Below are 288,358 nucleotides of genomic sequence, written 5' to 3' on the forward strand. Positions count from 1 at the left end.
CGACTGCAGTGAGTTGTGCCACGCCCTACCACTTCGCCGTATCCTCACTCTTTTAGCTCCGCGTTTTATGGGGGCGGTCCAGAAAGTTAAATGGCATTTTCCTCTTTTTTTTGCAATGTTTTCTCAGGTGTTTTAAGGGAAAGCTTTGAAAAGTCTAACCCATTTACGGTTGGCCACTTTAGCCTTCTCGGCCAACTGTTAAAACTTATTTATTGACAAGCCATACTAATGATAATAAAGTTAACAAAATCTTTTAAAAGGATGAAAATCTTTGAATTAACAAAAGAACTTTCGGAACTATTAGCGTTTGTAGTATAAGTAGATGGAAAAGTTGTTTTCCAATTCTCCTTTCTCTAAACTGCTTGGAGGTAGTCGCTCGATTTCCTAAGATGGGACAAGTGCGGATACTAATGCTTAATGTTGACCCTTTCAACATGTCGTTCGTAAAGTAGTCTTTACTGTGGCTTTGACAATCAAAAGTCTGATCAGGACAGTTGCCGCGGCCTTTTGAAGCAGTAATTTGTTGCAGTTGCTGAGTTCAGATCTCCAGTCAAGTAGCCACTGCATCTTGGAGATTTTCAAGTTTAAGTGAGTTCTTACAATTAGTTGTTAGAGTGTATATGTATGTGTGTACATAGTTGATTCCGCAAACGAATTGTTTGCAGAAATATGTCAATTTTTGCCCCCATAATTTTACAGTCCCTTGCCATATTATTAGACTCATGCTAAAAAATTAAGTTTTTCTGTCAGTAGACAATAATTTATTATAAATAATGAAATCTATAAAATCGCTATTAAAACACATTAAATTGTTGAATTGCACTGTGAAACTGAAACTCTCTTTTTTTAGGTTATGTCGACTACCAACATAATCAGAGTTGCCAAAACGATTAAAGTGCCCGCGATATTCAAAAAGTCAAAGTTATTTTTGAGATTTATTTTAAAATTGAAGACACACTGACGCACTAAAGTATCCTGAACAAATTTACGAAACTTATCGGATTTGTTTCAAATTTTCAGGAAATATTCTCAACTATATACACAATTCAAAAAAGTTTTCAGGTGTAAATATCTCTTCAAGTAATTTTGAAGATATTAAAATAGTAAATATTTACTTAAAAACGAGCTTAAACTACATAAATTTGGTATCAAACGAAAGAACAAAATTTCATCAGCACATCCTCAGGTTCGCCTTGGGGATTTATTGCGTGATGTTTTTAGCGGGACTAAGGCTAAAAGTAGCTGTCTTCGGCTTAAAAAAACTGTCAAATTTTGAGATAGTGTTGCCAGATGCCAAATTTGGGATACTCGGATTGGTGGACTTATGAATCTTTTGTTCGAACTATTTTCAACAGATGAAAATATTGTTGAGTTTACAATGTTTCATGATTTTATAGAACAAATATAGTTCAGAATACATATTCCTAGGTTTTTTAATTCAGAGTAAAATATTTGGCTGCCAGAGCGGTCAAACAACGCGCTAAACAAATGAACAGACTGGCAACATCATAATTCAGAAAAATAGCGTTTGCTAACACTGAAATCTAGCTTCAGCGCATGTTCCGCTTTTCAACACTGTTAAGTAAATATTTACTTCAAAATCAATTCTTTAAGAGGTCGGCTTTTAATATTTCCTGAAAAGTTACTCGTATTATCTTGGCTATAGAAGTAATAGATTTGATGTCTGGATGTTCAGTGTTTCACTTCCAACATTCAAATCGTTTCCCGTTGATTTCTATGTACTAGTTATCGATAGAAATGTCAGTGTTGCACAGTACTGAGTAGTCCTATTACACAGCACTGGTTTCATTTTCATCAAGTAGGCGTCGAGAAATTTCTATCGAAAATGTTATAAATACGGGGACGACTCACAGGTTTTCTCATTCAGTTAGTTCCTTCAGCTTGGACAACAACTGAATCAATGCTCCAAGTTACATTGGAAATTTTATTTTATAAAAATAATGTTTTACGAGAAGAAGGGAAAATTAATTTTTAAAGTTGATTGGAAATTTTATAGGAATATTTTCCGGCTGTCGGAAAAGTAATGTGCAATTTCAGTTTTGCATTTCATAATATTGATTTATTTATTAAAGAAATTATATAAAATTAAAATTGAAAATTTTATAGAAATATTTTCCGGCTGTCGGAAAAGTGATGTGCAATTTCAGTTTTGCATTTCATAATGGTAACTTTTTTATTTATTTAAGAAGTTAAATATAATTGAAATTAAGTCTAACTTAAGATTAACTTACCATCATAAAAATATTTATAAGATATATAAATATTTAGGCTTATCAACTTAATTGGGAAAATTGACAGAATATTAACATTTTGGAATGCCATTTTTTTTAAATATTATGAAAACTAATTATTAAATATTATGAAAAAATTGCACACCTAAAGAGTAAAAAACTTTGGGTTGATCCGAAAAAAAGCATACAGTAGCTTTTGTTAAAAGCCAAGTACTTTTTAAATGAATTATGAATTGAATTAATTGAATTTTTTCCCAATTTGTTGAAAATTCAGTTTAATAGACGTTTTAAAAAGCCTTGGTGCGCCATATATTCCGATTTCATCATGAACCGTCGCACGAAGAACGGGACAGGAGACATAGTCCATTTGACACTTTTGGCCAATGATTTGGCCGTCAAACACCTCCAGGCGTAGTCTAAAACGTTTCAATTGAAGGACAGTTAATAGCTCTCATTATATTAATTTCAGTCGGGGAAAATGTGTTGTAGAATTTGAAAATTAGCATTGTTCAAAACATGAGTCAACCTGAATTGCACCAACACAACTCCGTTTGAAACGTACACATAAAAAGGAAGAACAAAAACGCGTTGCAGAATTTGGCAAAGCTTTTCCTTGGAATGACTGATACAGCCCAAGCCAAAAGCACCTTCTCCCACATCAGAATTGAAATTGGAGGTCTGAAAACCACACAAAAAACAATAAAAATGGAAATACTATCTGGGTATTATAGAAAGAAAGTTATAAATAGGGTAGAGCGTTATGAAATCGGGTAGACTGCTGGGGTGCATTGGCAGGAGAAATGCTGCTTTTAAATAGGAAGAAAAGTTTTAATTACAACTCAATTGAGAAGACATAGGAACAGAAAGAGCAGCCCTAACGACAATCCTGAAGAAAGCGAGGAATTCTGATTCTCTCTAAATTAGTTAGTGAAGTATTTAGTTGTCAAGTGACCATTGTAATGATGACTCACAATCTTGGAAGGGATAAGATACACCCCAACAAAAGACCGGAAAACAGGCCATATGTCATTGTAGTAACAGCCTCCTGTGACGACCGAAATTATTGCCGTTTGACTTTTTTCCGCACTTTGCAGACTATAGAAAGGTGCGCTGTCTTATGTGCAATAATGAAGCTCTAGTCCTGGAATTTGCTGGTAAGATCTACATATATTGCAGCTGCTGATGATGACACAATGGATTGTGTACCGCAAACTCTTTGCTCTCTTAAGGGCAGTTGGTCTTGCAGATTTTTTGCGCTTATCACAGGCTAGAGTTGTGATTCCACAAGTCCAGTCTGGTTTCACTGAAATCTTCAACCTACTTGAAAAACAGAATATTGGTCTCGAAACCGACAAGTGGGCTGTGTTGAAGATAGTGTACAGACTGCAATCTGACGTTCAATGCAGAATGTAAGTAGATATAGTAATATTTACACGAACTTGGATTCACGATTAGTTCTACAAAATGTAATGCTACCAAATACAGAGGATGAAATGTCATTAGTTTGGTTTTTCCAGCAAGACAATGACCCCAAGCACACGACCAAAAAAGCTAAAAAGTCTTCGCAAAAGGCAGTTCACACCTGCAACCCAACATCCAACAAAGCGCTTTGGATGTGAAAGAAAGTTGGGAGAGGATTCCTTTTTCTAGATGCCAGGATGTCATGCCATTCCGTAATAGCCAATAAAGGATACTTAAGAAAATATATACACTAGTTAAATACCATATTTATACCCTTGCATTGGTCAGATGTTTGTAACGCACAGAAGGAGATGCTTCAGACCCCATAAGGTATATATTAGACATCTGCATGAATGCATCCAAAAGGGCAAATTAATCATTCATTCTAAAAACGTGTACACCTTTTTTTCTGTACAATTTTAAATGGGTGCAAGTGTATACTGACAGCTAGACTTCTCACTCACTTTCATGTTGTACAGCAGTTAATGAGTACACTAAAATTGCTGTACAGCACATTTAATTACTTACTGTACAGTCAGTTAATATTATTTGCAAATATATATATAAAAATAAAGAAAATAAATAAAAAAACAGAATGTAATATGCAAGAAAAGTTAGCCAATATAACTTTTAATATTACATATTTATTTCAGAAAATAACTCATTATATGAAACTTCAACAATTGAGTGCAAGAACATAATCTTATTCACCTTATCATCTGTGGTTGCGATTTTATATTTATAATGAATAAGGTTTTTGGCAACAGAGAAAGCTCTTTCTGATGCTGCACTGCTCGCAGGAACGGCTAATAACTTGCAAGCAACCTTGAAAAGTAAGGGAAATCGCTGATTGTTGTTTTTCCACCAACTCAACACATGAAAGTCTGCGTTATATGGAATATTTACATATTCATATGTTCGAATTTCATTACTTATAATAGATTGAATATTATTATTATGGATGGGTTGTACATAATCCATTTCCACAAAGTTGGATAGTTGCTCCCCTCAAGCTTCTTTGAACACGCATCGAAAGGAGCCAGAATTTTTGCCAATGCGCTCATGTTTTGAATCCTGCTTATTTCATTCTTCTCAAATAATATGTTGTATATTTCCATCCAGTTCAACTCAATTGATTTGAATAGGTGGAATATTGTATTCCAACGTGTTGGACAGTAGCTCCTTAAGGTGCTTTTTAAAAAGAAATTTGACCTGACTTTTTAAAATACTTCACAAGTTTGCTGCAGCGATCCACAGTCTTCTCCAATTCTGGCACCTCATCCACAGCTTCACCAATAACAGGGTTCTTTCTGCGACATAATGAATCGTCAACGATATATGTATATGATACTTTGAAGAAGTCGTCTGTCCATATATCCGACGTTATGCTATATCCAAGTTTCGTATCACCAACTACTCCTTTTTTTTATTTTATTAAAATGATATTCGTATAGAGCTTCGATGTTTCGTGAGATGGTAGTGGCATGCGGCAATAATGATTCAACATTAACACTTTTCCCGAAGTTCGCACCAACAGATATTAAAAACTGGGCTATGTTTTTTAGTCCTGGATCCGCAATAATATTAAAGGATCGCCCATTCTTTATTGTCCATTCAGTTGCTAGCTAAGTGCACAACTTCACAATGGTTGCGTTTACGACTATTTGCCATTATGAAGCATTTGTTCTGTACTAGATTCGATGTGCTTTTTTCGAACTTATACACATTTTTGCATGTATTACACACCACTACCTCGGGGTTTTTTAAGCCGTTTTCGTCCACTATTCGAGAAAAGGTGTCCCAAACTTTGCTTCGACCTCTTTTAAGCGATGGCTTAAGTTCGTTCGCCAATAATTTTAATTTAATATTGGCGGCGTACTGTTTAAAATGAGTTCCTGCATTTGAACTTTCCAACGATGAGTACTGGTTGAATATTTACATTTATGATAAAACACTTGAAGCGAAATAATGGCGATATATACATAAATACATACATACAGATAAACACAGTTATACGTGAGACTTTACGACTTCACACATATATAACCTTGCAAAAGACAATTACAAAGACGAGACGAACACAATTATTTATTGATTTAACAAATTTCTTTGTAATTTAACATTAATAAATTATATATAATTTTATTTTAGCATAAACTTACGCTTACGTTCGCATTTCGTTGTTCAAAATATTATACTCACCTCTACAGATGAATGACAAAACATATTAACTGTTCCAGTGGTGTACAACATGAAAAAAGTGACATATACTGTATTCACTTACAAAGAGTGCATTTATTACTGTCACTCACTCTAAGTGAGAACAGTATTTTTACTGTACTCGGTTCTTATAGCTACTCGAATATACTGTACAGCAGATAATGAGTACAGTATTTTTAAGAACACTTAACTACTGTACAGTACTATAATGTTGGAAATGAATACATTCATGCAGACCTCTAGTATATACATTTTTGGTCAGCATGATATAGCCAGCTAAGTCGATATAGCCATGTCCGTCTCTCCGTCCGACACCATAAATTTGCTTTTGCGTTGGTTTCAGGTTCTTATCGACTTCTGTGACACCCCTGACTATTATTGTTTCGCTTGTATAGTTTGGTTTTTATGGATGACCAAAGTAAGTTTTATAATCCTATACTCACTTTTGCTCATCACTGTCGTTTAAGTTTTTAGAATCTAGACTTTTCGTAAGTAGCTCAAATAGGAACAATCATTGGTAATCAGTGACTTTGATTCGCGAACATTAGACTTTGTAGTTAAAATGTTTTCCCACTTTTACAACTAAAGGAAAGAGTAGCAAAAACTTTGACGCGGTGGAAGTTAGCCACGGCTCTCTAGTTTTCATATACATTACTAGAAAACCCGGCAAACGTTGTTTTGCCTTATAAGTAATTCCCTAGTAATTTCTAGTATCATTAATTAAACATCAATCTCTTTATGCTATAGCGTGAACAATATTTTTTGTTAGTCCATCTTTAGCTAACACAAACAAACTGGATGGCTTACCCACTCGAGAGCATGCCACGTATAATGTGTTCTCAAATCTAATCCACAAACAGACATCGTTTGACCTTGGGATTTGTTGATAGTCATTGCAAATGCAAATGTTCGGGAAATATTTGTTCAATGAGAGTATCTTGCGAATCAGCGATTGTGCAGAAATCGGTCGGTAATTTTACGTATCCAGTTTCTCCTATAGCAACATTTCCATCACCGATATCTAAGAGTTGTTTTGAAAGTGTTTCAGCGGATTGATCTTGAAGCATTTGAACGCGCATATGTATTTTTAAATGTAATTTTTCAACATTACACACGTTGCTCTCATCAGTGTATGTTGAACGTGGAATGACTGGAATGACTGTTTGTCTGAAATCACCTGAAAGGACCAACAGAGTTCCGCCAATGTTCCACCCTGTGCATCCAAAAAGAAGAACCCACCTTGTCCAGCTGAAATTGCGAGCATGATGCGATCATAAATGGTTCTTTCTACAGTACTGTACTGCAGTTCACGATTCATTTCGGGGCATCCATGTTTTTGTTTGAGTCTATGTGAAATAGCGTGATACTTGTGAATAGAGTAATGTTCGTGCAAAGGCACCAAAATCATCCGCACGATTACACAATTAAAAATATCAAAGAAGTTAAATTCGGCTATGCCGAAGTTTATATACCCTTGCAGTCCTTGACAATAATAATTTCACATGTTCAAAATTTGTTTTCTGCAACTCAATTCATTAATATACAAACAAAACAATTTTACTCTTCATACTATGTACAATTTGTTCTTCTTCTTCCCTCATTCCCTAAGCAAAGCAACGCACGCATACACATACAGTTTATGTAGCGTTGCGTCTGTGTGTGTATGCATGTGCTCTGTTGATTTGATGATGACGTAGTAGGCAGCAAGCAGAGCTGCCGGCAGCGATTGAACCGATTTATATAGACTGTAACTTGTGTTCTATTTATCCGATCAGGGTCAAATTTTGGGATCTGAGATTTTATATCAAATTCTATTATATTGGTAAATTTCATGGGGATACTCCAATTTTTGCAAAAATTTTTGTTCCAGAGTTATATGATATAGTAGTCCGATCCCAAAGATTTTCATACTTTATCTCACCCGGGTAAAAAAAGCTCCCAAAAAAATTTCATCCCGATAGCTCTTTTTTTTTTTTTTTTTTTTTTTTTTTTTTTTTTTTATTTGCACAAGTTGCCAGCTATGCCCCGATTCACAGCCAATGTGGCCAGGGATGAGTTGCAGCCAATCCAAGTCCAGAATATTTTCATTGGTTTCGCTGTAGATGATTAAAAAGTATAGCGCGAAGAGAAGTGACAGAAAGATGAGGAGAGATAAGGTGAGAAAGGTTGTTAAAAGATTGGCAAAGAACACGAAGAGGTTCGTGAAGAGAGTAGTTAGTCAGACATCTACTAAGGTGAATAGGAAAAAAGTTTCTGGTCCGACGTGAGGGAACACAAAAATACAGCGTATCTAGTAAATTCGTAGAAATGACTTCGCCGTTGACTAGTTTATGGAGAAAGAGAATGCCAAAAACAAGCCTACGGTTATAAAGTGAAGGAAGATTAATAAGAAGAAGTCTGTCAGAATAAGAAGGTAGGCGAAGACCCGGGTCCCAATTTAGACCGCGTAGCGCAAACTTAAGGAATTGCTTCTGTACCGATTCAATACTACGCTGGTGAACATCATATTGCGGGTTCCACACTGGCGAGCAATATTCTAGAGTAGGGCGAACTAACGAAGTGTATAAAACCTTTGTTACATAGGGATCATCAAATTCTTTGGCCCAACGTTTAATGAAGCCGAGAAGGCTGCTAGCTCTGTTGACAATTGAAGAAATATGAACATTAAATGAAAGTTTAGGGTCAAACATAACGCCTAAGTCTTTGAATGATGGAACACAATCTAACAGAACAGACTTAATAGAGTAATGAGCTAGGAGCGGAGACAAACGACTGAAAGTCATAAAAAGAACATTTAGAGGCATTAAGGTGTAATTTATTAACGTGGCACCAATCACAGAACGCATCGAGATCTGATTGCAAGTACTGTTGGAAAGAAGGATCATTATAGGAATAACAAATCTTGACGTCATCCGCAAACATGAGCACGCGTGAATGAGCCAAGGCCAAAGGCAAATCATTTATAAACAATGTAAATAATAGTGGGCCCAGATGACTGCCTTGGGGTACACCTGACGTAACTCGAACAGTTTTAGATATCGAGGAACGAAAAGACACCTTTGTGTTCTGCCAATAAGATACGACTTTAACCAACCCAATAATTTTGGTGAAAAACCCATGATGTTAAGTTTCGCGAGAAGCAAAGAATGATCAACCGTATCAAAAGCCTTACTGAAGTCAGTATAAATAACATCAGTTTGACACTTTTTACGGAAGCCATGGTGTACTAGGGTAGTCAATTCTAAAAGGTTGGTAAGCGACGAACGACCTTTCATGAAACCATGCTGGCAAGGAGAAATAGTGGATCTGGATAGATGTTGAAGGGAAGACGTAATAATTTTCTCAAACAGTATAGGTATTGCCGAAAGTTTGGCAATGCCACGGTAGTTGGAAACATCCGATTTGCAACCCTTTTTAAAAAAGCGGAATAATAAATGACTCCTTCCAAATATCAGGAAATCTACAAGTCTCACTCGATATAAAGAATAACCGAGCTAAAGGCTTAGATAGGGAAATCGAACACATTTTAAGGATGCAACTAGGTATATCATCAGGCCCGGGAACGAAGGAAGACTTCATAGATGACAAGCTAGAGAGAATACAGTCTTCAGTAATACTGGGAAAAAACATACAATTTAAATGTGGGATTGAAAAGGGATAGGGTGTGGGATCCGAAGCAGTAGTAGAATATGTCGACTGAAAAAATTTAGCAAACAGATCTGCAATATCTAAATCATTATTAGCAGACTGATCGTTAAGTCTGAAGGTGGAAGGTAGGACATTAGAGCGTCTTTTGGAATTGACAAAGTTGTAAAATCTTTTGGGGTTATTATAAAATTCTTAAGATGGCTGAGTAAAACGCGTACGCACCGACGGACAGACGGACAGACGGACATGGCTATATCGACTTAGCTTCTCATGCTGATCAAGAATATATATACTTTATGGGGTCGGAAACGTCTCCTTCTGTGCGTTACAAACATCTGACCAATTTTATAATACCCTCTGCAAGGGTATAAAAATGTAGTGAGTGTAGTTTTAGGTGAAAAATACACGCTGACCGTTTTCAAGATGGATGGCTAACTGAACAACTGCTGGATCCCGTTCATGAATCGGAAAACCAAAGATACGCCAAGCAGGTTCATTGGAGCTGATGTACCGACCAATTTGGTAGAGCGTAATTTCATCGTTTTTATTCACTGGAGGAGCATTCACATTAGTATTTTCCACTCTAAATACAGCCATATCACTGCCTTTATGGACATACTTGCAAATGTATTTGATGCTCTTCACAGAACTGCACAACTTAACATTAATATGAGCATTATATGTCTTGCTCAGCAGAGGCGGGAACAACTAATTAAATGACGATTGATCAGTTATCGACCGGATAGGAAAATTGTTAAATTACTAAAATGGCTATTAAAAAATAAGGGTTGATCGTAGAAGAGTGAAAATTGAGGATTGTACGTATTTTTGTATGTCGTGGCACGAGAATTTTATATATTAAAATACAGAATACATATACCTCGATTTGATAATTCAGAGAAAAATATTCGGCTGCCAGAGCAGACTGTTGCCAGACTGGCAACACCATAATTTATGAATAATAGCGTTCGCTAACACTGAAATCTAGCTTCAGCCCATTTTCCGCTTTTCAACACTGTTAAGTAAATATTCGGTAAATGTTTACTATTACTACTCGAGATTTCAGTGTTGAAAAGTGGAAAAATCGGGTAAAGCTAGATTTCAGTGTTGTCAAACGCTATTTTTTATTTGGCGCGCTGTTTGACTGACCTGGTAGCCAAATATTTTAATCTAAACTCAAAAGTCGAGGAATATTCGGCTGCTCTGGCAGCCGAATATTGTATTCTAAACTATATTTGTTCTATAAAATCAAGAAATATTGTAAACTCAACAATATTTTCGTTTGTTGAGAATAGTGCGAACAAAAGATTCAAAAAGCCCGCGTATTCGAGTATCCAAAATTCGGCATTTGGCAATACCATCTCAAAATTGAACAGCTTTTTTTAGCCGGAAAAAGCTACTTTTAGCTATAGTCCCGCTAAAAATATTAATTTTCTTTTGTTAATTACTCAAAAACTACGAAATAAATCGCCAAGGCGCACCTGAGGTCGTGCTCGTGGAATTTTTCTCTTTCGTTTGATACCAAAATTATGTAGTTTAAGGGCGTTTTGGGCCCGAGTAGTAATAGTAAACATTTACCAAATATTCACTTCAAAATCAATTCTTTAAGAGGTCGGCTTTTAATATTTCCTGAAAAGTTACTCGTATTATCTTGGCTATAGAAGTAATAAATTTGATGTCTGGATGTTCAGTGTTTCACTTCCAACATTCAAATCGTTTCCCGTTGATTTCTATGTACTAGTTATCGATAGAAATGTCAGTGTTGCACAGTACTGAGTAGTCCTATTACACAGCACTGTTTTCATTTTCATCAAGTAGGCGTCGAGAAATTTCTATCGAAAATGTTATAAATACGGGGACGACTCATAGGTTTTCTCATTCAGTTAGTTCCTTCTGCTCGGGCAACAACTGAATCAGTTTTTCCTCATTCTTAAAAAGTTTAAAATAAGCTTTTTAAAATTAACTTTTACTTATTTAAAAACTTCTCGTATAACATATTTTTTTTTTATTTTAAACTTAATTTCCTAAAAGGGAAGTTCCAACAGGTACTACCTTTGAATAGAATCATTTTCCTTATTCGAAAATTATGATTACAATGTCGCCTTTTTTAAAGCGACTGTGTTTCATTTTCCTTAATCTGAAATATCTAACCCACCTGCAACTGCAATAGTAACTAACTCGCCATAATGGAAGTGTCTTCTATGTAGGACAACTTCGCAGCCTTCCACCATATTAACCTGTAATGTGAATATTTCCAGACTCTTATCACCTGGCATTACAGTCGACTACGTGACATTACGTGCACATTACTTTTCCGACAGCCGGAATATGATACCATCTTCAAATTACATACTCAACTTTGTCTTTTTGGCTAATTGAGTTTTTTTAGTCACTGTCCATATGTGGTGGACATTTTGAAAAATCCGACTGCAGTGAGTTGTGCCACGCCCTACCACTTCGCCGTATCCTCACTCTTTTAGCTCCGCGTTTTATGGGGGCGGTCCAGAAAGTTAAATGGCATTTTCCTCTTTTTTTTGCAATGTTTTCTCAGGTGTTTTAAGGGAAAGCTTTGAAAAGTCTAACCCATTTACGGTTGGCCACTTTAGCCTTCTCGGCCAACTGTTAAAACTTATTTATTGACAAGCCATACTAATGATAATAAAGTTAACAAAATCTTTTAAAAGGATGAAAATCTTTGAATTAACAAAAGAACTTTCGGAACTATTAGCGTTTGTAGTATAAGTAGATGGAAAAGTTGTTTTTCCAATTCTCCTTTTCTCTAAACTGCTTGGAGGTAGTCGCTCGATTTCCTAAGATGGGACAAGTGCGGATACTAATGCTTAATGTTGACCCTTTCAACATGTCGTTCGTAAAGTAGTCTTTACTGTGGCTTTGACAATCAAAAGTCTGATCAGGACAGTTGCCGCGGCCTTTTGAAGCAGTAATTTGTTGCAGTTGCTGAGTTCAGATCTCCAGTCAAGTAGCCACTGCATCTTGGAGATTTTCAAGTTTAAGTGAGTTCTTACAATTAGTTGTTAGAGTGTATATGTATGTGTGTACATAGTTGATTCCGCAAACGAATTGTTTGCAGAAATATGTCAATTTTTGCCCCCATAATTTTACAGTCCCTTGCCATATTATTAGACTCATGCTAAAAAATTAAGTTTTTCTGTCAGTAGACAATAATTTATTATAAATAATGAAATCTATAAAATCGCTATTAAAACACATTAAATTGTTGAATTGCACTGTGAAACTGAAACTCTCTTTTTTTAGGTTATGTCGACTACCAACATAATCAGAGTTGCCAAAACGATTAAAGTGCCCGCGATATTCAAAAAGTCAAAGTTATTTTTGAGATTTATTTTAAAATTGAAGACACACTGACGCACTAAAGTATCCTGAACAAATTTACGAAACTTATCGGATTTGTTTCAAATTTTCAGGAAATATTCTCAACTATATACACAATTCAAAAAAGTTTTCAGGTGTAAATATCTCTTCAAGTAATTTTGAAGATATTAAAATAGTAAATATTTACTTAAAAACGAGCTTAAACTACATAAATTTGGTATCAAACGAAAGAACAAAATTTCATCAGCACATCCTCAGGTTCGCCTTGGGGATTTATTGCGTGATGTTTTTAGCGGGACTAAGGCTAAAAGTAGCTGTCTTCGGCTTAAAAAAACTGTCAAATTTTGAGATAGTGTTGCCAGATGCCAAATTTGGGATACTCGGATTGGTGGACTTATGAATCTTTTGTTCGAACTATTTTCAACAGATGAAAATATTGTTGAGTTTACAATGTTTCATGATTTTATAGAACAAATATAGTTCAGAATACATATTCCTAGGTTTTTTAATTCAGAGTAAAATATTTGGCTGCCAGAGCGGTCAAACAACGCGCTAAACAAATGAACAGACTGGCAACATCATAATTCAGAAAAATAGCGTTTGCTAACACTGAAATCTAGCTTCAGCGCATGTTCCGCTTTTCAACACTGTTAAGTAAATATTTACTTCAAAATCAATTCTTTAAGAGGTCGGCTTTTAATATTTCCTGAAAAGTTACTCGTATTATCTTGGCTATAGAAGTAATAGATTTGATGTCTGGATGTTCAGTGTTTCACTTCCAACATTCAAATCGTTTCCCGTTGATTTCTATGTACTAGTTATCGATAGAAATGTCAGTGTTGCACAGTACTGAGTAGTCCTATTACACAGCACTGGTTTCATTTTCATCAAGTAGGCGTCGAGAAATTTCTATCGAAAATGTTATAAATACGGGGACGACTCACAGGTTTTCTCATTCAGTTAGTTCCTTCAGCTTGGACAACAACTGAATCAATGCTCCAAGTTACATTGGAAATTTTATTTTATAAAAATAATGTTTTACGAGAAGAAGGGAAAATTAATTTTTAAAGTTGATTGGAAATTTTATAGGAATATTTTCCGGCTGTCGGAAAAGTAATGTGCAATTTCAGTTTTGCATTTCATAATATTGATTTATTTATTAAAGAAATTATATAAAATTAAAATTGAAAATTTTATAGAAATATTTTCCGGCTGTCGGAAAAGTGATGTGCAATTTCAGTTTTGCATTTCATAATGGTAACTTATTTATTTATTTAAGAAGTTAAATATAATTGAAATTAAGTCTAACTTAAGATTAACTTACCATCATAAAAATATTTATAAGATATATAAATATTTAGGCTTATCAACTTAATTGGGAAAATTGACAGAATATTAACATTTTGGAATGCCATTTTTTTTAAATATTATGAAAACTAATTATTAAATATTATGAAAAAATTGCACACCTAAAGAGTAAAAAACTTTGGGTTGATCCGAAAAAAAGCATACAGTAGCTTTTGTTAAAAGCCAAGTACTTTTTAAATGAATTATGAATTGAATTAATTGAATTTTTTCCCAATTTGTTGAAAATTCAGTTTAATAGACGTTTTAAAAAGCCTTGGTGCGCCATATATTCCGATTTCATCATGAACCGTCGCACGAAGAACGGGACAGGAGACATAGTCCATTTGACACTTTTGGCCAATGATTTGGCCGTCAAACACCTCCAGGCGTAGTCTAAAACGTTTCAATTGAAGGACAGTTAATAGCTCTCATTATATTAATTTCAGTCGGGGAAAATGTGTTGTAGAATTTGAAAATTAGCTTTGTTCAAAACATGAGTCAACCTGAATTGCACCAACACAACTCCGTTTGAAACGTACACATAAAAAGGAAGAACAAAAACGCGTTGCAGAATTTGGCAAAGCTTTTCCTTGGAATGACTGATACAGCCCAAGCCAAAAGCACCTTCTCCCACATCAGAATTGAAATTGGAGGTCTGAAAACCACACAATAAACAATAAAAATGGAAATACTATCTGGGTATTATAGAAAGAAAGTTATAAATAGGGTAGAGCGTTATGAAATCGGGTAGACTGCTGGGGTGCATTGGCAGGAGAAATGCTGCTTTTAAATAGGAAGAAAAGTTTTAATTACAACTCAATTGAGAAGACATAGGAACAGAAAGAGCAGCCCTAACGACAATCCTGAAGAAAGCGAGGAATTCTGATTCTCTCTAAATTAGTTAGTGAAGTATTTAGTTGTCAAGTGACCATTGTAATGATGACTCACAATCTTACACGGGATAAGATACACCCCACCAAAGGATACATATGTTCATATTGAAGACCTTCAAAAGCCCAATTCCCACTGAGAACCATCCACTCTCTCTTTGAGGGATAGTGCATAAGGTGCCGTGCCGTACCTGAACGGAAGATCGATGCTTGAAGCTCGACCCAGATAAGTAGGCTACATTTTACGTCTACTGCTACTTCCCAAAGGTGAAACTTCAAAAGGAACTTAATGTGATACGTAACGTTAATACGTTAATGATGTGAAATTAGATCTATTAATCTAATGATTCTTAATTTAAAAGCGTTCATGTGTTTTTCAAATCTGGCCTTGCAAACAAAATATTAGTCAGGACAAGCACCATGCACCAACTAAGAATTGTATGAAATTTGGCCAACTTTCTGCAATAAGCAACCCTTAAATAAATGCTTACAATGATAACAGCAAATGTGTGGACCATGAATTTCTTTCATTATCTTCACCAAAAGTTCTCATTTAGTCGAGACACAGTTTTCTCAAACATTTAGGGTTAAAAATATAGACGAGGAGGTGCGTGGGGGTGCATTTCGAGCAACATAAATTTTTTCTAAGCAGCTGACACGAAAATTGTCAAGTTTTTGAGAAAATTTTGTCAATTATTAATACTACGTAGAAGAATATCCTGTGGGCCGTTATGAAGTTGAGCGTGTTGCACTCTTTTAGCCGATACAAAAACCCTAAAAGCTCTGCCAGCTGCAGAGTCACACAGGGTGTATTTATATGATATGGCGGCTATTCGACACCCTGTCCTGAGCAACCCCCAAAAAGAATGTCTTCTAATGATAACACCACCTTAAGAGTAACAAAAACAACATCCACTTGCACGCCTGACGCAAAACACTCTGCACGCACACACACACGAAAAAAATACACACATACACACACACATGCTTACACGCACCCACCCACATACATATGCAAACGCACAGGCTGGCCAGAAATTAAATGTCAATGCGAAGAGCTTTTTGAAAGCGGCTGACTCTTTCTCTCGCTCGCTATCTTTCTCTGCAACGCGCTCTGCTCGCTCCCACACAATTTCTGTTGCTCGCTCTCTGTCGCTCATTGTGTTGGCAAGTGCTTCCGCTTGCTCTCTGCAAATTTTTACAGTTATACAGAGCGCGGCTTACGGTTTGCCTCAGTTTGTAGACAACATTTGCCGTGGCCAAATAAAAACGGACAAAACAGAGAAACAAAAAAAAAATAGAAACGGAAAAACTACAAGAAAAAAACAAGAAAAGAAAATTATTAACTATCGTACAAAAACTAAAAACCAGAAAAAAAAATAGTAGTAATAACGGAATCATAATTAGGCAAAAAAAACCAAAAAAAAAACTCACTCTATCCTCTCTGTTTAACAATCACTTACTGTCTCTCTCACTTTTCTTCGCTCGCTCGCCCGCTCGTCTTTGTGTGTGTACGCGTGTGTGTGTTGGGTATTTTTTTTTTTTTTTTCGAATGTTTGAATTGTAAAAATCCGTCAAAATGTTTATGCAAATCAGGCAAGTGAATTTCTTAAGAGAAAATGCTGAATAAAATGCATATTATATAATTATTAAGGAGAAAGGCAAAAGAATCAAAAAGAAAGCTAAGAAAGCCAAACGGAAAAGCAAGATAGCAAACAGTTACAAACTAGCTGTAACTTACAGTGTGTGTGTGTGTGTGTAAGTGTGCGTGCGTGTTTGTGTGTGTGTGTGTGTGTCGGCATACGTATGAGCTGTTTGTGTGCCTTTGTATTGGTGTCTCGTGGCCAGCTGCATGCGTATGAGTGCAACACAGCAACGTGAATCGTTCAACAACACAACAAAGCAGCAGCAACAGCAACAACAACAACAACAACAGCAACACACAACACACAGCACACGAAAAATAATAAAAGAGGCAAGACGAAAAAGCTACAAACCAAAACCCGGAAGTGATTTTTTTTTTTTTTTTTTTAGTATATTGCTACAAATTTTTAACACTTTATTTGACGATTTGAACATTGCAGAACTGGAGGTAAGCACAACACAAAAGGAAGAGAAACGGTTAGGGGGAATTCCATTAATATTATCGAATTTTTATTTATTGATTTTCAAAAAAACAAAAACCAAACACAAAAACATAATGGTGGTAAAAGTGAAGAAGACCTCGAGTTAACCAAGAGACCACCCACAAAAATAATTTCAATTCAAGCCACAGAAATTCACAGTCAGGTACACACAACCCACACACACACACACACACACATACACCGACAGACACATTAACACACTCGCACATTAATACATACAAACATATATAAGGACAAGGTGCTCGCTGCTTCTATACACAATTTAATCGTATTTATAGACTGAATTCGATATATAGATGAAGTCCATATATTGGCCAAAAGACAATTGATTGATTATGGAAATTAGGCAAAAAGTAAAAGTGTTTTTGCCATTAAATTGTGCAAGCAAATAAACATTATAATTATACATACTTATATACAGAAGCATATAAGAAATATATATATATATATATACAGCGAATATGACGTCATCGCTTCTGTTATTAGTATTATTAGCCACAAGTAGAAGAATGTTCTCCCAAAAGCCCAAAAAAAAAAAAAAACAGAAACCAAAACCCACCACCCAAAACGAGATCCCGACTGGTAGGTTGGTCGGTCAGTGGATGATTTTATAGTTAGCATTTCCTATAGCATAGTTCTTTTTACGCTTAACGTATAAATAAGCAAATTTTCAACCCTCTCAACCGCCATACATTGGCCTAATGTAAACTAATATTTGGTCAAAGAATCATTTGGCTCAAAAAATTATACAAATCACAAAATAATCAAGCTGAAAGACTGAAATCTTGACAACTGTTATCAATTATTGTAACCATTACTTCTGTTAACGAAAAAAATTTTTGATAAAATTATTGCCTTTCGATTACTTAAAGATGTTTTTACAGGATTTTAACCAAGGAAAATTATTCAGATTTAAAAATAAATTATAGACAACAAATTCGTATACAGCAACTGAAGCTTTTACAATAGTTGCATTACTTCAAAAAAATATAGAATACTTTTTTATAGTAAGTCAATTACTTAAAGTCAACAAAGTTAAGAAAAATTGATGATTGGTGTTTTAAACCTCATAAAAAATGCATTAAGAATTGAGATTGCTTGCCTGGTGCAATTGCAAATAGTCTTTATAATATAAACAAGAAAATTAATACCATTTATTGATCGCAATTTTGGTTAATTTAGATTGCCCTTTTCTAGTAGATCATGGTACTTCACAAGGCTAATCTTACTCACTTTAAATCTTACGTCTTCCTATGCAAATGCAAAGCATGTTCAGTGTCAAATTAAAACGCTGAAACAAAGTTATTTCCGACATAATATTAAGCAAATGTGAAACTGCTCTTAAACGTGATTAGATAAAAGTTTGTCTTTTGAGTATTGTATACTTAATTATAGTAGTAACTTCTTTTAGCATATTCTTTGTATGCATAAAAGTTTTGCCTTGGCTTAGGTAGTTTTGGGTAATTTTATTAATATAATTTGCTTCTTTCTTCGCCAACTTCTATTTGTACTTTAGATGAAATTCGCTATACTCATATGACAGAATCAAGTTTACTTTGTTTGACTTTAATGAGAATGGAAAAGGTTTCCTTGTAGTTTACAATCAACGAAAACTTGAATAATACTTGAATAACTTTTCTTATCAATAGTTTATCATTTTAAAGACTTTGGCCTTTGTTTTGACGTTTGAATTTATCTTTTAGTTCAACTTTTTGGTGTACAATTAGAAATCCTATTTTCTGCCATCACACGTTTTGCACTTGTCTGGCGCAATAAAATACGAAAAAGAAAAATAAAAGAATAATAAAAATAAAGAGAAAGAAAGAGCAAAACGGAAAGAAGAAACTGTCGCGTCAGATCAAAAATGCAACTTGCCATTCCAGGACAAAATATGAGAGCTGAGCTACTCTTGGCTTACGTTTCGTGTTGCTGCTGTTGTTGTTCAATATTTACAACCTGGTGGGTGGCTAAAGTGCAAGGACGAGCATGAGGAGCGGTGTGTAACGTCAGCAAACTGAATAAAACATGCGACAATCAGAAGGCGACAATGTCCTAGCATCCTGTGGCTGCTACTTGCTGCTCTTAACGTTGATGTTGCCGCTGCCGCTGTCGCTGCCGTTGCTGGTGTTAGTGCTAGTGCTAGTGTTGGTGCTGCTGCAGACACGTAGACGCCTTAATGACCCAAGGGATTACCGTTGTAGACAATGCGATATTCTCTGGAAGGCGTTGATAACGCTTCTTTAGATGGATAAGGTGAGATAGGGCTGAGGGAGGAACCAAATAGTGACCACCATCTGATGATACTCTGACAGTCCGCAATTAGTTGAAAGCAACAACAAAATTGTTTAACAATTATAAAGCAATAAGCGGCAAGAAATAATATGAACAACATTCTTAAATCCACCTTGGATAAGGCGGGGCGGTGGGGGAGCCACAGTGGGACCAAACTAAAACCAACCCTGCAACTGAACTGAACTGAACAACAACCACCCAGTGGGGCGTGTGACGTGATAGAGAGACAAAAAGAAAGAGAGAAAGTGGAGAGAATGGGAGAGAGAGAGAGTGAGTTGTGGCAAAGCTGCCGCTCTGTTAACCCTTGCGCCTGCGCTTTCTCAACAATATGGACACCCGCATGGCTTTTGTCAACAGTTCCGTTTCGTTTTGCTACCCTTCTCACTTCTTAAATCCACTCCCAAGTCCCTCTCCCTTGGCCTAACTCTCTGTCTTTCTGTTTCTCATTATCCCTGTCTCTCTCTCTCAGTGTGTTGGCAACATTTTTAAAAATGAACCACATTCCCGTACGTCATTGCCTTTGATTAAAGCATATGCAAACATAACATTTTTTTTTTTAGTCTGTGCCACATGTTTCTTAACTCTCGCCTTGCCAACCCCTCCAAGCACACACATATTCAAAGAGATGTGGGTATGGTGAACGTTTGTCCTGATCCTGGTCTCTAGTTGCCTAGTCCCTCAATCCCATTCCGGTGCGATTTACATGAGGTCGAAGAGAAATCGAATTGCTCTGCCAGCTTGCAGTTTTTGCCTTCCTATTTTCCATTCGTTTCCTTTTCGTTTTGCCTTTTTAAGTCACAAAATTTTCGTTTTTGCCGCATAAATTTTAGCATATGGAATTTTTTGGCTATTTTCTATTGTTGTTGTCGTTGTTTTAACTGCTGCTGCCGTAGCCTCTTTGCTATGTTGGCTTGTTTGTCCTTGGCATGTTTACTCTAAAAGGGAATTTTTCGGCTTTTGCATGGGGAATCAAAATTTGTTTAGCAAAATATTGTGGCTTGGGGAATTGTTGCTGAAGGGTCGACCTAAAGTGCAAGAGTGATAGAAAGAGAAAAAGAGAAAAGGAGGGACAGGGCCACATAGAGCTAGAACGAGATAGGGTAAGATAGGGAAATGTGTAAATACTTACTACATACATTTGCAAGGACTCGACCAATTTTGTTAGCTTCTCTAAATACAATTTTAAGCCCAGATGCAAATCTCCATAAGCATCATCAAGCATCAATTGACTAGAAAAGTGGTAATAAAACGTTCTTCCTGCTCTTAAATTGCATTAGATTCGAATGAAGAAAATTTAGTTTACCATTTGTCGGTAAGAATTTAAATTCAACTAGACTACCTCACAAGAATTTTATATCTCTTATTGATCATATTTTAAGTCTGATGTCGTGATTATATTCAGACATCCTTTAGAAAATGCATAAGATTTATTTTTTATCAAAAGCCACTTAAAATATGTAATTAATATCGTATAGTGAGTAGAGTGTGACAAAAAGTCATACAGTCTATCAAACTTTTTTTGTTTCTTAAATGCTAAATTGATGTTTATACTAGAAAAATGTCAGATTAATTGCCATGCACTTCATTAGACAAATGACTTTAATACACTTTTATTTTATTATTAACATTTGTCACGAAATCAAAATGTAAATGTTATGCTCTTACTTGCTGATTGCCCACCATTCTAGCTGGATACGTCAAAAGTTAATAAATCATAATATATGTTTACAACTTTATACAGAGAAACAAATACAAAGTTATATTACAAAATGTAGTCGACATTTTAATCGGTACGGACCAATAACCAAGTTTTCGTTGTGTAAAGATAAACTTGTTTTTTAATTCTATTTACTGACTTTGTTTAATGAATGCTGGTACTAACACTACCAAATGCAACAAAGACATATTTAAGCACAATTCCAGGTAAATTGATCCATTTAAATTGGGACGTGCTGTTGATTAATTCTTAGACATTAAAAGATGTGTCTGATATTCCCATCCTTTTAATTAAGATGGCTAGCCATGAAAGTCAATGTTTGTTGTCTTCAATTTCACTTTCTCTCCTGGCTTCTTCTCGACCACAGTTTAGAAAGTTTAAGACACTTTAAGTCAATAGTCTAATTTGGTCTACTTGTGCACACATACAATAGGCTTTTGGGTGTGTGTGTGTGTGTTTTTTTTTTAGCTCATAATATTTGCCCATGACCTAGCCCCAATCTTTCTCTCTCTATTTTTCCCAGGTTGTAGAAAGTAGTTCTACTTTTTGCAATCAATTATTTACAGAGGCTCACCTTACGTCAGACTTAAATCGCATCAGCTGATGCTTCTGTAAAGCTTAGTCATGGCAGAAAACACCTTTCCTCCGTTGGCCAAAACAGAAAATAAGAAAAACTTAAAATAAAAAAAGGTGACATAAACCTAAACAAAAATCCAACATCAAATGCAAATCCTTGACAGGAAACAGGAGAAACAAAATCCATTTACCAGTAACAGGGTGTTTGAGGTTTCCTTTACTTGTTGTTGATGTTGTTGTTCCTGTTTTGCCTTTTTGTGGTGACAGCCAGTGAAAAATTTTTATTTCAACGCCTTCAGGAATTTCGCAGTCATAAATTAAATTTGCTGCCTTTTTTTCTTGATGCTGATGTTGTCGGTTTGCATATTTCAGTTGATGTTCTCTGTCTGCGCTCTATCTGTCTCTCTCGGCAATATGCGAGAAAAATTGCAGTTATAATTGGCATAATAATTTGCCTCCCCCTGCATCATACTCCCCATCCAGGGACCGCCACAATTTCACTCACCACAAAAAAGTGCTAGGCAACTATACAAGTTTTAATAAATTTTATTTACACCGAGAGAAATAATGAATGAACAAAACAAACATAAGAATGGGAAAGAAACCCAAAAGGAAGGAACAGCCATCTGATTGGCCTTTATGAGGTCTACAATTCTTTTTAAGTCCTTGCCGAATTAGTCAATCAGCCTTGTTCAATGAGACAAATAAAACTTACTAAATTTAGGATCGGCTAAAATTTGTTCTGTTATTTTTTTATTTAATTCAACTTTAATTTGACAAAGGCTCAATGCTCATTTTGAGGAACTAAACCTAAATAAGCAAAATTTTTGAAACTATTACATCCCAGAATTAATAGTTTGTTGGACTATTAAGGAGCCAAATGCGAGCTCATGGGATTATTGTCCTTTAAACTAGGCTAACAAAACGCAAAGAATTGTTTCACTGATAGTCTTTACCCTATTATTTTGTATTAGATTATAACAACTTAACTATAACAATACCTCATATTCATATTCATAGTAAATCTGTAATAACTAATTTGCTTTTATCATTCATTGCTGCTAATATGTATTAAAGGCTTAACTTTGGGTCAATCCAAGATTTATTTCACTGGCTTTCAAATAGCAATAGTCAACAGGATATATTCGAAAATGTATATGTAAAGAAAAAAAAGGAAAGTACTCTCAGTATATTTTCCATTTGCAGGGCTCTTTGAAGCTGGCAAACCACAGGCAACCGAGCTTCTCGTCAGCAGCAGAGTGCATTTTGTTGCACTTGCTCTGTTTGTCCATAACATCATTAGTTTCTCTAATTGAAAAGTTTTGTCCACTGACGGTTGGCCAATTAAAACAAATTTAAAGTGCCAAAGGAGCAAAAAGAACAGACAGGAATAGGGATAGTAGTGAGCGGCAGTAGCAAAGAAATTGCATTAAAATTGTGCAAAAATAAATTACTTTTATAAAAGCCTTGAAAATACAATATTACAAAAACAGCAAAGCCTACACACACACACACACACACACATACAATAAACATGAACAGTGTGTCAAGGTGATAAAAAATTGGCTAGCCCAAGTTTTCGATATGACAGGGTAGAGTAGAATGGGATGTTAGGTGGATAAAGTGGATGCTTGGCAGCATCTATCAAAGGATATATATGAATTGTGGGGAATGTGGAATGTTGCATGCATAGTAAAAGCTGAAATTGAATTAAGTTCGGAGCTAAAACCGCAAAATGTACGCGATGCGGCCACATGTTCTCGCCTCTCATCATCCCTCTACCATCCATCAGCAGTTTTCAGCTGCCCCTCCCCCTTTGGCTTTGTTGCCTTTTACCTGCTGCCGTTGGTTGTCTCATCATCCTCAGCCTTAATTGAATTCACTGGAAGGGAAGACTGCTGCCAACTGCGGCGACCCCTCTGGGACTTTGGGCAAACAAATGCGGGAGACTTTGGCCATTTTCAGAATTTTTTTTACCTACAGGGAAGGGTGTATGTATGTGTGTATGTATAAAGGAACGGAAGGAGGAAATGGTAGAAAGCGAACAGCGGAATAACACACCTACGCATGAAATTGAGGATAAAAAAATATACACTACCCTCTGTTTGTAGTTTGTTCTGGCGTTGTCGCTGTTGTTGTTATTGTGCTTCTTTTTCAAACACTTTTTGCCACTGCTTTTGTTTATATTTTCATTTATGAAATGAATTTGAATTCTCTCAACCAGATAGAAGTTTGCATGGGATTGGCCAGGCTATTGTACTTTATCAAAAAGTCTTTTTTCCCCCAATTTGCGGAACATCAATTTGATATGCCGCTTCTTTTTCTCTGATGATGGTCTTTGCCGGATGGCCAAAATCAAAATCAATTTATTGATTTGCTTTATAGATTTAATTGAACAATCAGAGCCGGACATTGAATCCTTTGGTCACCTTTCTGTATGCTTCTTCGCTCCGCTTTAATTAAGCTTCACCACTGTCTGTTCTACTGTACGTTTTGTGCTAACTCGGCCAACTTGGATTGGATTGCGTTTCAATTGGCAATAAGAGGAAAATAATTGAATTTTATATTCGTGTAGACAACGAGTCTGCCAACCAGCCAGCCTCTAGGGCATGCCACGCCCGTTTATGTTTTCTATTTATCGCTTGCTCTTTCTATCCAATCTAATTGGCCATTTTAATCATTTCATCTGTATATATGTATATATATGTATATATTTTTTTTTTGGTTTTATTGCTATGGGCCTCGCCAAGTTGACTAAACAAACAACAACAAAAAGAGGGAAAACGAAAAAATAGTGTTTAGAGTGGATATAGTTGTTGTTGCATCAACATGTTGCCTGTGAAACGGAGCAGCTGCTGCAAGAATTTTGGCCATATCGAATCAAGTTAATTCTGTGCGGGTCTGCTCCTGCTGCTGTTGCTCGCTTGTTCGTTCACTCTGGCTTTTGCCTTGTTAGTTTTTGGTTGGCTTTAATCGAATTTTCTTTTTTCCCCACCAGCTGCGGGCTCCAAACAGGACTGGGCAGCCGTTGCCTTTGCTATGGCTCTGAGTGTATTTTTTTTTTTTTTTTTTTGCCATTTTCTGGTGTTTGGTTTAAGCGGTTTATTAGGCCCTTAGATTGTGAAATCAAAGCGTGCCCTCTTTTAACTTTGCTTGCATAATAAGTAAGGGCGAGAATTAGTTGGCCTGGGATTTGGTCTGGGTCTGGTTTCCTGTTTTTTTGTTTTTGTTTTTTTTTTTCTTTTTGAGTTTGTTAAGTTGAAATTTTGTTGGCTTACACTCTTCTAACTAGCATCTGCAAATTAATCAAAAGGAAAACATCCCCTAATAACTAATTAAAAATCATCCAGAAAGTTTGGTTTTGCGCCTCATTTACATATTTTACATATACATAATGTGGTGCACTTCAAAAAAAAAAAAAAAAAATGAAAAACAATTAACAAGACTCAAGCTTGGTGGGAAATTTCATGAAAAAACACTTGAAGGCATTCACAAGTCCTCATTAGCCATCGTTCGCACAATTAGGCTTGAGGGTGGGACAAAATCATTTTCCAAGACCGAAACCGAAGTGTGTTATCTAACCGAAAGAAGAAGGCGCATCAAAATGAGCAACAGTGACTTTGATTTTTCCTTCTCCGCACATGGAGTGTCACACACACACACAAAACGCAAAAATGTATGCTACACATATTTTATATACGAAAAAAAAGAGATGAACAAAAATTTACTGAACGAAGAATAAAAAACCAGAGAGAACGCCTAAGGACCTAAATTGGCTTGGGAAAAAAGTGAAGCAAAGTTTAACCAAGTGAGTTGAAGATAGAGAGAACGAGAAAGGCATAGAAAAGTGCGAGGGCAAGGACAAAAGGGGGAGGGCAGCAAAACTCAATTTCAAAAACGGGCAAGTCAATAAACGTTGGCAAGAAATGGGGGAATAAAAGGTTTTTGCTCTCACTCTCCCCTTGTTAGGTATGTCTCTGTTTCTCACACTCTGTGCGACCAACGTGGCGTATGAGTGTTTTCTTGTTGCTCTGCTTGTGGGTTGTATGTATGTTGTTGTTCTTATTCTTGTTGTTGCTGTTGTTGCCCCTGGTAGCCGGCTTTTTGCCAAGTGCAATCAATAAAATGCTTTTGAGTTGTGAAAATTGTGCGTAAGTGGCTTTTCATCAGAGCCTGGCAATAACCAGAAGAGATTGACAGTCACTAAGAGAGGGAGAGAAGGATATATCGTGTGTGTGCCAGAGAAAGAAAGCGAGAGAGGGAAACAGGGAGGAGAGAGATATGGGGCAGAAGGGAGAGGACAACAGCAAAAGGGCGGTTACTCAAAAAGCAGTTGAACACCAAGAGCAGCAAAAAACCAAAGCACAGTGGTACAAATTGCGAACTAAAAACGATTGGCATATGGGCAAATGAATGAACTAGTTTTTTAATTAACTGCTAACTACTGTGCAACTCAACTGAACTCTCCTTGTTGACTCTTGTTTAATCAGAATCAGACATTGTACCAACCAGACACCATCAGGCAAAACAGGAAAACATAACTGCAACAAGCAGCAGCACCACCACCACTATCGTCAGGATGAATGAGAGACAGCAAGGAAATAACGGTGAAGGAGTTGAAACTCAGCATTCCATCAGCAACAACTAATTGCAATTACCAAGGTGGAAAATGAAAATCAATATTTAACAAAACATTTTGTCATCTTGTCAACTTTGAGTAATATGTCAGTCGCTATTGACTTCCGCTTCAATTTCGAGTTCGTTGTTAAATATTTATAGCATACTTTTTGGAGACACTTTTGTGGGACGGACAATAAAGGGAATTATTAATAATGTCATAAGGGTAAAAGATAAAGAATTTCACCTACAAATTGCTAGAAATTCTCTTTTCAAAATGTTTTACTTACAGTAATCTAGTTATAATAATGATATACGATTCTTTAAGCTTAAATTTGAGATGAAAGCTCTTAAAAAAATTTTATTAGCATTTTTCGAATTCAATTTTGTATTTGTTAAAGCAAATAGTAACTCTTGACAATTGCTTATTAAGACAGTGTTTTGCATTTACGTATGTATGTAATATAAATGACATGGAATAAAGGTTTAGATCTTCAATTAAAGTGTAGCTTCTAGTTAGTGTTTAGCAAAAATCTTAGAAATGTAATCCTCATAATCTTACGAACACTAAAGAAAATGTGAAACTTTCATATTCCATATATAGCACATTTTGGATTAAAAAGAAAGAGGACACTTGCAATAAAAGTTCTTATAGCATTAAATCGATCCATCTTTTGTTTTCCACTATAATTTCCGATTGTTTTTATATGGCCCAAAGGCATTGTTTACAAATCGCTTAATTATTGTCGCTGGCCTTTTATAGGGAATGAATGGAGCATAAAAGCCAAGCTCATTCAAGGCCTACATCAACGAATTTCCTGCCATGCTTCATGCTGCCATTGCTCCTCCCAAACCCAAGACTCTTTCTTCTGCCCTTACCACAACTTGGCGACATATTTCTTTGCCTTTTTTTTTTGCTTGGAATTTTTTTTTTGTGCGTCGCTGCTTCACGACCCAAAAACATAAATTTCCATGGATGAAAATCAACGCCAAACTGCTCATGATTTTTATTGCACGCACACACATACACATATAGAGAAAGAGAGAGAGAGAGAGAGAGAGAGAGAGAGAGAGAGAGAAAGTGAGAGAGGGACATTCACATATACACATGTAGGGGCACCCTATGCTGAGGCACTTTTCTTACTTATTTTGTTGGCATATTTTTAGACATTTTTGCCGCAGCGTTAAGTGCAAGTAAAACGCCTTCTTTTTATTTTTTGGCATATGGAAGTGTGTATGTTGAGCACTTATGTAGTTTATTTCGCCCTTATTCTGTTGCAATGATTTTGAATAAGACACAGAAAAAAAAAAAAAAAAAATAGTCTTACACATTTCCAAAAACGCAAATTGTATAAATTTTTGACCCAAAATTATGGCAATTTCCTTCCATCATATCCATATCCCCATTGCCAACCCCCACCCTTCTCACCCTCCCTTATTTTAAACACTAAAAAATTCTTTCTTATTCTTGTCAGTTTTCAACTTTGAGAACATTTTTCAAATTAGGTTAACAGAGTAGAGCACAGACACACAGAAAGCGGGAGAGAGATAGAGAGAGTGAGGTAGGTGATATGGATGTAAAGCGGAAAGTTTTTCTTATTGTTTGACGCGGGGGATACTTGTTAGCATCCTTCCTTCCTTTTGAGCTTCCGCTCTGGCAGGCTTTCCTCATTCAGCTGCTGCTGCTGCTGCTGCTACTACTATGGCAGATGATGATGCTCTCTGGCCCTGGCCGTTTAATGTCGACGAGCAGCATTTATTTTTCAATTTGTGTGCGTGAGAGCCCCCTAACAACACCACACAACAACCCGCACCTACTTAAGCCCTCAGTCCTGGCATCGAGCCGTCCTTGGTACACCTGCGCAACCCCATCAAATTGTTTGGCATTTCAACGTCATCTCTCAGCCTCATCATCAGCGACAGAAGCGGCGCCTTTCTTGACTGCTTTCAATTACATTTACCCGGTCCATCGTACCAACCATCTTTGACCCCTCGCTCATCAGTGTGAAATGCCTTGGCTTTGTTCTTCAACATAGTTGGCCAAGTTTTTATGTTAGGTTTTTATGCCGCCACGCATCGTTGAGTTTTTAGAGCTCTCCTAATGAAATTTTAAATTGTCCTGCAAATCATCATTGCCTTATGAAAAGATTATATTTCAAGAAAACTCATATTTTATCATACTATGTATCTATATAAACTAAAAATTCCTCTAAATTCTGTTGTAAGTCAATTAAATCTTAGCCGATTTTATTCCTTCTGATTTTAAAGATGAAGCTAAATTCTTGTTTAGATGGACTTAACTTATTTTAATGAACCTCGGAGATGCAGATATACTACAAAAACTTACTAACGTTTTTCACCTTAAGGTCTCGAATGCCCAATAGAGATCCCTTTATAAAATTCAACATTTCGTAAGCGTTATACAAAGTTGCATCAACAAATGTCGTGTAATCAATAAGCGACTTGCTATTTATTGTGTTACATGTATTTTGTTTGTCTAATTTGTGGATAGTTGTGAAAAAACATAGTTTCGTTCACTTTATGGTAGGATGGAATACAAAAAGAAATCTTTTATGATACATTCGGTTGACTCTCATGCCAAAGATAATAATAAAATGAAGCAAGTAAGTCGACTCGTCGACTCGGGTATACCATACACCAGGTGAAACAAATTTTTTTAAATTTCGAAAACCAAATGTATGTCTATTAAATTGTTTTTACATGCTTCATACTATGTGCTATCTCGCTGACTCTACAAACACACGAGCACTCTAGCGCCGCCACTAGCCAACGGCCAATTCTGGCCTTGTGGACCGCTTAGTAAAATACGTTCATACTCATATTTTGCATGTTTCTAGTCCGATTTCAATAAAATTTGGTAGTTTTGTGGAAATAGATAAGATTAATTAGTCTGCCGAATTTGAATGCGATGGTCAAAAAACTACAGGAGGAAATCGGTTTTTTCTTAATTATGGAGGCGGAAGTGGGCGTGGCAAAATATGAAAATATATATACTCTGCGCGCATACCAAGCCAGTATACATACTAAATTTGGTGACTTTAGCTTTGTTTGTTTTTAATAAAATCAGTTTTGTTTGATTTGCGGGGGCGGAAGTGGGCGTGGCAAAATTTTTAAATAGCCAGTTTCTGCGCATCTATTAAACTAGTCTGCATACCAAATTTGATGTCGGTAGCTGTCATAGTTTTTAAGAAAATCAGTTTTATGTAAATTCCGGGGGCGGAAGGGGGCGTGGAAAAAAGTTTAAACAATTAGTTTCTGCGCGCCAACTAAACGAGTATATAAACCAAATTTGATGTCTCTAGCTGTTATACTTTTTAAGAAAAACAGTTTTATGTGATTCCCGGGGGCGTAAGGGGGCGTGGCCGAAATTCCAATTAACTCTGAACATGTGCATACTACACGAGTATACATACCAAATTTGGTGGCCCTAGCTCTTATAGTCTCCGAGATCTGCGTGTTCATACGGACGGACGGATGGACAGACGGACATGGCTAGATCGACTCGGCTATTCATCCTGATCAAGAATATATATACTTTATAGGGTCGGAGAAGCTTCCTTCTGCCTGTTACATACATTTTGGCGACTTTAATATACCATTTCACCCTATGGGTGTATGGTATAATTAGTCGGACTTAAATGTGAAAAATCAATTCGAAATCGATGTTGAATGACCGATGTTTAAATAATTGAAAAGCAATTACATTTAATATTGATTGGTTTTACACTTTAAATGCGAGTCGCATAAATAAAGTAAATTTTAGTTTGCTTTAGGCATTTTACGAACTATATAGACTAAGAACAACTACCAACTACCTTTTGCTATTAAGATACTTTGTCTGGGGGCTATAAATTTATTTTTCAATTGACCAAGAGTTCGTTTGTTCGTTAGTTAGTTGGTAAGGTGAAAGCCCCACAGCTGGAGGCGTTTCTAATTAGGACACCTGACTAACTAACAAGCATGTTGAAATACTAACACGCACATATACAAATACAGCTACACACACACACACATACATACAGCTGTGTAATATGGTTAGTTTCCATTTATTTCAATTAAAAATTCAGTTTCAGTTTGGTGGCAAATAAATATTCATGGCTAATTTTTCGCTCTCTCTTTCTCTCTCTCTCTCTCTCTCTCTCTCTCTTTGGCTGTTTGTCTCTTTTATACAATTTCCTATTTTGCAGTTTATAGAATATTCCAATGAAGTCATGTGAAAATCAGCTAACCAATACATTTATGGACAACAACTTAATTAAATGCTGCATCAGGTCGACGAATAAAATTCGTAGCAATTGCAATAAAACTTTCTTGTTTTGGGCTAAAACAAAAGTAATTAAACACATTCAGGCATCGCCAACAAAAGAACACGAAGAGAGGAAAAGTTTTATTTAACGCTATGCGACAGCAAGGAAGTTGCTAAGGAGTCCTGGAGTGGTGCGGAGACCTGGTGTGGAGGTGAGGAGACGAATCCTGTGCATGGCCAAAAGCCAGCTGACGCTGCCAGCCACAAACAGCTAACCAAGACCTAAGACGTGGAAGGAAGAAACAAGCATAAGGCAGGCCACAAAATGCAGAAGGAGAACAATGTTACGGCTGAGAATTGCCAATTTGTTGGTCCCTATCGCCTGGAAAAGACCCTGGGCAAGGGACAAACGGGTAAGATCACATAGGATATAATATGAAACTATTAAAACTCACTGACTGACTGACTGATTTGAACTCTTTGAAACTTTCGTTTCCAACAATTTCGTCTAATCATTTTCTGGTGTTGCGGTTTTGTTTTTGCTTTTAATTTCCAGGTCTCGTCAAATTGGGCGTACATTGTGTGATTGGCAAAAAGGTGGCCATTAAAATAATCAATCGCGAGAAACTCAGCGAATCGGTGCTAATGAAGGTAAGTTGACTTCACTATCAGCTCAATTCAGAACTCAAAACAAAGTACAAAAGAATCAAAGGTTATATATACTAAGTATATAATGTGGTCTAGAGTAGATATCTCTATCCTTTCTTACTGCGCGAAAGTTTAGCAGTTCTTCTTTTGCTTTTGTTTTGTTTTTGCCCCAATTTTATTGTTTTGTTTTGCTCTTGTTTGCCTTTTGTGGCGTACGAGTCATAAAAATTTGCGACAATAAAATTTCTTGTCTTGTTTTATTTCGCCTTGAAATTGTCCAATTGGTGCAGGATAGCGAGAAGGAGGTTAAAGACGTGGAAAATCGTCGGAGAAAAGTGTCAGTGCCGTTCGCTGGCATTCAAAGTTAAAGCTCTATGGATTTTCCATGGGGATTTTCTGTTGCTGGGTCAATTTTGGCATGTCTCTCATCTTTTTTTTCTTTCGTTTTTGTTGTCGTTAGGGCGAAAGGAAAATACGAGTGAATTATGTTTTTTTTTTTCTATTTTGCCCATTGGTTTATGTCTTTAGTGTGTCAAAGTCAAGAAAGATGATTAGTATTGAGACATGTCTGTTGTAAATTATAATACAAACACTGGGATGTTGTGTATATATTTGCATATATTATTTGCATTTAACTTGCTTGAACTTAACTTGACAAAGGTTCTCTAAAGAACATTCAATTTTTATCAACAAATTTCTTGAGATTTAAAAACAAGGCGAGAATATATAATTGTATCCATAATTATGTTTACATATATAAATTTCATGTCAAGGTCTTTAAAAACTTTAAATAATTCAATTTTCTTAAGATTTCACTGAAATACAATTTTCCTTTGATGAAAAAGTAAAGCGGTAAATAAACTTTTACAGAAATACAATAAAATTCGTTTGTTAGATAATTAAACTCGTTGTATTATACTTAAAAAATTGTGCTAAATCAACAAATAGGCCACTTTTTGTTCCGTACAATAAAAGATTTTCAAGTTATGATAACTACTCACATAAATCAATCATCACATCATAAATAATGTCGACTCTATAGGTCTAAAAATATTCTATAGGTATCTTGATAAATGCTCAAATATAGTTTGATTATTTGTGATGGCTTGTATAATTTGTCCAGACTCGATCTATTTGATTATGTAATACGCTCAAGGAATTCGAAATGAGATTCATGCCATTCATTTAATAAAACTTGAATTATATCCTAAACTATTTATCAGTTTGCTGTCATAATAGAGACCCCGAGCCACCTCTTCCTTTCCATTCAGCATTTATAGAAAATATCCCTCAACCCTGGGACAAAAAGAAAATTTGTGCATTTTTGTAGGGCATTGAAAGGACATGCGACAAATTAGTGCGTGCGACAACAAAGTAAATAAAAGGCAAACAACAAAAAGAATACTGGAGAGAAACAGAAAGAAACAGACAATAATCGGTGGTATGTGTGGGAGGCGTTTACACACACAAATGTACATATATTGTATAAACATGTATATGTATGTATCCTGCACACATCTATACTATATGGGACACAACACAGTAAATGCAAGGTGAATTCTTGTACAAAAATAGCTAATGCTAACGGCGATTGCGTGTCCAGCTGGTCTCGACACGCACAAGAAAGTGGACGCCAGTGGAAGGACAATGGCAGGACCCATTTACATTCAACGCAAGCATAATGACTTTGTATTGTTGTGCAGTTGTAAAAGTGGGCAAAAGATTATTATCATCTCTTGCCAGCCCCGCTCTACCCCTCTCCATTTCTTTCTCGCTCTCTGTTTCTGTCTCTGTGAACTTTGCATTTACATTGTCAATAAGCACAATAATTGTTATCCTTGTTCACGTAGATACGTGTATCCGGTTGCGCTTGGCTCTCATCTCCTTCAATATTCTTGTTACATTTCAAGGTTGAACGTGAAATTGCCATAATGAAACTAATCGATCATCCGCATGTCCTTGGCCTAAGTGATGTGTATGAGAATAAGAAATATTTATATTTAATATTGGAACATGTATCCGGCGGTGAGCTTTTTGATTATTTGGTGAAAAAGGACGCCTAACGCCAAAAGAGGCACGCAAATTCTTCAGACAAATCATATCGGCCCTCGATTTTTGCCACTCACATTCGATTTGGTAAGTGAGCAACAACAATAACAATAGTAACAACAGCAAGCTAAATATATATAAACGCTCTTAAAATGCAATCAATCTTTCTTTTCTTCAATTTTATGCTCTTTGGATATTCAGTCATCGGGACTTGAAGCCTGAAAATCTGCTGCTGGATGAAAAGAATAATATTAAGATAGCGGACTTTGGTATGGCCTCACTTCAGCCAGCTGGCAGCATGCTGGAAACCTCTTGCGGCTCACCACACTATGCGTGTCCCGAGGTTATAAGGGTAAGTCAGAAGAAGGACACAAATGGGCGAACGACCCCGAATGAGTTGGAAGATATAAGGAAATCTCAGTTGAAGAATGCTTATAGAATTGGTTGGAGTCATCCGTATCTGTGTATGCTTGCCTTGCTTTGCTTCAGCTTGGTTTGAGCAACGCATAAACGTCTATCAAAACGAACTTTTTAGCACATAGTCATACACTGAGAGAAATTCAACCATGAAAATAGAAAATAAGAAGTTGCATTTTAAGTAACTGACAACTATATATAGAATAATTCTAAACAGTATGACAAATAGTATTCTAAAAAAGTTGTTTTTCTTTTTTTGCATTTCTCTAAATGTATTCGTCTACGAGTTTGTCTCTCTGCAGTTTGGCTCTTGCAAATCGTTTCCCTTCTATGCAAATGCAAAATTCCTAGCAGTCATCTTTTCCAACTCCATACCCATTCCTATCTTTCACCATCTTCATCTTTGTCGCCATGTGCGCCATGTGCGCATCTGATTTTCTCCCCAAAAAAAAAGGATAAAAGTCTTTCAACCCAAAAGCCTGCAAGCTTCACTTCACTCACGCAAGAGCTGCTGCTCCTGATACTTGCTACTTTTTCCCTGCTCTGCGTGTAATAAATTCATAAGCGGAATTTAAACAAAAAACATAGAAAGAGGAAGATAGATAGATAGATATACATATATATTCATTCTAGTGCAGTTTTTTATCTTCCCTTACCAGTTTTGGCTATAAGTCTCTTGCTACGTGATATTTTCCCCCATTTGAAATTTTATAAATATTCAACAGTCAAAGCTCTGTCAGGGATTTCCGTCTGGTTATAATTGATGTCTAGCGAATCATTTTTCTTACCGCATTTGTACATATATCCAGTGTATATGCATTAACTATGCTTTCCATACTAGAGGGGTGCCAAACTCTTTGAAGAAGCCTAACAAAATACTCAATCACTTAAGTGGTCATTTATCAAATTGAAAGCAAGCACCAAGCACTAAAGTGTGGGGTGCAGCTTGGTTTAGGATTACTCAAAGGTAACCAAAATTCCTGTGGTCTGGACAAGTAATCGACTGTGAATTTAAACGCATACACCTATTAACGTTAAAGGTCAACCGAAACTTCGACATAAATATGATTGACGTGGATAAGTGTTGATTTATTTATTCCTAAAGTGTATCAACAAAAATATCCTAATAAATATTAAATGTGGCCATAAATTAAAGTGGAATTTCGCATTAATGTAGCTCTGAACTTTAACCCTTTGCAAAAATTCACTTGAATTTCAACTACAAACACAAATTGCATTCCATATTCCATGTTTGTGTATGTGTGTTAGCCACAATAATAATTATTGTACCTGCCATCTGAGTGGGCAACACAAACTGCAACCTGAAAGTCATTGTGCCATTTACCTGCCAAGTCAATAACCGTCCACTCCAGAGCTCTTGGCATTTGATGGACAACAAAACAATGGACAACTACGACGACGACGACGACAACGACGACAGCGACGACGATGGTTACTACGACCACGACGGTGATGTCAATAATCAACGAGTTGAATGGACTAACTGACAAGAAATGTTTTTTCAATAAATTACAAAACATTTGCTTTAAGGTTGCCCAATTAAAGTTAAAATTGTATGATTCTTCCAACCGAATATCCCTATAAACACACAAACAGATACATACAGACATACTTGCTCGATTTATTTCTATTTATAAATAAAATCTCAAAGATAACTTTATTCTTTGATTTGCCTTCCATTTTGTTTTTGTGTGGTTTTGATTTTCCTTTTCATTTTCATTGTAGGGTGAGAAGTACGATGGCCGCAAGGCGGATGTCTGGTCATGTGGTGTCATTTTGTATGCCCTGCTGGTTGGAGCATTGCCCTTCGATGATGATAACTTGCGACAATTGTTGGAGAAAGTCAAACGGGGCGTCTTTCACATACCGCATTTTGTGCCGCCCGATTGCCAGAGTTTATTACGTGGCATGATTGAAGTGAATCCGGATAGGCGTCTAACGGTGAGTCATCCCCAAAGGGCAAAGGGAATGAGCTTGAAAATGCAACCCCCTTTTTTGGAAAACGAGAGGAAAAACCATTTGTTGGTTTTTATTTATTTTCTTTTTGGGTCAGAGTCGTTGGGTCTACGTTTTTTTCTTGATAGCTTTACGTTTTCCTTTTATTTATACTTACACATGTGTTTGTGTGTGTCTTTGGTCTCTGGCCTTTAATTTTTCCGGCTTAGCTTGCTGAAATAAATCGTCATCCCTGGGTCACAGCTGGTGGCAAAGGTGAACTGGAACTGGAGTTACCAATGATGGAGGTGGTCCAAACACATGTTATACCTACATCAACAGCTGTTGATCCAGATGTATTGAATGCCATTTGCTCGCTTGGTTGTTTCAAAGAGAAGGACAAACTCATCCAGGAGTTATTGAGTGCCAGGTAAGAGATGTCAATCTCAATGGATTCAACTGAACTAAACGGGATTGAGTTAAGGCAACCTCAGCAATTAATCTAAATCGTTTCATTATTTATATCTAACAGCCATAATACAGAAAAGGTAATATATTTCCTTTTGCTGGAGCGGAAACGTCGACGTCCTGCCCTTGAAGACGATGATGAAATTGCCCAAAAGTCGCGCAGTGAATTGGACGCTGTAGATCCACCGCGTAAACGTTTGGACACTTGTCGTATAAATGGTACCAATGCTCCTAGCTATGGACAGATCTCCGAGGGTTCACCCTTAACACCGCGTAGACAGGCCTTCAAGTGAGTAGTTATAATACGAAGCTTTACCAGTTTGAAAATCGTTAATTCTTCCTTTTTATCTTGCAGTTTCCGGTCGTATAGCAGCACACGAAACCATCAGCGAAGGTCACCAACGACAGTATCCTCATCAGTGCGAAGTTCTTCATATCACAGTCCGACACGTTGCAATTCCCCTATGAGCTCGGCTCAACAGCAGGCCAATGCCATATCGCGTCCATCATCGCCAGCGGCGGGCACTCGACACTCTCAGTATGGGGACCGTGAACGCTCCAGTTCGGTTGTGCATCACTCATCAGTTAGCCGCACGCCATCCCATAGTTCCCAAAAGAGCATCGAAGGTGATGTGGTTGTGGTGCGAGAGGGTTCTCGCCTCGAACGCCGTGATTCGGCCCGACAAGAGCGAACTGGAGGAACCGGTGGTGGTAGCTCGCGTGGCGATAATGTCGGGGTCCCACCTGGCAGTCCTGGCGGTAATTCTGGCGGCAGTGGTTCACAGCAAGCAACCTCATCACCATCATCTGTGGTGCATCATCGTGCCAATTCAGGTCCGACAATTGCCATTAGCATGTTCCACGATCCAGAGTCGAATAGTGGTGTGTGCATGCAACGTAGACCCATTGTGGTAGCCCACTCCTTTCGCAATGCAAACCAATTCTAATTCATTGTTTCTTTTTCTTCTTTCATTTACTTTGTACAAACAGTTGTGAATCCCAATGGCTCGCCACTGATGAATAACAGCAGTCCCGGCATACCGGGCTCACCGTGCAATAATCCCGGTGGACAACTCTGGAAAACGCGACTGACAAATATTAAAAATAGTTTCCTGGGCAGTCCGCGTTTCCATCGGAGAAAAAATGCAGGGTACAGATAGATTTGTTTTATAGATTTTCCATCTATACATATTAATATTTTGATATTTTATATCATCATTAGTATCTGCCGATGAAGTTCATTTGACTCCCGAATCGTCACCGGAACTAACAAAACGCTCCTGGTTTGGTAATCTAATTACCACAGAGAAGGATGAAACTTTTACCATTTTGGTTAAGGGTAAACCCATAGCCACAGTTAAGGCGCATTTGATTCATGCATTTCTATCGGTAAGTTATTCTGTTTGGGTTAATTTTTCAAGAGATAATTCTGGGACATTTTGAAATATAATATCTTAAGTTAAAGCTTAGACCAAATACAATTCGGATTTTATCTATCTGTAGAATTTCCTACACAACAAACAAAAGAAACAGTTAAAAAAAACATCGGACTAAACTATTTAAGCTAATTAACATCGTTATATATCTTCTTTGGTCTTTTTTAAGATGGCTGAACTATCGCATAGCGTTGTCTCACCCACCTCATTTCGGGTGGAATACAAACGAAATGGCAATGGACCTGTTATGTTTCAACGTCATGTTAAATTTCAGGTAAGTACTTTACTCGCTTGTATACGAAATATATCACAAATCAAACTCATTTTCATTTTGTTTAGGTGGATATCAGTGCCATTTGTAAACAAGGTGATATAGCCGATATGTTGTTTGCTTTAACATTTACACTACTATCTGGTAAGAAAAAAATATGACAAAAAAAAAACCTAGTTTTCCTTAAAGTGTCATTTTCTTTGTAACTTACATGACTTCCCTTGTTTTACAGGAAATATTCGTCGTTTTCGTCGCATTTGTGAGCACATACAATCGCAAGTTTGTTCAAAGCGTTTTCCTGGTCCCAGTAGTCCGCCAACTGTGACCAGTGTCACTCAGGCTGTATCAGAGAGTTCGTCATGCGGTTCAGTGTCCAGCGAACGTTTGTCCTATAAAAGACAAGTGGTATGTGTATTATTGAAATATTTTCACAGCTTGAATTGTATTTGACACACTTTTGTCATTTAGATTGAAAATGATATAGAGAATGATTCAATATTCTCATACAAATCGGGTAATGGTCGCCGTGCCTCTACTACAAATAATAATAATGCCAATCCGGTGGATATACCAGGCAGTCCTATAGCTGTGCGATCAAAGTAAGTCGTGTTAATTAAACCATTAACATTCAAACATTGTTTTATTTCGTTCTCTCTCTCTCTCTGTCTATCTCTTTTACTTAGCTCCGAAACAGCTGAACATGAACGTAACCGTGAACTGCAGAGTGAGCGACAGGCGACAACGATGTCCGGTAGTGCAATCGCATGAGAATTATTTCTCTGATTTAGTTACATTTTTCTAATACAAATTTCTTTTGATACACAAATAACAAAAACAAGAACAACCAAATATTTGAACTAAGCAAAAACCGAATAACTAATGGAAAAACACAAAAACCAAAAAACCAAAAAAAAAAAAAGCAAAAACAACAAAAACCAACTCAAACAGTATTTTTTCTAAATACCAAAAAACTTCCCCCAAAAAAAGTGAAATACGAAAAACAAAGAAACAACCAAACCAAAAAAAAAAAAAAACCCCTAAAGCAATAATAGTGGAATTTACCTATATATCAAAAACCAAAAAGTATATACATACATACTTAAAGACAACTTCGGCATGCCGAAAATCAAATACCCTTGCAGTATGAAATCAAAAGGAGCGTTTCTAAATAGACTTTAAGCAATCGTTTATACAAATAATTCAACTAATCGGTAGCATTTATGACGATACTTGGGAACAGATAGATGAGTAGTCATTTCCCGACTTCCATTTGCTTGGATAACCTACCAGTTTTTTGAACAACTTTTTCTCCTGTACATTTTAAAAATTAGATAGATTCATTAGCTAACCACAGAGACTTAGGAACACGGAATTGATTACAGATAATAAACAAGGACAATGTCGGCAAAATGTGAGTCCTTTGCGTTTGAGTTAGTGTTTTCTAATGTACAGAAGGTCCACCGAAACAATGATTTTTTTAAGTGCTTTATAATGAGAAAACTGTTTCTTAATTTAAATTCACAAGAAATCGTATCGCACTTTAAAAACTTGTATGTTGTTTGGCTTAAACAAAATGAACTTCTAAAGCATTTTAAGGCACAACAATTTTGAATATCAATCTGTAAGGGTATGTGAAAAAAGAATAACTAAACTGCTGACATAATTGAATTTAACTTTTTGCCAGCTTAGCTCTAGCTTTACTTACACTTTATTTCTAAATTGTGTTATATTCTTCTGTTTGTTTTTTTTTTTACCTATTTACAATACTTATATGGACATTGTTGCCGCCGCGCCTAAAGAGAAAACCCAAAACGAATGCTTGTAAAAAAAAAAAAAAAAACAACAACCAATAAGAAAGAAAAGAGAAAATGCTAGAAAACGATATCGATATGAATTGTTACCAACTAGAGGTTTTTTCCTTTAACCTTAGATTAGGCTTTGCAAGAACAAAAACAACAACATTTCAAATGCTATCTGTATAGCAAGTGTATAAAGATGATGAACTTTGCACTGAACTTTGACTACTATAAATAACTAATAATAATAATAATAATAAAGAGAACAAAGCAAATTGAACAATACCAAATGATGAACTCAGTCGATGGAGTGATGTATGTGCGTTTTTTTTTTTTTTTGTCATAAATTTAGCGTTGCTGTTTTTCTATAAAACTAACAAAAAACAAAACTATTTTGCTAACCACTAAACAAAAAAAGAATGGAATACAAAAATTTAATTAAAATGCAAACTATTTTTCCTAAACAAAACAAAATCCGAAAACAAAAAACAAACGAAAGTGCTTTATAGCACACAAAACATGCTTGCATGACGATCAACCGAAAAAAAAACATTAAGAATAATGCAAATAACAAAGGAAAACGTGTTGTGTGGTAGATGGAGAAATAATGTATGAAAGGAAACTAACAAATCGATAAAGATAATGATAATGATTAACTGTATAATTCAATCGATCGTTACACACAAAATTGTCTAAATTGCTGAGTTAAGAGAGATAAAAGGAGCAAAAGGAAATACAAGAAAAACAAAAAATTCAAAACTATATGAGAATTTGCAAAATTTATATATTTTTTTACCCTTCTGTCCAAAGAAAACCAAAAATGAACAACAAAAGAACAACAAGAGCACAAAATGCACAAAAAAACGAATTTTCATATTTTGTAATCTCTCACATAGAGCTATGCGAAAAAATAACATCAAAATGTAGGCTGAAATAAGAGATTAGTCCATTTAAATCTATGTACGAGTATATATACATAGTTCTGAATATATATCGTTCTCCCCCTGATCACTATATTTAGCTTTCAGTCTTCTATAGTTCACCTTGCAAAAAACTGGTTAAAGATATATGTACTTCTATCTGCTGGGATGTTAATATGGTAATTAGATTTATTAAAAGTGAATTTAAATTATATCCCCATTAGCTGCAGGATAGGACATCTTCAAGTCGGCAAGTCGACTTAATGTGCAGATATTTTACTTAGTATTTTCTTTACTAAAATCTTTTTTTTTTTTTTTTTACTGAAATCAAATTCCGATTTATACGATAATTTGTAACCAAAAGACTTTGACATAAAGCAAGTAAAAAGAAATCCAATGACATACACACACACACACACAGGCATACACACATATACGCACACATACACGAAGAGAAAATACCGTCCATTTTTCCACTAATTGAATAGAATAGAATCCAATGGCAAACTCAGCAATTTAGACAATCAATTTATTGTTGTGTAAGAAAAAAGGACATTGTATAAAATCAATGTAAAGACAAAAAAGAAAAAACTCAAAATATTATAAAACAAATAAAAAGCGTGAAGAATCTCGTCAGCAATATCAAAATAAGTATAAAAGAAATATTTAAAAAATGATATATATATATATATATATGTAGGAACCGGTGATCAGGCACCGATAGACAATAAAAGAACCAGAAGCGGTCATCGTTTCTAAAGCCAGTTCGTAGTGCTAAGCCAGCATATAATAATAAAAGACGGTCACACTGACTTCTAAGTTTGCAACGATAGCGAGCACACGTTTCGGGACAGACCTACAGTCCGTTTATTTTCTCAAAGCCATAATCTTTAATTGTAACACTAACATCAATGCCAATAACGAAACCGGAATATAAATAAATACCACAAATTGGGGGCTCAACCGGGATGGCAGCTTAAAAGTGAAACAATTAATATTGGCTATTGAATTTTACAAATTCGTTAAAACTTGTAAAATTCTAAGAAAGAGGGAGACAGCAAGTGACGCTGCCTCGAAGAAACGTTCACGTGAGAGGAAGAGAGATAGCTGCAGTAAAAGCGCGGTATCGGCGAGCAACAAGAACTAGAAAACTTGGCCGACGAGGGAGACAGCAAGTGACGCTGACATAAGGAAACTGCAGAAGGAGTGAGAAAGCTGATCAGAAAGGTGGTTCTGGAATTTTCGCGGCACGTGACGAAATATTCGTGAGGTTTGGCCGAAGAAGGTACCATTGGGATATACCAACAATCAAAAGGCAAGGCAGGAACGGATCGAAGGGCACAATAGAGAGCGTTGGAGAAGTGTACGGCGCTAGAGAGGATTGTGGCTACAACGATTCCGGTTGCAAGATTGATTAAAGGTTGCAAAATCGATACAAGGCTGCCACAACGGAGGCTGTGTAAATTGCTGGAGAAGTGTACAGTAGTTTACCAGTGTTGGTGGTAATAACGTTTCGAGGCTTTGTTAACTGTTGCAGAAGTGTACAGCGGTTAGCCAAGGCTGGACGCAACGAAACTTGAAGTCTACAGAAACTAGCGTTGAGTTCTAGGAGTGAACTGCGTTAGTGGTGGCGGTGGACAAAATCTGGTGACGGCGGCGTGAGAAAGTTTTGGCAGTGGCAACAACTCGAAGGTTGGCGAGAAACTGCAGTATTGTTGCTAAGAGGGGATTTCGGATGGAATTTGGCGATAAGACGAATAACATCGATCAATAGAAGACGACGACAAAGCAGAGCGACGTGGGACCAACGAAAGACGGGAAAAGCGTATGTTATTCAGAACTAGCGAAAACTGATAACAATTTTCAAAGCTAGAAAATAATACTCACATAGTATAAGAAGAATTGTACGTAATTTTAAGTTTGAGATGGAGCTTGCAGAGATTCTGGCTCTAAGCGTGGTGGCTTTGCGATCGAAATTATCCGAACTAGGGCTCCCTACGACTGGCAGGAAACGGGATTTGCAGAATAGGTTACTCACCTATTATGGTTTGCAGGAGGAAGATGAGGAATCAGACGATCAGTCAGTTATAACAGCGAATGGGGAACTAGAGATTGCAGCGGGAAACGTAGTTAGACCCGAGAGATCATGGTTTACTTTGAAAGATGTTGAGGACAGCGTGTCACAGTATTCTGGTTCAGATATTCCTAACATTGCTCAATGGATTGAAGAACTAGAAGAATGTGCAGCCACGGTACAGTGGAATGAATTACAGTTATTTGTGTATGGAAAACAGTTATTGTGTGGGGCGGCAAAATCTTTCATAAGAAGTCAGAGAAATATTAAAAACTGGAGATCCTTGAAAACAGCTCTTCGTGCTGAGTTTAGTGTAAGAATATCTTCAGCTGCAGTCCATAAGAAGTTGAATCAGCGCCAACAGAAGAAAGGCGAAACTCTAAATGAATATTTATATGCATTGATGGAAATTGCGAAGCCGGTAGACGTAGATGAGGAGAGTCTGATAGAGTACTTCGTTAAAGGTATTCCGGATACAAAAACTAACAAAATGATGTTATTCCAAGCTCGTAATATTTCAGAGTTAAAGTTTCAAATCGAAGTTTATAAGAAGGGACGTGATTCATACAAGGCAGCAAACAGATTTGAAAGTAAGGCATATGGTTCAAGCGAAGCACAGGCAGTACAGGCTCGAGAGAGAAAATGTTTTGGTTGCGGAGAGGCGACTCACTTAAGAAAAGATTGTCCTAGGTACGATCGAAAGTGTTTCAAATGCGGTCAGCCAGGTCATCGTGCAGCTCAGTGTAGCATCGAAACACAGATTAAACGAGAGAAGCAAGCAAATGTTATTCAACATGACAAAGTTAAAGTTAGCTCGAGTACGTTCACCCCGTCTGGGTTAGAACTAAAGAATGTTAGCTATGAGAATATCGAATTTAAAGGGCTCATAGATACAGGAGCAGATATGTGCTTGATTCGTCGAAGTGTTTTTTGGAAGCTAGGAGTTAAACAACTAACAGGTTCTGGAAAGTGTTTGGTAGGAATAGGAGATGCGAAAATTTTAACGTTTGGTAGTTTCTCTTTAATGGTGATCATCGACAAAATTAAAATAGTAGTTGAGTTTCATGTAGTTCCCGATGAGGACATGGGGTTTGACGCTATTTTGGGAAGAACGATTCTTGATAGTGTTGACATGAAGGTAACAAAAAATGGCACTCAGTTTTTAATTAGCAATGAGAAAAAGGTAGTAGAAGAAAAGACTGAATCTGTTGAGGATTGGATGAAGCAATTTGAAGATGTCTGCACAGTTTTTGAAGGGAAGGACGAAATCGGTTTAGAGTTGTCTCATTTAAATCAAGAACAGGCTAAAGAGGTCGAAATGATAGTTGAGCGATACAAGCCAAAACGCAATCCTGATGCGAAGACCGAAATGAGAATTATTTTGAAAGATGATATTCCCGTATACCAACACCCAAGACGGTTGGCCTACTGCGATCAGCAGATTGTAGACAATCAGATACAAGAATGGCTTGAGGAAGGAATTATTCGAGATAGTACATCGATGTATGCATCCCCTATAGTATTGGTAGCAAAGTCAAACGGAGCTAAAAGGTTGTGCTGCGATTATAGAAAATTGAATGAAAAGATAATTCGCGATAATTTTCCGATAGTTTTGATGGACAGTGTAATTGATCAATTGCAAGGAGGAAAAGTTTTTACTACACTGGACTTGAAAAATGGATATTTTCATGTACCAGTAGAAGCAAGTTCGCAAAAGTTCACTGCATTTGTTACTCAGAAAGGACAGTACGAATTCTTATATGTACCGTTTGGTATCTCAAACTCTCCAGCGGTCTTTACGAGATTCATGATGGCAGCAATGCAGGAGTTGATTCAGAAAGGTATAGCGATCGTATATATGGATGACATAATCATTCCAAGCAAAGACATTGAAGAGGGAATGTCAAGAATTAAATTAGTTTTGGGGGTAGCCGAGAAGAATGGATTACAGCTAAACTGGAAAAAATGTCAGATTCTTCAAAATCAAGTCAATTTTCTAGGATACGTGATTAGTGAAGGGATAATAAAACCGAGTGAAGAGAAAATTTCGTCGGTACACAATTTCCCAAGACCGCAGGATAAGAAAGCAGTGCAAAGGTTTCTCGGTTTAACATCGTATTTCCGAAAATTCATTGAGGGATATGCTTTAATGGCGAAGCCACTTTCCGATTTGCTAAGGAAGGATAGTAAATTTGTGTTCAGCGAGATCGAGGAGATATCATTTGAACGATTGAAGGCAGCATTAACGAGTGAGTCGGTATTGAAGTTATATAATCCGAAAGCGCAAACAGAGGTCCATGCTGACGCGTCAAAATATGGTTATGGGGCAATTCTAATGCAGAAAGATACTGAGGATAATTTGTTCCATCCAATTCAGTACATGAGTCGAAAAACGAAAGCATGTGAGCAGAACTATCATTCATACGAGCTAGAAGTTCTAGCCATAATTGAGGCTCTAAAGAAGTGGCGAGTTTACATTCTTGGCTTGCAGTTCACTATAGTTACAGACTGTAATGCATTTACTATGACCATGAAAAAACAGGAAGTTCCCTTGAGAGTAGCCCGGTGGGCCATGTTCTTGCAGGATTTTAGTTACAGTCTAGAGCATCGGTCAGGATCAAGGATGAGGCATGTAGATGCTTTGAGTCGAGTCGCCTGTTATTCAATATCGGATAGTATTATTCATCGTCTGAAAGAAGCTCAATTGGTTGATGATTGGACAAATGCTGTAAGAAGTCTAGTTGAAAAGGGCGTGTATGAGGATTTCTATATTTTGAATGAGGTCTTGTTCAAAGATGCCAATAAGCAGTTGATCGTAGTACCCGAGCAGATGGAGAATGAAATTATCTTACTTGCCCATAAACAAGGACATTTCTCAGCAAAGAAAACACAGTTATTGGTCGAAAAATCATACTTCATTCGAAAATTGAAAGGAAAAGTTACACGAATAGTTGAGAGTTGCGTACAGTGTATAATAACAAATGCGAAAATGGGTAGAAAAGAAGGGTATCTGACAGCGATTGATAAGGGAGATCAGCCGCTAGTTACGTTTCATATTGACCATGTGGGGCCGATGGACCTCACTAAGAAGAGGTACAATCATTTGTTAGTAGTTGTTGATGGTTTCAGTAAGTTCGTATGGTTATATCCTACCCGAAGTACCGGGGCAGACGAAGTCGTAAATCATTTGGAAAAACAAGCAAATATATTCGGTAACCCAGTGAGAGTAGTGACCGATAGGGGAACGGCGTTTACGTCACATTTGTTTGAACAGTATTGTAAGGACAATAACATACAACATTTATTAATTACAACTGGTGTTCCGCGGGGAAACGGGCAGGTCGAAAGAATGCACAAGATCATTGTACCCATGTTAACGAAATTGAGTTTGGAAAGCCCAGCAACCTGGTATAAGCATGTAGGCAAGGTACAACAACTGATAAACAACACTGAGCCAAGAAGCACCAAAGTGAGTTCGTTTAAGATACTAACAGGTTTAGATATGAGAGTTCCTGAAGATGCAGAGCTAAGAGAGCGTATTTTAGGATGCATAGTGAACGAGTTGGATGAGGAACGAAAAGAGATCCGAGATAGGGCGATTGAAAATATTAAAGTCCTACAGGACGAAAATCGAAAGTCCTTTGATGCAAAACGGAAGATCGAAAGGATATATAGGCCTAACGATTTAGTAGCGATAAAGCGGACACAGTACGGGGTAGGTCTTAAGCTTAAAGGAAAATACTTCGGTCCGTACAAGGTCGTATCAGTCCAGAAACATGGAAGATATGAGGTTGAAAAAATAGGAGATACGGAAGGACCAACTAAAACATCCACTGTGGCCGAGTTCATGAAACCTTGGGAAACTTCATTCGAGTCGAATGAAACGTCAGGAAGGCCGAATGTAGGAACCGGTGATCAGGCACCGATAGACAATAAAAGAACCAGAAGCGGTCATCGTTTCTAAAGCCAGTTCGTAGTGCTAAGCCAGCATATAATAATAAAAGACGGTCACACTGACTTCTAAGTTTGCAACGATAGCGAGCACACGTTTCGGGACAGACCTACAGTCCGTTTATTTTCTCAAAGCCATAATCTTTAATTGTAACACTAACATCAATGCCAATAACGAAACCGGAATATAAATAAATACCACATATATATATATATATAGTGATGAAACCAAGAAACAGAAACAAAAAATAACATAAAAAGGCATTAAACAAGTTAAAGCTTATAACAAAATCATATGAAAAATAACAACATAAATTATATAATTTAAATATATATATATATATATATATCTTATACAAAGAATGAGGAAAAACTACTGTAAAAATACATCAAATGCAATAATATTGAAATTGAATTACTTTTTAGCATTAACATAATTTATCAGTCATTCCAACACAACAAAAATATATTCAAATATTGAAAATCATTCAAAATTAAGCTCACCGAAATCGACATGGCATCTACATCCAAATATATATATATATTTATTTATTATATCATATACACATACAAGCATGCAAGACATACACATCTACATATATATATATTGTATCTTTACTTGATCAAGTCAACATATTCTATATGCATTTACTTTCATATACAAGTCGAGAAAAGACATACATACATACCCATCAAAGATTTACACATATATCTATCTATCTATATCTATATATACAAACATAAAGATCGGCATACACAAAAATTACACATTCAGAGATACATACATAACATGAAATTACCTTCGGTGAACCGATGTATTTATATACCTTTGCAGATATTCGATTCAAAATCTGAGTCATAGTGGAAAACTCATTTGAGTTTAATTGAATTTTGTTTGATTACTGAAACTATCACCGAAACTTTGCTTTTGCTTCCCGTGAATTATGGTTCCGTTTTTGTCACTTTGACCAATAACTATCGTGTCTTAGTTGCGTAACACATTTCTTTGGTCTAACTGACGACTGTCTAAAAATAGTTACTTAGACATATAAATGGGCAGTTCCTGGACTGACTGACTTCATGATGGATTGCATATTTATAGCCATTAATATTTCTCTGCAAAGGTATACAAATGAGTACCCAACTTTATACATACAACTGATCAATGACTCACTTAAACATTTTCATTACAAATTGTTAATTTTTGTATTATATGGAAGAAAAAAACTAACAACCAACGGAAAACAAAAAACTAAATCAAATATGTAAAAATACAAATATAAAATCATATTTTTTTGAAAAGGACATAAACTTAAATACTAAAATAAATAAAACAAAGCAAAGAACAAACAAAGAATGAAAAGAAAGCATTATAAATGAAACAAGCTCTGCAATTGCTTTATTATATAAGATAACAAACAAACAAAAAAAACATACAACTAATTAATACTCTAAATGCTGCATTATGCCACGCCTACCTAACTTTTTACCTTCAACTGAAAGCCTAAACAACTAAAACTATACTAGATTGAGCAATATGATTGAGAGCATTTTTTGTCGTCGCAACATAATCAACCACCTACCTACCTAAACTGCTTCACCAAAACAAAAAAAAAACTAACTAAAAAATATAAATGGATTGGAAATTGAAAAATCAGAAGGAAATTCGACAAAGAATGAACCCCAAATGGAAATTGAGAGATGTGAAAAGAAAGAAATTCAAACACTTTGAGAGCAAAAAAAAACGATAATTTGATATGCAACTTATACATATTTCTATATAGTACTATATATACACCCAAAAACAACAAAAAAAAACACGAAAATAAAAAAAAATGAAGCAAACGCTTGACTTAAAACCCAAAAAGGAAAACCAAAGTTTACATTTATGATTAATGCATATTTAAATAACAATATATATATATATATATATAAATAATAAAAATTTAGCATATAATGTTGTGTATTGTATTCGATGCTTCTTCATCTGTTTAAGTTGGGCTTTTTCTTTTTTTTTTTTTTTTGACTTGCCTTTAAGTATAAGTTAGATGAACAAAATGTAACGATGAGGAAAATGAAATGTATGTGTGTGCGTGTGCATTGTGCGCTTTGTTTTTGTATTTTATATCTAAGTTAATTAATTGTAATTCGTAATTTATTTTTAAGCTTTGAGAATGTGTAGATGGATGGATCTGTGAGCACGTTACGGGGGGTGAGACATGAGGGAAGGCTTACCAAAAATAAGTATAAAATAAATAATAATTAAAACAAAAAACCAACAAACATAAGAAAATGAAACCAAAACAAAATGCATCTGTTATTAGGTTAAAGGAATTATTGATATTGTTTGCGAAAAGAAACCAAAAATGTGTGAAATATATATACAACTATATATATATACATAATTATATATAAATATGTATATATATATGTACTATATATATACATATAAAAAGTAAAAACTAAAACTACAATTTAGCATAAAAGAAAAATCCGAAAAAAGAGTAAAAACATAAAAAGAATAAAAACATAAAACAGCAACATTCAAACAACAAAACGTGAACAGCAACAAAAATTGTAACTGCAATTTAAAATAAAATAAATATTTCAAATAATTAAAAAAATATGACTTTTGACGCTACTCACTACTTGATTATAAAGTGCTGGCAGAAAACTTCTGTAATTAAAGACTAAAGTAGTTGCAGTCCTGCGGCCTATATACAACTTTACATTTTGGTAGATTTCGATCTAGGGATTGTTGAAGTTTAGGGTATCCAAATATTTAAAGTCCATTATAAAAATATATAGAGGGAATTCGCGTTATTAAGAACCAATTTATTTTTTCAAGGGACATTCTAACGTACTTATTTCTAACGTCCTGTAGCTCTTTTGAAAGCATCCTTAATAAAAAGGTAGGGATAGATAGTTAACTTTTAGAAGAGGAAAGAGCATTGATCAAGTTTTAATTTAGTCCACTGATTCCACTGATTTGCAGCTTATAATTATTATTCGCTGTTGGCACCTTAGGTTAAGTTCACAAGCTGTATTTTAGTGATTTCTGAGCATCCTGGTTTTTTCCCCATTTACAGCTGATCCTTTTTCAACGAATTCAAAGTGGTCACTATGCAACCGAAATGCCGTTGCGTTTTAAAGGAATGAAAGCTCGCTTTGGGATCTGCGTTTACATTCATGTCCTAGATGGTGCTTTTTGTTTGGCCGTAATCCAGATGGCGCCAAAATTTTTTCCTTTTACAGCTTTTTGAAAGGCTCGTTCATTCAAATTTTGATGGTGCTTGAAATTTGAGTTTTTCTGGAGAACATTTTGATTTTTCAATTTGATATTGATAGACAGTTCTTCAATTGGATGATTAGGATTTAAAAAGGCATTTTTTAAATGTATAAAAATTAAACATGACAAAGATTCACTTTGTGTTTAATTGAATTAAAGATTTTAGATGAGAGCCGCAACTAAAAACTTTTTTTGGGATATTTTGTTATTTACTTTTCCAATTGGATCGACCCGGAATTCAGGGTTCTAGTGTTTTGGTTTATCAACAAAAACAGCTGATACCCACATAAACATATAGCGAAAGAACGTGAGAAACTGAGGGGTAATTCACTCAGCTGTTCTCAGCTTTTTTTGGGGGTAAAAGTTGTTACACTCTTCATGTGAAAGCTTTTGTGGCTTTCGCCGAATGATTTGGAGGACCTCGCATCCATTCGCAGCACTAGCTTTTTTGGTCTTCGGGTGCTTCCGACAAAAGCTCTCTACGGTTTAATATGCAGGCAGAATGTCGGTGAGGAAAAGCAATCGGCGCACCAGAGTTCTTTTTGTCGTAGTATTTTGTTGAATGTTGTTGTTTTTTTTTTTTTTGTCTCCGTCTCCGAAAAACAACTGCATGAAAAGCGGAAAAACTTGGTCATTTCAGTTTGTTCAGTTCAGTTCGGGTCGGGCTTGCAATTCAACAACACATAGCGCAAAAAGCGGAGCGAAATATTATATTCATTCTAACTAAATATATATAGAAGAAGAAGCTGAAGGGACACACGGAGACAAAGAGACAGAACGATAGCGAGAGCGAGCGAAGCGTAGAGTAGTAGTAACTTCCAACTACTTACTCACTATATAGAATAAGAAGAGAGTAAGAAAGCCAACAAACAAAACTAATAATATCGTAATCAAGTCGAATCGAATTTAAACGAATCAAATACAAAATGACACCTCAAAACCAAAAAAAGGAAATCCACAAGCAAACAAACAAAAAAAAAAAAAACCGAATCTCGGACAAACAAATAATATGCACAAAATAATTGGAATTCGAATACATGAGAAATGCAAAAATGCAACAATGTGCACAAAATTTCAATGGGGCAACGAATTGTGAATTTGAATTTTTAACGTGCAACTTTACATTCGTCGCTGTTACTCTATATATATATATATATATATATATTTACATATTCAAATATATAGACATATATATATCATATCTAACATATATTTATATATAATATATATATAATATAATATTATATATATAAATATTTTTTTACATTTTTTTTTGCTGTTTAGTTCGAAGAACTTCATGCAGTTGCAGACTGCAGTGAGTGAGTTATGTAAAAGCTATGGATACGACTTAGTACAGAGCGAAAGAGAAGGAGAAAGAGTCAGAGAGAGGGAGAGAAAGAGAGAGAGAAAGTGTCGGTGTGTGACTCTGTGTATGACTCTCAGTGTGTGTGTCTTTATTTGAGTGTGTGTTTGTGTGTGCGAGAAAAAGAACAATACAAAAAAAAAGAAGAAACAAATATTATCAAAATTAAGTGACTTCAAAAATAATATTGGTAAAACATCAAAAATTAACAATCTGATATATAGATTCAATTATAAAAGGCAAAGCCTTTGTCAATTAAATGGCATCAATTAATACTATATAAATTAAACGATTTCAAATTGCGACAAATATTTGAGCATTTCGAAATCATAAAATATCCAAGAGTTCAATATTGGCCAATTATCCCATATTTCTCTTTTGGCTTCCAATTGAATTTAGATTGGAAAGTATGTTAAAAACTCGTAGGGTCTAGTTTTCCAGTGATCCAGTCTGAATTTTTGATATAGTGTTGGATTCACCAAAGCAAATAAAGCTAGAGAAGTATTAGGCATTGAAAATCCAACAGTTAACTAGGCAATCATATCAAGTCTTTGGCTTTCTAGAAGTCATCAAACAATTTCAATCATTACCCAGAATTGTTAAAGTGAATCAGATATCGATAAGATACGAAAACTAAAATAGAGAATCGGAAAAACAGCCGAGCAGCCAAGTAGCCAATCTCTTTAGACAAGTGTCTGTTGGGTTAAGTGAGGGAGAACACCCTCTGAATCCGCATCCCCATTCCCATCCTCATCGCCGTTCCCTCTGCTATGCGGGTACATGCTCTGAGCAATTTACCATTTGCTTTTAGCGGTCTCCGTCGGACTATTTTTAGTTGCACATTTTCTTGTTTGTTGCTGTTGTTTTTGGTTTTCTTGTTGTTGTATTTTTTTGCTTAATATTAGTGTCAAGGTGCAGGCAAAATGCAAGCCAAGAACTAGGCAGAGGTAGACGTATGTAGATACTTGTCACATCGAAAAGAAAAAAACCAAGAAACAAGAAAAAATAAAAATGAAATTGAATTTATATCTTAAGGTTGTTTAGTTTGGTCTAGGCCTGGCCAATGACAATTAGCCAAAGGTTGGTTTTTTTTTTTTTTTTTTTGGAGTAGATTTGGGTGTGGGAGTGAGCCTAAGAGCCAAGGGTAGGTAGGGCCGTGGTCGTCAGCCAGTCAGTCAGTCAAAAGTAAATCGCGTTACCGCACACATGGCAAGGATACGCAGGCTCAACTTACAAGTTAGCGACCCACATTTACTTAAATTACAAACTACACGCAAAGTCAGAGAAAAACTAGAAACTAGGCGGCGGGAGCACCACCACCACCACCACCACCAACAACAACAACAACAAAAGGAAAAGCTTTTTAGGCGCCCCAGTCAATCATTAGAGAATTATGAGTCACCCTGTGTGACCTATTGCGTGCGGCCCTACTGGGAGTGGAGTTGGCTCAACCCACTCACAGTTCTTCCCATTCTCAAGAAGGGAGATATCAAGCCGTCGCCGCTGACGCTGCCGACGCAGTTTCAAGTTGACGACATGTTGCATAGAGAACCATTTGTATAACTATATAGAAAAGAGTGAATATTTGAAATTCTTACAAATAAATTCCTATCTGTTTGGCCAAGTAATAAAAGTTGTTAAATGGCCATAAGAAATACTGCTACATAACGCTCCCTACATTCATTTATAGTTACGTTTACATTTACAAGAAATTAAATTAAATTTAGTGTTAGTTTTGGGTTTCTTTTTTCTTTTGTTTGCGTCTCTTCCTTAATTCGACAACGAGACCATTTGCTGCCTTTTCTTCCTCTCTCCTTTCTATTGGACTCATCCTTCGTTCGGCTTTGCTCTATTCAATTTTTGACCACACACAAAATTAGTGTATATTTGTTGTCTTTTTTTTCGGTTTCGGCTTTTCCCCGTGTTTTTGCTTTGCTCTGCTATTTCGCATTTTTTGCAGTTCTTCTTCTATGGCTACATTCCATCTTCTTGTTCTTTGCATTTCAAGAGCGTGAGAAAATGTTTTCAGTGTGCGAGCATTTACATTGTTTGCCTGCATTTTGTTGCCAGGGCAAATTTCGTTGAATTTTTAATATTTCATCGTACATACATATGTATCTACCGAGTATCATTAGAATTTCTGAATGGGTATACTAGTATTTTATTAGCTACCTTCTTTTGTAAGATTGATCTTGAACCAGGTAATATGCAAAATTGAAATCTAGACAGATTTATCTTAAAACTTTATGAGCTGTCCGTGTGAACTCAAGGACTTTAATAGTTAATTTCTTAGTCAACCCTTTGGAAAGTAAAATTTACACTGCATTTCATTATTTAAATTTTATCTCTACGGTATTTCCATGTCTACGCTTCATTTGAAATTAATGAACTGCAAATGTATCACATAAATTTGTCCAAAATAGCTGTTTTCTCATCTTGTTTTTGTTTTATTTATTTACTTTTCCTGTGCTAGCTCGTTTTGTTTCTCTTATGCATCTTGTTAATTGATTTTAATTTTGATTTTAGTTTTGGTTTCCTGTGGCAAAGGCAGTAATCTAATATATAAATAAATAGATACGTAGGTACATATACATATATGCACATATGTACATATGTATGTATGTAGTATCTATGTAGAACTATAATGTATAAAAACAAAAATAGTTCATTGAGGCAGCTTTTTGAGTTTTTGCCTTTCTCTACGTTTCTGTAAATATGTACGAAATTAAATAAGCCAAAAGCAAATGATTTATTAATGAAATAGAGGCAAAGCTTATTAGCTGCAAAAAAAAGTAACATGCGAATAATTATTTTCATAAATTGTTGAAAAACATCTTTGAGTTAAATGAAAATAAGCATTTCGATTCAAAAGACTAGAGTAGTAATAAAATTTGTGATTTAACCGTCCCCTATTGGAATACCATTTAAATTTGAGGCACATCAAAATAGAATGAGTTCAGTTTCTGCTCTCCGCAATGTTAACTTTTCCTCATGCTGTAGTAGTTTTCTGATAAACAGTGGGATAATGCTGTATCCTACATACTTAAACGCACAAACTTTTGGCTTGTTAAACAGACTCTTCCGTACCGAATAAACCCCATCCTTTAAAGTACTCTACTGCTTACTATGCCCTGCATGGACCTTTTCATGTCCCTTGCCTACCTATCTATCTAAACTGATTCAAAGTGCTTCCATTATTCTAGATGACAAAGATCCATATTTGTCAAATTCAAGTTAACTGAAAATTTCAGTGCCTGAAGTTAAACGTACTGATCTAATAAAATCAGTCGTGTTAAAGTTTTAATTTTTAGGAGTTAGCTGTAGATTTGCTATGCAATATTGCAATGGTTTTCACTTAAGTTTAGGACTTTGCGTATAAAAGATTTCAAAATCAGCAGTTATAAACATTGAAAGACATGTCAAGCCATCTTAACCAGGCTAACTGATTTTTTACATTTCCATAATAGGTCAATGTCATAAATAGTTAGGCCATGAAATTTATTGTAATGAAAATAACCGTACTTAAATTAAGGAAAGCTTGAATCATATATTCGCCTTTTAGGACTGAACAAGGACACTTTGCTATTGGTTTATTTAACATTCTTTTTTTTAGCATTTCGACAACTTTCATACAAGTTACTTTAAAGTTTAAACTATATTTTAAGTTGAAGTAATTTTTGGTGAAATATTTTGCACGTTATCATCGCAGTTGCCTCTTCCCCACTTTTATAAGTTTTACTACCGTTCCGTTTTTATAAGTAAACATATTTTCTCCTCTCTCGCACATATTTCTTGGCCAAATTGCTTGCCACTTACATAAGCTGGCAGCCATTATTTAGAAAGAAACTTTAGTCCAAAAAGTGGCGCCAAATGATCATCAAACTGCCAGCAACCTCTGTTTTCCCTTTTGTCCCCCTTCCGTCATTTACCATCGCACCTACTTAGAGGGGAAATTCAAAAGAAGAAATACAGACAGAAGAACAACAAATGAAAAAGAAAGAAAACCCATAAAAATAAAAAGACAAAAACAAAATGAAAAAAAAAAGAAAACAAACAAACAAACAAAGAACAACAAAAAAGAAAACACACACACACACAACTAAAAGGCAGAAGGCATGAAAGAAGAAACGAACGAAACATAAAATAAAAACAAATCACATGACGAAACATAAAACGTCAAAAGTTGGTCGAATGAAATAAAAAATGAAAAGCGAAACAAAAAACAAAAAAAACACAACAGAAGCAACAACAAGCAAATATAACAAAAAAGCGTGCCCCGTGTCGCGCCTCAAGCGGCAGGGGTTCAGCCATGCCCCAACGCCCCAGTTAGTGGTGTTTTTGTTGTTGGCCACAACAACAAAAACAACAATAATAAAAAGTAAAAATGAAAGAAAAAAACCGACAAAAAAAAAAGAACGTGTGCGACACGTCTCGCGTTTCGTCCTGCTGTGCGTGTCCTTGCTACTTTTGGTTGAAACCAACTCTCTACCTCTCACTCCCTCATTCGCTTTCTCTCTTTCTCTCTCCCTCGTGCATTCTCTGTATATGAACCTTCCTCTTTAAGCTAGCGGCAATTGCACACATAAGTTGCAACAAGCTGAAGTAACATAAAACAAAGTAAAAACATTCTTAGGCGTTGCCAGATTGTCAACAATAGCCCAAAGGGCCTCCCGAAATATTCAGATCTACGGTTCGTTTTGTGCCGCCAGGTGGCGCCAGGTCATGCAACCAGGGCCAATCCAGTGAAAAAGTGAGAAATAAAACACAGACACTCATACACACACACACACACACACTCCTAAACACACAATACAAGCCAACAAGTTCGTGCCACAAACTACTGGAAATCCTGTCACTAATTAGGTAAGTCATAAGCCTAAGGTCCTCGTATGTGCCACGTATACAGAACTAAATACACATACATACATATACACGTACATATACATACATGTACAGTCAGTCCATGTGTGTATTGTACTTGAAACATATTTATTTCATTTGTGGGGCTGTTGTATAATTGTGGCAATTTAGCGAAAGTGAAAAAATGAAATAAAACTATAATTACACAGAACACAGAAGAATTGCAAAGATATGTACTTGTTTTTCATGGCAAATTGGTAACACTTACATAGGGCTTATGGCCAAATATATAGTTATTTTAATGTATTCTCTGGATTCGTTTATATGCAAAATATCTACACATACATATCATACCCATTTCAATTAGTTCATTTATCAATTACTGTCTTACAACTTCAAATATGTATAGTCTACTTTTTGGGGCCACATTAAAACCAAACATTCCCATACCCTGTTTAAGCTTGTTTCGGTCGTACGTCCTGGACGTGAAGTACAGTTTGTTACATTGACCTTTACTTTTCTTAGTAAATAAATTTATCTTTCAATACCTTTTAACGATATTAAACATTTGGAAATTCACATAAGTAGAGCATTTTCTTCACATTTTCGATCAATTTGGTAAAGAAATTTAGGTTAAAATCAATCGAAATCAATTTCGAATTTGACACCAACTTGCAAGGAAAATTGGTATTTCAGGAACTTATACTTCCTATAACTCAAGCAACGAATGGCCATGTGTCATTTTAAAGATCGGCCATCAAAAATTAAGCTTTAATCTCTTTTAAGCTAATTAGGGCATGGTATTTCCATTTTTGTATTTTTCATTGTTTCATGGTTTGACTTTAGCATCTTGAGATAACTTCCTTTTAGTCTAGTACGACTTGTACACATTCTTCATGAATGCATTCACAGAAAAGATTTCTTTGGAGATTTATCGTATTTGATAGAGGGTATTTTTCAAATTGGATACTCAAAGCAGAAAATATTCTCTACAATTTCCCACCATAACATTTGCAATGGCAATCGTTCGTTTTTTATATTTTATTTTGGAAAAGTTGTCAGCAGCTAATCAATGATGCATTTGCCATACTCAATTCAATTCGATTTCTCTTCATTTTGTAAACCGCGCGTTGCGCTAAATTGAATTTCCCAGGTAAATTGCGGATAGCAGCAAAAGATAGACGGTCGATTTGTGTGGGCTGGCATATTGTATAGGGTTATGGCTATGAGAAATAGATTGAAGTAAAGGGGCAAACATCCCTACACACACACACACACATTTATAGGTAAAATGACGTTGCCAATGTTTGGCTTTCATTTTAACTCTTTGCATTATGAAGCCATGATAAATTGTGTTCAATTATGGGCGGATGGGCTGCCATAGATTTGTTCTTTCGTCCTTTTTTTTGCCCCTGCCATAAAGGGTATATTAATTTTGGTCAGAAATGTGCAACGCATTAAAGTGGGATGCTTCTGTTACCGTTCATCCGTTTATTGGATCAACTTCTCCTAATCCTGGACCTACCTACCTTGGATTCAGACGTATAGGCAATCGGCTGAATATGGTGACTTCTATCAATAACATTGGTTTTTTCCAATCGAATTATTATTATCAGTATAGGAAAAAGTTGTAAACTATCACTGTAAACTATATTTTAGAAGTACTTGCAACTATGGCCCTCGGCTTAAACGACATCCATACACTAGCCTGGGATTCGAACCTGGATCCTCGTTGTTCAGTTTCTGAAATGACTGGGCGACATAGAGAAGTCATCTAACGAGGACTGCTCTTCAATCGAATATTAAAAGAAAATAGAAAAATTATATTTTTCAATTTTATTTTCTTCTGCAAAATTTCATCAAGATTAGTTGACTATAAGTATATAAGATCATGCTATATATGCTTGAGTTTGTTGGCCATTCTTTGAAGAGAGATTGACTTTAAGGATAAAATGTTATTCTGTTTTGACGCCTTTCGGTAAGGAGAGTGTACAAACTTCGGAACGACTTAAGTTTGCCTCGGCTCTCTGTTTTTTTTTTTATTCTCTCATCGTTTAGTTTGTTTTTTGATTGATTGATTGAACCAGCAGATACATAGATATATTACAATAAAGGATTAAAAGAAAATAGAACATTCGTGCATATGGGAAGAGAAGAAAATCTCTATATACATATGTATATATAATTTGAGTAAAATTTGGCATTCGCTTTTAAAATATTTGCATAGAAAAAACAGGAATATTTTATTGTTACAAATATCTGACCCATAACTAGAGGCGTCTAGAAACAGATACCTACCTGAATGTAAAATATGATATATTTAACACAATACAAAACATTATAAAAAAAATAAACCGAAAAACAGAACAACAACAACCTACAGCAAAAATAACCGAAACATCAACAGTAACTACACAAAACGAAAATGACCAATGGATGTACAAAATGTACTACATATAAAACGTATCTATAGATAGAGCGAGACAAAGGAAGAGAGAGAGAGAAAGAAAGATCGAGCTGTGGGTTAACAAAACAGATGCTCTGGGATTAAGCGCACAAACTGGAATGACCTCAGGGCAAAAGGCAACAAAATAGACCAGAAAGAAAAGTGAACGAAAAACTGCAGCTAACTTGGACTCAAATGTATCCCAGCCAGAGGCTAGCTCAATTTTTGGCCGATTTTTCCTCCTTTTTTCCATTTTTCTCTTGCTTTAGCTTTGTTGTCATAAGTAAAGCGAAATAAAAGGAAAGCAGGAAAAGTGCACTTGTGGTCTTCCCCCTAAGATATACATATGTATGGGTATGGGTGTGAGTTAGTGGTGTTGTGGTCTCTATGTGTGTGTGTGTGCACTCAATTTAGCCATTTCTTGCCATTTCGGCGCTTTTTCTCTTTGCTTGCTACTGCTCTTGCTTCTGCCTCTAAGAAATTTAATCTATTTTGAAAAGTTTTCTATTGGCGCTAAGGGAAATGTGGTTGAGTTTTGTTGCCTTACCTGTCTCTGCTTGAATATATATAAATGTGTGTGTGTGTATATGTACAGGTTGGTTTTTCGTCCGGCGACACTAACTAATTAAGTCATAAGATAAAATATCTACCAAAGTTCGCTGCGAATTGAAAGTGACGGCAGGTAATGTTGTTTTACAAAACATTTCCAAGAAGATGCAACGATATAAAAAGGGACACATTTCTCTTGCCTTGAAAACATTACGTATACGCAATGTAAACTTGTATCTATTTACTAGAATGATAATGATCTGGCCTATGTATATGGCCAATAGCTTTAAATTATGTAAACTTTCATCTGTAGCTATAACAATCATTCCTTCATGTAAAAATCATAATTTTAGTCATTTTTCCAGTATGGATTGACTTCATCCAAATAATATGCATTTTCACCGAATATAAATATGGGATTATTAGGTTATTCCTACAGTAGAAAACGGTTAAAAGTTTTGGCTTATATGATTGCAACTTAGACGGACAAAAATTCACAGAAGTCAAAAAAAGTCCATAATTATTTCTAATGAAACTACCAACTGAGAATCTTTATTAGTGTTACCCTGTGTCAACAGGGAAGTTATCAAATTTCATCATGGAGCCATTTGTTTCAGCATTGTGTATACGCACAATGTACATAGTTATCACAAACAAATTGCCACTTTGTTTACCACTCAGTGTAATGATTATTATTTGATTTTTTCAGATTTAGGTCAATTATTAAACTTCAAAGGAAACATTACGTATACGCACTTTGGACTTATAAGAATGAGCTTAGTGTCCATATCGTTAGCCACTTATTATAATGATCATTATTAGATTACTGTTATATATACCTTAACGTATATACATATGTATCTGTTTATATATATCCCCAATCAATGTCAGCTGTTGTCATTGTTAGCACTTCTTCTCTAGGTTTTGGTTTTTTCTTGCTGGCTTATATAAACCTCTCAAGCGCAGACAAAAGCCTGCCAAATAGCACAAAAAATGTGCGCCAATTTAGTTGTCGTTTAATTTGATGGCACAGACAATTTGGCAGGCAAAAGACAGGCGCGGATTAGAGAAACAAAGAGGGAAAATTGAAGAGCAAAAGAGTCAGCAGTATGATGTGGAATCGGGTGGTGGTGGCGGTGGCGGTGACTGTGACGGTAACGGTAGAGGGCACGAGCTTCATGAATGAATGCGCAGCAAAAGGCGCTGAGCCAAGCGGCTAAACAGCAAATACTTACTATACCGAACCATGAAGGAAAAATAAAAGTGACCAACAAAAATAAAAATGCAAAATGTAAGAAACACAAAGGTCAAGTCCGGGATAGAAAACCAAGAAAAGCAACGATGAAAAATCTACGAGTAAATGTACAAAATAGAGCCTGAAATGCCAATTCGGCATACCCTTAAGAATGTCTTCATTACAAATAGTTAGATAAATTGGCTAAGTGAGTAAGTGGGAAACAATATTTGAGGAATTTGCATGTCGAACACAAACGAGAAATCAAATCAGTTTACTCACGCAGATTTAAATTCTCACTTGAAAGTGTTTGACTACTAGAATGAATATTAATTAATTAAAGTCCATGTAAGAACATCTTGAGACATTTCTGGGCAAATTTTCCTTGTCAATTTCAAAATTGATTAAATCAAATTCGCTGCTGAATCCTAAACGTAAGAAGTAATTTGATCAGTTCAGACTTGGTCAAATCTCTGACAAAGTTAATATATTCCCTTCTTTTTAAAGAGTATGCCGAAAAGCCATGCGTGTCATTCGCATATATACATATATAGAAAAAGAGAGAAACGGAATAGGCGAGCGAGATGGCAAGTGTTAGAGAATGGGATAGATAGATATAGATAGACGGTCACTCACATGCTGAAATGTTCACAAATAATGCAGACCATTACATTAATGACTGCGGCAAAAAGTCTACAAAAAGCACCAAAAAAAAAAAAAACACCACACCATGTCCAAAGAAGGAACGAAAAAAAAAATCGAAACATTATGAGGTCATTTTAATTATTTACGTCTATGTGTATTTGGGTGTGTATGAATGTGTGTGTGTGTGGCTAGCCTAGAAGCAGGCTCTACATTTGTATCCCAAACTTTATTATTTCTTATTTTTTCATTTCGGCTGCAAGTCAAGGTTAACATGGCTATATGATAACAAGAGAAGGACAAGACAGGAGCACATACAAACAAAAAAAAAGCAGAAAAGGAAATATGATAGAAGGAAAAGGCCGGACAGGATAAAGAGAACTGAAGGATTCTGTGTGCTGAAAAGCTTTAAGACTGACCCAGTTCTCTTCTATGTATATGAAAACTTATTGAAATGTGGCTTTGGCTTCCTTCAATTGTGCGTGCTTGGAAATTTTGATTTACAGTGAAATGAAAATTTATCTACCAACCAACCACCAGCCAACTCACCAGCCAACTTAGTAGCCAGCCCGCCTGTCAGACAGTCAGCATCACTACATCATATTGAGCGCCCACTTAAATGCACTCATTGTCTTATCTTTTGAGAAAATAAAAGAAGAGAATAAGAGAATATTATATATATTTCTTAGCCGATTGCCATAAGATTCTAAAACAGCAAAACCCACATTGATGAAAATTTATGACTTTCATGTGGGTGAATATTATGTGGTGGTTTTTCTTTTCTCTCTTTGGTTTTTTTGTTGGCACGAATTCTATAATCAAACAATTTGTATCCCTTACATCCAATACATACAACAAAGACAGGCGACATAAAGAAAAAACAAAATACAAGAAATAAATAAAATGTAATAAAAAATAGAATATAATTTACATCTTCCAACTAAGGGCCGACTATGAAATATCCTTTTGCTTGCAGAATGCTCGTTCTATTTTACTTATGTATGAAGGACTCGATTTATAATTCGGCAATTGGCAAGACTAATGTCAATATATGAAATGAAACATGGATATATGTAGGCGTATTAGCCAAGTTTAACAAAAGTTGTTCGAGCATGAGCGAATTGATTGCCTGTTTCTTCGGGATAACACATCCGCCCTACAGTTTTGACTTGTTATTCGATGACTCTTTTTCTTGAACGATCGATAAGCGCCAAAGATGTAGTTAAAGTGTTCAAAGCTATGTTTTGGAGATGACTTAAGAAAGAACTGTTGGTTTGATAGAATACAAAAGTAAATTGATTATGAAAGGGAATATTTTGGAATACAATAAAGCCAGTTTATTTTCCCATAATATAAACAGCAGCCCTCTTACCTATTCCAAAGAAATTTGTTGTTGTTTATTGTTGCGTTTAAGTATATCTAGACTATGAGTTAATTAGTGCTGTTTAAGAAGACATCTTCTAACTTAATTATTCTTGAGAAAAACCAGGGAAACGAAATTTGCGTTCTGTCGTTTGCTTTTGAACAAGCTGTACATTGATCAGCCGAATATGCCCTTTTACTCTTTAAGATAATAGGGTATGACAATTCCTGGCCCAGGCATTTAACATTTCTTTTGTGTGTCTCAACTTGAATTGACTGTGACATTGGCCAATTTGTTGACAAAACTGAACAGAACACAACACAACACAAACAAAACATACATTTTTGTGCAAATTTTTGCTGCGTGCAAAACAAACAAATAAAATGAACAAGAAAAAAGCAAAAAGCAAAACCTCCGAACAAGAACATGCTCAAGGCTAAATGCCGAATCATTTTATTGTCTAGTGTCTACTTCTCTGATGATTGCCAAAACGTAACGGGAAAAATAAAGAAAGAGCACTTGCCATAAAAAATACCAAGTTTCTGATTGAACCTCAGATTTCACAAGTAAATAGCTAGTACGAAATTTGGTTTAGTAACCGCATGTCAGAAAAGTTTTTAATATGACAGAGAAATGACTTTCAGTAAAAGCATTGCCAAATGAATCACTTTAACTAAAATGTTGTCTTAATTTTAAGAATACCCACAAGTAGATAATGGTGATGGTGATGGTGATGATGATGATGATGCTTGACAAGCTGCAAAGTCTAATTTCTTATCATTTAAGACCGTAAAGACGTAGAGCACATTTCAAATAAAATTTTCGGCTCAAAAACGAAAAAAACCCTCAAAGCAGAGAAAGAGAGAGAGAGAAAAACAGAAAACAGAAAAACGAAGACACATTTTTTTATGCCATGCGGCTAATGAAGCTGAATTTATGGCCAAAAACATTATGAGAACATATAAACCCAGTTTGCACACACATACTCATATTCCTGCGCATTTTATGGAGGACAACGCAAGAAGGAGCCAAAAAAAATAAATGAAACAACAAAAAAACAACATTCACACCGTCTAATGTATGCAGGAAGATAGGCAGAACAGAAGACAGAACAGAGACAGAGAGGGATAGAACATTTTTGTACACATTGTAGAAAGGATTTGCCGCACACTTTAAAGGATGAGAGACAGTCTTTGAGTGAGAGATAAAGTGTGAAAATTACTTTTGAATATATTTTTAATGGATTTTTGTTTGGCCTATTTGTTACTTGGTTTTGGTTAGGTTTTTCCCTTAGTTTTTTTTCTTTCTCGTTTTGGTAGGGGCTTTAAGTATTAAATTTAGCACTCAGCTCACGCTGATCCGTTACTAAACTTCATCAATTAACTTTTACCATAAATTTCATACACAATTAACCCGAATATTAAGTTAACCTACATTTGTTATTATTTTTTTTCTTTCATTTCTCTGGATTCCTTTGGGCTTTTCGTGCAAAGTTGACATCATTAGGAGCGAAAATCTTTGTGCAAAAGGACCCAAAAAAAAATATATAATAACCTTCTGGGGGGACGGTAGAGAAAAATTTGACTTTTGGGCAAGTTAGTTCGTTTGTTTTCCTTATGTAACATAATCGACGACATTATTTCCCTAAAGAGAAATGCTAATGAAAAAGAAAAGCGAATGCGAGACCACAAAACAAGACGAAAATGACCTAAGTCATGACGATTTCGTATTAGTAAGTATTAAAGCGAGGAACGGAAATGCCAGAACATCCGGCCAAGCCTACGACCAAAATCCGTTGAGCCTGACACAACAAACAACAACAACTACAAATGTTGCTAACAACAAAGGACAAAAAAAAAAAAAAAAAAAAATGAAACAGAACACAACAAAAAATAAAAAAAAAAAGAAACACTGAACTCGTTACTTCCCATACGAGATGAGAGCGTGAGTCACGCCAGACGGCATTTCATTGCCTTGAAACAGAAACCTTACCATTCGACGAAACGACCATTACTTCTTCCGTCCGAACTTGTCCGACTTGTCTGACTTGTCTTGGGTGAAGTGAAGTGGCGAGTGCAAGTGAATAATGACCATCTTGACTGCAGTCAAGCCGAGGCTACCTCCTCTCCCGCACTCTCCATCACTCGTTCTAGGACTCACAAGCAATCAGTGTCAGTGCCAGGGGCAAGAAATATAAAAAAAAAAAAAAAAAAAAAAAACGAAACCAAAAACGAAAACTCGAAATATCACAAGCCAAGTTTATTTGCAGGTATTTTCAAGTTGAGGAAGGAACAAGATATAGAGGGGACACAAAGGTGGTGGGCTGGCAGATACATAGGTAGGCAGGCAGGCAGCAAGGTAGGTTGGTAGGTACGTTAGCTTCTATATAGCCTGCCTGTTTCAGTTAGTTTACGGTGCGGCTCAGTGAAGCGTTAGGTCAAACAGAAATTGATTTGTTGTATTTGCACGAATGCCAATTTTTGTGATTTTTATTATTATTTTCTTTCTTTTTTTGTGTTCACCAATCCATTGGCATTTCCATCCAGTTCTTTGCTTCTCATATCCACAAAATCCAGAGAATATTGAAATTCTGTTTCATATGCTGTCAAATCACGGAGCATCGAGCAGTGAATGGGAAACCAACCAAAAGGAAACCAGTCCGTGCATTAACTTGGTGAAACGATTTCACAAATACCCTCTAACAATTAGAATTAAACTCAAAACCCATAAACAAAAAAAAAAATTGAAATATGTGCACAAATGTTAATCTATTTATAATTAAAATCTCTTGGTTCTCATTATTGTCGTCCTTGTCACCCTTTCTTTCCATTCAACAAGGATATTTAGTAGAAAGGCTAAACAAGTTGGAGCATTACTGAGGCAATCTCTTCCGTTTGATTGATTGAGAAGAATTAAATACAGATTAGCTAAATTTGCTGTAAGATTAATTTGGTTACCTCTTGGCAATCGATCCTTATTAGCATCCCAGCCCGACTGATAGGTGCAACAGTGAAAATCCTTCATATACCCTATTGATTGTTTAAATGTGAACAGGGTATTGAAATCTCTCTAGTAAATAACTTGAATATCAAAGTCTTACGCCCAAAACACATGACTCGGCGTCAAAAAAAAAAAAAAAAAAACATAGAGAGAGGTAAAAAGGAAGAGGAGAAAAACGAACTGTGAAAAACTTTCGCATTTCGCGCTCACATTATAAATTATGCAAAACTTTCATATAACAGAGTCAGGCATCACATGTCGCAAGTTAAATGAGCTACCAGGAGGGCCCTACACTCATCACACTACTGCAAACTACTTTACCCCCTATTTTCCTTGCTTTTTTTTTTTTGTTTTTAGTTCATCATGAGGAAAATAAAAGAAAGTTTCGAGTGCATAAAAAATATATGATGAAAAGTAGCAGAGGGTGGGAGCTGCATTTTACAGCCACTTTGGCAGGCGACACGTTGACGAAAGTTGAATGACAACGATTTATTGAAACACTCATACTTAAAGAAACAGTAGCGGGGCTGGGCGGGGATACAAAAAGCGAAACAGGGAGAACAACTCATTGAGCATGGTCATATGTCAAGATAGAAGCAGGAGGCGTGCCAGATACAGGTGTATATGTATACATTTTCAAGCTTACCACGTGGTAAATCCATGCCTTGCTTCTCAATACAAACAAATTTTTTGTGCACACATTTACATAGATTATTATGCAGAGCCTTCAACATCTTGCCCCGCCTACTGGGCACCCTCAGACCCTTAGTCATGGCCGCAATCACTCCAGCCGCCTCACCATTTCTCATGCTGTGCATACGAAAAATTTATATACAGACATATATGGTAATAACATAGTGCATACATATGTACATACATAAATACATACATACATACATACATAAATACATACATACAAATACACATATATGTATGTATGTGTAAGGGATTTCAAACATTTCCTTGGCACACACTTTGATGTCACACGTGCTGAGCTAAGACCAATTTCACAAGAACGCTTGGATTCATTTTTTTCTCTCTTTCTCTCCACCCGCTCTATTAAGTTTCCAACTCCAACGAATGTTGTGAATTTAAAGCTTTGCCAACGTAAATATTCTATTATATTACACATCATAATATTATATTAAGTAACTTTAAACTTGCATTAATCAATCTCCACCTCAATCGGTCAACTTCTTGGTCAACTAAAGCTTGTCAACACTGCTTTTAATACCATTTAACCCCTCTTCCGCGATGTCTTTTATTTCTTTGAAAGAGTAATGGTCTAAGAAAAGAGACACATCATTTTAAACTAAAATCAAATCTTATAAGATGCGATACTGATTAGTTTGGCTTTAATGTTTTGAAATAGGCCAAGTTTCGTAAAAATATAGACAAATATCTTTAGACCACTTAACTGATATTAAACGAAAGAGATCGCTGGATTTAATAGAGTAAAGATATTGAACATAATTAACCAATTCACTGCAATTGAAACTAATGGAAATTGTATACATTTTATGTTCACTTGTTTATTTTATCCCCTTAGCTGGCAAACATGCCCACATGTCGTGTACGTAATATTTGAAATAGAAGCATTTTTACCGCATATATGTACATAGATTGGCCACTTTAATATTCGTTTTGATTATGAACAGAATACACATATTACCTGGTGGCCCTGTGCACACAAATTTCCACCTCAGCCCTGCCGTGCGTTATGGCATGTCCTGCAATGTCAAAATATCCCTAAAACCCTCAACGCTCAACCGAAAGTTCAATCAAACAACTTATTAACTTCCGCCTTAACCCACAAAATTAACCATAATTTTCTACCCAAAAGACCCAACTAAACTGACCTATTAGCCTCCTCCACTGGATTAGAAGACCGAACACAGAACGAAACATAGATAAAGGAGAGATTTTTGCAGGGTGAGGTGATATGGTAATTTTAGCGTTTGTCTCGCAAAAAAAAAAAAAAAAATAGAGAGCAAAACTGGAGTAAAAGTGACTTAAGAGGTGGGAAATCGAGGGAGACAGGTGGTGTGGCATAGAATGAGAAATAAAATAAGCCAGAGCACATGTCACATTTGCCACATGAGTTGGCGTTGCTCATTTATCATGCAGCCTGTCCAGCAGGTTCAAGGCATTGCTACAACAATATGAGCTTCTTTTTGCACCCAAAAAAATAAAAAAAATATAAAAAAAAAAAAAAAAAAAAAGCTAATTGTAGCCCAAAGGCAAACTTTAATTATAAGGCCAAGTAGTGTCTGAGGGGGTGAATGGTTAGGCTGGTTGGGTTGAAGGAGAAGGAACTTGAATTCGAGGGCCATTTTCTGTGTATCACAATGCAATATTTATTAAGGCGCGTGTGTATGGTGACCATGTGGTGACCTCTATATATGTATGTGTGTGCATGTGTGTATTTTTATTGGTATATGTACAAATATATATGTATATGAACCTATGTATACCTAGTTGGGTATTATATGTCGCCTGACTAAATTTAGATATGCAAATCGATAAAAAGAGAGAAAACCCTGTATGGCACGCACGCATTTTTAGTGCCCAAGTCAAAGTCGGAGTCGGGAGCTGAAAGTGAAGTTGGAGTTGGAGTTGGCTCTGACTATGTCGACGGCATTTGTGTCTAAAGGTCGCGCTTTTGTTATAATTGAGTAAAAGGATAGATAGAACACAAAAGCGATTTGTTTCTGGCTGGCATGAGAAATAGATGGAAACTAATGCTTTTGATTTTAGATATGCGTTCTTAGTCAAAGGAGGAAATGCCAAGTCATTTGTTTGAACAAATCTAAATATAAAAATATATATAGAATGAACTCAATGAATTGCTTAAACTAAACTGAAAAAGGAATTGGTTTAATGTTTACGCAGTTTTGAAACTAGCAGTGCGTTTTTATAGACCAATAATGGACTTTAAACATTTCATTGCTTAATGACGGAGTTGAAGCACTTCATCAAGAAGGGATAATGCGTTTGGCTAATAGAAGAGCTCTTCTCGATAACATAATTTAATTAAAAATTCATTTAAAGTTCATTTTCCATTTAACTAGGCTTTAAAATCTGTGTTACGCTCAAGTGGCTGGCATTTGCCATTAAAGCCTAACAGCTGTTGGCCATACTAGTGTTTACCTTTAATTATAATGCGTGAGACTCTGGCAGCGTTGCCATCTTAATTATAATTATAGACCTGTTTCAATATTAAACGTTTCATGCATATGAAGAAGATGGTCCGATAGGATCGTATAGACCGCCGATGGCTGACACTATAGAGGCATTGTGGGAACTTAAACTTTTGTTTGCCAAGTCTGACTAATTGAGCCATGCATACGAATACATACATTTGTATGTGCATGGCCTATGAGGGTCACTATATCCATATCGTCCTCATCCACTGGCTCTGTCTGTGGAATATTTATGAGCCTATATTGATTAAATAATTAGTTAGTATATGACAGTTATATAAGGCAAAACGAAAATTTATGCCAAAGCAGATATAAATTTGCTTTCTTCTTTCCCCCTTCTGTTTATGAGTTTGCAATATATATAAGACACTAGAATTTTTAGCCGGGGCCAAATTCTATTGCGCCGAAGCTTGTATACTCTTGTAAGTTTTTATATGAAATGGTATATTAATGTCGCCAAAATGTCGAGTCGATTAACCCTTGCCCGTGCATCCGTCCTTCCGCCCGTCCGTATGAACACCTAGATCTCAGAGACTATAAAAGATAGAGCCACCAAATTTGGTAATTAGACTAATGTAGAGTGTACAGAGATCAGAGATCATTTAAACAAAACAGATTTCCTTGAAAACCAACAAAGTGTTAATTACCAAATTTGGTGGGTAGACTTTTTTAGCAAACTATTTAATTCTTTACTTTTACCAACCTAGAAAATTTATTAAAATCGAACTAGAAATATGCAAAATATACAAACAAACGTGTTTTACTATGCGGTTCTTAGAAGAGTGAGCAAGACTAAGCATATACTAAGACTTCCCTACCTATCGTCTATGACAATGTGAAAAAGGGTTTTATATAAAAAAAACTTATGTTCGCGAAAAAACAGTCCACAATCTTAGTTTTGAGCAATGCAGACAATAGCTTAGAAAATAACGAAGGTTTTTATAAAAGTCACTGTTTTCCACTGTTCCCATGGGAAGAACATATGTGATAAAGTCATCCGATCTTAATCGAATTCGATACAGTTATTAATATGTACACAAAAGTAACCACGAAGTTATTCATGGCTGAATCTGAAATATACATATATGATTTATATGGTCAGAGATTCTTCTTTCTATGTATGCGTTGCACACTTCGGACCAAAATTTATATACCCAATGGAAAGCGAACAAAAATTAAAGCATAGAGTTGTCTAGAAGAGCTTAATTAATTATTTAAATGTAGCTTGTTAACACTAACAACAAACTGAAAGAAAATAGAAGCTACAGACTAGTGGAAACCTCCTGAAGGGGCATTTCATAGAAAATAGGGTTAAGTTGTGATGAAGGGAGAGATATGTAAGTCATAGAAAAAATCTCAAACTACGACGAAAAAAAGGAGAAACCAAAGAAAAAAGAATAGAGGATGAAAAAACGAAATTGGAGTCATACAAACATACAAAGTAGAGCAGACAAAGTAAATGAAAAGGGGTGCAAAATGAGAGCAAAATAAAAGAGCAGAGTAAAGAAAACACGACTTCATTTTTTCCCCCATTTGATGTATCAGAGTTTTGCACATTTCTTAATTAGTTAGTTAGTTTTAGCATTCCATTTGCACTTAGTTGACCCGTCATGCAAATCTATGAGTTTAACTGTCGAAAACACATTGACAATATTTACTAATTAGTTGCTTTATTTATTTTGTTTTTGTCATTGGCTAAAAAATTTGTTGAGCCAATAAATTAAAAAGTACGATAAAACTTTGTCAGTTAAATGACAATTTATCATTTCATCTCAATTGCAAGGGAAATTGCAAAAAAGTTTTGTGTGTTCATTTAGAAAATTTACATAAGTTTTAAAGTCTACTTCTACATATTAGCTAATGTAACTGAGGGCGCGTTATCGCTCACTTAGTATAAACCACAATGGTTGGCTGCAAAATCAACCATCTATGGTGAATATTGGATACCAATTTAGTGGACCGCTTCCCAGAATCCAAAATTTGCAAAACTAAGTCTTTCAATTAGCCTTTTAATCATTTAAAGCACTACTAATGTAAATAATCGTACTATTTCAACTAAAGGCTTTTGATTTCTACATATTTAAATCTATAAATGCATTTGTGAAATTTAATTTATTTATTATTAAATTTGAATATATGCATCTAGCAAAAATAATATAATTAAATATGTTTACAATTTGGATTTCAGCTCAAAAATTGCACATCTCCTTGAGGATAATCACAATAAATAGAAGAACTTTGTGGTGGCAAAATAAAAAGAAAAATCACAAAAAATTTCTACTTATTCGAAGTTTTCGTTTTGCTTCTTTTTTTTGTTGTTTTTCCCCATACTTTTTTCGACACGTAGAGCGTGCAAATAGCAAAGTTAATTAGTTTTATGCACAACCTTTGTTTGCACACAAAAAATGAAAAAAAAGCAAAGAAAAATGTGCCACAAACACACAGAAACTTTCGACATTTCCGTGCAAGGACATGCGTGACGTCGCGCGTTTTTTCTCTCAATTTTTTTGGTGTATGTGTGTGTTTTTTTTTTTATACCCTTGCAAAAAGGGTATATTAATTTTGGTCAGAAGTGTGCAACGCATAGAACGAAGCATCTCCGACCATACAAAGTATATATATTCTTGATCAGCACGACGAGACGAGTTCAACTAGCCATGTCCGTCCGTCCGTCCGTCCGTCCGTCCGTCCGTCCGTCCGTCCGTCCGTCTGGATCAACGCAAACTCCTCCTAGACCGTAAGAGCTACAGAGCTGAAATTTTGCACGTAGGCTTGTATATACTGCAGGCGTTGTATATCTCGGATTCAGCAGGATCGGACCACTATATCATATAGCTCCCATACAAACCCCAAAGTCACGAACAGTGACTTTTCTCAATAACTTCGTTATTTTCTATGCTATTATCGTGAAACTTAATATTAGAGAGTTTACTACGCCTATAAGCGACTATGCCAAATTTGATCAAGATCAGGTGACTATATCATATAGCTCCCATAGTAACGATTGGTCGAAAACAGTGACTTTTGTAAATAACTTCGTTACTTTTAACGCGATTGCTTTTAAATTAAACATTTCTTAATTTAATATATATGTTAATGACTGTGCCGAATTTGATAAAGATCGGGTGACTATATCATATAGCTCCCATAGGAACGATCGGTGGAAAACAGTGACTTTGATCAATATCTTCGTTATTTCCTATGATTGTAGGCCATTCTTTCGCAAACATAAGCCTTTTTAGATAAAACGTTCTTCCACATTGATGGCTAATAGGTAAGGATAGAGTTACCAAAAAAGTTGCAAGGGTATACAAACTTTGGCGCGGTCGAAGTTAGCCCCGGCCCTCTGGTTTTTTGTTATTGTTGCTTCGTTACTGGTGACTCGTCTGCAGTTTAGCAAGAAAATAGAAAAAGGTATTAAGTGAAAAAAACACAAAAATTCATACATAGAAAGTAAAAGCCAGTTGAATTAGCATTTTAATGCCTTCGAGATTGTAAGCAATTTAAATCATAAAAAAAAAATGGCTAATAATTTTTAATGCCCTCCTGGTGTTTGAAATACTATAATTAGATGACCAATTATGGCATTGAAAGTGCCCCAAAAAGAGAATCATAACGTGAAGAAATGCCCCATACACACATACACGGCGTATACGTAATAGAGGCCATAGGCCTCTTAGTCACGCGTCTGCATCTCAGACACGGGTGGGACGGGGGGGCTGAAAAAATAAACCGATACAGGACACAAGTGTGAGAGGAACAGAGATAGTGACGGGGAGAAATAGAGTGCAAAAAAAAAGTAAAATAATAACATGTAGAAAAAACGTGTCATCCGAGCGATTATCCTTGCGTGTTCTAGGATTAATTTTAATAGTTGAAATGACGCACGATTTCATCTAATACATGAGAAAAGTTTTTGTTTTTTACCTTTTGGGTTTTGTTTGCTTATTCGAAACATGAAGAAAGTAGGTCAACCAAAGCATCTAGTCAGATATGACATGGAAATCGGACTGAAGACGTGAATCAGCTCAAAAGTATGCTATAAAAATGCACGTGGAAACTCTGGTGGTATACACTTCTTCCTGTCTGTAAAATTCATGGTATACTCTATAAACTTTTCATTTCATGGCATAAGCGATTCATTTACTCACACATGGGAATCAAAGTTATTTATCTTTTGCCCTACTGTAGAGTCCAAAATGAATTTTTTTTATTGTTACTTATTAAGTCTGAGAAGAGCTATACCATGCAGCTACAACAACTTGGACTTGTTTAAAATACAAATGAAAAAGAAAGCATCTTTGTTGTTTAAGCATTAAAAAGGCCAGAGAAATTTGACTAGGATTTACATATGTTTATGCAATTGGTTGATCGCCTGGCACTCTTAAGGATTTCATGTCAAATATGTAGTGGTATTTCCATAAAGTCAGGAGAATTACTGGTTTTTATCAGTATTTCCTGAAATAACATTCTCGATAATCAACCAAAATTTTGTTGTTTTCTCTGGCGACCACAGGCAATCATCATTATCATCATCATCATCATCAACAACATGATTGAACTGGACAGTTCTTTATACCATTTCATTACAATAAATGATTTTTGCTTCCTCACACTCTTTGCACGTTTACAATCTGATTGAATTTTAATTAAAATTCACATTTAAAAAAAAAAAAAAAAAACAAATAATAAAGAAGGAGAAAAGACCCAACCCAAATTGACCAGAAGGCCGTCAAACCGTTTTTCGTAATAAAGTCAACTTGGTTCATTACCATGTATGGTAATGTAATGTATAATACGAATCGTACGAATTGAATGCTTCTACTGCATACCTACATATACACATATACTGATACATCTGTATGTATGTATGTATTTCCGCATAGTAGAGCAATTAATACACAATGTGTATATCAATTAAAGACCTCTCGTTGTCTCTCACTGTATGTCTGTGTGTCAAAATGTTTTACATAATAATAATAATAATAATTAAAAATAATTATATTTAATTTCTGTATGAAATGAATTTAAATTAAACATCAATACAATAAGCTCTTTAGGCAAAGTGATGAAAGGAGGAAACAAGCGAATCAATGAATCAATCAATCAATCGAAAATTGCTTGCCAATTACCCACATACATATGTGTATGTTCAATAGCTTTTAACTTGTTCACTTCTTTCATTAGTTTCATTAGTTCTAAGCCAAGCAATAATTGTCTAGAGACTCTCACCAAGTTTTTCCCTCTTTCAATCTCCCTGTCTTTCTTTGTCTCTGTCTCTTTCTCTTTCTATCATTCCTTTGTGAAAATATTTGTCCCAAGACGCAAAGTGTCTCAGTGCTGAAAAGTATGCAACAGACAAAAGCTCATTAAGAACTCAGACGCACGCACACATGGAAAGAGACTAGCTCAAACTCCTGCCGCCCTATAAGCCGCATCATAGTCATTGTCGTTGTCATCGTTGTCATCGTCCTTTGTTAAGTGATTTCCATCATTTGCGCCTTTCATTTTTGCGCTTTGGGCGTAGCACACACACATGCTCTGAGCACACCCCTTCCCAGAGGGAACAAACAAGATAGAGAACGAAAAGAGGAAAAGTGGGTGCAGATGGAGGTTTAGGTAGAGGATAGGCGGCTACATCATCTGTTCAATTTGGCCTAAAAGCCCCATCCTTCTGTTGTTCTGTTGTGTTGTGTCTGTGGCTTTGTTTTTGTTGTGTGCACATGTATGTACGAACATACATGCATATGTGTGTTTGCGTATGAGTTTAGGAGGTTAGAGGTTCGGTGGGTGAAATGCCACTCTAGAGACTGACAAGTGCAAAAATATGCGGGCTGGCTTGGATAATAATTGGTTTTTCCTTTAATTGTCTTTTATCTTTTCTTCTTAATTTACCACTAGTTTTAGAGACGTTTCAGAAGGAGGAACATATTTCATTGAACTGGCCAGTAGTATACAATTTGCCAAGCAGACAAAGTATAAAATGAAAAAATGTGAAAAAATCTATTTTTTGTAGAGGGCCTGCACTCGAAATGCATAGAAAAACTAAACGAGAGTTTTGATAAAGTTGAGGTAACCACAAAAAACGCTCACACATACAGACAGACAGAGACTGGGTCAGTGAAATGTAAAGCACTAACAAGCACATGCACACCCACTTATTCTATATGTGTGTGAGTCAGTGTATTTCTATGGCCAGAGTCTTAGAAAAGTTTTGTGTGTTTAATTTCCGGATGCTTTAATACAAGCTCACTCAGGCATGCACCCCATTCTCCTACTTACCCTCTCTGCCTTTCTCTCTGCGGTCTTAGAGACAAGAAGGAAAAGGAACTGCGTATTGTATCGCTAGCCAAGCCAAGGCAAAGCAAACTCTCGACTCATGACCCGCAGATTTGTGGTTTGCATAGGCAAAATATTTATATTGCAATTAAATTTCCTCACAATAGTATATTCACTTACACACATAGATAACATAGATAAATATATAATGTACAATCGTACTTACTTATGTACATATATTTGTTGGATTTGAGGTACATTTGATTAGTCAAGCGAAACCAAACTTCAGTTGCTTAAATAGAATTAAATAAAAAAAGAATGAACAAATGCTGAATTATCAATCTCTAAATGTGCGTGTGTAATTATGTTTGCGTTTGTGCAATCAAGTAGATACATATTTAATCGAACAATAGAATTGAGACATTTATAGACTAACTATGTTGATTGAATTTTTTATCTTTTTGTTTCAGATTCCGAGTATTTTTATACCCTTGCAAAAAGGGTATATTAATTTTGGTCAGAAGTGTGCAACGCATAGAACGAAGCATCTCCGACCATACAAAGTATATATATTGTTGATCAGCACGACGAGACGAGTTCAACTAGCCATGTCCGTCCGTCCGTCCGTCCGTCCGTCCGTCCGTCCGTCCGTCTGGATCAACGCAAACTCCTCCTAGACCGTAAGAGCTACAGAGCTGAAATTTTGCACGTAGTCTTGTATATACTGCAGGCGTTGTATATCTCGGATTCAGCCGGATCGGACCACTATATCATATAGCTCCCATACAAACCCCAAAGTCACGAACAGTGACTTTTCTCAATAACTTCGTTGTTTTCTATGCTATTATCGTGAAACTTAATATTAGAGAGTTTACATAGTCGCCTATAAGCGACTATGCCAAATTTGATCAAGATCGGGTGACTATATCATATAGCTCCCATACAAACGGCCAAGTCACGAACAGTGACTTTCTCAATAACTTTGTTATATTCTGAGCTATTGTCGTGAAACTTAATATTTGAGAGTTTACTATGCCTATAAGCGACTATGCCAAATTTGATCAAGATCAGGTGACTATATCATATAGCTCCCATAGGAACGATCGGTCGAAAACAGTGCCTTTTGTAAATAACTTCGTTACTTTTAACGCGATTGCTTTCAAATTAAACATTTCTTAATTTAATATATCTGTTAATGACTGTGCCGAATTTGATAAAGATCGGGTGACTATATCATATAGCTCCCATAGGAACGATCGGTGGAAAACAGTGACTTTGATCAATATCTTCGTTATTTCCTATGATTGTAGGCCTTTCTTTCTCAAGCTTAAGACTTTTTAGATAAAACGTTCTTCCACATTGATGGCTAATAGGTAAGGATAGAGTTACCAAAAAAGTTGCAAGGGTATACAAACTTTGACGCGGTCGAAGTTAGCCCCGGCCCTCTGGTTTTTTTGTCTGAATTGGTTTTAAGACCTGTTCTCGAAATCGTTTGGCCTTTATTCAATGGAATAAAGAAATAATTTCTAATTTTTAATTCTAGTATCAAATTAGCACCCAAATCAAAAACATCGAAACCATTTGCACTTAAAAACAAATTTGTACCTAAATAATTATACAGCTCGAAAATACTGTGAGCTGATGTACATTTTAAGCAAAGCAAGTACAAAAATTGATTGATATCCTTGTTTCTAGATAAATAAATCGAGAATACTATTCAAGTATTTCACAGCAAGAAATTGTATCTAATCTAATCAGATACAATTTCCAAAACTAACAACTCAAAGGTTTCTGTTTAATTCTTGATAAAAAACTAAGACAATCCCAACTTTGTTTTCTGCAGAACGTCTACTAAGATCGCCTGATCTTAACACTTATTAAGTAAGTGGATAAACAATATAGAAAAAACCATAATGGGTTAGACACTGAAGCTGGTTGTAACAATAAAGATGCGCAGCTTTGGGCACTGTTTATTGGCCCTCAATCTGCTTTCGTCTTTGGTTTCTCTCAGAAGAGGTTGATTCCATTGATGGGTTAGACTGAAGCAATGCCTAATGCGAAAATCGTTGTCAAAACAAATAAAAATAAGTGGGTGGATAAAGAAGGAAGCAACAAATAAACAAGATAAACATAAACATAGCAAGAAGCCAGCAAATATGTTAAGACAAAAGACAAGAAAACGACGACAAGTTCTCCAAGCACATAATGAGCATAATGGGCGTGTTAAGAGGGGGGCGTGTGTTAAATATGTGTCTCCTTTCCCTCGTCCTTTTCTCTCGCCTACACATGAAAGCGTCCTCTTATGTGTCTGTGTGTGTTTGTATGTCTGCGTGTGTATGTGTATGTGCACGAGTTAGTGTTTTACATACAGTCAGAAATTGCTACAGGGTAAGGGGAACTAAGGATATACAGTTGCATCTAATGTTGTTGGTTCTCTGTTTTCTATGTTTTTTTTGTTTTGTTTGCTTCTCGTATGCACTTTTTCTAAAACGAGGGCGAACATTAATGTTGCTGTTGCACGTTCTTCTTGTTGCCCCACAACCATTTAAACTAATCTTGAGGCAGTTTATTTATACATCTCAAGGGTCGTTTGTCCTAACAATGCATGTTGCCTTTATACACACACACAAACACATACATCTATAAACCAACGCATTCATGTATAGGTTGGGAGGATAAGCTCAGGTAAATGGGGAACTAAAGCCAATCTCCCTTATGTCCTCTAAATATATAGGGCAATAGTTGAGACAGCAAAATTTGTGGGGCAAAGTGCATACACACACACACATACAGAAATATATATCAAAATTAAAGTTAAAGTAAGACTTGATGCTATACATTGTTTATTACCAAATTTGAATTAGTTTAAAAACTAAGTTTAATTTCTGCGTAACACTTTTAACTTACTTTAGTAGTATCTAATTATTTTATTTGGGTTTACTTCCCAATAGAAACTTAAATATTTTGTCATTTTCTTCAAGTACTTCGATATCCTTTAGACCATTTTGTCCTAAACTAACTTATGGTAATCTTTTAATAGAGAAATTTGATAATTGCAGTTGACCATGGACTGATTTTTTAAGAAGCTCTTCTGATGGCCTTCAAAACATCTTTGTCACATAAAGCCCCATGAACTGCAGAAAGACAACCTTTGTATATAGATCTCTTATTATTTTGTTGTTTTATTTTTTCTGCTCCAACAATTTCCGTTCTCACTTGATGTTGTTCAGTAAATCTCTCCATAACTTGCTTGAAAAAGGGGGAATCTCAGCATGTGGGACACAGAGAATGAAATGACAGACAGTTGGTCGAAAACCCCCACAAAAAAACACAAGTACATAACGAAGGACGCACATACATATGTGCGTATGTGTGCAAGGGAAAGTGGGAGAGAGAGAGAGAAATGTCAAAAAAAATGTCAATTTATTATGCTTGAAATCAGCGCAGAGGACACCCAAACACGCAGCGGAACACGCGTGACCAGCAGCATAAGCCCGAACCCCCAATGCCCCACCTATCGACCATATATGGCTGCTCATCTATAGTCTCTCCTGACCATTCTCCCTCTGCTCCTGTCACTGTGTATAAATACTTTTTAATCTGAATTATTACAGTGTGCAAGTTGTTTTTTTTTTTTTTGTTATTATTATAATTTATTCACATAAATTTTCCATGATGCATGGCATTTAAGTGGCTGTGACAGGACCAATCCTTCTCTCTCTCTCTCTCTCCCCAACAAACCCAAGAAACAAAAAAAAGGGATTTGGCTGATGTAACAACATTTTGGCAATAGGTTAATATTTAAATCTACAAAATCCCATGGTTTCGGAGTATTCAAAAATCGTTTAATTACTCGCAATAATCAATACATATGTATAAAAGGTTGTTATGTAATATTTATAAGCAATTTGGCGTGTGCCTACAGGGTGTCCTAGTGTAAAGCTACAATACCTATATGCGCTGGCCATATCTATTATTCTACCCACGCGGTAAATTGGCTTATATGTATGTACCTATTTATTAATATTTATTATTTAAAACATTGGTTACAACAGCAGAAACATATTATCCACATGCATAATTTAAATAGACATATTATTCCTCGGCCTCATTCAAATACATTCAATCAAATTTTCTTGCCAATTTATATTTTTATTAGTTTCTTGACTAACTCAAGAGATCGATTATCGAAAAATTGCAGCGCCGAACCCTGTTTAAATTTGTTTACATGTATGCGTATGTAATTAATTTATGCAAAATGTATCAAATATGCAAGCCAAGTAAATGGGGAAATAAAAATTCAGAAAAACTGGACATAAAAGACGATGAATTTAAGAAATATGAGAATTAAATTAAAATATTGCACATTTGGATATGTGTTGGCATCATAACATTTTGAGCTAATTTATCTTCTATTTAATTGCACGTAAATTAAACACACCTCTAAGTTACACACACACACACACCAGCACACACCCGTTTTGACAGTTTGTGGTGCAAACATTTGCACAAAGTTTACACAGAGAAGACAAAGTGCAAATGTGCAGAATGTTAGATAGGAACTGGGTGGAAAATGGGTTTTAGGTATCACATAGTGAGTGCAGGATCACATGCTGTTTACACTAAATTGTCATACACCAATACACATTCACCCAGGCACACAGGACCAGTCACAGTTGTTGCTGTCAGCTCAATGACAAAAGCCAAACAGAAAAAAAGTCAAACACTCAGACCTTAGATCCCACTCTACCTCAAAATGATGCAGTACCTCATGGCTGACATGTAAGCTGTAAATGAGAAGAAAGCTATCGAAATGAATTGTTCTTACTTAACCTCAATGTGAAAAATATTCGAGAAATATTACAAAGCAACATGATGCCACAAAAAAAAGGGAAAGTCAAATGTTTTTACTCTTGCAACATTTGTGCATCAAAAAGCACAAAATTGAAATTCCAAGCAAACAAATACCTCTAAAACTCTTTAGCACTTGAGTCATTTCTGGTCAAAAAATACCAAAGCATATGCAAAGAAATTCCTTTTATGGAAATATTTCTCTTTTTTCTCTTCTCTTGTAAAATTTATTATTGTATTAGTTCCCTTATTAAAGTTGTTTTTATGCAATTAACACAACATTGGAATATTGAGTTGTGTTTTATTTATTTCCAATGCTTTTAACCAGTTGCTCCTAATAAAACTTTTTAAACTAAAACCAGAGAGGAAGAGAGGGGAATCTATTGGAATTTTCTAACAGGTCGTCGATGTCATTGCTTGTTCCACTTTCCAGCACATAGAAAGCATTCCGCCGGCCGTAAGCTGATGTTAAGCCTAAACGGCTTAATGTACTCTGCAACTGAAGTGGTTTGCCATTATTGAGTAGTCTGGGTATGTGTGTGTATTTCCGTCAATCTAATTGAAATGCGAATGAACTGCACTCACTACCTATCTCTATGACTATCTCTGTCACTACCCCTATCTCTATCTCTATCTCTATCTGTATCTCTGACTATATCTTCAGCTACCACAACCCTTTGTCGTCTGTTCTCGAGTCTCTACACGTGCATTTCGCATGCTTTTATCGAGTTATTTAATTAGGTCCGACTGCATGCGGAGTTCTGAGTGCCAAGTGCCAAGTGGCAAGTGCTGAGTGTGCCTTTGTTCTGGCATACAGACATCGGAATCAATACTATTACACCAAATCACCACCCAACCCAACTTCCTATACCTTTCGCCTATACAAAATACCAAATTGTCTTTTGCATTCACCGACAAATTTAGGTCAAGTGCTTATATTAATAAGTTCTTATGCAACAGATTATAAACCCATAAAGGTTCGACACGAGAGTATGGGAAAGAGAATTCAGCCAATAAATGAGAGTCAAGGATATTTCATTATGCCAAAGCCATTTGAGAGAAATCAACTAGTTATACACCCATTAGACAAAATTAAATCATACTCATTCGATTATAGTCTCAAAATTAACCTCTTTCTACTACCCTAGAATCAGATTTATGTACCTCCTCGACTTTTTTCCCCCTTTTACAGAATATTTAATATTTATCCAATATATTGTATAGCTGTCATCATCAGATTTCGCATCTCTTAGTTAAGTAACGCAGTGTGGTCTATTTAGGTCATACCGAAGTTTGTACACCCTTGCAAGGGATATAAATAAAGCGGTTAATTACTAAGTTTATTAATAATCACATAAGAAATAATAAAGTTTTTTAACCATTATCACATTGGCATGTATTCCTTCAACACAATATATAGAAATCTATATGCTAAATGATGACAATCAAAATTGTATACTCTTAATTTATGTGTCGAACACTTCCAACGATAATGAATATACCCAGTTTGCGGAAGTATATTAAATGTCAATGGGTTTTAATCAACCGTTCTTATATTATTACTATTTTTTGCTGTTAAATTTTTGTTCGCCAAACTCTGGCGCCAATAGCTAAATAACTGACAAAAATAAATCGATATAATGTTGTTGTCATTGTGTCATTGTGGTTTATTGTTGACAAAGTTTTGTCTGTGTTCTGTGGTCTTGTCTGTTTTAATAGCAAATTAAAATATTTTTAAAGGTCGTTCATGCGAAAGGCAAAGTACAGTCTGACATGGACTGTATTTATGACAGAGGATATGGGCTGAAAATTTACTACTTTATACAAGGCATCCAACCAACTTGGACACAAATAAAACTGATCTAGTCAGGATCTAATGAATAATATTTTTATAGAAATCATGGTCTTACTTTCACGTCTTTGTGTTAGAGGCTTCCAAAGTCTTCTGTAGACGACATATCGGTAAAAACATTTCAAAAAGTGGGTTCTTTTATTCCTATAGCAGTAGGCCTTAGTGTCAGTTCAATGCAGCGAATTTTCGAAAATGAAACTATTTCAAACAAATATGTATGTATGTATTTGTGTTTTATGAATCTCATTCAGGCAATTGGCAAAGTTTGGTATATATTTGCTTTGCATTTTGTTGTTAGTTTTTGTTGCATACAACTAGGCATATTTAGTTTCTGATTTGCATGGGGAAAACCAGCGAAACCATGCCACCCACAAAAACAATTCAAACTTAACAGCTTCTTTAACCATAGTTGTGTGCCACAAAGCCGCTCCGCACTACCCATAGATATACCATTTCCTACCTCCTACTGATAACTTTCCCATGAATTTCTTCGTCTCTGCTGCGATAAAAACCACAAAAACGCTCACACTCATATGGGTAAAATCTAACCACATATACACAAGCATACACTCACACGCACACATATATCTGTAGACATATTTGGAGCGGCATAGACGGATGGAGCCACCTACAGACCAAACCATCCAGTGGCTGCTCAGTGGCTTTTGCCAGCAACTTTATTCTATACGTTTCTTCATTATACATTTATTCGATTTTTACGTGACTTAGGCTATAAAGCACAAAAATAACCAACAATGAATTGAGGCAGAGACAGTAAGAAGGAGACACGGATGGGGAGAGAGGGGGAAAGGAAGAGAAGCAAAAGGAATAGGCCATGTAAATGGTGTTCATATACAAATTGGTACGAATATGTTCTAAACGTGTAACAAGAGCTTAGAGTTCCCTTCCACACTTTCTGGCCTATTCTCAAACCGCATTCTTACTCTCTCTCTCTCGTTCTCTATCTCTGTCACTCTTTTTGCTCCTTTTTCATATTCGTCTACATGTGCCTGGGACAATTATTGACCTCAATCTATTTTAAACGCTTGTACAACATTTTTACCCACAAAATGTCAATTCACTTGACTGCCACGCCTTTCGTGTCCTTCCTTACTCTTTCCTTTCCCCCACCCCCTTTCACACAGTCATGTTTCAAAAAATAACACGAAAGTTTTACAGAGAAAGAGAAAAAAGTTTTCGGCCTGATTATGGCGTAAACCACCACAAAACATAACACACAAAGAACAAATATTACAAAAAAGAAGAAAAAGAAAAACTGAATACGAACTAGAGACCACAACTGACCAGAGATCAGTCTATTCAGTGCCCTTCCTTCTCCCTGCTGATATCCTTTATCCTTTCCGGTTGCATAAATTTCACAGCAAAACCGCGCGACAGCAACTTTTTGGTCCAAGTTAAGCCCGGTTGCCCTCTGCCAGTCTCCCATCTCGTTCATCCGACACCTCCTCCTTCTTTATCTGCTGCTCGTATCTTCATTCTTGTCCTGGTGGCAGGAAACGGCGCCAACTGACAGCCTATCCAACAACTAACCCTAACTGGGTTCCCTCTATTCTAAACCTTCACATCCCCTGCCACTCGCCACTTCTAGGCTAGTTTGTTGTGCATTTCATTTTCCGAACTTTTCATATTTTATTGTGGCAACTTTTCTCTTGTCTATTTTTTTATTGTACGCTTCTTGTTGGTCTTCTCTTTTTTTGCCTCTCCCCCCTTCCTATCCTTGACTGACTTTTCCAGTCAATTTAATAATTTGCTGTTGCTGCTTCATACCAAATTAGTTGGTGTTGCGGTTGATTTGTTGTTTAACACACATAAATATGGAAAAAAAAAAACTCAAGAGGAAATTTTAAAAATGCAAAATAATTTACATAGTTTTAGCTTAATTGAGTTAGAGCGGACACACACACACATACCAACTGCGTATACGTAATACGCTATCATGTTCAAGGGTTTAGATTAAATTTTAATTGGCCCAGTTTTGGTCAAATGGTTTAAATCACATAATTGAAAATTCTATTTAATTTTATTAAAATTGTCAAAATTTTCAAAATGAAATGTTTACTGGACAGCTCACAGGCCATAAAGCAAATTGCCCATAAACTGTAACGTGAAATTTTACCTGAAATTTTTATCTCATAATAGTAATTATTGACTTTCTCTGTGCTCAAGATTCCAATTTAAGTAACTTAAGTATTTTTGACATTTGTTTGGTTCGTTTTAAAGTATTTAAAAGCTGGTTTAAAAGCAGCTGTTAGTATATTAAGTCGAGTGAACAATGTTTCTAGAAAGTTATGGAGCATCAAAAATAAACTTTTCCTATTGCAAAAACATGTGGGGATTATTTTTTCTTAAATCGACATAAATAATATTTTAAAGAGCTTAACTTAAATCCCATTTCAAATCTCGTATCAAGAGAATTTTTAATTTCGTCAAAGCCGATTAAAAATCAAAACAAAACAAAAAAACAAGAAGGAAACATGCAAAATCAAACAGCTTTTTTTTTAAATTATCACACTAACTACAAATATTTACTTGATATGCATCTACATATCATTGAATGGACAAGGAAATTGAATTTCTGTGGTTCGTTGGCCAAAGAAATAAATGCACAACTCATGGCATCAAAAGAACACAAACCGAAAAAACCGAAAAACCGAAAACTTAACTTAAATCGTCCAAAAAGGAATGAAATAAAATGAAAATTGCATTCTTGGTTTCATACAAACAGACAACAGGCAAAAATAAGAGACAAGTCTCCGACATGCAAGCGCCCCTAAAAATAGCAACAATAGCAATAGCAACAGCAAAAACGCAATAATAAAAGTATTGTATCCTAAGTGACAATGCCAACAATATGATACTCTATACCAAGTAGAATTCAATTGAATGACTTTTAGGTTGCTGAGCTATTGAAGATCTCCATTTGTTGGAAAGAAACACTTTTAGTTCTAGCTTAAGATTTAAATCAGAAATATTCCCCAAGAAGTGTGATATAAATTTTTTGTAATTGGCAAAAAATTTGAAATTGAAACTAACAGTTTATATTCTTCATCCTAGCCACAGAAAACTTTGCAGGGTATTAAAATGCTTTGACAGATTGAGTGACTGACGACAGTTTAGGTTGTTTTTATGCTCTCTTTTTTTTTTTTGTCAGACTGACTTTTGGGACTACTACTATAGTGGGAAGGAAGGCAGTATATATATGTATCTCTTGTTGCTCTTGTTATTGTTGCTGTTATTGTAGTTGTTGTAGTCATTGCTTTAGCCTGTTCTTGTCGTTTAACACGCAGCGGGGCGTGGCTAGTTCATGATGTTGAAGGGGTTCGACGGGTATGTGGGAACGGAGGGTGCCCTGCCATACCGTTTTTGTGGTGTGGCTTGTGTTTTGTATCAACTTTCCCAATATTACCACATCAATCAACATCCACAGCGCGAAGCAAAAAGTCATTGCCAAAGAAGTTTTTCCTTTTTAATGACTGTCAAGTGGGTAATGACAGATTTTCGGTTTCAGATTGGGTGCGAAAGGGGTTAAAATAAAAAAAACAAAAAAAACCAAAACGAAATTAGTTTTTCTTTTGTTGAATTGATTGTTTGTAAATTAAACTTTCTCTTGGTTATTGATTGAAAATCAAATTCAGGGCAAATACTATTTGAAATAGTTGAATTTCAATAAACAAGTTTTAGTAAAGTTTCAAAGCTGAGCAACGAAAGAGATTGATTTTCAAATTTCTAATTCACCATTGAATGGAAGTTTAATTGAGGAATTGCTAACACAGATCGAGGATGAGTCAGACTAACTAAAACCTCGGGAGAAATAAATCAATATGAAATAGTTTAGGAACATTCTATTGCTTTTAAGTCCTGCAAAAAACAGAAATGAAATGAGGAATTAGAAATGAGCGTTCAAGATATGTAGATTAATCTGATTTATTTTTCATATATATTTCTTCTGTCTAGGTAAATTTCCTTAAAAGACTTATTTTCAATATATTTATTTACAAAAAAAAAAGCGTGTGCACTCTGAAAAGTATGCTATAGTTTTGTAAAATGTATCTTTCATCTATTATTTTCTTGTTGTTGCAGTTCTCGTAACATGGGCTGCGCCTTTGAAGCAGCCAAAAGTAAACAGCAAAGGACAAAAAAACAGCAGCAGCAGCAGCAAGAACAACAACAACAGCAAAATCAATGCGGTGCCAGAAGAGTAACAAGAACAACAGCGATAACAACAATAACAAGAACAACAACCACAAAGCCAGCTGAGGACATCAAAATCAAGGATAACTATCAACAAAATCATAAAACAGCAAGAGAAACCGAAACAGAAACAGCAAACGATAGCAAACATCTAAAAGCAAGAGCTCAAGTGCTTTTAACGACACAACAACAACAACAATCAGAACAGCAACACCCAGCAACACAGCAGCAACCGAGCCGCAGTCAAGTGGTTTACAGCAAGGACAAAGACGAGAACAAAGAGGACGAGTTGGCAGGGCGGCAAAGAATAGGAATCGATATTCAGGCAACAACCACGAACACAACGAAGCAAATAACTTGCTCAAATTGTTATAGCCAACGTAGAAAGCGACAACATCGCCAGCAATATCAACAGGATAAAGATCATGTTCGGTTACGTTCCAGACTTAGGCCACCCGACGCCTGCACCGCTGCCGCCGCCACCGCCGCCGCTGCCACAACAGCATTCAATTTTCAAGAGATGCTGTGGCAGGCTACAGTTGCCCTAGCGAACACAAATCATAACCATGATCGGCGTGATCGAAATGAGGATGAGTTAGCCTATCAGCGATGGCAACCGCCACCACTGCCGTCGCAATCGTCACCATCGCCGTTGCCGTCGCAATCGCCATCGCCCTCCTATTTACCCGCCACCACTGCTGCCATGTCCGCATCGATTTTAGCCACCTCCGCATCGGCAGCCTATCAATATTTGGGACAGCATTATAAGCATTATAGTCAATCGTTCAGTTTCTATGCCGCCTCCAGTGTTATATTGATGCTATGCTATCTAACTACCGCAACCACAGCGGCTGCCACACAATCGGAGACGTCGGGTGCCCTCGACAAGCATCCCATGTAAGTGACCAAAGTCAAATTGCAGGCAGGACCTATCTACATAACTATTTGAGAGTCATCCTTTTTACACTTTACACACCACACACACACACACACACACACATACACGTCCATCAATGTGACTGTATCTCTTTCTATGTCTCTCTTTCTCTCTCTCTCTGTATCTCTCTCTTTCTCTCTCTCTCTCTCTCTATGTATCGCCTGTTAAACCTTCTTACCTGACCCCCAAACCACCAAATCAAAAAAAAAAAAAAAAAAAAAATTATATATACACCACAAAAAAACAAAAAATGGTTCTATTTATTTTTTGTTTTCTTTTTGAAATTTTTTCAGTCATGGCATCGATTGGTCGAAGTAAGTTAAATGCACAAACTAGAAAACAAAACAATAAACAAAGAAAAAAGAAAAAATATATATTTGATTTAATCTATATTCCAATTATGCAAATTATATTTGTTTATCGCTTTAACAAAATTCGATTCTTGTTTTTAACGCTAATTGGAGTTATGCACTTGAAAGAAGCATGCAAAAAGCTTTGTTTCAAATTGGTTATTTCTTTTATGTTGATTTATTTACCCCGATTTAAGTTTACTTTTATCAATTTCACATAAAGGTCAACTGAATTCGTAAAAGATCAATCAGAACTCATTATGCCGATAATTTGCCTAATGATGCCACATCTAATCGTGCCATACTCAACTCTATCAGACCATATTACGCCACAACTATTATTATAATAACATGCTTAATCTTACAATGCTTTAGGCCAACAGCCACACCTAACCTTATTCAACTCACAGCCAACTTCATCCATCCGTTGTTTTATCTGTTTTTGCAAACTTTTTTTACTATTTTCGTTTACATTTAGCTTCTTTTGTCAAATTGGTCTACTAACCTTCACTTGAAACTTCAATCAAAATCGCATTTTCTTCTCGACGCCAACACACACATACAGACACACACAGACACAGACAGACACACACATACACACCAACTTACATGGAGCCTAAAAAACTATTTGTATATACATGAAAATCCATCAATGTTAACATGTTGTGCGAAATTCTTACTAACATTTTTCTACTTCAACGAAATAAACAAAAACAACAACCAAAAAAAAAAACATCCCTTTGACGTTTGACAATCAATAAATTTTCCTCACACAATAAATAAATGAAAGGAAAACTAAAATAAAACAAATTCCATTTTGCTTGTTTCTTCACATACAGATTCGATGAATCCAGTTCGGATAAAGAGATATTAGATTTATTACTAGAGAAGAAACGCTATGATAAACGATTACTGCCGCCTGTAAATGGTAAGAAGTTCAAGTGAAGTGAAAACTCAAGTTAGGGGGAGATAAAAGAGAAAGCATTTTCCTTCAGTAATTCTTGAAATTTTCAATTTGTCTAAGTGTATGAGACAATAATAACAGGAAAATTGCAACGACAAAGAAGAAAAAAACAAAAAGAAAGAAGGAAAATTTAGTCTTTGTTCTGTTTTTGTCGCTGAAGTCATTAAGCTAACCCACGAGGCAAGGGAATGAGGTTAGTAAGGAAGTAGGGATTGCCATTACAAGACGTTTTCAAGAATTGAAAGACGGCAAACGGTTGGTCGGTGGTGCAGAGTGGAGAGTGGGGGCGGAGCGTTCAACCAACAAGACGATGCATGGTCACTATAAAATCAATTAAACTTAATGGCTCCTCCTCGCCTGGATGCAATTTTGTTGAAGCAGAATAGTACCAATAGATACTAGGACAATGGGATGAGGGTTGCGGGTGGCAAATAGGATGAATCCACCTACATATTTCTTTATTGGCTCCACAGACCATCTGTATAATGTAATTACTTGGAAAATAATTATATATGTATATACATACTTATGTACGTGTACATTGTTGTGGGGTTGGATTATAAAATTTAAGCACGGGATATTTGAAAAAAAACGATTGAAGAAAATGCTTATAAAAACTGCATCAATGGGGCACAAGAGTTGAGACAAACTTAAAAAACTTTTAAAGGTTAAATTAGCCAAGCGATCAAAAAACTGTCTGAGACTTACGTTTAAGAATTAGTTATTTAATGAGTAATTAGTTATTCATTACTTAAATAAAACGAATTCGCATGGAGCCATGAACTAAATTATTTGAATTTAGTCTTTAAAAAGAATATGTCCTTAAAAGAGCATTCAAGTAATTAAAAAAAATTAAGTAATTATTAAATAAATAAAAGTGAAATGATTATTTTTCAACAAAATCAGAAATAGAATATTCAGTTAATCTTTTCTTAATCTTATTGATTATCTTAAAATGTAATTATTATTGCAAGTTTTCCAAGTAGTTCCAACCATGTGCTTTAATATTTGCAATAAAAATATAGATAATTAGGTATTAGTCTTAGGTTCTAGTCTTTAAAGCCAAATGAGATGAATAGTTAATTAATAGTTAAATAACAAGAGTAAAGTAGTTTCGTAGATTAGATCGCATTCCATGAACATAAAACTGATAATTCTTTTTCATCAATTGCAATTCCATATAATTCATTCACATGGGATTTGTAAAATAGGCAACAGTTATACTATGATAGGGAGGAGAATTGTGTTGGGAAATTTGTTTTTTGTCTGTTTATCAACTAGAACTACAATTTTTAGAAAACAAAAACCTCCCACTTGAATTTTGCAGATGAAGACTTTTGCTGTGGCTTACAGTCACCCGATATGGCCACAAATCAAAATGCGCGGAGACCACATAATCGCGGTTGGTGATATATCTCGCTAAAAATGAAATACAAAAACAAAAGAAATAAAACAATGAATCCCATGATATATCTATATAAGTTGATTTATACCGTTTCCTTTAAAGAAAAGATTTCTTATACTTTGATTTAGTTTTGTCACAGTTTCATTTGTCGTTTGTTTATATTCTCTCCTCTTTTTTTTTACTAGTTGTATAAGTTTTGTTTCAACAAATATTTCTTTTCTACTTTGATTTCCGTTCGCTAATTTAAAAACTATTATTTATGAAATGACATTGTTGTATTTAATAAATTTCTATATGAATTTTTATTCTTATAGGCACCCTAACGGTAAATGTGAATGTCTTGCTCCTAAGCTTAGCTTCGCCTGATGAAAGCAGTTTGGTAAAGCCAAAATACTATAGAAAACCGATTAAAACAAATCGATCTATATATATATTTGACACATTACATATCCATATATTATACTAAAACAAAAATGTTTCTCTTTTTTTGCTTTTTTCTTCTCTATTTTTGATGGATTTGGGATACATATATGCAGAAATACGAAGTGGAATTCCTATTGAATCAACAATGGAACGATCCACGCTTGCAATATGGCAATAAGTCGCATTATGACTTTTTGAATGCTCTGCATCATCATGATAGCATCTGGACGCCGGATACGTATTTCATTATGCATGGCGATTTCAAGGATCCCATCATACCAATGCATTTTGCTTTAAGAATATTTCGGAACGGGACCATTACGTACGCAATGAGGTGAGAGAACTGGCGAGAGCAACCGATTTGAATATGAATGAAATTTTTATGCAAATTCATATCAAAAAGTTTTCGTATAAATTAGAATGCCACCATCATAAGAGTGAGTAGGAAAACGCAACCAAAGAGGGGGAGAATTTGTTTGTTGAAATATTAAAAGGAATATATATATATATTTAAGAAAAAAAAAAATATACACAAAAAAAAAACGCAACCATATGCATGTCCTTAAAGATATATAGCACCTAATATACAGGGTGTCACCAACATTAGAACATCACAGGACACATTTATTACATTCAGCGTCAATTTCATGCCATCATATCATAAAAAACGACAACTGCAACTTGCCACTTTAAGTTTGTTATTAATAACATTGTTTTTCAATGAATGTAAGAGGGCAATTTTGCAACACCCTGTATATAAGTATGTACATATATTCTCCCTTTTTTGGAAGAAAAATGTATGCAAATGTTTGAACAGTTTCTTTACCTTGCTCAGGTAAAAAACTGGCAAACTAAAAACTCGCTTCGTCACTTGTTTGCTTTTAACAATATGGAGATGATGATGATGAGGATGATGATGATGATGCTCCACCTTTCATTGCCCCTTTTCCTTTGACATTTGTCTCCGCTCCCTTTCTCTCTCTCTCTCTCTCTCCGGTCTTGTCTGCTCTACATTTTTCTCCTGTTTTTCTTCTTCTACTGGTTATATGTTTTCTCTGTTGCTGTTGGAAAATTCAACAGAACTTTTCCAATTGACTGCAGAGCGCAAAAGTGTCGTCCAGCAATTAAAATAAGTTGCAGTTGCCATTTACTTTTTTCACTTTTCCCATCCTCTTCCAATTCCGCGTCCTCGCTGTCTCTCTCTCTCTCGCTCTCTCACACTATCTCATTTTCTTGTTTGCATAGCCCAAACAAGGACAAATGTCTGCAAAAAGAAACTTTGGACCAGTCTAAAAACAAAAGTGGGGTAATGCGGAGGAGATGTTAAAAGGAATTAAAGGGTGTAGAACACTGGAGAGAAGGGTGGGGTGGGAGTAAAAAGGGAGAAATTATGAAATGACGCAGGACAACACGGCATGTTATTAAGTGGCAAAGACAAGCATTTGCTAGAGGAAATTTATGGAACAAACTCAACTTAAAGGAGGTCAAAAAAGATGGCAAACTAAGTTTTCGATGATAAACCATGACAAATTGAAAAATGTTAACCCAGAATTTAATGTTTTCATAAAACTTATTGAAACTGCTAAGCGAAGCCAATGACCAGGTTGACTTTGTTTTCTGCTCAACTGAACAAAAGATAGAAATTGTATAAGATGTTCATGGAATAAGTAAGAAATTTAAGACTTCCTTAAGATCTGGGTTCTTTACTAACAATTAAGGTTATTTTCAAATATTCTTAAAGCACACCAAAGGCATTTGAAAACTCTATGACAAATTGTATGATTTATAAGCTCTCTCAGTCGACAGCCTAGGCAAAAAGTTTCCCATGAACATTGATTTATCTTCAATTTGCTAATGTTTTAATTTCTATTCTTGCAGACGTCACCTGATTTTATCCTGTCAGGGCAGTCTACACATATTTCCATTTGATGATCCAAAGTGTTCCTTCTCCATGGAAAGCAGTAAGTACCTTAACCTACAAACTCAAACTGTTAACTGCAAATCAAAAGATTGTGTAAATAATATGAATATGATGGGCACAAAAGTGTTGCAAAATGAACTTGACTAACAATGGACCGAAGACTTCTCCTTCTGATATCCAACAATGCTGTCTTCCTTTACAAACACACACATACACACAAGAGAAATCTTGGCGCACTGTTCCACAGAGTTGCTGGATGTATGGCCGTATGTATGTATGTGTGTGTGTGTGTGTGTGTGTAAGTCAATGGTATACGACAAAAGCCTGACAAAGTGACTAACAACTGGGCTGACTGTCGACTGCCAACTAGGCTGAGCGCTTTTCAGCTATTGTTTTGCGAAAAGTTGTTTCCGCCTTGTTCCCTTTCCAACATGTTTATTATCCACCTCCCCTTCCCCTTCCCCTTCCCCACATCCACATCCATTCCGCTTTGCCATTCTGTTGTGAAGACGTGAGGCAAATTGTAAATTACTTTGGAGTGGAAGTTGAAGCAAAGACTCCACCAAGTCTGCCACAGTATGACATTGTTGAGATTTGCCATCTATGATGGCTTCTTCCTTTTTTTTCTCATCACTTTTCCCATGTACTTATATTTCCTCCCCACCGATCCATCCATGTGTCACTCTTTGCTGTTTTGCTTTTGGCATTTGCTTCTTCTTGCCTTCTTGTCATGGCTTGTTTGTCTCAAATATGATTTAATTCACTTGACAGACAATACATGGGCAACATTGTCTATGCCAACATCTATTTACATTAATGTAATTAAATAATGATAAAAGATTGAAATTGAGAAGCGGGTAGGGGACTGCTGGTCGACAAAAAGGGAAATGTTTACCAAGTATTTTTGGGTTTCGGGTTTTTTAGGGCCACTCCCCCATTTTTTTTATTTTTATCATAAGTAAATGGCTTTCTAAAGAAAATTTCGTAGATTTTTCATGGGGAAATCTCTTTGAACAAATTTTTTTCGCTTCACACATCGAAAATTTGTTTTCGGGAGAAATTTTTTGTTTTTCCCAACATTATTATTTGCATTAATGTAAATACAAAATCAGTCAAAAGATGTTTAAGCCAATTTATTTCAAGGCTTAAATAACATTGACAAATCTCAAAGACCCAGCCAAGTAATTAGAGTGAAAAATTAAAAACTTACTTTAGATTGCAAATCTATTACACTTGTTTCTTTAAAACAGTTTCCTATGAAGAGGCACAAATCAAATATGTTTGGAAGAACGATGAGGATACGCTAAGGAAGAGTCCCTCATTGACTACATTGAATGCGTATTTGATAAAAAATCAAACTACGGCCTGTGATCAGAACAGTTGGCGAGGTAAGTTTACCCTGTGATATGCTGTCCGCAAGATTTCAAATGGAATATTTTTCATAATTTTAATTTTATTATATGTAGTCTTAAAAAAAAGCAGCTAATTTCTGGTAACCAAAAGAAAAACATTTTGAAAAAAAAAAAAAAAAACAGCAACCAACTATATTTTGAGATTTCTGTAAATGGCTTGGCTTTTGATATCCTTTGTTTTTATACTTTTGAGTAGGCTAGTTGCGCTTTTTGCAAAACAAAACCAACCAAACCAAACAACAAACTAGATAAATTTGTTTTTAAACTACCTTTCTAATGGTCTAATCTTTGTCTACCCTTCCTCCTACTTCTCAAATCTACAACAACAACAACAACACAAAATAAAACTAAAATAAATTCAACTATACTACCCGTAATCCCCGCCCCGTCCTACCCATAGGGAACTACAGCTGTCTTAGGGTCGATTTAATCTTTACCAGAGATCGTGCATTCTATTTCACCACCGTTTTTATACCTGGCATTATATTGGTGACGTCATCCTTTATAACATTCTGGCTAGAATGGAATGCCGTGCCAGCTAGATCAATGATAGGTAACAATAATTACAACAACAAACAACCAAACTACCAATACTACCTACTACTACTACTACTACAACTACAACAAATTAAATTAAAAACCAAAATCAAAATCAACAAAAAAAAAAAACCAAAAAAATTTTAAATTGAAATATCAAAAAACAATAATATCGCCTTTTTTTGCGACAAATTTTTTAATCAACCCTTGCAAAATCAATTTTTATCTACGCCATTTGAGAAATTGATTTACTTTTACCTCTCGCCTCTTTTCCGTAGCCAATTTTCTTTGTATGTAAGCAAACATTCCATTTTTATTTTCCTTTAATCGTTTCCTATTCTTTTTTTTTCTTTTCATTTCCTTTGTAGTAGTTAAAAATTCGTAAAACAAAATCAACCAACAAATGCCTTTCAAACAGTGCCCACCCAAACAAAAATAAAAGTATTTTTCTCCATTCATATATACTTATTATACTAAGTATTTATATTTATTCTTTTTCATTTAATATTTTTTCCTCCCATTTACGTTATTCCTTTATTTTCTGTCATATGTTTCCGTATCAAGATTGCTGCATGGGTTAATGTTTCTTGTATTGCCCAAAAAAAATAATAAAAACAGAAAAGATCCCACAAAATATCCACCAAAAAATATCGAAAGCAATAAACCATATATCAATTTTATTACATTTTTTAGTTAATATTTTTAAATTTTACTTTCTGTTCCTTCCTAGGACAATAAAAGGTCTAGTTGAGTCCAAAAGCCAATTTAGTGTCTAGGCTTAGGCTATTAGGTTTAGGCTTCTCTATAAGAACAAATATAAACCAAAACAAAAAGAATTACGGAAGCAAAATTTCGGCACACCGATATTTCTATATACCCTTGCAGTTATCTAACTTGTCATAATCAATTCGTGTTCAAGGTTTTCGAAAAATACTTTTGTCCGATATATCGTGTGATATAGAATAGAACCTACAGCACTTGGACAACTGTCTGCTGGCTAGTGTTTAGCTCCATTCCGTTTAAATCAAAAAATATGTGTATGAAATCGTTTCTTATGACATATTTATCGATTAGTGCTTGCATCATCTGCAAGGGTATTGGAATTCATTAAATCGTCTATCTGTAAATGTGTGTGTTCTTTTGCGTATGTTGTATGTAAAAGCGTTTTGATGATAATTGAGCCTTTGTGGCCCACCTCCCCACCCCACTATTTAAGGTAATTACAGTTGCCTACAGGTCGAGTTGACATTTACCCGTGATCGTGCATATTATTTTACAACCGTTTTCATACCTGGCATTATATTGGTCACCTCGTCGTTTATCACATTTTGGCTGGAATGGAATGCAGTGCCAGCCCGGGTAATGATCGGTACGTAAAACCACAAAAAAATAAACAACAACAACAACAAACAAAAAAAAAAAAAATGAATAAATAAATAAGAATAATACCAACCAAGAAAAAAGAAAATAAAAAGAAAACAAAGAAAAAAAAATATAATAAGTTAAAAAGAAAAATTCAGTTTACCAAATCAAAACAAATTCTTAGTCTTCCAATTAAATTTAGGCGCGTTGAGCAGTTTTAGTAAGTTTTAGTCTTAATCAAAATTAAAGCAACAAAACAAAATATTAATAATTTCATAACTAATTGGCAAATTCTTTTAGATTTTCAAATGTCTTTTGTTTAAATAGGTCCATTATTCGTTCATATTCATGCTAACAATCATTTAAAGATATACAAATATATATACATATATATAGATGTATATATGTATCTGTATATGTGAATTGTTCAGCTAGGCGCTAGATTTGACAGTTCTTTATTTAAATTTTGTATACTTTATCATTTGATTTCCTCTAATGTTATTTGCACTCTCTTTCGATTCTTGCATGAACTCTATTAACTCTAAGTATTTACCCTTAAGATTTTTCCTTTTACTTTAACCTGAACTGAGAAAATGCCTTAATTAAAGCTTCGTATGGATATGACCTAAAGCACTTAATATACTTATATTTACTTTCAATTATTTAGTACCTACTATAATTATGATTTTCTTCAAAGAGGGAATCATTATAAGCAATGTAATTGTTACTGATTGAGATAATTTCAAACTAAGTATTAGAACTTGTTTCCAAATCATTTGTTTTCATCAAACATCTACTTCCTGTGTTCTCGAATCGAATTGAATAAATGAACACAACCATTTAAGATCAATTTACATGTATTTTTCAATGTAGGCTAAATCTTTTATTAGAACCTTTTCTTTTTAACCATTTGCTGGTTGACTTCAAAACAACCGTTTCGAGCTGACACAAGAAACTAATGCAATTATAATGCTCTGCTTGGTCAAAAGTGAGGAAAAAACCCAAGACCAAGCATCAAATCCACCATACCAAAAACAAAAATAAAAGAGACAAGTAAATGTCAAACGAAACATCAAATGTCGTTGGCAGCTGCTGCAAGGACGACTCTGCTGGACAAAGACAGAGACATGGACTTTGCCCTGGTATTTATATTTGCCTTGCTGCTGCTGCTGCCACTGATGATGACGATGACGATGATGACGTGGAGAGTTGAAAACATCATACATGATGATTTATGCACAAGCCATATGGGCTACATAGACTAGGGCAAATACAGAGACAGAGAAAGCGAACCTTTTTGCAATATGATTCACTTTGAAGCTGAAAATTGAACTTTAAAAACTATGCATATATGCAATTTAAATAGTTTAGATCAAAAAGTTAGTCTGTTTAATGGGATTTGACATTTACCATTTGCATCGAAATGCAAATAGCAATCGCATTGTGCAACACCATCTGAATGACAGCAAACAGAAGATGCCATTTCGGTACGATGTCAATATGTGATGCGATGGCACTCTTTACATTTTCTTCTATTCTTAACTCGATTACTTAAATTGGGCAATTTAATTTTAGATGCGGACTTCAATTGGTGGATTTGCTCAATGTTTGTCAAGAAATTCGCATCTCTCGAATTTACTTGCGCTTTATTTTCCTTTTGCTATTTCTGCTTTTCCTGCTCCTGCTCCTGCACTCGAACCATGCATTTTCTTCTGCTTTCCCTGACGAAGCAGTTTTCTGCAGTTTGAGTGGTGTGCTGAGATTTCGTTTGCTAAATTGAAAATCGATGAGGGTCTGTGTTGCTGTTAGTCGTTTGGTTTGGATGGATGGTTGCAGCCAAACCAACTTAAATGCAATCCGAAAGACTAGTTCAATTTTGTTGCAGTCGTCAGTCGGTTAGGCAGAAAGGCAGGCAAGCTGGCAGGCAGCTAGAGCAAATTAGGCAAGAACTAATTAGGCAACTAAGATTGATTATGTTGTGTTTGCCTTGAATCCAGCTGGCTGGAAATCTTTATCCAATTGCAATCCCAAATCTCCACAAATTGCAACAGGCAACAGCATAACACGAATATGAATGGAGTCAGAAATTATCAAAACAAGAATGTACATACATATGTACATATTTTCTGGTTACAGTAAACTCCCAATCTTAAAGTCCACTACCTAACACAATAAGTTAGAAAGAACCTATCTGATTCAGCTTACAGAATAATCTATTTCTTGATGAGTATCGAAAACAAAATATGAGGAACTTGTGAAATATATTTCATCTTTAAATTGTTTGGAAACAAATCAATAAAAGGAAACAAGACATTTTGAAAGTCAACTCAATCGAAATTACATTGACTCAAAATCTTTATAGATTTTTAGTGAAACGTTTACAGTTTTCCCGAAACTTTTTTTCGCCTCCAAAAAAATTGAAAATAAAAACTTCATTTAAAACTGAATAAATTTCCATTGCACAAAAGAAAAACCGAAATAAAAACCTTAAATTTATGGAAAATCCAAAATCCTGAACAAAAATACCATCCAACAAATTGTCGTAGAATGTAATCATTTTAGTTGTTTAGCTTTTTACGCACTTTAATAATAATAATAATAATAATGCAATATAATGAAACTTAAATTGACCAACTTTTGTACATACTTAAAACAACAAGAACAACAAATGAAACTAATTGTAAACTCAACTTGAACACACACACACATACAAAATCACCTGGTTCCTTTGCCTACATATATGCCAGTGTACCAACTTTTATCCCTTGTATGTCCCAACTATACACACACACACACACACACACATTTACCTAAACTTATACACAATAGATCTTTATATATATATATATATATATATATACACATATATAAGGGTATACATTTATATGTATGTATATATGTATATGTATGTACGTTATTTCAGAGTCTAAGCGAAACATCCTAATGCAAACTTTTCTTCTCTTTCGTCAAAAATTGCAAAAAATCTGCATTCGATGTCCTTACACATGGCTCAGGCGTGACAACAATGTTGAATTTCTTCACTACCTCGAACGGTTTCCGCAGCACTCTGCCAGTTGTCTCCAATTTGACGGCAATGAACGTATGGGATGGTGTTTGTATGTGCTTCATCTATGCATCCTTGTTGGAATTTGTATGCGTCAATTATGTGGGCCGAAAGCGTCCATTGCACAATGTGGTCTATCGTCCGGGCGAGAATCCCGTAACACAGGTAAACACACGCGTACACATAGTGACGAACACAAACACTTTTACACAATCAAACACACATACATACATATATAAATATAACACAGCAAATGATTCAAACTTTGATATATGAATAAGACGAATAAAAACGGAAATGAACACATTAAAAAAAAAAAAACGACACTCTATAGTATACAACTCCAGCTCCAGTCATTGTGTTGCGTCTCTCTCTCTCTCTATCTCTATCAATCTATCTATCTATACCTCGCTCTCTCTTTCTCTATCTCTCTATCTGTCTCTCTAAATATATATAAACATATATATATATATATGTATCCCTATCTAAGTCTGTACTATTGTTAATTGTCCTTTCAAAAAATTATTAAATATTCATTTCCATTTACTATTTCCGTTTCTTTTTCGACTTTTCATTTTCATTTGTATTTCTTTTTGGTTTTTTAGTCAAGAAAATTGCTCGAAGCTCACTTTATGTTTAAACTATTTCTTTCACCCTCCCCCTGCCCGTGTGTTCTCCTCTCATTTTTAGCATTTTGTCAAAAACAAGTAAAGAAAAGCGCATATTTATATATATTTATTGTGTGTTTCCTCTCCTCCAACCTTGCCACCACCTAGTCTCGCAATTTCCCGTCCTTGCTCCCTAAACTGTCCGTATGAAATATCTTAAAAAAAAAAAAAAATAAACAAAATACCAAATATATTTAAATAAAATATTGAAAACTTTTTGATCCAATTTGTTTTTTGTGTTGTATGTGTATATTAATTGTTGCTAATTTGTTTGCTTTTCTTTTTTTCGGCATTTTGTTGGTTTTTCTTTCTTTTGTTTTGTTTGATTTGATATTTATATTTTAAACCTGGTTTTCCCCCTTTTTTATATATATATATACACACACACACAAATACACACACTTAGATATATATATAAATATATATATCAAATATAAATGTTGTATTATACAAAATGAAAAAAAAAAACATAAAATATAAAAAAAAAACCAACCAGCAATAGTAACAAAACAAAAAAAAACAAAAGGGCAAAATGAAAAATTTTCTCTTTTTATACAAACATGAATTTCACACAAAATGTTCCTTTTATTTTGTTTGTTTTTTATTTTTAATTTCAATATTAAATTTAACATTAATTAGAATTAAAATTGATGCGTTTTGACATGCCCGTGTGTGGTAGGTAGGTAAATTCTAAATTCAACCGAAAACTCAACAAAATTAAAATCAAAAACAAGGAACTTTCAAATATTTTTTTATAAGTGGATTTTTGCATGTTCAGCTCCTTAACCCCTCGATGTGGCTGTGTACAAAAGAGAAGCAAGAACATTTAACCCCAGTTCGTTTCGATGGAACAAACATTCAAAATGTGGCATGTTCTATAATTTTGTTGTTTTAACAATGTTAATCAAATCAGTTGCAGTTCTTTCACACTCGAATCCTTTAGAAACCAAAGCATTTTTACCCAAACCACGAACGAACTTCGGCTTAGCCGATGTGTTCACATCTTTGCCATGTTTCAACGGAACATTTACATATTTTATGAAAAAGTAAATGTACTTTAATTTATAAATAAAAAAAAAATTTAATTTTTCAAGTTAACTTTAAAAAACAAAACTCAGCAAGGATATGACTGAAAAAAAACGGAAGTATTGATGTAAAACGATAAAAATTGGCCCCCAAAAGTTTGCAATGAACTGCAAAAGTATTCATTAACTTCAATTAATAACTAAGGGCCCAACTATGTCCCTTAAAGTATGCAACATGCTGGAAAAGTATTCATTAATTGCAAGACATTTGTAAACTTAAAATTATTTTAAAGCCAAGTTTGCTTTGACGATTTTCTTTTGTATCAATGTAATATTCCAAAACAATAAAACAATCTTTAAGCTGCTTATTGCACACTTTTGGGAGCAAATTTCTCTCACCCAATGATGCGACTGCATTTTACATTCTTCAAGGGACGAATTTCCTTCTTTCCTTTATCCGCTACTGCAGAAACTTCATTAAAATATGACCCATAGAACGATAATTTTATTTTTATTAAGTAGTCTTTAACTTTTTTTAAAATAAACTCCATTCCTTAGATTAAAATTGGCTTAGAAGGAAATTAAAAAAAAAACGGAAAACGCAAAAACAGCGTTAAAAAAAAACAAGACCTCGAACATTATTCCCAATTTTTGTGATAAGAACAAATAACGCAAATTTCAATTTTCTAGCCACTAAACGTAAGATGAAATAAACAAAAAAATTTCAAAAAATCCAGAAGCCAAGAACCAGAAAGAAATCCCCAAGCTAAAAGAAAAAACCCAAAGAATACCCCCCAAAACAAAAACCAAAACTTAAAGTGTGTTTTGAGTATGAACATTATTTTGTGTACATTTTTGCAGCGTCTTCCAGCGGTCTTAAGCAGGATCGGAGTAATTCTTGCAAGTCCTTTGGTAAGCTATCAACCACAAACTCATGCACCCAACCCAGCTAATCCAACCAACCAACCAACCAACCAGCCAATCGAACACTCTAAACACCCTGTTTGTTCCTACACTTCCGCTCACAAGTGCCCCACAAAAGTCAACCATCCTCCCACCCCCACCCAATCAGCAACAACATCATCTTCACCATCCCTCCAACACCAACGCCTCCCCATCTCCATCTCACCCTTTACCAAAGCCCCTAAAAAAATATTTTTAAAAAACTCAGCAAAAAAGCAACAAAAAATATACTAAAAATGGCATGTGAATTTCGCTTTGATACAAAAGAAAATGCATTGAAACTTTTCCTTTGGGTTTTGGTATTTGTTTTCCCCCTTCTTTTTCCTTTTAATTTTCTTATTTATGTTTTAGTTTATTTTTTTTTTTTTTTTGGTTTTGTTTTTTTTTGTTTTAACCGAAATTAGAAAAATATATATACATACGATTCAAATAATATTTCAATTAAGAATTTTTTTCTTATCAAGTAGACGCACTCGCTTTAAATGTGTATAATTTCATATAAATATACATACATACATATATGTATATATATTATATATATATATATAATCTCTAATATATATATATATATACAAAAGTATATATAAATTTAATGTTTTAATTAACGTTTTTTTTTTTAGTATTTTATAATTTGATTTCTGTGTTTTCTTGTTCTTTTTGTGTTTCATCATTTGTACCATAGCAACAAAACAACATCCGGAATCTCACTTCGGTCCACCGAAGTTTTTATACCCTTGCAGATCTATTGCAATAATCGTTTAATACTTATAATTTATAGCTTTTATATACATTCGAATCGATTAAATGTGAAAATAAAGGTAGTACTAGAGATGGCAACCCATCGATAGAAGTCCCATTCGATATTCTCGATAGTTCAAGGAAAAAAATCCCATACGATCGACATTATCTCTGAAATTTGTTCTTCTTTGATGGTAAAAAACATTCAAATATTTTACAGATGTTTACTAAATATACAAAATTTAGTTAAACAAAAATTATACTCGATCAACATTTGATTCATTTATTGAATAAACAGAACTATAACTTTAACAGTATGTTGAGATCTAATGAACTTACGCTTCTTAAAAGCTACAAAGAATTTTGAATTTTGAAAACTAAATAATTTAGTTTTCTTGAAAAACCAAACTAAAACCAAACAAAACTTAATCAACCCAGGCATAATATTGCCACATTTTCAAAAAAAAAAACATGACTATCGATAGTCAAAAAAATCTTGATTTGCAATCGATAGTTTGCCAGCTTTACCTAATAGAAAAGGGACTATTTGGCGCGTTATATAGCACACCAATTCGATAAAATCGTAAAATGATAAGTTTAAATTTTATTGATTAACTTGGCCACATCAATGTATGATTAGCTATTTAAAAAAAATGTTTATTTCACATCCAAAAATTATTTTTTTTAATAAGAAATGATTTTAACAAAAATTATAGGTATGTTGAATTTCGAAGTTAGAAATTTGACATAAAACAGAAGAGTCCGATATAAATAAAAGTTCACTTACAAAATGAACTCAAATACATCTAAAAATACAAATTTGTATTTAGTTTTTTACATTTTGTTATTGCCAAAACGCAAAATCGATAAAATACCAAATCTAATAGATGCTAAAGTAGTTTCATAATCTAAAGAACATTTTTTTCTCAATATTAAATCAAATTTTATATTGCGATTCAGTTAAGTATATCCATTTAAATCCATGATAAGCCCTAACTATGCTTCTGCAAGATTATAATTAATTAACAACAATAATGACAACAACAACAACATAACAAGTATAAGCAGCAGCATCCACCACAACAGCAACAAAGACAACAACAAGCACAAGATATCGCAAAATATGCAAACAATTCTAAAAAATAAAAACAAAAAGTATCCAACTCAAACGGGAAAACAAAAAAAAAATATAAAATAAATAAATGGAAATTCGTTCAAATATTTATATATGAAACACACTTTAAGGTCTCTCACTTACAATTGGGAAAAATGTTACGAACCGCAAAATATGGAAAACAAATCAAATTACAGCCCCAATTTATACATATATATATATCTATATATATGTTTATAGTATATATATGTATATTCTCCCTCTTTCTCTCTCTCTCTCTCTCTTTCGCTCTCTTCAAACAACAATCAACAACAAGAAAAAAAATATATATATGCTATTTAAATCAAATTAAATTTTCATTTAAATTATAAATGAACTTTTTTCTGTTCATTTTTGTTTGTTTGTTCTGTGTGCCCAAAAATTTAGTTAAGTTTACTATTGATTTACTCACACACACACACACACACACAGTTGCACACATAAGCGCAACACACACACGCACTCACACACACACACACAAGAAGAAGAAGAAACCTTACCGGAAATAATGGCCGCCATAATTTATGGTATTTTTAGTACTAACAAAATGTAGTTGATTTGTTTTTTTGTTTGTTTTTTTTTTTTTTTTTTTGTTTGTTATACTGTTTTATTGCCTGAAAACTTTTGAGGCCTTTTTGGTTTTTTTTTTTTTTGTTCTATTTGCTTCAGTTTTGTTTTGGTTGTGCATTTTGTCTATTTTTTGGTGACTATTTTTTGTTTTTTGGGTTTTATCGAACACAGAGAAATACAGCAAACAATAGCAACAATTACAACTTTTCAGTATTGGTAACTTGTGCAACTGTATTTGTTATTGCCTATGCTTAAATGTATTTAGTTATGTTTGTGTGTTTGAGTGTCTATCCGTGTGTGCCTGTGTGTGTTAGCTTCTTAGTGTGTAGAAGTTGGCTTTCTTTGAACGCAAAAGCAAACACTAGATCTTTGTATGTACCGTTTGCCTCATGCTTAATCTAAAAATAGTAGTTCGCTAGTCCTAGACATAAGAATAAATCAATTTTTTAATTTTATAGTTTCAGTATTAATAAACAGATTGATATTATGGGGGGACTTGACCAAGAATTAGAAAGTCAGACTAAATACACGATCTCACATGAACAATTTATCAGCAAATACAAAAAAAACGTTGGGTCGGGCTAACTACAGTCTTCCCTTGACTGCTGGACTTACACAGGAACGACCTTGGCTATATTATAAAATATGTATGTACATATATACATATATGTATATAGATATCTTAAACGATTGGAGATACTTTCTATTAATTATTAAATTAATATACCTTCTTTTTAAGGGTATATACAGTTGGGAACTTAAAAATAGCACCACTTGCTGAGGTAATGTGTTCAAAGGGTTCCCAAACTTATTTTATGGTTCAAGGAACATGTGAATATGTTTTTGAACGTAAAATATTTTTTAATATTGGAAGCAAAAAAAATTCTATCAATATCCAACGTTTTCAAAGATTTTTATAAAACTTCTTGATATACTAAAAAAATACCCGAAACTAAAAATAGCACAACTTGTTAAATATTCACATAAAATTAAAAAATAAAGACATAAAACAAAATTAATTAATAAGTTATGATTAGATACTCAAAATATTATTAAATTATGAACTAAAGTGGAGGCTTTCTTCGGCTGGAATCTTTTGAATTGTTCTTCCGAAGGTAATTGCAACTACTTTGGACCCTAGTTTGGGTGTTGAAGTCCTTTTTAAGATCTGTTACAGCCTTAAAAGAATCCTTATTGCTCTCTCGCATTAAGGGATCAACTTCTTGCTGCTTCAGTTTTGGCTTTCGTCTGCGAGTTAAAGGCTTCTGTTTCAAATTGATCGCAGTTCGGATCATTCTGTTGGAAGTACCAACCAGTTTTCCATCTTCACGATACGATTTTTCCTCCAAAACCTGGTTTTGGATGACGTTTCGGGGCAGTGTTTTCCCGGACCTATTATATTAAAAAGTTTTGGATTTTTTTAGTGCTGGTGCTTTTAAAATTGACTATGAACCAGGGACTGTTAAATATGTGTTTTTTACTATGCAATTCTGCGAAATATAACGGTATTTTGCAAAATACTACAAGTGGTGCTATTTTTAGTTTCGGGTATTTTTTGAGCATATCATGAAGTTTTGTAAAAAACTTTTAAAACGTTGGATATTGATAGTTTTTTTTTTTTTTTGCTTCCATTACTAGGAAATATTCTAAGTTCAAAAACATATTCCCATGTTCCTTGAACCTTAAAATAAGTCTGGGAATCCTTTGAACACTTTGGGCAGATGGTAAATGCTCTGATTTAGTCAATAAACAAATAGAGAATAGTGAAAATGAATCGAATTTGATAGCCTAGTCAAATGCTCTAAGAAATCAAAAAAAAAATTAGTTTCAAAGGCTAATTTTAATTTAAGAAACACTTATTATTTTACATGAATCGAATGCCAAAGCTTTTTTGTTTGAATAATGGTAAAACAAACCGTGACAAACAACTAAGGCTGAGATTTGTGTAAAGTGAGTTATAATCAAGCTTAGATTTGGACTTGTCAACTAAAGCGAATGTGTTTACTAAACAATTATATAAATATCCCTGCGAATGATCAACCATCACTTGTGTACAATTGCAAATTGTTTAACCTGAAACTTAAAAGCAAATCTACAATTATCACAAATGTATACAGAATCCTAACTAAAAACTCCTGTGTATCTTTCTCAACATTATCTCTCTCTCAATCAATCAACCAATCCCTCAAAAATCTAAAGTAAAAACAAACCCACCAACTGTCCCAAACCAACAAACCATCAACAACAAAAACAACAAATAGGAAATAATCGAATGAGAATTTCATGCTGATTTGTCGTTCGAAAAGGCAAGCGCTGGAGCCACACCGGCCATGTCAACAATGACCCACACCCCAGCAACAGCTGGATCGGCAACGCCACGTTTGCAACCCGATACGGAGGACTTTTTTGGCGGCGGCGGCGGTGCTGGTATGCGTTGGCAGGAGGCCCACGGTGGCATCATCGGTGCAGCCGTACAAAATCTACGTGCCCGTTCGATAAAACGGAAAGCGGCTGCTCGAACTCCATCCACTTCCACATCGCCCACAGGTGGCAAATCTGCGATTATTGCCGAGCACATTTATGAGGAGCCCACCACGACGGCTACCCGTGTGAAATTTAAAGATGAACAGCGTTTGGATGTGAATCCAGACCAGGAGAGTGAGTCAACGATGGCATTGCGCCGTTCGGTGGCCACAAGTACACCCGCTCTCGTCATGGTACGCATCGAAAGCGAAACATCCACCAAAGGGGAGCAGGGAAGCGATGAAACCCACGATATGGAAATGACCGAACGTCAGCGATTGCATCAGCAAGAGCAGCAATTGCCATTAAAACCACCGCGTAAAAAATCATCGCGCTCCAATTCACCGGCTTCCGTTTATGCGGAAACCTGTGTTATTACCGGACCCGGCTCCGGTTCTGGTACCGACATCGGCATTGGTATTGCCACCAGCATCACCAGCACCCTGCTGAAAGAGTCAGCAGCTATCGAAACTGTGAGTAATGGACATGAAGCTACCAAAAAAACATAAGTCCTGCCCCCTTGTTTTTGTTCTTTCATTTTTGTCGTCGTCGTCGTCGTCATCGTCGTCGCCGTCGCCTACGTCTACTAACCAATAACAATTGTAAAATAACACAAACAAAGTTTTGCCAAAGAAAATCCTCAAAAAGTTTATTGCCTGCGGTTATTTTGATTGCAATTTGCCAAACAAACACAAAAACTTTTTACCCCCTTACAACTTGCAATCGAACTTTAAATGAAAGACTAACAATGAGTTAACTGCATTAAGGCGCACTTACCCAACCTGTACCCAATTGTAATCCCACAAAAAAACCCCCCAACTCAGATTTTAAAGTGCGCGTCTGGAAAAAAGAGAAGTTAATTCTTAGGCAATTAGCATAACATTTGGTGTGGACAATTAAAATTTGAGCTCAAATCTTTATCAATGAGATTGTTGCTACTTAAAAGTATTACCCAATCAAATTATCACCTTTTAAGCATTTCGCCAAAAAAAGTTTCATATAGTAAATAGATTAACATTTTTGGATAATTCGTTTTGAACAGACTGAACATCCTCCCATTTCTGATTCTCTACTTTTGGTTAATTAGTCTGAAAATCTTGTTTTCTTTTTTCTGAATTTATGAGCTCGATTTGTCTTGTGTCCTTTGTTTTTTTTTTTTTGTAAGAGGCAATGCGATAATTTCGCATAGCAACAAAGAAGTTACCTTAAGCCCAAAAGTATGCTACAAAATAGGGCTTCAAGCGTTTGGTGTGTATTTTTGTTGCTCATTGCAATTAGTCAGGATAACAAAAGTGCAGAGAGTAAGCTCAAATTTGGCTGTCAGTTATGCATTCTACACACACACACACACACAATCACACACAGAGATAGTCAGAGAGGCACACACACAGACACACTCACATGGCGTCATAGAGAAAATACACCCGCAAACACTTGCGAAATTCCCCAAAGGATTCTTCTTGCTGGCTTATGAAAATCCCCTGGCAGAATATTTCAGGCAATTATGACGCATGTACCAGAAACGTAATGTCTTCCTCCATCATTTTGTTTGTTTGTGTTTCATTTTCGCTGGCTCGTTGCTGATTGTTGGTTGTTGGCTGCTCGCTGCTCTCTGCTCGCTACTCGCAGTCGCACTCTGGCTCATTACTGTATTTTCCACTTTTCCGGGGCCATTCATGAATAATTATGTTGTTGTCCTGTTGTGGCAGAGTTGTCCGCCATCCGTGCCGTGTGTCCCAGCCCAGCTCTCCTGTGTGCTGTGTGTTCCTCACCATCAGATTATTTACCTGAGGCGCCTGGGCAACCGGAATGGTTGGTAAGGACTACAGCAGGCGCCAATTTAAACGCATACAACATTTTTAATTTACATGTTAATGGGCGCAAAAACATTTTTGCCATTTTTCGCCATTTTCGAAGGGTTTCTTTTCACCCCACCGCACCCCACTGGTAGAGGATTCTTCGCTGCACTGCTTCGTGCTCATTTTCCATCTCCCTCTATCTTTCTCGTGGTAACTGCTGTCTCTATCTCTTCTCCTTTTCGCTGTCGGAAGTGCCACAGAATGGTCTTTCATCACGCCCCGTTTGAATTTGTTTGTTTCTGTTTTACATTTTCGTTGTTTTTCTCTTATTTTTTTTCGTTGTTGAAGAGCGGCGTTACGGCTATCTTGCTGCAAGCGGATGTCATTCTGATAGTTTTATTTTTTGCAAGATATTTTAATGATTTATGTAGTTGCAATTGGAGCGTTGAGATAAGTTGATTTGTGTGACACTTGGTGCAAACAGAAATCGAAAACCGACAAGGACGACAAACATCCAAGGTGAATGAAATGCCAAGAGTGTTGTCAAAAATACTGAAATAATACTCGGATCAAAGCATTTGTGCTAATTTATGGAGGTGAACTATAAATAAAAAGTAATCTGACTAGCTTTATCTGACTAGGAATTCAATTCCTCATCTCCTTTTTTTTATCAATTACTCAATTTAAATGACATAAGCTTTTAAATTATACCATCTAATAAAATCAACTGTGATCATTAGGTTATTTCATTTGAAATAAATGCAGTTATTGTCAATTTATTTGGAACTTCATATAATTTTCAGTGCACTTCTTCTTATTAAATTAGCTAATAAATCTTATCAGGCACTTGCACAAAAGTCAGCAAGTTTATCTAAATGCATTTTGTACCCGGCTGGATATCTAGTCTAGTCGTCGACTGTCAGCCAACACAAACTGTACTTTGTGTGTACGTGATCCTGTTGTAGGTGTAATAAATTGTAGCATACTTTTGAGCGTTTGCAGCTAATTTCTCTTCCTTTCTGTGGAGCATTCCCTGCGGACTATTTATAACATTTGTGTGTGTGTGTGTGTGTGTGTGTCCGTTTGTGTGTTGAAAAATTGCAACTCATTTTAAAGTTAATTATATAGATAAGACACCGTAGGCACTTCAAGTGGCGATTATGTGGAATAGTAAAGGTTAACCATTAATTATATATATTTAATATTCAAATATGGGTAATTTGATGAGAAACTGCAATTCGTTATACACTGTAACTTATTCTTACTAATTTAAACATTTATTTGTCTTAATAAATCGTATTTATCCCATCCAAAAGCCTGTAAAATAAAACTAAGCTTTTTGTGGTGTCAACTGTACCTAATATCTAAGCACGCTATATATGCCTATTTATAGAGACATATACACACACCCATACAAAACGAAGCTTTGAACCACCTGGCCACCTAATACCGAATCGTTTTAATATGTATATACACATTGTTATGTAGTTAATCATTCATAATTCATTGCCCAAATTCAATTACCAATCAACATTTTGTTGTTGTTATTTGCATAGATTTGAGTTTCGTTTATTTATTTTTTTGTTTTGGTTGGTTTTTTCCATTTTTGTCGGTTTTTCACTTTGAAAACACGAAAGCTGGAAAACGCCCGTTTTACACATTTCAATATCGAACAGTGTTGGAACACAAAATGAAAATATGATTTCCATTTCACATAGCAAAATTCTCATGCCATTATCTCTCGCTCTCGTGTTCTCTCTCTATCTCATTTATACCAAAAGAAAACTAAACAAAAACTAACAAAAGAGCTTACAAAAATAAATTAATATATATCTATATATAAAATAACTAACTATTTTATGTGCAAAAGAAAAGAATATTACACTAGAACCACCAAGAAAACTTTTGTGAATCTAATAATTACAAATTTTCTTCAACATTTTCTTTTCTAAATTTAATGCCGCTCATTTGATATTATTCAAAATTTTCAAATAAACAGCCCGTAAGTACAACAACAACAACAAAAACAGCAACAAATCAAGCAAAGAAAAGAATTTCGGAAATATTTTCACAGTTCTAAAGAAAAGTTTGACTGATCTTGAAATTTGGCTTTAGCTTTTGTAGTGATTTCTTTCGTGCTGCCGCTTTTAATAAAAACCAAAAATTCTTCAAATTTCACACTCTTATTTGTAATTATTTTAATACAATAATATTTTTGTCAACTTTTTGTCTATTAATTTCCATTAGCCATTTGAATGCCTTTTGCTTTTATCCTAAAATGCAAACGAACTAATAATGTTTCATGTTTCTTTTGTTTGTCTTGTTGTATATGAGTGTGTCTGTGTGTGCGTGTGTGTGTGGATGTGTGTGTCAGCGTATATTGTTATTTGCGTGTAAATAATTTCGTTCTTTTTTCCTTCTCTCTTAACTAAATACCTTTAAAAAACCTAATAAAAAAAAAAAATACCAAACCAAACCAAACCAATGTAAATCGAATTGAAACTAACGCAAAAGTTTTTTAAATTTACCGCCATCTATCAGGGCGAAAAGCGACGCGATGCCGGGGCAACAAATGAAATAGTGGCATGCACCACCTGCGGCGGCGGCAGCAACAACAGTCCGTGCACCCATTCGGCCAACAATGGTTGTGCCACAGAGGTAAAGTAAATGGAACATCAAGTATCGAAAAAATAAGTATCTGCAACGTTTGACTCTGAAGTATAAAGAATACCTTTTAGTGTTTATCAATAGATTTGGCAAAGCTTTATGTATATAGTAAAAACATAACTTTTTAACTAAGAAAATCCAAGTGTAACAGCAGTTTTTTTTAACACTTTCCAACATTCATTCGCGATTTAAAAAAAATCGAATTTGTTGTTTGATCCATTTTTGACCATGTATCGCAAAAGTGCTAGTATTTATTAAAATAGTCGTTATGTGCAAAACTAAAATAGTTATTTTCAGGTTTTTATAATGATATCACATGGAAATGTTTGTATATATAAAATGTATACGTAGTTAGATGTTACAAAAAGAAAGGGAACAGATTTTAAATTGTCCTTCATGGAATGAAAATCTTAAAAACAATCAATTTACTTAAAAGATAACACAGTCCAAAAATTTAATTTTCGAAATAATTAGAGTACAAGCATTTGGGAAATTTATTTCAATTAATAGAAAACAAAAATAATGAACAAGTAATTAATAAATACTGCTCAATTCCATTTCGATTAGTATCACAGTTTGCCCTTTTAAATACCTGGTTGCTTCCTTACAATAAATAAAGTAAATTAAAGTAAAGATGATATTTATTCACCTAAATATATTGTCTTCAACAAATTGAAGAATAGTAAATAAATTTGAGAAAGGTGTAAAAAGTAAAAGTGTTAATGAGAAAATTAAAATTACGAGAAAAAGACTTGTCTATCTATATACTATAAGATTGATTCAAAAATTGTCTTTACTTGTAGTCAAACGTTAAAGTCAACTTGTTTTTTTCTTTCAACAATTAAACTTAATTCTAAAGTTATTTTCAACATTCTGAACTGAATTTTTTTCAATTTCTGTTACAGACTTGTTTCGTTCAGGTGCGAAAGAAAGAGCCACCTCATCCGATTCGTGTGGCCAAGACGATTGATGTCATTGCTAGAATTACATTTCCAACTGCTTATGCCATATTTCTCATATTCTTCTTTGTACACTATAAAGGATTTTCGTAAAATTAAGCATACACACTCTCACACACACACACACACACACACAACACCCAGAGACCCAATCTCACAAAGCGCTAAATAAAACAACAACCAAATTAAGTAACACAAAAAAGAAACTTAAGAAATAAAAACAAAAATGATACGCAAAAATGTCATAAACAACAACAAAAACCAAAGAAAAAAGAACGAAATAAGCAAAAAAGAAACTCGTTTAATCATTTAATTTTAATGTAACAAAGGGAAACACAAAGTAATTTAATTAATTCAAAGTGATAAATATTTATGCAAAAACAAAAAACAAAAATATATTAGTTTAAAACTGAGTTGTTAACAAAACCTAAAACAAATGAGGAACACCAACACAACCACACACACACAGACATACACAGACACAGAGAAAAAGTTGTTAAACAAAAATGAAGAATACAAAAACATTTTCGACTGCCTTTTTTTTTTTTTAAATAGAAAAATTTTAATTAGAACAAACAAAATGAAAACCAAAAAACCAAAAAAAAAACTTTGCAATTTTTTTGCATATGCTCGAAAATGCATTAGTTAAACGAAAAGGAAAAATGTAAAATAATATACATATATAAAATTTAAAACTTATGCTGAAAGTACCAAAAATAAAAACTTTAAACAAAATATATGTAAATCACACAAAAGACAAAAGAAATCTTTAAAACAGCTTTAAAGCTTTACCTATGGCGTAGTCACAACAAAAAAAAATACCAAGAAAATGCAACAAAAAAAATGCAAAATAAACAAAACAAAAAATCCAAAAACTATAAACAAACATATTTATACATACACAACATACACACATAATGCATATACATATGTATATTTACAACAATTCTAGTCAAGTTTTTGTTCAATTCAAATTAGTTCAAATTTGCCTCCGCATATGTCGAAAAATACAAAAAACGCAAAACAAAACAAAAATCGCAAACAAACAACCAACTAAAAACCATAAATCAACGAGGAAATTGTTATTCATTTGAAATCAGCATTCACTATATACATAATATTGAAATTTATATTTGCTTTATATATTCATTTTCATTGTTTTTCTTTCAATAAATGTTTGATTTTCTATGCGTTACAAGGGATTTTCTATTTTTTTGTTTTATTTTTTTACCTCAAATACTTTAAAACGAACCAAAAACCAGTTATAATTATATTACATTAAATTGTTTAAATAAAATCAGGCTAGTTGGGGTTTTCCAAATTCGCCTTATGTAATTCTAGATGCAATGTAGAAAGCTGTAGGATCACACTTTATAGAATGTTAACCATCTTGTTAACCAGATCCTAAGGCCAATATATCGAGGATTTCTTTCATAGATAAACAAATGATAAATGAAATCGAAAACTGATTAAGCGGCAATGAAAAGCTAATTTAAGTAGACAAATCGAACGCGGTTCTAAAAATAATTTCACCCTAAATTCAATCAATTTCATGATAATTTTAATGAATTAGCAAATTTTAGCTTCGTATTAGTTAAAAACAACCATCGAAACCATCGTCAAACATTGTTTAATTCGTTCCCTTCTTGTTAAGAGCCAGTTTAAAATGGGAACGGTTTTTTTTTTTCATGGTTTGGAGTTTCGTTAATGGCATGACTTATTTCATTTATGCCCAAAAGTAGGCTATGGCAAAACTAACAAAACAACTTGATAAATCAAAAGATTTCAAAACGAAAGTAGAACCAACATAAATATATTTGTAATCCAACTTATTTTGCTAAAAACCTTTAAAAACCAAAAAGAAAATAAAAAAAGAGAAGACACAAAAACCAAAAATAATACTGACAAATACGAAAAGTAATAATTGTTAATCAACTTTATCATATTTGATATGCCTTTAAAGTGTTTAGTTAAACGTTTCGAGTACACTTTAGTCTTGACTTTTCAGTTTGTGTTTGCGTTTCGTAGCAGCAGGAATTGGATAAACTACATTTTCTTAATATACATATCAAAGTTATAATAGAAAACTAAATCTCTTAAACAAAAATAAAACAAAGATATATATACTTAAATATATATACATTAAATGTAGCCTAACTATAAAGCATTTGCCAAGCCCCACACACCCAATCAAACCCATCACACTTACATACACACACACACACAACAGCCATGTATTTTAGATAAAATTTATGTCCCTGCAAGATAAAAGGAATTCTAAAAAAAAAAAAAACCATTGCCTAAAATAAAGCACAACTAACTAAAACTCTAAAACCCAAAAGAAAAAAAAAATTAAAACCTTGTGATAACCAAAAACGAAAAAAATTTAAACTAAAAGCATAAAAAAATATAAGAAAATTTAACTCTAATTTATTGAGAGCAGGTTAATGAGGGCCACCGTTACAAAAAAAAAAAAAAAAAAAAAAAAAAAAAAAAAAAAAACAAAAATAATATTTAATATAAAAAAACATAAATTGGTTTTTGAACAACAACAAGGAGAGAAGCTTTTTTGCAAATTCCATATTTTGTAATTCAATTCTAGCTATCGGTTTGCCTTTTTTAGTTCACAAATTCCATTTAATGTTACAATTTTTAAGTTTTTTGCAAGCCACCAAAAGACAAGGACAATCTTTTTGTAGACATTTAAACCAAAAGAGAGAAAAATAAAAACAACAAGAACAACAACTAAGCAATGCTAAAAATGCTGAACAAAAACGTATATAACTAAAATACAAATGTAATCACGTCCAAAACGAAAGAAATGAAATATTTGAAAATTTGTTGCGGGTTGATCAATATGAAATGTGTGGCCAATATTAAGGAATGTACAAAAACAAAAGTAAAACAAAAAAAATAATAGTAAAATCCAGAATTAATGAATATTTAAAACAAAAAAAGTAAACAAATAATAATAAATAAATTTAATATATAAACATTTGGGAGAGAAGGGAAGGTGCCTTGTAGTAAAACTTTGTTGCTTGGCCTTGGCTTTAACTCATTTTCGTTTGGCATATTCCACACGACCTGTATCCTGTAGCAAAATACGATGCCAATTCCAAAAACTATACCCAAATGATAATCAAAATCGGCTAACAATAAATGCTAACTATATCTTATGATAAGTTTGCAAAAAAAAGATTGTAGCCGAAATCTCGATTCTTTTTATTTCTCAGTACTCCCATCAAATTGACTTTTAATTGAAATTACACAATTTTTTTATTGGTTTCTTATTCGATCTTAACCATAACAAAACCAGTTTCGTGGCACTCCCACTTGGTACAGGGTATCGTGAAGTCGGTACTCCGATTTTATCTGTTCAATTATTTCTTATAACTTCTCACAGGCAGCACAGCTGATAACAATATAAAAAATAAACACTAAATAAAATATAAATATATGAACAAAAAAATTTAGAAATAATAATTTAAAAAATAAAAATTGGAGCAAACTAAGTAAAAAAAATTTAATAAAATTAATTAAAGAGAAAAGCATAAACAAATTTCAATTATATTTCTAAAAATAAAAAAATATTGCTGGATGCTAGCAATTGAAAACATTACAAAAATAAAAAAAAACAAAATGACAATTCTAATAACCTAATAAGAAAACACACAGACACACACACACAGCAAAATTTTTTAAATTCTCTAATATTAAAGGCTTTAAAATTTCGGTTAAGAACAACATTAAAAAAACAACACAACATGTAAATAAACCCAACAGAAAACAAACAGAAGTGAAAAGTTTACAAAAGTGCGAAATATTTATGTAAACCGTTTCATAATAGTTGTTAATTCATTTTATCAATAAATTAATTATTTCTTAAAACAAGTAAAACGGAACAAAAATTTACTTAATTCATTAAGAAAGTTTAACTCAATTGTTTGCTAGTTTGTTAGATAATGCAACAAAACTTATATAGAAGAATATATTGAATAAAAACAACAACAAAAAATTAAAAAAAAAAATCGAAAAACCAAAATTTTGGCTACGCCGAAGTTCATATACCTTTGCAGTGCGATGTATTTCAAATCGTTGATATATTCTTTTTTTATTTTTTAAGTCGTAAAGTTGATTGGCACAGACCGAAATCGGTATATCGAATCGACTTGCTAGGCTGATCAAATATATACATATATTTTTGGGTCTCCTTCTCTCCGTTCAAAGGTCTGACTAAGTTGGCGATTCCTTATGCAAGGGTATACAAAAATCGATTTGAATGATTAGAAAGCATTTAAGTTTAATTTTTCCCGAAATCATTTCACAAAAATTTAAAATAACAAAATGAAAACTGTTAGAGATTGATGAATACACAACACACAATTTTTTTATATATATAATAAAAATAAATTAAAACCAAAAAAAAAAAAAAAATATTTATTAAAAATTGCATAAAACCAAAACTTAAACAAAGCAAAGAAAACAGAAGAAATGTAAATACACACACAAGAACAACAACAAAAATAAGAAAACACAAACAAAAACAAATGGAAGTGCAAGAAAAAATCTAGTTAATAAATGAAAATCCAAAGAAATAATGAAAAAGCATAAAAACTAAAAAAAAAAAACAAAACAAAGCTTCGCATTAAATTAAAAATTGTCTCAACCGAAAAAAAGAACAAAAAAAAAAAAAAACATAAAAAAAAGAACGAGCCGAAAATTATTACAAATAAAATTTTGAAGAAATGTGTTTTGATTTTGAAATAATTTTCGCTATAGAAGGCAAGTATTTACAGTCTAACTTTTTGATTTAAGCCAACAATAAACCTAAAACCAAAGGTTGCTGTAGGAAGTCATCGGGCGAAGAAGTTCTTCAAAATTGACATCTAGATCTTTTCGAAAAAGTTTAGCGATTCAATGGACGCATCGAGATGTCTTCTGTTGGCCCTTTGGTTTTCTTGTTGTACATATTTTAGGTCAATGCACACGAGTCACAGTTGCCGTTAAGAAGGCGGGAGACAAACCCCTAAACGAAACAGAAACAACCTGCCAAATGAGTGACGATGAACAACAACAGCAGCTTGCCAATGATCATCTACTCTACTATAGAGTCAACTAAAAGGCGCGCGAGCTGGCTCTTTTGGGGATGATCGAAACGAACAGGTTTCTGGGCCAAGTGTTTTGACCCGCTCAACAGCTTCCTTCCGCTTCGCACACACGCACACACAGACAAGTCATATCCCTGGTGACTGGGGACTCGGTTCGTTGATTTCTGCACCTGCAGTTAAACCTGCAACAGCAGCCGGCATTAACGTGGCACGAGGTAAAATGCCAAGAGGGGAACACCACAGCCACATTGCTACATTTAAATCGTCTACCTGCAACATGAGGCAATTTTCAGAGACCCTCTTGTAATTATTTATTATCTTTTATAATAAAAATGTCGACTACAAGAATTCTTCAAACCGTTTTTTTCTTTGGCATGGCCAACAATACGTTACTTTTGCGGCAAAAAGAAATAACAAAAAACAACAACACAAAAAAACAGAATATTTTAGGCATGTGGGAAATATCTTTTGGGCGGTATTTATGTCAGGGTCAATAATGGAAACATATGTTTGGCCCAATAACAGCTGATATTTTGAATTTAAAATAAATTGAAGATTGAGAAAAACTGCATTTTATAGGTTTTCGTAATTATAAAGTCAATAAAAACTTCTTACCGAACTGATCGAATAAATTTGTGATAACCAGCTTCAAATTATATATGTCCCTTATTCACATTGTAGTGCATAATTTTTCCTTTTTATAAATTAGTTTTTGCCATATTTTAGGATGTTTGATGCCACGGATTTTATGATGTTTTTTTTTTACTTTAGGTTCTGATTTTCTCGGCACCTAAGTAACTTAATGGAATAATTTTATTCAGAATTATTGTATTCATCATCTGATGAGCCGTAAAAATGGACTTCCTAGTCTATTTCGTTTTTTCCCACAGATGCATTTAAACAAAGGAAAGTCTGTTTTTTTGGTGGGCAAGAAGTTTTTTCCAAAATCTTAAATATTACAGATATAAGTATGAACTAATTATATTATATAACAAAGTTACTTAGTTTATAACATACACCAAAAACAATCCTGCTTAATAATACCAAAATTGTATAACCAATCAATATATGAACAAATTGGTTAGTTTCAGCTTGAAATAAAACAAATTAGATTAGCATTTCGAAAGTCATTTTGATGAATCCAGTCGGAAAGTACTTCGATCATCGTAGTATATTATTTTCTATTTTATTTTCAGACTTTTGTAACGCAAAGAGAGAACCCATAAAGTGCATACATACATCTATTCTTGATCTTGATTAAATTACGTCATTAATTAAAAAGCTACTGGAATGAAACTTAGTTTTTGAGATTAAGATCAGGTTTCACACTTCGAAGGATTAGACCACAGAACCATTGAAAAGCTTAATTTACAAAGAAATATTTCATAATGTAAAAATAAAGAGTAAGCCAGTTTTCAGGGATGCAAAAATACTTTTTATACCCTTGCAAAAAGGGTATATTAATTTTGGTCAGAAGTGTGCAACGCATAGAACGAAGCATCTCCGACCATACAAAGTATATATATTCTTGATCAGCACGACGAGACGAGTTCAACTAGCCATTTCCGTCCGTCCGTCCGTCCGTCCGTCCGTCCGTCTGAATCAACGCAAACTCCTCCTAGACCGTAAGAGCTACAGAGCTGAAATTTTGCACGTAGGCTTGTATATACTGCAGGCGTTGTATATCTCGGATTCAGCCGGATCGGACCACTATATCATATAGCTCCCATACAAACCCCAAAGTCACGAACAGTGACTTTTCTCAATAACTTCGTTATTTTCTATGCTATTGTCGTGAAACTTAATATTAGAGAGTTTACTACGCCTATAAGCGACTATGCCAAATTTGATCAAGATCGGGTGACTATATAATATAGCTCCCATACAAACGGCCAAGTCACGAACAGTGACTTTCTCAATACCTTCGTTATTTTCTGAGCTATTGTCGTGAAACTTAATATTAGAGAGTTTACTACGCCTATAAGCGACTATGCCAAATTTGATCAAGATCGGGTGACTATATAATATAGCTCCCATAGGAACGATTGGTCGAAAACAGTGACTTTTGTAAATAACTTCGTTACTTTTAACGCGATTGCTTTTAATTTAAACATTTCTTAATTTAATATATATGTTAATGACTGTGCCGAATTTGATAAAGATCGGGTGACTATATCATATAGCTCCCATAGGAACGATCGGTGGAAAACAGTGACTTTGATCAATATCTTCGTTATTTCCTATGATTGTAGGCCTTTCTTTCTCAAGCTTAAGCCTTTTTAGATAAAACGTTCTTCCACATTGATGGCTAATAGGTAAGGATAGAGTTACCAAAAATGTTGCAAGGGTATACAAACTTTGACGCGGTCGAAGTTAGCCCCGTCCCTCTGTTTTTTTTTTAAATGTTGCCAATGTCTAGCAACATGCCCCCTTACAGATCAATTATTTAAGGGAAAAAGTACAGACGTACCTGGTTTTTTGGTAACCTTGCAAAAAGAAGTACAGATCTATCTTGAAATGAAGCAAGTAAGTCGACTCGTCGACTCGGGTATACCATACACCAGGTGAAACAAATTTTTTTAAATTTCGAAAACCAAATGTACATATGTATGTCTATTAAATTGTTTTTACATGTTTCATAGTATGTGCTATCTCGCTCACTCTACGAACACACGAGCACTCTAGCGCCGCTACTAGCCAACGGCCAATTCTGGCCTTGTGGACCGCGTAGTAAAATACGTTCATACGCATATTTTGCATGTTTCTAGTCCGATTTCAATAAAATTTGGTAGTTTTGTAGAAATAGATAAGATTAGTTAGTCTGCAGAATTTGAATGCGATAGTCAAAAAACTACAGGAGAAAATCAGTTTTTTCTAAATTATGGAGGCGGAAGTGGGCGTGGCAAAATATGAAAATATATATACTCTGCGCGAATACTAAGCCAGTATACATACTAAATTTGGTGACTTTAGCTTTGTTTGTTTTTGATAAAATCAGTTTTGTTTGATTTGCGGGGGCGGAAGTGGGCGTGGCAAAATTTTTAAATAGCCAGTTTCTGCGCGTCTATTAAACTAGTCTGCACACCAAATTTGATGTCGGTAACTGTCATAGTTTTTAAGAAAATCAGTTTTATGTGAATTCCGGGGGCGGAAGGGGGCGTGGCAAAAAGTTTAAACAATTAGTTTCTGCGCGCCAACTAAACGAGTATATAAACCAAATTTGATGTCTCTAGCTGTTATACTTTTTAAGAAAAACAGTTTTATGTGATTCCTGGGGGCGTAAGGGGGCGTGGCCGAAATTCCAATTAACTCTGAACATGTGCATACTACACGAGTATACATACCAAATTTGGTGGCTCTAGCTCTTATAGTCTCCGAGATCTGCGTGTTCATACGGACGGACGGACGGACGGACGGACGGACAGACGGACATGGCTAGATCGACTCGGCTATTCATCCTGATCAAGAATATATATACTTTATAGGGTCGGAGAAGCTTCCTTCTGCCTGTTACATACATTTTGGCGACTTTAATATACCATTTCACCCTATGGGTGTATGGTATAAAAAGTTCTACCCCTTTTTGTAGACTGTGGTAAAAGTCAATTTAAAGAATTATTCGATGTAATTTTTATTTTGTAAAAATTGTCACATATTCTTTTTTAATATTTTAGATTATATTGGATTATAAAATATCGAGGAAACTAACTTGGGCTGTGCTAAAGTTTATATACCCTTGCAGACCTTGGCCATAATATTTTTACAAGCTCCTTTCCAAACTCTTTTTCTGTAAGTCAATTCATTACTGCACATTCCAAATATCATTACTATTCCTCTTTCTTCTCCTGCTGTATGCTGCGATTGGCACGCATACACATACACTTCATATAGCGTTGCGTCTGTGTGTGTGCGTGTGCTCAGCTGCTCTGTGGACTTCAAGCTGGCTGCAGCGCTGTCGATTTATATTGACTGTATCTTGTGTTCTATTTACCCGATCTGATTAAAATTTCGGGATCTGATATTTTATATCCAAAACTATCATATTAGTAAATTTCATAAAGATACTTCAATTTCTTCATCTATATTTCTTCTATAACTATATGATATAGTGGTCCGACCTGGCAATTCTCATACTTTATCTGCTTCCTGCTATAAGTAGTAAGTAAGTAAGTAAGAAACGAAAGGACATGGGCAAAAGTACGTTATGCCTTTGGTGTGTTTTCATTGCAAAATTATTTATAAAAAGGGTTTTTATTTTTGAAATAAGTTTAACGAATGTTTTTAACCAATGTCTGCTTAGTTTTATTATATTAATTTTTAAGATAGATTTTACTTAGGTAAGTAAAAAAACAATATATTTCAATTGTTTGATGTTTCACGGGGTTCTATGTATCCCCATCCTTTGAAAGTCTAGTCACCCTATATTACGCTGGCAATCTCTGTCCAACAATCAACAATAATGGAAAAAACCCCCCCAATCATTGCTTAAGCATGGTGAACTGCACAAGAGCTTAGTTTTCTGTTTCTGTTTCGAGGGAGTAGTCAACTCCCCTGTCATTACGGGAAAATTTCCATATATGCGACACATGCAATGCATTTACCCTACCAACGTAATCACCTACATACTCCCCATACCATACCATACCATTCCAACTTGTCGTAAAGCCCACTACAGGTGGCGCCATCTAAAAAGAATTAGTTAGCTCCATGTGCGAGCATTAATTGGCTACAGAAAACCAAATAAAAATTAATAATAATCCACCACCCAGTAGCAATTGTTTGACAAAGTTCTCACACTTCTCCACTGAAAGTGGGCATAGAAGAAAAACATAAAAAGGAAAAAAACACCATAGTAGAAATAATTTCCCTAGAATATTACCAAAAGCATAATGTTTGTTTATTCGACAACGGGTGCGGGTGCGGGTACGAGTACGGGTACCGGGCTCTGGGTGCTGGTTGACGGTGACGGTGCCATACCGTGAAATCGCTGAACCGCAACGTTCGAGAATAGCAGGTAGGCAGGCAGGTTGTATGTAGATACTATAGCTATAGTATAGTATATATTCAAACTACCCTTGAGTAAACCTAACCTGAAAACCACTCTCTCTCTCTCTGAATATGTGCAATGGATATATGTACATACATGTACAGACTAACCCGCTCTATGGCCAGGTATATGAGTGAATTATGGACGACAATATATCAATTCATCGTTTTATATAAAATCCTTCACGCTATCATCCCTAGACGCTGTCCAATCAATCATTTACATTATCGTAAACAAAAGAAACGGGAAAAGCAAAAATGTCGCGTCAAAATTTCACGCGCTTTTCCAAAACTTCACCGAAATGGACAACTTGCGTGTTTTTAATTGCATTTCTTTGCTTTATGCCCTATGCCCTATGATCGTAATGACTTGCAATGGTCTATAATTTGTGAGGAAAACCCCAAAAAACATAGAAAAGAAGAAAAAACTTGACATCAAGGCTCTCCCACAGGAATTTACCACATACATACATATAGTGCATATACAAATAAACCCTCCTAATGAGTTCGAACATTACTGAATATTGCCTAAGCGCCTAATGACCCTTTACAAAAAGAGAAAGTGAAAATGTTTCGGTAGACACTTATGCGATTCAAATTCTATGGACTCGATTGGAAGGAGGGAGGAGGGCATGTAAGGCATTACCAAAAAACCAATGTCAAAGTCAACGGAAATCAATAAATTTATGGAGAACATAACTATCGCAATTTTCCTAAAGTTAATACAAATATTGGGAAATCGTATCAATATCGATCATAGTACATACATATGTCCGCAGTCTTTGTCTTTGAAGTTATTGAATCTAAAATATTACCTACAAGATATTATTATGTTACTGCAGACATTTTTTTAATGACCAAAAAGAACTTCCATAGTTAAGGAAAAAATTCAATTGGGAAAAATCCAAAAAATAATTTTTTGTCACTTGTTTTAATTGGTCATGTCGTTACTTGGATATTCTAATACTATGTAGTAGACCACCATCTAAATGTCATCTCCTCCAAGTAAGAATTCACCTATAAAAGCTCTGAACTTCTTGACTTCAGTGTCAGAATTGAATGTTCTTTTCAAAAAACTCATCGATCTTAGAATTATTAGTATTATATTTTATCACACACTCAAAATGATCATCGATATAACATATAACTTTTACTTCATTGTGGTAGCTGGAATAGATTCGAATGGCCAATAGATTGAATAAATCCTTTGTATTCTGTAAAGCAATATAACAAATCTATTGTTGCTTAAGACCTATTTGATTCAGATTCTTCTTTAGAAAGGTTTTTACGTCCTTTATTTGCCATAAAGTCACATCGAGGGAAATTAAATTAATATTAAATTGTTTAAACCTGATTATAAGATCGAAAAGTTGAAAACTTTGTGTTTTGCTGAAGTAAATTTTATTAAATTGAACTAATAATCGTATACAAGAAGTTCAGATGATCGATATAGTAGACTTCTTAATCTTTGAATATACACTTTCATGGAATTCACACTTTAGTTGTTAAATTATCGAAAATCGGTTGAGATTTCATCAAAGTTGTACGCATTTTTTTGATTTTTTTATTGTTTTTTTGATAAAAAGCGTTTTTCTATAGGCTTTGAGCCTACCCCCATAAGCAAAAGTGACGTTGGAAACAAAAGTACAACCAACAGAAAATAAAATAAAAAAAAAAATCGAAAAGCGAATGCTAACCATTAACAATAAAATGTATGTATGGAGTATGGGCTGCGATATAGATGGAGGAGTGGGCAGAGCGGCCGAAATACGTTTTTTATGTAGAGTTAGCTGTTGTTGTAGTTGTTGGTTGCTGCTGCTAGCACGTTATCAACAACAATCTCGTTTTACCAAATAACGCAAAGTGCGCCGAGGATTGGGTAGTCCGATCGAAGGAGAAGGAGCGCCGCGCACGCTATTCCTATAGACTCACACTTATACACACACACACATATGTATGTACAGGTAGTGTGACTGCAGCAGAGCGAGGGAGTGGTCGGAGAGAGCGAGAACAACCAGGCAAGGAGAGGCAAGGTCTAAACGTAAACTCTAGGGCTCGAGAGCTCGAGGGCTCGAGGAAATTGGTAGAAACGCAGTGTTTCTTACTGCTTTTGTTGTTGTTGTTTTTTGGTTTTTGGTGGTTGCTGCTGGTTCTCTGGTTGGCTAAAAGGCACAGTGACGAAATGGGAACCTACCCTATCCTACACAGTCAGTTAGCTAGTTAGAGGCAATACGCTCGACGTTCGCTCTCTCTCTGTCTATCCAGGTTTTGTTTAAAGTTTTCTGTGGCAGCAAATAAAATTTTAGTTAGTCACCAGCCGTCGTCAAGGATACGCCGTTCCTACACAATTTGTTGTCCTTAGCGACCAACGAAACGGAACAAAATAACATATAGCCCATCTAGAAGCAAAAAAGGACTACAACCAACGTCCTACTCTTCTATGTTCGTGTTCGGTGTTATTGTGAAAGAAAAAATTTGAATACTGCTCTAAAAGAGAGAAGGATAGCACTAGCAAAAAATAAAAAAGGCCCCTTAACAGAGCTAGCAGCTAGCACCTGTCCTCTACATCATCTATCTACCACATACTAGCAGCAGCACCACCACCACCACAACCACCATCAGCACCAGCAGTGGCAGTGGCACAAACCTTACCTGAGCCACCAGTTCTACACTTGGAACTTCAGTCAAGTGTTAAAGCTCAAAGGATTAACATGTCCTTTTCCAGCTGCAGCATGAAACTACAACCAATCATATAAAAAAGAACTCTAAACCAAAATACAAATAGAGTGAAGTTTTTTTCTATTTTTTTTTGTTTTGTTTTTTTTTTGAAATTTGATTAAAAGTTTTTTTTTTGTGCAACTTACAAAGAAGTAATACAGCTACCACTTAACAAAAAAAAAAAACACAAACAAAACAAGGAGCTACAATTAACGATCCAAGGTGAGCTTTAGACCTTGATTCCATGAATCAAAATCAAATTCTAAGACAGATTTTCAGTGTGTTTGAAAAAAAAAAACCCGCTCACAATGCATCTTGGCACTGGGAGAATTCACAGTTGATTCTTATTCGATATTCTGTGGTTCTGCGGGTGCCAAAATCTAATGTTAGAGCTGCGATCATCGAAAAAAAAAAAAACAAAGAAAAACTTCAAACAGATATCAATGAGTTTAGGGTAAAAGTAGAGTCAACAAATTAGCAAAATTTTAAAAAGTATTAAAATATAGAGGTATAAACATAAAATTCATGAAATCTTTGCCAAAAAATAAATAGAAAATGTTCGGGAATTGAGTTGGGTTTTTAATACTTTTTGATCTCATAAAATAATATTGGATCTATTTATTAGATCAAACAACTTTATTTATTATCTGCCCAGCCATTAGAAAGCTATATCTATATATATATATATATATATATATATAAGATATTTGTTTCTAACTCAATTGATATAAAAGCATTTCTCAAGAAGCCAAACACCAAAACAAGGCCATTAGAAAGATTTAAAAAAAAAACAGCAACCATTAGTTGAGTGGATTGCGTCCTATATTTTAGTAAATTTAATTTTTAATTTACATCTTAACGAAAAACATTCTTAAATGTTTATCAGAAAAGTCTTTGTAAAGTGACAATTCAAAAAAGTAGTTCTCTTGCACACAAATCAAAGTATAAGATAAAATATTACTCATACGCCCCATGCCATGGCACACAACGAGCAATTAAGAGAGACCTGTGTTTAGAGCCATACAAACCCCAAATTACTCTAACGTCACGATTATTTGATATTGTAGTTTTTTTTTTTTGGTTCTTAAAAACCCAATGCGCAATACCAAAAGCAAAACAAAATTTAATTTCCATGAAGCACGCAATGGAATTAATAAATAAAGTACAAAAACATTTAAAAATAACATGAGCCTTAACTGAAATAAATTTACGTCATATTATACAAATATTTCTTCAACTACATAATATATACATACATACATACATGTGTAAGTACATATATACTGCCATACAAAGACAAGAAATTCTGTCGAAGGGAACATTTAACTACATTTACATGAACCAAATTGACCTAAGGCCATCAAATGAAAGTTACATTTGAACTTATCAGGATTGGGAATTACATGCCCGTCCAAGTGTCCAATACGTAATCAAAGGCGTGGAAATCTTTTGGCGAATTGCCCCCTCTACCTGCCCCCTATAACTCATTTGTCTAATAGTTCAGTTGAATGGGCGGAGAACTAATACAGTGAGGTGCGGTGGGGGGTGTGACAGGCAACGAGCGAAGAGGAGAGTAAGGACGAAAAGGAACTGTTTAGACGTCTGTCTAAAAGGGGCTGAACTGAATATTTGATAAATTTCACTTATGGAATTGCTGCATGGAATTGAATTTTTAACAATCTTTAAAAAGATTTTCAAATATGGCAAGTGTCTGCATAATAATTAAGTTTCCCACCCCTTTAATGAAGGTGTAACTAATCGTTTAACTACAACTAGAGAGACCATAACATTAAGTTTAAGCTCTAACGGTAGAAAAATTGCCAACTATATGCTAAATAGTTTATAACATTTAATTGCATTGGTAATACCCGTGGGTTATCCTTATACGGTGTCTTTAACACATTTTAAATGTTTGTGAACATTCTAAAATTACGTATATTTATAGTTGATGAATTCTTTGAAAAAGTTAACTTCTTTTATCAATGCTCTCAAAATGATTCCAACAACTGCAAAGATATATTAACATAATCTTTCTATATTTTGTGTTTTACTTTTAGATTGAGGTTATAAGATCTATGGTATATTCATTGAAAATTCATAAAACTTTTGAGTTTTTTGGTTGTTGTTGTAAGAAATTACACAAGAATTTGCTTTCAGTAGATCACTTTTACATTAAATTTAGTCTAACGAAAATAATTTCACTTGAATTTGGCTCTTTTCCCATCCCGCAGACCAACCAATTTTCACACCAATCTATAATTTGAGTTCCTTTTTGACTTTTTTTTCACTGCATTTTCCGGCAGCATAAATTAGCATATAATTCATAAGTCAGTATGGGCCAAAATGGAACAGGCCTATATGACTAGAGGATTGGTCGGCCGTCTGACCGGCCGGCCTGGCCAATTGCATTCTTCCTTTCTAATTTTTTTCCTTTTTTTCCTCTTGATTTTCTGTTTTCTACTTTTTGGCTACGAAAAAAAAAACGAAATTTGCATACAAAATGCAAGGTTTTAGCAAGTACAACGCCCTGTAAGAACATCAGAAAGGAATGTTGGTATGTGCCAGGTGGCGGTTAAGGGGTGTGAGAGAGAGGAGGGGGGAGAGACAGAGAGTGGAGTTGAATAGAGGTTAGGAACCAACTACACGACAGGCTAAATGCCGGCAATGTTGACTGAATAATGGGCCAAACTGGCGCCAACTGACATTTTGCTACATAGAAGGTAATTTTCCTAGGAACGAACAAAAAAAAACCCTTTGGTGGAAATGGGTGGATAATAGGTGGTATTTTGGGGTGGTGGCTAAAGCTACGGTCTCTGTTGTCTATATATGTATGTATGCACCACAGAGTGGCTACAACAATAACAACAAGTTCGTGCATAATTTATTTAATCGCTCGCCACAAATCTAAATTGATCGTTAGGTTTGGGCCCCAAACAAACAAGTAATTTGCGTGTAGTGTAGTCTAGTGTATTGCTTACCAAGAGTGAGAGTGTATTTCATTGAAAATTTTTTTTAATTATTAGAACGAATTGTATTTTTTCTTCTGCTTTTTCTATTGCAGTTCGCAGTGGGTATATAACAACAAAGGAGGGGAAAAATAAGTTTAATTATGGCACTCAATCAACATCATCATCATCATCATCAACAACAGCAGCAACAACATCAGCCAGAAAATTCAACATTTATTGATGATAATCTTGACACCTGTCCATCGTTAACTCTATTGAATTTACCTGAAAGCCCCATATTACCGCCCAAGCAACGACGACATCAGGATGCCAACAACAACAACAACAATCATAATCAAAATAATAATAACCAAGCTCCTATTCCTGTTCCTGCGATTGCTCCCACTCCTCCTTCTGCATTTGTTGAGCCACAACAATCAGGCAAAAATAAATATAGCAAGTCAAACGGAAGTGGAAATGAAAATGGAAATGCTGGCCAGAACCAACAGCAACATCAACGTTATAGTCATCATCATCATTATCATCATCATCAACGACAACGCCACCGTTCCATTTCATTATATGGCGTTAACAGTACTGTGGTAAGTCGAGGGTGACAATGGAAGGGGGATTGGGGTCTAGGGGCGGATCAGAGTGGCATGGGCAATTCCAATGAAATCAAATAAATCATCTAATTGGGTGGGTAAAAGGCTAACCCCCTGGAAAAGTACAGTTCAATAATTGGTATACCAAGTGAAAATTGACAATGCTATTAGCTGGCCCTACATTTAAACCCCCTATACAGACAAGTAAACACTTAACTAAATGTATCACTAATGACTACTACCAAATAGGATAACCTAACTTTACAATTATACTAAACAAAATCGATCTTAAATAGAATCTCTCAAAAGTCAAAAAGGAAAAGCATAAAATTTTATGTTAAAAAAGATACATATAGAATTGCAGGAATTAAAAAGCAGCATTAACTTAAGAATTAGAGATAAAAAAAACAGTTTTAAATAACAATTTAAAAACATATATGAACAGTGACTATTGTGGATTGTGGATCACTTCAATCTTACAAATTGACAGTGGATTCAAACCAATTCTGATATATGTATATGTACATTTATCTACGTAATTGAAACATTTAGATAGAAATAAAAACGAGCATTGCATAATATTTAGTAATAATATTTAAAATTTGACTTTGGCAACAATAAAAATTCGATTTTCTTTATTACCTTCAAAAAAAATAGGAGCAAGGCCATAAGGAAATACCCATTTGGATGGACGATGGCGAGCCGCGTTATGTGTCGGGTGTAACAAATAAAACCACATGCAATGACATAATCAAGGCATTGATTGATGATGAGCTGAAAAGTGGCAACAATGCAGCCCAACAACAAGGTGAGTCAATATTTTTATACCTACCTAAATACTAAAATTTTTGCTTTCCTTACACATACATACATATGTATGTATGTATGTATATTCTCATTCGATTCGTGACTTAATATTTATACATACATACATTTATACCTACTATTTATTTATTGTTTCGTTTTGTTGCAATTATATTTATTTTCTTCGTTTTTTTATACATATTTTCCTCCCCGTTTTAATTCTGTTTGACGCGAAAAAACGAAAACTAAAAAACAAGATGGCGGCCGGGCGAATAAAGGATCGCGTGACTACAGCGATTACATTATAACGGAAAGTTGGGGCGGCATAGAACGCAGCTACGACGGCAACATGGCCATTTTGCCCGTTTGGCGCGCTTGGAGCCGTGTGCACAATGAGGTAATAAGAACTCGCTCTCTATCACTCTCTCTCTCTCTCTGTTCCCTCTCCCGAGCCCTCTTCAAAGCCTTTCAAGCCCCTTAACCCCTGTTTGTCCACCTGACGTGCAAAAAAAAACAACAAGAACAAGAAACACATCTAGGAAACTGGGCCCAAAAAAAAAAAAAAAAAAAACGCCGACAGTGATTGCATAATAAGCGCTTTTTTCTGCGCTCTGGCGCCACACGCAAGCTTAGAAATGTGAAATTCATGTCGCCTCCTGCTACTATGTTTTTATCCCCTATCCTTTCTACATTCTCTCCCCCACACACACAGGTCACGCCCCCGCGCATATGTTTCTTTGTAACTTCCTCATTTCATTTCATTTTTCTTTGGTATGTTCCTGGTTTTTTTTTTTGTTGCTGTTGTTTATTTTATGCGTCATAAAGTGAAATCAATTTTACTTCATTGATTTTAATATTAAACTTAATGTAAAGAGGTGATGGGCAGCAGGGCGAAGGGATTCGGGGCCAACTACATAGCGAAAGGTTAATTATGTTGCCGACTTGTTTTCACGATTTTAACCATTAGGCATTCTATTTTTAGAGAAGTGACATAAAACAACCCTTCCACTTTCCTTTCCCTTGTATTGGTAATTGCATTTTAATTGCCTAGATCATCAGAAAATCGATAATACTCGAGTTAAATGTAGAAGACAAACACATTTTTTGATCACTATTGATAGTAAATTCAGCATTAAGTTAAGCTTTTTTTTTTTTTATTAACCCAATACTTTGCCTTAATTTTAAATCCTAATCAAAATGTGTCTTTTTCACATTCGATTTCATTTCAGTTGCGCATTTCTTTGAAAAGACGTGAGGAATTTCAAGAACCTTTGGCCCTGCAACTACAACGACCATGTCTATATGGGGCTAATTCAAAAAAATTCTCAATGTTGAAATGGCTGAAAAAACTATTTCAACTCAAGGATAAGAAGACACAGAATGCCACAATTAAACCAACTAAAACGCCACCAAAAGTGCCCAATAAAATGAAGGAGAAATGTTTATTAGACAAAAAGCAATATAAACCCGATGATTTTCAGTTAATCCTATTGCCCGATCAACTATATAATGGCAAACATAACTGTAACAGCAAATTGAAGAAGAAAAATAAACTTTATCAACTTGCTGAAACAACTAACAGCTCAAAGAATCATGGCGACCGAACACGAAGAATTCGACGACAATCAAGAACTGAGAAAAGTAATTACAATTTAAACATTAACAATAATAATTTAATAAAACGACGCAAGGATCGACCATTACGAAATAGTGTTAGAAACAAACTGGCTTCCCTCTATGCCGACATGAATCATCGATATGAGAAGGAGTATAATTTAACTCGTCAACTCTCAGAGAAATGTAAACTATACAGACAACAAAATGAGCAATATAACAAAACGGAAATGATGGAATTCTCGGTTGGACAATTACAAACGAATATCGAGGCCTATGCCGAGGATATTATCAAGACCGAGCATGAGTTGCTCGAACTAAAAAATGAAATGAAACATGATATATCATTAATTAACAATCTAAAACGTATGACTTTGGATGATGTATCGCAGACAGATCACATAAACGGACTGAAAACGAAAACGGAAATGTTTGCAACACAAAAACCTCCCGTTATCACTCAAGTTGCTAAAAATATTGCAGCTACCGCCCAGGAAATGCAATTCGTTGATAATATTTATGAATTTTGCGATAATAATGCAAGCATGTTAGTCTAGTTATAAGCCAAATGATTTTGTTAAATATATACATATATTTTTTTTACCTACATATATACCACTAAGGCAAAGAATAAAAGAAAAACGAAACTATTTTTACTGAACAGATTTCCGCATTGGTATTGTTTGAAAATTCACTTATTGTCTGCCCAGGTATGGTCACTGGAGGGCGACCAACCCGTTCACCCTGAAACCGTTGAATTTTATTATTTTTTTTTTTAATTCATTTAATTATTAAAGTTAATTTGAATCTTCACTACACCCTTGTTGAGCATAGACTAATTAGTCTTCACTGTAATTGTATTTTATTTTTTAAAGCAGCAATAAACTCTCTATAGTTTGTCAGTTAGAACATAACATACATCGTATATGCACACATATGTACATACATACATATATGTATGCAAGCATACCAACTTACCCATCTTTGCAAAATTTTCATGCCGTTTTTAACTGGGTTTCCACCTCCTGCAGCTTGATAGATGAAGCAATCAACAATCTTGCTTAGGATTGGTTACAATAAATTACTGCTAAGGAATTCCGGCAGAAGAATGGGAACTTTTTGACTTTTCCATATACAAAAACTGAATATAACGATCACATCGGAATCCATAAAGTTTTGCAAGCACACCATCCCAAAGGCAATGTATATTATGCCACTGCAAGGAAGTAGAGTTTCCTGTAGAGGTCCGTATAGATTCCTTTTTAACACTGTCAAAAACTTTAAACAATATCAGTTGAACTTTAATTAAATAAGGAATGTTACAAACTCTTTCATTTTACTGCAAACGATCGTTTCAGTTGTTCACAAAAACAAACGAAATGGCGCCACTGCGACAGCCTTTATTGGTGTGACCAGGTCCTATAATACGAAAAGCCAAAAACAGCTGACAGATTTTGCAGGAAAATTTTTATAAAATAAATAAACTTCTTTCAATTTGCAATTTACAGTGATAAAATATTGAGTTGGTAAAAATCTTGCTATTTATTATTACTTTTTTCAAATAAAAAGAAATCTAAACACAAATCAGCTGTCCCTATAATTTGAGTGTGACACCATCGGTTTATACCCTTCATTCATGCTTCAAAGGGTACATATTAAAATTTGGCTAAATGTATGTATTAAAGGTGTATTATTAATATTTTTAATATTGATTTAATATTTAACATTACACACGGTCATTATGGAACACATAAAACGAGCTCCTGTTGGAGGGTATATTCAAATCGAAGCAAAGGCCTTTTTTTTTCATTCATATTAGTTATCGTTATCGAGAACAGATTCAATTGTGGTGTAAACATTACAGTTTTAATTTTTAGTTTATTTAAATCATGGCCGTGGCTTTGCCCAATAAGAAAAAGAAAATCCTGACTGCTGACGAATACACTAAAATCTGTTCATTTATTAATAACTACCGCGGCCTGGCTATTGACTGTGAGATGGAGATGAAGAATCGCCACTTTTTGGATATTGAGCCATTGGCCTTAACATGTATAGCACAGACGGAACACTTTAACCGGGCGAAACGCCAGCATTGGAAGCATGAACAACGTTCCAAGAAACTGTTAAAAACGTATGATTCTTGAGATATATCCGCAATATGTGTGGCTTATAAATTTCCTATCTCCGTTTACCCCCAATGCCTTGTAGATTCGAGGAGCTATGCCTTCCGAATAAGGACAATGACGTGATTATACGCATGGCATTTGTGGAAAATATGAATCCTATTGCCCTGTGTCGCATCATACTTCAAGAGAAGTACGACATAAAGCAGAAACAGCAGATCTCCCGATACCTAAAATTTCCACATTTAATTGATGATCCTCGTCTGGCAGTGAATGTCCAACAGTGTGTCTACAGTGATAATCAAGATGGACCGCTAACCGACCTCCGACGTCGAATTATAGGCGAGGAATATGAACTGAAACTAAAAAGCTTAGCCAATCAATCGGGCATACATTTTTATGATGAACAAGACTTGAGACGCATGGGCTTCGACAAGACGCCAGATATTAAAATTATACTACCTTTCCTCTACAATAATTCGGTGGTCAATTGGATCGAGAGTAAGGCTAACTTCGGTGATCCCAAAACTCACAAATGGAATATACAACAGCAATTGCAGAGCTACTGCAATCGGTAGGTTAAGTCAGCTATAGTCGATTATTTTTCCTTCCTTTCTATTAGAATTTTATGAACTTCCCGACAGATTTGGCCCTGGCATAGTTATCTATTGGTTTGGCTATCATGTAGAGACACCAAATCTTCCAGATAATGATATAGGTATCACTGTGTTGGCCGATTTTCCAGACAATGAAGATTTAGTTTTCATGAAGTTGATAACAACAACGGATGTAACAGAGACGAAGCCCAATTCTGACGCAGAAACTAAGATGTGACATTACCCCTTGATGACAAACTTGACCAAGTATTCTCTATTGATATTACCGATAAACAATTTTCTATAGCTATAATTTTTAGACATGACCATGACAATTGATAAATCGCATTGTTTGGTTGGTTGTTTTGTTGTTGCATTTTGTATTGTATGTAATTTATAAATTCTCATTTACATGATTGAGGCAAAAAAACATTTGTTTGCACTTTTGTTTTTTTGTTGTATGTTTCCTCTTCTTTCTTTTATCTCATATAAGTATAGTACAAAATAAAACATAGTTTTCCTTTTTTTGTTGTTTCGTGTATCTTTCGCTTTTTAGGGGAATTATTAAACAAAAAACCATTATAATAAAACAAAAAAAAAAAATAATAAAGAACAAATAAATAGAATAGTTGGATTAAACGATTGTTGTTGGTATTATTATCATAATCAGAAAATTTGGAAATCTGTAGTCTCGAAAAAAGGAGAAAATTATGTATATATTTATATGTGTGTGTGTGTGTGTGTGTAAATATGTAAAGCGCAAGGATGTATAGAATAGATAAATTAAGACCAAATTTCACTTAAACTGATTGTGTTTTTCTTTTTTTTTTGTTTCCGTTTTCTTTGTTTATTTTTTTTTTTTTTTTTTTTTTTGCTTAATTCTGTTTCTTCCTTTTCCTCTAGATGTTAGGCGGCAACTCGTCCTTATAGTTTATATATAGAGAGAGAGATAGACAGAGAGAGACAGAAAGAGTATACTATATATAGCTGGCTTCAAAAATGTATATTTCAGACATCTTTCAGTTCCTCCGGCATATCATTTTTAGGATGCTTATTTTCGAAATGTTGCTTGTAAGTCTTGGGATCGGGCATTTGTGACTGTAAAAAGAATTCAACTTGAATTAGAAAGCCGAATCTTGGGATGGCGGGTTTTGGGAATAAATAAATACCTTGCAAACAGCGCAGACATGAACTAAAGCTTTTTGGGCAGCCTTCTTCTGGTCATTGGCACTGTGACCCTGTTGCTTCTTCATTTTTGCCTGCTTCTCGGCAGCCTTTGCCTGGGATTGTATTTTTTGGTGACCGCGTGCCATGGTTTAAACACTGTAAACATTAACACAAGGAATTAACAAAAAGTAATACCATTAATTAAGTATTTTCAATACCGTCGACTTGGCAACAACGTTATGATTAAACGGTATTTGAGAGTCACTCTGTTCACTTTCCCCTTCGCTCGAACACACACACAGTCAAACTCCTTTGTATTTTTTTGTCTTCTTCTCTATCTAATGATCGTAAATAACAAAATTTGAAAAAGTCAACAACAACACACACACACACCCCCTTGCCATCTCGCCAATCACACACTTATTGCCTACCATCACTGTACAAGCATCTGTGTGCATACGTGTTTGTGTGTATGAGTGCAAAAAAAAATGTGGCTCTGCCACTCGACTAAATAACCACGTTCCTTACCTAATTTTAAATTTTCTTTTCTGGTTACGGTTTGGAATTGCAAATGCAAGTTTTATTATTGTTGTACTATTAGACGAAATGTATACGTATGTCTGTTTTGTTTAATATACCCGAAATTGTTTAAGTTAAAAAAAAACTTTCGACTTTTCCTTCCCTTGTTTCTGTTCAGCCTGCTTGATGTGAAATACGTCCTAGAGATGAGTATTTTGTGACTGCATGCTGGTATCGATAATGATGGCACTATTTTAGTTATTTTCTTTCTCTTTCATAGCCGTGTCTTGTTGGACTTATGTATGTATGGCAGTTTTCGCAACCACACAATTATTAACTGAAGGAAAGACACTGATATGGCAATAGAGCATACCATCTTACGCCCAGTGCTGCCAATGAAACTATTGTAAGTTTTCAGAAAAATTTAGAATGGCTTGAATTCATTGCAATCTAGCCTTTTCTAGCTTTTTTAAAATGTTGCTTTAAACATTCAACCGACAAAAAGATGGCATCACTAATTATGACCTGTTAACCATATCGTCAACCAAATATCGGCCCATAGCCTGTTGATATATGTACGGTTATCTAGCATAAACCCAAATACTTATGATAACTATCGCAAAAGGAGTTCACCTTTTATGTTCACCATAAGTACATAGGTGAATTGGGTTTCAACGGTAGACATGTCTCAAAACAAATTGCATCGATAAACATCGATATTTGTTAACATGCGATAATTGAAAAATATCGCTCCATTGATTATTATTAAGAAAATCCTTCGTAAATCTTGCTGGAAAATTTCTGCACAAAAAAATGTCCGTTTACAAAGAATTATTATGCGAACTATGTCTGACAAATCGTGTTTCGAAGGAGCCCATTATGGTCCATCCATGTCTAAGCGATTTCTATAATTTCTTGCAGCAGATTTTTGAGAATTTCAATATCGATGTAAGGATACGAAATTCAGCAACTCATGTATAGACGTAGTCCTACAGAATAAACTATTCTATGTAATATCCTGTTTTGAAGGTTCCCGTTAATGAGATTCAAGCCGGGATGTGCCGAATGTGTGCAGTCAAGATACTTACAATGTACGAGGATCTTGAGTCATGGCGCGTGGCTCAAAACAAACGGGCATCATTACCAAGTCAAGAAGTCTTTGAAACGGTGGTAGTAAAAATGGAACGCATCGAATCGGAGGAAGAAATTATGGACGAGCCTTATTCGTTTCACGAGGATATTGAACTGACTGATGTAAAATTAGAATTAGATGATGACAAGGAAGACCATATCAATACTGATGACGAGAATCAGCTAATCCTTCCACACTTACTACCTGGGGATTCAAAAAAACCCGGCATACATCGACTTCAGTCGAATGTCGTTTATAATGTGCGCCGCTATAACTGCAATCATTCAGGTTGTACCGCATCGTTTGCCTACAAACGAGCCTATATGACCCACATCAATAAATGCCATCTCACGCTCAAGGCTTGTCGCAAAATACATGATACTTGTCAAACCCATGTTCGTACCCGTACTTGTAAACTCCGGGACAGGGTTAAGAGTTATCATTACAATGATTCTGGCAAAGGTCATTTTATTGCGGTGCAAGAAAAAGAGAAGCCACTCACCAAGAAAAAGGATGGTCCTAAAAAGAAACCAAAACCGAAACTTCAAGTTAAACGAAAGAAATGTGAACTAAAAAGCACAAGTCAAGGACAGTTTATAAATTTAAATACTGTAAAAACGCTTGAAAAGCCTTAGAGAGGAAAAATGCATTAAGAGTAGCACATTTTAATTTAGTCGCCCAGATCTTTTATATAAGCATGTAAGCATTATGCCTCAACTCTTCAAAAGAATTAAGTTTAAGCGCCCACATTACCATTAAGTCGAGTGTGCGATATCAGAGCCTATTAGTTGTTATTCTGTTGGCTGTATAAATAAAACCAAAACCTTGTTAAACACAATATTTGTGTATATAATGAATGACCTTTTACTTATCCAGTTAATCTTCAAAGAGTAAAGCCAATCAAATTGGTAAAAATTGTCGACTAAAGTAAGTTTAAACCATTTATTGGGATCTTTAAGTTTAGATATATTTTATTTTTTTCCTTATCACCTTAGACATAGAACTGGTTTCTTGTTTTGTTTTGTTTTTGTTTTTTCTTGCACGTTTTAAATATTTTGTTCAATTGTTAATTATTATTTTCACATTTATTTCGTTTATTTTGTTGTTGTTGGTTTTTTGTTTTTTATTTTGTTCAACACAGTGCAATTATTTAATGTTATTTGATTTTTATTTTTCATATAACTGTGAGTTTGTTGCATTTTTTTTTTTTTTTTTTTTATATGTTTTTTGTTTTTTAGTTGTTTAATGTATAATCTTTGTGTGAATGCAACTTACAACTAAAATATATAAATACGTTTTTCTTGTTTTGGGTGAGTTTTTTCTCTTCTTTGTTTATTGAATTTTTAAAAATTTTCAATTTTCAATCTATTTTTCTTTTTTTTTTTTGTTTTGTTTTTGTTTTGTAAATGCTTAATCCTTAAATTGTAATGTTTAATCATTTTTGGAAGCAAAGATTTATGTTTTGCTCAATTTTTAACAACAATAAATAAGATAAAAAATCAAACGATTTAAACTAATAAATGAGATGTTTGTGCAAGTGTGTGTGTGTGCATCTAAATAAACAATACAATCAATTTCGAGAACAAAAATAAATAGATAAATTATAAACAAACAAATATATTGCATTTAGATAATGAAAAATGATTTGATAATTTTGATTTCACGTTTTGTTTTGTTTTGTTAGTTCGAGTTGGTTCTTTTAACAAACAACACTAAATGTGAATATTTCTTAAATTTAAAAAAAAAATCGCATGTTAATTATTTATTTTTATTTATACGATTGAAATCTTTAATACGCTACAACTAGAACTTTTTTTTTTTTTTCACTTTCTATTATTATTATAATTATTTTTCAAGCTTTTCTTTAACTTACTGTTTATTCGGTTTTCTTTTTTCTTGTTAGGACAAAAATAAAAACTTGAAGTTTGCTCTAGGAATCCTTTTTAATCCCAAAGAATACAAATGTAAACAAGATTTAAGCTACCAAGTTGCGATTTAAGGCAAACTCGATTGGGGCAAACAAAGTTGTTAAAATTTGAAAACATTAAATCTATTTTTCTACTCCTTGGAACGATTTCAATTGTTTAGATCTCAAATGAATAATTCTATAAAACAGCGACATCTTTTAACTGATTTCATTTGCCCCAAAATTTGTGGCTTGAATCTTGTTAAACAAATTAATGAGCTTGAATCAATTGCTATTAACCTAAGATTCTATATTAGAATATACTGTTTCTGTGTGTATGTGTGTGTCTGTGTGTATTAGAATTCCTTTTAGAAATTTTGATACAATCAAAATGAGACTTTCAAAAATCTGACAATAATAATTTTTGATATTTCAGATCTTTGCACATTTGAACTTTTAATAAATCCATAGGAATTCTTCTACTTATTTTTTTAATAACTATCGTTTCTTAAGTTTAGTATTTTAAATAATTATTCTTTCGAGAAGGCATAGTTGATACAGGGTCGATACAGGGACTGCGATCGGGTAAGATTGGTTAGAAAATTTCCAAGAAATTTTCAATAAAAAAAAAAAAAAACAAAACAAAAAATTAAATGTATATAGGGAGAAAAATATATAACACCAACAACATTTACTTACAATACCAAATTATGAATGAATTTATGGGTAAGCGATGTCTAAGCGATGTGTAAGCGATGTGTGTGTTCATGTGAACGTGGTGGTGAAGGGGAGTGGAGTGGAGTGGGCGGTTGGGAGGCCAATGCATGTAGGTGAATCGTGAGATATTAACTCTAACAAACATTATTTGAATTATTTTTAATTAACAATTAATACGTTTTTTTTTTTTTTTTGTTGTTTAAGCAAATTTTGGCTTCTTCGGTTTACCATATTCCTTTTCTTTTCGTTTCTTTTGTTCTGTTCTCTCAATAGACGAAATGCGGCGGTGGCAACATACGCTTGGAGGACATTGACGACGATGAAGACGACGACGATGACGCCGGCGCCGGTAATGAGGATGAGGCGGAGGGCGGCAACAACGTGGACGACGGTAGCTGCGACTGCTGCTCTACCCATCAGACAACCGAATCCTTGCGTATCCTGCTTGTTGCAGATGTAAGGATAGACATAGACATAAAAAATGGGCGCGGATGGCAGCATGTATCAGAAAGAAAGAAACAAGTATGGAAGGAATGAAGAAGAAAATAAATTAGAACGGTTTGATACGTTTTTGTTTTCGTTTTTGTTAAAGCTGCTGTTGTGTTTGTTGTTGTTGATGTTGTTGTTGCTGTTGTTGTTGCTGTGGCTGATGCTTGAGATTATAGTTATTATTATTATTATTATTGCTTGAATTGTTATCGCACCACATATAATTCTCAGTCTGTGGGGCACGCATAACTCCAACACCGCCGCCCAAACGGCGATAGTTCATACATCCGCAGAGTCGCCATTGATTTGTCTCTGGATCATACACCTCGATGGTTTTCAAATAGGCAGAGCCATCAAAGCCTCCAACGGCATACAGCTGACCGTTGACAACGGCGAGACCGACCTGAAATACGTTTGAAATAGGTTTCAATGGTTAAGCTGCTTTGATGATAACAGATAGCACAACAGATCATTAAGACAAAACCAAAATCCACGAGGTAACACTAAGCTATCCGACTTACCCCACTTCTTCGCGAGGTCATGGCCACTATGGGGCTCCAGGTGTTGGTCAATGGATTATAACGCTCCGCCGATGATAGTTCCATGCAATCATCGCGCCCACCCACTGCATAGATGTAATTATTGAAAACGGCACAGCCGAGATGCTTGCGTCGCGTTGACATCGGATTGACTGCCACCCATTTGTTTTGTCTAGAAAATATGGGAAAGAATTTAAAGCAATTAAAACGATTTCTTCTTATTGAGTAGCGTGTTAATGGGGCAATGAAAGTGAGTGAGATGGCATGTGCTTTGTGTCTTTTGCATCATAGAAAGATTTCTTAGCTCACCTGGGATCATAACGCTCCACGGTATTTAATGGACACTGGCCATCCGAACCACCAATGGCATAGAGATAGCCACCTAGGACGGCAACGGCCACACCCAATCTTCTGGTGGTCATCGGTGCCACTTTACCCCACTTGTTGTCTTTAGGATCATAACGTTCCACATGATTCAAACACTGGACACCATCTTGGCCGCCGACGGCATAGAGGAAGCCATCTAACACGGCCACGCCCACACTCGTGCGGCACGAGGTGGTTGGCGCCACATCGCAGGACCATTGATTTGTTTGCGGATCATAGCGTTCGATGCTATTTAAATAGCTTTGGCCATCATGTCCACCAACAGCATAGAGTAAATCATTGAGCACTGCCACGCCCACGCCACAGCGTCGTTTGGACATGGGTGCAACCATTTTCCAATCATTTGTTTGGGGATCAAAACGTTCAACCGAGGCAATGGCATCGCCAGAACACCAGCCGCCCACAGCAAACAGAACTTCGCCACGACGTGTGGGCTTCCTGGGTCGAGTGCGGGGACCCTGCATCAAGGGACGCTCCTGAGGCAGAAGTAGATAATTCTTGGCCTCATCCACTAGATCACGACAAGCCTCATCGCTGCGCACAAGGAGATCAGAGCCAACAGTACCCACAAGGAATTTGGGTGAGAGCAATGGCAAGCGAACGTGTTGCAAGACCTAACAAACGACAGATACAAAATGAATATAGTAATGAATAACCAAAAAGCAGATTTGTGTGAACTTGTTACCTGGGCCAAATGTTGTCTTCGCTCGGCCACATTATACTTAAGCCAGGACATGACGGCATTGAAAACCTGCTCCTCGGATCTAACATTCAGTTCATCGCTGCATATAATATCGACCAATTGGCTGACGGGTAGCAATAAGAACTCTTCGCTCTCCATAACCTCTTGGAAATTGTGTTGGGTGAATTTATCAGCAATTCTCAAAAGCTCACGGCATGAATGTGTGTCAGCAAATGCTCGTATGCCAAGACAATTGGTCGGATCCAGCTGACGTTTGAGGAATTCACAGCAAATGTCCTGAATCTCAACAAGCTGTAGCAGGCAGGCGGCTGGCAACAAAGTCTGAACATTCGATTCCTCCACTATGATGTGGGCGGTGTAACAAAAATCGATAAGTAGCTCCATTGCATTCTCATCGATGTCGCGTATGGTCACCTCAGTTTGACGTGACTCCTCCAGTTCGCCGGTGAACATGGCACAAAAATACGAACTGCATGCCGATAAAATGACACGATGGGCAAATATTTTACGGCCACCCACATTTAGAACCACATCACAGAGTTCACGATGGCGGCGCAGCATATTGAGTTCGGTTAAAGTGACTTTTGGATGCTTTTCGGACGTGTGTGAGAGGCGGGCCGGAGATGGTGGACGGTCCACATTAGGACCAGCAGTGCCAGCCACACCCAGGCCATTGGTAGTGGGCAAACCAGAAGAGCCGGGACCTCCACCACCGCTTCCACTCCCACCACCGCCCGAACCACTGCTGCCCGCTGCACCATTTCCTCCACCACCAGCTGCACCTGCTCCGCCTGCTGCTCCTCCTCCTCCACCGGGTAAGTCGCCCATTCTATTCGCCGCTAAGCGCAGCGGGGCGGAAGCCCAACCCCACACGGCGTCTATCTGAGGATCAGAATATTTGGAAATTTTTATTTTTTAATTTTTTCTGTCAACCCATACGCACACACAATAACACACACACACACACCTTTGCGTCTCGGTTATCGACGGATACAAAGCACGTCCAGGGCCAAATGCAGGCAGACCAATTTGTGTATGTAAATGCAATTTTGGCAAACTTTTTGTTTTCAAATTGATTGCTGCTGCCTGCGCACTTTTCCTATGTACATATGTGTAATTTTTCGTGTTTTCTTTTCAATCAATAAATTGTAATTCTTTTTTTGTTATTGCAATTTAAGTGTTGCACAACGACAAATTTTGGAACGATTAACGCTGCTCAAAAATGACGATAACGAAAATTTGGATCGGATAACATCGATAACGATCCATTTATTCCGAAAGCGTCGATGGCGATAACATGGCTCCGATAACATCGATAACTTTGTTCCAATAACGTCGATAGCGATAATATATGGACTCTGGATCCGATAAAGACGTTTTATCGATTAGAGGTGAAGAACCAACGATAGTAGGCACCACGACAGTGGACGATAGTGAATTTTAAACCATCGAATGTGCCATCGACACTATCGATAGGACCAGCGATTGTTTTGCAACTATATCTGATACTATCGATTGTGGCTCGATAGTGCCCAACCATCGATAATGCCGATAGTGCCATCGATTGTTCTCCACCTCTACTATCGATGCAGTTTCCATACGAAAAGAAGAAGAGAGAACAAGAAAAGAGAAATTAAATAATAGTGCTAGTAAAACAGTTGCTAAATTTAAGTGCAACTTTCAGTCCGCAATTAAAAACACACACACACACACAAATAGCTAGTAGAAAGTACGTGAAAAAAGAAAAAACCAGTCAAATAATTAATTTTTTTTTATTGTGTGCGTTCGCAGTCGTCGTCGCTGTCGCCGTCGCCGTCTTTGTGTGCGTGTATGCGACGAGTAAAAAGCAGAAGAAGGATAGAAGCAAAAAGAGAAAAAGAAGTGGAGCGTACATCGTTTTTCTTTTATTTTTTGGTTTTAGTTAGTTGTGGATGGCTCGCCACCAAAAACCAACCAATACAACAACAAAGCAAAGTATACATTTTAAATGCAATGCAGAAAATTTGGTGGAAATCTCAACAACAACAACAAGTCAAGCAACAACAACACACAGAGAGAGAACAACTTTAGCAAAAGCGCTAAAAGAGACGCTAAAGAAGAAGCGTAGAAGGGGAATTTTTAAAAGCAGCAAGAAGAAGAATAACTACAACCACAAGATAAAAACAGTACAACAATTGCATTGCAAATTGAAAATTATTAAAAAGAAAAGAAAGACTGCAGCAAAGACACCTACTACAACAGCAACAACAAATAATTGGCAGCCATATTTACAACAACAACAAAATACGTGACAAAACGCTCACTCGCTCACACTCATGCACACACACACACACAGAAACAGCCAGACACTCACAAACACGCTTAAAAGAGATAGATAGGGAAAGAGAGAGAAAGAGAAAGAGTGTGTATGAAAAACAAACCATAAAAGCAAATAAAAAAAAAACACAAACAGCAACTACAACAAATCAAGTCATCTACGAAAAAGTGACAAATACAAATTTGTAAAAACTTATTTTGAGTGTATGTGTGCGGTTATTCGTGTGTATATATTACATAAATCGAGAAAGAAATAAATAGAAAAAAAATTAACAAAGAAAACAAACAAGAAAAAAAGATTGCATTTTAATTTTTTTTTGGCACATTTCACAATATTATGGAAATTGCACCATTGATCAATAACGCAGTTGTCTCTGCCGTTGCCGCCTCTGCCTCAGCCGTAGTTGTGTCTGCCTCTGCTTCCTCTTCCTCCTTTGCATACGAGAGCAGCGAGAGTAATAGCAGCAGCAGCAGTAACAGCAGCAATAGGAATAACAACAACAACAGCAAAGAAAATGATAATGGTAAGAGAAGAGTAGACCTCTGCATGCATACATACATACATACATAAATACATATGCATATACAAAAATAAACAAGCCATTATAGAAAAAACGAAAACAAAATATATAGGTACATATATATATATAATACGTATATTTTATAAACAACAAAGTTAATTATAAATTAAGAAATATAGGTTTTGCCAGATCATCCGTTCTGCCGCCTGCCCCCATCTCTTTGGCAGCAGCAGCCTTCCCACCTGTTTTTCCATCTCTCACTCTACTCTCCTTTTAAGAAACTCCCACCGCTTTCCATCTAACCTACTTGCTGCACTAATCTTACCTGTCCTCTCTCCGCTTCTATGTTTTCTCAATAACTCTTGAAATCTCTCTTTATCTCCTTCTTTTGTATCTTTAACTTCGTTCATTCGGTTCATATCCTACTTCATTTTGTCCTTGTCTTGCCCGGCCTTGTGCTCATCAGAAACCCCTCCCTTCGTTAACCATATCGTCTGTTTATTTCTCTCTCCTTCAATTTATTATTTCTCTGGCTATTTCTCTCTCTCTCGCTCTCTGAGTAGTTTTCCATTTATAGTTGCAGTTTGCAACACTCTCGGCGGAGGTCGCTGAACTGAACCTCCTCCTCCTTCTCCGCTGTCACCGCCGCTGAGTCTCTTTGCTTAGCAACATTTTGTTTTTGCAATAATTTCAAAGGCCACTTCAACAAAAACGAAATAGTTGTTGCTGTTGTAGTTGTGTAGTATCGTATCTATTTTTTTTTTTTGTTTTGCCATTGTTTATTTTGTTGTTGCGCAATATGCACAGATCATTGCCCAGCTAGCTAGCTTTAGCACTGGCCCCCACTAGCGAGTGAAAGATTTTAAATGCCCTTCTAAGGGGACACAGACCTCCAAAACGACTTTTTTTTTCAAATGTATTCAATAACGGCCTGTCGCTAAAGATGGAATGGTCTTAACAAATTGCTGGGTCATTAAAAAACAACTGTTCAAATAGGAAGTCTCCCATAGTTCTTTAACAAGCATCATGTGTTCAAAAAATTGTTTATTTTATTTAACAATTTAAGCATGAAATAATGTGTCAGAGAGGGTTCAAAATATGTGTCCTTGTAGCATATAGCCTCCACACAATTGAAATCCTTCACCTAGGTTAGGTCGGTTAGGCTTGAAAACTAGACAAGGGGTAAGAGAGGAGAAAACAAAATAAGAGGTAACAATTTTTTGCAAGCACTAATCAAAACTATGGCTCCTTTGGCTTAGATGATTTTTGATCCCATTTTTAACGACAATATCTCATTTGACACGATATTAAATTTTGTTTTACCACAAAAGGATTGAATTTTTTTTAAGTTACTAGGGATAACTTTATATGATTATTAATTGAAATGAAAAAAATCATTTTAAGGCTAGAAAATCTTTTTTTGGTAAATTCAAGATTTTTCGACTATAAAAATCTAGTAATTCTCACTTCCAAGTGGAAACCAATTGTTTTTTTTTTTTTTAGTGAATATTTAAAATTTCTTTCTAATTTGAATTTATTTTTTATATTTGCAGTTAACAATTTGGCGTTGTTGGCGTCGCTGACGTTACGAAAAGTGCTAAATATTAATAACAATAACAACAATAGCATTAGCCAACAACAACAACATCATCATCACCATCATCATCAACTACAACAACAAGAACAACAACGACGACACTCCGATAACGAAGCCGAAAATGATGTTTTAAATCAATTACTTAGAACCGGAGCCATTTTCACCAAGACAACAACAAAAACTTCCTCGGCACCCATAGCCATTGAGAAGAAGAGACAACAGTCACAGCAGCCTAATCATAATCACAATCACAATCATAATCATCATCATCAACAACAACAGCAGCAGCATGGCCAGTCGTATCAACATCAGCAACAACAACAACAGCAACAGTATCCAAATAGCGCACAGAAACAACGCCTCAATTCATCCATATCATCGACCAATTCATCATTATCCTATGGTAGTTCCATTTCATCATCCGATACCTCTGATGGACAACAAATCAATTTATCCACCACTCCAGCAACAACAACAACAACAAATACTATCAAAGCGTCCAGCATTAAATTGCCAGAGAAATCAAAGATTCCGTCCGATATACTTGATGATCTGGCCAGTCGATTTATTATTAATGTACCGGACATGGAGTTAAATAATTTGATAAGAATTTGCTTTCAAATCGAATTGGCACATTGGTTCTATTTGGATTTCTTTTGTGCCCCAGAACCAGAGCAAGATGCTGCTGCTGCCATTGCTACTGCTGCCGCTGCTGGCGGACACGGTGAACAGGAGATACAGCAGCGAAAGAGAAAGTTGCCAGAGGTGGGCATTAAACAGTTTGCCATGCAATTATTTCAGGTAAGTTCTAGCTCTTATAGTTCTTAATAGGAGGAGATATGCTCATTTGTTATCTTCTTTCTAATCTATTAGCACATTCCCTTCCTAAATAAACACTTTGGGACTGTGGATCAAATCCTAGAGGAATGGAAAAACTACAAACTATCCGTGCCCACATATGGAGCCATTTTAGTAGCCGAGGATCTAAATCATTGTTTGCTTGTGCAATCCTATTTTGCGCGCAATTCATGGGGATTTCCCAAGGGTAAAATAAACGAGAACGAGGATCCAGCCCATTGTGCCACCAGAGAGGTATATACAAAAAACAACAAAATATTCCACAAAAAACAATAATCCATAATTGTAACTTCCTTTTTTTTGTGTTTTTCCTGATTAGGTTTATGAGGAGACTGGTTTCGATATAACCGATATTATCGATGCCAACGATTATATTGAGGCTTTTATCAATTATCAATATACTCGACTTTATATCGTGCGAAATATACCCATAGACACACAATTCGCCCCACGTACAAGGAATGAGATCAAGTGCTGTGAGTGGTTTCGCATTGATGCATTGCCGGTCAATAAGAATGATGCCATATCCAAAGCCAAATTGGGCAAAAATGCCAATTCATTCTTCATGATTATTCCATTTGTGAAGCGTCTGAAGAATTGGGTAAACGAACGAAAGGCCGGCATTGAGCCGACACGACGACGTAAATTCTCGGGCCAGCAGAGTCCGAAGGCGAACTCATCATCGCCCATACAGCAACTTCATCAACAAGAACAGAATCAGAGTGGTAAAAAAGATGTTAATGGTGGTGGTGGTGGCGGCGGAGGTGGACGATCCTCATCGCGAAGGCAAAGACACAAGTCAATGGGTGATTTGGATGGCATGGGCAAGATGAATAATCTCAATGGTGGGGGCAAGACAGCCGGAGGAGGAGCAGGCAGCGGTGGCGTCGGCGGATGTTCAATAAATGGTGGAGTGGTGCCCACTTCAGTGTGTGGTTCTGTTCCTGCTACATCTTTGAATATTTGCAATAGCAACAATGGCAAACGCAATAAACAAAATGCGGCTGCTGGCAGCAATATTACAACAACGACAACAACAACAACGCCATTAACGGCAGGAGGAGGAGGAGGATGTGTTGGTAATCCAACCTCAAAGCGTCAGCTGTTTCATAGTCAAAGCCAAAACGATGCCCAACAGCCGGCAAACAATGAAAAGGTAAGCATTTAGAAAACATGAGCATATTAGATTTTCTTTGAGACTTTGTAGAGTTGCTCAGAACAAACAAACGGCCCACAAATGAGCTAAATGACTTTTCTATCAAGATTCAATACTCTAGAGATCTAAAGATATTCTATTTCTATATATACTCGACAGATTGTCAGCTCCTTTGATGTAATCCGAAAGGGGAAGCAGCAACAACAGAAGGCAATCAAGGCCCAGAAGCAGCAGCAGCAGCAGCAACCACAACAACAACAACAACGATCACGGGCCAAATCCCAAAGTGATAAGCAAAGCAATCATCATCATCAGCAGCAGCAGCCGAAAGTCAAGCAAATTTTAGGTGGACAACAACCCACAACGGGAATGGATTTAATAGCAATGCTAACGGCTGCAGCGGCAGCTAAAACTGAACAACAACAACAGCGTCCACGACCAGCTTCTGTGTCACTTAATTTTGGTGGTGATGGAACTGGAGGAGGAGCAACAACACCAATTGTCGGTGAAGGTCAATCGTTGCATAAATTGCAGCGAATGGCCTCTGGCACCAATTTGAAGCGTGCCCAATCGCAACAGCAAAACCGACAACAATTGCAGCAGCAACTAATGCCACAGCAACAACATCAGCTGCTGCAACAACAACATCATCATCAGCAGCAGCAGCAACAGCAACACCAGCAAGTAGGCGTAGACACGCCTACATTGGGCCCATTAAATTTTACGCCCAATTTCAATTCGTGGACGAATTTCTCATTCACAAAAAATTTCATAGCAAATGTTTTTTGCTAAAGAAGAACAAACAAAATGTTGAAGTGACAGGATATTTTTTTTTTTTCAATTCAAATATTCGAGTCGGGTTTTCTTTTTATTTTTGAATATTGGAGAGTTTTGTAGAGTTGCATTTCTAAGTTCTAAGACCAATAGACCACTATGGAGACTTTTGTAGAGTTTGCTCAAACGATTGTGTATGTGTGTAAATTGTGAGTTTGTGTGTGTGTGTGCGCGTAGTTTTAAACAAAGAAAAATCAACATCAGCAGCCTTAAATTGTACTTTAGAGACCTTGTAGTTTGTAGACTTTTCTCTCTAGCCCCTCCCCCACACAAACTTTATTTGTATCTATTCGCCTCTTTCTCCATCTCTCTCTCTCTCCCTATTTGCACGCAATGCGGGGGAGACTCTTGACTTTGGAGACTTGCCAAGAAAAGAAATTGAGAAAATGTAAGCATGCCAATTGCATTTAAACCAACATTAACACTAACACTTTATATAGACAACTAATCGTGTCTAGTCCTTTTGGAGACTATGTATTTGCATATACATATATATATATATATATATATATATATATATAATATATGTATTACACAACTGCATAATGTTTTTCATGATCTCCACATTGCAAAAGGAGATGCAATTTCCCCGATATATATATACATATATATATATGTATATATATATTCCTATTTGTATAAGTGAACGACAAAACAAATAAAGTAAATTATGTAAAAAGGATTTTTGTACCACAAAAAAAAAAAAAAAGAAAAACAAAGCAAAAATTGTGAGTCTTCCGCGCTCAGCACACAAACAATTTTTATAAATTTAAAAAACAAACATGGAAGGAAAAGCAAAAAAGAAAAAGTGAAAAAAGAGAGAACAGAAAAAAAGAAACACTTTCAAGTACAATACAATTGATTAATTATAATGTTAGTTTTTCTTTGTATTAAGCTGTATATATGTATGTACGTACGTGTATGTATATACGTATATATATAGAGAGGAAATCGATAAAACTAATGAGAGAATCGTTTTAAAGCCTAGCTTGAACATAAAGCCCAAATAATTTATGTTGAATGATTTTTTTCTATGTTTTAAGTTTTGTTGTGCTTTTTCTGTATTTGCATTTGTGATGTTTGTATAAAATAAAAAATATATATACATGTATGTATGTATGTATTTATTTATATGACGAATCACACTAAAACGTAATATCATATGTGGCGCAACTTGCAATTTGGCCTAACCAACTTTTTCTGGGCTTGTTCCATATAATACACACACATATATATATATATATAAATGTGTGTATGTGTGTGTATCCTGCCCTGCCCCCACCTAAGAAATGATTGTATAAAACAAATGAGAATGAAACACTATATAATAACCATGTAAATAATTAATTGTGATATAGTATTTCTTAGCACAATTGTGATCTAAACGAAAAGTGAAGTGAAAATGTAACGATGTGGGCTACTAAAACGCTAAATACAAAAAAACAAAACAATAATGGTTTAAGAATAAAGTTTTAACTTACACACGATATCAGGCATATCCCAGATCTAAACGAAATACAAAAAAAAAAAAAAAAAAATAATAATAATAATAATAAAACTTAATTGCAAAAATTTCGTCAATTTAATGACCAAACGAAAACCAAACAGCAACTTGTGGCAAGTAAAATGATGTTTCACGAATTTAAATTAGTTTAAAATTGTCTTCAATCAAACCTAACAAAAAAAAAAAAAAAGCAAAAAACAAAACAAAATTTAATATTATACAAAATGCGATTAAGAATATTAAAAGAAAAGTCTAATTGTAAACATTTTTCGTATTGTTGTATATACATATGTATATGTATATATATATATATATATATATAAGTCAGGATAAAGCAAGATCGAGTAAATTGATGCAAAATTTTAAGAAATGTCCAAGTCCTTTTTTGATATATGCAACTGCATAATAATAATGCCTATAACTATAATTATATTTAAATATATGTATATATATATATATATATATATGTATGTATGTATGTGTGTATGTGTATGAATGTGTGCGTAGAGTTTCATTCATGTTTCCTATAATTGATAAGCAAAACTATTGTCGTATCATAGTCTCCAAAAGAAGAAAGCAAAAACCAACTACTAAAACACTAGAAACGAAACACGAATTGAAAAATCATTTTTTTATAAGTTTAAGCTAGAAGACAAATTGCAATTTGTCCGTCTCCAAGGTCAAACAAAGAACACTACAACAAATATACTAGCAGAAAACACAAACTTAGCAAAGAAGAAGAACTCTCTACAGAATATCAAACACAAAACGAAAAGTCTCCAAAAAACCTATAAGAAGAAAAACCTATTTACAATAAGCAAATCAAAACTAAACACAGGAAATAAACAAACTCTCCAATCTCCACTTAAAAGAAAAATCGATGAAAACTTTATGTCAATTTAATGAATTCTCTTCAAGATTTTATTTCCCTTACAACAACAAAAGAAAACAAAAACAACTTTTAGCAGTTTCTTCCCAACACTTTGTATTTTCTATTTCGAAAAATATTTCTCTACTGCTATCTTTTAAAGGCTAAACTTTAGTAATTTTTGAGATTGTTTTTATTTATACTTTCTTTAAAATTGTGCAAATTCTGACTTTAAAAGCTTTTTTTTTTTTAAATAGTTCAATTGAAAAGTTTTAACGCATTTCGTTTTCTTTTATTTTCTTTTTTTTTAGACTCTTCATTCAACAAATGTCTCTTTTATATTTCAAATAAATCTGTTTTATTTTCATCCGTTTTTAATTTTTTTTTACGACATTTGCGTGGAGAGCGAAACCAAATAAAAAAAAAAAAAACAAGAAACAAACAGCATCAAACAAAAACAAAAAGAAAAAACATAAAATTTGAACAAGCAATGAAAAATTAAAGCTATAAAAAATATATATCAGAATGATGTTGTGACAAAAATCAAATTGAAATTGTATTTCAAATTCCAAATGAATCGCGAATCAAAAACAGAAAATACAAAATTCAATAATCAACAATCCGACTATATAGAGCTGATGCTCTGATGATCTGATGATCGTGTTCATCCATCACCCCTCCTCTCCTAAAAATATCGCCCCGTTTGTTTTGAACAATACAAATAGAAAAATACTCGTAATATTTTACCCCACCCAGTCGCCTTAAAATTATAGTTTCATTCTGTAAATGATTTAATGTGAATCGTAAACTGAAACCGAAAGAAAAGAAATTTCAATTCTCCATAAAAATTGTTTAACTTATGTTTGAATACTGAATTCCCCCTATCCCCATAACCATCCATATATCCGGCAATAAATTGATCAACCCAAACTTTTTAGTTTGCAAAACAGACAACCAAAGTAAATGTGTTTTATTCGAGGGGGAGGGGGCGCCAATTTGCATACCATGTCCTTGCAGTCCTTGGATTGTTTATAAGTGAGTGAACTAAATTGAGCAATTGAACGCGTTCTCTTCAAATTATTCTTTTTTGCTCAGTTGTAAGATGTAAATGTCAAAAGAAAACTCGGAATGCTTTTCCTGATCAACTGATCAGTGAAGTGAGCAACTGAACAATTTTGTAAAGTGAACAAAATACACAACATATTGGGCCTTATCAAAGTGTCATAATGAATAACGACCCCATTAAGTGTATATATTCTTGATCAGCATCAACAGCCGACTTGATATGGCTATGTAGGTCTGTCCGTCTGTATAAACACCTAGATCTCCGAGACTATAAAAGATAGAGCTACCAAATTTGGTATATAGACTTGTGTAGTTTCTAAAGTGATCAAGTTTACTTCCAATTTTTTCCACGCCCCCCCTTCCGCCGCCGCAATTAAAACAAAACTGTTTTTCTCAGACGATACTAGCTAGAGACATCATATTTGGTATGTATACTCGTTTAGTAAAGACGCAGATTTGGTATGAATATAAAAATTTTATATCTTCTTGAAGATTTTAATTTTAAAGCTAGTTTAACGTTATTTCAGTGCCTTTTACTAACAATCCAGTCAAAAAACGAGCCTCTTTCTGTGTACCTTATACACCGCCGATCTGCCACTTGCTTCCGCTCCAGACCCCATCATCCAGGATCTACTCAACCTTTTGGAACCATAGCTGCGCAGATGGAATGTCTCAGTCAACACGGATAAGTCGCAGCATATGACTTCAGTCAGCCTAAATGGGACGCTTGACTTAACCGGCGTTTAATCTAGAAAGCTCACACAAAGGTCAAGAGAACTCAGCTAAACCTAAAACTGTCCAAGATGCATTAATGACTCGGCAGGAGATTGGAGCTCAGCACCTGCAACAAATTGCTGCTCTACAAGGCCATTCTGAAGCCTGTATGTTCTGCAGCGATTCCATAACAAGCTGCTAAGTATGGCATTCGGTACCTCTCCAGGCTAGAAAGCCATGATAATGCACTGGCACTCGAACTGCCGGACAATAGCATGCAGATTAGACGTCTGAAAAGAATTCACCCATTTGACCTGCCAAAGGTGAAAAAGCTGTGAAAAATTACATTTTACCCAAACAAATCTGGTCCAATAAAAGCATTAAACCCTCTTCAAGTATACAACCAACAGATATTTGTTACTTTTATTTGTTTTTATTATTGTTAATTCTTTTGTTTTATCCAGATAGTTTATTTAAAAATAGTTTTTAAGCTAATCATTTATTGATGTGCACAAAGATGGAAAAAAAAAACCCAATGGAAACCAAAGAATACAATATACTTGTCTAATGATCTAATGATTAAAATGTTTTCGAGGTTTAAAAAATGTTTCGTTTGGACTGCTTGAACCTGTATTGCAGTTCCTGAAAGTAAAAAGGTCATTCATACATACAGATATGGGATTAAGTCGAATGGTGAAAGATATTGGTATGGTGATCACTTAGTTTGGAAATGGAGTGTCAATTGCCCTCTTTGCACATTTAAGCCATCTCATTTGTTTTTGTTTACACAAAACTAGTCTCGTTGGTTGTTATTATAGCTATCTATATATACTTCTTAGATATATAATCATACGTGTATATATATGTATGTACGTTTTATTTCAGCGATATAAATTGACCACCTTGAAATTTTTTGGTATTCTTTAGATTGTTATTACGATTCGAACTATTGCCAATGACGATGAATGCTGGCGATGTTAATGGCGGCAGTTGGGAATCAGGATGTGATTGTAATACTTCATCCATTTTACGCTGTTGCTCAACGAGATCTAACATAATATCATCATCATCACCGATGCCCTCCAATTCACATGTGACGTCTTGTCTTCGTCGTTTCTTTTGCTCCTGCTGCAATGGATTGTGAACCGTACGTATATGCCGCCGCATATTGCTACGTGATGACAATCTTTTCGAGCAGATTATGCAATAAAATTCCTCACCAGAATGAGTGATCTTGTGATAGGCCAACTGGGCGCGAGTTTGAAACGTTTTTTGGCAATGCTTCATCGGACAGGCAAAGTTTCCCGGTGTGGGGGATGTTGGTGGTTGTGGCTTCGTGTCCTCTGTCTTTACCATTGTTACCGTCGAGCCAAGACGCTTGACATGCTTTTTCATGTGGATGGAGTAACCGCGTTTTGTGTCAAAAACTCTTTGACAATCGGTATCCTTGCATTCATAATTGTCCGGATTTCTATGTACGTCCCGTTCGTGACGCAATATGCTATAAACTCGATCAAAGATTCGACCACACTTCTGGCAGCGATAGTGCAGTGTTTGGGACGATTCCTCATCGTTATAGTCAGCAGCAACAGTAGCATCACCACCACCATCGGTATCATCATCATCATCTTTGTCATGATTATTAACGACAGTCTTTCGATGTTGTTTACCCGCCTGGTGTATATGCAGTTGATTCGAGTCCAAGAAGGTTTCCCCGCAATCAAAGCAAGCATAGTGGAGCTGACTATGATCGTAAATGCAATGATGTCTTAGCTTTGTACCACCATGGAACACCATGTGGCAGTAGTAACAATACATATCTGTGCGATCTTTTACCAATTTGCCCAATATGCCACAATTGTTGGCCAGAACAAGGGCATCGATATCCAGTTCAGCAACCGAATCTGGATCATATTTGATTTCTGGAGACTCGACATATTCCTCACTAAGCTGATCATCAAGGGCCTCATAATCACTATCATTTGGAGCAGCCCAGTCAATACTTTCTACATCCACCACAGTGTCTTCTTCATTTTCCTCCTCCCCCTCATTGATCTGCCCCTCTTCTTCATCTTCTTGGACATACTCCGATACGTTACGACCTTCTTCTTCTTCTTCGTTCTCCTCGTCATCTGATATACCCGTCTCCTGTGACTGGAGTCGACCTTGGGCCTCACCCCAACTGCGTAAATTATCGCACATTTTGAGTACCTCAGCCATGCAGTGATCACAAATGCATCCCGGCAAATCCTTGATACCCACCTGTTATATATCAGTTAATAATCCATTTGATTATATTGCCGCTTTTCGTTTTAGCAACATTATTTTCTTATTATTACCTTTATTTGATAGCACTGAAAGAGTTTTTGCAGCATTCCTGCGGCTAAGTGAAGCTTCTCCAAATCCACATCGGTGGACCCGGCCGAATTTTTTAGACACAATAAGCACAAGTCTCCAGATGATGATGATGATGACATTTCCATCCCCGTTTGTTGATCAGCCATTTCGACATGAACAACGATTATAAAACAATAACAAAACAACAAAATTATCAACAAATGCGATTGTGGCCCAACAGTGTGACCCTATCAAAGTTTCGCGCCTTATACAAATCACGTTTCATCGTATGACGTATCCACACATTGTCGAGAAGAGCATGGCATGGTCATACTATGGATATTTGAATTGTGGAAATATATAAAAATATTTTTGAACCTTTTATAATTTGTTGGAATTAGCAAAATTGAAATTATTATTTTTGATTAAAAATTATCCTCCATTAGAAAGCGTAACGTATTTCTTAATCAGTTTAAAAAGAAATGAAATCAACATTATATGAGATTTTAGGAAGAGACCAAAGTATTCGCTAAGTGGTATGCGAAGTATTTGTATATTTTCATCATAACATTAAATTGAAAATAAATACGCAATGTTATTGTAATCATATCTTTAATTTGAAATTTTTCTCAAAGAAGTTTCCTTTGAATACGATATATTGAGCTCCATCTTGTTCTGGAAGTTACCACTCAGTTAAGTGAACTAATAATTTTCAATAAAACTCTGTAACGCATTGGAAAAAAATATTCGCTTGCTAATGATGGTTAACGGCAGTTAAAATTTCATTTTGACATCGTGTTGTGGCATGGTAAACGTAATCACTTTACGTTGCCCATCACTAGCACCAGGTGTGACCAATAGTTGTTTCCTCCCATGACAAAAATCAAATTAGTCTGGTCACTCTGATTGTGATAAATATTTTTCGTTTTCGTTCGTAGTTCGTTCTAAAACGGAGATTCTCTCGCGTCCTTACATATTAAATTTTTAATTTTTATTGAATAATCAAAAAACCAAAATGGTATGTTTATCGAAACGAATGAAAAATTTGCAAAAGAATGTCATTGTCAGCGGCAAATGACACTAAGATGTTTCAATGATTTGCTGACGAAGTGAATTTCAGTGTGTCTAGTATGTTTTTCTCCCTCCTCTCTCTCTTTCACACACATACTCTCTTGCCGTTTGCTTGTGCATATGTGTGTGTGTCCGTGTGTGTTTGTGTGCGTGTTTAATGAAGCGGCCGCCGCGTCACAATATAAATTACAATTCGATTTTTTTTTATGTTATTGCTGAAAATGTATTTGGATTGTTGTTGTAGATATGTTTATAATTAATGCAATTGCATTTTCTAGTCATTTGCGGAAAAGATAACGGGACTGCTGGCACGTCCCAATCAGCAACAAGATCCAGCTGGCGGCCCAGAAGTACCGTGGTATCTCAAATATGGAAGTCAATTGCTCGGGATTGTCGGAGCATTTTGTAAGTACTAGTAACTATAGTATCCCCTCCCAAAAGAGCAAATACGATACGAAACTTAAACAAATGACCAAAATGCATGCAAAATAAATAAATGTACAATCAAGCCAGAAAGAGATGGAGAGTATTAGTCCTAAAAATACGATTTGCATCGATTTTTGTGTACATTTTATGTTTTTGTTGCTGCTGCTGTTATCTAGTTTGTCTATGCGTGTGTGTGTGTGTGTATGCGCGGGTGTGTTAGTGTGTGTGTGTACGCAGGCTCTCTGACATTGATAAAGGAAACAGGAAAAAAATACGAGCAAAAAAGAAACACGTTAGCATAACAGTAAAGGAAGAAGAAGAAACAGAAAGTAGATACAAAAAGGATACAGAAATTTTTGGTTTTGCTCGCGTGTGCCTGTGTGTATGTGTATGTGTGTGTATGTGTCTGTATTCTATGGTTTCGGCATAGCCATACACAATGCGGATACGGATAATTGAAAAGGCAGAGGGGGCGGGAGGCGAACTTTGCAATCTTTAAATGCTGTTAATTTGGCCATCACTTGGTAGTATTTGCATTAAAATTCTCTGCAATTTAGTACAAAGTGATAATTCGATTGCGGATCTTTTTAAAGTTTCTTAAACTGAAACTCCCAAAAAGGAGAATAGGATATATTTAAATATTATATTTATGAGGATGTGGTAGGTAAATAAAGGCCTCCTTGCGAACGCTTTCAATAATCGAGTACTTCCCATAGAGAAACAAATCTGTTCAATTTTGGTATTGATTTGTTGGCTGGGCAAAGACCACAATTTGGAATTAAATTAAGAAATTTTTGCGGGGTATAATAATATGTATGCCAATTGAATCGTATACATATGTACATAAATTTAAAGGTATTATAATAATTTTCTATATAATACGCATTGACAATTGCAAGGGGAATTCCTGGGCGTTTCTGAACACCCTACGAAATACCGCTCTCTCAAATAAATATTGACTTCTCACTTTGCGCTTATCTAGTGTGTCTTTGTAGTGTGTCTTAACTACATTATTGAAGTCGAAAAATCTTGAAATATCTATTGGGTTCACGAAAATATTTTCTACATAGATTCTTCAACGTGAAGCCCCAAAAATCATAATCAACGCTTTTTTTTTCTGTTGGTGTTAAACAAAGATCTGTGAGCATATAATTATATGTGTATGTATGTATGTACATATATGATCTTATCTCGTGACTAGTCGGTATGTAGTAATGCTGAGATAAAGTGCCTTAAATTTTGTTAAATGGCCACATTTTTTTTGGCATAAACTTTATACATACATATGTATGTATGTATAAAATAAAAAACATTCCAAATGTTTTTGTATGTATCACCAGAGATTTACATCAGGCATCTCTGTCATCTGAGAAAAATCCTTTAAAGGGAATAAAGCTTTGTGCCTGCTTAAGCAATACACATACATAAGAAGTATATGTATATACATATGTACATTATATATCGTATATGAGACCAGTTATCATAAAAATATTGTGCATACACACATATGAATGTGTATTTCCCTTACAATTTGATGTTATTTTTGCTCTTTTTTTTTATTAATTTTGCATGCTCTTTTGTTGTTTTTGTACATTAACTGAACTTACTCTTTGTTCTTGTTCATCTTTTGTCTCTGTCTCACTTTCTCTGTCCCTGCTTCGTTTTTCCGCTTGTCTGTCATATATTTTTCCTGATTGCGCATTTTCTTTGTAAATATATACATACATACATACATATCTCTGCCTTCGACTGGCATTGAACTTTAGTCTAACGATTTTCCATTTTTATACCCTTGCAGAGGGTATTATAAAATTGGTCAGATGTTTGTAACGCACAGAAGGAGACGTTTCCGACCCCATAAAGTATATATATTCTTGATCAGCATGAGAAGCTAAGTCGATATAGCCATGTCCGTCTGTCCGTCGGTGCGTACGCGTTTTACTCAGCCATCTTAAGAGCTATCGGGATGAAATTTTTTTTGGGAGCTTTTTTTTACCCGGGTGAGATAAAGTATGAAAATCTTTGGGATCGGACTACTATATCATATAACTCTGGAACAAAAATTTTTGCAAAAATTGGAGTATCCCCATGAAATTTACCAATATAATAGAATTTGATATAAAATCTCAGATCCCAAAATTTGACCCTGATCGGATAAATAGAACACAAGTTACACTCTATATAAATCGGTTCAATCGCTGCCGGCAGCTCTGCTTGCTGCCTACTACGTCATCATCAAATCAACAGAGCACATGCATACACACACAGACGCAACGCTACATAAACTGTATGTGTATGCGTGCGTTGCTTTGCTTAGGGAATGAGGGAAGAAGAAGAACAAATTGTACATAGTATGAAGAGTAAAATTGTTTTGTTTGTATATTAATGAATTGAGTTGCAGAAAACAAATTTTGAACATGTGAAATTATTATTGTCAAGGACTGCAAGGGTATATAAACTTCGGCATAGCCGAATTTAACTTCTTTGATATTTTTTTATTATAATTTTCACTCAATTCAATGTATAGAAGAACATTTGTGACCCACTAACACACACACACGCATGGACAAAACGATTTGATATATTTGTATAGTTGACTCTAAATCAGCTGATATAAGTTATGATATAAATAAATAGGCAAACAAAACGCCAGCCACTTGAAATCAATTAAAGAATCACGAAACCCGAAACGGAAGGAGACACCAAACCTCCCCGCCTAACCCCCTCCCCGCAAATTATATATACATACATACATATGTATGTACATACATACATACATCTGTAAAATAAAAAAATGCAATTCACTCTTGCGGGGCTTCTTAAACTTGTTTCCTCAAACCCCAAGTGGGTGGGCCTCCTCGGATCAAATGAACTTCCATTGTGATGTAATAGACAATGTGTCCATCTACCCCTTTTGACTCAATAATCAATTCTCTCTTCAATTTCAATGTTAATCAAGAACTTAAATCATTTGAAAATATTTATATAGAATTTCAAAATAATGCCGATCGAATCTTACAATTCGTACAGGTTTCAGTTTAGACAATAAATTTAAGATTAGTCAATCCTTTAAAAGTCATAAATAAATTTGTGTGTACATTAATTGTTATTAATTACCTGTCCAAATTTTTAACCAATTTAGATCGACCCCCTTAGTTGAAATTTTTTTTTATGTCCTCTCTCCCCCTACATGAGATATACATATATTAAGATTAGGGAAAGTATTATCGTTTGGGAAAATATGATAAATATAATAACATTTAAAGTGACAGATAAATTGCTTATAAAAAGTCACATTTCATCCTTTTCTTTAATTGGTTTTATACTTTTTTTTAGTTGATTGAGAGATTTTTAAGATTTATATTTACGATGAGATATTATGGGGCCTTGTCTTGAAGCTCATTTCATTAATACATATATATAAGTTTACTTAATATTCAAATTTATTCAAAAATATTTGGAAATGAATCAAATTCGTTTGAAAACTATTCAATTGAATTGATTTACAGATAAACAATTCAAAAATTAACTTTAACATGCATATGTATTCAATATGTCTTGAAAAGAATACTTCGAAACTCAGAGGATAATACTTAAATGCAGTTGCATCGGGATTAGCCGATTAACGTAGTTATTTTCATATTCAAATTCAATTTATATTCCAAATCTTTAGAATTTTCAAGCAAACGTAGTAAATGAATGATAGAAATATTCGATAACTTAGAGTACTCAAAGTATTCACAGTTTTATTCAGTACTACGTAAAAAATTTGAAGGCTGCGTATTTCATGTAAAAGAAGAAGAAACCAAAAGTTAAATTTCAATAACGACTATTTTCAAGCATCCTTTTTATTAGGTTTGATCAAAGTTAGTACTCATTTCTCATTTGATTCGGTTCTATTCGGTTCTAATATTTAATCGAGAATATTAAAAGGACTTTAGTAATTGATTCCGAAGTCCAAGTTGAAACCAAATTGACTGGTCTGGTGTTTGATTATAGGGTATCCAAAGGTTTATTTAAATTTTGGCATATTTCAATAGTTTCTCTTTTTTTTTTCGTCAAACGAACAGTTTTATGTTTTACTATTTAAACTATTTCACGAAACAGAAGTTTTAACTTAAATTTTATTTTGTTGCCTTGTCACGCTTTTCTGACTATTTTGTTTTAGTTTTATTCATATTACTATTGAATAAAAGAAATTAGCACACGAATGAATGTACATATGTGGTATAAATATGAGTCAGCTCTGTTGATTAGATTGGGCTGTTTTTATTATTGTTGTTGTTTTTTTCTCTCTGTGTATTATTTTATTCTTTGTATGTATACAGACATGTGTTTGTATGTAGTCCAACTTTATGAAAAGGGGAAATAAAAACCAAACAAAAAAGTCAACACAAATTGAAGGCGTTTAAGCAAATGCCAAGAGGGAAAAGGGGGAGGGCAGTTTCATAGAATTGAACAGAAAACGCCTTTTAATACATTTCAGAAATAAATGAGTTGAATTTGATCACATGAACCGGAGTAAGCAGTAGTTATTGGTTAGATAACATCTAGAAAGACACTTAAACACACTGATCGTAGATAAACACTTTCGCTCTTGCTGCTGCCCCTTTTTGTTAACAATAACATCTACTTTATCTGAGAAATGTGTATAGTCTAATTGTTGGTAGTTTTTGTGATGGAAAGACAAATGATGATGATCATATGTGGCACTTGGCAACTGTTATCAAATTTGAGTTACCTCTCATTGTAGAACACCTACATCGATCCAGGAAACTACAGCACTTCTTAAGCTGCCAAAATGTCGAGACCTAAGACCAATTTCACCTGGCCAAAACTAGATGTTTATCTTGCGCAGAGCAAAATATATGCTAGAAATGGCAGAATGGATCTTCGATACCAAAAAGTATAGATATTCTTTTGTCATTATTGTACATCCAAGTCAAACTAAAGATGTTCTGTCGTTTTTCTCCGATGACAAAAAGAACTATAGTTGGTTAAGATCAAGGAAAAACTTGAAGAACAGCAACAGATAAACTGTGACTCGTGCGCGGTCAATACTGACGTCACTCAGGGGGCGGGCACTTTTTATACCAGAGGGTTTATTAAAGTCGCCAAAATGTATGTAACAGACAGAAGGAAGCTTTTCCGACCCTATAAAGTGTATATATTCTTGATCAGCATCAACAGTCGAGTTGATCTAGCCATGTCCCTCCGTCCGTCCGTCCGTCCGTCCGTATAAACACCTAGATCACGGAGACTATAAAAGATAGAGCCACCAATTTTGTTATGTAGGATCGTGTAGTATGTGAAGTGATTGAGTTTATTTAAAATCTTTGCCACGGCTCATCCGCCCCCGTAATTTGAAAAAACCTCGATTATCTCCAGTAATTTTAATTGGCATACTTAAATTTGATACTAATATCTAGCAAATCATCAAATGTGATCAAAATCGGACTAAAAATAGCCGAATTATGCACGTAAACGTTTTTACATAAGGTCGGAGTTGGCCGTTGGTTGGTGGGGGCGCTAGGGTGCTCGTATGCTTGCTTGAGCAAGATACTGAAATATGCTTGTAAAAGGCATGTGAACAAAATTTACTTCTAAAATGAATATACACTCTGTACTCTTTTGGATTAATAATAACTGATAAATATATTTCCTAATTTTCACTTTTATTATTAATTTTCGTTTTTTTTGCTTTTGCAGTTGCCATATTATTTGGCCTTTGGAATGTACTCTCGATTATTACCCTCAGTGTTAGTTGTATGGTGGCTGGAATCATACAAATGATAGCCGGATTTGTGGTAATGGCGTTGGAGGCACCATGTTGTTTTGTTTGCATCGATAAGGTGAACGTGATGGCAGACAAAGTAGATGCCAAACCAATGTACTTTCGAGCGGGACTCTATTGCGCGTGAGTGTGAATGAACTTGCACATCGTTTTCAAATCAATTCTAAATATTTTCTTTTATTTTCCCCTTTAGGTTGGCTGTGCCGCCGATATTCATGTGCTTTGGCTTGGCCAGTTTGTTTGGCAGTGGCCTTATCTTTGCCACCGGCGTTGTCTATGGCATGATGGCGTTAGGCAAAAAGTAAGTTAACCAATTTAAATAGCAACTTTTCACTTAAGATTGAATTCTATGCAAAAATTTATAAAAGACAGAGTGCGAGAGCTTTTGTTAGAATACTTTGCTAATCCAACTCCTATACAACTTGTTTTCTCTAACCAAAAACAAACCAATAATCCTTTGTGTGTACGCAAAACGAAAACCAAAAACCAAACGCAATCCAAAATTAAAATGTGAATTAGAGCTTCACGCGAGGACATGGCCGCTGCTGCCACATCGCCCACACAAATGGGTCCCGGCGGTCCTGCTGGCGGCGGTGCCCAAATGGGCGGCGATCAACATATCACACTAATGGAAGATCCAGATGTTTGGCGTCCAACATAAATTCATGAAACCCACATAAAAATACTGCCAAAAGCACACTAACACCACAAACCAGTTACACCAATACACCCACACACACACACACACACACACATACATCCACAACACACACACACTCCCACACACCCAAAACCAATTAGACATGCAAAAACTATATCAAGAAAAATCTTTAACGGATATGAAATATTTTGTGGCGCATAGTTTTTAGTAATTGTTCCAAAAAAAAAAAAAAAACAAAAATAATAATTAAAAAGCAAAGAAACAAAAAAAAGAGAAAAATCTATAAGTATACAACAACAACAACAACACCCCACCAATTAAACGAAAACAAAGACAACAACAAAATTGAAATTCCATTAATACTATTATTTTACGGTTTTTTTTTTTTGTCATTCATTTCGATACAGAGAGAGAGACAACAATCCAGAGAAAAAAAGGTGGAAAATCAGTTAACTTAAACGAAAATGAAATCAAAGTCAAGTAAAGCTTCCACTTTTAAACACACACACACACACACAGATAGACCGCAACAGACACATTCATACACACTGTAACAGATAAAAAAGGAATAACGATTATAAAAAAAATAACCTAGAGCAATATGTACAACTCAGATTTGAAGAAAGCTAACAAAAGAATATATACATAGACGATATACATATACATACATGATACATATATATATATATATATATATATCGAAACAGGAAGAAAGTATTTTTAACTTTTAATTATGCTTGGGCTTGCATGTGAAAACAAAAGAAACAAAAACGAAAAACCATTTCTACAAAAATTCAATGTTAAATGTTGAGAATTTTCCCCTCTGTTTTCGTATTACAAAAAACAACAATAAAACACACATAATCAAGTCAAAGACGTTGAATTAAAACAATTTTACAGAAAGTTCATTGTTGTAAACCACAAAAACAAAACAAAAAAGTAAATACTAGCAAAAGGAAAATGAAACTAAATACTCATATACATATATATATATATATATTTAATCCCTAAACTGAAAATCAACTTCGTCTCATCGAAGTTTCTATATCCATGCAGAAATATGTACAATTGATATATGTACATAAGGCTCATTCACTCATTCTCTATCTCTCTCTGTCTAATTCAATGTGAGTGATATTTCAAAAGATATAGAAAATTGTTTTAAATGTTCAATTCAATTGTTCCTATGGAACTAATACGATATATAGTATTCCGATCATTGTCGTTGTGTTATGAAAATGAATAACAATTGTCCTTATTATATTCCTTGTTGATATATGTATACCTTCTATATAGATTCATAAGCTCTGCATGGATAACGAAAATTGCTCTAAATGTTCTTTATTATTTTCTTTCTTCTTTATATTTATTATTCTTTTCATAAACATACTTCAATTAAAAGAAAAAGGTTCATTCCATATGATTTAGTAATTTATTTAAGTTAACAATTTTTGTTTATTTTTTGTATTATTTCATAATTATAATATAATGTGAATGAATACTCGCATCGCAAAGTATCAAACAAAGAATAATAAATTAGTTAAGCAAATTAAAGCAAAAAGCAACAAGGAAATTAGTTATATTAATCGAATGGCAAACAATTTATTCCATAGAAAATATTTCGTTTATAAACTAATTATATATTAAATAAAAAACTAAATGGAATTATAAAAAAAAAAAAAACAAAAAACGTTACGCCCAAAGTAATTAAGAGAAATTTGTACATGATCAAATGTCGTATGTGCCCAAGAGCCTTCCGCCCATTTGCTCAGTTGAAGTACACAGCCCCTTCTCCACACACACACACACACACACACACACATACACAGATACACCTAATCTCACTTACACAGATACAGAGCTTCCTGCGTCAAACCAACCAAGAAAGGCAAATACAAACCTTCTTTACATTTTCATTCTCTTTTTAAGTTTCCTCTTTAAGTTTTTTTCTCCCTCGCAATTGAAGTAGAAAAATACACCACATCCAAGTAGTTTTTAGATATTTATATTTATAATTATACATATATCTGTTTTTGACTACAGATTCTCACAAAAGTCTGGCAACTGTAGCAATTTTATAGTCTATTGTATTGTTGTCTTTTGTTTTTTTTATATTTGATCTTAACTTTATAGTTTAAAGTCTGGCATGAACCCATTTCATATATGTATTTCCCAGAGAATGTCAAACAAAAGAATTCAGCACAGTTTTCTAACTTTCTGTTCTCAATTCCGAGTGTCAATCGTTTTCGAAGCCTAGTTTGAAACATTTCTGTTTTGCCTACTTTATCAGCCATTAGGGTTGCCGAGTTCTATAATTATTTAGGTATAAGTTTGTTCAAATAAATTTATTTGACATGGCAAATGAATTTAATTTTTATACAGTTTTTAACACACATTTTAATGGTATTTATTGTTAACCACAAAAAGTGGCCTAAACGTTTCAATTAAAATCTTTCGGTAATTGAAACAGGTTAATACCATTTCGAAGAATAATTCTTGAATATTAAAGATTGTTACGAAAATATCCACTGATACTTATAGCAATTAGCTTTCAATCGACTAATTCAAAGGCAAAAGATTTGAAACCGAATAATTTTGATCGGATTTGGAAGGGAGAACAGTTCTTAAACTCTATTCGGAATCGGAAACTGTAACAGGCCATATCAGGCCTCAGATTTGATTTCTTATTCTCTATTTAGAACAACTGCCAGTCTTTGTAAGCTATTCAAAATTCTTCCCATTAGTTATCGTTATGTTAGTTAATCTCAGTTATTTTGGGTCAACATTTGATTTCCTTTTTTTTTTTCATAGACTCGGAATGGATATTTATCTATTTTTTTTTGAATTTTTTTAGAGATTGCTTGGTTTTATTTTTTAGGTTTTCTTTATATCACATCTTGGATTCGCTTTGAATCATGTAGAATTTCAATACACTCTGGACTTAATTTAATGTAGTTTATATTCTTATGAGTTTCAATTTGTTTGTTTCTATCAACAAAATATGTATGTAAATTCGTTTAGCTTTGGTTGATAATGAATTAAATGGTTTCTGCCATTTTTTGAAAGATTTTAATGTTAAGTATCTTTTTTTATTTCTTTTCTATATATACAAATATACTGTTTCCGATCTTGTTTCTTTCTTTTTGTTTTATATCTCTTGTAGTACTTTTAAGTCTCGTTTTTAGTCTCGTATTCACACATTTGGTTATACTTTTGTTTTTGGTCACGCTTTAAGTTGAATTTATTGATTCATTCTATTGTTTATACTCTTTTAATTATTCGATAATGGCATTTCAATACTAATAATTATTTTTTCTATAACACATTAGAGCCTCGGCAGCGGATATGCGTGCGGCAGCGCAACAAACTGACTACGGCGGTAATGCGGCAACATCTCAGGCAGCAACAACCAGCGATCGAGCTGGGATAGTGAATAATGCGCAGCCCTTCTCATTCACTGGGGCCGTTGGTACCGATAGCAATGTGTAAAAACGACCGGACCAAGTTACGGTTTTTTGGTGGTCACTGAGAAAACAAGACTCAAAAAATAAGACACGATGATGAAGAACGAACGTGGAAGAAGAACAGCAACACCAACAGCAAAAGCAATTACAACTAATTCAAATTGGCATATTATAGCAGCGGGAGCAAAACATCATAATCATGTGCAATTTTCTTTTAAGCCAGCGCCTGATCTGATCTCTGCATATATTTATATAGATAGAGAGAGACAGATACAGCAATGTGTTGAATTATTAACAAAATCAGGCCTAATATGAAAAACAAAAATAACAATATATTAATATCATATTCAATTGTAAATTTAGTTACAAGCAAAAACAACAACCAAAACAAAGAAAATGCAAGGAAAATGAACGTTAACATATATAAAATTCAATTTTTGTTATGTGTTTTTTTTTTTTTATAATTCATTGTGAGCCTCTCAACAAGAGGCCAGTGTCGTCCTGTCCATTCATTCCAAAAAAGAAAAAAAAAAAAAATAATAATAATAAAAACTAAAGTTTGGCTCTTTTCTCACCATATTAAATTATTTTAAACATAACTAAAGAAAAATGGTAAATGCAAGTTATGCCATAAGCGCAGCGGCAAAAACAAAACATAAAACGATAAATCATGTAAAATTTATTTTTAGTCATAGTTTAAATATACCTTAAATATATTTAAATGCATAAAATAAAGCAAAAGTGAAAGAAAAAAACATGTTTAAACCAATTATAAATATTGTATGTAAAACCATATTAAAGAAAAGAAAAAAACAAAAAACAAGAAATGATTGAATTATACATACTTTAAATTATGTTAAATAAAATTAAATTATACATAATACGCCGCAAAGAACGATTTTCTAAGATCATCACAAACATGTTTTTCATTTCAGGTCTCAAGATCGAAAAAGAAAGCATTTCCATTGTCAATGGCTATTTGGGATTTGGAATTTCTTCTTATTGCTAGTCCATGGCATGATCCTTCCGACAAGCATTCTCTGGAATTGAATGTTCGAAGACAATTCTTTAATGGTTTGATGAAATAATGGCATACTTAAACCAATGTAGCTTACCCTTTTTTGGGGCATGGTCGCTTTTCATAGGCAGTTTACATAAAACAATAGTCAGTGGATCTTCTACAAAGTAATTGACTACAAAACTGTTTACAATTGGAAAAGAAGTAAGCTACAATGTAATCACTTACTAACTTCGTTACTGCTGCTAAAAAGTAAGCAGCTTACTAACTTAAAACTTCTAAATTAACGTCTATGACTACAATCTTCTTCACCTCGTAATCAGAACAGTTTCAGCCATTGAAAATGGGCTTCTTTTTTTATAGAGTAATGCTTGGTTCCATCTCTATACACAAGTATCATCCATTTACCAGCACTAGCCCTCGGCTTGGAGGAAAACCATACTGTTGAAGGTGAATAGGTGGACTCTCATGAGCTGTTAACCCAGTTAAATCTATCTGTTCCTTGAAGACCCACGGGATATTGTAATTCTCTATAGTTAAACTTTGAAATGTGCTTTTCGAGAGTTCGATGCTTTGACCATAATCTTTCTTTAAACCATCATCAGATCAGAGGCCTCTTTTCCTTATCAACAAACCTCTGCTTTTTGTACTTACCTCTTAGTTAGTAGTATTTGTCCACGAGTTGGGTGGAATCGAGGTGGGCAGCTTTTTGCTTAGACGAATATGTCTGTGCCGTGCTGTCTGTATGGGCCACTTAAGCCTACTATGGGTTGTCAATACGGATTCCAACCCACATCGTATCGATATTTTCTCAAGTGAAGGAAGCATTTGAAGGTTTGTACTTTATAATAGCTGAGATTCAGAACCCAAGTCTCTTTGTATCGTTTGTATTCTTGTATTTCAAAATCGAGCTAGTCTTCAGACCTACATCAGTCCTTATAAAACTAATGTAGATCGAGGCGAGGAAGGTTTTCATCTATGCTTGTAAAACTCACGCGGATCATACAAAAAAGAGTGAAAATGGAAAAAAAAAAAACTTAAAAACTTTAAAAATGCTATAACAATTTGTAATTTTATAGGTAAGATCTTTCGATCTTGAAATTTATTGCACTGATCATAGAAATGACTTAAAATCAATAGAGGATGGTTTAAAATGATCCTTAAGTTTCCCATGAAAATTCGACTTCTATTATAATGGCTGGTACTCGATGGCCGATTACTCGATTACTTTCAATAAGACGAAATCTAATTGTAATTTCGAGGGGTGAAATCGAGCTAGTCTTCAGACCTACATCAGTCCTTATAAAACTAATGTAGATCGAGGCAAGGAAGGTTTTCATCTATGCTTGTAAAACTCACGCGGATCATACAAAAAAGAGTGAAAATGGAAAAAAACTTAAAAACTTTAAAAATGTTATAACAATTTATAATTTTATAGGTAAGATCTTTCGATCTTGAAATTTATTGCACTGATCATAGAAATGACTTAAAATCAATAGAGGATGGTTTAAAATGATCCTTAAGTTTCCCATGAAAATTCGACTTCTATTATAATGGCTGGTACTCGATGGCCGATTACTCGATTACTTTCAATAAGACGAAATCTAATTGTAATTTCGAGGGGTGAAGGGGTCAGAGTAAAGACAAGGATAAAAATTCACCAACGTATGTGTGTCCTTTCTTTAAAAATCTATAAAAACTTAAGAGATAAGTACAAATATTTCTCCTTTTATCTGCTTCTATAAACAATAAGCTCCTGACTGATCCAAGAGAATGTAAATTCGGTGTTGGGAAATCAAACTGTTGTAAGTTGTTATGAAATATATAACTATATACATAGTTATTCGATCAGTTAAGTTTGAAATTGGTCAAAGATACTTCCATCTACTTAAATTGATTTTGTCGCGTTAGGAGTAAAAATCCATTAAAATTTAAATTATTAAAAGAAGCTTAAATAGTTGTCAAGGTATTAGCATGTCAGATAAGCTTTATAAATTATTTTTAACTTTTATTTATATATAATAAAAAAAAACATACTTTGAAAAAAAAAAACAGATTTCAAAATCCAACAAACTAATGTCAAAATTTTTGCTTAAGCCAATTAATCCTGGTTGGCTGGCACCCATTCCTCGGTTTCAATGATTTCATAGTGGCTAACTTCGTTATTGCCACGTTTTGGAGCCTCCTCTGGCTGTTCCGTTACATCAATTGAGCCTTCCCAGCGGAAACGGCGATCACTAATTTTCTCGTCCTCTTCCGAAGAAGCTGGATTTGCCTGAACCGTGGCAAAGATCAGGGCCAAGAAAGCTAAAGAAAGTTTAAACCTTATTCTAGTTCGTTCAACAGTTTTTTTAGTCTCAGAGACTTACCAAAGATCAGGACAATTAATTTACTGGGTTGCATTGTGTTTTTTTTGTTAGTTTCTTGTTAGTTCCGTTGCTTCAAACGATTTTGCTAAAGAATGAGTTATGTCTCGGCCCTTATATAGGAATATGAGAAAAATATATAATTGCCAATTTTTTTAACCCGGTTTGGTTTGGCGCTTCTATGACCCACTAAATGTGGGCTTGAAAATAGTTTTAGTCTCTGAGAAACAACTAAATCAATATTTATTTCAGCTAGCGGGTCATTGTCAATTGTCTTTTTTTGTTATACTTCTTTATTCTGGGAATTGCCTAAAAATTGTTATCATTAAATTTTTTAACATTTGCTGTCTGTTTAGTGTGTCAAGGAGCGGCAATTTAATTTGGGAACGTAAACAAATGTTTGTACCAAAAAATATGTATACAAAAAATTCTACCTCGTCAAGGCATTATCAAACAATATGAACAGAAAACTCTATTAGAAAACTGTTGTTTCCTTTTTATCTTCATGTTATACCTCAGATCTGCCCAAGATCAAAGTATTATTTTAATATCAATGGTTATCGTCTAAAAATTATGTAATTAGTATCTTGTTCATTCATTTGGTCCAGAAAATTCCAAACATTAGACTTTGTAGTTAAAATGTTTTCCCACTTTTACGACTAAAGGAAAGAGTAGCAAAAACTTGCAAGGGGATACAAACTTTGACGCGGTGGAAGTTAGCCACGGCTCTCTAGTTTTTATATACATTACTAGAAAACCCGGCAAACGTTGTTTTGCCATACATGTAATTCCCTAGTAATTTCTAGTATCATTAATTAAACATCAATCTCTTTATGCTATAGCGTGAACAATATTTTTGGTTAGTCCATCTTTAGCTAACACAAACAAACTGGATGGCTTACCCACTCGAGAGCATGCCACGTATAATGTGTTCTCAAATCTAATCCACAAACAGACATCGTTTGACCTTGGGATTTGTTGATAGTCATTGCAAATGCAAATGTTCGGGAAATATTTGTTCAATGAGAGTATCTTGCGAATCAGCGATTGTGCAGAAATCGGTCGGTAATTTTACGTATCCAGTTTCTCCTATAGCAACATTTCCATCACCGATATCTAAGAGTTGTTTTGAAAGTGTTTCAGCGGATTGATCTTGAAGCATTTGAACGCGCATATTTACACACGTTGATCTCATCAGTGTATGTTGAACGTGGAATGAATGGAATGACTGTTTGTCTGAAATCACCTGAAAGGACCAACAGAGTTCCGCCAAATAGTTTGTCACTGTTTTTAATATCTTTCAATGTCCTGTTCAACGCCTCAAGTGAATGTTTGTGTGCCATAGTACATTCATGCGTCAGGGTTATTCTGAATATATGGTGGCATCTTAAATACTGAATGAGCTGTTCTACCTCCATCCAATAAAGTTGCTGATGCGATGCCATTATTTGATCGTATTTCAGCAAGAATTAGCGAAATAACGAGTGTTTTGCCAGTTCCACCCTGTGCATCCAAAAAGAAGAACCCACCTTGTCCAGCTGAAATTGCGAGCATGATGTGAACATAAATGGTTCTTTCTACAGTACTGTACTGCAGTTCACGATTCATTTCGGGGCATCCATGTTTTTGTTTGAGTCTATGTGAAATAGCGTGGTACTTGTGAATAGAGTAATGTTCGTGCAAAGGCACCAAAATCATCCGCACGATTACACAATTCAAAAAATGTAGTGAGTGTAGTTTTAGGTGAAAAATACACGCTGACCGTTTTCAAGATGGATGGCTAACTGAACAACTGCTGGATCCCGTTCATAAATCGGAAAACCAAAGATACGCCAAGCAGCTTCATTGGAGCTGATGTACCGACCAATTTGGTAGAGCGTAATTTCATCGTTTTTATTCACTGGAGGAGCATTCACATTAGTATTTTCCACTCTAAACACAGCCATATCACTGCCTTTATGGACATACTTGCAAATGTATTTGATGCTCTTCACAGAACTGCAGAACTCAACATTAATATGAGCATTATATGTATGTCTTGCTCAGCAGAGGCGGGAACAACTAATTAAATGACGATTGATCAGTTATCGACCGGATAGGAAAAATGATTAAATTACTAAAATGGCTATTAAAAAATAAGGGTTGCTCGAAAAATTGAGGATTGTATGTATTTTTGTATGTCGTGACACAAGAATTTTATATACATATTAGAATACAGAATACATATTCCTCGATTTTATATTTCAGAATAAAATAGTTGGCTGCTAGAGCGGTCAAACAACGCGCTAAACAAAACAACAGACTGGCAACACCATAATTTATGAAAAATAGCGTTTGCTAACACTGAAATCTAGCTTCAGCCCATTTTTCCGCTTTTCAACACTGTTAAGTAAATATTTACTTCAAAATCAATTCTTTAAGAGGTCGGCTTTTAATATTTCCTGAAAAGTTACTCGTATTATCTTGGCTATAGAAGTAATAGATTTGATGTCTGGATGTTCAGTGTTTCACTTCCAACATTCAAATCGTTTCCCGTTGATTTCTATGTACTAGTTATCGATAGAAATGTCAGTGTTGCACAGTACTGAGTAGTCCCATTACACAGCACTGTTTTCATTTTCATCAAGTAGGCGTCGAGAAATTTCTATCGAAAACGTTATAAATACGGGGACGACTCATAGGTTTTCTCATTCAGTTAGTTCCTTCTGCTCGGGCAACAACTGAATCAATGCTCCAAGTTACATTGGAAATTTTATTTTATAAAAATAATGTTTTACGAGAAGTTTTTAAATGAGGGAAAATAAAGTTTTAAAGTTGATTGGAAATTTTATAGGAATATTTTCCGGCTGTCGGAAAAGTAATTGAATTAATGGAAATTTTTTCTTAATTTGTTGAAAATTCAGTTTAATAGACGTATTAAAAAACCTTGGTGCGCCATATATTCCGATTTCATCATGAACCGTCGCACGAAGAACGGGACAGGAGGCATAGTCCATTTGACACTTTTGGCCAATGATTTGGCCGTCAAACACCTCCAGGCGTAGGCTAAAGCGTTTCAATTGAAGGACAGTTAATAGCTCTCATTATATTAATTTCAGTCGGGGAAAATGTGTTGTAGAATTTGAAAATTAGCTTTGTTCAAAACATGAGTCAACCTGAATTGCACCAACACAACTCCGTTTGAAACGTACACATAAAAAGGAAGAACAAAAACGCGTTGCAGAATTTGGCAAAGCTTTTCCTTGGAATGACTGATACAGCCCAAGCCAAAAGCACCTTCTCCCACATCAGAATTGAAATTGGAGGTCTGAAAACCACACAAAAAACAATAAAAATGGAAATACTATCTGGGTATTATAGAAAGAAAGTTATAAATAGGGTAGAGCGTTATGAAATCGGTTAGACTGCTGGGGTGCATTGGCAGGAGAAATGCTGCTTTTAAATAGGAAGAAAAGTTTTAATTACAACTCAATTGAGAAGACATAGGAACAGAAAGAGCAGCCCTAACGACAATCCTGAAGAAAGCGAGGAATTCTGATTCTCTCTAAATTAGTTAGTGAAGTATTTAGTTGTCAAGTGACCATTGTAATGATGACTCACAATCTTAGAAGGGATAAGATACACCCCAACAAAAGACCGGAAAACAGGCCATATGTCATTGTAGTAACAGCCTCCTGTAACTACCGAAATTTTTGGCGTTTGCTCCGAGACTTTTTTCCGCACTTTGCAGACTATAGAAAGGTGCGCTGTCTTGCGTGCAATAATGAAGCTCTAGTCCTGGAATTTGCTGGTAAGATCTACATATATTGCAGCTGCTGATGATGACACAATGGATTGTGTACCGCAAACTCTTTGCTCTCTTGAGGGCAGTTGGTCTTGCAGATTTTTTGCGCTTATCACAGGCTAGAGTTGTGATTCCACAAGTCCAGTCTTGAAATCTGAAATCTTCTAACTATTTGAAAAACAGAACATTGTTCTAGAAACCGACAAATGGGCTGTGCTGAACTTGGATTCACTGGATTAGAACGATTAGGGATCATCACGTCCACGTAAAAGTTCTACAAAATGTTATGCTACCAAATACAGAGGATAAAATGTCATTAGTTTGGGTTTTCCAGCAGGACAATGACCCCAAGCACACGACCAAAAAAGCCAAAAAGTGGTTTCAAAAAAGCTAAAAAGTCTTCGGAAAAGGCAGTTCACACCTGCAACCCAACATCCAACAAAGCGCTTTGGATGTAAAAGAAAGTTGGGAGAGGATTCCTTTTTCTAGATGCCAGGATGTCATGCCATTCCGTAATAGCCAATAAAGGATACTCAAGAAAACATATAGACTAGTAAAATACCATATTTATACCCTTGCATTGGTCAGATGTTTGTAACGCACAGATGGAGATGGTATATATTAGACATCTGCATGAATGCATCCAAAATTGCAAATTAACCATTCATTATAAAAACGTGTACACCTTTTTTCTGTACAATTTTAAATGGGTGCAAGTGTATACTGACAGCTTGACAGCTAGACTTCTCACTCACTTTCATGTTGTACAGCAGTTAATGAGTACACTAAAATTGCTGTACAGCACATTTACTTACTTACTGTACAGTCAGTTAATATTATTTGCAAATATATATATAAAAATAAAGAAAATAAATAAAAAATCAGAATGTAATATGCAAGAAAAGTTAGCCAATATAACTTTTAATATTACATATTTATTTCAGAAAATAAATCATTATATGAAACTTCAACATTTGAGTGCAAGAACATAATCTTATTCACCTTATCATCTGTGGTTGCGATTTTATATTTATAATGAATAAGGTTTTTGGCAACAGAGAAAGCTCTTTCTGATGCTGCACTGCTCGCAGGAACGGCTAATAACTTGCAAGCAACCTTGAAAAGTAAGGGAAATCGCTGATTGTTGTTTTTCCACCAACTCAACACATGAAAGTCTGCGTTATATGGAATATTTACATATTCATATGTTCGAATTTCATTACTTATAATAGATTGAATATTATTATTATGGATGGGTTGTACATAATCCATTTCCACAAAGTTGGATAGTTGCTCCCCTCAAGCTTCTTTGAACACGCATCGAAAGGACCCAGAATTTTTGCCAATGCGCTCATGTTTTGAATCCTGCTTATTTCATTCTTCTCAATTAATATGTTGTATATTTCCATCCAGTTCAACTCAATTGATTTGAATAGGTGGAATATCGTATTCCAACGTGTTGGACAGTAGCTCCTTAAGGTGCTTTTTAAAAAGAAATTTGACCTGACTTTTTAAAATACTTCACAAGTTTGCTGCAGCGATCCACAGTCTTCTCCAATTCTGGCACCTCATCCACAGCTTCACCAATAACAGGGTTCTTTCTGCGACATAATGAATCGTCAACGATATATGTATATGATACTTTGAAGAAGTCGTCTGTCCATATATCCGACGCTATGCTATATCCAAGTTTCGTATCATCAACTACTCCTTTTTTTTATTTCATTAAAATGATATTCGTATAGAGCTTCGATGTTTCGTGAGATGGTAGTGGGATGCGGCAATAATGATTCAACATTAACACTTTCCCCGAAGTTCGCACCAACAGATATTAAAAACTGGGCTATGTTTTTTACTCCTGGATCCGCAATAATATTAAAGGATCGCCCATTCTTTATTGTCCATTCAGTTGCTAGCTAAGTGCACAACTTCACAATGGTTGCGTTTACGACTATTTGCCATTATGTAGCATTTGTTCTGTACTAAATTCGATGTGCTTTTTACGAATTTATACACATTTTTGCATGTATTACACACCACTACGTCGGGGTTTTCCAAGCCACTACGTCGGGGTTTTCTAAGCCAGTACGTCGGGGTTTTCTAAGCCACTACGTCGGGGTTTTCTAAGCCGTTTTCGTCCACTATTCGAGAAAAGGTGTCCCAAATTTTGCTTCGACCTCTTTTAAGCGATGGCTTAAGTTCGTTCGCCAATAATTTTAATTTAATATTGGCGGCGTACTGTTTAAAATGAGTTCCTGCATTTGAACTGTCCAACGATGAGTACTGGTTGAATATTTTACTTTACGACTTCACACATATATAACCTTGCAAAAGACAATTACAAAGACGAGACGAACACAATTATTTATTGATTTAACAAATTTCTTTGTAATTTAACATTAATAAATTATATATAATTTTATTTTAGCATAAACTTACGCTTACGTTCGCATTTCGTTGTTCAAAATATTATACTCACCTCTACAGATGAATGACAAAACATATTAACTGTTCCAGTGGTGTACAACATGAAAAAAGTGACATATACTGTACTCACTTACAAAGAGTGCATTTATTACTGTCACTCACTCTAAGTGAGAACAGTATTTTTACTGTACTCGGTTCTTATAGCTACTCGAATATACTCTACAGCAGATAATGCAGTACTATGATGTTGGAAATGAATACATTCATGCAGACCTCTAGTATATACATTTTTGGTCAGCATGATATAGCCAGCTAAGTCGATATAGCCATGTCCGTCTCTCCGTCCGACACCATAAATTTGCTTTTGCGTTGGTTTCAGGTTCTTATCGACTTCTGTGACACCCCTGACTATTATTGTTTCGCTTGTATAGTTTGGTTTTATGGATGACCAAAGTAAGTTTTATAATCCTATACTCACTTTTGCTCATCACTGTCGTTTAAGTTTTTAGAATCTAGACTTTTCGTAAGTAGCTCAAATAGGAACAATCATTGGTAATCAGTGACTTTGATTCGCGAACATTAGACTTTGTAGTTAAAATGTTTTCCCACTTTTACGACTAAAGGAAAGAGTAGCAAAAACTTTGACGCGGTGGAAGTTAGCCACGGCTCTCTAGTTTTCATATACATTACTAGAAAACCCGGCAAACGTTGTTTTGACTTATAAGTAATTCCCTAGTAATTTCTAGTAACATTAATTAAACATCAATCTCTTTATGCTATAGCGTGAACAATATTTTTTGTTAGTCCATCTTTAGCTAACACAAACAAACTGGATGGCTTACCCACTCGAGAGCATGCCACGTATAATGTGTTCTCAAATCTAATCCACAAACAGACATCGTTTGACCTTGGGATTTGTTGATAGTCATTGCAAATGCAAATGTTCGGGAAATATTTGTTCAATGAGAGTATCTTGCGAATCAGCGATTGTGCAGAAATCGGTCGGTAATTTTACGTATCCAGTTTCTCCTATAGCAACATTTCCATCACCGATATCTAAGAGTTGTTTTGAAAGTGTTTCAGCGGATTGATCTTGAAGCATTTGAACGCGCATATTTACACACGTTGATCTCATCAGTGTATGTTGAACGTGGAATGAATGGAATGACTGTTTGTCTGAAATCACCTGAAAGGACCAACAGAGTTCCGCCAAATAGTTTGTCACTGTTTTTAATATCTTTCAATGTCCTGTTCAACGCCTCAAGTGAATGTTTGTGTGCCATAGTACATTCATGCGTCAGGGTTATTCTGAATATATGGTGGCATCTTAAATACTGAATGAGCTGTTCTACCTCCATCCAATAAAGTTGCTGATGCGATGCCATTATTTGATCGTATTTCAGCAAGAATTAGCGAAATAACGAGTGTTTTGCCAGTTCCACCCTGTGCATCCAAAAAGAAGAACCCACCTTGTCCAGCTGAAATTGCGAGCATGATGTGAACATAAATGGTTCTTTCTACAGTACTGTACTGCAGTTCACGATTCATTTCGGGGCATCCATGTTTTTGTTTGAGTCTATGTGAAATAGCGTGGTACTTGTGAATAGAGTAATGTTCGTGCAAAGGCACCAAAATCATCCGCACGATTACACAATTCAAAAAATGTAGTGAGTGTAGTTTTATGTGAAAAATACACGCTGACCGTTTTCAAGATGGATGGCTAACTGAACAACTGCTGGATCCCGTTCATGAATCGGAAAACCAAAGATACGCCAAGCAGCTTCATTGGAGCTGATGTACCCACCAATTTGGTAGAGCGTAATTTCATCGTTTTTATTCACTGGAGGAGCATTCATATTAGTATTTTCCACTCTAAACACAGCCATATCACTGCCTTTATGGACATACTTGCAAATGTATTTGATGCTGCAGAACTCAACATTAATATGAGCATTATATGTCTTGCTCAGCAAAGGCGGGAACAACTAATTATATGACGATTGATCAGTTATCGACCGGATAGGAAAATTGTTAAATTACTAAAATGGTTATTAAAAAATAAGGGTTGATCGTAGAAGGGTGAAAATTGAGGATTGTATGTATTTTTATATGCCGTGACACAAGAATTTTATATATTAGAATACAGAATACATATACCTCAATTTGATAATTCAGAGAAAATATTCGGCTGCCAGAGCGGTCAAACAAGGCGCTAAACAAAAAAACAGACTGGCAACACCATAATTTATGAATAATAGCGTTTGCTCACACTGAAATCTAGCTTCAGCCCATTTTCCGCTTTTCAACACTGTTAAGTAAATATTCACTTAAAAATCAATTCTTTAAGAGGTCGGCTTTTAATATTTCCTGAAAAGTTACTCGTATTATCTTGGCTATAGAAGTAATAAATTTGATGTCTGGATGTTCAGTGTTTCACTTCCAACATTCAAATCGTTTCCCGTTGATTTCTATGTACTAGTTATCGATAGAAATGTCAGTGTTGCACAGTACTGTGTAGTCCTATTACGCAGCACTGTTTTCATTTTCATCAAGTAGGCGTCGAGAAATTTCTATCGAAAATGTTATAAATACGGGGACGACTCACAGGTTTTCTCATTCGGTTAGTTCCTTCTGCTTGGACAACAACTGAATCAGTTTTTTCTTAAAAAGTTTAAAATAGGCTTTTTAAAATTAACTTTTAATTATTTAAAAACTTCTCGTATAATTTTTTTTTTTTTTAAACTTAATTTCCTAAAAGGGAAGTTCCAACAGGTACTACCTTTGAATAGAATTAATTTCCTTATTCGAAAATTATGATTACAATGTCGCCTTTTTTAAAGCGACTGTGTTTCATTTTCCTTAATCTGAAATATCCAACCCACCTGCAACTGCAATAGTAACTTTGGCCATTTCGCAGCCTTCCACCATATTAACCTGTAATGTCAATATTTCCAGACTCTTATCACCTGGCATTACAGTCGACTACGTGACATTACGTGCACATTACTTTTCCGACAGCCGGAATATGATACCATCTTCAAATTACATACTCAACTTTGTCTTTTTGGCTAATTGAGTTTTTTTAGTCACTGTCCATATGTGGTGGACATTTTGAAAAATCCGACTGCAGTGAGTTGGGCCACGCCCTACCACTTCGCCGTATCCTCACTCTTTTAGCTCCGCGTTTTATGGGGGCGGTCCAGAAAGTTAAATGGCATTTTCCCTTTTTTTTTTGCAATGTTTTCTCAGGTGTTTTAAGCGAAAGCTTTGAAAAGTTTGAAAGTATATAGTTCAGAATACATATTCCTAGGTTTTTTAATTCAGAGTAAAATATTTGGCTGCCAGAGCGGTCAAACAACGCGCTAAACAAATGAACAGACTGGCAACATCATAATTCATAAAAATAGCGTTTGCCAACACTGAAATCTAGCTTCAGACCATTTTCCGGTTAAGTAAATATTCACTTAAAAATCAATTCTTTAAGAGGTCGGCTTTTAATATTTCCTGAAAAGTTACTCGTATTATCTTGGCTATAGAAGTAATAGATTTGATGTCTGGATGTTCAGTGTTTCACTTCCAACATTCAAATCGTTTCCCGTTGATTTCTATGTACTAGTTATCGATAGAAATGTCAGTGTTGCACAGTACTGTGTAGTCCTATTACACAGCACTGTTTTTATTTTCATCAAGTAGTCGTCGAGAAATTTCTATCGAAAATGTTATAAATACGGGGACGACTCACAGGTTTTCTCATTCAGTTAGTTCCTTCAGCTTGGACAACAACTGAATCAATGCTCCAAGTTACATTGGAAATTTTATTTTATAAAAATTTTTAAAGTTGATTGGAAATTTTATAGGAATATTTTCCGGCTGTCGGAAAAGTAATGTGCAATTTCAGTTTTGCATTTCATAATGGTAATTTATTTATTTATTTAAGAAGTTAGAAGTAATAGAATCTAACTTAAGATTAACTTTCCATCATAAAAATATTTATAAGACCACCGAAAATTAGGCTTATCATCTTAATTGGGAAAATTGGCAGAATATTAACATTTTAGATTGCCATTTTTTTTTTTTTCTGTATCTACCGAAATTTTTGGCGTTTGCTCCGAGACTTTTTTCCGCACTTTGCAGACTATAGAAAGGTGCGCTGTCTTACGTACAATAATAAAGCTCTAGTCCTGGAATTTGCTGGTAAGATCTACATATATTGCAGCTGCTGATGATGACACAATGGATTGTGTACCGCAAACTCTTTGCTCTCTTGAGGGCAGTTGGTCTTGCAGATTTTTTTGCGCTTATCACAGGCTAGAGTTGTGATTCCACAAGTCCAGTCTTGATTCACTGAAGTCTTCAACCTACTTGAAAAACAGAATATTGGTCTCGAAACCGACAAGTGGGCTGTGCTGAAGATAGTGTACAGACTGCAATCTGACGTTCAATGCAAAATGTATGTAGATGTGGAACCCAGGATTGTAGTCCGAGTAGATCAAATTTCCGACGATTGAGGCCTGGCCGGCAACATCCTTATAATATCCTGCTTGGTGGTCAACTCGGTTGGTCGCCTCCTGTCTCCCCCGCCACTGACATTTCCCCCACCTCCTTGGCTATCTCCATTGTTGCCCTCTTGACGTATCTTCTTTTCAGCCGAGGAGGTGCTGGGGTGATGCCACTAATTTTAATGTAGTATGGATACTTGCAAAATAGCAGATCCAAAAGAACAGAAGAACAAATCCAGCAACAAAATACTGATGCACGTGTCAGAATAGCGCAATTGCATCAAAAAGAGCCGGAAGATACACGAGCTGAACGTAATGAAGTCAGAAGATTAGAACAACGACAATCACGCCGTTTCACAGTCAGTAGACGACGAACAAATGACCAACAACGACAATCGCGAGAATGCACGTTGTGATTGAAATAACCTTGATTCACTTTATGACAGGCGCATCGTCAGCGAGGTAGATGCTTATTTGAACGAGCACAATATTCAAATCACAAATGAACCGATAATTACGCTATCGTCATTAATCCTGATACAACACCAGCTGGAGAGCATATTCGTAGATTGAATGCACCCGTTGTTGATGATGTTGCTGGAATCATGGTTGGCGATTGTACCGCTGCACGAGAAATTGCGATTCGTAGAAGAAATGATAATCTTCAGTTCATTTCTGACACACATCGTTCATATGACACTCTCCAATATCCGCTAATATTCTGGAAGGGACATTGAACAAATATTTCCCGATGTACGCACACAGTACATAAATCATGAGTGGCTTGCAGAAAGAGCTATTTTAGCGGTAAACCAGAGGGCCGGGGCTAACTTCGACCGCGTCAAAGTTTGTATACCCTTGCAACTTTTTTGGTAACTCTTTCCTTACCTATGTATTAGCCATCAATGTGGAAGAACGTTTTATCTAAAAAGGCTTATGTTTGCGAAAGAATGTCCTACAATCTTAGCACAGGAAATAACGAAGATATTGATCAAAGTTTCGACCGATCGTTCCTATGGGAGCTATATGATATAGTCACCCGATCTTTATCAAACTTGGCACAGTCATTAACAGATATACTAAACTAACAATTGTTTAATTTGAAAGCAATCGCGGTAAAAGTAACGAAGTTATTTACAAAAGTCACTGTTTTTGACCGATCGTTCTTATGGGAGCTATATGATATAGTCATCCGATCTTAATCAAATTTGGCACAGTCGTTTATAAGCGTAATAAATAATATTGAGTTTCACGATAATAACATAGAAAATAACGAAGTTATTGAGAAAAGTCACTGTTCGTGACTTTGGGGTTTGTATGGGAGCTATATGATATAGTGGTCCGATCCGGCTGAGATATGCAACTTCTGCAGTATACATAAGCCTATGTGCAAAATTTCAGCTCTGTAGCTCTTACGGTCTAGGAGGAGTTTGCGTTGATCCAGACGGACGGACGGACATGGCTACTTGAACTCGTCTCGTCGTGCTGATCAAGAATATATATACTTTGTATGGTTGGAGATGCTTCGTTCTATGCGTTGCACACATCTGACCAAAATTAATACCCTTTTTGCAAGGCTATAAAAATGTAGACGATGACAATTTAAATCTGAAGGTACAGTTTGCGACGACAGCGAAGCAGGAAATTTTCCCACAGAGTTTTTGAAGTCACTGGTTTTGCCAAGCATGCCACCGCTTAATTTGCAATTTCCAATTATCTTGCTTCGTAATTTGAACCCGCCCGTCTTTGCAACGGTACGCGATTCGTCATTCAAAAATTAATGAAAAACGTGATCGAAGGCAGGTTTTTAAATGGCAAGTTCAGAGGTGAAAATATACTCATACCACGGATTCCTACTATACCTACAAATGTGCCAATTCAATACGAACGTATTCAGTTTCCGATTAGATTGGCAATTGCAATTTTCACCCTTCTACGATCAACCCTCATTTTTTAATAGCCATTTTAGTAATTTAATCATTTGCCCCATCCGGTCGATAACTGATCAATCGTCATTTAATTAGTTGTTCCCGCCTCTGCTGAGCAAGACATATAATGCTCATATTAATGTTGAGTTCTGCAGTTCTGTGAAGAGCATCAAATACATTTGCAAGTATGTCCATGAAGGCAGCTCCTCCAGTGAATAAAAACGATGAAATTACGCTCTACCAAATTGGTCGGTACATCAGCTCCAATGAAGCTGCTTGGCGTATCTTTGGTTTTCCGATTCATGAACGGGATCCAGCAGTTGTTCAGTTAGCCATCCATCTTGAAAACGGTCAGCGTGTATTTTTCACATAAAACTACACTCACTACATTTTTTGAATTGTGTAATCGTGCGGATGATTTTGGTGCCTTTGCACGAACATTACTCTATTCACAAGTACCACGCTATTTCACATAGACTCAAACAAAAACATGGATGCCCCGAAATGAATCGTGAACTGCAGTACAGTACTGTAGAAAGAACCATTTATGTTCACATCATGCTCGCAATTTCAGCTGGACAAGGTGGGTTCTTCTTTTTGGATGCACAGGGTGGAACTGGCAAAACACTCGTTATTTCGCTAATTCTTGCTGAAATACGATCAAATAATGGCATCGCATCAGCAACTTTATTGGATGGAGGTAGAACAGCTCATTCAGTATTTAAGATGCCACCATATATTCAGAATAACCCTGACGCATGAATGTACTATGGCACACAAACATTCACTTGAGGCGTTGAACAGGACATTGAAAGATATTAAAAACAGTGACAAACTATTTGGCGGAACTCTGTTGGTCCTTTCAGGTGATTTCAGACAAACAGTCATTCCATTCATTCCACGTTCAACATACACTGATGAGATCAACGTGTGTAAATATGCGCGTTCAAATGCTTCAAGATCAATCCGCTGAAACACTTTCAAAACAACTCTTAGATATCGGTGATGGAAATGTTGCTATAGGAGAAACTGGATACGTAAAATTACCGACCGATTTCTGCACAATCGCTGATTCGCAAGATACTCTCATTGAACAAATATTTCCCGAACATTTGCATTTGCAATGACTATCAACAAATCCCAAGGTCAAACGATGTCTGTTTGTGGATTAGATTTGAGAACACATTATACGTGGCATGCTCTCGAGTGGGTAAGCCATCCAGTTTGTTTGTGTTAGCTAAAGATGGACTAACAAAAAATATTGTTCACGCTATAGCATAAAGAGATTGATGTTTAATTAATGTTACTAGAAATTACTAGGGAATTACTTATAAGTCAAAACAACGTTTGCCGGGTTTTCTAGTAATGTATATGAAAACTAGAGAGCCGTGGCTAACTTCCACCGCGTCAAAGTTTTTGCTACTCTTTCCTTTAGTCGTAAAAGTGGGAAAACATTTTAACTACAAAGTCTAATGTTCGCGAATCAAAGTCACTGATTACCAATGATTGTTCCTATTTGAGCTACTTACGAAAAGTCTAGATTCTAAAAACTTAAACGACAGTGATGAGCAAAAGTGAGTATAGGATTATAAAACTTACTTTGGTCATCCATAAAAACCAAACTATACAAGCGAAACAATAATAGTCAGGGGTGTCACAGAAGTCGATAAGAACCTGAAACCAACGCAAAAGCAAATTTATGGTGTCGGACGGAGAGACGGACATGGCTATATCGACTTAGCTGGCTATATCATGCTGACCAAAAATGTATATACTAGAGGTCTGCATGAATGTATTCATTTCCAACATCATAGTACTGCATTATCTGCTGTAGAGTATATTCGAGTAGCTATAAGAACCGAGTACAGTAAAAATACTGTTCTCACTTAGAGTGAGTGACAGTAATAAATGCACTCTTTGTAAGTGAGTACAGTATATGTCACTTTTTTCATGTTGTACACCACTGGAACAGTTAATATGTTTTGTCATTCATCTGTAGAGGTGAGTATAATATTTTGAACAACGAAATGCGAACGTAAGCGTAAGTTTATGCTAAAATAAAATTATATATAATTTATTAATGTTAAATTACAAAGAAATTTGTTAAATCAATAAATAATTGTGTTCGTCTCGTCTTTGTAATTGTCTTTTGCAAGGTTATATATGTGTGAAGTCGTAAAGTAAAATATTCAACCAGTACTCATCGTTGGACAGTTCAAATGCAGGAACTCATTTTAAACAGTACGCCGCCAATATTAAATTAAAATTATTGGCGAACGAACTTAAGCCATCGCTTAAAAGAGGTCGAAGCAAAATTTGGGACACCTTTTCTCGAATAGTGGACGAAAACGGCTTAGAAAACCCCGACGTAGTGGCTTAGAAAACCCCGACGTACTGGCTTAGAAAACCCCGACGTAGTGGCTTGGAAAACCCCGACGTAGTGGTGTGTAATACATGCAAAAATGTGTATAAATTCGTAAAAAGCACATCGAATTTAGTACAGAACAAATGCTACATAATGGCAAATAGTCGTAAACGCAACCATTGTGAAGTTGTGCACTTAGCTAGCAACTGAATGGACAATAAAGAATGGGCGATCCTTTAATATTATTGCGGATCCAGGACTAAAAAACATAGCCCAGTTTTTAATATCTGTTGGTGCGAACTTCGGGGAAAGTGTTAATGTTGAATCATTATTGCCGCATCCCACTACCATCTCACGAAACATCGAAGCTCTATACGAATATCATTTTAATGAAATAAAAAAAGGAGTAGTTGATGATACGAAACTTGGATATAGCATAGCGTCGGATATATGGACAGACGACTTCTTCAAAGTATCATATACATATATCGTTGACGATTCATTATGTCGCAGAAAGAACCCTGTTATTGGTGAAGCTGTGGATGAGGTGCCAGAATTGGAGAAGACTGTGGATCGCTGCAGCAAACTTGTGAAGTATTTTAAAAAGTCAGGTCAAATTTCTTTTTAAAAAGCACCTTAAGGAGCTACTGTCCAACACGTTGGAATACGATATTCCACCTATTCAAATCAATTGAGTTGAACTGGATGGAAATATACAACATATTAATTGAGAAGAATGAAATAAGCAGGATTCAAAACATGAGCGCATTGGCAAAAATTCTGGGTCCTTTCGATGCGTGTTCAAAGAAGCTTGAGGGGAGCAACTATCCAACTTTGTGGAAATGGATTATGTACAACCCATCCATAATAATAATATTCAATCTATTATAAGTAATGAAATTCGAACATATGAATATGTAAATATTCCATATAACGCAGACTTTCATGTGTTGAGTTGGTGGAAAAACAACAATCAGCGATTTCCCTTACTTTTCAAGGTTGCTTGCAAGTTATTAGCCGTTCCTGCGAGCAGTGCAGCATCAGAAAGAGCTTTCTCTGTTGCCAAAAACCTTATTCATTATAAATATAAAATCGCAACCACAGATGATAAGGTGAATAAGATTATGTTCTTGCACTCAAATGTTGAATTTTTTTATATTATGATTTATTTTCTGAAATAAATATGTAATATTAAAAGTTATATTGGCTAACTTTTCTTGCATATTACATTCTGATTTTTTATTTATTTTCTTTATTTTTATATATATATTTGCAAATAATATTAACTGACTGTACAGTAAGTAAGTAAATGTGCTGTACAGCAATTTTAGTGTACTCATTAACTGCTGTACAACATGAAAGTGAGTGAGAAGTCTAGCTGTCAAGCTGTCAGTATACACTTGCACCCATTTAAAATTGTACAGAAAAAAGGTGTACACGTTTTTATAATGAATGGTTAATTTGCCCTTTTGGATGCATTCATGCAGATGTCTAATATATACCTTATGGGGTCTGAAGCATCTCCATCTGTGCGTTACAAACATCTGACCAATGCAAGGGTATAAATATGGTATTTTACTAGTCTATATGTTTTCTTGAGTATCCTTTATTGGCTATTACGGAATGGCATGACATCCTGGCATCTAGAAAAAGGAATCCTCTCCCAACTTTCTTTCACATCCAAAGCGCTTTGTTGGATGTTGGGTTGCAGGTGTGAACTGCCTTTTCCGAAGACTTTTCAGCTTTTTTGAAACCACTTTTTAGCTTTTTTGGTCGTGTGCTTGGTCATTGTCCTGCTGGAAAATCCAAACTAATGACATTTTATCCTCTGTATTTGGTAGCATAACATTTTGTAGAACTTTTACGTGGACGTGATGATCCCTAATCGTTCTAATCCAGTGAATCCAAGTCTGAACTTGAACAGCCCATTTGTCGGTTTCTAGAACAATGTTCTGTTTTTCAAATAGTTAGAAGATTTCAGATTTCAAGACTAGACTTGTGGAATCACAACTCTAGCCTGTGATAAGCGCAAAAAATCTGCAAGACCAACTGCCCTCAAGAGAGCAAAGAGTTTGCGGTACACAATCCATTGTGTCATCATCAGCAGCTGCAATATATGTAGATCTTACCAGCAAATTCCAGGACTAGAGCTTCATTATTGCACATAAGACAGCGCACCTTTCTATAGTCTGCAAAGTGCGGAAAAAAAGTCTCGGAGCAAACGCCAAAAATTTCGGTAGTTACAGGAGGCTGTTACTACAATGACATATGGCCTGTTTTCCGGTCTTTTGTTGGGATGTATCTTATCCCGTCTAAGATTGTGAGTCATCATTACAATGGTCACTTGACAACTAAATACTTCACTAACTAATTTAGAGAGAATCAGAATTCCTCGCTTTCTTCAGGATTGTCGTTAGGGCTGCTCTTTCTGTTCCTATGTCTTCTCAATTGAGTTGTAATTAAAACTTTTCTTCCTATTTAAAAGCAGCATTTCTCCTGCCAATGCACCCCAGCAGTCTAACCGATTTCATAACGCTCTACCCTATTTATAACTTTCTTTCTATAATACCCAGATAGTATTTCCATTTTTATTGTTTTTTGTGTGGTTTTCAGACCTCCAATTTCAATTCTGATGTGGGAGAAGGTGCTTTTGGCTTGGGCTGTATCAGTCATTCCAAGGAAAAGCTTTGCCAAATTCTGCAACGCGTTTTTGTTCTTCCTTTTTATGTGTACGTTTCAAACGGAGTTGTGTTGGTGCAATTCAGGTTGACTCATGTTTTGAACAAAGCTAATTTTCAAATTCTACAACACATTTTCCCCGACTGAAATTAATATAATGAGAGCTATTAACTGTCCTTCAATTGAAACGTTTTAGCCTACGCCTGGAGGTGTTTGACGGCCAAATCATTGGCCAAAAGTGTCAAATGGACTATGCCTCCTGTCCCGTTCTTCGTGCGACGGTTCATGATGAAATCGGAATATATGGCGCACCAAGGTTTTTTAATACGTCTATTAAACTGAATTTTCAACAAATTGGGAAAAAATTCAATTAATTCAATTACTTTTCCGACAGCCGGAAAATATTCCTATAAAATTTCCAATCAACCTTAAAACTTTATTTTCCCTCATTTAAAAACTTCTCGTAAAACATTATTTTTATAAAATAAAATTTCCAATGTAACTTGGAGCATTGATTCAGTTGTTGCCCGAGCAGAAGGAACTAACTGAATGAGAAAACCTATGAGTCGTCCCCGTATTTATAACGTTTTCGATAGAAATTTCTCGACGCCTACTTGATGAAAATGAAAACAGTGCTGTGTAATGGGACTACTCAGTACTGTGCAACACTGACATTTCTATCGATAACTAGTACATAGAAATCAACGGGAAACGATTTGAATGTTGGAAGTGAAACACTGAACATCCAGACATCAAATCTATTACTTCTATAGCCAAGATAATACGAGTAACTTTTCAGGAAATATTAAAAGCCGACCTCTTAAAGAATTGATTTTGAAGTAAATATTTACTTAACAGTGTTGAAAAGCGGAAAAATGGGCTGAAGCTAGATTTCAGTGTTAGCAAACGATATTTTTCATAAATTATGGTGTTGCCAGTCTGTTGTTTTGTTTAGCGCGTTGTTTGACCGCTCTAGCAGCCAACTATTTTATTCTGAAATATAAAATCGAGGAATATGTATTCTGTATTCTAATATATAAAATTCTTGTGTCACGACATACAAAAATACATACAATCCTCAATTTTTCGAGCAACCCTTATTTTTTAATAGCCATTTTAGTAATTTAATCATTTTTCCTATCCGGTCGATAACTGATCAATCGTCATTTAATTAGTTGTTCCCGCCTCTGCTGAGCAAGACATACATATAATGCTCATATTAATGTTGAGTTCTGCAGTTCTGTGAAGAGCATCAAATACATTTGCAAGTATGTCCATAAAGGCAGTGATATGGCTGTGTTTAGAGTGGAAAATACTAATGTGAATGCTCCTCCAGTGAATAAAAACGATGAAATTACGCTCTACCAAATTGGTCGGTACATCAGCTCCAATGAAGCTGCTTGGCGTATCTTTGGTTTTCCGATTTATGAACGGGATCCAGCAGTTGTTCAGTTAGCCATCCATCTTGAAAACGGTCAGCGTGTATTTTTCACCTAAAACTACACTCACTACATTTTTTGAATTGTGTAATCGTGCGGATGATTTTGGTGCCTTTGCACGAACATTACTCTATTCACAAGTACCACGCTATTTCACATAGACTCAAACAAAAACATGGATGCCCCGAAAAGAATCGTGAACTGCAGTACAGTACTGTAGAAAGAACCATTTATGTTCGCATCATGCTCGCAATTTCAGCTGGACAAGGTGGGTTCTTCTTTTTGGATGCACAGGGTGGAACTGGCAAAACATTTTCAGACAAACAGTCATTCCAGTCATTCCACGTTCAACATACACTGATGAGATCAACGTGTGTAGTATTGAAAAATTACAGCTAAAAATAAATATGCGCGTTCAAATGCTTCAAGATCAATCCGCTGAAACACTTTCAAAACAACTCTTAGATATCGGTGATGGAAAAGTTGCTATAGATAAAACTGGATACTTTTCAACATAAACTTACATGTTGGAACTGCCGGAAGCCTGGACACCGTTTTGATATCTGTCTGGAACCGCGTACTGTATTTTGCTATGGTTGCGGAGCCGTAAGTGTTTTTAAGCCGCGTTGTCGTAATTGCAACCCGCAGGAAAACCGACCGACGGATGCGGCGATCAACACTTCGTTGTCGCATCCAGACCAATAATGAAGGATAAATATTCCCAAACAGAGGAATGTGAACCTCTTGTTTGTAGGAAAGAAACAGAGTCACAAGGAAATGTAGGACCAACTTCGAAAACAGTCGATAAAAGGCCATTTCGTCCTCTTCACCTACGTTTGGCTCAGTATGAGACCGTTCGTCATCGCATCTTTGGTGAAGTAGACAGTAGATTAAGTCTAAGCGCTCTACGCATAGACTACGCTTCTTTTGGAAGAAGGTTAGAAATAACCGCAAGAAATTGATTTCCAGTATATTTTCCCGATCAGATAATCGATTGTACACAGAAATAATGATAGAAGGCCAGACCTTCACTGCTCTTTTAGACTGTGGCGCTAACATTAGTTGCTTAGGAAGTAAGGTAGCTAAAGAGTTTTTAAAGCATCCTAAAACACGCAATTGTTCAGGCAAAATAATTACGGCCAACGATTCTGAATGTTTTGTTAAAGGTAAATTGACAAGTGACATTACGTATCGGCAACTTTCCAAACCCCTTGATTTCTTTATTATTCCTGATTTAAAACAAGACATATATCTTGGAATAGATTTTTGGCGTAAATTTGGTTTAATAGATGAATTGAAGGAAGAACCACTAATAGTATCGGATATTATTAAAGAAAAAAGAAGTGATCATGGAGATTCCGTAAAAAATGCATCGTTTGTCTGAGTCTCAGCAGCAAAAACTTAATTTTGCAATTAAATTACCCTGCTACGATAAAGAAGGATTAGGTCGCACACATCTCATTGATCATAAGATTGAAGTTGATAGTACTAGGTCCATTAAAGAAAGGCATTGGCCAATTTCGCCGGCCATTGAGAAGTTAATGTTCACGGAAATATTCTATCTATTTCCGTTAGATTTAGATATCATTGAAGAATGTAACAGCCCATGGAGCTCCAATTGTGTATTGGTGAGACGTGGCGATAAAGTTCGATTATGTTTAGATTCTAGAGCAGTGAATCAGTGCACTCGTAAGGACGCGTATCCTTTTCCCCATATTGATGGAATACTTAGCAGGCTGCCACCTGCTCGATTTATTACTGGACTGGACATGAAGCACGCCTTCTGGCAAATTCCGTTAGAGGAAAGCTCACGTCAATACACCGCTTTCACAATACCTAACCGGCCACTTTACCAATATAAAGTGATGCCCTTTGGTTTGTGCAACGCCCCGCAGACTTTATGTAGACTTATGGATCGTGTCATACCATCTTATTTGCGCACAAGGGTATTCGTTTACCTCGATGACCTACTAATTCTTTCCGAAGATTTTGAATCGCATATTGCTTTAAAACAAGAGGTAGCATTGAAAAGATCTGTTAGAATTCGTTCGCATGCATTGCATTTGCTTAGAAACAGAATTTTTGGTACAGGCTTTTTCATTTAACTTGATACTTTGATTGCGGAAGGACGTGAATATTAATATTCAAATAAATATATATATATACATATATATTTGTGAAACACTTGCTTATTACATCATCGTTTAAAAAGTACAGTACTGCACAAGGCAGTAATATATGTACATATTTGGCTAAAGTGAATAAAAATATTAGTGAATATTCGAAGAATAAGGTGATATAAAATGAAATTTAGTGAAAATATTAGAATTTAAGCCCCGTTATATTTCAGTTAAAATTTATATTTCGGTCGCGTGGCGTCGACCAAGCAACTTTTGGCTTTCAAGCAGCCTTGGATTTTTCATTTTCTTTGGGACAATTTGGTTGATTGTACCCCAGCCCAATCGCTGATATTTTCTTCGTTGGAACATCGTTCAATAACCAAGACACCAGCGAGCCTCGGATTTACTTTATCAACCCTTCCATTTCATCAATAATCATCGCCATAGGCCACGCTAAAATAGTCTGGTGATGAAATGACGCAACTCCCCGGCTAATATCAACATTATACTTGTTCATGAACGGATTGCGTTTATCGATAAGTCACATGTATTTATAAGAATCGACACATATAGAAGCATTGTACACACACACATATCTGTGCGCTGCTGCGTCGGCGCTTTTCTCTCTTTTTCGTTCAGTAATAAATTGGCACTCAACTGATTCAGTAGCAAAGAATCACAAGGTTAAATTATCCCATTAATTTTAAAGGTACAGTCCACTGCTAGACCAAATCAATACTCCCAATTTGAGCGAGATCTATGTACTACTTTTCGATTTCTTTTTGGTGCATATGCACACTTAGTAGAAGTCCTGCTACCTTTTCTTGTTTCATCTTTACGCAAAGTATGGAGTAGCAGCCCTTTGGTTTGGATACTATTTTTTTTTTTGTTGCACCACGGCAACACCTTTTCATACTTCTTTTTTTCTCTTTGATTAACGTAAATTTTTGCTGAACTAAAAGAAATTTGAATGAATTATTAGTTTAAGTAACGTAACGACACTTTAAATATTATTAAAATTAAGTCCCTATTTGGTTAAGTAAAATCAGTTTTCCTTAGTAGGAAACCTAATGGGTATGTAATCGTTGAGATTGGCTTTAGTGCATTTCATTTTTTTAATAACTAAATTATACAGCAAATCCCTGCAGCATCGATGGGCCCAGAGATTGCACCGTTGGATAAATCGTGAGTTAACACACACATGTATATACTATAAGTATTTGTTTCATTGCCAACTGGCACACGCGGCCACATTACCCAAATCTCTTTTGAATTACTATGAATTTTTTTTTAATCTATATTTGCTCTAATTATCGTATTTAAATTTATTTTGCTATATCTTTTTGCATATCTTTATTTTGTAATTTCTTAGAATATTAATTCATGAAAACCCTTTTGTTTGGATTTAAACCTGTAACTTGAAATTTCGTCATGTTTGCGTAAACTAATTCTTTGAGGAGTCCGTCACCTGAATCCATGACTATGCTGCCGTTAAGGGGCAATCAATCAAACCCAATAGTTTGCCAAGGTATGGTGGGTTCAGGAAGGGTTAGCGAACAGGGCCGTGATCAGCACCCCCCAGTTACTAAAGGAAACCTATTGAACTTGAAACACTTTTTCATGACCTCAAAAATGTCGGCCTGTGTTACCAATGATTGTTCCTATTTGAGCTACTTACGAAAAGTCTAGATTCTAAAAACTTAAACGACAGTGATGAGCAAAAGTGAGTATAGGATTATAAAACTTACTTTGGTTATCCATAAAAACCAAACTATACAAGCGAAACAATAATAGTCAGGGGTGTCCAGAAGTAGATAAGAACCTGAAACCAACGCAAAAGCAAATTTTTGGTGTCGCACGGAGAGACGGACATGGCCGTATCGACTTAGCTGGCTATATCATGCTGACCAAAAATGTATATACTAGAGGTCTGCATGAATGTATTCATTTCCAACATCATAGTACTGCAAAATACTGTACTCATTATCTTCTGTACAGTATATTCGAGTAGCTATAAGAACCGAGTACAGTAAAAATACTGTTCTCACTTAGAGTGAGTGACAGTAATAAATGCACTCTTTGTAAGTGAGTACAGTATATGTCACTTTTTTCATGTTGTACACCACTGGAACAGTTAATATGTTTTGTCATTCATCTGTAGAGGTGAGTATAATATTTTGAACAACGAAATGCGAACGTAAGCGTAAGTTTATGCTAAAATAAAATTATATATAATTTATTAATGTTAAATTACAAAGAAATTTGTTAAATCAATAAATAATTGTGTTCGTCTCGTCTTTGTAATTGTCTTTTGCAAGGTTATATATGTGTGAAGTCGTAAAGTAAAATATTCAACCAGTACTCATCGTTGGACAGTTCAAATGCAGGAACTCATTTTAAACAGTACGCCGCCAATATTAAATTAAAATTATTGGCGAACGAACTTAAGCCATCGCTTAAAAGAGGTCGAAGCAAAATTTGGGACACCTTTTCTCGAATAGTGGACGAAAACGGCTTAGAAAACCCCGACGTAGTGGCTTAGAAAACCCCGACGTACTGGCTTAGAAAACCCCGACGTAGTGGCTTGGAAAACCCCGACGTAGTGGTGTGTAATACATGCAAAAATGTGTGTAAATTCGTAAAAAGCACATCGAATTTAGTACAGAACAAATGCTACATAATGGCAAATAGTCGTAAACGCAACCATTGTGAAGTTGTGCACTTAGCTAGCAACTGAATGGACAATAAAGAATGGGCGATCCTTTAATATTATTGCGGATCCAGGACTAAAAAACATAGCCCAGTTTTTAATATCTGTTGGTGCGAACTTCGGGGAAAGTGTTAATGTTGAATCATTATTGCCGCATCCCACTACCATCTCACGAAACATCGAAGCTCTATACGAATATCATTTTAATGAAATAAAAAAAGGAGTAGTTGATGATACGAAACTTGGATATAGCATAGCGTCGGATATATGGACAGACGACTTCTTCAAAGTATCATATACATATATCGTTGACGATTCATTATGTCGCAGAAAGAACCCTGTTATTGGTGAAGCTGTGGATGAGGTGCCAGAATTGGAGAAGACTGTGGATCGCTGCAGCAAACTTGTGAAGTATTTTAAAAAGTCAGGTCAAATTTCTTTTTAAAAAGCACCTTAAGGAGCTACTGTCCAACACGTTGGAATACGATATTCCACCTATTCAAATCAATTGAGTTGAACTGGATGGAAATATACAACATATTAATTGAGAAGAATGAAATAAGCAGGATTCAAAACATGAGCGCATTGGCAAAAATTCTGGGTCCTTTCGATGCGTGTTCAAAGAAGCTTGAGGGGAGCAACTATCCAACTTTGTGGAAATGGATTATGTACAACCCATCCATAATAATAATATTCAATCTATTATAAGTAATGAAATTCGAACATATGAATATGTAAATATTCCATATAACGCAGACTTTCATGTGTTGAGTTGGTGGAAAAACAACAATCAGCGATTTCCCTTACTTTTCAAGGTTGCTTGCAAGTTATTAGCCGTTCCTGCGAGCAGTGCAGCATCAGAAAGAGCTTTCTCTGTTGCCAAAAACCTTATTCATTATAAATATAAAATCGCAACCACAGATGATAAGGTGAATAAGATTATGTTCTTGCACTCAAATGTTGAATTTTTTTATATTATGATTTATTTTCTGAAATAAATATGTAATATTAAAAGTTATATTGGCTAACTTTTCTTGCATATTACATTCTGATTTTTTATTTATTTTCTTTATTTTTATATATATATTTGCAAATAATATTAACTGACTGTACAGTAAGTAAGTAAATGTGCTGTACAGCAATTTTAGTGTACTCATTAACTGCTGTACAACATGAAAGTGAGTGAGAAGTCTAGCTGTCAAGCTGTCAGTATACACTTGCACCCATTTAAAATTGTACAGAAAAAAGGTGTACACGTTTTTATAATGAATGGTTAATTTGCCCTTTTGGATGCATTCATGCAGATGTCTAATATATACCTTATGGGGTCTGAAGCATCTCCATCTGTGCGTTACAAACATCTGACCAATGCAAGGGTATAAATATGGTATTTTACTAGTCTATATGTTTTCTTGAGTATCCTTTATTGGCTATTACGGAATGGCATGACATCCTGGCATCTAGAAAAAGGAATCCTCTCCCAACTTTCTTTCACATCCAAAGCGCTTTGTTGGATGTTGGGTTGCAGGTGTGAACTGCCTTTTCCGAAGACTTTTCAGCTTTTTTGAAACCACTTTTTAGCTTTTTTGGTCGTGTGCTTGGTCATTGTCCTGCTGGAAAATCCAAACTAATGACATTTTATCCTCTGTATTTGGTAGCATAACATTTTGTAGAACTTTTACGTGGACGTGATGATCCCTAATCGTTCTAATCCAGTGAATCCAAGTTCAGCACAGCCCATTTGTCGGTTTCTAGAACAATGTTCTGTTTTTCAAATAGTTAGAAGATTTCAGATTTCAAGACTGGACTTGTGGAATCACAACTCTAGCCTGTGATAAGCGCAAAAAATCTGCAAGACCAACTGCCCTCAAGAGAGCAAAGAGTTTGCGGTACACAATCCATTGTGTCATCATCAGCAGCTGCAATATATGTAGATCTTACCAGCAAATTCCAGGACTAGAGCTTCATTATTGCACATAAGACAGCGCACCTTTCTATAGTCTGCAAAGTGCGGAAAAAAGTCTCGGAGCAAACGCCAAAAATTTCGGTAGTTACAGGAGGCTGTTACTACAATGACATATGGCCTGTTTTCCGGTCTTTTGTTGGGATGTATCTTATCCCGTCTAAGATTGTGAGTCATCATTACAATGGTCACTTGACAACTAAATACTTCACTAACTAATTTAGAGAGAATCAGAATTCCTCGCTTTCTTCAGGATTGTCGTTAGGGCTGCTCTTTCTGTTCCTATGTCTTCTCAATTGAGTTGTAATTAAAACTTTTCTTCCTATTTAAAAGCAGCATTTCTCCTGCCAATGCACCCCAGCAGTCTAACCGATTTCATAACGCTCTACCCTATTTATAACTTTCTTTCTATAATACCCAGATAGTATTTCCATTTTTATTGTTTTTTGTGTGGTTTTCAGACCTCCAATTTCAATTCTGATGTGGGAGAAGGTGCTTTTGGCTTGGGCTGTATCAGTCATTCCAAGGAAAAGCTTTGCCAAATTCTGCAACGCGTTTTTGTTCTTCCTTTTTATGTGTACGTTTCAAACGGAGTTGTGTTGGTGCAATTCAGGTTGACTCATGTTTTGAACAAAGCTAATTTTCAAATTCTACAACACATTTTCCCCGACTGAAATTAATATAATGAGAGCTATTAACTGTCCTTCAATTGAAACGTTTTAGCCTACGCCTGGAGGTGTTTGACGGCCAAATCATTGGCCAAAAGTGTCAAATGGACACTATGGACTATGCCTCCTGTCCCGTTCTTCGTGCGACGGTTCATGGTGAAATCGGAATATATGGCGCACCAAGGCTTTTTAATACGTCTATTAAACTGAATTTTCAACAAATTGGGAAAAAATTCAATTAATTCAATTACTTTTCCGACAGCCGGAAAATATTCCTATAAAATTTCCAATCAACTTTAAAACTTTATTTTCCCTCATTTAAAAACTTCTCGTAAAACATTACTTTTATAAAATAAAATTTCCAATGTAACTTGGAGCATTGATTCAGTTGTTGCCCGAGCAGAAGGAACTAACTGAATGAGAAAACCTATGAGTCGTCCCCGTATAATGAAAACAGTGCTGCGTAATAGGACTACACAGTACTGTGCAACACTGACATTTCTATCGATAACTAGTACATAGAAATCAACGGAAAACGATTTGAATGTTGGAAGTGAAACACTGAACATCCAGACATCAAATCTATTACTTCTATAGCCAAGATAATACGAGTAACTTTTCAGGAAATATTAAAAGCCGACCTCTTAAAGAATTGATTTTTAAGTGAATATTTACTTAACAGTGTTGAAAAGCGGAAAATGGGCTGAAGCTAGATTTCAGTGTGAGCAAACGCTATTATTCATAAATTATGGTGTTGCCAGTCTGTTTTTTTGTTTAGCGCCTTGTTTGACCGCTCTGGCAGCCGAATATTTTCTCTGAATTATCAAATTGAGGTATATGTATTCTGTATTCTAATATATAAAATTCTTGTGTCACGGCATATAAAAATACATACAATCCTCAATTTTCACCCTTCTACGATCAACCCTTATTTTTTAATAACCATTTTAGTAATTTAACAATTTTCCTATCCGGTCGATAACTGATCAATCGTCATATAATTAGTTGTTCCCGCCTTTGCTGAGCAAGACATATAATGCTCATATTAATGTTGAGTTCTGCAGCATCAAATACATTTGCAAGTATGTCCATAAAGGCAGTGATATGGCTGTGTTTAGAGTGGAAAATACTAATATGAATGCTCCTCCAGTGAATAAAAACGATGAAATTACGCTCTACCAAATTGGTGGGTACATCAGCTCCAATGAAGCTGCTTGGCGTATCTTTGGTTTTCCGATTCATGAACGGGATCCAGCAGTTGTTCAGTTAGCCATCCATCTTGAAAACGGTCAGCGTGTATTTTTCACATAAAACTACACTCACTACATTTTTTGAATTGTGTAATCGTGCGGATGATTTTGGTGCCTTTGCACGAACATTACTCTATTCACAAGTACCACGCTATTTCACATAGACTCAAACAAAAACATGGATGCCCCGAAAAGAATCGTGAACTGCAGTACAGTACTGTAGAAAGAACCATTTATGTTCGCATCATGCTCGCAATTTCAGCTGGACAAGGTGGGTTCTTCTTTTTGGATGCACAGGGTGGAACTGGCAAAACATTTTCAGACAAACAGTCATTCCAGTCATTCCACGTTCAACATACACTGATGAGATCAACGTGTGTAGTATTGAAAAATTACAGCTAAAAATAAATATGCGCGTTCAAATGCTTCAAGATCAATCCGCTGAAACACTTTCAAAACAACTCTTAGATATCGGTGATGGAAAAGTTGCTATAGATAAAACTGGATACTTTTCAACATAAACTTACATGTTGGAACTGCCGGAAGCCTGGACACCGTTTTGATATCTGTCTGGAACCGCGTACTGTATTTTGCTATGGTTGCGGAGCCGTAAGTGTTTTTAAGCCGCGTTGTCGTAATTGCAACCCGCAGGAAAACCGACCGACGGATGCGGCGATTAACACTTCGTTGTCGCATCCAGACCAATAATGAAGGATAAATATTCCCAAACAGAGGAATGTGAACCTCTTGTTTGTAGGAAAGAAACAGAGTCACAAGGAAATGTAGGACCAACTTCGAAAACAGTCGATAAAAGGCCATTTCGTCCTCTTCACCTACGTTTGGCTCAGTATGAGACCGTTCGTCATCGCATCTTTGGTGAAGTAGACAGCATACGACCAAAGATTAAGTCTAAGCGCTCTACGCATAGACTACGCTTCTTTTGGAAGAAGGTTAGAAATAACCGCAAGAAATTGATTTCCAGTATATTTTCCCGATCAGATAATCGATTGTACACAGAAATAATGATAGAAGGCCAGACCTTCACTGCTCTTTTAGACTGTGGCGCTAACATTAGTTGCTTAGGAAGTAAGGTAGCTAAAGAGTTTTTAAAGCATCCTAAAACACGCAATTGTTCAGGCAAAATAATTACGGCCAACGATTCTGAATGTTTTGTTAAAGGTAAATTGACAAGTGACATTACGTATCGGCAACTTTCCAAACCCCTTGATTTCTTTATTATTCCTGATTTAAAACAAGACATATATCTTGGAATAGATTTTTGGCGTAAATTTGGTTTAATAGATGAATTGAAGGAAGAACCACTAATAGTATCGGATATTATTAAAGAAAAAAGAAGTGATCATGGAGATTCCGTAAAAAATGCATCGTTTGTCTGAGTCTCAGCAGCAAAAACTTAATTTTGCAATTAAATTACCCTGCTACGATAAAGAAGGATTAGGTCGCACACATCTCATTGATCATAAGATTGAAGTTGATAGTACTAGGTCCATTAAAGAAAGGCATTGGCCAATTTCGCCGGCCATTGAGAAGTTAATGTTCACGGAAATAGATAGAATGTTAGATTTAGATATCATTGAAGAATGTAACAGCCCATGGAGTGTATTGGTGAGACGTGGCGATAAAGTTCGATTATGTTTAGATTCTAGAGCAGTGAATCAGTGCACTCGTAAGGACGCGTATCCTTTTCCCCATATTGATGGAATACCCTGCCACCTGCTCGATTTATTACTGGACTGGACATGAAGCACGCCTTCTGGCAAATTCCGTTAGAGGAAAGCTCACGTCAATACACCGCTTTCACAATACCTAACCGGCCACTTTACCAATATAAAGTGATGCCCTTTGGTTTGTGCAACGCCCCGCAGACTTTATGTAGACTTATGGATCGTGTCATACCATCTTATTTGCGCACAAGGGTATTCGTTTACCTCGATGACCTACTAATTCTTTCCGAAGATTTTGAATCGCATATTGCTTTAAAACAAGAGGTAGCATTGAAAAGATCTGTTAGAATTCGTTCGCATGCATTGCATTTGCTTAGAAACAGAATTTTTGGTACAGGCTTTTTCATTTAACTTGATACTTTGATTGCGGAAGGACGTGAATATTAATATTCAAATAAATATATATATATACATATATATTTGTGAAACACTTGCTTATTACATCATCGTTTAAAAAGTACAGTACTGCACAAGGCAGTAATATATGTACATATTTGGCTAAAGTGAATAAAAATATTAGTGAATATTCGAAGAATAAGGTGATATAAAATGAAATTTAGTGAAAATATTAGAATTTAAGCCCCGTTATATTTCAGTTAAAATTTATATTTCGGTCGCGTGGCGTCGACCAAGCAACTTTTGGCTTTCAAGCAGCCTTGGATTTTTCATTTTCTTTGGGACAATTTGGTTGATTGTACCCCAGCCCAATCGCTGATATTTTCTTCGTTGGAACATCGTTCAATAACCAAGACACCAGCGAGCCTCGGATTTACTTTATCAACCCTTCCATTTCATCAATAATCATCGCCATAGGCCACGCTAAAATAGTCTGGTGATGAAATGACGCAACTCCCCGGCTAATATCAACATTATACTTGTTCATGAACGGATTGCGTTTATCGATAAGTCACATGTATTTATAAGAATCGACACATATAGAAGCATTGTACACACACACATATCTGTGCGCTGCTGCGTCGGCGCTTTTCTCTCTTTTTCGTTCAGTAATAAATTGGCACTCAACTGATTCAGTAGCAAAGAATCACAAGGTTAAATTATCCCATTAATTTTAAAGGTACAGTCCACTGCTAGACCAAATCAATACTCCCAATTTGAGCGAGATCTATGTACTACTTTTCGATTTCTTTTTGGTGCATATGCACACTTAGTAGAAGTCCTGCTACCTTTTCTTGTTTCATCTTTACGCAAAGTATGGAGTAGCAGCCCTTTGGTTTGGATACTATTTTTTTTTTGTTGCACCACGGCAACACCTTTTCATACTTCTTTTTTTCTCTTTGATTAACGTAAATTTTTGCTGAACTAAAAGAAATTTGAATGAATTATTAGTTTAAGTAACGTAACGACACTTTAAATATTATTAAAATTAAGTCCCTATTTGGTTAAGTAAAATCAGTTTTCCTTAGTAGGAAACCTAATGGGTATGTAATCGTTGAGATTGGCTTTAGTGCATTTCATTTTTTTAATAACTAAATTATACAGCAAATCCCTGCAGCATCGATGGGCCCAGAGATTGCACCGTTGGATAAATCGTGAGTTAACACACACATGTATATACTATAAGTATTTGTTTCATTGCCAACTGGCACACGCGGCCACATTACCCAAATCTCTTTTGAATTACTATGAATTTTTTTTTAATCTATATTTGCTCTAATTATCGTATTTAAATTTATTTTGCTATATCTTTTTGCATATCTTTATTTTGTAATTTCTTAGAATATTAATTCATGAAAACCCTTTTGTTTGGATTTAAACCTGTAACTTGAAATTTCGTCATGTTTGCGTAAACTAATTCTTTGAGGAGTCCGTCACCTGAATCCATGACTATGCTGCCGTTAAGGGGCAATCAATCAAACCCAATAGTTTGCCAAGGTATGGTGGGTTCAGGAAGGGTTAGCGAACAGGGCCGTGATCAGCACCCCCCAGTTACTAAAGGAAACCTATTGAACTTGAAACACTTTTTCATGACCTCAAAAATGTCGGCCTGTGTTACCAATGATTGTTCCTATTTGAGCTACTTACGAAAAGTCTAGATTCTAAAAACTTAAACGACAGTGATGAGCAAAAGTGAGTATAGGATTATAAAACTTACTTTGGTTATCCATAAAAACCAAACTATACAAGCGAAACAATAATAGTCAGGGGTGACCAGAAGTAGATAAGAACCTGAAACCAACGCAAAAGCAAATTTTTGGTGTCGCACGGAGAGACGGACATGGCCGTATCGACTTAGCTGGCTATATCATGCTGACCAAAAATGTATATACTAGAGGTCTGCATGAATGTATTCATTTCCAACATCATAGTACTGCAAAATACTGTACTCATTATCTTCTGTACAGTATATTCGAGTAGCTATAAGAACCGAGTACAGTAAAAATACTGTTCTCACTTAGAGTGAGTGACAGTAATAAATGCACTCTTTGTAAGTGAGTACAGTATATGTCACTTTTTTCATGTTGTACACCACTGGAACAGTTAATATGTTTTGTCATTCATCTGTAGAGGTGAGTATAATATTTTGAACAACGAAATGCGAACGTAAGCGTAAGTTTATGCTAAAATAAAATTATATATAATTTATTAATGTTAAATTACAAAGAAATTTGTTAAATCAATAAATAATTGTGTTCGTCTCGTCTTTGTAATTGTCTTTTGCAAGGTTATATACAGTGCCGCTCAACTGAATAGGTTTGAAAAATATATCTTCTATTTTTTCTTCTCTCTTTGTTCCTATGGCATTTTTTCCTTCTCTCTTTTTTGTTTTGAACTCTCATTTGGTTACCCATAATATGACAAAAAAATGTAACGGGTTCTATGCAACGGTAATTCAGAATTTTGCTTTCATCGTGAAATTCGCTGAATGTGTGGTCTATTTTTAGCTCATCTGATTAGGTTTGACAACTTTGACTTCACTTTTTGACTCACTGCGTGATTGAAAACACATAATTTCTTTGGTGTACTTAAATTTAAAGTAATTGCTACCATTTTTTATAAATATGGGTCGCGGAAAATCTTTAACCGATTTTGAAAAAGGTCAAATTAAAGGCTATATTGAATCTGGCCTAAAACATAATGAAATAGGAAAGAAAATTGGTCGAAGCCAAAACGTGGTAAGCAATTTTCTTCGTAATGAAGCAAATTACGGGAAAAAAATGAAAGGAGGAAAAAAAATATGCTACAACGGCATCAGAGAGGCGTCTAATCCTTCGAACTGCTTCGAATTCCCACCTCTCTGCCAGTAAAATCAGGGATGAATGCGGTGTAAATGCTAGTTTGGCAACGGTAAAAAGAGTTATTCGGAATGCTAAACACTTAAAGAGATTAAAAATAAAAAAAAAACCTCCTCTTAATGATGTACGAAAGGAAGCACGACTTCGATTTGCCCGGGATCACATGACTTGGAACAAGGAGTGGAAGGCTGTGGTCTTCTCCGACGAAAAAAAGTTCAATCTCGACGGACCGGACGGCTATAACTATTATTTTCACGATATGAGAAAAGAGGAATGCTTTTTGAGTCGTCATCACTCCTGTAAAGGAGGCGTAATGGTTTGGGGGAGCCATATCGTTCTATGGAACTTGTGAGCTGCAGTTTGTTTCATCAAAGATGAATGCGAATGTCTACAAGACTGTGCTCCAAAAGGCTTTTCCCCAGTTTTCCGAAATTTTTGGACCTATTCAATGGACATACCAACAAGACAACGCCCCTATCCATACAGCCCGGGTGACAAAACAGTGGATTAAGGACCAGAATGTCAACTTGCTCGAGTGGCCGCCATACTCCCCAGACATAAATATTATAGAAAACATTTGGGGACTTTTATCCAGGAGAGTGTATGAAGGGGGAAGACAATTTCAAGACTCGGCGACCCTGGTTGAAGCGATCAAAAAAGCCTGGTCAACTATTTCACTGAGTGAAATTGAAAAATATTACGATTCCTTATCAACTCGAATGTTTGAAATAATTAAGAATAAGGGTGGTCATACCAAATATTAAATAATGCAGAAATAGTGTCTTTTATTATTTAAGTTAGCAAGTGCCATGAAATATTGCTGTGAATTAATTTTTTTTATAGTTTTGTTGGTCAAACCTATTCACTTGAGCCAAAAAAAGTGTAGATTTTCAGTTATGTTTTTGAAAATATAATAAAAAAAAATTAAAAACCGAACCCAAAAGAAAAAAAACTTTTGTATTTTATAAATAATTAATTGTTTCACTTAACAAAAATTATTTGGTTCAAATCCGAGTCCTCGTTATAAAGATATTAAGTTCTAAGTTTAAAAATTAAGTCAAACCTATTCAGTTGAGCGGCACTGTATGTGTGAAGTCGTAAAGTAAAATATTCAACCAGTACTCATCGTTGGACAGTTCAAATGCAGGAACTCATTTTAAACAGTACGCCGCCAATATTAAATTAAAATTATTGGCGAACGAACTTAAGCCATCGCTTAAAAGAGGTCGAAGCAAAGTTTGGGACACCTTTTCTCGAATAGTGGACGAAAACGGCTTAGAAAACCCCGACGTAGTGGCTTAGAAAACCCCGACGTACTGGCTTAGAAAACCCCGACGTAGTGGCTTGGAAAACCCCGACGTAGTGGTGTGTAATACATGCAAAAATGTGTATAAATTCGAAGAAAGCACATCGAATTTAGTACAGAACAAATGCTACATAATGGCAAATAGTCGTAAACGCAACCATTGTGAAGTTGTGCACTTAGCTAGCAACTGAATGGACAATAAAGAATGGGCGATCCTTTAATATTATTGCGGATCCAGGAGTAAAAAACATAGCCCAGTTTTTAATATCTGTTGGTGCGAACTTCGGGGAAAGTGTTAATGTTGAATCATTATTGCCGCATCCCACTACCATCTCACGAAACATCGAAGCTCTATACGAATATCATTTTAATGAAATAAAAAAAAGGAGTAGTTGATGATACGAAACTTGGATATAGCATAGCGTCGGATATATGGACAGACGACTTCTTCAAAGTATCATATACATATATCGTTGACGATTCATTATGTCGCAGAAAGAACCCTGTTATTGGTGAAGCTGTGGATGAGGTGCCAGAATTGGAGAAGACTGTGGATCGCTGCAGCAAACTTGTGAAGTATTTTAAAAAGTCAGGTCAAATTTCTTTTTAAAAAGCACCTTAAGGAGCTACTGTCCAACACGTTGGAATACGATATTCCACCTATTCAAATCAATTGAGTTGAACTGGATGGAAATATACAACATATTAATTGAGAAGAATGAAATAAGCAGGATTCAAAACATGAGCGCATTGGCAAAAATTCTGGGTCCTTTCGATGCGTGTTCAAAGAAGCTTGAGGGGGAGCAACTATCCAACTTTGTGGAAATGGATTATGTACAACCCATCCATAATAATAATATTCAATCTATTATAAGTAATGAAATTCGAACATATGAATATGTAAATATTCCATATAACGCAGACTTTCATGTGTTGAGTTGGTGGAAAAACAACAATCAGCGATTTCCCTTACTTTTCAAGGTTGCTTGCAAGTTATTAGCCGTTCCTGCGAGCAGTGCAGCATCAGAAAGAGCTTTCTCTGTTGCCAAAAACCTTATTCATTATAAATATAAAATCGCAACCACAGATGATAAGGTGAATAAGATTATGTTCTTGCACTCAAATGTTGAAGTTTCATATAATGATTTATTTTCTGAAATAAATATGTAATATTAAAAGTTATATTGGCTAACTTTTCTTGCATATTACATTCTGATTTTTTATTTATTTTCTTTATTTTTATATATATATTTGCAAATAATATTAACTGACTGTACAGTAAGTAAGTAAATGTGCTGTACAGCAATTTTAGTGTACTCATTAACTGCTGTACAACATGAAAGTGAGTGAGAAGTCTAGCTGTCAAGCTGTCAGTATACACTTGCACCCATTTAAAATTGTACAGAAAAAAGGTGTACACGTTTTTATAATGAATGGTTAATTTGCCCTTTTGGATGCATTCATGCAGATGTCTAATATATACCTTATGGGGTCTGAAGCATCTCCATCTGTGCGTTACAAACATCTGACCAATGCAAGGGTATAAATATGGTATTTTACTAGTCTATATGTTTTCTTGAGTATCCTTTATTGGCTATTACGGAATGGCATGACATCCTGGCATCTAGAAAAAGGAATCCTCTCCCAACTTTCTTTTACATCCAAAGCGCTTTGTTGGATGTTGGGTTGCAGGTGTGAACTGCCTTTTCCGAAGACTTTTCAGCTTTTTTGAAACCACTTTTTAGCTTTTTTGGTCGTGTGCTTGGTCATTGTCCTGCTGGAAAATCCAAACTAATGACATTTTATCCTCTGTATTTGGTAGCATAACATTTTGTAGAACTTTTACGTGGACGTGATGATCCCTAATCGTTCTAATCCAGTGAATCCAAGTTCAGCACAGCCCATTTGTCGGTTTCTAGAACAATGTTCTGTTTTTCAAATAGTTAGAAGATTTCAGATTTCAAGACTGGACTTGTGGAATCACAACTCTAGCCTGTGATAAGCGCAAAAAATCTGCAAGACCAACTGCCCTCAAGAGAGCAAAGAGTTTGCGGTACACAATCCATTGTGTCATCATCAGCAGCTGCAATATATGTAGATCTTACCAGCAAATTCCAGGACTAGAGCTTCATTATTGCACATAAGACAGCGCACCATTCTATAGTCTGCAAAGTGCGGAAAAAAGTCTCGGAGCAAACGCCAAAAATTTCGGTAGTTACAGGAGGCTGTTACTACAATGACATATGGCCTGTTTTCCGGTCTTTTGTTGGGATGTATCTTATCCCGTCTAAGATTGTGAGTCATCATTACAATGGTCACTTGACAACTAAATACTTCACTAACTAATTTAGAGAGAATCAGAATTCCTCGCTTTCTTCAGGATTGTCGTTAGGGCTGCTCTTTCTGTTCCTATGTCTTCTCAATTGAGTTGTAATTAAAACTTTTCTTCCTATTTAAAAGCAGCATTTCTCCTGCCAATGCACCCCAGCAGTCTAACCGATTTCATAACGCTCTACCCTATTTATAACTTTCTTTCTATAATACCCAGATAGTATTTCCATTTTTATTGTTTTTTGTGTGGTTTTCAGACCTCCAATTTCAATTCTGATGTGGGAGAAGGTGCTTTTGGCTTGGGCTGTATCAGTCATTCCAAGGAAAAGCTTTGCCAAATTCTGCAACGCGTTTTTGTTCTTCCTTTTTATGTGTACGTTTCAAACGGAGTTGTGTTGGTGCAATTCAGGTTGACTCATGTTTTGAACAAAGCTAATTTTCAAATTCTACAACACATTTTCCCCGACTGAAATTAATATAATGAGAGCTATTAACTGTCCTTCAATTGAAACGTTTTAGCCTACGCCTGGAGGTGTTTGACGGCCAAATCATTGGCCAAAAGTGTCAAATGGACTATGCCTCCTGTCCCGTTCTTCGTGCGACGGTTCATGATGAAATCGGAATATATGGCGCACCAAGGCTTTTTAATACGTCTATTAAACTGAATTTTCAACAAATTGGGAAAAAATTCAATTAATTCAATTACTTTTCCGACAGCCGGAAAATATTCCTATAAAATTTCCAATCAACTTTAAAACTTTATTTTCCCTCATTTAAAAACTTCTCGTAAAACATTACTTTTATAAAATAAAATTTCCAATGTAACTTGGAGCATTGATTCAGTTGTTGCCCGAGCAGAAGGAACTAACTGAATGAGAAAACCTATGAGTCGTCCCCGTATAATGAAAACAGTGCTGCGTAATAGGACTACACAGTACTGTGCAACACTGACATTTCTATCGATAACTAGTACATAGAAATCAACGGAAAACGATTTGAATGTTGGAAGTGAAACACTGAACATCCAGACATCAAATCTATTACTTCTATAGCCAAGATAATACGAGTAACTTTTCAGGAAATATTAAAAGCCGACCTCTTAAAGAATTGATTTTTAAGTGAATATTTACTTAACAGTGTTGAAAAGCGGAAAATGGGCTGAAGCTAGATTTCAGTGTGAGCAAACGCTATTATTCATAAATTATGGTGTTGCCAGTCTGTTTTTTTGTTTAGCGCCTTGTTTGACCGCTCTGGCAGCCGAATATTTTCTCTGAATTATCAAATTGAGGTATATGTATTCTGTATTCTAATATATAAAATTCTTGTGTCACGGCATATAAAAATACATACAATCCTCAATTTTCACCCTTCTACGATCAACCCTTATTTTTTAATAACCATTTTAGTAATTTAACAATTTTCCTATCCGGTCGATAACTGATCAATCGTCATATAATTAGTTGTTCCCGCCTTTGCTGAGCAAGACATATAATGCTCATATTAATGTTGAGTTCTGCAGCATCAAATACATTTGCAAGTATGTCCATAAAGGCAGTGATATGGCTGTGTTTAGAGTGGAAAATACTAATATGAATGCTCCTCCAGTGAATAAAAACGATGAAATTACGCTCTACCAAATTGGTGGGTACATCAGCTCCAATGAAGCTGCTTGGCGTATCTTTGGTTTTCCGATTCATGAACGGGATCCAGCAGTTGTTCAGTTAGCCATCCATCTTGAAAACGGTCAGCGTGTATTTTTCACATAAAACTACACTCACTACATTTTTTGAATTGTGTAATCGTGCGGATGATTTTGGTGCCTTTGCACGAACATTACTCTATTCACAAGTACCACGCTATTTCACATAGACTCAAACAAAAACATGGATGCCCCGAAAAGAATCGTGAACTGCAGTACAGTACTGTAGAAAGAACCATTTATGTTCGCATCATGCTCGCAATTTCAGCTGGACAAGGTGGGTTCTTCTTTTTGGATGCACAGGGTGGAACTGGCAAAACATTTTCAGACAAACAGTCATTCCAGTCATTCCACGTTCAACATACACTGATGAGATCAACGTGTGTAGTATTGAAAAATTACAGCTAAAAATAAATATGCGCGTTCAAATGCTTCAAGATCAATCCGCTGAAACACTTTCAAAACAACTCTTAGATATCGGTGATGGAAAAGTTGCTATAGATAAAACTGGATACTTTTCAACATAAACTTACATGTTGGAACTGCCGGAAGCCTGGACACCGTTTTGATATCTGTCTGGAACCGCGTACTGTATTTTGCTATGGTTGCGGAGCCGTAAGTGTTTTTAAGCCGCGTTGTCGTAATTGCAACCCGCAGGAAAACCGACCGACGGATGCGGCGATTAACACTTCGTTGTCGCATCCAGACCAATAATGAAGGATAAATATTCCCAAACAGAGGAATGTGAACCTCTTGTTTGTAGGAAAGAAACAGAGTCACAAGGAAATGTAGGACCAACTTCGAAAACAGTCGATAAAAGGCCATTTCGTCCTCTTCACCTACGTTTGGCTCAGTATGAGACCGTTCGTCATCGCATCTTTGGTGAAGTAGACAGCATACGACCAAAGATTAAGTCTAAGCGCTCTACGCATAGACTACGCTTCTTTTGGAAGAAGGTTAGAAATAACCGCAAGAAATTGATTTCCAGTATATTTTCCCGATCAGATAATCGATTGTACACAGAAATAATGATAGAAGGCCAGACCTTCACTGCTCTTTTAGACTGTGGCGCTAACATTAGTTGCTTAGGAAGTAAGGTAGCTAAAGAGTTTTTAAAGCATCCTAAAACACGCAATTGTTCAGGCAAAATAATTACGGCCAACGATTCTGAATGTTTTGTTAAAGGTAAATTGACAAGTGACATTACGTATCGGCAACTTTCCAAACCCCTTGATTTCTTTATTATTCCTGATTTAAAACAAGACATATATCTTGGAATAGATTTTTGGCGTAAATTTGGTTTAATAGATGAATTGAAGGAAGAACCACTAATAGTATCGGATATTATTAAAGAAAAAAGAAGTGATCATGGAGATTCCGTAAAAAATGCATCGTTTGTCTGAGTCTCAGCAGCAAAAACTTAATTTTGCAATTAAATTACCCTGCTACGATAAAGAAGGATTAGGTCGCACACATCTCATTGATCATAAGATTGAAGTTGATAGTACTAGGTCCATTAAAGAAAGGCATTGGCCAATTTCGCCGGCCATTGAGAAGTTAATGTTCACGGAAATAGATAGAATGTTAGATTTAGATATCATTGAAGAATGTAACAGCCCATGGAGCTCCAATTGTGTATTGGTGAGACGTGGCGATAAAGTTCGATTATGTTTAGATTCTAGAGCAGTGAATCAGTGCACTCGTAAGTGCACTCATATTGATGGAATACTTAGCAGGCTGCCACCTGCTCGATTTATTACTGGACTGGACATGAAGCACGCCTTCTGGCAAATTCCGTTAGAGGAAAGCTCACGTCAATACACCGCTTTCACAATACCTAACCGGCCACTTTACCAATATAAAGTGATGCCCTTTGGTTTGTGCAACGCCCCGCAGACTTTATGTAGACTTATGGATCGTGTCATACCATCTTATTTGCGCACAAGGGTATTCGTTTACCTCGATGACCTACTAATTCTTTCCGAAGATTTTGAATCGCATATTGCTTTAAAACAAGAGGTAGCATTGAAAAGATCTGTTAGAATTCGTTCGCATGCATTGCATTTGCTTAGAAACAGAATTTTTGGTACAGGCTTTTTCATTTAACTTGATACTTTGATTGCGGAAGGACGTGAATATTAATATTCAAATAAATATATATATATACATATATATTTGTGAAACACTTGCTTATTACATCATCGTTTAAAAAGTACAGTACTGCACAAGGCAGTAATATATGTACATATTTGGCTAAAGTGAATAAAAATATTAGTGAATATTCGAAGAATAAGGAGATATAAAATGAAATTTAGTGAAAATATTAGAATTTAAGCCCCGTTATATTTCAGTTAAAATTTATATTTCGGTCGCGTGGCGTCGACCAAGCAACTTTTGGCTTTCAAGCAGCCTTGGATTTTTCATTTTCTTTGGGACAATTTGGTTGATTGTACCCCAGCCCAATCGCTGATATTTTCTTCGTTGGAACATCGTTCAATAACCAAGACACCAGCGAGCCTCGGATTTACTTTTATCAACCCTTCCATTTCATCAATAATCATCGCCATAGGCCACGCTAAAATAGTCTGGTGATGAAATGACGCAACTCCCCGGCTAATATCAACATTATACTTGTTCATGAACGGATTGCGTTTATCGATAAGTCACATGTATTTATAAGAATCGACACATATACATAGAAGCATTGTACACACACACATATCTGTGCGCTGCTGCGTCGGCGCTTTTCTCTCTTTTTCGTTCAGTAATAAATTGGCACTCAACTGATTCAGTAGCAAAGAATCACAAGGTTAAATTATCAAATTAATTTAAAGGTACAGTCCACTGCTAGACCAAATCATAATTTGGTCATTCGAGCCGAATAAGGGAATCGGTTTTCGTTCGAATAAGGTGCTTTTCGTTCGAATTTCTTTGGATCTATTGGAAAGTTTGGTGGGTTATTACTCTGGAATAGTTCTTTGCAATGGAAGAACTAAAGGCATTGGTGGGTCGACGGAGCCGACTCAAGGCCAGCATCACAAGAATTCTGGATTGGTCGGAAAGAACCCAAACTACATCAACTACTGAGGTAGCCGCTCGGATGGATCAACTCCAGTCCGTGTGGAAGGAATTTAATGGAATAGAGGATTCCATAGCCCTACTGGAAGATGTGGACGGCTATGTGGATCCAGAGGTCGATCACGTGACCTACGAGGAGAAGTACTTGAAGGCATATTCTTTACTTCTAGGAAAAAAACGGCTGGTACAGCAAGAAGCACCATTGTCTGGCGACTGCAATGGCGCCATGAGTCTGCACGCATATAACGACGACATCGTTCATTTGCTGCAACAACAACAACAACTCTTTGAACAGTTAGCTACAAACCAGAGCAGTTCGAACTTGTCGATGCCCGTTCGCATTGAGGTGGCTGCTTCGGGTTCAACTTCGGGAAACAACACGACGGCATTCTTGCATAGCAACGAATTGCCGAAGATTCAAATAAAACGGTTCGCTGGACTCTACACAGAGTGGCCAGCTTTTCAAGATATCTATGAGAGCACGATACACAACAAAAGGGAGTTAACCAACACTCAAAAGTTTCATCACTTGAAAACACTGCTTGTCGATGATGCTGCCAACTTGGTGCGGCACCTGGCAATAACTGACACGGCTTACAACACAGCTTGGGAACGCTTAAAGGAAAGGTACAATAGGCCACGCCATATTGTAAACTCGTTTTTGGAACAATTTATGGGTCTACCAACGACAAACAAAATTGATGTATCCATCTTACGCAAGGTATCAGATGGTACAAATGAGATTGTTCGCGGTCTGGATGCGATCAATCAAACAGGACGGGACTGCTGGATACAATATCTGGTATTGGAAAAGCTTGACGCTGATACACGGCGCAGGTGGATTGAGCGCAGCATGGGCAATAAGGCGCCCACACTGGAGGAATTCTTCAAGTTTTTAGATGATCGTTGTGAGGAATTAGAGCTCAGTAAACGGGAGATTGCGTCTGGAGGCAAAACGCCAGCGCAAATCATACATACAAAAAGGGTCACACACTCGATGGTTGCAGTTCAAGCTGGCAGCTGCACCAAATGTCAGGCGACGGATCATAAGTTGTATGGCTGTCAACAATTCATGGATTTAACATGTGCAGAACGTCGTATGTTTATCAGGGAAAAGGTTTTATGTTATAACTGCCTGAAATCAGGGCATATGGTCAAAAACTGTCCATCATCATTCTCGTGCAAATATTGTAGAGGTAAGCACCATTCGCTGGTCCATGATCCAGGTAACTCAATGGCTTTAAGGAATTTGCAACAAGGTAAAAGAGAGAATCAGCGGAGTCCAAACGCTTCTCATCACGATTTGTCTACAACAAGACTAGTGGCTCATAATGGGAGTGCACCATCAACGGTTTGTTCACAAAGCACTGCAAAATCGAAAACAGGACAAAGTTTAAATCGAAGCATATTGCCTACTGCAACGGTTTATGTTCAAAAGGTAAATGGAGACTACATCACATGTCGTATTTTACTAGATACTGGTTCGGAACTTTCATATGTATCAGAACGATGCATACAAGCACTTGGATTGCCACGGTCGGCATCATCCATTTTGGTCACAAGAATCTCTTCGGTTCAGGCTGACACCACAAGGGGAAGCAGCACGCTTCAGATCAAGTCAAAGTATTCAAACAATCACTTAACTGTACCGAAGTGACCTGTATGTTCTTGGCAAAATCACATCAACACTAGAAAGACAGAACATTGACGCATCGGCACTTGATGTTTTTAGCGATCTTCAACTCGCCGACTCGGAATTCACCACAAACGCTCCAATTGACGTTCTTTTGGGTGGTGAACACGTTTGGTCTGCAATTACAGGGAAAAAGTTGTATGACAATACGGGAAAACTCATTGCAATATCAACAACGCTTTCGCTTTGACATCATACATTGATGTTAACGCTTCGCTCCAGAGGTTTTGGGAGCTAGAGGACATCAGTTCTACAAGCAAATTGGAACCTGATGATGAACAAGTGGAGAAACACTTTCTCGCTACGCACACTCGAGATGAAAAGGGGAAGTACATCGTGGAACTTCCATTCAAGGTCACTAATCCTGAATTTGGGGATACTCTACAAGGAGCTCTTAATCGTTTCCAATCGGTGGAACGGAGTTTACATCAAGATGCAAATCTAAGAGCAAAATATGTCAACTTTATGTGGGAATACTTCGATTTGGGGCATATGCGCGAAATCCCACCTGATGAAGTCAATAATGGACAACGGTTTTATCTACCACATCACCCAGTTTTGGGTCGGAAACTGAGAGTAGTTTTCGACGGATCATTTTGCGACACCAAAGGCAAATCACTAAACGATTATCTCTTTACAGGGCCTAGCATTCAACGCAATCTATTTGCTGTCTGCTTGCGCTTTCGGATGTATAAATTTGTATTCTCAGCGGACATAGTCAAGATGTTCCGGCAGATTTGGGTGAACAACAAACACCGCGACTTCCAGAGAATTGTCTGGAGAGAAAGACCATCGGATCCAATCAAACACTATCAACTATGCACCGTCACTTATGGCACCTCATGTGCACCATTCCTGGCTGTTAGGGTATTAGAGCAACTGGCTACTGATCATCAGCAGGAATTCCCGAATGCTGCAAAAATCTTACAAGAGGATTTTTATGTCGACGATGTGCTCACTGGGTCAAACAGTGAGGAGGAACTGATACAAAATCAAAAGGAACTTATTCAACTTATGTCATGTGCTAATTTGGAGCTTGGGAAATGGGTATCGAACACACCTCGCATACCAACAGAAGGAACTGATTCTACACAATCATCTCCAGTGAAGGTTCTTGGACTTTACTGGCAACCTGGTCTTGATACATTGTCTTATAATGTTGGTCTAAAAGGAAATGTCTATTGTACAAAACGACAAGTTCTATCGGATGTCTCACGGATCTTTAATCCACTTGGGCTTTTGGCACCAATTGTGGTCCAATTCAAAATACTCTTTCAACAATTATGGCTTCTCGATTTGGGATGGGATGACAAACTCCCTAAGCAACTAGCGGACAATTGGATATTCTATAACATATTCAAATACCCCGGTTAGTTGTCAACGACACCGACAACATTGAATTGCATGGATTCTCCGATGCATCTACGAAGGCATACGCTGCTGTAGTGTACAGCAGAGTAATCAACAAGGATGGCTCGATCTCTACATCGATTATGGCTGCGAAATCTAGGGTGGCTCCGCTAAAGCAGCAATCTCTGCCTCGCCTAGAGCTTTGCGCGGCACTGCTCCTAAGTCAACTCATACGTTCGATAAAGGCGGCACTTCGACATCAAAAGGTCACGGTTTTTGCATGGTGCGATTCCACAATCGTACTATATTGGCTATCATACGCACCTTCTCGACTAAAAACATTTGTTGGGAACAGAACTTCGGAAATTCTGGACACCATTCCAAGGCATAATTGGCGTCATGTGGACTCCAAATCAAATCGAGCTGATTGTGCATCCAGAGGTCTCATGGCTGCGGACCTAAGGGACTTTCAGTTATGGTGGAATGGCCCGTCATGGATACGTGACGCGGATCAGTTTATGGTAAGGTTAAACAACTCACAAGTCTGTTTGGATATTTCAGAAAAGAACATACAAAAGGAAGTCAAAATCAATTCTCTGACTGCATTAGTAAATGCAGCTCCTGATCATCCACTCGATCATCTTGTTCAACGAGTATCTTCATGGTTGACGCTCGTTCATACTGTTGGCTATGTCCTACGCTTTCTACGGCGCACTAAGGGTCCATTTGGAGACAAGTGCTCAAAGAGTCTTACGTTTGAGGAAATCACCGCGGCACGCATTGTATGCTTGCGCCACGCGCAAACCTGCTTTCAGGATGACTATAAATTGCTACTCGCAAATAAACCATTGCGAAGTCGATCTCAGCTGGCTAAAATCTCGCCAATGATCGACAAGGACGGACTACTCAGGGTTGGAGGACGCTTGCACCACTCGCAATTGTCCACAGAGGCGAAACATCCAGTTTTGCTACCGAAATCTCATCGTATCACCAAGCTGGTACTTGAATACGAACACAGGGTTAACCTGCACCCTGGTGTCTCATCACTTTTTGTTTTGGTACGCCAAAGATTCTGGATATTTGGCGCAAGGAACTTGATAAGGAAAGTCACACACGACTGTTTGGCTTGTTTTCGACAACGGCATCATACATCACAACAAAGGATGGCTGATCTACCCAGCATTCGTGTCACTCAGGCACTTCCATTTGTAAACACTGGATGTGACTATGCTGGTCCAATCCTTCTTAAGGATGGAAAGGGGCGCAAACCGCGCATTGGTAAGGGCTACATATGCCTATTTGTTTGTCTGGTCACATCGGCAATCCATCTGGAACTTGTAACGGATTTGAGCACCGACTCATTCTTGGCCGCGCTAAGACGTTTCGTCTCTTTGCGTGGCAAGTGTAACAAAATCTATAGCGACAACGGGACGAATTTCATTGGAGCTAAACGCGCTCTTGATGAAATGCAGAAGCTGCTGGCATCTCAACCACACATCGAAAAGGTTACGAACACTCTGGCGAATGATGGCATTCAATGGGTATTCATTCCGCCACATGTTCCTCATTGGGGAGGAAAGTGGGAATCTGCAGTCAGATGCGTAAAGCTGCATATTCGTCGAGTCATTGGGAAATCTACTCTCACCTACGAGCAGATGCGAACTCTACTTGCACAAGTCAGTGCAGTGGTCAACTCACGACCCTTGTGTTACAACTCGGACACAGATGTCAATTATTTGTCACCAGCACATTTCTTGATCGGCAGGCCTCTCACAACCATACCAGTGGCAGACTTAGGCCAACTTCCCGTGGGCCGACTTGGGTACTGGCAAAGTATCCAATCTATGATGCAAGGCTTCTGGAAGCAATGGCACCAGGAGTATCTTACCACATTGCAACAGCGTCCAAAGTGGACCACCACAGCACCAAATATATCAGTCGGAGATGTGGTACTCGTAAAAGAATCTAACACCCCACCAGCTCACTGGCATCTGGCGCTGGTTCTCGAAGCCTACCCAGGCAAGGATCAATTGGTTCGAGCGGTCAGACTCAAGACCTCTTCAGGAGAATTAACTCGGCCAATCACCAAGGTTGCGGTATTGCCCCGTTCAGAAACTGTGTTTCAGGGCGGGCCGGGATGTTCATGAACGGATTGCGTTTATCGATAAGTCACATGTATTTATAAGAATCGACACATATAGAAGCATTGTACACACACACATATCTGTGCGCTGCTGCGTCGGCGCTTTTCTCTCTTTTTCGTTCAGTAATAAATTGGCACTCAACTGATTCAGTAGCAAAGAATCACAAGGTTAAATTATCCCATTAATTTTAAAGGTACAGTCCACTGCTAGACCAAATCAATACTCCCAATTTGAGCGAGATCTATGTACTACTTTTCGATTTCTTTTTGGTGCATATGCACACTTAGTAGAAGTCCTGCTACCTTTTCTTGTTTCATCTTTACGCAAAGTATGGAGTAGCAGCCCTTTGGTTTGGATACTATTTTTTTTTGTTGCACCACGGCAACACCTTTTCATACTTCTTTTTTTCTCTTTGATTAACGTAAATTTTTGCTGAACTAAAAGAAATTTGAATGAATTATTAGTTTAAGTAACGTAACGACACTTTAAATATTATTAAAATTAAGTCCCTATTTGGTTAAGTAAAATCAGTTTTCCTTAGTAGGAAACCTAATGGGTATGTAATCGTTGAGATTGGCTTTAGTGCATTTCATTTTTTTAATAACTAAATTATACAGCAAATCCCTGCAGCATCGATGGGCCCAGAGATTGCACCGTTGGATAAATCGTGAGTTAACACACACATGTATATACTATAAGTATTTGTTTCATTGCCAACTGGCACACGCGGCCACATTACCCAAATCTCTTTTGAATTACTATGAATTTTTTTTTAATCTATATTTGCTCTAATTATCGTATTTAAATTTATTTTGCTATATCTTTTTGCATATCTTTATTTTGTAATTTCTTAGAATATTAATTCATGAAAACCCTTTTGTTTGGATTTAAACCTGTAACTTGAAATTTCGTCATGTTTGCGTAAACTAATTCTTTGAGGAGTCCGTCACCTGAATCCATGACTATGCTGCCGTTAAGGGGCAATCAATCAAACCCAATAGTTTGCCAAGGTATGGTGGGTTCAGGAAGGGTTAGCGAACAGGGCCGTGATCAGCACCCCCCAGTTACTAAAGGAAACCTATTGAACTTGAAACACTTTTTCATGACCTCAAAAATGTCGGCCTGTGTTACCAATGATTGTTCCTATTTGAGCTACTTACGAAAAGTCTAGATTCTAAAAACTTAAACGACAGTGATGAGCAAAAGTGAGTATAGGATTATAAAACTTACTTTGGTTATCCATAAAAACCAAACTATACAAGCGAAACAATAATAGTCAGGGGTGTCCAGAAGTAGATAAGAACCTGAAACCAACGCAAAAGCAAATTTATGGTGTCGGACGGAGAGACGGACATGGCTATATCGACTTAGCTGGCTATATCATGCTGACCAAAAATGTATATACTAGAGGTCTGCATGAATGTATTCATTTCCAACATTATAGTACTGTACAGTAGTTAAGTGTTTTTAAAAATACTGTACTCATTATCTGCTGTACAGTATATTCGAGTAGCTATAAGAACCGAGTACAGTAAAAATACTGTTCTCACTTAGAGTGAGTGACAGTAATAAATGCACTCTTTGTAAGTGAGTACAGTATATGTCACTTTTTTCATGTTGTACACCACTGGAACAGTTAATATGTTTTGTCATTCATCTGTAGAGGTGAGTATAATATTTTGAACAACGAAATGCGAACGTAAGCGTAAGTTTATGCTAAAATAAAATTATATATAATTTATTAATGTTAAATTACAAAGAAATTTGTTAAATCAATAAATAATTGTGTTCGTCTCGTCTTTGTAATTGTCTTTTGCAAGGTTATATATGTGTGAAGTCGTAAAGTAAAATATTCAACCAGTACTCATCGTTGGACAGTTCAAATGCAGGAACTCATTTTAAACAGTACGCCGCCAATATTAAATTAAAATTATTGGCGAACGAACTTAAGCCATCGCTTAAAAGAGGTCGAAGCAAAGTTTGGGACACCTTTTCTCGAATAGTGGACGAAAACGGCTTAGAAAACCCCGACGTAGTGGCTTAGAAAACCCCGACGTACTGGCTTAGAAAACCCCGACGTAGTGGCTTGGAAAACCCCGACGTAGTGGTGTGTAATACATGCAAAAATGTGTATAAATTCGAAGAAAGCACATCGAATTTAGTACAGAACAAATGCTACATAATGGCAAATAGTCGTAAACGCAACCATTGTGAAGTTGTGCACTTAGCTAGCAACTGAATGGACAATAAAGAATGGGCGATCCTTTAATATTATTGCGGATCCAGGAGTAAAAAACATAGCCCAGTTTTTAATATCTGTTGGTGCGAACTTCGGGGAAAGTGTTAATGTTGAATCATTATTGCCGCATCCCACTACCATCTCACGAAACATCGAAGCTCTATACGAATATCATTTTAATGAAATAAAAAAAAGGAGTAGTTGATGATACGAAACTTGGATATAGCATAGCGTCGGATATATGGACAGACGACTTCTTCAAAGTATCATATACATATATCGTTGACGATTCATTATGTCGCAGAAAGAACCCTGTTATTGGTGAAGCTGTGGATGAGGTGCCAGAATTGGAGAAGACTGTGGATCGCTACAGCAAACTTGTGAAGTATTTTAAAAAGTCAGGTCAAATTTCTTTTTAAAAAGCACCTTAAGGAGCTACTGTCCAACACGTTGGAATACGATATTCCACCTATTCAAATCAATTGAGTTGAACTGGATGGAAATATACAACATATTAATTGAGAAGAATGAAATAAGCAGGATTCAAAACATGAGCGCATTGGCAAAAATTCTGGGTCCTTTCGATGCGTGTTCAAAGAAGCTTGAGGGGAGCAACTATCCAACTTTGTGGAAATGGATTATGTACAACCCATCCATAATAATAATATTCAATCTATTATAAGTAATGAAATTCGAACATATGAATATGTAAATATTCCATATAACGCAGACTTTCATGTGTTGAGTTGGTGGAAAAACAACAATCAGCGATTTCCCTTACTTTTCAAGGTTGCTTGCAAGTTATTAGCCGTTCCTGCGAGCAGTGCAGCATCAGAAAGAGCTTTCTCTGTTGCCAAAAACCTTATTCATTATAAATATAAAATCGCAACCACAGATGATAAGGTGAATAAGATTATGTTCTTGCACTCAAATGTTGAATTTTTTTATATTATGATTTATTTTCTGAAATAAATATGTAATATTAAGAGTTATATTGGCTAACTTTTCTTGCATATTACATTCTGATTTTTTATTTATTTTCTTTATTTTTATATATATATTTGCAAATAATATTAACTGACTGTACAGTAAGTAAGTAAATGTGCTGTACAGCAATTTTAGTGTACTCATTAACTGCTGTACAACATGAAAGTGAGTGAGAAGTCTAGCTGTCAAGCTGTCAGTATACACTTGCACCCATTTAAAATTGTACAGAAAAAAGGTGTACACGTTTTTATAATGAATGGTTAATTTGCAATTTTGGATGCATTCATGCAGATGTCTAATATATACCATCTCCATCTGTGCGTTACAAACATCTGACCAATGCAAGGGTATAAATATGGTATTTTACTAGTCTATATGTTTTCTTGAGTATCCTTTATTGGCTATTACGGAATGGCATGACATCCTGGCATCTAGAAAAAGGAATCCTCTCCCAACTTTCTTTTACATCCAAAGCGCTTTGTTGGATGTTGGGTTGCAGGTGTGAACTGCCTTTTCCGAAGACTTTTCAGCTTTTTTGAAACCACTTTTTAGCTTTTTTGGTCGTGTGCTTGGTCATTGTCCTGCTGGAAAATCTAAACTAATGACATTTTATCCTCTGTATTTGGTAGCATAACATTTTGTAGAACTTTTACGTGGACGTGATGATCCCTAATCGTTCTAATCCAGTGAATCCAAGTCTGAACTTGAACAGCCCATTTGTCGGTTTCTAGAACAATGTTCTGTTTTTCAAATAGTTAGAAGATTTCAGATTTCAAGACTAGACTTGTGGAATCACAACTCTAGCCTGTGATAAGCGCAAAAAATCTGCAAGACCAACTGCCCTCAAGAGAGCAAAGAGTTTGCGGTACACAATCCATTGTGTCATCATCAGCAGCTGCAATATATGTAGATCTTACCAGCAAATTCCAGGACTAGAGCTTCATTATTGCACGCAAGACAGCGCACCTTTCTATAGTCTGCAAAGTGCGGAAAAAAGTCTCGGAGCAAACGCCAAAAATTTCGGTAGTTACAGGAGGCTGTTACTACAATGACATATGGCCTGTTTTCCGGTCTTTTGTTGGGGTGTATCTTATCCCGTCTAAGATTGTGAGTCATCATTACAATGGTCACTTGACAACTAAATACTTCACTAACTAATTTAGAGAGAATCAGAATTCCTCGCTTTCTTCAGGATTGTCGTTAGGGCTGCTCTTTCTGTTCCTATGTCTTCTCAATTGAGTTGTAATTAAAACTTTTCTTCCTATTTAAAAGCAGCATTTCTCCTGCCAATGCACCCCAGCAGTCTAACCGATTTCATAACGCTCTACCCTATTTATAACTTTCTTTCTATAATACCCAGATAGTATTTCCATTTTTATTGTTTTTTGTGTGGTTTTCAGACCTCCAATTTCAATTCTGATGTGGGAGAAGGTGCTTTTGGCTTGGGCCGTATCAGTCATTCCAAGGAAAAGCTTTGCCAAATTCTGCAACGCGTTTTTGTTCTTCCTTTTTATGTGTACGTTTCAAACGGAGTTGTGTTGGTGCAATTCAGGTTGACTCATGTTTTGAACAAAGCTAATTTTCAAATTCTACAACACATTTTCCCCGACTGAAATTAATATAATGAGAGCTATTAACTGTCCTTCAATTGAAACGTTTTAGCCTACGCCTGGAGGTGTTTGACGGCCAAATCATTGGCCAAAAGTGTCAAATGGACACTATGGACTATGCCTCCTGTCCCGTTCTTCGTGCGACGGTTCATGGTGAAATCGGAATATATGGCGCACCAAGGCTTTTTAATACGTCTATTAAACTGAATTTTCAACAAATTAAGAAAAAATTCCATTAATTCAATTACTTTTCCGACAGCCGGAAAATATTCCTATAAAATTTCCAATCAACTTTAAAACTTTATTTTCCCTCATTTAAAAACTTCTCGTAAAACATTATTTTTATACCCTTGCAGAGGGTATTATAAAATTGGTCAGATGTTTGTAACGCACAGAAGGAGACGTTTCCGACCCCATAAAGTATATATATTCTTGATCAGCATGAGAAGCTAAGTCGATATAGCCATGTCCGTCTGTCCGTCTGTCCGTCTGTCCGTCTGTCCGTCTGTCCGTCTGTCCGTCTGTCCGTCTGTCCGTCGGTGCGTACGCGTTTTACTCAGCCATCTTAAGAGCTATCGGGATGAAATTTTTTTTTTGGGAGCTTTTTTTTACCCGGGTGAGATAAAGTATGAAAATCTTTGGGATCGGACTACTATATCATATAGCTCTGGAACAAAAATTTTTGCAAAAATTGGAGTATCCCCATGAAATTTACCAATATAATAGAATTTGATATAAAATCTCAGATCCCAAAATTTGACCCTGATCGGATAAATAGAACACAAGTTACAGTCTATATAAATCGGTTCAATCGCTGCCGGCAGCTCTGCTTGCTGCCTACTACGTCATCATCAAATCAACAGAGCACATGCATACACACACAGACGCAACGCTACATAAACTGTATGTGTATGCGTGCGTTGCTTTGCTTAGGGAATGAGGGAAGAAGAAGAACAAATTGTACATAGTATGAAGAGTAAAATTGTTTTGTTTGTATATTAATGAATTGAGTTGCAGAAAAGAAATTTTGAACATGTGAAATTATTATTGTCAAGGACTGCAAGGGTATATAAACTTCGGCATAGCCGAATTTAACTTCTTTGATATTTATAAAATAAAATTTCCAATGTAACTTGGAGCATTGATTCAGTTGTTGCCCGAGCAGAAGGAACTAACTGAATGAGAAAACCTATGAGTCGTCCCCGTATTTATAACATTTTCGATAGAAATTTCTCGACGCCTACTTGATGAAAATGAAAACAGTGCTGTGTAATGGGACTACTCAGTACTGTGCAACACTGACATTTCTATCGATAACTAGTACATAGAAATCAACGGGAAACGATTTGAATGTTGGAAGTGAAACACTGAACATCCAGACATCAAATTTATTACTTCTATAGCCAAGATAATACGAGTAACTTTTCAGGAAATATTAAAAGCCGACCTCTTAAAGAATTGATTTTTAAGTGAATATTTACTTAACAGTGTTGAAAAGCGGAAAATGGGCTGAAGCTAGATTTCAGTGTGAGCAAACGCTATTATTCATAAATTATGGTGTTGCCAGTCTGTTTTTTTGTTTAGCGCCTTGTTTGACCGCTCTGGCAGCCGAATATTTTCTCTGAATTATCAAATTGAGGTATATGTATTCTGTATTCTAATATATAAAATTCTTGTGTCACGGCATATAAAAATACATACAATCCTCAATTTTCACCCTTCTACGATCAACCCTTATTTTTTAATAACCATTTTAGTAATTTAACAATTTTTCTATCCGGTCGATAACTGATCAATCGTCATATAATTAGTTGTTCCCGCCTTTGCTGAGCAAGACATATAATGCTCATATTAATGTTGAGTTCTGCAGCATCAAATACATTTGCAAGTATGTCCATAAAGGCAGTGATATGGCTGTGTTTAGAGTGGAAAATACTAATATGAATGCTCCTCCAGTGAATAAAAACGATGAAATTACGCTCTACCAAATTGGTGGGTACATCAGCTCCAATGAAGCTGCTTGGCGTATCTTTGGTTTTCCGATTCATGAACGGGATCCAGCAGTTGTTCAGTTAGCCATCCATCTTGAAAACGGTCAGCGTGTATTTTTCACATAAAACTACACTCACTACATTTTTTGAATTGTGTAATCGTGCGGATGATTTTGGTGCCTTTGCACGAACATTACTCTATTCACAAGTACCACGCTATTTCACATAGACTCAAACAAAAACATGGATGCCCCGAAAAGAATCGTGAACTGCAGTACAGTACTGTAGAAAGAACCATTTATGTTCGCATCATGCTCGCAATTTCAGCTGGACAAGGTGGGTTCTTCTTTTTGGATGCACAGGGTGGAACTGGCAAAACATTTTCAGACAAACAGTCATTCCAGTCATTCCACGTTCAACATACACTGATGAGATCAACGTGTGTAGTATTGAAAAATTACAGCTAAAAATAAATATGCGCGTTCAAATGCTTCAAGATCAATCCGCTGAAACACTTTCAAAACAACTCTTAGATATCGGTGATGGAAAAGTTGCTATAGATAAAACTGGATACTTTTCAACATAAACTTACATGTTGGAACTGCCGGAAGCCTGGACACCGTTTTGATATCTGTCTGGAACCGCGTACTGTATTTTGCTATGGTTGCGGAGCCGTAAGTGTTTTTAAGCCGCGTTGTCGTAATTGCAACCCGCAGGAAAACCGACCGACGGATGCGGCGATCAACACTTCGTTGTCGCATCCAGACCAATAATGAAGGATAAATATTCCCAAACAGAGGAATGTGAACCTCTTGTTTGTAGGAAAGAAACAGAGTCACAAGGAAATGTAGGACCAACTTCGAAAACAGTCGATAAAAGGCCATTTCGTCCTCTTCACCTACGTTTGGCTCAGTATGAGACCGTTCGTCATCGCATCTTTGGTGAAGTAGACAGCATACGACCAAAGATTAAGTCTAAGCGCTCTACGCATAGACTACGCTTCTTTTGGAAGAAGGTTAGAAATAACCGCAAGAAATTGATTTCCAGTATATTTTCCCGATCAGATAATCGATTGTACACAGAAATAATGATAGAAGGCCAGACCTTCACTGCTCTTTTAGACTGTGGCGCTAACATTAGTTGCTTAGGAAGTAAGGTAGCTAAAGAGTTTTTAAAGCATCCTAAAACACGCAATTGTTCAGGCAAAATAATTACGGCCAACGATTCTGAATGTTTTTTAAAGGTAAATTGACAAGTGACATTACGTATCGGCAACTTTCCAAACCCCTTGATTTCTTTATTATTCCTGATTTAAAACAAGACATATATCTTGGAATAGATTTTTGGCGTAAATTTGGTTTAATAGATGAATTGAAGGAAGAACCACTAATAGTATCGGATATTATTAAAGAAAAAAGAAGTGATCATGGAGATTCCGTAAAAAATGCATCGTTTGTCTGAGTCTCAGCAGCAAAAACTTAATTTTGCAATTAAATTACCCTGCTACGATAAAGAAGGATTAGGTCGCACACATCTCATTGATCATAAGATTGAAGTTGATAGTACTAGGTCCATTAAAGAAAGGCATTGGCCAATTTCGCCGGCCATTGAGAAGTTAATGTTCACGGAAATAGATAGAATGTTAGATTTAGATATCATTGAAGAATGTAACAGCCCATGGAGCTCCAATTGTGTATTGGTGAGACGTGGCGATAAAGTTCGATTATGTTTAGATTCTAGAGCAGTGAATCAGTGCACTCGTAAGGACGCGTATCCTTTTCCCCATATTGATGGAATACTTAGCAGGCTGCCACCTGCTCGATTTATTACTGGACTGGACATGAAGCACGCCTTCTGGCAAATTCCGTTAGAGGAAAGCTCACGTCAATACACCGCTTTCACAATACCTAACCGGCCACTTTACCAATATAAAGTGATGCCCTTTGGTTTGTGCAACGCCCCGCAGACTTTATGTAGACTTATGGATCGTGTCATACCATCTTATTTGCGCACAAGGGTATTCGTTTACCTCGATGACCTACTAATTCTTTCCGAAGATTTTGAATCGCATATTGCTTTAAAACAAGAGGTAGCATTGAAAAGATCTGTTAGAATTCGTTCGCATGCATTGCATTTGCTTAGAAACAGAATTTTTGGTACAGGCTTTTTCATTTAACTTGATACTTTGATTGCGGAAGGACGTGAATATTAATATTCAAATAAATATATATATATATGTACATATATATTTGTGAAACACTTGCTTATTACATCATCGTTTAAAAAGTACAGTACTGCACAAGGCAGTAATATATGTACATATTTGGCTAAAGTGAATAAAAATATTAGTGAATATTCGAAGAATAAGGTGATATAAAATGAAATTTAGTGAAAATATTAGAATTTAAGCCCCGTTATATTTCAGTTAAAATTTATATTTCGGTCGCGTGGCGTCGACCAAGCAACTTTTGGCTTTCAAGCAGCCTTGGATTTTTCATTTTCTTTGGGACAATTTGGTTGATTGTACCCCAGCCCAATCGCTGATATTTTCTTCGTTGGAACATCGTTCAATAACCAAGACACCAGCGAGCCTCGGATTTACTTTATCAACCCTTCCATTTCATCAATAATCATCGCCATAGGCCACGCTAAAATAGTCTGGTGATGAAATGACGCAACTCCCCGGCTAATATCAACATTATACTTGTTCATGAACGGATTGCGTTTATCGATAAGTCACATGTATTTATAAGAATCGACACATATAGAAGCATTGTACACACACACATATCTGTGCGCTGCTGCGTCGGCGCTTTTCTCTCTTTTTCGTTCAGTAATAAATTGGCACTCAACTGATTCAGTAGCAAAGAATCACAAGGTTAAATTATCAAATTAATTTAAAGGTACAGTCCACTGCTAGACCAAATCATAATTTGGTCATTCGAGCCGAATAAGGGAATCGGTTTTCGTTCGAATAAGGTGCTTTTCGTTCGAATTTCTTTGGATCTATTGGAAAGTTTGGTGGGTTATTACTCTGGAATAGTTCTTTGCAATGGAAGAACTAAAGGCATTGGTGGGTCGACGGAGCCGACTCAAGGCCAGCATCACAAGAATTCTGGATTGGTCGGAAAGAACCCAAACTACATCAACTACTGAGCTAGCCGCTCGGATGGATCAACTCCAGTCCGTGTGGAAGGAATTTAATGGAATAGAGGATTCCATAGCCCTACTGGAAGATGTGGACGGCTATGTGGATCCAGAGGTCGATCACGTGACCTACGAGGAGAAGTACTTGAAGGCATATTCTTTATGGCGCCATGAGTCTGCACGCATATAACGACGACATCGTTCATTTGCTGCAACAACAACAACAACTCTTTGAACAGTTAGCTACAAACCAGAGCAGTTCGAACTTGTCGATGCCCGTTCGCATTGAGGTGGCTGCTTCGGGTTCAACTTCGGGAAACAACACGACGGCATTCTTGCATAGCAACGAATTGCCGAAGATTGAAATAAAACGGTTCGCTGGACTCTACACAGAGTGGCCAGCTTTTCAAGATATCTATGAGAGCACGATACACAACAAAAAGGGAGTTAACCAACACTCAAAAGTTTCATCACTTGAAAACACTGCTTGTCGATGATGCTGCCAACTTGGTGCGGCACCTGGCAATAACTGACACGGCTTACAACACAGCTTGGGAACGCTTAAAGGAAAGGTACAATAGGCCACGCCATATTGTAAACTCGTTTTTGGAACAATTTATGGGTCTACCAACGACAAACAAAATTGATGTATCCATCTTACGCAAGGTATCAGATGGTACAAATGAGATTGTTCGCGGTCTGGATGCGATCAATCAAACAGGACGGGACTGCTGGATACAATATCTGGTATTGGAAAAGCTTGACGCTGATACACGGCGCAGGTGGATTGAGCGCAGCATGGGCAATAAGGCGCCCACACTGGAGGAATTCTTCAAGTTTTTAGATGATCGTTGTGAGGAATTAGAGCTCAGTAAACGGGAGATTGCGTCTGGAGGCAAAACGCCAGCGCAAATCATACATACAAAAAGGGTCACACACTCGATGGTTGCAGTTCAAGCTGGCAGCTGCACCAAATGTCAGGCGACGGATCATAAGTTGTATGGCTGTCAACAATTCATGGATTTAACATGTGCAGAACGTCGTATGTTTATCAGGGAAAAGGTTTTATGTTATAACTGCCTGAAATCAGGGCATATGGTCAAAAACTGTCCATCATCATTCTCGTGCAAATATTGTAGAGGTAAGCACCATTCGCTGGTCCATGATCCAGGTAACTCAATGGCTTTAAGGAATTTGCAACAAGGTAAAAGAGAGAATCAGCGGAGTCCAAACGCTTCTCATCACGATTTGTCTACAACAAGACTAGTGGCTCATAATGGGAGTGCACCAGCAACGGTTTGTTCACAAAGCACTGCAAAATCGAAAACAGGACAAAGTTTAAATCGAAGCATATTGCCTACTGCAACGGTTTATGTTCAAAAGGTAAATGGAGACTACATCACATGTCGTATTTTACTAGATACTGGTTCGGAACTTTCATATGTATCAGAACGATGCATACAAGCACTTGGATTGCCACGGTCGGCATCATCCATTTTGGTCACAAGAATCTGTTCGGTTCAGGCTGACACCACAAGGGGAAGCAGCACGCTTCAGATCAAGTCAAAGTATTCAAACAATCACTTAACTGTACCGAAGTGACCTGTATGTTCTTGGCAAAATCACATCAACACTAGAAAGACAGAACATTGACGCATCGGCACTTGATGTTTTTAGCGATCTTCAACTCGCCGACTCGGAATTCACCACAAACGCTCCAATTGACGTTCTTTTGGGTGGTGAACACGTTTGGTCTGCAATTACAGGGAAAAAGTTGTATGACAATACGGGAAAACTCATTGCAATATCATCGATTTTCGGATGGGTCATCAGCTCTATAACGATGCCCCAAGCTAACAACGCTTTCGCTTTGACATCATACATTGATGTTAACGCTTCGCTCCAGAGGTTTTGGGAGCTAGAGGACATCAGTTCTACAAGCAAATTGGAACCTGATGATGAACAAGTGGAGAAACACTTTCTCGCTACGCACACTCGAGATGAAAAGGGGAAGTACATCGTGGAACTTCCATTCAAGGTCACTAATCCTGAATTTGGGGATACTCTACAAGGAGCTCTTAATCGTTTCCAATCGGTGGAACGGAGTTTACATCAAGATGCAAATCTAAGAGCAAAATATGTCAACTTTATGTGGGAATACTTCGATTTGGGGCATATGCGCGAAATCCCACCTGATGAAGTCAATAATGGACAACGGTTTTATCTACCACATCACCCAGTTTTGGGTCGGAAACTGAGAGTAGTTTTCGACGGATCATTTTGCGACACCAAAGGCAAATCACTAAACGATTATCTCTTTACAGGGCCTAGCATTCAACGCAATCTATTTGCTGTCTGCTTGCGCTTTCGGATGTATAAATTTGTATTCTCAGCGGACATAGTCAAGATGTTCCGGCAGATTTGGGTGAACAACAAACACCGCGACTTCCAGAGAATTGTCTGGAGAGAAAGACCATCGGATCCAATCAAACACTATCAACTATGCACCGTCACTTATGGCACCTCATGTGCACCATTCCTGGCTGTTAGGGTATTAGAGCAACTGGCTACTGATCATCAGCAGGAATTCCCGAATGCTGCAAAAATCTTACAAGAGGATTTTTATGTCGACGATGTGCTCACTGGGTCAAACAGTGAGGAGGAACTGATACAAAATCAAAAGGAACTTATTCAACTTATGTCATGTGCTAATTTGGAGCTTGGGAAATGGGTATCGAACACACCTCGCATACCAACAGAAGGAACTGATTCTACACAATCATCTCCAGTGAAGGTTCTTGGACTTTACTGGCAACCTGGTCTTGATACATTGTCTTATAATGTTGGTCTAAAAGGAAATGTCTATTGTACAAAACGACAAGTTCTATCGGATGTCTCACGGATCTTTAATCCACTTGGGCTTTTGGCACCAATTGTGGTCCAATTCAAAATACTCTTTCAACAATTATGGCTTCTCGATTTGGGATGGGATGACAAACTCCCTAAGCAACTAGCGGACAATTGGATATTCTATAACATATTCAAATACCCCGGTTAGTTGTCAACGACACCGACAACATTGAATTGCATGGATTCTCCGATGCATCTACGAAGGCATACGCTGCTGTAGTGTACAGCAGAGTAATCAACAAGGATGGCTCGATCTCTACATCGATTATGGCTGCGAAATCTAGGGTGGCTCCGCTAAAGCAGCAATCTCTGCCTCGCCTAGAGCTTTGCGCGGCACTGCTCCTAAGTCAACTCATACGTTCGATAAAGGCGGCACTTCGACATCAAAAGGTCACGGTTTTTGCATGGTGCGATTCCACAATCGTACTATATTGGCTATCATACGCACCTTCTCGACTAAAAACATTTGTTGGGAACAGAACTTCGGAAATTCTGGACACCATTCCAAGGCATAATTGGCGTCATGTGGACTCCAAATCAAATCGAGCTGATTGTGCATCCAGAGGTCTCATGGCTGCGGACCTAAGGGACTTTCAGTTATGGTGGAATGGCCCGTCATGGATACGTGACGCGGATCAGTTTATGGTAAGGTTAAACAACTCACAAGTCTGTTTGGATATTTCAGAAAAGAACATACAAAAGGAAGTCAAAATCAATTCTCTGACTGCATTAGTAAATGCAGCTCCTGATCATCCACTCGATCATCTTGTTCAACGAGAATCTTTATGGTTGACGCTCGTTCATACTGTTGGCTATGTCCTACGCTTTCTACGGCGCACTAAGGGTCCATTTGGAGACAAGTGCTCAAAGAGTCTTACGTTTGAGGAAATCACCGCGGCACGCATTGTATGCTTGCGCCACGCGCAAACCTGCTTTCAGGATGACTATAAATTGCTACTCGCAAATAAACCATTGCGAAGTCGATCTCAGCTGGCTAAAATCTCGCCAATGATCGACAAGGACGGACTACTCAGGGTTGGAGGACGCTTGCACCACTCGCAATTGTCCACAGAGGCGAAACATCCAGTTTTGCTACCGAAATCTCATCGTATCACCAAGCTGGTACTTGAATACGAACACAGGGTTAACCTGCACCCTGGTGTCTCATCACTTTTTGTTTTGGTACGCCAAAGATTCTGGATATTTGGCGCAAGGAACTTGATAAGGAAAGTCACACACGACTGTTTGGCTTGTTTTCGACAACGGCATCATACATCACAACAAAGGATGGCTGATCTACCCAGCATTCGTGTCACTCAGGCACTTCCATTTGTAAACACTGGATGTGACTATGCTGGTCCAATCCTTCTTAAGGATGGAAAGGGGCGCAAACCGCGCATTGGTAAGGGCTACATATGCCTATTTGTTTGTCTGGTCACATCGGCAATCCATCTGGAACTTGTAACGGATTTGAGCACCGACTCATTCTTGGCCGCGCTAAGACGTTTCGTCTCTTTGCGTGGCAAGTGTAACAAAATCTATAGCGACAACGGGACGAATTTCATTGGAGCTAAACGCGCTCTTGATGAAATGCAGAAGCTGCTGGCATCTCAACCACACATCGAAAAGGTTACGAACACTCTGGCGAATGATGGCATTCAATGGGTATTCATTCCGCCACATGTTCCTCATTGGGGGAGGAAAGTGGGAATCTGCAGTCAGATGCGTAAAGCTGCATATTCGTCGAGTCATTGGGAAATCTACTCTCACCTACGAGCAGATGCGAACTCTACTTGCACAAGTCAGTGCAGTGGTCAACTCACGACCCTTGTGTTACAACTCGGACACAGATGTCAATTATTTGTCACCAGCACATTTCTTGATCGGCAGGCCTCTCACAACCATACCAGTGGCAGACTTAGGCCAACTTCCCGTGGGCCGACTTGGGTACTGGCAAAGTATCCAATCTATGATGCAAGGCTTCTGGAAGCAATGGCACCAGGAGTATCTTACCACATTGCAACAGCGTCCAAAGTGGACCACCACAGCACCAAATATATCAGTCGGAGATGTGGTACTCGTAAAAGAATCTAACACCCCACCAGCTCACTGGCATCTGGCGCTGGTTCTCGAAGCCTACCCAGGCAAGGATCAATTGGTTCGAGCGGTCAGACTCAAGACCTCTTCAGGAGAATTAACTCGGCCAATCACCAAGGTTGCGGTATTGCCCCGTTCAGAAACTGTGTTTCAGGGCGGGCCGGGATGTTCATGAACGGATTGCGTTTATCGATAAGTCACATGTATTTATAAGAATCGACACATATAGAAGCATTGTACACACACACATATCTGTGCGCTGCTGCGTCGGCGCTTTTCTCTCTTTTTCGTTCAGTAATAAATTGGCACTCAACTGATTCAGTAGCAAAGAATCACAAGGTTAAATTATCCCATTAATTTTAAAGGTACAGTCCACTGCTAGACCAAATCAATACTCCCAATTTGAGCGAGATCTATGTACTACTTTTCGATTTCTTTTTGGTGCATATGCACACTTAGTAGAAGTCCTGCTACCTTTTCTTGTTTCATCTTTACGCAAAGTATGGAGTAGCAGCCCTTTGGTTTGGATACTATTTTTTTTTTGTTGCACCACGGCAACACCTTTTCATACTTCTTTTTTTCTCTTTGATTAACGTAAATTTTTGCTGAACTAAAAGAAATTTGAATGAATTATTAGTTTAAGTAACGTAACGACACTTTAAATATTATTAAAATTAAGTCCCTATTTGGTTAAGTAAAATCAGTTTTCCTTAGTAGGAAACCTAATGGGTATGTAATCGTTGAGATTGGCTTTAGTGCATTTCATTTTTTTAATAACTAAATTATACAGCAAATCCCTGCAGCATCGATGGGCCCAGAGATTGCACCGTTGGATAAATCGTGAGTTAACACACACATGTATATACTATAAGTATTTGTTTCATTGCCAACTGGCACACGCGGCCACATTACCCAAATCTCTTTTGAATTACTATGAATTTTTTTTTAATCTATATTTGCTCTAATTATCGTATTTAAATTTATTTTGCTATATCTTTTTGCATATCTTTATTTTGTAATTTCTTAGAATATTAATTCATGAAAACCCTTTTGTTTGGATTTAAACCTGTAACTTGAAATTTCGTCATGTTTGCGTAAACTAATTCTTTGAGGAGTCCGTCACCTGAATCCATGACTATGCTGCCGTTAAGGGGCAATCAATCAAACCCAATAGTTTGCCAAGGTATGGTGGGTTCAGGAAGGGTTAGCGAACAGGGCCGTGATCAGCACCCCCCAGTTACTAAAGGAAACCTATTGAACTTGAAACACTTTTTCATGACCTCAAAAATGTCGGCCTGTGTTACCAATGATTGTTCCTATTTGAGCTACTTACGAAAAGTCTAGATTCTAAAAACTTAAACGACAGTGATGAGCAAAAGTGAGTATAGGATTATAAAACTTACTTTGGTTATCCATAAAAACCAAACTATACAAGCGAAACAATAATAGTCAGGGGTGTCCAGAAGTAGATAAGAACCTGAAACCAACGCAAAAGCAAATTTATGGTGTCGGACGGAGAGACGGACATGGCCGTATCGACTTAGCTGGCTATATCATGCTGACCAAAAATGTATATACTAGAGGTCTGCATGAATGTATTCATTTCCAACATCATAGTACTGCAAAATACTGTACTCATTATCTGCTGTACAGTATATTCGAGTAGCTATAAGAACCGAGTACAGTAAAAATACTGTTCTCACTTAGAGTGAGTGACAGTAATAAATGCACTCTTTGTAAGTGAGTACAGTATATGTCACTTTTTTCATGTTGTACACCACTGGAACAGTTAATATGTTTTGTCATTCATCTGTAGAGGTGAGTATAATATTTTGAACAACGAAATGCGAACGTAAGCGTAAGTTTATGCTAAAATAAAATTATATATAATTTATTAATGTTAAATTACAAAGAAATTTGTTAAATCAATAAATAATTGTGTTCGTCTCGTCTTTGTAATTGTCTTTTGCAAGGTTATATATGTGTGAAGTCGTAAAGTAAAATATTCAACCAGTACTCATCGTTGGACAGTTCAAATGCAGGAACTCATTTTAAACAGTACGCCGCCAATATCAAATTAAAATTATTGGCGAACGAACTTAAGCCATCGCTTAAAAGAGGTCGAAGCAAAGTTTGGGACACCTTTTCTCGAATAGTGGACGAAAACGGCTTAGAAAACCCCGACGTAGTGGCTTAGAAAACCCCGACGTAGTGGTGTGTAATACATGCAAAAATGTGTATAAATTCGAAGAAAGCACATCGAATTTAGTACAGAACAAATGCTACATAATGGCAAATAGTCGTAAACGCAACCATTGTGAAGTTGTGCACTTAGCTAGCAACTGAATGGACAATAAAGAATGGGCGATCCTTTAATATTATTGCGGATCCAGGACTAAAAAACATAGCCCAGTTTTTAATATCTGTTGGTGCGAACTTCGGGGAAAGTGTTAATGTTGAATCATTATTGCCGCATCCCACTACCATCTCACGAAACATCGAAGCTCTATACGAATATCATTTTAATGAAATAAAAAAAGGAGTAGTTGATGATACGAAACTTGGATATAGCATAGCGTCGGATATATGGACAGACGACTTCTTCAAAGTATCATATACATATATCGTTGACGATTCATTATGTCGCAGAAAGAACCCTGTTATTGGTGAAGCTGTGGATGAGGTGCCAGAATTGGAGAAGACTGTGGATCGCTGCAGCAAACTTGTGAAGTATTTTAAAAAGTCAGGTCAAATTTCTTTTTAAAAAGCACCTTAAGGAGCTACTGTCCAACACGTTGGAATACGATATTCCACCTATTCAAATCAATTGAGTTGAACTGGATGGAAATATACAACATATTAATTGAGAAGAATGAAATAAGCAGGATTCAAAACATGAGCGCATTGGCAAAAATTCTGGGTCCTTTCGATGCGTGTTCAAAGAAGCTTGAGGGGGAGCAACTATCCAACTTTGTGGAAATGGATTATGTACAACCCATCCATAATAATAATATTCAATCTATTATAAGTAATGAAATTCGAACATATGAATATGTAAATATTCCATATAACGCAGACTTTCATGTGTTGAGTTGGTGGAAAAACAACAATCAGCGATTTCCCTTACTTTTCAAGGTTGCTTGCAAGTTATTAGCCGTTCCTGCGAGCAGTGCAGCATCAGAAAGAGCTTTCTCTGTTGCCAAAAACCTTATTCATTATAAATATAAAATCGCAACCACAGATGATAAGGTGAATAAGATTATGTTCTTGCACTCAAATGTTGAATTTTTTTATATTATGATTTATTTTCTGAAATAAATATGTAATATTAAGAGTTATATTGGCTAACTTTTCTTGCATATTACATTCTGATTTTTTATTTATTTTCTTTATTTTTATATATATATTTGCAAATAATATTAACTGACTGTACAGTAAGTAAGTAAATGTGCTGTACAGCAATTTTAGTGTACTCATTAACTGCTGTACAACATGAAAGTGAGTGAGAAGTCTAGCTGTCAAGCTGTCAGTATACACTTGCACCCATTTAAAATTGTACAGAAAAAAGGTGTACACGTTTTTATAATGAATGGTTAATTTGCAATTTTGGATGCATTCATGCAGATGTCTAATATATACCATCTCCATCTGTGCGTTACAAACATCTGACCAATGCAAGGGTATAAATATGGTATTTTACTAGTCTATATGTTTTCTTGAGTATCCTTTATTGGCTATTACGGAATGGCATGACATCCTGGCATCTAGAAAAAGGAATCCTCTCCCAACTTTCTTTCACATCCAAAGCGCTTTGTTGGATGTTGGGTTGCAGGTGTGAACTGCCTTTTCCGAAGACTTTTTCGCTTTTTTTGAAACCACTTTTTGGCTTTTTTGGTCGTGTGCTTGGGGTCATTGTCCTGCTGGAAAACCCAAACTAATGACATTTTATCCTCTGTATTTGGTAGCATAACATTTTGTAGAACTTTTACGTGGACGTGATGATCCCTAATCGTTCTAATCCAGTGAATCCAAGTTCAGCACAGCCCATTTGTCGGTTTCTAGAACAATGTTCTGTTTTTCAAATAGTTAGAAGATTTCAGATTTCAAGACTGGACTTGTGGAATCACAACTCTAGCCTGTGATAAGCGCAAAAAATCTGCAAGACCAACTGCCCTCAAGAGAGCAAAGAGTTTGCGGTACACAATCCATTGTGTCATCATCAGCAGCTGCAATATATGTAGATCTTACCAGCAAATTCCAGGACTAGAGCTTCATTATTGCACGCAAGACAGCGCACCTTTCTATAGTCTGCAAAGTGCGGAAAAAAGTCTCGGAGCAAACGCCAAAAATTTCGGTAGTTACAGGAGGCTGTTACTACAATGACATATGGCCTGTTTTCCGGTCTTTTGTTGGGGTGTATCTTATCCCGTCTAAGATTGTGAGTCATCATTACAATGGTCACTTGACAACTAAATACTTCACTAACTAATTTAGAGAGAATCAGAATTCCTCGCTTTCTTCAGGATTGTCGTTAGGGCTGCTCTTTCTGTTCCTATGTCTTCTCAATTGAGTTGTAATTAAAACTTTTCTTCCTATTTAAAAGCAGCATTTCTCCTGCCAATGCACCCCAGCAGTCTAACCGATTTCATAACGCTCTACCCTATTTATAACTTTCTTTCTATAATACCCAGATAGTATTTCCATTTTTATTGTTTTTTGTGTGGTTTTCAGACCTCCAATTTCAATTCTGATGTGGGAGAAGGTGCTTTTGGCTTGGGCTGTATCAGTCATTCCAAGGAAAAGCTTTGCCAAATTCTGCAACGCGTTTTTGTTCTTCCTTTTTATGTGTACGTTTCAAACGGAGATGTGTTAGTGCAATTCAAGTTGACTCATGTTTTGAACAAAGCAAATTTTCAAATTCTACAACACATTTTCCCCGACTGAAATTAATATAATGAGTGCTATTAACTGTCCTTTAATTGAAACGCTTTATCCTACGCCTGGAGGTGTTTGACGGCCAAATCATTGGCCAAAAGTGTCAAATGGACTATGCCTCCTGTCCCGTTCTTCGTGCGACGGTTCATGGTAAAATCGGAATATATGGCGCACCAAGGCTTTTTAATACGTCTATTAAACTGAATTTTCAACAAATTGGGAAAAAATTCAATTAGTTCAATTACTTTTCCGACAGGCGGAAAATATTCCTATAAAATTTCCAATCAACTTTAAAACTTTATTTTCCCTCATTTAAAAACTTCTCGTAAAACATTATTTTTATAAAATAAAATTTCCAATGTAACTTGGAGCATTGATTCAGTTGTTGCCCGAGCAGAAGGAACTAACTGAATGAGAAAACCTATGAGTCGTCCCCGTATTTATAACATTTTCGATAGAAATTTCTCGACGCCTACTTGATGAAAATAAAAACAGTGCTGTGTAATAGGACTACACAGTACTGTGCAACACTGACATTTCTATCGATAACTAGTACATAGAAATCAACGGGAAACGATTTGAATGTTGGAAGTGAAACACTGAACATCCAGACATCAAATCTATTACTTCTATAGCCAAGATAATACGAGTAACTTTTCAGGAAATATTAAAAGCCGACCTCTTAAAGAATTGATTTTTAAGTGAATATTTACTTAACCGGAAAATGGTCTGAAGCTAGATTTCAGTGTTGGCAAACGCTATTTTTATGAATTATGATGTTGCCAGTCTGTTCATTTGTTTAGCGCGTTGTTTGACCGCTCTGGCAGCTAAATATTTTACTCTGAATTAAAAAACCTAGGAATATGTATTCTGAACTATATACTTTCAAACTTTTCAAAGCTTTCGCTTAAAACACCTGAGAAAACATTGCAAAAAAAAAAAAAGGAAAATGCCATTTAACTTTCTGGACCGCCCCCATAAAACGCGGAGCTAAAAGAGTGAGGATACGGCGAAGTGGTATTGCGTGGCACAACTCACTGCAGTCGGATTTTTCAAAATGTCCACCACATATGGACAGTGACTAAAAAAACTCAATTAGCCAAAAAGACAAAGTTGAGTATGTAATTTGAAGATGGTATCATATTCCGGCTGTCGGAAAAGTAATGTGCACGTAATGTCACGTAGTCGACTGTAATGCCAGGTGATAAGAGTCTGGAAATATTGACATTACAGGTTAATATGGTGGAAGGCTGCGAAATGGCCAAAGTTACTATTGCAGTTGCAGGTGGGTTGGATATTTCAGATTAAGGAAAATGAAACACAGTCGCTTTAAAAAAGGCGACATTGTAATCATAATTTTCGAATAAGGAAAATAATTCTATTCAAAGGTAGTACCTGTTGGAACTTCTCTTTTAGGAAATTAAGTTTAAAAAAAAAAAAAAATTTATACGAGAAGTTTTTAAATAATTAAAAGTTAATTTTAAAAAGCCTATTTTAAACTTTTTAAGAAAAAACTGATTCAGTTGTTGTCCAAGCAGAAGGAACTAACTGAATGAGAAAACCTGTGAGTCGTCCCCGTATTTATAACATTTTCGATAGAAATTTCTCGACGCCTACTTGATGAAAATGAAAACAGTGCTGCGTAATAGGACTACACAGTACTGTGCAACACTGACATTTCTATCGATAACTAGTACATAGAAATCAACGGGAAACGATTTGAATGTTGGAAGTGAAACACTGAACATCCAGACATCAAATCTATTACTTCTATAGCCAAGATAATACGAGTAACTTTTCAGGAAATATTAAAAGCCGACCTCTTAAAGAATTGATTTTGAAGTGAATATTTACTTAACAGTGTTGAAAAGCGGAAAATGGGCTGAAGCTAGATTTCAGTGTGAGCAAACGCTATTGTTCATAAATTATGGTGTTGCCAGTCTGTTTTTTTGTTTAGCGCCTTGTTTGACCGCTGTGGCAGCCGAATATTTTTTTCTGAATTATCAAATTGAGGTATATATATTCTGTATTTTAATATATAAAATTCTCGTGCCACGACATACAAAAATACATACAATCCTCAATTTTCAAATTTGGTTATCCATAAAAACCAAACTATGCAAGCGAAACAATAATAGTCAGGGGTGTCACAGAAGTTGATAACATCCTGAAACGAACTCAAAAGCAAATGTATGGTGTCACGGAAATATCGTTTAACAGTTTAAAAATCTCGGTGATTTTTCTGCAACATTTAGATAATATTGCGCTACTATCGATATATAAATACAAAACTATCATAATACTAAATTTCGTAGAGATACTCCAATTTGTTCATTTATGTTTCTTCTATAATGATATAGTGGTCCGATCCTGACAATTTTCATACTATAATTTTAATTTTATAATACCCACTGCCAGGGTAAAAATTAAAATGATTTGTAACTAACAGCAAGCTAACTTAGCTGTTCAATGTTTATGTGCTTTGTTATTTCAATTTGGATGTAAAAGTGTAGAGCCTACTTTTAGGCATAGTTTTTAGTACTTGAACGTAGCAACGCGTTGCTGTAAAAAATAATTCAGCAACTAATTAATAAATTTCGTTAAAAATTACATATCCTTTAGAACTCGAAAATTGTTAAAAAACTTAAGCACTAACTCAATGAGTTCGAAATTATTTCAAAGTTTTAACGAACAGAAGCTGTTACATTGCCTTCGCTCTTTTTCTTCTCTCACACAAGCTCTCTCCCTCCCACTTACTCTCATACTTTTAACTCATTCTTCTTATCCTTCAGTCGGATCTCTCCGACTCACTCCGCTCTCTTCGCTCTCTTGTTGCGAATTCTTCTTCACTTTTTTATTCGTTCTTGACAATTGCGCACGCAAAAGTTATCTCTAATTAACAATAAAGTGAAATAGCTGGATTTTATAGACAATATTGGTGATATGTACATATAAAATAACATTAACATTAAACAACAATAATGCTAATCGAATTGGCTATTAATTAGTGAAAATTAAAATCAAGTTCAACTCAGTAAATAAAAAATATCGCGCCTTTTTTTTTGTGTGCTAGTTGTGTGTGTGTGTTGATTGCTTTCAAATATTTTACATATTGCAAATATTTATGTACATAGTTATGTACATATGTACATACATACATAAACAGATATTAGAAAATGGAGCGCAGATGACTTTAAATATTGTTTTTGCCTAAAACTATTACTATTTGGGTGTCCGCGTCCACGTCGCTGTCGGTCTAACGGGGCTTTCTGCGACGACATTGCTGTTGTTGTGCGTGTCTGCTCCTGCGTCTGCGTCTGCAGTTTTTGCATTAGCGTCGCTGTCGACGCTTTTTGCGGTGTCTTCTGTGTCGGCGTTGGTATTGAAGAATCTGCTTTGGATGTCGCGACCGACGCGTTGGTAACGGTATTGTGCATTGCCGATGTCAAGGTCTTCTTACACACTTCTTAATAGAAATGAATAGGTATACAAATGTACATACATTCCAACTGGAACATTGTGAAAGAATCCAATAGGTTGATTTGTGGGACAGTGCATAATATAAAAATTCAAGAATTCAGATTGGATTTCGCAGGTGACTTAATCCCAATTTGTCTGTCCACACTCTCAATAAGGTTGTAGTTGGTAAGCAAATCTAATTGGAGTATAACATGTATACACAAGTACATACATACATATGTACATCCTAAATTATTAATGAATCGTTTAGGAATTATCTTTATGTCGACTTTTATACCCATTCAGGGTATGTATGATTAAGATCATGAAAGTTTGAAAATCATACGGATCAGATGACTATATCATTAAGTGCTATAAGAAAAATCGTTAAAGAAGTGGAATTATCTTTACCATATGTATTTTCTAACAAGATATTTGCATCATATCCCAATATAAATTAATAAAATCGGATGAATAGAACCCAAGTTATAGTCAATATAAATCGGCTCTGCTCAAACGCGCCCACAGCGCTGCCAGCAGGCTACCGATTCGACTTTTTGATTCAGAGTTAGCTTAAGGGGCTTACATAAGGCTAAGTTATTTAAAGGGAAGGAAAGGAATAATGTTTTGAAGGGTCCTGTGGAGTGTATAAGAAGATCAGTTTTGCTTATATAATAAATATTTTTTTTTTTTTTTTTTAAGTTGAGTTAAAGTTTGTTCAAGTGAGTAAAAGTTAAATAAAGTGTTAGTGATTGAATCTGTCGGATAAATAAGGAAAAGCGAAGAGATATCTATGGTATATGGTAAGGTAAGTCCTTTTTAATTTTTTTAAAATGATAAAATTACAGAAATCTTCACACGAAAACTATTTATAAGTGTCTTAAGCGTAAGTATAAGAGAATCTAAATAAATACATAAATATCTATTTTCTCGTGTGTCTTAAAAATCTCAGCTCATTTTGGAGATCCAGGCTTATAGCATGTGACTAAACTAATTTACTCACACCTTAGTATGATCATTCATTATTCTCCTCATTTTAAGACGTGTCTCAATCTACCTTATTTTTCATTGAATATAATGATCTGCATCGCAAACTTCTTCCTCATCGGCATTCACTATTCCTCGACTGATAGCAGTGCTTAGAACCTTTTCACAAAAATGTTTGATTAAAAATTCGAATATCAAAATATTTACTTTACTCACCTTTTCGTTTATTTTAAAAAGAAATTATCAATAATCACAGTCGTACCCAAAGATTGAAGATCGAATCTAATAATCATATGTATGTAAATGCATAGGTAACGCGATTTTAAAAAATCACAGATAAAATCTGTCTACAAAATTATCCAATGAACTTAAATGAACTTCAGTATTTTCTAGTCATAGAGGTTTACTTGTCCAGAAAAGGACAATTGAGGATCAGAATGTCAAACATCCACTCTTAAACTACTCGACTAAGGTTTAAGAAATTTTTATCAGCATCTTATCGCTATAGAATCAGTTCATTACCATTAATGAACTTTATAAAAGAGTTTAGTTTGCTTTGAAATTGTCGATATTTATATATTTAGTGTGAGAAAGTTTTTGAATGAACTGATGTGAGCTGAGTATTGCTTTCGAACTCATTCTTAACGAATGGAATTTATCGAAAATTGATGAATACAATGTGTAATCTCTTTTTTTTTATGCAAAACATCAAAAATGCTTTTGTTCTCGATTTGTTTTTAAGAGGTTTCCATTTCACTTAGTTTTGTTGTTGATATTGATCCATTCTAGCATGATCTCTTTTGATCCTTCGATTGATTGTGCCCACATAAGTTAACAGCTGTCTAGACACATCCTTTTCAACGGTTTCAGTCATCTACACAAACTCAATGTAGCATAAAATTGTGTTGATCCTTAAGGAAACCTAAAGAACAAATTCACTCAACATGAAAAGTATCGATTACGCAACTTGATTGAGGTTATTGAGGAACCAAGTCTGAATATCTAACATAAATGAAAATGCAGGTCAAGTGTTTTGGAAGATGAATCGTTGAAGCCGTCCAATTTCTGGTTAAAGAGCCGCAGGACAATGGCATCCCCGTATAATCTCTCAGCATTTTGTAGTCTGGGGGCGCCAGAAGGAGAATATCCTTCAATGCTCCAGGCTGAAAATGTCAACAATTTTAGTCAGCCAAAAAAATATATCTAAATTTTTAACAAACTGTAAGTAAATATCCATCTCTAAGCGCAAAAAATGGGTTCAATTTTTTGTTACATATTTTTTTTTGCTTCTTCCAAAATGGGATTTGAGATAGAAACAAAAATTTAAGACTTTGCTTCCGTTTCGTTTTCATTTTTTTTTTTTTTTTATTTGTTAGTTCTTTTTCTTTTTGGTCGTCTTTCCTGTATTGTTATCCTGTGTATCTGTGCCTCCTGCTTAATCTTTGGCCATCTGGCTTTGGTTTTGCCGTTGCCTTTGCCCGTGGGCTCCGAGCCGCCTGGCAACGTTTGCCTTTTGTGGCTTCCTCTTTTGACCATTTGGCTGGCCCTTTTGTTGGCCATTTGCAATGTGCTGTGCTGAGCTGTACGTCTGGGCGCCTTTGTCTTTTCATTTGCTTAAATGCATTTTATCCTGTTAAAGTGCTCGCTGTCTCTGCCCCGTGTCCTCTCGCTTCGGTGGAAAATTGATCTTTTATTTGATTCTTTCTTTTCACTGCTTTGCAAATGTTCACTTTTTTTTTGTCTTATTATCTCCATTCTCTTTGGCTACTGTTCCAGAATTTGCACTAATTGAGTTTTACCGCCTTTCAAATGTCTTTTGATAAAGAAAAAAACGTGTATAAATGTCTATATAGGCAGTTGAAATCGGCTAGATAACAAATGCTCAGAACAAAATAAATTTTAACTTTTAAGATGGATCGTAAAATACTTATAGAACACGTAGCTAATATACAGGACCAGACTAGACTAACTGAGGTTAAACTAATACCAAATGTTATCAAGTAGACAACAATCAACTCTGTGTAGATTGCAATTAACCACAACATTTCGTTCATCTTTACCACATAAAAATCATTAACCATAATAAACCATCACACCTGCACGATTCAAATGGATTCCAGTTCCATCTCCATCCTCGTCCTCCTACTCCTACCCCTATAGACAATTAAAAAGTTTTCTCCACATCAATAAACATTTTTTTCTCACTCTCTCTCTCTCTTTCCCTATCTTTCTGTTTCCTCTTGGCCAATTAGCTATTTGAAATGCCTTGTTCCTCATGGCTCTCATCTCATCTCTCTGTGGGCACACGCAAAGCATTCATAACAATATTTCATCAAAAGTGCGGGCAGGGGGGAGGATAGCAAAGAAACAACTTTAAATTATTAATTAAAAATTCTCAAATCAAAATCAAATTACCAGTAAAATGCCATAAAAGCAACACACACACAAAACACAAAACGAAAAAAAATGCATAAATTTTCCAAATATTCTGTAAAAATGACAACCAGATGCAGTCTTGGTTTTTAGTTTAAAGCAAGGGAATGAGAAAAACAACAGGGGAAAAGGGGAAAACATGTCGCCAGCGGCTTCCGCTTTGGTTTTTCTTCATATACATGCATATATATATATTTTTTTAAAAATATTTTGGGCGGTTTCCAAGAATTTTTTCCATTGCATATATTATTATTCTGTAAAAATTAATTAATGCATAATTCCATAAAAATGTCATACGGCGCAAGGAATAGCGAAAAGAAGAAAACGAAAAAATAAATGCACGGAGAATGTGCTGCGACACTCAACTACAGGTTTCAGATATGCCACTAATCTGGTTAACATATTCATTATTATCCATGGTTAGACAAATTTTCTGCCTTATTTGACAACTCCTTGAAGAACATTTTATGTTTAAAGATTTCGATCTGTGGCCCTGAAAGTAACATTTTCCCACATCACATTGAAAGATTGCATAGATTAGATCCGTCTCTCTCCCACTCTCTCTGCAGTTGGTCCTTTGGTTTAGAGCCGTTTGAACCCACCGAAAAACACTTTCAAGGCACCGAATATTTTCTAGCTAAAGTCAACGCCACGGGAATAGAAGGACGAGAATTCGATGACAACTCAATATGGAATTTAGCTAGCTCAGCGTGAATTTTAAAATGCAAGTAACTAGGCGAGAGCAGCCTGCTGTTTAACATATTAGCACCCAGGACATTAGCAGGACATCATCCCAAATATCAATGGGTGGGACAGCTGAAAGTGTCAACAGTTTCACTTCGCTTATATCTCATTTTTCGAATATCTTTTGTTTTTTTGTCAACATTATTCTCTCCTCCTTCTCCCCCATTGCTTGAACTTAGCGAAACAATATGCTAAAGTGAATATCAAGTAGGCATTGACTAGAACTGTTCTTTGATGTTTTTTCTAAACACATTGTTGTATTTAGAAAGGATATCGTTTTTTTTTTAATAAAACTAAAACCCTTTAGAGTGGCTTTCTAGAATTTTTAAAGCTATCCATATTATATTCCTTTAGCCCTCAAAAACTCTCCAAATATTTGCAATAAAACTTAAAGAAACACAGCTAATAGCCAATATATTTCAATAGCTGACTTAAATTAAAGTAAATCAAATATGTATACTTAAATATATTTCGGTTCGTATAATGTTTCATAAGTTTTGAATTTGTTGTTTAGTGTAGAAGCTAGTGAAATTTCCATAATGAATGAAGGCAAAATGTATGTGTGTGTACATTTTCTGTGCTCAATTAGCGCATAACATGTTCATAGTTAACCTTTCCCTGTGGGCAAGGCGCCTTCATAGTTGCCCCAAACAACGTTCTTCTTCTGCAAATCCAATTCAAATTTCTAAATCCTCCAACCCCCGATAGATCAACAGGTAAAAACTGATTTTAAATGCAACAGAGAGAGAAAGAGAGAAAGCTAGATAGAGAGCAAGGGAGAGGTAAATGTAAACGGGAGGGATAAAAACCCTTTCTGCCTAATAATAATTTCCATTCGTTTCATAGGAAAATTATGGTTATTCCCTCTAGTAAACGCGTGGCGCCGGCTCCCGGCACCCGACTCTCGGACTCCTCCAACTCCCGGACTCTCGACTTTCGTGGTGGGCTTACCCAATTTGAGATTTAAATAATGTTCGTTTGTGTCTGTCCGTGTGTCTGTCGGTCTGGTTGGGTCTGGTTAGCTAGTTGGTGGGATGAGCAGACACAGGAAGGATAATAACAAGATTGTGGCGCTTATTCTATGGAAACTATAAATTTTCGGAATATTAATTACATGGATAGGAATTTCCTTTACGAGTACATTTCTCTGTCCCCCCACTCACACACACACAGAGAACTCTATGCCGGGGCAGCTGCACTTTAATCTTATCAAATATTTGACAATAACCCAATTAGTAACCACCTACAGAAGCGAAAATAAATAAAAAAGGGAAAAAGGACAAACATTGCGCCAAAAAAAAAAACAAACTAAAAATGGAAAAAGGACAAAAAAAAAAACCTTTCTTACGATTTCAATTCCAATTGCTACCAGGGAAGCTGCCCGAGGAGTAAGACATCATCAGAAATGGACAACCCGGGTACCGGGCAGCTGCAAATTCCTCGCGTCAACCATAAAACTAGATGTTTGTAAAATGAAAGGAGATAAAACGCATGCCGTTTAGCCATAGAGAGAAGACCGCCCTCGGCGAGTGTGCCTCAGGCAGCCTCTAATTTGTGAAACTTGCCTACACAGTTTAGACCAGAGCATGGAACCCTCAAATAAAATGAAAAAAAGGACATTCAGCGCATTCCACCTACTGGCTACCCATGACATTTGAGATGTTGCAGTCGATGATTTTCAATGCTGATGGACAATGGCCCTTAGGAGAATGCAAAAGAAGAATATCTCTCTCATCATTGCATTTACAAAAAGCAGATCCCTGTCGTTCGTATTGTCCTCTCTTTTGTGTGAGTGTGTGTGTGTTTGTGTGTGTGTCGTGTGGATGACACAAAAAGCGCAATTGCAAGCCACAAAAGGTTCCCGAAAATTTGCCATAATCATGACATTTGTTAGGGGCCTTTTGTTTCCTTCATCTCCTTCTGCATCTTCCCATTTTCGGTTGATCATTTTTACCGGCTTTTCATGTCTTTCTGCCTCGTTTTCGTCTTGTATCATTCTAATCATTGTAATGTTGCATCTTTATAGGAGTTACCTCAAATAGAAATTGTAAATTCTATAGATCGTAAGATGATGATGATGCTGATGACTTTGTTTAGTGATCACAAAAAAAAAGAGAAGTTGTAGGAATATTTTTCCTTTCTTCTTTATCCTTTTGATGTCTCTCTTGCAGAAGTTAACAATGTTGAGGCAGAATTAATCAGGATTAAGGCGAAATCTCCTTGACAATGTCTAAAAATTGTAAAATTCCTAAGGGCATTATAATTTTCATAATCCTTCTACGATTTTATGTATCTTATGTGGACTCATATTTGAATTATGCATATTTGGATTAGAAATAAAGATAGAAGCAAGTACCTTAAACTTTATAAAGTACATATACATATTTTTTATAGACCTAAAACTCAGGATACGAACGGATGACTTTACTATAATTGTATAGTTTTTTATTAAGTGCCTGGTCTTTTCGTATTTAATTAAGCTTTAGTCTAAACTGTTAAATTTCTTTGACTTGTAATGAAATCAGAAATATATATTTTTAGTAATTATAATGGTTAAGTTAAAAGGTTTTTAGTTAATAATTTGTTTGCTTTGAAAGGCATTTGTAAAAAAACAGCCCCTTTTCAATATTTGGCATATATTTAAAAAATCAAACTCAATTTCATAAGAAATGGACTACTATATAATGCAGTTTTCATATGAAAAATTGGTGCCAAAAATAGTTTTATTTACAAAAAAAGTAAGTTATTATTGAATTAATCTAATTAAGTCGCCAGAATCAGTAAGAACAAACGGATTACTTAATAATATAATAAAATTACCTGTTTTTGAATAAGAACTCGCTCAATCTCTCTCCTCCTTCCTATCCCTATATCTCCTTCTTTCTCCTCTCTTTTGCATTGCGATTACGAATCACTTGCGCCCCTTTGAAAATCTCTCATTCACATCATACAAATCATTCCCCAAACCCTAGCTAAAAAAAAAAAAAAGAATCCCCCATGAAAGAAACTACACACAACTACATCACGCCACCGTCCCCCTTGCTGTTGCTCTATCCAATACATTGCTCCTCCCATGGAACCAATTAAAATTAATTTTATTCAATTCGAAGTCAAATCAAGTCCCCCAGCAGGGTTTTCTCTTTCACTTAACTTCTCTCTTTCTGTATTTCGCATTCTTTTCGCTTAAGGAACGATTATTTAATTTCTAGCTATTAAGAGGATGTGAACTCCATCGTCTCCGATTCCATTGCTGATTCCTTTTTACCAACGACTGTTCCCCAGTTGCCGCATCCTCCAGTTAGTCAATGCTTATTGATGTTTAGTTCATTTCGTTGCCGTTGCCGTTGCTGTCGCTGTTGTTTTTGTTTCTGTTGCTGTTGTTGTTGTTGTTCCTGTGGTATTATTTCACTTGCGTTTCCGCTTTTAGCTTTTGTTTACTTTTACGCTTTTAGCCCCAAAGCCCCAGGACCATAAGCAACCTCAGTCTCCCCTCCCTCACACACCATTTTGCCCATCCGCCGATATAGCTCTCATCACACTATATGTTTGGGTATTTGTATTTGGTGTTTTTCTTATGTCCTTTGCGTGTTTTTTTTTTCTTCTTTGTTATGTGTGCTTTTTCTTTCCTTCTGCTTCTTGTTCCTTTTCCCAGTGTATCCCTTGACAATGCAATAAATTGCGCAAAAATTGGAAAAATAGAATTTTAGCCGCACCATGAGCAATAACAACAGCAACAACAACGACAACAACAACAATTGGTAAAAGGAAGCATAGAACTGGCAACCAGGTTCTCCTTTGGCTTTCACGCAATATCCTCCAACTCCGACTCTAACTTCATCTCTTAGTCGGTAGTCGGTATTCGTAGTCGTGGCCCTGGTCCTGGTCCTGGTCCTAGCCTTCTCCCAAAGCCTATTCCTCCTCCTTTTCGTTTGGCTCTGCGGAAATCAAGTGCTAAGCTTCCCACAACGCAATCAATTGATTTCTATTGTTTTGTTAAAATGTCGTGCCGGGACCAACCCAATATACCCCACATCCAATCCGCCCCCCTTTTCCCTATCTCAGCATCAACCCCCAACCCCATTCACACTGTCCGCCCTACCAATATTTCTGTTCTATTTGAGCTTTCATTTGTTGTCGTTTGGGTTCAGTTTGTTTTTCTTTATTTATTTTTTTTTTTTGTTTTGGTTTTTTCATACCCTAACTGAAAGAAGCATAATGTATATTATATATTATATAAAGACATATTTATATATATAATCTATTTGATCATATATGATTAATGTATTCTGTAAATTTCTGCGTTGAAATGTTTATTTTCAGTTTTTATGAGTTTATAAACAAAATTACTTTTGAATGATATATATTTATAACTTTTAGTAAAAGTTGTTAACTTAGTCAAAACTTAACTGCTCCTTAACTTAGTTAAAAATAAAGTAATTATAGTGTATGGAAACTTCGTCTCATCAATCTTTGCATCCTTGGCTTTTTTTGTTGTATTTCTCTTTATTTTGTTTCTTTTTTCGCTCTCTGTGGCATTTTTATAAATTGCTTTGTTGTGGTCTTTATTGAAATTTTTGAGGTTATTTTTCTCAAATAGAAATTGAAAATATAACCATAGTGAGAGAGAGAGAGAGAAAAAAAAAACTAAAATAGAGAGAAGCTTGTGTCCATTATTTTTATTTATTTGTTGATTTTACTTTTGGCGTCTGTCGCACTTTTCTTCTATTTTCATTTTTTTATATTTTGTTATTTTTGTATATTTTGTATTTTTTTTTTTTGTTTTTTGTACTTTTCTGATTTTGATGTGCTGAAATATTCATGAAAGTTTTTACGTTCACTTTAGTTTTTGTTGTTTTTGGCGAGTTAAATGAAAAACGTTCTTGGGGGAATTTATCGTTCGCTTTTTTGAATGGGTTGATAATTTATTGGTTTTTGGCTAGAGTTCGATAGAAAGATTTTCCATGGGCAAGTTGGGAAAAATGTAACCGAAAAATACAGTTTTATGAATGGCAACTAGCAAATGGTTTGGAAAACATGGCAAGATTTTGCCGGTTGCCTTGTATAATTTATGGGGCTTGAGGTCAAGTATTGGATATTATCACCCAATTGTTATTGCCTTTTACTTTTAATTCAATGCATTTCTGTGTTAAGAGACTTATTAAACGCTTTTCGCCATGATTTGAATTCCATAACTTCATACAAATGTAGGATTAATTTTGGATCAAAAGACCAAATCATTTTAATTGTTGACGTACTTTAAAGTGCATGCTAAGATTCTTTTTTTTTTTTTTTCGAATATTTCATAGTAAAAATGTTCAAAATAGAAAATGAGTTGTGCAATGACTTGGTCAATGAATTGTATAGTGCATTAAACCATGTATTAGACAATGAGTTGAACGTTAAGTTAAATGAAGAGTTAGACAAGGAGTTAAACAATGACACAGACAAGGAGTTGGGCAATAAGCTAGACAATGATTAAGACAATGAATTTGAAAATACATAAGAAAATATATAAAGCCAACCAACATTAACTTGCAGTATTGCTGCAGCTAGGGCCATCTTCGTCGATGTTCGAACTTTACATTGAGGACCAACAAGGATTTCCTCACTTTTAGGCAGGAACTCTACCCCTCACACCACGGTGCTGCTTAATATCCACTCGGAGTTTTACCTATAAGTCACCGAAGCTATAACTTTAAACGCGATTTTTCAGGAAAATATAGAATAGTGCGCCGAAATATTTCACACAGCTTCAAATGACGGGGTATTCTACAACAAATCACAAATCGGTGATTCGCATACCTAAAGTTAGAAATAAATGGCATATTTAAGTTAGAATATTATAAAATAACTTTCGACTTATCTAAATGAACAAAATTTTGGGTAAACTGAGGTCAATCTTAAACAGTAGATAATTGAAAATTAGAGCAGACTTTTAAAAAACTATATCCTATACTTATAATAATAATAGAGCAGACTTTGCTATAAAAATTGCAATAACTATTTAACACTATCGAGGCTAAAACTAGTTAAACGAAGCTTTATGCAGCAACTTAAAATTGTTGGAATTCTCTGATTTTAAATCGATCAAACCATCAATAATATCTGTTAGTATTCTTGATATATGATATAATATATTGATTCGATAGTAAATCAATTCTTTTGGCATTATTTATTAAACATCAATGCTTTATTTTCATGTCTATGTGCATTACTTGGTGTTGGGTTTGAATATCTCACCGCAGCATCTCTCACCTGCAATCGTAACTCAAGAACCCAAATACCAGCTGGTCCTCCATCCAAATGACTCATGCATTAGATAGAGCTATGTGAGTCACTCAGAGACATTCAGAAAACCTTCATAAACTATCCAGCAGAAAGATGTCAGAGCATCGAAAAGATTTTTATCGTCCATTAGATGGTTTTTTCTGTCTTTTTGTTTATTAATAAATTTTTATTTTATGATGTTTTCTAAGATTCAAAAATAAAGTATAAGGAATAAACTGAAATTCCGCCAAGATAAGCATCATGGCAAAGGGGTAAATATGTGGACTGAGAGGATTTTTTTTTTTTTTTTTTAATGCCTTATACCTGGAAGATGCCGAAAAAATAAAAATATGCTAGGACAGATGTTGAGGGGTTTAAAATTTTGACAGGGAAAGAGAGACAACACAAACACAGACACACACATACATACTTCGACAGGTATACACACATGCACACCTGTTGATAAGGTGGCCAATTTGATGAGGCAAAAGCAACAAATTGGTCTCAAAGGTCACAAAATGAAATAAGACTTTCTCAAGTGTGAAGAAACGAAAAAATGGAGGAAACTTTTGCTTTAAGCCCTAAGAAATGTAATCAAAAATGAATGTGGAATAAGCTAAATGGTAAGAGACAAGTTTTCCAGTCCAGTCTCCCTCTGCCAATCCCATACAACAACAACAACATATCAACCTTTCCCCTTGTCTGATAGAATTAAACGGTAAAATGATTGCAACACAATTTGTTCTAAGCCTTTTTCTAACTTGCCCCCAAACGCACACACACGGACACAGAAGTTTTCCTTTTTATATTCTTGCCAGAGAAAGTATATTTATTTGGTTGAAAAGTTTCACAATATATAAGATGAAGGGTATACAATCTGCGGCATGGCCAAAAACCTAACGCGGGCCTTCGTTTTGAAGGATGTTATAGGTTGATGCCTGTTTATTTTTGTTTTGCTGTGTTGCTCTAAGGCAGCATTTTATTAGCCCTTCTAAAAATATATGTGTATGTGTAGATAGATACATATACTTATATATACTTATATATACATATATATATTTAGGACAAACATGAACCCTTTTTTGATTTGTTGTCCTTTCTAGAAAGATTGAACTCTGCATGGCCTGAGAAAATTTGATTTTCGGTTAAACGCAATTAAATTTTGCTCCAGGCTTTGATTTGATTTCCCTTTCCTTGACATATCGCTTTCTCTCTCTTTCTCTCCTCCCCCAGACTTGAAAAATAATATTGTAGTAGTAGGGTAAAGTAATGAGAAGGAGTAAAACGAAATTGATGAATTTTATGCATTTTCCTCAACTAGTTTTCCTATTCTAGTTAGTTGTTGATGTTGTTGTTATTCTTGTTTTATTCCTTTCTGGAAATTCAGTTGAGTTGAATTTCCTTGTTGTTGTTGTTGTTGCTGTCGAAATGATTTTTCGTACTGAGACAATTTGTTGAAATTTTGTTTACTGCTGGCATTTGATTAATGGCTTATACATATAATAACCATTCAACACTTTGCCTTTAAATTCCACTTTAATACACACTTTTGAATACGCTAAGAAACTAGCAAACATTTGAATTTGTAAAATCCTTGATGAATATAGAAGAACTATTTGAAAAAATCTTTACTAAACTTTTAAGTATCATTGCCGAACTTAAAGTGTCATTAAAGAGCTTATTATTTTTTGTTATAAAAATTTGTATATTTGGTTTAAACGGAAACTATTCCGATACCTTCAGTGGCAACTTAGCCCAGCTTTACATTAAAGGGAAACAACAGTAGATCACAGGTGATATTTACATACAATGAATAACGTTACATTCAAAATTTACAATATTACATAGTTACAAAATATACAAAGACGGATGATTTGATTAGTCGTGGGACCTATTAGGGAGATCCGTTGGGTGATATCGCTTCAGTCTTCTCTTCCTTGGTCTGGCAGTGAGACGTCTGGCTAGACTATTTGGGTGACCACCGAGGCGTTGCAGATAGTTTTCTGCATATTGCTTCATAGCATCACCCACCTTAGGGTCGCCCAGGTCCCTTTCAATATCCTTGTTTCGTATATACCTACCAAGGTACGTTGGATATACGCCTTAGAATCTTTGATTGCGTCACACTTATCTTCTATAAATTTGTTGTAGATGCACTTCCGTATATTTGTACTCCGTATGGGGCTTAGTATGGCTTTGTAGATTGTCACTTTGTTGTGTAGTGCCAGATTGTTTGTAGGTTATTATTGGTTGAACAATACGTGTTTTCGATACCTTAAATTGTGCTTTGGAGTATTGAGAATATCGTCCAAAAAGGAAAAAAGTACAATATTCTGAATGTGGTCAGGACCGGAGATACTTCAAATACTGCTTTAAACTTCAATTTAGACTATCCTGCATCGAGTTATCTTTGTCTCCGGCAGCATGACTTTTATTGTTTAGGGTTAACTTGAAAGGTCGAGTACATTTTTTCACTTAAATTTAATAAAGATAACATAATTCTAATAAATGTTTTGAATATTTTTTAAAGGGTTGGAAAAACAGGTTTCCAACCAAGAACACCTCTAAAAGTTTTAGTCGAACTAAAATTCATCTTACGAATTTTCCGAACGTTTGTTTTACACCTTTCCTTTGTATGGATGTGTTATATTATTGAATCGAATACGGTTTCCAGTTGGCCAAGTTTTTGAAAAATATAGAGAGAATAACAAAAAGTGTATATAATTTTCGGTTATTTCGTAAAAAAGGTTTTTATTTACATTTTGCATTTTATGGCTAATTTGTTTTTGAGGTTATTTGCTTTGGGAATTTTGCAATCAATTAAAAATTGAGTTACCTACAGAAAATAAAGTCTTACTTACTTATGAAGTTTGCGTTTTTTGCTTTGCTAATTCTGTTGATTCGCCTTTTTTATTATTCTTTTTTACTATCTTCTCCACATATTTCATATTTCCTTTTTATGTCTTTTAGGGCTTTTCTTTTCTGTTTGCCTTCGCGCTTATCTCTACCGAAAACTTTCTCCACACAATATTGTTTATGTCTGTCAATTATCTCCTTCCCTCCCTATATGCTAAGAAGAGTGGTTGAATGGATGAGAGGGGGCGGGAGGCAGGAGGGATATGGAAGAGAAAAAGATGGAAAAAACAGCAAACTAAGAAAATCTCTGCCATTGCTAACAATAATCTGACATAATGTTTCAATTATGCCTCGTTTAGTATTATATGGCTCCTTCCCCTTGCCGTTCCCCTTCCTTCACTCTGACTTTCATTCCTACTCCCAAATTGGTACTCCTGCCCCTTACTCCATAAAAACATTAGGGCAAAAAGGAAAGCATTTTGAAGAGCTAAGCAAATCTTAGTAAAATAAACATTTTTAGCATTAAATTTACATAAGAAGCGACAATGAGTAAGCTCCATGAGAGGGATGGAGAGGAGTAGAAGTGGGAAAGGACTGAAGAGGAGCGGAGACATTTTCATAAACATTTTCTTCATGCTATTTTTTGTTTTTTTGTCTTTTCTCTTTCTTGATGTGTGTTTGGGTGTGTGTTAGAGTGAGTGTATGTGTGTTTTTTCTGCCATATTTGCATAAACATTAGCAAAACAAATTTGCACATTTGACTCACTCCCCCATGCCACTGACAGCAGTCGTTGCCACGCCCCCATTGGCCCCTCGCCGACAACGACATATGCAAACAAACCGCAAACAGCAGCAGCAGAAGCAACAACAACAACAACAACTACAATAACAACAAATAGAACAAGAACAGAAAGTTCAGCAAGAAGAAAAACGGAAGTCTTTAGGCCAAAAACGTCAAAAAACGCAAAAACACAACGGAAGCGGAAGTCGAAGAGTGCGTGCCAAAGGTTGCGAGACAGAGACAGCCGACAGCAGAGTGACAGAGAGGGGGAGCGCGGAAAAATATGCTAAATCAGCCAACAAATGTTTATAATCATTTGCGAATATGAAGATGATGATGCGGATGCGGATAAACTTGAATAAGCCCAAGTCAACGTGTAAATGAAATCCTGAAGTCGACTAGTGTTTACCCTTTTGACTCAAAGAACTTGGTTTGTTATTATAACTAAAGAAACTCTGCGTCTATTGCAGAATGTGTTTAAACTAATGCTCTAAAGCAAAAAGCAGCTTCAGATTCAAATATATCTTAATTAGAGTGACAACATACGATAAGTTTTTAAGCTCCTTAAGGCTTATCCTTTGAAATAGATTAATATAAAGTAGGTAGCAAAAACGGCAATAAATGCAAGAAATCTTTAAAAACATATCCTCCAAATGGATATTTGGATGATGTCTTTGCTCAAATATATTCCTCCTATACCTTTCATTCTTTAAAACATATAGATGTAGAAATTGTGAAACAATTTCCATAGCAATTTCTTAACCTTTACGTTTCACTTGTCACTGTCGTTCATAGCCAGTATTTCCATCTTCTTTCTAACTGTCTGTCTGTTTTGTTGGTGAGTCTCCCGTGGTTGTCTCTGGCCTCTTTCTTGGCCCTGGTGTGTTTCGCTTCTTATTTCTTTTTGCTCGTTTTCCTTAGCAAGTTTTGAGCATTTGGAAATTTTCGTGGCACTTTGGCGCCCAAAACTCGGAACAAATGACAGCCAAATATGCGTTTTATTGAATTTTATGTGCTCAACGCGCTGGCTCGCCACAGGATGCGAATGCCAGTGGCAGGAGGCGCCAGACAATATTTCTACACTGAATTTTTATATGTATATACATCTATTTTTCCGTGCTTAGTTTACTTCTCGCTTTATATATACATTTTTTTTTGGTGTAAAATAAAATATTTGTTGTTGTTTTTATTTTATTTTTTTTTTTGTTTTATCTTTGTCGGCCTCCAAGTGAGCGTGAAATATGTGAGAGGATTTGGCAACGTTTAGTCCTTGAACTTCATTTTTAAGAGATTTCAAATGAAGCTCTATTTTTGGCACTGAACTTGACAATGAACTAGCAAAAATTTAAATTTGAAAAACAAAAGTTCCTTACTAAAAATTGCAATAGATTTCCCAAAAACCTGTAAGCGGGATTTTCTATTGTACTTGCCTTTTAACTTCTACTTCCATTGCTCCTTCCTATAATTGAATTGTTAAAAAAAAATATATATATACCTATATATGAAATAAAATTAGACAAGTGAACAAAGATGAAAGAAGAAAAGAGGAAAAACGGGGGAAAAAATTGAGAAAATTGCATCAAAAACGGACGCAGGACGCAGGACAATGAGCCAGCCCACAGAGAAACGGAAGTTGAAATCACTTTAAGTATGGCAAAAGGAAGCAATAAAATAATTTTTCTACAATTGCCGGGCAGAAAATACCATATATATATAGGTATATATAAAGAAAGAGAGAGAGAGATAGAGATATATTTCTTCTTTTACTTCTTGCTAGATATGTAGCATTTCCTGAGGCCAAACAAAAGGGCAAAGGAAAAAAATGGGACCAAAAAAAAAAAAAAAAAACAAATAAATGCCTCGTCTGGGAGACAATTTTCATCTTGCACAAAAGGATGAGGAAAACGAAACAACAGGAGGAACAGGAACAAGAACAAGAACAACAACATTAAAAGCAACTATAAAATGCAATCGATCTAAATGTTATAAAAGCCGGAATAAGAGAAATGTGGCTGGGACTATAATGGGAAAAGAAAATTGCACAAGAAAGAGATGGAAATAGCACATAGATAGATAGATAGATAGATGGAAAGAAAGCGGGGAGTAAGAAAATCGAGATGGAATGGAATACATTTTACACGACAACCAAATGAAAAAGAAGAAAAAAAATCTGTGATATTGATAAATGCGATATTAATGGCAAAAAATTGCTCAAGGAGAATATCCACAGGAGAAGGACCAAAGAAGGCAGAGGTGTCCGTGTGTGTGTGTGTGTGTGTGTGTGCGGTAAATGAAAAGAAAAGTTTACTTTTCCAACCAGGCGATAAATGAGTTGATTTTCATGCGCGGTTAATTCAATTGGAATTGCAATTACTCTTCGTTTCACAGATTTTCACATTTTTCAAGGTCATATTCGTGGTATCAACTCTCGACTCAAATGAACCAGCAAAATCACCGAAATATAAAAGTCCCTAACTGTGGTTAACACACACACACATATACATCCACCCACACTCAATCGACAAAAGCGAAATGAATGAAGAAAAAAAAAAACGCCCGGGCAAGGGAAAACGAGAAAAACATTGAAAGCAAATCGCAAAACGCGCCCATTAACTTGCACCCTTGGAGCATGAAGAGAGGCGCCAAAGCAAGCAGCTAAAGCTGGGATAAATGGAGGAGCACGATGCTGGTCTAGCATAAAGAGTGCTGTGTGGGCAAGGGGTGAGAGTTTGTTGATAGGCAACAGGGCGCAATTGGTAGGATAAAAAGGATAAAAATTGATGGTTATCAAATACTCTGCAAGAATCATAAAAATACCTGAAAAAAAAAACTTATTGAAGAATATTTCTTGGTCTGACTGATTAAGTTGCTTTGCTTTTGCAATTTGAAGATATTTGCATGTCTCTAATTTAATTATACTTTAGTCTCTTTTCTTTCTTTAAGCGTTGATGCTCTTTTCTTTATTATATATGTACGTTTTTATTTTCTGTTATGCCATCTTTCTTGCCCCATGATGGGGTCAACACAATGATAAAGTGAAGCAACTCTTTGCCAATTTGGAATTTGGCAGAAATTTTCCTCTTCCCATAATAACCACGTACCGCATCATTTCATAACAAACACTTCCAGTTCATCTAATCTATTTAACCCAGAATTTAAACGTGATGTGCGTTCCATTCTCCCCCCATCTCATCTCTCGACCATCTCATTCCGTCCAAGTTTCTCCTTGATCCCCTCTCAATGTTTAATCAGTTGTAAAGCAATTTTCGCAATGTTTTTTCTATAAACGAGGGCAGCAACCGCATCAGAATCAGGAGCAGAAGGCATCAGGATAGTCGGGATTGGGTTAGGTCCTTGCACATTGTGTGTTCGATTCTTCGACTCCTTGGCTGCTGTTCTTTTCTCTGGGTTGTTTTTTCTTTCTTCTTTCCTTTTGGGCCATCTATCTAACGAGTTTCTGCACCATTTCAATGGCAACTGTTTTGCAGCTGATAAAAGTTGGCAGGAGCATAGAAAGGGGAATAAATAACCGTAGTATTGTATGTGTGTGTGTGTAGAATGGAGGAGCCGGCTTTGATGCCTGCGAGGGTGTCCTGGTTTGGGTTATCGTCACTGTGCCTAATCGTCTGCATAATTGTCCTTGCCCGAGTGCGTGAGATGATCCTGATCCTATGGTGCAGTTTTAAAAACCGCTTGCAGCTGGATCCGCTTTATACATCACCAAAGGCCAACGCCACCGCACAAAAATTTCAATTAACTTTCGTGAAAGGTTAACCCTATTGTCTGCTTTTATTTTTTTCTCCCTCCTCCTTAACACAGTGAATGTCCTTGTTTAATTTGATTAATTGGTGCGAAAATTGTTCTCTTCGTTCGGTTAAGGAACGCTCTGAAATTTCATTGTTGATGGCCGCAACAGGATTATGGCTTAAGGTAGGCTCAGCCCTTTTGTTTGTCAACCAGGTTTATGATTGACATGGAAATTGGCTAAAAGAATGAAAGTGTGAGTCAATGGCGAGAACACCTTGTGCGAAGTAAAGAGTTTATTTTGGACAACCCCATAATAAATTTGAGTTGGTTAAGTTGAATGAAGCAAAGGTTTGTTATTTGGTATGCACACTAAGTTAAGAACTTTTACAGAAAAATATAATTTTCTTTGTTGTTTCAAGAAAGCAGCTCTAGTTACAGTAACTAAAGAACACAAAAGCACTAAGAATTCCCCAAGATTGGATAACATTTGGTCATTAATTTTGCTCAGAGGCATAGAAGGAATCTTCTCTGACTAAAGACGAGACGAGTTTATATTCCTATGCCCGCCCGTCTGTTCGTCTGGATCAGAGTTAACTCCTCCTCGGCCGTAATGCTACAGAGCATGTGGACCTTAATATACTGCACGGGCTGCATATGTATGTATCTCGGATACAGCCGAACGGTGACTTTTCTCAATAGAATTATTATTTTTTAAGCTATTTTACTATACAAGTAATGTTCTAATCATTGCAAAGATCCAACGGATTGTAAAGTCGACTAGTATCTATCTAATTACCTCAAGTTTAAGTCGAGAAGGATCTGATTAGACTTTTATTCTAGCAAAAATAGCTATAGCAGTAATCTTTGTGTATTCTAACGATTCTATTTCGGGTTATGAAAGTCTACTCTTTTTACAGAATTCGATTTAATTGATTTTAATTGAAAATTCATTTAACAAACCTAAATTGATCTAAAGAAATTGAATGCTTCAATGGCAGTATCACATTTGCCTCTGTTAAGCAAAAGTTATTCCTTACGCTCTTGAGCACAATATCAAACCCACATCAAGTTTTATCTCTTCGGTTCTTTTTTTCTTCCACTTCACTAAAACTCTAACAATGCAAACAACAGCCGACCACAAAAAAAGAAAGAAAATATGCTCCAAATCGGCAAACCTAAAGGCTATCAGCAAAAAGTCCGGCTTCACTGCGTCCCTATGGCCCATCACTACAAGCAAACTATGCAGACTTGTCAAAGGATTGAATAACTTGCCTCTCAAATTGGACACGCACTTTGTAAAAAGATATCCTCCGGACAAAAACTCTTGGCAAAGCCAACACAACAGCAAAATATTCAACGGGGCGTCCCAGACATTGTCATGAATCATAATGGTATCGTCCGTTCGTCCTTCCGTCTATTTGCCGTCCTCTTCTTCCCCTCTTCGCCGATCTGTTAGGTCCGCCCTCAATTTCGGCTACTTTATCGTTGACTTTTTGCCCGTATTTATAATTTAATTTAGCAGAAATTTTGTGGGCGTTAAGCAAAAAAGGAAAGGAAACCCAAAACAGCTAAAGCCAAAACGAACCCATCATCATCATCTTCTTCATCGTCGTCGTCGTTGTCGTTGTCGTTGCCGTTTGTAAGGATTCCAAGATTCACTTGCTGCTATTTGACCGGAAATTTGAGCTCCACCTCCTGGTTTTGTTCCTGTTTGCATAGTTTGCATGTTAAATGCACATATGGACTTAAGTTATGTACACATCATATACAAAACTAGACAAAGTGAAGTCCGAATCCCAATCCCCAGTCCTCAGTCGCACTCGCAGTTCGAGACGGAGTCCCAGTTCAGTGTCTCAGTCTGAGTCTTTCGAGTCCTCGTCAAACTTTGTGGTCACATTTTGCGGTGGCGTGTTTGGGGTCTCTTTTTTTCGGTTTCACTAACTGCCTTTGGGGTCCTCATTCTGCTTCTCCAACTCCGCTTTCTCTGCCTTCTCGTGGCACTTTGTCACATGTGTTTATGAATACATAGAAATATACCACAGTTCTTTTCACTTTTTTTTTTTTTTTTTTTTTTTTTGTTGTTGGTCGACATTTTTATGGTTGCTTGGGGTATTTATTTATTTTGTACGTTACCCTACAATATGGGAATAAAAGTATCGAATATCGTAAAATATCGGCAACTTATATAGACTTATAAATATATTCTACTGAAAAAAAAACAACGAAGAAACTTAGTTTGTTTTTTTAGAGCTTTTGCAGGAATTCAATTGTAAAACTTGTCAAGAATTGGTTGGAATATTTTGATTAAGATATGTACTTTATAGAAGAAAAGATCTTGTTAGGATCATTAAAATTGTTTATATTTAGTGTAAATTTATTCTATTCTAATAATCGATCAATTATATAACAAATAAGTCGAAGAATTGATATTAATTTAGATATGGTTTTCCCTAGATAAAAAATCTAACAAAATAGCCGAATGAGATCTTGACGTTTACATAGTTAATATTAATATAAGTATTATGTTTAAATTGTATAACAGATTAGGATTTCACTGAACACCTGGGAATCGACTTGTTTGATTGGTTAATTAAATGTTTATTGCAATTTTAGAGCATTACAAACTTCCACTAGACCATAAAATTGGGAACTTGCTTTTGATTTGTCTAACAGAATTTATGTTTCATCTATCATTCATTTTTGTGTTTTTGTTTTTTTTTTTGTTGGGGAGGAACAGTTCGGTTTCACTACGGTTTCTAGTGTCTCTCTTTGCTGTTTCTGACTTGTTTATTATAGCTAACCCACAAAAACTGAATACCATACGGTTGGGTTTGGGGTCGCTTGGTCAAGTTTTGTTGGTTTTTGTTTGCCTCCTTCATACATACATATGTGGGTGTTGACTTTTTTAATGTTTCAATATGACTAAATGCCCCTTGGACAGAGAGGGAGAGTGAGACAAGACCAGCCCAGTTTTGTGATGTTTCGTTTCGTGTTTCGTTTATAGAGGTTTTTTTTTTTTTGTATTTTTGCGCTTTCCTGTTTTTCTTCCTTTAGCCGAGAGTACTGCCACGCCCTGTCGAATATTTATAGGAATATTTTTGGATATTTATTTTGTGTCGTTTTGTTATTGTTGTTGGTGTTGGATTTGCGGGAGGGCCCATGCTCAAGTTTCGGTAAAATGTCATATGCTTCATATGCGTTCATGGTCGATATCCTTTTGGTTTTGAGTTACGCAAGCAAGCCAAGCCAAGCATTCTTTCTTACTTATTTTTGAAACGGAGCCTTCTTAAGCACTTTTATGACAGCTCCTTCTGCGGTGGCTCATCCACTAATGAGGCTATCAAATGGCCGCTTCATCTCCTCTACATTGCCTCCTCCTTAGCCTGTCAAATGTGTCAAAATTTCTTTGTTCGTGGTTTTTGAGTGTTTGTCTGTCTCACTCTCACTCTCTGTGTGAGTGAGTTGGGGTTCCCTTTCGTTTATTTCATTGAAAATCTCATTCACATGTGTCTGCCACACTTGTCACTTATGTTTTTATAACACTGAGAATACACTGACTAAAGTGCTAAAATCAAAGTCATTTATTTGGTCCGCTCACTTGGGTTTAGAATGTTGTCTTTCACGAGAGCATTTTACATATGACATTTCAATTATTTGTGTTGCTTATGCGGGAGATTTAAATATTAATTTTAATGAGTTTGCCAAATGGTGTTGAAGGCGCTGAAAGATTAGGGGGACATTATATTGATAATGATAAGGGTTTGCCAAACGTGTGACCAAAATTTATCATTCATATATGTATGTGTATCTATATCATCCTATTGTCATTGCACATTTTTGTGGATAGTTTCCTAAACTTGATATTTGACGTTCATTTACAGTCAGTTACTTAAGCACAATAAAGTAGTATGGAGATTCTATTATATATTCTATTTTTATATTATACAAAGTAATTTAAAATAAGTAAAAGAAATTACAAATTTATTAGTGGCAAACTCATAAGAGAAAGCATCTGGTAACCCTTGAAATTCATAAAAATAGATAAAGTAGTTTTAAAATAGTTGAGACTCGATTAGGTATATTCACCTTTTCTCGAACGAATTCGTCTGATCTTATTTAGAAATAAGCCGTACTTACTCTCTTATACTTGCTTAGTAAGTATAGCTTTTGTGCACTTTTTTTTGTGTTACTATGTACTTGATAAGAAGTAATTTATAGCTTAGTGAATGACATCGTACAGTACCGCAAAATGCATGCAAAGTGATTTGTTGAAAATTTGTTCTTTTTGTATTCGATTCGATTACAAACATTTTGCAGCATTTGCCAATCCTTTCCTGCTCAATTTCAAGCCTCCACTTTAATCTCATTATACTGAAAATTGGAAAATCAAAACACCAACTGTTCCTATGACCAAACCAGCTGGCCCTTTTTGGCACGCTAAGCCTTTTTTCTCCCTCTCTTTTTCGCTCACTCATTTTCTGTCTATGTTTTCATCTCTGTATTTCTGTGTTTTGCTTATCCCTAGATCTACATAGTTATTGTCCATTTTCATGAAATTTCCACACCTACGCACACACAATTGAGCGTGCAGAAGCGGGGCCCAAGTGCAAAAGGGCAAAAATTGTTAATGCCATTTGACAGTTGACAATTATAGCAATTGTCATAGCATTTAACACGACCAGTATGAGAAAGAGAATGATATGGTGAAAGAAAGAGAGAGAGAGAGAAAGAGAGAGAGAGGGGATAGGGTGCCTGAGTGTGGGTTGAACAGAGGCTAAAGAAATGAAAGAGAGAGATAGAACTGGGAACTCTTTTGTGTGAATGTGTGTGTTGTGCTGTCTGTCTTTCTATCCTGGCCACGAAGGGCAGAGGATAAAAGGCAAGTTTCTGTCACTCATTTACCCTTTTTTTTTTGGTTTTTTTTTTTTTTTTTTTGCATGTCAGCGAGCATTAGTTGTCCTTGTTGTTGTTGCTGTTTCTCTACTCTCGGACTCTGCTTATCTGCACCAAATTTGCACAGTCATTGTCAGGGACTAACCCTCACCCTTATCACCCTCTCTGGTCCACTTCATCTCCTTCTCCATCTAATGCCCTAGCTAGCTGGCTGGTTGGCTGGCTGGCTGGCTGGCTGGCAGCATCCTTTCATTTGCTCTTTGTTCGCACTTTTTGCCAACTTTGCATATGTGCGAATAATTTAGCATAGAGAATACAGAACTGGACCCAACTTCTGGATTTACTCGAGATTAGGGATCTTTGTTAGTTGGCTGGTCGGTCTGGTTGGTCTGTTGGTTGGTTGCTTTTGTCTGTAGGTCTGTGTTTGTCTGGTTGTTTGTTTGTTTGCTGCTTGTAACTTGCAGCCAAATAAAAATTATAGTTTAGGCAAATGAAGTTTAGAGACAGTAACAGAGACAAAAACGGTACAGTGGGGATTTGGATTAGTGCAAGGACTTAAAACTGAAATTGTGTTGACTGAAAATGAAATGTGCAATAGAATAAATGTTTAGTGATGATGATAATGATGATTACGAGACAAACTTGTTTGTTATTGCTCCAATGCGGGATTATTTCAAATAGGCAAAAGAGAAGCGAAATTAAATCGAAACCACTTAAGAAAGTTAAAACTTTAAACATGCAACATCTGAAAGATGATACCTCGTTTCGAGCGGCATCTTTAACGGTAGCAGGCGAATAATAATATTGAACCAATTTAAGATGTCATACTTCTGTCTTTGCCATAGGGTATCTCTTAGGTAAAGCTTAAAGTCATCTTATGGTTTCATTTTTCCTATACTTATGTATATATTTTTTCTAAGCTACAATTCTTTATCCTTTCCTTAGCCGCTTTTAAGTTGCCACCATGGCACACATAGGGTATACAGATGGAAAGGGAAAGGGCAGGAAAGTCTCACCGTATTGCAAGATAAGTTAGAAGTATATTTCTGTACCTTTTTATGTACTCTATCTCAAGGTGAATGAGTTATTTTATCAAGTGGAAAATCATGTTAAAAAGGGATAGTGCAGGGAACGAAAAGGTTATGTGACGCACTTACAAATTAATTAGAGTTATAAAGTGCTTTTATAAATAAGGAAAGAGCATATAGAAAGTGATAAGGGCTATAATTTTTTTTCCACATCCAGTTCGTTTTCTTTAGACAAAATTGGCTGCTTGTCAGTTTGCTTCGTCGAACAGGAGGGGGAAGGACGAAAATTTGAGGGAATGGCAAAAGTTGTCAGCGTCAAAAATGTTCCGTTCATATTTTGCAAAGGCAATCTCTCATCTTTATCTGAAGCTCTTAGGGCTTCACACATTTCACACATATTTTCTTTTCTTCCTTTTTGCCTGCAACACACTCAACACTTCAGTGTGTGTATGTGTTTGTGTGTGCCAAATGCATAAAAATGCAATGGGACTAAGGACGAGAATGCATGCCACAGGGATCCTTGACGACAAGGCAAAAGCTAAAGCTAAAAATCAAGTAAAGTAGGTCAGTTAAGGGAGTTTTTAGAGCAGGATTTAAAGAAAAATGGTAAGGGTAGAGGAAAGAAGAGAGGGAGCTCGCTGAAATCCTTATTGTGTAAACAACAAAGTGTTTGTCCTGCCAGCTTCATTTCCTCCTCCTCTCTCTCTCTCTCTCTCTCTCTCTCTCTCTCTCATGGTCTGCCTCCTGCCTTCTCCCCCTATTAAGTGTAACAAAACATTTCGAATGCAAAATCCCATTTTGCTTCTAATTGCTTTATCGCTCAACAAGCTGTTGCGTTGGATATGTGTTAGTAACTCTCCTCCCCGCATCACAGCCCAAACTCCTAGTTGTCTCCGCTCTGTGACAGGACAATAGACCAACACCCACTACAGAGACATTGTTACGGGGGAGATCTTTTTGCCAGCCAGCACCCTCTGCTCTCTTCCTGTTTACTTTTGTGCTCTGTCAAACATGTTCGAATTTTCTAACGATTACAACTCTGTTTGCTCTCATTCTCTGTGTCCCCGCCTTCCCCCTCTTGTATTCCTGAACTGACCTGATTTACCATTTTTCGCCTTTTGGGAACATGTGTTTTCCCTGTTTCTATTGTCTCTCTCTCTCTCACTCACTCGCTTACTAACATTCTCACTGGATCTCAATGTGTGTCCTTGGGCTTAAAATGGATTTGTGTGTTTGACAGTTCTCTGAAAAACAACCTGCCATAGTCCAAACACTATAAAATTGTCGGTTAATTGCCAAAAACGAATATTTTTTCACAAATTGCGCATACTGTGTTAAAAGGGCAAAGGCGAAATGTTTGTCAATGTGTCCTATGCGAGCATATAAAGGAATGGCTAAGGGGGCCTATTTTAGTTGATGTGTTTGGTTAATGGCTTTCATGCTTTCGCTCTTTCTCTCCTCTCTGCCACTCATTTAGCTTTTGTAACAGTTGTCAATTGCAGTTTAACTAATGGTTAACGGCAATTTGCTTAAATTTTCCAAGTGATATTAAGTCACACATTGAAATTACACACACATTGTTTATTATAAGGCTAGCATCTGGCGGGGAGTCAAAGTAAACTATAATTAACGGAAATACTAAAAAAATAAATGTATTATCATTTTTGTTACTCTAAGTATTAATTTCTTAAAGGATGTGACCCTTTTTTCCATTAGCATTCAACTTTGTGGGAGGGAAAACCCCCCCAGAAGGGAAAAAGTAAAACCCGCATGGAAAAAGGCAAAACCTCATTCTGTCCTCATTCATTCATCAACATGAGACAGGAGACAGAAGGCTACTTCTGTATGGTAGACCCTCCGCTGCTTCTATTACTCCTATCGCCACCCGAAAACCCGTCTAAACCACCATCTCCCACTTTGCCCCATTGGAGGAACATCGTTTCACGTTCTGTCATCTTGTTTGCACTTCGTGCTTTTGCATTCAAATTGCGTTTATTCAAAATAGATTCGAAAGCGCACACATTTTCAATTATTTTATGCTGATTTGCCAAAGCAAAGGAGGATCCTTTGTGTGCGATTGTGTGTGGCCTTTAAAATTGAAAGAAGCGGGCGGTGGGGGGAAAGGGGAATGAGGCCGAGAGCGAGAATGAATAAAACCAAATAAAAAAAAGAAAACTTAACCAGGGCCACAAAAATTTAATTATGCAAAATCTTACATTTGGCTGGCTGTGTTGTGTTTGCTTGAAAATCACTCAAGTCATTCACTTTCCATCTCACTCCTTCTCTAACAATCCATCTCGCTCATACTCTCTACCCATTGCCATTCTTTCCCTGTCATTCTCATAAAAATGCAAACCAGCGCGTTCTCTTTGATGACACTTGAATGTCACATATGAGACGGCAATGAGAGTTGTGGTTGTTGCTGCTGTTCCTGCTGATGTTGGCGGTGTTTTTGCCCCTCTGTCTCCATCTCCTCGTCCTCCCTCCTGCTGCTTCTCCTAGCCACCATTGCTCTTAGACATGTCAGAAAGTTTGACATTTAGTGGTTGGCAAAAACTGTCATGATGCCTGCCTGCAAGAACTTGACAATGATTGCTCGGTTTTTGGTTAAAAAAAGGGAAGCGAAAAAACAAAAGAAAAGAAATCAACATTCAAAATTATTAAAGCCACAAAAGTTCAGCAAAAGTTTATTGGTAGCCAATCAAATTCAAATCGCAGCTCGTCAAAGTCTTTCCATAAACATGCGTCGACGAAACTATACGTCTGCAGGTAACAAGTTTTATACTTTCAAAACTTGGATACAACTTTTTTATTTCCACTAAATTTCAAGTGAGAAGGTCAAATTTGAACGTGAGGTTAGCTAGTTGGCTCTACTTTAGCTTTTGTTTAACAAGGAAATCTTATGAGAATTTACCTAACTTTTTAACATTCTATATTTTGATCGAATTTACACATTAACACGTTTGTATCAATCTCTGCTGAACCAAATAAATCCACTACCAAAATCAAATGCCACTGCTCTCTCTTTGCCATATTACAATTGACAATAGTTGGCCCAATCTCTAAAGTAAAATGTACCAAGCTAAGGCAATGGATAAGTTCAAGTCATAAAATTCAAGCAAATGGATAGGAATTTATATTGAAAATTTTATACATACATACATATACTCTTGCAGCTGTAAGATAGAATATCTTTATTACTTCAAATGAATAACATTTTTAAATCCAATAAGTTCTATAATATAATAATTAAAATTAGTTGAGATTATTGCAGAACTAATGAAGGGTTAGTATATTGGTTAATTATATGCATTCACCCTTTGATATCGATGGACGTAAGTGATTGTTGTTGATTCTTGGTTATTGACCTCATCTAATTATTAGTTATTATTATTATTATTGTTAAGAAGGTTGACAAATTAAATATTTAATCTTCTCTACATTACTGGCTTAAAGGGCTTTTACTCGTGGTTTTCTATTCTGTTTATTAGGTATAGATTTTTCATCTGACGTTCCTTTAATTATTCATTGAGTGGAAACTTAACTCTATTTGTACTAGGCTCATTCAGTCTTATTTAAGTTTAAAACCATGCCGTGTCGAAGATTTTGTTTTTTATATCCCAACTAATGTATGTACGGTGAATCACATTAATATTCGGGTTTTTCTTTCTCCAACATTTAACCCAAGTAACTTTATTAAAATTAGGTAAAACAAAAAAAAAAAACTAAAAATGGTAATCTCTATAACCTCTTCATTGAGGTACAGCATCACAATATTTATTTTAAAACAAAAAAGGAAATTAACAAAAACAAAGAAAAGTGAAAAATTCGGGCCACATTAATATTCGGTTTTTCGGATAGGTAGAGCATTATACCCACATTATCTGAAACATGAAGCTTTTTTAATATTAAGTGTGTTTTCAATGGTATCATCAAAACATGTTGGCATATTCTTATCATTTTTCCAGTGTAATCTTTGCCAATTTCCTGATGTCTTTGTTTTAAGTCAAGATATTGAAGCAATAATCGTTTTGTGGACAAGACAGTTCAACTCCAACCATTGAAGTCTGGTGATTGGGACAGCTTATCCAATATTTTTGGCTAGTTGTTTAGTAACCACGACTTTACTTGTAAAACTTTTTGTTTCGGGTCATTACTTATTATTATTATTATTGACATATATGTACTTATATACTTTTTAGATAGTAAATAAACCCATTTAAACAATTAAAACTGTTACAAATAGGGTGAAGGCAGGAGTTAAATCACTTTTAAATCTTCGATTCAAAGAAGAGTTTTATTCCTGTTTGATGGTGAATTAGGCTTACAAGTTTTAGACATAAATAGAAAAAGAAGGTTTAATTGCCTTGGCTGCTGTATTTATAAAATAATTCCAAAAAGTGCGACAAAATTGCTGGAACTTTATTTCAACCAATAAGACATTTAGGTTCGGAGCTTTTTAGAATTAATTTATAAGTGTCGAAGACATCGAAGATTGATATGAATAGCGGTGGAGATTTTGATGATTTTTGGCTATAATTTAGCGAAAAGTAAGTTATGAAATTAATGTTATACATATGTGGAGACTACTGTTGGCTTACCCACAAACTAATTATGTATACAATTTTTATTCAGGAACTTTTAGCTTGCCATTAATCTGCAGAAACTCGCATTTCCTAAGATATGTTACCTTTTTAAGGATTACACGTCAAGTATTTTCAATTACATATGTATGTAATTGCTTTAGGTTACTTATTGATGGCACTCAGCTTTAACTTTTCATAAATTTTTCGTATGTTTTTTGTTTTGGTTTTTTGGTCCGCACAATTTCATCCATTCGCACGCATTTTGTTTTATCGTTAGCACATTCCGTTTCTTACATAACAATGACCCAAGAGAAAGAGCTTCAACCAGAGCCAACATACATTTCGGTGATTTACATTGATAAAGTTAATGGAATGGAATGCGTGCGCGTTGGCTCGCTGACTTCGCTGAATCGTTGACTACGATTCTCATACAACATACTCATTCTCATACTCACCCAACTACATAGCCCATAGCCATAGCAAAGCAAAAACCCATTCCGATTCCTCATTCCCATTGCCGTCATGCCACCGATACCGATTCCGAGTCTCTGGTTAAAGAATATGTGCAGAAATTTGCATTTCTTCTTCGTCGTCGGCGTCGGCGTCGTCGTCGTCGTTGCCGTCACACGCCAAACGGAAGTTGTATACAAAGAGTTGCACTTAAAAGCTACCCAGCAATGTTTCCTTTGCTCCTTTTTGCCTTATCCCTCGGCCCAAAAATTCGTGTCGGGAACATGCATACATGCAATTTTTATGGCCATTTCAGCTATCGAAATTTTTTATTTTGTGTCTCGGTTTACTCTAGTTGGTTTTTATTTTTGGGAGTTTCTGCCACAACGGAAATGAAAAGCGCCTAATCTAACAAATTTTCGTGCTAATTTAGGTCAAATGCGGATTTGCATAAATTTTTTTCCACAGGTTGTGCTTTTTTTTTTCCTCTCACCTTATCAAAGTCCATTAGAGTTGAGCTCGCGACACAATTTGTGTGAGGGTGCCTATAGAAAGGTATGGAGAAGTGGTTAATGGTTGGAGGAGGAGGAGTAGAAAGAGGACAAGGAGAAGGAGGTTGAAAAAATATTTTCTCGGCATTTAAGTCATACTGACACATGACAAATTCCACATGAAAATTCCAGGCCTAAGGGCGCCAATGCCAAAAGTCATTAGCCTAAACACCCAGTTTGCCATCCATGGTGATGAAGTACAGAGTAGTAGAGTTCCACTACATACAGGAGAGGAGAGAATATGATGGCGTGGGGCTGGGTGGGGGAATATTCTAGGTGAGTGAAAATGGAATTTTGTCATAAATGTTTTTATTGTTGTTGTTGTAGCTGGTGTTGGTGTTAGTGTGGCATAAATTTTCGTGCAAATTTTCACGCTCATGCATATGTATTTAAATTGTGTCCCCTAAAATGGGCGAAAGTTCCTTAATTGCTATAACGAAATTTGCATACTCTTAAAATTAAAGTACATAGATATTTGATAGAAAGGAATTTTGGAGAATTGATGATACATACATATATGTACATGAATATGTGAGAATCTCACAAAAAAATCAGACATATATCCAAACAAATCTGACACAAATATCTCAACTTAGTAACGTTTTAATTCAAGATACTTCAAGAATGTTTAGCAAAATATTCGATTTTATGCTATTATTTGGAAATTGATATGAATAATAATTGATCAGAAGTGTGAAACTCATAGAAGGAAGCATATCGGACCATATAAAGAATATATTTACATATAGTTATGAACAGCACGACGGAGACAAGTTCATATAGGCATGTCCGTCCGTCCGTCCGTCTGTTCGCAAAACAATTTGCAAGGGTCTAGGAACTTCGGCGTAATGAAACATTTTCAGTTCAAAACTTTCAAATATTTAATTTCTAAAAAATATTGTTAATAAACAATTGAAATTTGCTCTTACTTATATGTACAGCTTATATGTATATTCAAATTGCTGAAGTTCAAATCCTATTGATAATTTTTTATAAAATCTTAAACTACTTGAAAATATTGCAAAAAGTCTTACCCTTAATAGTTTTCCTTCTTTATGTGCAATCCGTCACAAACAAAATTTTTAAAATCTGAAAACATTGGAAAACAACAATAATCTTCTTTGACTTATCCTCTTGGGCAACAGATAATACTTTTAGCTTCTAAAAGAAGTCGTCCCCTCGGTTTCTTCTTTTGACCTCATTGGTAACAAACTATATTGGTAAGCTAATACTAATTATCTAGAGTTGAGACTTTTACTTTTACATGCACGCAGCGTGCTGCTTGGCTTTAAAGTTCTTCTTCTATGTATGTACATATATCAGCTTTTCCTTAATTCCCCCTGATTAGGCATACTTGATAACCAAACCTTTTTATGAAGAGCCAAGCGACTTAAACACTGCAAACCCATCACACCCCCTCTCTTACCCACATTTCTCGACTGGTTGCAGCAGCTGACCGACGACAGATACATAGGATTATCTCTCAGTTGTGGTCATTATGTAATCTTGCTCATGCTTATGCCGGCAACGAAAAGTCAAAGTGTCTGCATAATTTTGTTATCTTACTGAAAAATCTTTACCTTTACCCAACAAAGTTCTTTTGTTTCATAAAACAGGGTTTGGCAAAAAGTATTTACCAATCCTATAGAAGGATGTTGAAATGGAGATCCATTCGAATATGTTTATTACAAACTCACTAATTCGGTCTTTTATTCAATCGGTTTACTTTATCCCAACTTGATAGTTGTTCAACTGGTTAACTAATATAAAGATAATCTTATATTTTGATTTTCATTGGTATTGAATCCCTCATATTTTAATTTAAATATTTTAATCCATGTTAATTTATCAGGAAAATAAAACCTTGCATTTTAGGTTCATTAAAGAACTCCATAATTGGAATGGCCATACCACATTTTTAACGTTAAAACTAGTTGAGAATTTAAACTAAATAAGGGGAAAATGTCACTGTTCACCTTTTAACTTATCGAAAGCAAAAACAAATGTTATTTCTGTCTATGGTTCTTGGTTTTCAATAACATTTAGATGATATTTGTACACAGCCGATTATATAGTTTAGAGACCACCAGAGCTTCAAGTTTAGTTAAAACTTCCTTAGTTAATGTCAAGCTCAAGTGTACTTAACACAAACAATGCGTGGGCTATTATATTACCAAAGAACTTTAATTGGTATAGAAACATATATGTTTTGTATATGTATGTATATAGTTAACACCAGCTGATATCTGACGATGGGTTTTCTCGCTCATAATTTTGCACTTTTGCAGCTGTCAAAGTTTGTGTGGGGACATCAATCAAATGTCATGGAGAGCATTTCAAAACTAAGCGTTGAGTTATTGTTATAGAAAAAGTGTTGCTGTTTCGCTTGATGGTTTTGGTTTTTTGTTTTTGCTGGTGTTTCACCTAAGGCGTGTCCTTGTCGGTTGCCAGCATATTAAGTGCACAGTTGCGTGTGCACACGCCTTACACTGCATACATACATACACATATGTATTCTCTACTCTGGTCAAAGGTGTAAAATGGGGCGTGGTGATGTGGCCGACGCCATGGGTGGGCAGAAAGGAGAAGTCTAGAGAGTGGGGAGATGGGGGGGCTGGCCGACTGGTCGGCAATTTGCTTTAAATTGTTGCCATTTGTTTGTCATGGCGCTTAGAGCCCGAACGTACGAACCAACGAACGAACACAAGTTGCATTAATATTTCTTGTGTTTAAATTGTTCATCAAAGTTGCGCAAATTATGGAAATTGCTGGGCGACACATTGTTCATTCTTGCTGTCGAGAATCAGAGGGTAATAACAGAGGATTATGAAAAAGCAATTTAAGGGACTCAATTGTGTATACACAAGTAAGCATATCTTTGTATATACTACTATAGTCATTATAATCGATTTGGCAAATGCATTCGACAGATAAATCTTAAGCTGGCAACTTTATGGCAACCTTTATGTAACCGAAAGCCCTGACCCCAGACTTTAAGCATGAACATAAGCAATTAACCATTTACATTTACAACTGTTATAATTTGTAACTTTTGGTTTATAATCTTACATGACTCCCTGATGACATTAGATGCAACAATGCTGATACAATTGCTTACATTTTAATTAAGCCAACTTGTTTAAATTTTCTTTGTTTCTATTTCTTGTTTAGTTAATAACTATATATATACAGAACAAAGAAACTTTTTCTTCTGATTGAGCAATCACCTTGTAACTTTGTCTGCCCATTATCTGAGCACACATTACATATCAACTAAGTTGGTTGCTTCTGAAGCAACTTTAACTAAATTATTGTTATCAAGTTTGCCTTGAACATAAAAATTAATTGGAATTTTAGTCTTAATAATCAATAAAGTGTAAGTTTCTAGCTTAAGCTATTCACATTATAATGTTGATAAAATAATGCCACTAAGTTTGTTTGAAATCTTTCGATTTTATTATATTCAGCTTAAGTAGGTCAAAAAGGTTAGACGAATGTTAGAAGAATACAATTCACAAATTATCCATGATTTTATCTTTCAAAGGGCAAGAATTTGAAGGCAGTTTTAAATGATTCAATTCGTGAATTTAGCATTTGAATTTCTGTAGTATTGATGGTTGAAGGAGAAAGGCTAGCAAAGGGTATACCAACTTCGATATCGTTTCTTTGATTTGCATCTGCATTGTGTGGTTAACATTAATTTTGTAAATGACAATCAAAAAGATATTATTACTCACAAATAAAATAATTGTTAGGCGGTACACGAAATTGCCTAATTAAATGTAAATTTCTTCAACATTTGATTATTTAATTAGCAGTATTTATGGTTAGTTAGGTGAAGGCTGTCTCTTTGGCGAAATACAAAACACTCGTCTAGAACATTTTATTTATTAAGCTTACCAATGCAGTTTCTTATTATTGTAGTTTTCATTTCCAGATCATTGATTGGAAATACAACTTGGCCTTTTTACAGTCTCTGAGTCATAAAAGCTGATGGATTGGGTTACGTTTTTTAAATACACATCAAACCGAGTTGATCAATAACTTAAATTGAGGGGGCTTAAAGCAAATCATTAAATGTAATGCACTTTTAAGCCTTCCATCTGCTCTCCACAAGTCCTTAACAGTTGAATGCACTCATTTTTGTGCCATGTTTGTTGTTGGACTGTTGGGCTCTGGTGTATGGCGCTTGCCGTTTTGCCGTGTAGTTTAAACTTAACCAACCTGACCTGACCTAGTAGTAGTTGAGGTGGTTGTTGTTGTTGTTGTTGTTGTAGTAGCAAAAGGAAACGACAGCCGGCAGGCGGCCAAAAGGAAAATGCAATTTCCTTTTTCAATTTTTCATATGCACATTAAGCGCCTTTTTACATTTCAATTTCTGCAGAATGGGGTAGAGCAGGTTTATGCAGCAAGTGGCGCCACCTGCTCGCAGCTTTGGGGCTTTTTGTATGCACACATACACCTACACACACAGTCTTATATAAGCATATAAAAATTAATATTTTACTAGCCCAGAAGTGGCTTTGTTACAATTTCTCGGCCAAAATGTATGTTCTTGGCCTTAAAAATGTATGCTCCCAAGAAGAAGAAGAAAAATGAGAAGGAGTAGAAGAGTCAGTCGGTTGGAAAAACTGGGTGAAGCCAACCAGCCAGTTATCCAACCAGCCATCCAACCAACCAACTTTATTTTAATTTAACTTGTAAAGGAAATTGTTTTTGGTTTTTCAGTTTATAGTTTTTGCACTTCTCGTCCTAGCCCTGGCCCTGGCCCTGGCGCCAGACCTCCCACTAACCGTTTATTGTTATTTTCTGTTTTGTTTTGCCTCTTTTCCATTTTTTATTTTTAGCAACCACAAAACTAGAAATTATTTCTAACCATAAAAGACAAGAAAACGTAAGAAATACATAAATTCAGTTTACACATATAACGAGAATTCTCACGCATTCACCTGTGGTTATTATAGGCTCAAGCTCACGTCTCTTGCATTTTTGTCACTTCAAACAAAAGGAACTCGACAATTTTTCACAATAGGTCCAGACAAAGCGACGTCTTGTGGTGCCCACAGACTCTAAAAAAAAAAAAAAACTAAAGAAAAATCTCAACAATACAAAAGAAGAAGAAAACAAAAATTATTTTTATTTCCATTTCTATTCTCATTTGCTGCTGTTGTTGTTGTTGTCGTTTGCTTTTGTTATTCCAGTTCTAGTTAAAAATGGGTTTGACATTGTCTATGCGTAAAGTGTTGGGCCAGAAACAAAAAAAAAAAAAAAAAAAAAAACACAAAGAAAAAGAATGGTTAAAAAACAAAAATCTATCGCGTTAACTACACGTTGATCTTTTGTTACCTTTCTGAAAGGTGTGTGTGTGGAGGGGGTAAACGTGTGCGTGAGTCTGTCTATACATTTATTGAGGGGGTGAGGCAAAAGGATCATGTTATAGAATTGATTATTCAAACACACAATAGAGAATCGAGCATAAAGAATTAAATCTATGCATAAAATTTATTACATGATTTCTATGAATTTTTTAAAGAATATTTAAGCTTAAAGATTCCGGAAATTCAAATATTTTCTCTTCTCTGAACGTTGCGCAAACTGGTCTTGATTACTGATCGTGTGTACAAAACTTTTGCTGTCAGATAAATTTATTTTATATGCATTCTTCTCTCTTGTATTCTATCATATTTCATTCTTCTCTGACTTTGAAATCAATTAATCTCCATTTGTCTCCCCTTTCTATCTGGCTACCCCTAAGAATTCTACCAATTTCTTTCTCCCCCACCTCCTCAAACCCCCAATAAATCCATTTTTCATGCTACAAGGTGCAAAAATAGATCTCCCCGTCGCCTCGCGTCAACTGTTGTGGCGTGAGAAAAAAAAAACGTAAAGTGAAGTGAATTTTCACTCCATGACAAACCATTAGCATCCCTTCAACTTCATCTGGTAGGTGCTCTGTAGAGGCTTCAATCCTTTGCCTGTCAGGCTAAAAATAACATTTTTTTATTTTAAATGAAAACGAAACGAAATGCAAAGACTTTAAGCGCCTTTTTGACAATTTTCACGTCAACTACAAATCCTCCTGCTGCCCCTATTTCACTTCATTTCACAAGATAAGACAAGGCCAGACCAAGTAAGAGGAATATTCCCAGAGTGAAACGGCGAAATTTACATATGCAACATGCAGACAGGAGCGGTTCAATTGAAAGTAAGAAAATGAGATCGATTTTGCATATTATTATAATATCTTAGCAGTCAATGCATCAAAATATTTTATCATTCATTTTATTAAAAACATTAAATAATGGTTTTGAACTTAAATATTTTAAATAGATTAAGTTGGAACTTTTGTCAAAATATTATCTCAAGGTAGAAGGACTGAAAAGGCATAATTAAGCTTAGAGAATCACAAACAAAATAGTCTCAATATGTTATCCTTTTTTGGTTCTCTTACAAGTTCTACAGGTCGACAAATGGACAACTTTTTGGCTAAAATTGACTTGGGCTCTATTTTATTATCGTAGCGCTCCTGTTTTAATTTTTTTCATATGCAGTTGGTAAATCTGTCCCCATAGCTGAGTTTTATATTATTATCTTGTATATACAAAAATAAACACAATATTTCTGTCCTTCATTTCTCCAGCTCCATCTGCTGGCTCTCTCTTCCATTCGCTCTCTGGAGGCATTCAGATATATAAGTACATACATATATATATATATATTAAAATATGAAGCGGAAAATCAGTGACAGCAGCCGCTGAAGAGGAGCTCCTCTCTCCGTGTCTCTCAATGTTCAGTATATCGAAGTCCTGCTTTTGGTCTGGAGTTGGAGTTTTCAAGTGGAGTTAAATTACTTTTGGTGTGGGATAAGAGAAAGAGGTGAAAGGGGGTGTGGGTGTTAGTGTGGGAAGAGATAGACCGAGATATACACGGATATAGTATATATGTACATATGTGTGTCTGTATACAGTGGATTCTTTTGCTTCTTTATGTTTTTATTGGAAACTTATTCCCACACAACAGACAGTACGCCAGAGGAGAGAGAGGTAGAGACAGAGTCAGAGAGGCAGGGAATGATAGTAGTGAGTGCGATCTGAGTCCAACTGTTTGACTGTTTGACTTGTCCGATTTGACTGGCAGCGAATGAAATATGGCTTTTTGCGCAGCAAAAAAAAAAAAAAAAAATAAAGGAAAGAAAATCCAAAAAATCAAAAAAAAAAAAGTATATAAAGTAAAAATTTTTGTTGAAAATCAAACCAGGATAAGGCACAATGATGGTTGGGTACATCAGTGCCTCCTCCTCCTGCTACTGCTTGCTCCTGGCTGATGGTCTAACAAATTGCATTCTGATATTCGGCAACTTCTGTTGGGTATTGATTTTTTTCTTCCATCATATAGACAAAACTTAACTCCATTCACACTGAGATAAAGTCTTATACCCTTATATGTATGTATGTATGTATATTTCTACATACTTTCTCTGATTTTATTGATTTATGATTAAATCATGTAAATTTTTATTACGAAACATCAAAGTTGATGGTTATTATTATTGATGATGAACTGCTTATTTCTTCTCTTTTTATGACTTTGTTGTTGCACAATTAAATGATTTCTAATTGCTGACAGAAATGATGTTTCTTCTCACACACACACACATACATACACACACAAATGATTTGTTGATTTATTAAGACCATCGCGAGGGGGTCTCATTCAGTTCATAATTTGTCATAAGGCATTGTTTGTTTCATTCTTGCCTTCATTTTGATAAAGATTTATTATGACATTTCTTTTGGCTTTTCCATATATTTTTTTATGCTGGAAATTGATTGATCTAATCAAATGGAAGTTGATAGGCCAATTAAATAGGTTAAGAAATTATGGGGTAAGATTTCTATACATACTATGTATGTACAGGGTTTATTATGGACCTTTATAATGTCTTAATTATGAGAAAATTGTCTTGATAATGTATGAAAATTATGCCATATTCATGTTAGACATCATCTTTTATGTGTATATTATGCTTTAATAAATTAATTAAAAAGAAAAGTTTCCTTCTAATCTTGGTGAAATTTGATATTCATTGAGTTTTCTTATGATCTGCTGTAATAATTTAAGAACCTTAAGAAAAATTGAGAGAGTAAGAAAGAGAGATATTCTGTAAGACCGAAAATATTTACCTTGGTATTCAATTTTTCATTTGTTTTGGATGGTTATTTAATGTTGATTAATGTTTAATTCATTCTTTTCCAAATATGAAATAAATGACTATATATTTCTATTATAAACAAATGTATATATAGTTTCCTCCCAATTAAGTTACTGAAATCCGGCAAATCTTTGTGGCATCTTTGAGAATCATTTTCGCTCTTACCAGAACCTTGCCCCAACCCACGTTTCTATATCTATCGGGATATTCCATCAAATCAATTATGATGTACAGAGCTCCACAAAAACATAAGCTAGTTTAAAAAGTTATGATTAATTTCGTGTGCAAGGGAACGCAAAATAAAATAAAAGTTGATTGGCAATTGAAACCGTTTGACTGGAAAACTTATACTGAAACTGAAATTTTTATTGCATTTCAGTATTATTTTACGACATGGTTAACTCTATTTCAAAATGAGACTGTTCCCTAGACAATTTTTTAGTTATATCGCTTTGCTCGAAACCACGTCGAAATGCCTAACTCAATTTTTGTCAACTTGTCGCACACACACACACACACATACGAGATAATATGCAGAATATTTGCTGGCTGAGTGTGTGTGTGTGTGTGTGTGTTTGTATACATATACTAGGCCATAAGCATAAAAGTTAATCAATGAAATTACATATGCAACGTCAAAAGCATCAGCATCATCAGCACAAAAATTCACAAGTTTTCCCCAAGGCAATCAACAAAATCACATTTGATTTTTCGCAGAGGCCACAGAGAAAGGGAGATAGAAAGAAAGATAGAGAGATATAGAGAAGAAAAAAAAATAGAGAAAAATTTGTTGAGCGTTTCATTATCGAGAAATAGTTAAATTATCGCACACGAACCGAAAAACCACATGATGGACAGTTTGGACATTTGATTGGGAAGCTGGAAAGGCCCACGACTAACACGACGACGGGTACATTTTCTTGAGTGGACACTGGTCAGTTTTTATGAGCTGTATCTCTCCCTCTGTGTGTGTGTGTATATATATATTATCTGTTGTGTGTGTGCAAGTTAAAGGAAGTGCGGGCCGTCACCATCATAAACTGACCATTCACTTTGATTTCTCATTCATTTGGTGGAGGGTTTTTGTTTCGGCTTGGCAATTGTGGGGATGGGTGTGTGTGGATATCTATGTATGTATATATTCCCTCTTGGCCTTGAACGACCCTTTGCTTAATTTGTTTTCTATTTTGTCTACTAATTTCTTAATTTAGTCAACCGTAGCCCAGTCCAGTCCACTTCTGTGCAGTCCATCTCTATCTCATCTCATCTCATTATTTGTAGAGGGTCAGTTTTCTTCCGCAAAATGCTGGTTGTCCCAAGTTGGTGATAAAACTTTAATTTTCGATTAGTTTTATTAATTTTCAATTAGTTGAATTGAAAACAAATGAAAATCTTAATGACAAAAACCAAAAATCAATTTCCATTAAAAGGTTTTTAATCTCAATTGGATTAAAAATTTCATTTATAAATGCTTAGAGATTTAGTTTATTTGCACATTTTCCATAGATGAATGAATTTTTCTTAAATTTTTTATTACACTTCCCAGTTTAATGAACTTAGAACTTTTTTTCACTATTTATAAACTACTGGAATTTTATATATCGAAGAATTTTCTTTCATTCATTTCCATGGGTAAAAAGTATGTTGTTGCCATTTAATCTGTAATCAAACTATTTTTACCTAATCCGAGACGTGATTTCATTTAAGTGTAAAGTTTCAACTTTTCCACTTTTGCATTTCCCCCTTTTACCATATCTTTATATTTGCCTTTGTTAAAATCAAAGTGCAGCGAAAATTTTTAATTAAAATTCACAGACACACCCACCACCACCTTTATCATCACCCCCACTCTCTCTTTTCCCCCCTTTCACCCGCTCTGGCATAGTCAGACAATCTGCTTGTCTTATTTTCAGTGAAAGAGTCTTTCCACATATGCTTTTCTACCTGGAACGTGAGCCAATTATTGGGATTTGATGTTGAAATTTTCTCTCTTACTCCCTATCGGTATATTTGTTTCTCTGTCTTATAAATGGAGATGTGGCTGGTTCAAGAGCAATTCAAGTTATTAATCTGATTTTTCAAATCTGTGAGCAATGCAACGTCATCATCAGGCATCAGGCAACGCAGACATCAGACATTGTCATCATCTTATATAAACAAAGATAGAGATGAAAATAGTGTGTGTAAGAGACAGGCAGACAGAGAACAAGAGAGAGAGAGAGAGAGAGAGAGAGAGAAAAAGATGGCAACGCACCTTTGACTGCAATTTCCATTTATAAGCCAACTAAGCCGATTATCTTTCCGTCTCTGTCTCTATCCCCAAACAAATTCCAACAAATTGGCTGCACACAAGTCAAAGTCAAAGTCAAAGTTGGCAGACAAGAGAGAATTGAAGGTACCTAAGTAGCTAAAAGACATTGATTGGAGGTTTTCACCCAAAAACTTTGATCGGCCAACAAAACAATTGAAAAGAAAAGGTTGCACCGTTTCGATTTGCTTCTCCCTCTCTCTTTCTTGAATAATTCTTCTAATATCCCTTCAGTAGCTGTCATATTGAACTGTCAACAGGATTTCAATCATTTTTTTCTTCTATTTTTCATTGCATAATATCTATATACATATATAGCAGCTACCGAATTAGGGATAATGCGGGTACCTATGTATGTGTGTATGTCAACCTACCGACCCATCTACCTACACACCCCTCTCACCCCTAAAACCTTGTTGACTGCTTTATTTATGAGATTTCGTTTCTAGTCCTTCGTTTTCATTTTTTAGGGTTGGGCGGTGGTTGGAAAATGCAATTCAATAAAAAATTGTTTAATTGTTTGACTGACTTTGACAATTGTCGTTCATTTATCATACTTAAAGTTTGCATAAAGAGAAAACTCTACTGGAAACTCGCGCGTGCAAACAATTTACAAAACAAAGAATTCTTCATTTAGGTTTTTATTTATTTTTTGCTTTTTTGGGGCGTTGCCAGCGATAACAGAAAAAATTTCATGCACCTTGGGTGTTCCATCCGCAGCGGGTGGTCACACTAATTTTTTACGTGACATCAGCATTAACAATGGGAACTGGAGTGAAGTGCAGTGCTAGGATTCAGGATTGAGGAGAAGGCGCCAAAAAGTATGCAATGCCAGACAAAAATCAAAGTAAAGTTTATTTTTTTCTTTCCTTTTCGTTTGCTTTTCGCGATTGTGCGAGATTGCCTTCTTGGCCATGTAATTGAATGGGCGTGGGTGGTTGGGTTGGTTGGGTTGGTTTGGTTGGTTGGGCGACTTGCTTAGTGAACAAACGAAGGAAATGAGAGAAATGGGAAACGTGCAAATTACAAGAAATTTTCTGAATCACTTGAAGCTGCAAACAAAAAAAAAAAGTGGGTAAACTAAAAAGTACAAGAAAGTTAAGAAAGTTATCGGTTTATAGTGCTAGTATTCAGTTACCCATGAAATTAGTGTTATTTTGTTATAAGCATTAGGAAGTCATTTTTGAACTAATGAAACATCTATCGTCTTATCAATGTTTCTGTTTTTAAATTAGTCTGGTTCTTTGACAAAATGTTTTCCTTCTAAGAGTTCTAATCAGTACATTTGACAAAATGGACATTCTGTAAATCTTAAATCTTTTATAAACTTTTCATTTGCACTTCGCTCAGTTTTGGCGCCCTATGTCTCACAGTGTCCATGATCTAAGGTGTTGCTCCTCCAGCTCTCTCTTCTTATTATTCTTTTTTTTTTTTGTGTTTCTTCTTACTCTGTCTGTCAACCCGTTTCCTGCCGCCAATAATTAAAGTAATTGCTACATTTCTGCCACTTCCTTTACTCAGTGGAGCTTGGCCAGGCCATTTCTCCTTGTCTTTTTGTATTACAATGCTCTCTCTAGACGTTGTCTTTTGCCAAAAAGGAAACTATTTTAAAAAAGGCAAAACTACTTTTGGCTTTAATTGCAACTATCCAAACTCCAACCCCCTTTTACCACCGTTCCCGTTCCTATCCCCTTTGACACACCCACTCAAACCTCCTCTGTGTGCTTGGAAAGAACTGTTCAACAAACTGTCCAATTGTCGGAAACTACATTGTAGAGTTCAGAGCTGGCTTGAAGTGTATGTGTATGTCCTGAGTGTAATGTCCTTTTTAAGGTCCTGTTCTGTGTGTGTGTGTAGCCCTGCTACAATGTGCTTCCGTTTGCATGCAACTGCCTTAAGCAGCTTAAGTTTGTCCCAAAAGAAGGCCCACACTGGGGCCACAACCTAGAGGATAGGGGATAGGGTAGCAAGCCAAACTGAACTCTGTGCGTGTTAATGATTACTTGAGCTGCCATTTGTGGCCTGTTCTCTTGGTTATACAACTGATGTTCCACTACTGGAACAGCTACTCCAACTGGTCCAGGGGTTTTGTGTTGCACGTAAAAATCAATGTCACCGCGTTGTTTGCTGTTTGTTTTTCGGTTAACATTCCTTGGTTCCGTTTCCTGTCGTCTTCTTCTTCACCAGCAAGCAGAAGGAGCAGGAGGATGAGGTTGTTTCTTGTTGTTGTTGTTGGCTCCTTGGCTGACTGTGATTTCCCTGGCTGTTGTAATGGCAGCCGCTGCTGCAATTTGCTGCCTGCGCTATGCTGCTAAAAACTTTCTGCAGCAACAGGAATAAAAAACCAGAATAACAAAAAACAAAAAAGTTTTTCACTTAAACTTCGCCGCAATGCAGCAGAGGAGAGTTTCGGAGTCATTTTGCGTTTGTATGCCTGGACAAGGGTATTATTAGTTCTTGATAAACTTGGTAACATTAACCTCTACCAGGGTATAATGATCATGCAGATAGATTTCAATTGGCTACCCCTAGGAAACACTTTGGTGCAACAAAAAATTGATTCAACAAACTAAGCAGTCGAAACAAAAAGAAAATCCCTGGCATTAGTGGCATACTAGAATGCCATTAGTCATGGCCAATGTGTTGGGTCCATTTCATGGAACATGAACTTTGAAACTACATATTTTGTGTCTAAAGGGTATTTGCATCTTCGATTTGTCTAATCGTTGCATTAACCAAGTGACTTTTCAACTGAACATTCTGATTATTCCCACGTCGCTGTCGCATGGCCTCCTGCTCCTACTCCTCCTCCGGTCTATCGCTATCCTCCCTTGGCACTTAAAAATTTGTTTAAACATAAGTGGTTAATTATCTTGAACGTTTGCGTGACGCAGCTACTGGATGTACAGTATACGATGAGCTCACCTCATTCATCCCTCAACCAGGGACCCCTATAATTAGTTTTCATAATTTTATATCACTGCGTTGCTGCGTCGATAAAGAGTGACAGAGAGAAGAACGACCGACCTATATAGATATGTATGTATAAGCATAAGTTACGTTGAAATTCTCATGTTACCTCACATGTCATTTTTCAAAAAAAAGAAAAAATTTTCTTCATTCTCGTACGAACGAAGCCCGCATAAGTCAGTTTTCCCTTTTTCTCTGTCTCTGTGCCATTTCCTTTTTTTTTTTTTGTTTTATAAATTAAAACAAAATATTTACATTAGCAATAAGTTTTGTTGGAGAAAGTGACTTAGTCATCTCGAAGAATTTTTCTTGTTTTGCTAATTTTTCCCCTGCTGAGTTTTATTTTTCTTTAGTTCTTCTTTTTTTTTGGGAGGGGGTTCGGGGGGAGGGAGGTAGAGATATTTTCCTTTCTTGCACTTTATGACAACTTGATGGACACTTTGAATTATGCATGATGGAGTCGCCGTCTTGTCTAGGCATCCAACTATCTTTCTCTCTCTCTCTCTCTCTGTCTCTCTGTCTCTCACTTGCTATCTCTCTTATCCTATCTGTATAGAATGTATTATACACATATACATGTACATATTTTGCTTTTTGCATAACAATGGAAAAGTTTTCAAGAGCTTGGTACTTAATGATATACCATTGTCTCGGTTAAAATGCTAATGCTAATTTGCATTAGTTGTGTTGCGTAGGCGTTGAACCATATACATAGAAAAAGAGAGCCAAACCAGACACGGACCAGAAGGAAACAAAACTTTTAGGACTTTGTGGCAAAATTACGTCAAGCTTTCTACCCATACTCAAAATGTTGAAAATGTTAAATTACTTTCTTTGCTTTTTAAGTGATTAGGTGTGTAAATCTAATTTGAACTTTATGTGAGTGATAATCTGAATAAATAAATAGAAAATGGTATTTACTTGATTCCTCTCAAATACTTACAAATGAAGCATTCGGGATTATAGAAAGTACTTATGTACCTACTTATCAGAACATAGTGGTGATATTTGGAAAAGACCTAGGAATGAAAAGTTCTTTGTGTGTTAAGTTAGAAGTTAGAGAAAATACTATGAAATTTCTTTCAGAAAGGTGCCAGATTCTTACTAAATAGTTTATGATGCTAAGCTTATTTTATTTTGAGTTTCGAATGAATTCTGATTATATTATTGCAATTGTTGAAACAACAAGAAATGAAAAAGGGCTAAAAAACTGAAACAAAGTGAACCAATTAAAAGAAAAGTTAGAAATTCGACTGAACATACAGTCCTTACATCTCAGTGTAAGGAAAAAGTGTAAGTTAAGTAAGAGAGATTGTGAAGCATGCTGTTTAAAAATTTTGAATTAATTATTCAAACGATATTAGTTTCTTTCGATTTCTTTATTTAGAGCTTCAAAAGAAAGCTTCTCTTTTGTTTATGGAAATAATAAAGATTTAATTAAACCCAGTGAAACTGATCTCTGTGAATGCCTTTAATGTCTTCAGTCCTGGTCCTGTTCAACTTTTGTTCAATTTTTGTTTCATTTTTGTGGAGTTTGAATGTATTATCCTTGAAAAATTATTTAAACTATTTACATAAACTATAAAGTTTCTAATTAATATTAGTCAAATGTAGATATATTAGCTCAATATACACTAACTTCATATGAACATGTGACAACCCTTTGGAAAGCTTGGCTTCTATTTAATTAGCTAAAAGCTCTCGCTTGTCTTTTTGAAGCTTTGTCTTTGGTCCTTTTGTCAGGACCTTAATATCAAGTGCCTTGATCTAGGCCATAAAAATATACAATATAGAAAACATTCATACATATATATTAATTCGTATAATAAAGATGTCTCCCTTGACACTCTTAATAACGACTTAATTAACTTTCAACCCAAATGGGAGATAAAAATCAACCAAGAAAACGTAAAGAAAAAAAACATAAGGCGGAAGGGAAAGCAGCGAAAAAGGAAAAGACAAGAAAAAACTGAATCTTTAGCTGCAAAATGGACAAGACCGAAAAGTGATGGCAATAAAAATGAGTGCAGAAATGAAATAAAACACAAAAGTAAATCAAAAGAGCTGTTTCCAAAACGATGAGAGGGAGGCAAAAAAACAAAAAAATTGAGCAATTACGTGCATGCACAACAGAATTTTATTTAAGTCATTTTGTCATTATCATCGCGACGACGACGAATCGAAAGAAATTTAAGAAAAGAAAGTTGACAAATCACCAACAACAAAATAAACCAAAAACACCAAAAAACAACCAAAATAAAAACGATGGAAGGAAGGAAAGTTGCGTGCCTTAAATTTGCCATAAAAATGTCACACAGGACACCATCGAGACGTAGATGGAGACAGAGACAGAGACATGGAGACACTGAGATATAGGCAGGCAGGACGACATGCGTGTCTTTTGTTTTTATGTGCCACGCCCACAACATTAATGGCTGATGGGTAGAGGGAGGTGGTAGGCGTTAGGTGGAGGCAAACTTGAGGTTAGGTTCATTTGGCTCTAAATCTTTTAAATGCCTTTATTTAGACTAAAAGCGTAGAGCAGACGTGCCACAGGACTTGGTAGAAATAGAGAGAGAGAGAGAGAGAGAGAGTCATAGGGAGAGGGAACCGGCGAGCCAGGATGTCTGTCAATTTAATGTTTTGTAGGGGAAAAGGTTTTTCCTTGCCTTTGCTTTATTTTTCATTTTTTTCCTCATTTTTTTTTTTTTGCTGTATTGTTGCCTTTAATGTGTCGTTCGCATGTCCTTCAATACACTGCACAAAATAATTCTTAATTTGATTCAAAAAGAAGCTTAACTGGGCTTAAGACTTTAATTCTCCAACAATTTGATGTAAGATTTAACGTTGACTTAAGTCTCTCACTTCGAATAATAGAAAGATTGATCACAGTAGCTTCAGCCTTTCATCCTTTCTTAATTTACCAAAATATTTTTCTCAGTGCATTTGCCTTAGGGGTCTCATCTGCTGTTGCTGCTTGGCTTTCGCCTTTGCGTGCTGCATTGCTTTTATGTTGAAGCTCGTGTAAATATTTTGTTTTACAGCTTCTAGCTAGCACACACACACAAATACCCATACACACACACACACAGAGACATTGGGAGACAAAGACAGAGGGACAAAAAGACAGGCCTCCCCCACGCCTAATAGACTTTTGTAGGTGTCTCAATTTTCTAAATAGTTGTGGGCTCCTACCCATCCACATACTTACTCATATACACACACACACACGCACACACAGACAAGTACGTATGTTTGTACATTATACCAGATCCAGACCTTACCATGGCGTTAAGTAAACAAAACCGCACATACTGGCTGGCACGCAAAAACGTTTTGCAATCTTCAAATCAATGCCAAAACACACAGAGACACACACTAACACACACACGCATACGTATACTTACACCAAGGACTCGAAATGTGTGTGGGGAGAAAAACCTTTTGTAGACTCTTTAAAGGACTTCCCTCAAAAGCCAGGTTCCTATTTTTTTGTTGTTGTTTTACCAATCTTGTTGGTTTACCAAATTGAAGCTTAAATTGTGAAAGCATACTAAGTATTTTGTTGTTGTTCTTTATGCGTATTGTATAAGAACTTAAATGTGTGTGGGTGTATGTGTGTGTGTGTGTGTGTGTGTGTGCCTATGTAATCTGTGAGTGTTTCTTGTATTTGTATAGTATCCAAAAAGTTAGAGATGAGAGTTGATGAAGACCTTTCTTAATAGAGTAAAAACCAAAAGCATGTCAGAAAATATGGCAAATTGAGTTGTTTTCATAAGTTTCTTAAGCAAAGGCAAGAGGGCGGTAATATTTTATGTCGACATTTCATTTTTAGAAAAGAGGCAACTAGAAACTTCTAATTTTCAATCCCAAATTTTATGGCTAATAAACTAGAGTCTTGGCTTTAGATATCAAAACTGCTTCCTCTTTGCGATTAAATCTTAAAAATAATCTACTGTTTATTTTTAGCTGCAAGTCTGCGGTGTATTCATTAAATTCTCTTAAATATATGTATGTATACATATATTGTAAACTTGTTTGGCATCCATTAATCTCTATTTATCCTTTCATCCGGGCCCACCTTTCAACACATTCTTCAGTCCATTCCATTCCATTACCATTACCATGGGCTACTCTACCCATTCTCCTCTGTTAACTGAACCCTGAATAACATATGCATTTTAACTAAAGTCCAGACCAAAGTACATCTGCTTCTTGCAATTACAGTTTACAAATTGTGAGCACAACTCAGTGCACATGAGAAACACCATCAATAAAATTAGAGCACAAGGACAGACCGAGAGACTCCTAAGAGTCAGAAGCTCCTTATGGTCATAAAAAAAAAACAAAAACCCAACAACAAAAGAGAAAAAATAATGTATATATAAATCCAGCCAGAACAAAACATTTATTAAAAATTCTCTACGCAAATCCATTGCCTGCCCCATCTCCTCAATGTCCCGCTCCGTTACGAAATTAAAACAACATCATTTTGATTGAATACTCGGTGGGATTCTTGAGAATGCCGACCGCAAAACATATGCTAACCCTCCATCTACTTCTACCTAATTTCAAATTATATGAACACAAAAGAAAAGTGGGTAAGGCAAAAAAAAAAAAACTGAACTGTGAAAAAGGAAAAGAAAAGCCACTCCAAAGTAAGATGGAAAAACAAAAGGTTCAGGGGCCAGTTCGTAAATTTGATGCAGCAGGCGAAGCAGCCACCGCAGTAACCTGAAGAGAGGAAAATTTATATAAATTGACTTCTTTATTGTGGGCGCATGCACGGCTTTAATTTCGCAGAATTTTTGTTTTTTTCTCTGAGAGGAGAGCTCTTAGAAAACAATTTACCACCTAAGAAGCCACAGACGCAACCGCAGCCGCAGTGGCAGTAGTTTGTCAGAAGAGAGGCAAGAAAAACCACGACCTGATTGAATTTTACGCTTCATTTAAATTGAATTTATTACTTAGGCTCCCCTGTGAGGAGGTCAGAATCAGTGATGGTGTTTCAAAAATGATGAAAAAGGGGAAAATCACTTGAAAATTGTATAGTTTGAACGAACAGGCGTATCATATTTAGCCACGTCGACAGAGAAGTAGAAAACAGTTTACTAAATTCCAGAACATTGTGACTGCAAGCTGAAATTTCTATGTGCCAAATTGTAGGTACATTGCATCCCTCTTGTAGGGTTTATTTCTTTGGTAAATAATTGTAACCAAATCTTTTTGGCTACGCCTCTGTTGCTGAGATTAACAGTGGCTTTTCAGGTGGTTTTAGATCTCCACTCTAGACAAACCGAAAATCATAATTAATAGACATGAATATATTTCATCCAAAGGAAAAAGTAAAGACAAGCCAGAGAACCCTACTAAGTTCGGCCAAGTCGAAATTTGTATGCCCTTGCCAATTTATTTGACAATCTTACCAAAGAAGTTCAGTTATAATTGAGATTTATTCAATTTGCCAGAATTATTTTTATACTTTCTTTATATGTGTTAGACACTTCTAGCCCAAATTATTATACCCTCCTCGCAAGGGTATAAAAAAAAGAAGTGAAAAGCTTTTTACTAAGAGACTTTTCTCCCCACTACCTTCTATGTCTCTTTTTTAGTCTCGTTTGTTTTGTTTGTTTTTTTTTCTCTGAGCCTTACAAATTTCCAAGCTTATTTCAATTACCCACTTTTAGGGGGCGAGAATTTACGTGGGTTGGGATGGGGTGACCTGAAAACCTCTGGAATTTCTCGACACTTTATCATAACCCAAAGGCATGCCAAAAGTATCACGAGAAGACCAAACCAACCGTCCAACAACAACAATAACAACAAAAACAAGAAGTAAAAGACTATATATATGTGCCCCAATTTGTTTGCTACTTTATTAGGTTTTGTGTTTTTTCTGTATTTTTTTTCTTTTTCTGTTTTTGTTTCCCTTCATCCCCAGCTGACTTACTTACTTCTTCTTCTGCAATGATGTTGGTATGTTGCTCCTCTTGCTCCTTCTTCTTGATATTTTCCTTCATTTTGCCAATATTATTTTACCCGCTTCGTTTGTTTCACGTGTTTACCTCAACGTTTTACCTTTTGTTTTTCATTTTACTTTTCGGTTTTTTTTTCTTTTTTTTTTTTTTTCGCGCTGTCAGAATTTTCTGTTACAATAATACAAAAGAACTTTTTACTCGGCCAAAGTTTTTGCTCACAGTTTGGTTTTTTCCGCTGTTTTCCTTTTTTTTTATTTTGTCGGTTAACAGGTTGCCATTTGCCATGTTTGGCTTAAAGTTGGTCCATTTTAAAGAGTGATGTCTGTATCATACACACACCTTTGCCATGCTTTAAGTAAACACAAAGATGGGGTCGCCATCGTCGGAGTCGTCTCCGGCTGCTCAATCAATCAATCGATGGGAAGAAATTGCGTTGGTGCTAAAGTCATCAAGTCGAAAAACCCAACTGACAGCCCTCATGAGTCGAGAAGTTGAAAGATCACGAATCAAATGGTAATCAAGTTGGTTTTTCGTTTTTTTTTTTTTTTTGAAAAAAGCTTTTAGGGCTTGAATAAATATGCAAATTTTAAATGCAGAAAATGTTCTGATATGCCGTATGGATAGGAAATGAGGGAATTTAAAGGGGATTAAGTTGGATTGATGTGAATATTTACCTATATACACACGCCTATATAAATACCTATACATATGT

General features: G+C 35.8%; 12 protein-coding genes and 1 long non-coding RNA gene across 38 annotated transcripts; 10 read left to right on the plus strand and 3 right to left on the minus strand.

Annotated features, from left to right (window-relative positions):
- Positions 1-16,434: 16,434 nt before the first annotated feature.
- sff (sugar-free frosting) lies at positions 16,435-49,141 on the plus strand. The gene is given in 18 exon segments (XM_068285424.1): positions 16,435-17,264; positions 30,730-31,201; positions 31,345-31,439; positions 33,347-33,482; positions 33,485-33,572; positions 33,687-33,837; positions 35,649-35,864; positions 36,089-36,288; positions 36,391-36,615; positions 36,682-37,208; positions 37,317-37,465; positions 37,467-37,476; positions 37,549-37,715; positions 37,932-38,036; positions 38,102-38,177; positions 38,266-38,438; positions 38,502-38,632; positions 38,717-49,141. Coding segments are annotated over 17 exon segments (2,622 nt in total). The 5' UTR covers positions 16,435-17,264; positions 30,730-31,113; the 3' UTR covers positions 38,802-49,141.
- Positions 49,142-50,639: 1,498 nt separating this feature from the next.
- On the plus strand, positions 50,640-112,559 carry pHCl-1 (pH-sensitive chloride channel 1). Of its 18 annotated transcripts, none has more exons than XM_068286331.1 (17): positions 50,641-50,916; positions 51,348-51,382; positions 55,991-56,289; positions 85,807-86,814; positions 87,148-87,168; positions 88,044-88,132; positions 89,496-89,570; positions 89,888-89,952; positions 90,110-90,330; positions 91,875-91,957; positions 93,168-93,305; positions 95,083-95,235; positions 98,243-98,457; positions 100,847-100,897; positions 105,716-106,405; positions 110,273-110,389; positions 111,304-112,559. In XM_068286331.1, exons 4-17 carry the CDS (start codon positions 85,817-85,819, stop codon positions 111,448-111,450), a joined length of 3,063 nt encoding a protein of 1,020 aa, XP_068142432.1. In that variant the 5' UTR covers positions 50,641-50,916; positions 51,348-51,382; positions 55,991-56,289; positions 85,807-85,816; the 3' UTR covers positions 111,451-112,559. The 18 variants fall into 18 exon arrangements, with proteins under 18 accessions (XP_068142440.1, XP_068142432.1, XP_068142398.1 ...); XM_068286297.1 differs by lacking the exon at positions 95,083-95,235 and adding an exon at positions 93,730-93,882 and having other exon boundaries at positions 50,642-50,916; XM_068286312.1 differs by lacking the exon at positions 95,083-95,235 and adding an exon at positions 93,730-93,882 and having other exon boundaries at positions 50,642-50,916; positions 51,348-51,378.
- Positions 112,560-124,220: 11,661 nt separating this feature from the next.
- meru lies at positions 124,221-130,855 on the plus strand. Of its 4 annotated transcripts, XM_068285647.1 has the most exons (5): positions 124,221-124,451; positions 127,291-127,779; positions 128,440-128,590; positions 128,844-128,983; positions 129,816-130,855. In XM_068285647.1, the coding sequence occupies exons 2-5, from the start codon at positions 127,339-127,341 to the stop codon at positions 130,755-130,757; spliced, it is 1,674 nt and encodes a 557-aa protein (XP_068141748.1). In that variant the 5' UTR covers positions 124,221-124,451; positions 127,291-127,338; the 3' UTR covers positions 130,758-130,855. The 4 variants fall into 4 exon arrangements, with proteins under 4 accessions (XP_068141748.1, XP_068141770.1, XP_068141755.1 ...); XM_068285669.1 differs by lacking the exon at positions 128,844-128,983 and having other exon boundaries at positions 129,816-129,908; XM_068285654.1 differs by lacking the exon at positions 124,221-124,451 and having other exon boundaries at positions 127,242-127,779.
- Positions 130,856-132,010: 1,155 nt separating this feature from the next.
- On the plus strand, positions 132,011-133,368 carry LOC137573621 (CDAN1-interacting nuclease 1). The gene is made up of 3 exons (XM_068285600.1): positions 132,011-132,331; positions 132,409-132,897; positions 132,968-133,368. Exons 1-3 carry the CDS (start codon positions 132,090-132,092, stop codon positions 133,155-133,157), a joined length of 921 nt encoding a protein of 306 aa, XP_068141701.1. The 5' UTR covers positions 132,011-132,089; the 3' UTR covers positions 133,158-133,368.
- A 388-nt stretch (positions 133,369-133,756) lies between these two features.
- Positions 133,757-134,805, minus strand: LOC137573632 (zinc finger protein 706). Of its 2 annotated transcripts, XM_068285613.1 has the most exons (4): positions 134,615-134,805; positions 134,305-134,424; positions 134,089-134,242; positions 133,757-134,017 (listed from the first exon to the last, which is right to left on the minus strand). In XM_068285613.1, the coding sequence occupies exons 3-4, from the start codon at positions 134,230-134,232 to the stop codon at positions 133,928-133,930; spliced, it is 234 nt and encodes a 77-aa protein (XP_068141714.1). In that variant the 5' UTR covers positions 134,233-134,242; positions 134,305-134,424; positions 134,615-134,805; the 3' UTR covers positions 133,757-133,927. The 2 variants fall into 2 exon arrangements, with proteins under 2 accessions (XP_068141714.1, XP_068141723.1); XM_068285622.1 differs by lacking the exon at positions 134,305-134,424.
- Positions 134,806-134,858: 53 nt separating this feature from the next.
- LOC137573644 (uncharacterized) lies at positions 134,859-136,590 on the plus strand. 2 transcript variants are annotated; one of them, XR_011031917.1, is made up of 3 exons: positions 134,873-135,011; positions 135,070-135,553; positions 135,635-136,590. It is a non-coding gene; the product is annotated as an uncharacterized lncRNA (long non-coding RNA). The 2 variants fall into 2 exon arrangements; XR_011031916.1 differs by having other exon boundaries at positions 134,859-135,553.
- A 1,483-nt stretch (positions 136,591-138,073) lies between these two features.
- dbo (Kelch-like protein diablo) lies at positions 138,074-141,689 on the minus strand. 2 transcript variants are annotated; one of them, XM_068285555.1, is made up of 6 exons: positions 141,446-141,689; positions 140,461-141,360; positions 139,698-140,389; positions 139,371-139,560; positions 139,065-139,252; positions 138,074-138,801 (listed from the first exon to the last, which is right to left on the minus strand). In XM_068285555.1, exons 2-6 carry the CDS (start codon positions 141,304-141,306, stop codon positions 138,777-138,779), a joined length of 1,941 nt encoding a protein of 646 aa, XP_068141656.1. In that variant the 5' UTR covers positions 141,307-141,360; positions 141,446-141,689; the 3' UTR covers positions 138,074-138,776. The 2 variants fall into 2 exon arrangements, with proteins under 2 accessions (XP_068141656.1, XP_068141647.1); XM_068285546.1 differs by having other exon boundaries at positions 138,074-139,252; positions 141,446-141,686.
- A 375-nt stretch (positions 141,690-142,064) lies between these two features.
- DCP2 (decapping protein 2) lies at positions 142,065-151,062 on the plus strand. 2 transcript variants are annotated; one of them, XM_068285297.1, is made up of 6 exons: positions 142,080-142,207; positions 142,270-143,318; positions 144,869-145,713; positions 145,786-146,004; positions 146,090-146,926; positions 147,086-151,062. In XM_068285297.1, the coding sequence occupies exons 2-6, from the start codon at positions 143,132-143,134 to the stop codon at positions 147,716-147,718; spliced, it is 2,721 nt and encodes a 906-aa protein (XP_068141398.1). In that variant the 5' UTR covers positions 142,080-142,207; positions 142,270-143,131; the 3' UTR covers positions 147,719-151,062. The 2 variants fall into 2 exon arrangements, with proteins under 2 accessions (XP_068141391.1, XP_068141398.1); XM_068285290.1 differs by having other exon boundaries at positions 142,065-143,318.
- Positions 151,063-152,324: 1,262 nt separating this feature from the next.
- On the minus strand, positions 152,325-154,517 carry CkIIalpha-i1 (CKII-alpha subunit interactor-1). Its single transcript, XM_068285462.1, has 2 exons — positions 154,251-154,517; positions 152,325-154,173 (listed from the first exon to the last, which is right to left on the minus strand). The coding sequence occupies exons 1-2, from the start codon at positions 154,413-154,415 to the stop codon at positions 152,788-152,790; spliced, it is 1,551 nt and encodes a 516-aa protein (XP_068141563.1). The 5' UTR covers positions 154,416-154,517; the 3' UTR covers positions 152,325-152,787.
- Positions 154,518-155,108: 591 nt separating this feature from the next.
- Positions 155,109-166,545, plus strand: fwe (Calcium channel fwe). 2 transcript variants are annotated; one of them, XM_068285588.1, is made up of 5 exons: positions 155,109-155,266; positions 155,598-155,724; positions 161,455-161,662; positions 161,733-161,840; positions 162,059-162,772. In XM_068285588.1, the coding sequence occupies exons 1-5, from the start codon at positions 155,264-155,266 to the stop codon at positions 162,198-162,200; spliced, it is 588 nt and encodes a 195-aa protein (XP_068141689.1). In that variant the 5' UTR covers positions 155,109-155,263; the 3' UTR covers positions 162,201-162,772. The 2 variants fall into 2 exon arrangements, with proteins under 2 accessions (XP_068141689.1, XP_068141678.1); XM_068285577.1 differs by lacking the exon at positions 162,059-162,772 and adding an exon at positions 165,530-166,545 and having other exon boundaries at positions 155,110-155,266.
- Positions 166,546-210,198: 43,653 nt separating this feature from the next.
- Positions 210,199-225,644, plus strand: LOC137573376 (uncharacterized). Its single transcript, XM_068285304.1, has 4 exons — positions 210,199-211,346; positions 212,211-212,956; positions 213,361-215,432; positions 225,351-225,644. Exons 1-4 carry the CDS (start codon positions 210,199-210,201, stop codon positions 225,642-225,644), a joined length of 4,260 nt encoding a protein of 1,419 aa, XP_068141405.1.
- Positions 225,645-226,072: 428 nt separating this feature from the next.
- Positions 226,073-229,659, plus strand: LOC137573381 (uncharacterized). The gene is made up of 4 exons (XM_068285317.1): positions 226,073-226,307; positions 227,221-228,108; positions 228,513-229,486; positions 229,558-229,659. Exons 1-4 carry the CDS (start codon positions 226,073-226,075, stop codon positions 229,657-229,659), a joined length of 2,199 nt encoding a protein of 732 aa, XP_068141418.1.
- Positions 229,660-230,015: 356 nt separating this feature from the next.
- Positions 230,016-230,636, plus strand: LOC137573389 (uncharacterized). The gene has a single exon (XM_068285327.1). It carries the CDS (start codon positions 230,016-230,018, stop codon positions 230,634-230,636), a length of 621 nt encoding a protein of 206 aa, XP_068141428.1.
- The last annotated feature ends 57,722 nt before the right edge of the window (positions 230,637-288,358 follow it).

The sequence above is a fragment of the Drosophila tropicalis genome, unplaced genomic scaffold, assembly GCF_018151085.1.
Source record: "Drosophila tropicalis isolate 14030-0801.00 unplaced genomic scaffold, ASM1815108v1 contig_1109, whole genome shotgun sequence".
Classification (NCBI taxonomy): Eukaryota; Metazoa; Arthropoda; class Insecta; order Diptera; family Drosophilidae; genus Drosophila; species Drosophila tropicalis.

Excerpts from the sequence above, each read along its gene's own strand:
- pHCl-1 (XM_068286339.1), top strand. The coding sequence starts at position 85,817 with ATGGGCTGCGCCTTTGAAGCAGCCAAAAGTAAACAGCAAAGGACAAAA. Across the intron at positions 86,815-87,147 it reads GCCCTCGACAAGCATCCCAT|TCATGGCATCGATTGGTCGA; the intron begins GTAAGTGACCAA and ends AAATTTTTTCAG. Across the intron at positions 110,390-111,303 it reads ACAATGGTTGTGCCACAGAG|ACTTGTTTCGTTCAGGTGCG; the intron begins GTAAAGTAAATG and ends TTTCTGTTACAG.
- meru (XM_068285647.1), top strand. The coding sequence starts at position 127,339 with ATGGCACTCAATCAACATCATCATCATCATCATCAACAACAGCAGCAA. Across the intron at positions 127,780-128,439 it reads ATGGCGTTAACAGTACTGTG|GAGCAAGGCCATAAGGAAAT; the intron begins GTAAGTCGAGGG and ends CAAAAAAAATAG. Across the intron at positions 128,984-129,815 it reads GGAGCCGTGTGCACAATGAG|TTGCGCATTTCTTTGAAAAG; the intron begins GTAATAAGAACT and ends ATTTCATTTCAG.
- LOC137573621 (XM_068285600.1), top strand. The coding sequence starts at position 132,090 with ATGGCCGTGGCTTTGCCCAATAAGAAAAAGAAAATCCTGACTGCTGAC. Across the intron at positions 132,332-132,408 it reads TCCAAGAAACTGTTAAAAAC|ATTCGAGGAGCTATGCCTTC; the intron begins GTATGATTCTTG and ends AATGCCTTGTAG. Across the intron at positions 132,898-132,967 it reads TTGCAGAGCTACTGCAATCG|ATTTGGCCCTGGCATAGTTA; the intron begins GTAGGTTAAGTC and ends ACTTCCCGACAG.
- LOC137573632 (XM_068285622.1), bottom strand. The coding sequence starts at position 134,232 with ATGGCACGCGGTCACCAAAAAATACAATCCCAGGCAAAGGCTGCCGAG. Across the intron at positions 134,018-134,088 it reads ATGTCTGCGCTGTTTGCAAG|TCACAAATGCCCGATCCCAA; the intron begins GTATTTATTTAT and ends TTCTTTTTACAG.
- dbo (XM_068285546.1), bottom strand. The coding sequence starts at position 141,306 with ATGGGCGACTTACCCGGTGGAGGAGGAGGAGCAGCAGGCGGAGCAGGT. Across the intron at positions 140,390-140,460 it reads GAAGACAACATTTGGCCCAG|GTCTTGCAACACGTTCGCTT; the intron begins GTAACAAGTTCA and ends GTCGTTTGTTAG. Across the intron at positions 139,561-139,697 it reads GTGGAGCGTTATGATCCCAG|ACAAAACAAATGGGTGGCAG; the intron begins GTGAGCTAAGAA and ends CATATTTTCTAG.
- DCP2 (XM_068285290.1), top strand. The coding sequence starts at position 143,132 with ATGGAAATTGCACCATTGATCAATAACGCAGTTGTCTCTGCCGTTGCC. Across the intron at positions 146,005-146,089 it reads CCCATTGTGCCACCAGAGAG|GTTTATGAGGAGACTGGTTT; the intron begins GTATATACAAAA and ends TTTCCTGATTAG. Across the intron at positions 146,927-147,085 it reads AGCCGGCAAACAATGAAAAG|ATTGTCAGCTCCTTTGATGT; the intron begins GTAAGCATTTAG and ends TATACTCGACAG.
- CkIIalpha-i1 (XM_068285462.1), bottom strand. The coding sequence starts at position 154,415 with ATGGCTGATCAACAAACGGGGATGGAAATGTCATCATCATCATCATCT. Across the intron at positions 154,174-154,250 it reads TTCAGTGCTATCAAATAAAG|GTGGGTATCAAGGATTTGCC; the intron begins GTAATAATAAGA and ends GATATATAACAG.
- fwe (XM_068285577.1), top strand. Across the intron at positions 155,725-161,454 it reads CGGGATTGTCGGAGCATTTT|TTGCCATATTATTTGGCCTT; the intron begins GTAAGTACTAGT and ends TTGCTTTTGCAG. Across the intron at positions 161,663-161,732 it reads CGAGCGGGACTCTATTGCGC|GTTGGCTGTGCCGCCGATAT; the intron begins GTGAGTGTGAAT and ends TTTCCCCTTTAG.
- LOC137573376 (XM_068285304.1), top strand. The coding sequence starts at position 210,199 with ATGGAAGAACTAAAGGCATTGGTGGGTCGACGGAGCCGACTCAAGGCC. Across the intron at positions 212,957-213,360 it reads TGTGCTCACTGGGTCAAACA|TTGTCAACGACACCGACAAC; the intron begins GTGAGGAGGAAC and ends TACCCCGGTTAG. Across the intron at positions 215,433-225,350 it reads GGCCAATCACCAAGGTTGCG|TTCTTTGCAATGGAAGAACT; the intron begins GTATTGCCCCGT and ends ACTCTGGAATAG.
- LOC137573381 (XM_068285317.1), top strand. The coding sequence starts at position 226,073 with ATGGGTCTACCAACGACAAACAAAATTGATGTATCCATCTTACGCAAG. Across the intron at positions 226,308-227,220 it reads CAAGTTTTTAGATGATCGTT|GGAAAAAGTTGTATGACAAT; the intron begins GTGAGGAATTAG and ends CTGCAATTACAG. Across the intron at positions 228,109-228,512 it reads TGTGCTCACTGGGTCAAACA|TTGTCAACGACACCGACAAC; the intron begins GTGAGGAGGAAC and ends TACCCCGGTTAG.
- LOC137573389 (XM_068285327.1), top strand. The coding sequence starts at position 230,016 with ATGGCATTCAATGGGTATTCATTCCGCCACATGTTCCTCATTGGGGGA.